The sequence below is a fragment of the Ipomoea triloba genome, chromosome 3 (assembly GCF_003576645.1).
Source record: "Ipomoea triloba cultivar NCNSP0323 chromosome 3, ASM357664v1".
In the NCBI taxonomy this organism is placed as follows: Eukaryota; Viridiplantae; Streptophyta; class Magnoliopsida; order Solanales; family Convolvulaceae; genus Ipomoea; species Ipomoea triloba.
The window spans coordinates 97,289-365,001 of record NC_044918.1 but is presented as its reverse complement, the minus strand read 5'-3'; the positions used below and the strand labels follow the sequence as shown (position 1 = coordinate 365,001).

The 267,713-nt window shown below is 37.0% G+C and overlaps 46 protein-coding genes, 2 long non-coding RNA genes and 2 other non-coding genes across 87 annotated transcripts in view; 26 read left to right on the top strand and 24 right to left on the bottom strand.

Annotated features, from left to right (window-relative positions):
* The window catches only part of LOC116012810, a 3,406-nt gene extending 1,346 nt beyond the window's left edge, over positions 1–2,060 (top strand). For both annotated transcript variants that reach the window (XM_031252483.1, XM_031252482.1), the window contains 9 exons: positions 1–75; positions 298–378; positions 485–615; positions 700–741; positions 1,056–1,132; positions 1,212–1,302; positions 1,384–1,465; positions 1,622–1,694; positions 1,801–2,060. The exon at positions 1–75 is cut by the window's left edge and continues 11 nt beyond it. In XM_031252483.1, the coding sequence (XP_031108343.1) occupies positions 1–75; positions 298–378; positions 485–615; positions 700–741; positions 1,056–1,132; positions 1,212–1,302; positions 1,384–1,465; positions 1,622–1,694; positions 1,801–1,969 (821 nt within the window). In that variant the 3' untranslated portion in view covers positions 1,970–2,060. The remainder of the gene's footprint in view (positions 76–297; positions 379–484; positions 616–699; positions 742–1,055; positions 1,133–1,211; positions 1,303–1,383; positions 1,466–1,621; positions 1,695–1,800) is intronic.
* A 116-nt stretch (positions 2,061–2,176) lies between these two features.
* Positions 2,177–4,722, bottom strand: LOC116012811 (carbonic anhydrase 2-like). Its single transcript, XM_031252484.1, has 8 exons — positions 4,434–4,722; positions 4,167–4,228; positions 3,893–4,042; positions 3,735–3,783; positions 3,480–3,596; positions 2,801–2,940; positions 2,590–2,695; positions 2,177–2,503 (listed from the first exon to the last, which is right to left on the bottom strand). Exons 1-8 carry the CDS (start codon positions 4,638–4,640, stop codon positions 2,339–2,341), a joined length of 996 nt encoding a protein of 331 aa, XP_031108344.1. The 5' UTR covers positions 4,641–4,722; the 3' UTR covers positions 2,177–2,338.
* A 483-nt stretch (positions 4,723–5,205) lies between these two features.
* On the bottom strand, positions 5,206–6,777 carry LOC116014367. Its single transcript, XR_004097381.1, has 2 exons — positions 6,119–6,777; positions 5,206–5,947 (listed from the first exon to the last, which is right to left on the bottom strand). It is a non-coding gene; the product is annotated as an uncharacterized LOC116014367 (long non-coding RNA).
* Positions 6,778–8,798: 2,021 nt separating this feature from the next.
* Positions 8,799–9,629, bottom strand: LOC116011971. Its single transcript, XM_031251419.1, has one exon. It carries the CDS (start codon positions 9,627–9,629, stop codon positions 8,799–8,801), a length of 831 nt encoding a protein of 276 aa, XP_031107279.1.
* Positions 9,630–14,970: 5,341 nt separating this feature from the next.
* LOC116013446 (probable phospholipid-transporting ATPase 8) lies at positions 14,971–22,180 on the bottom strand. Its single transcript, XM_031253209.1, has 11 exons — positions 20,970–22,180; positions 18,484–19,817; positions 17,829–17,939; positions 17,443–17,716; positions 17,158–17,246; positions 16,953–17,055; positions 16,676–16,876; positions 16,434–16,556; positions 16,088–16,186; positions 15,765–15,956; positions 14,971–15,666 (listed from the first exon to the last, which is right to left on the bottom strand). The coding sequence occupies exons 1-11, from the start codon at positions 21,345–21,347 to the stop codon at positions 15,127–15,129; spliced, it is 3,444 nt and encodes a 1,147-aa protein (XP_031109069.1). The 5' UTR covers positions 21,348–22,180; the 3' UTR covers positions 14,971–15,126.
* A 3,023-nt stretch (positions 22,181–25,203) lies between these two features.
* LOC116012617 (serine/threonine-protein kinase BLUS1) lies at positions 25,204–32,268 on the top strand. Of its 8 annotated transcripts, none has more exons than XM_031252208.1 (22): positions 25,205–25,387; positions 25,476–25,552; positions 26,369–26,960; positions 27,223–27,477; positions 27,676–27,800; positions 27,908–27,952; positions 28,043–28,124; positions 28,205–28,273; positions 28,342–28,512; positions 28,609–28,674; positions 29,227–29,295; positions 29,392–29,514; positions 29,732–29,805; positions 30,036–30,299; positions 30,470–30,546; positions 30,689–30,759; positions 30,943–31,065; positions 31,142–31,184; positions 31,286–31,332; positions 31,462–31,523; positions 31,603–31,654; positions 31,953–32,268. In XM_031252208.1, the coding sequence occupies exons 3-22, from the start codon at positions 26,793–26,795 to the stop codon at positions 31,986–31,988; spliced, it is 2,022 nt and encodes a 673-aa protein (XP_031108068.1). In that variant the 5' UTR covers positions 25,205–25,387; positions 25,476–25,552; positions 26,369–26,792; the 3' UTR covers positions 31,989–32,268. The 8 variants fall into 8 exon arrangements, with proteins under 8 accessions (XP_031108071.1, XP_031108068.1, XP_031108070.1 ...); XM_031252210.1 differs by having other exon boundaries at positions 25,476–25,583; XM_031252211.1 differs by having other exon boundaries at positions 25,204–25,552; positions 31,416–31,523; positions 31,953–32,265.
* A 554-nt stretch (positions 32,269–32,822) lies between these two features.
* On the top strand, positions 32,823–43,425 carry LOC116012641 (protein RST1). 2 transcript variants are annotated; one of them, XM_031252251.1, is made up of 25 exons: positions 32,823–33,380; positions 33,473–33,754; positions 33,855–33,938; positions 34,080–34,356; positions 34,498–34,748; positions 35,262–35,442; positions 35,544–35,734; positions 35,908–36,008; positions 36,144–36,219; positions 36,306–36,437; positions 36,521–36,602; positions 36,862–36,931; positions 37,351–37,513; positions 37,628–37,758; positions 37,844–37,935; positions 38,044–38,135; positions 38,218–38,433; positions 38,520–38,597; positions 38,745–38,927; positions 39,049–39,942; positions 40,371–40,661; positions 40,921–41,580; positions 41,900–42,050; positions 42,174–42,292; positions 42,827–43,425. In XM_031252251.1, exons 1-25 carry the CDS (start codon positions 32,988–32,990, stop codon positions 43,184–43,186), a joined length of 5,550 nt encoding a protein of 1,849 aa, XP_031108111.1. In that variant the 5' UTR covers positions 32,823–32,987; the 3' UTR covers positions 43,187–43,425. The 2 variants fall into 2 exon arrangements, with proteins under 2 accessions (XP_031108111.1, XP_031108112.1); XM_031252252.1 differs by lacking the exon at positions 32,823–33,380 and having other exon boundaries at positions 33,638–33,754; positions 34,093–34,356.
* A 428-nt stretch (positions 43,426–43,853) lies between these two features.
* LOC116012820 (zinc finger CCCH domain-containing protein 41-like) lies at positions 43,854–50,739 on the bottom strand. The gene is made up of 5 exons (XM_031252494.1): positions 50,543–50,739; positions 48,359–49,202; positions 46,421–47,632; positions 44,894–45,235; positions 43,854–44,551 (listed from the first exon to the last, which is right to left on the bottom strand). The coding sequence occupies exons 2-5, from the start codon at positions 49,088–49,090 to the stop codon at positions 44,078–44,080; spliced, it is 2,760 nt and encodes a 919-aa protein (XP_031108354.1). The 5' UTR covers positions 49,091–49,202; positions 50,543–50,739; the 3' UTR covers positions 43,854–44,077.
* Positions 50,740–51,130: 391 nt separating this feature from the next.
* LOC116013517 (probable galactinol--sucrose galactosyltransferase 5) lies at positions 51,131–54,191 on the bottom strand. Its single transcript, XM_031253318.1, has 4 exons — positions 52,777–54,191; positions 52,472–52,649; positions 51,992–52,359; positions 51,131–51,883 (listed from the first exon to the last, which is right to left on the bottom strand). Exons 1-4 carry the CDS (start codon positions 53,989–53,991, stop codon positions 51,320–51,322), a joined length of 2,325 nt encoding a protein of 774 aa, XP_031109178.1. The 5' UTR covers positions 53,992–54,191; the 3' UTR covers positions 51,131–51,319.
* Positions 54,192–65,731: 11,540 nt separating this feature from the next.
* Positions 65,732–66,940, bottom strand: LOC116011963 (protein FAR-RED IMPAIRED RESPONSE 1-like). Its single transcript, XM_031251409.1, has 4 exons — positions 66,667–66,940; positions 66,155–66,279; positions 65,826–65,917; positions 65,732–65,764 (listed from the first exon to the last, which is right to left on the bottom strand). Exons 1-4 carry the CDS (start codon positions 66,894–66,896, stop codon positions 65,732–65,734), a joined length of 480 nt encoding a protein of 159 aa, XP_031107269.1. The 5' UTR covers positions 66,897–66,940.
* Positions 66,941–70,218: 3,278 nt separating this feature from the next.
* On the bottom strand, positions 70,219–71,929 carry LOC116013626 (chaperone protein dnaJ C76, chloroplastic-like). 2 transcript variants are annotated; one of them, XM_031253485.1, is made up of 6 exons: positions 71,790–71,929; positions 71,525–71,702; positions 71,246–71,420; positions 70,959–71,065; positions 70,688–70,889; positions 70,219–70,601 (listed from the first exon to the last, which is right to left on the bottom strand). In XM_031253485.1, the coding sequence occupies exons 1-6, from the start codon at positions 71,888–71,890 to the stop codon at positions 70,477–70,479; spliced, it is 888 nt and encodes a 295-aa protein (XP_031109345.1). In that variant the 5' UTR covers positions 71,891–71,929; the 3' UTR covers positions 70,219–70,476. The 2 variants fall into 2 exon arrangements, with proteins under 2 accessions (XP_031109345.1, XP_031109346.1); XM_031253486.1 differs by having other exon boundaries at positions 70,219–70,598.
* Positions 71,930–72,070: 141 nt separating this feature from the next.
* LOC116013623 (high affinity nitrate transporter 2.7) lies at positions 72,071–74,305 on the bottom strand. Of its 2 annotated transcripts, none has more exons than XM_031253476.1 (2): positions 73,082–74,291; positions 72,071–72,501 (listed from the first exon to the last, which is right to left on the bottom strand). In XM_031253476.1, exons 1-2 carry the CDS (start codon positions 74,209–74,211, stop codon positions 72,261–72,263), a joined length of 1,371 nt encoding a protein of 456 aa, XP_031109336.1. In that variant the 5' UTR covers positions 74,212–74,291; the 3' UTR covers positions 72,071–72,260. The 2 variants fall into 2 exon arrangements, with proteins under 2 accessions (XP_031109336.1, XP_031109337.1); XM_031253477.1 differs by having other exon boundaries at positions 72,374–72,501; positions 73,000–74,305.
* Positions 74,306–78,977: 4,672 nt separating this feature from the next.
* LOC116013622 (isocitrate dehydrogenase [NADP]-like) lies at positions 78,978–83,221 on the top strand. Its single transcript, XM_031253475.1, has 15 exons — positions 78,978–79,256; positions 79,355–79,398; positions 79,521–79,630; positions 79,917–79,954; positions 80,224–80,301; positions 80,866–80,919; positions 81,005–81,106; positions 81,207–81,295; positions 81,414–81,517; positions 81,670–81,738; positions 81,828–81,943; positions 82,083–82,117; positions 82,205–82,347; positions 82,563–82,685; positions 82,844–83,221. The coding sequence occupies exons 1-15, from the start codon at positions 78,995–78,997 to the stop codon at positions 82,935–82,937; spliced, it is 1,461 nt and encodes a 486-aa protein (XP_031109335.1). The 5' UTR covers positions 78,978–78,994; the 3' UTR covers positions 82,938–83,221.
* Positions 83,222–84,859: 1,638 nt separating this feature from the next.
* Positions 84,860–88,672, bottom strand: LOC116013624. Of its 5 annotated transcripts, none has more exons than XM_031253481.1 (10): positions 88,459–88,672; positions 87,425–87,812; positions 87,112–87,145; positions 86,765–86,980; positions 86,300–86,389; positions 86,017–86,082; positions 85,820–85,911; positions 85,698–85,745; positions 85,274–85,403; positions 84,860–85,179 (listed from the first exon to the last, which is right to left on the bottom strand). In XM_031253481.1, exons 2-9 carry the CDS (start codon positions 87,766–87,768, stop codon positions 85,292–85,294), a joined length of 1,002 nt encoding a protein of 333 aa, XP_031109341.1. In that variant the 5' UTR covers positions 87,769–87,812; positions 88,459–88,672; the 3' UTR covers positions 84,860–85,179; positions 85,274–85,291. The 5 variants fall into 5 exon arrangements, with proteins under 5 accessions (XP_031109341.1, XP_031109338.1, XP_031109342.1 ...); XM_031253478.1 differs by having other exon boundaries at positions 87,425–87,799; XM_031253482.1 differs by having other exon boundaries at positions 88,473–88,672.
* Positions 88,673–89,510: 838 nt separating this feature from the next.
* LOC116013625 (tRNA (adenine(58)-N(1))-methyltransferase catalytic subunit trmt61a-like) lies at positions 89,511–91,105 on the top strand. Its single transcript, XM_031253484.1, has 3 exons — positions 89,511–90,037; positions 90,438–90,682; positions 90,772–91,105. The coding sequence occupies exons 1-3, from the start codon at positions 89,586–89,588 to the stop codon at positions 90,993–90,995; spliced, it is 921 nt and encodes a 306-aa protein (XP_031109344.1). The 5' UTR covers positions 89,511–89,585; the 3' UTR covers positions 90,996–91,105.
* A 244-nt stretch (positions 91,106–91,349) lies between these two features.
* LOC116013621 (ATP-dependent RNA helicase-like protein DB10) lies at positions 91,350–99,778 on the bottom strand. 4 transcript variants are annotated; one of them, XM_031253471.1, is made up of 9 exons: positions 99,590–99,778; positions 98,588–98,906; positions 97,796–97,948; positions 97,256–97,324; positions 96,426–96,695; positions 95,665–96,015; positions 95,275–95,552; positions 92,326–92,781; positions 91,350–92,221 (listed from the first exon to the last, which is right to left on the bottom strand). In XM_031253471.1, the coding sequence occupies exons 2-9, from the start codon at positions 98,885–98,887 to the stop codon at positions 91,714–91,716; spliced, it is 2,385 nt and encodes a 794-aa protein (XP_031109331.1). In that variant the 5' UTR covers positions 98,888–98,906; positions 99,590–99,778; the 3' UTR covers positions 91,350–91,713. The 4 variants fall into 4 exon arrangements, with proteins under 4 accessions (XP_031109331.1, XP_031109333.1, XP_031109334.1 ...); XM_031253473.1 differs by lacking the exons at positions 95,275–95,552; positions 95,665–96,015; positions 96,426–96,695; ... (2 more) ...; positions 98,588–98,906; positions 99,590–99,778 and adding exons at positions 93,261–93,538; positions 93,651–94,001; positions 94,412–94,681; positions 94,760–94,877; positions 96,892–97,249; XM_031253474.1 differs by lacking the exons at positions 97,256–97,324; positions 97,796–97,948; positions 98,588–98,906; positions 99,590–99,778 and adding an exon at positions 96,774–97,249.
* A 1,403-nt stretch (positions 99,779–101,181) lies between these two features.
* Positions 101,182–101,253, top strand: TRNAP-UGG. Its single transcript has one exon. It is a non-coding gene; the product is annotated as a tRNA-Pro (tRNA).
* A 572-nt stretch (positions 101,254–101,825) lies between these two features.
* On the bottom strand, positions 101,826–104,778 carry LOC116014452. Of its 2 annotated transcripts, none has more exons than XM_031254511.1 (2): positions 104,451–104,778; positions 101,826–102,646 (listed from the first exon to the last, which is right to left on the bottom strand). In XM_031254511.1, the coding sequence occupies exon 2, from the start codon at positions 102,616–102,618 to the stop codon at positions 102,067–102,069; it is 552 nt and encodes a 183-aa protein (XP_031110371.1). In that variant the 5' UTR covers positions 102,619–102,646; positions 104,451–104,778; the 3' UTR covers positions 101,826–102,066. The 2 variants fall into 2 exon arrangements, with proteins under 2 accessions (XP_031110371.1, XP_031110372.1); XM_031254512.1 differs by having other exon boundaries at positions 104,531–104,778.
* A 1,622-nt stretch (positions 104,779–106,400) lies between these two features.
* Positions 106,401–114,940, top strand: LOC116013269 (nuclear pore complex protein GP210). Of its 3 annotated transcripts, none has more exons than XR_004097233.1 (4): positions 106,401–106,675; positions 107,187–107,452; positions 108,032–113,791; positions 113,989–114,940. XR_004097233.1 is itself a non-coding variant. In XM_031252936.1 (3 exons), exons 1-3 carry the CDS (start codon positions 106,500–106,502, stop codon positions 113,422–113,424), a joined length of 5,835 nt encoding a protein of 1,944 aa, XP_031108796.1. In that variant the 5' UTR covers positions 106,401–106,499; the 3' UTR covers positions 113,425–114,940. The 3 variants fall into 3 exon arrangements, 1 of the variants encoding a protein (XP_031108796.1); XR_004097232.1 differs by having other exon boundaries at positions 113,873–114,940; XM_031252936.1 differs by having other exon boundaries at positions 108,032–114,940.
* Positions 114,941–115,897: 957 nt separating this feature from the next.
* LOC116013270 (serine/threonine-protein kinase D6PK-like) lies at positions 115,898–121,586 on the top strand. Of its 2 annotated transcripts, XM_031252938.1 has the most exons (4): positions 115,898–116,397; positions 118,276–118,308; positions 118,494–119,659; positions 120,517–121,586. In XM_031252938.1, the coding sequence occupies exons 3-4, from the start codon at positions 118,512–118,514 to the stop codon at positions 121,352–121,354; spliced, it is 1,986 nt and encodes a 661-aa protein (XP_031108798.1). In that variant the 5' UTR covers positions 115,898–116,397; positions 118,276–118,308; positions 118,494–118,511; the 3' UTR covers positions 121,355–121,586. The 2 variants fall into 2 exon arrangements, with proteins under 2 accessions (XP_031108798.1, XP_031108797.1); XM_031252937.1 differs by lacking the exon at positions 118,276–118,308.
* A 1,168-nt stretch (positions 121,587–122,754) lies between these two features.
* On the top strand, positions 122,755–126,138 carry LOC116014204 (serine/threonine-protein kinase STY13-like). Its single transcript, XM_031254206.1, has 6 exons — positions 122,755–123,366; positions 123,579–123,711; positions 123,813–124,008; positions 124,637–124,761; positions 124,857–125,015; positions 125,464–126,138. Exons 1-6 carry the CDS (start codon positions 123,236–123,238, stop codon positions 125,785–125,787), a joined length of 1,068 nt encoding a protein of 355 aa, XP_031110066.1. The 5' UTR covers positions 122,755–123,235; the 3' UTR covers positions 125,788–126,138.
* A 1,210-nt stretch (positions 126,139–127,348) lies between these two features.
* On the top strand, positions 127,349–130,034 carry LOC116012686 (SUPPRESSOR OF GAMMA RESPONSE 1-like). The gene is made up of 5 exons (XM_031252325.1): positions 127,349–127,525; positions 128,201–128,333; positions 128,471–128,657; positions 128,732–129,213; positions 129,334–130,034. Exons 1-5 carry the CDS (start codon positions 127,503–127,505, stop codon positions 129,679–129,681), a joined length of 1,173 nt encoding a protein of 390 aa, XP_031108185.1. The 5' UTR covers positions 127,349–127,502; the 3' UTR covers positions 129,682–130,034.
* Positions 130,035–130,306: 272 nt separating this feature from the next.
* On the top strand, positions 130,307–133,402 carry LOC116012685 (uncharacterized CRM domain-containing protein At3g25440, chloroplastic). The gene is made up of 4 exons (XM_031252324.1): positions 130,307–130,519; positions 130,623–130,887; positions 131,167–131,568; positions 131,952–133,402. The coding sequence occupies exons 1-4, from the start codon at positions 130,446–130,448 to the stop codon at positions 132,867–132,869; spliced, it is 1,659 nt and encodes a 552-aa protein (XP_031108184.1). The 5' UTR covers positions 130,307–130,445; the 3' UTR covers positions 132,870–133,402.
* Positions 133,403–133,473: 71 nt separating this feature from the next.
* On the bottom strand, positions 133,474–136,205 carry LOC116012684. 2 transcript variants are annotated; one of them, XM_031252321.1, is made up of 2 exons: positions 135,828–136,205; positions 133,474–135,095 (listed from the first exon to the last, which is right to left on the bottom strand). In XM_031252321.1, the coding sequence occupies exons 1-2, from the start codon at positions 135,891–135,893 to the stop codon at positions 133,995–133,997; spliced, it is 1,167 nt and encodes a 388-aa protein (XP_031108181.1). In that variant the 5' UTR covers positions 135,894–136,205; the 3' UTR covers positions 133,474–133,994. The 2 variants fall into 2 exon arrangements, with proteins under 2 accessions (XP_031108181.1, XP_031108182.1); XM_031252322.1 differs by having other exon boundaries at positions 133,474–135,092.
* A 4,111-nt stretch (positions 136,206–140,316) lies between these two features.
* LOC116012827 (surfeit locus protein 2) lies at positions 140,317–142,338 on the top strand. The gene is made up of 5 exons (XM_031252504.1): positions 140,317–140,608; positions 140,922–141,019; positions 141,132–141,428; positions 141,761–141,809; positions 142,038–142,338. The coding sequence occupies exons 1-5, from the start codon at positions 140,364–140,366 to the stop codon at positions 142,114–142,116; spliced, it is 768 nt and encodes a 255-aa protein (XP_031108364.1). The 5' UTR covers positions 140,317–140,363; the 3' UTR covers positions 142,117–142,338.
* Positions 142,339–142,420: 82 nt separating this feature from the next.
* LOC116012826 (probable methyltransferase PMT9) lies at positions 142,421–146,068 on the bottom strand. The gene is made up of 9 exons (XM_031252503.1): positions 145,915–146,068; positions 145,431–145,770; positions 145,145–145,309; positions 144,681–144,863; positions 144,006–144,603; positions 143,740–143,852; positions 143,419–143,639; positions 142,802–143,140; positions 142,421–142,675 (listed from the first exon to the last, which is right to left on the bottom strand). Exons 2-8 carry the CDS (start codon positions 145,689–145,691, stop codon positions 142,840–142,842), a joined length of 1,842 nt encoding a protein of 613 aa, XP_031108363.1. The 5' UTR covers positions 145,692–145,770; positions 145,915–146,068; the 3' UTR covers positions 142,421–142,675; positions 142,802–142,839.
* A 5,839-nt stretch (positions 146,069–151,907) lies between these two features.
* Positions 151,908–156,292, top strand: LOC116013641 (E3 ubiquitin-protein ligase RGLG2-like). Of its 6 annotated transcripts, none has more exons than XM_031253512.1 (12): positions 151,908–152,038; positions 152,737–153,128; positions 153,935–154,019; positions 154,099–154,239; positions 154,364–154,477; positions 154,564–154,661; positions 154,778–154,857; positions 154,989–155,094; positions 155,195–155,322; positions 155,425–155,662; positions 155,753–155,809; positions 155,909–156,292. In XM_031253512.1, the coding sequence occupies exons 2-12, from the start codon at positions 152,841–152,843 to the stop codon at positions 155,987–155,989; spliced, it is 1,416 nt and encodes a 471-aa protein (XP_031109372.1). In that variant the 5' UTR covers positions 151,908–152,038; positions 152,737–152,840; the 3' UTR covers positions 155,990–156,292. The 6 variants fall into 6 exon arrangements, with proteins under 6 accessions (XP_031109372.1, XP_031109369.1, XP_031109367.1 ...); XM_031253509.1 differs by having other exon boundaries at positions 152,031–152,165; XM_031253507.1 differs by lacking the exon at positions 151,908–152,038 and adding an exon at positions 152,353–152,560.
* A 1,233-nt stretch (positions 156,293–157,525) lies between these two features.
* LOC116013645 (pre-rRNA-processing protein ESF2) lies at positions 157,526–160,412 on the top strand. 4 transcript variants are annotated; one of them, XM_031253517.1, is made up of 9 exons: positions 157,526–157,792; positions 158,087–158,234; positions 158,626–158,863; positions 159,041–159,104; positions 159,333–159,400; positions 159,484–159,573; positions 159,655–159,785; positions 159,903–160,055; positions 160,176–160,412. In XM_031253517.1, exons 3-9 carry the CDS (start codon positions 158,626–158,628, stop codon positions 160,194–160,196), a joined length of 765 nt encoding a protein of 254 aa, XP_031109377.1. In that variant the 5' UTR covers positions 157,526–157,792; positions 158,087–158,234; the 3' UTR covers positions 160,197–160,412. The 4 variants fall into 4 exon arrangements, with proteins under 4 accessions (XP_031109377.1, XP_031109376.1, XP_031109379.1 ...); XM_031253516.1 differs by having other exon boundaries at positions 158,621–158,863; XM_031253519.1 differs by lacking the exon at positions 158,087–158,234.
* A 98-nt stretch (positions 160,413–160,510) lies between these two features.
* On the bottom strand, positions 160,511–163,619 carry LOC116013646 (ras-related protein RABB1b-like). The gene is made up of 6 exons (XM_031253520.1): positions 163,290–163,619; positions 163,042–163,181; positions 162,388–162,470; positions 161,952–162,156; positions 161,795–161,863; positions 160,511–160,834 (listed from the first exon to the last, which is right to left on the bottom strand). Exons 1-6 carry the CDS (start codon positions 163,333–163,335, stop codon positions 160,742–160,744), a joined length of 636 nt encoding a protein of 211 aa, XP_031109380.1. The 5' UTR covers positions 163,336–163,619; the 3' UTR covers positions 160,511–160,741.
* Positions 163,620–167,003: 3,384 nt separating this feature from the next.
* LOC116013644 (ras-related protein RABB1b) lies at positions 167,004–169,857 on the bottom strand. Its single transcript, XM_031253514.1, has 6 exons — positions 169,622–169,857; positions 169,373–169,512; positions 168,696–168,778; positions 168,241–168,445; positions 168,085–168,153; positions 167,004–167,363 (listed from the first exon to the last, which is right to left on the bottom strand). Exons 1-6 carry the CDS (start codon positions 169,806–169,808, stop codon positions 167,271–167,273), a joined length of 777 nt encoding a protein of 258 aa, XP_031109374.1. The 5' UTR covers positions 169,809–169,857; the 3' UTR covers positions 167,004–167,270.
* A 1,606-nt stretch (positions 169,858–171,463) lies between these two features.
* On the top strand, positions 171,464–171,535 carry TRNAT-UGU. The gene has a single exon. It is a non-coding gene; the product is annotated as a tRNA-Thr (tRNA).
* Positions 171,536–174,752: 3,217 nt separating this feature from the next.
* Positions 174,753–178,827, top strand: LOC116013639 (uncharacterized membrane protein At3g27390). The gene is made up of 10 exons (XM_031253505.1): positions 174,753–175,068; positions 175,848–175,956; positions 176,046–176,238; positions 176,340–176,476; positions 176,787–177,075; positions 177,196–177,302; positions 177,401–177,536; positions 177,629–177,827; positions 177,922–178,162; positions 178,248–178,827. Exons 1-10 carry the CDS (start codon positions 174,975–174,977, stop codon positions 178,507–178,509), a joined length of 1,767 nt encoding a protein of 588 aa, XP_031109365.1. The 5' UTR covers positions 174,753–174,974; the 3' UTR covers positions 178,510–178,827.
* A 256-nt stretch (positions 178,828–179,083) lies between these two features.
* LOC116013643 (succinate dehydrogenase [ubiquinone] iron-sulfur subunit 2, mitochondrial-like) lies at positions 179,084–180,492 on the top strand. Its single transcript, XM_031253513.1, has 2 exons — positions 179,084–179,819; positions 180,019–180,492. Exons 1-2 carry the CDS (start codon positions 179,164–179,166, stop codon positions 180,197–180,199), a joined length of 837 nt encoding a protein of 278 aa, XP_031109373.1. The 5' UTR covers positions 179,084–179,163; the 3' UTR covers positions 180,200–180,492.
* A 1,472-nt stretch (positions 180,493–181,964) lies between these two features.
* LOC116013647 lies at positions 181,965–182,753 on the top strand. Its single transcript, XM_031253521.1, has one exon. The coding sequence runs from the start codon at positions 182,074–182,076 to the stop codon at positions 182,602–182,604; it is 531 nt and encodes a 176-aa protein (XP_031109381.1). The 5' UTR covers positions 181,965–182,073; the 3' UTR covers positions 182,605–182,753.
* Positions 182,725–185,449, bottom strand: LOC116013640 (protein WVD2-like 7). The gene is made up of 9 exons (XM_031253506.1): positions 185,265–185,449; positions 184,689–185,147; positions 184,216–184,608; positions 184,063–184,121; positions 183,905–183,979; positions 183,710–183,815; positions 183,537–183,602; positions 183,256–183,369; positions 182,725–183,171 (listed from the first exon to the last, which is right to left on the bottom strand). The coding sequence occupies exons 1-9, from the start codon at positions 185,331–185,333 to the stop codon at positions 182,992–182,994; spliced, it is 1,521 nt and encodes a 506-aa protein (XP_031109366.1). The 5' UTR covers positions 185,334–185,449; the 3' UTR covers positions 182,725–182,991.
* Positions 185,450–188,159: 2,710 nt separating this feature from the next.
* On the top strand, positions 188,160–190,295 carry LOC116014281 (glycosyltransferase family 92 protein RCOM_0530710). The gene is made up of 2 exons (XM_031254307.1): positions 188,160–188,434; positions 188,606–190,295. Exons 1-2 carry the CDS (start codon positions 188,296–188,298, stop codon positions 190,144–190,146), a joined length of 1,680 nt encoding a protein of 559 aa, XP_031110167.1. The 5' UTR covers positions 188,160–188,295; the 3' UTR covers positions 190,147–190,295.
* On the bottom strand, positions 190,195–198,187 carry LOC116014280. 2 transcript variants are annotated; one of them, XM_031254305.1, is made up of 19 exons: positions 197,859–198,187; positions 197,438–197,761; positions 196,861–197,106; positions 196,117–196,307; positions 195,862–196,033; positions 195,287–195,424; positions 195,045–195,213; positions 194,460–194,602; positions 194,051–194,227; positions 193,857–193,967; positions 193,552–193,671; positions 193,276–193,432; positions 192,745–192,908; positions 192,567–192,653; positions 191,909–192,237; positions 191,636–191,717; positions 191,235–191,374; positions 190,881–191,154; positions 190,195–190,786 (listed from the first exon to the last, which is right to left on the bottom strand). In XM_031254305.1, the coding sequence occupies exons 2-19, from the start codon at positions 197,732–197,734 to the stop codon at positions 190,457–190,459; spliced, it is 3,327 nt and encodes a 1,108-aa protein (XP_031110165.1). In that variant the 5' UTR covers positions 197,735–197,761; positions 197,859–198,187; the 3' UTR covers positions 190,195–190,456. The 2 variants fall into 2 exon arrangements, with proteins under 2 accessions (XP_031110165.1, XP_031110166.1); XM_031254306.1 differs by having other exon boundaries at positions 190,881–191,130; positions 197,859–198,186.
* Positions 198,188–198,780: 593 nt separating this feature from the next.
* LOC116012657 (serine/threonine protein phosphatase 2A 57 kDa regulatory subunit B' theta isoform-like) lies at positions 198,781–203,206 on the bottom strand. Its single transcript, XM_031252281.1, has 4 exons — positions 203,006–203,206; positions 202,825–202,911; positions 201,049–202,529; positions 198,781–199,595 (listed from the first exon to the last, which is right to left on the bottom strand). Exons 3-4 carry the CDS (start codon positions 202,261–202,263, stop codon positions 199,236–199,238), a joined length of 1,575 nt encoding a protein of 524 aa, XP_031108141.1. The 5' UTR covers positions 202,264–202,529; positions 202,825–202,911; positions 203,006–203,206; the 3' UTR covers positions 198,781–199,235.
* A 3,942-nt stretch (positions 203,207–207,148) lies between these two features.
* LOC116011966 (plant UBX domain-containing protein 1) lies at positions 207,149–210,432 on the top strand. 2 transcript variants are annotated; one of them, XM_031251414.1, is made up of 8 exons: positions 207,149–207,310; positions 207,919–208,015; positions 208,103–208,171; positions 208,408–208,475; positions 208,593–208,722; positions 208,825–208,929; positions 209,789–210,012; positions 210,141–210,432. In XM_031251414.1, the coding sequence occupies exons 1-7, from the start codon at positions 207,233–207,235 to the stop codon at positions 209,980–209,982; spliced, it is 741 nt and encodes a 246-aa protein (XP_031107274.1). In that variant the 5' UTR covers positions 207,149–207,232; the 3' UTR covers positions 209,983–210,012; positions 210,141–210,432. The 2 variants fall into 2 exon arrangements, with proteins under 2 accessions (XP_031107274.1, XP_031107273.1); XM_031251413.1 differs by having other exon boundaries at positions 209,789–210,016; positions 210,141–210,416.
* A 565-nt stretch (positions 210,433–210,997) lies between these two features.
* Positions 210,998–216,563, top strand: LOC116013451 (glucose-6-phosphate 1-dehydrogenase, cytoplasmic isoform-like). 2 transcript variants are annotated; one of them, XM_031253218.1, is made up of 16 exons: positions 210,998–211,189; positions 211,507–211,826; positions 212,005–212,090; positions 212,375–212,429; positions 212,504–212,690; positions 212,889–213,046; positions 213,136–213,204; positions 213,743–213,801; positions 214,068–214,104; positions 214,362–214,433; positions 214,644–214,791; positions 214,989–215,084; positions 215,272–215,342; positions 215,698–215,813; positions 215,912–215,957; positions 216,058–216,563. In XM_031253218.1, the coding sequence occupies exons 2-16, from the start codon at positions 211,656–211,658 to the stop codon at positions 216,223–216,225; spliced, it is 1,539 nt and encodes a 512-aa protein (XP_031109078.1). In that variant the 5' UTR covers positions 210,998–211,189; positions 211,507–211,655; the 3' UTR covers positions 216,226–216,563. The 2 variants fall into 2 exon arrangements, with proteins under 2 accessions (XP_031109078.1, XP_031109077.1); XM_031253217.1 differs by having other exon boundaries at positions 210,999–211,189; positions 211,576–211,826.
* A 2,140-nt stretch (positions 216,564–218,703) lies between these two features.
* LOC116013388 lies at positions 218,704–222,686 on the top strand. 2 transcript variants are annotated; one of them, XM_031253110.1, is made up of 3 exons: positions 218,704–219,005; positions 219,779–220,572; positions 221,108–222,686. In XM_031253110.1, exons 2-3 carry the CDS (start codon positions 219,859–219,861, stop codon positions 222,458–222,460), a joined length of 2,067 nt encoding a protein of 688 aa, XP_031108970.1. In that variant the 5' UTR covers positions 218,704–219,005; positions 219,779–219,858; the 3' UTR covers positions 222,461–222,686. The 2 variants fall into 2 exon arrangements, with proteins under 2 accessions (XP_031108970.1, XP_031108968.1); XM_031253108.1 differs by having other exon boundaries at positions 219,774–220,572.
* Positions 222,687–225,211: 2,525 nt separating this feature from the next.
* LOC116012671 (lysine histidine transporter 1) lies at positions 225,212–227,831 on the top strand. Of its 2 annotated transcripts, none has more exons than XM_031252305.1 (6): positions 225,212–225,357; positions 225,754–226,689; positions 226,806–226,911; positions 227,046–227,137; positions 227,239–227,307; positions 227,388–227,831. In XM_031252305.1, the coding sequence occupies exons 1-6, from the start codon at positions 225,310–225,312 to the stop codon at positions 227,484–227,486; spliced, it is 1,350 nt and encodes a 449-aa protein (XP_031108165.1). In that variant the 5' UTR covers positions 225,212–225,309; the 3' UTR covers positions 227,487–227,831. The 2 variants fall into 2 exon arrangements, with proteins under 2 accessions (XP_031108165.1, XP_031108164.1); XM_031252304.1 differs by having other exon boundaries at positions 225,213–225,357; positions 225,751–226,689.
* A 1,668-nt stretch (positions 227,832–229,499) lies between these two features.
* On the bottom strand, positions 229,500–230,775 carry LOC116012672 (TLC domain-containing protein At5g14285). Its single transcript, XM_031252306.1, has one exon. It carries the CDS (start codon positions 230,361–230,363, stop codon positions 229,608–229,610), a length of 756 nt encoding a protein of 251 aa, XP_031108166.1. The 5' UTR covers positions 230,364–230,775; the 3' UTR covers positions 229,500–229,607.
* A 205-nt stretch (positions 230,776–230,980) lies between these two features.
* On the bottom strand, positions 230,981–236,393 carry LOC116012670 (transcription factor GTE9). 2 transcript variants are annotated; one of them, XM_031252302.1, is made up of 12 exons: positions 235,709–236,393; positions 235,604–235,618; positions 234,063–235,381; positions 233,910–233,958; positions 233,680–233,820; positions 232,492–232,541; positions 232,287–232,353; positions 232,058–232,132; positions 231,863–231,978; positions 231,704–231,770; positions 231,474–231,604; positions 230,981–231,364 (listed from the first exon to the last, which is right to left on the bottom strand). In XM_031252302.1, exons 3-12 carry the CDS (start codon positions 235,293–235,295, stop codon positions 231,062–231,064), a joined length of 2,232 nt encoding a protein of 743 aa, XP_031108162.1. In that variant the 5' UTR covers positions 235,296–235,381; positions 235,604–235,618; positions 235,709–236,393; the 3' UTR covers positions 230,981–231,061. The 2 variants fall into 2 exon arrangements, with proteins under 2 accessions (XP_031108162.1, XP_031108163.1); XM_031252303.1 differs by lacking the exon at positions 235,604–235,618.
* A 2,312-nt stretch (positions 236,394–238,705) lies between these two features.
* LOC116012817 lies at positions 238,706–242,415 on the bottom strand. Its single transcript, XM_031252491.1, has 2 exons — positions 242,238–242,415; positions 238,706–241,126 (listed from the first exon to the last, which is right to left on the bottom strand). The coding sequence occupies exon 2, from the start codon at positions 240,271–240,273 to the stop codon at positions 239,353–239,355; it is 921 nt and encodes a 306-aa protein (XP_031108351.1). The 5' UTR covers positions 240,274–241,126; positions 242,238–242,415; the 3' UTR covers positions 238,706–239,352.
* Positions 242,416–245,264: 2,849 nt separating this feature from the next.
* On the top strand, positions 245,265–247,529 carry LOC116013799. The gene is made up of 3 exons (XR_004097281.1): positions 245,265–245,577; positions 246,536–246,687; positions 247,367–247,529. It is a non-coding gene; the product is annotated as an uncharacterized LOC116013799 (long non-coding RNA).
* A 4,514-nt stretch (positions 247,530–252,043) lies between these two features.
* Positions 252,044–254,922, top strand: LOC116013548 (4-coumarate--CoA ligase-like 9). Its single transcript, XM_031253365.1, has 7 exons — positions 252,044–253,127; positions 253,213–253,402; positions 253,506–253,623; positions 253,708–253,741; positions 254,021–254,088; positions 254,369–254,474; positions 254,565–254,922. Exons 1-7 carry the CDS (start codon positions 252,105–252,107, stop codon positions 254,682–254,684), a joined length of 1,659 nt encoding a protein of 552 aa, XP_031109225.1. The 5' UTR covers positions 252,044–252,104; the 3' UTR covers positions 254,685–254,922.
* Positions 254,637–258,984, bottom strand: LOC116013549 (COP9 signalosome complex subunit 3-like). Its single transcript, XM_031253366.1, has 11 exons — positions 258,698–258,984; positions 257,846–257,964; positions 257,491–257,737; positions 256,774–256,831; positions 256,540–256,629; positions 256,378–256,443; positions 255,746–255,835; positions 255,422–255,580; positions 255,206–255,327; positions 255,045–255,117; positions 254,637–254,948 (listed from the first exon to the last, which is right to left on the bottom strand). Exons 1-11 carry the CDS (start codon positions 258,892–258,894, stop codon positions 254,880–254,882), a joined length of 1,290 nt encoding a protein of 429 aa, XP_031109226.1. The 5' UTR covers positions 258,895–258,984; the 3' UTR covers positions 254,637–254,879.
* Positions 258,985–259,116: 132 nt separating this feature from the next.
* On the top strand, positions 259,117–260,649 carry LOC116013550 (phosducin-like protein 3). Its single transcript, XM_031253367.1, has 4 exons — positions 259,117–259,417; positions 259,664–259,807; positions 259,942–260,147; positions 260,231–260,649. Exons 1-4 carry the CDS (start codon positions 259,173–259,175, stop codon positions 260,383–260,385), a joined length of 750 nt encoding a protein of 249 aa, XP_031109227.1. The 5' UTR covers positions 259,117–259,172; the 3' UTR covers positions 260,386–260,649.
* A 107-nt stretch (positions 260,650–260,756) lies between these two features.
* Positions 260,757–266,055, bottom strand: LOC116013547 (sister chromatid cohesion 1 protein 2). Its single transcript, XM_031253364.1, has 13 exons — positions 265,780–266,055; positions 264,351–264,621; positions 264,198–264,235; positions 264,071–264,126; positions 263,673–263,737; positions 263,057–263,601; positions 262,849–262,960; positions 262,338–262,477; positions 261,972–262,261; positions 261,675–261,711; positions 261,549–261,570; positions 261,327–261,447; positions 260,757–261,102 (listed from the first exon to the last, which is right to left on the bottom strand). The coding sequence occupies exons 1-13, from the start codon at positions 265,901–265,903 to the stop codon at positions 260,989–260,991; spliced, it is 1,935 nt and encodes a 644-aa protein (XP_031109224.1). The 5' UTR covers positions 265,904–266,055; the 3' UTR covers positions 260,757–260,988.
* Positions 266,056–267,713: the final 1,658 nt, after the last annotated feature.

Below are 267,713 nucleotides of genomic sequence, written 5' to 3'. Positions count from 1 at the left end.
AAGATTATGGAGTTATGGGTTTGAGATATGGCTCATCAAACCTTTCATGTGGAGCTACAATATCACCATTCCCTTGTACGAAACTTTCAATAAAAATAATGTTTTTTTTTCAAAATCAAACCAAGCTATCTTTTACATACATCTTTTCTTGCACCTTAGCTGCAGTAAGTTTACATTGTCCCTTACTTTGCTGCACTCCAAGTCTTAAACTTTTCACTTGCCTCATGCATAACAGAAGCAAGCTCATAGCTTTGGGCTTGTGTGCAAGAATCTTGATTCCTTTTGATTTCTCTCTAGCTGCAGAAGAAATTCCTAAAACTGCCTGGTTGGTGAGCCAGATCGGAAGGTTAACTGCAGGGGTGCAGTATGAACCTCAGTGTATGATTTTAATACTTAAATTCATATTTCATAAAGGTTTCAAGAATCAACTAATTTTTATGAAAATTGGTATTGTCCACTCGTTTTGGTGTGATACTCAAAATAGTTGAAAGCAAAGATGTGCCGAAGTATAAGAACTTAAAGAATTGGAGCTGTGCAATTGGCTATGGAGTTGGATCAGGAAGTCCTTTGAGCCCATCCTTCAATTTTGGTCTGGAACTTTCTAGAAATTCACAGGTTTAATAGTTTTCCCATTCTTCATGCATTATAAATTTATAATTTTTTTTGTTTTTGGTTTTAACATAATAAATTTCAATGCAGTTTATTGCTTCGTTTTACCAACATGTGGTGGTTCAAAGACGGGTATGTGCTTTAGTTGTCCTCTCATTCTCTCTAACTTTAGAGTAAAAAAGTTGGCTTTTATTGATGTACTTTGTTGTGTATTCATGTAGCATTGGGGATAAATGTAACCAAATTCTTCTGTATTAGGCTTCAAATCAAATTTACATGAAATTATTGATGTCACATATCTAGATTCTAGATTGACATAATTGCAATGTGCTTTAGACAAAAGCTTTATTAGTTAATGTATTACTGCTTATGTTTATTAACATGTGATATTTGTTCCTGGAGTTGTACATGAATATATTACTAAAATACTTTTCTTGCCTTTGTAGGTGAAAAATCCACTTGAGGAAAATGAAGTGGTTGGAATAACAAACTATATTGACTTTGGCTTTGAGTTGCAGTCGAGGTATTCATGAATAGTGTTAAAGTAAAATGTAATTAACATAAAAACATGAGTGCTTATTTGATTTATGTGTTTGCTCAAGGGTTGATGATGAAAAAGCATCAAATAGTATCCAAGATTCTACCTTTCAAGTTGCTGCATCTTGGCAAGCGAATAAAAACTTGTTGCTGAAGGTAAGCACCTCTCTCTCTCTGTGCCCACCCTTTTTTTTTCATCTGTTTCTGTGGGTAAAACTGTTTTCATAACCTTCACAGGGAAAAGTGGGGCCTCTAAGCTCTTCTATGGCTTTAGCATTTAAATCATGGTGGAAACCTTCTTTCACTGTCAGCTTATCAGGTATGTGTAACATAGTAATTGGGGATCTTGAACAAATTTTATGATAAATAAGTTGGTATGAGGTCTTCATATTTGGCAGCTAATTGTGCATTCCTTATTTTCCCCCCTATTATTTATGTAAATTTTTGTCTGAGTATTGCTTCTGCTGGCTGGCAGCTATCAGAGATCGCACCAAAGGACAAACATCCTTTGGATTTGGCATTTGTGTTGACGGTATCAGAGAAGGAAGGTTGGTTTAATCAGTTTCCTCTATCTCATGTCATTGCAATGGTAGGCCGAATTATACGTTCTTGAGATCTGGGTTTCTAATTTATTTTTTAATAATCGCCACACAGTTATCAGAGGGCGGATCCCAACTTTGTAATGCTGACCCCTAATAAGGAGCATCTGGCTGAAGGCATACAATGGAAAATTGGAAAGAGGCCAGTCTTTCAGTCTGATGTAAGTTCTGGGAATTTTGAAGGCGTTCCAAGGGAACTGCGACCCTTGGAAAAAATTTTGTAGTCTCGAAATCTCAACTATTGTCATGTTTGCTGCTTCTCTGTGCTATACAATACCACAAAATCAAATGAAATTTTCTTATAGTTCAGCAGTAGTGTGTTGTGTTTCATTGTTAAACCCCAATCTGTGCAGTAGTTATAGTTGATTAAAGACGAGCACTTGACTGAACAGGTCTGCTATTCGAGGGGAACACCCTAAAACAACACTCTAGTAAACGGTAGGAATCTCGAAATTTTATTCATATAGTTGTGCTCTGTTTTATATACGCCGGATACAGCAGCATTACACGGTAAGGGAGATTGAGATGGGACTTGGGAGGAGGGAAAATGTTAGGGCGGAAGAAGCAATTATTGAAAAGGATGGCATTCCAGTTTATATATAAAGTGGAGGAGAAAGACCGAAGTCCAGTCCCCACAGCTCGAATGCTCCTTTGATGAAGTCGTAGTAACCTCCCTTAATTGCCAGTGTTTTCTTCACCAGACCTTCTCTCACGAATGGATATGTCAACAAATTTCCCAGTGACACATTCACCGCTTCCTGCAAAAGTTGATAATTTAAACCCTTTATATTTTCATCTGTTTTCATATGGGAAATGGTAATATGCAGATGGAGGTGGAACTCACCTTCTCACAGAGTGTACACTGGTCTCCAAAAGGTAGACTGCCATTTTCTGCTATGACCTTGTGCTTGGCAGGTAAACAGATTTTAACCCAGTCTTCGATGAAATCTCTGCAACCATGGTCGTCGTAATACATTTATACATGTACATGACTAATGGACTATAATGTCTAAACAGAAATTAAAGATGAAGAATAATGTTTGGATATATCTTACGTTGAAGTTGGTCCATTGTCAGGGAAAGACATGAGCCCCTTGATGCCACCACAGGCACTGTGCCCAATCACTACTATGTTCTCCACCTTAAGATGCAAAACAGCATACTCAATTGCGGCTCCAACTCCTGAGTATTTCAACTGAAACAAACAAACAAAATCCAAAATTAACATTTCTAGTCACACATATATAATATAGGGACTTGTTTGGTAAAATAGTTAGCGTATCAGTCAATTTTAGTTTATTTGACCATTATTAGCTGTTTAGCTTGGTTAAAAAAAATCAATATAAGTGTTTGATTAATCAATTTTTTGTAATTTCAAAATGCTAAAATTCAAAAGGTGCTCAAAGTAACTTTTTCAATTAGTTTTTTTAAAAAAGAAATTATACCAAACAGTTATAAGCTATCAGCTAATTTACCAAACATATTTCTACAATTAGCTAATGTTAACAACTAGTTATACCCTCAAACACAATCAGCTAACAGTCATTTACTAAACATGACCAAGGTCGAGTAATGCTAGACACCCCTTCACCTAATTTCTTTACTGCGTGAATAGGCCATTTAATAATTAAGTAATATTATAAAGAATTTCGAATAGGTTAAAACATAAGGGGAAAGAAGCATATATTTTCCATAATAATATAATATAATCCATTCCCATATATGTGTTGATACCTTATCATAGGCAGGGACCATATTGGCAATGTTTCTGACCACGAATGCCTCTCCGGGTTGGAAATCCAGCACGTGTGATGGGCACACCCGAGAATCCGCGCACGCAAACACCATAAACTGCCAATCCATCGTATCATCATCATTAATTAATTATTAATTATTATTATTATGCATGTAATAAGTAATAATAGTACGTCATATATGTAGTTAGCTATTAGTTGTTTAGTGCATCATATCGTCTACAACAATGTATACCTTGGGGCTCTGTCCCTTGGCAAGTTCAGAATACAATGCTGGGTTTGCCCTACAAAAATTACATTTATAATTATTCAATAATTAAAAAAAAAAAAAAAAAAGATTATACATATGATATGAATAGTAGGGTGTATAGTTATTAGCAAGCTATAGCTTACTCGTATTTCTCTTTTTTGAAATGAATGAAGCCAGCTTTGATCCTCTCGACGGGATCGGCAATTTTGGAACTGTCAGCTGATGATGTTTGCAACTGGGCAGTGATCTCACCGATTCTTGCAGCTACCACCGGACCATATTCTTCCTTCTCACTGCATGCATGCATGCAACCACGTTACGTTACGTTATATAAGAAGGAATTGAAGCTTAATTGCTACGATATATATATATATATATATATAGATAGATAGATAGATGGGTTAAGGGTGAACGAACCTGAGAAGCTTTCTGAGACCCTGAATGGCTTCCTCGTAGTTGTCGTTCGCCATATCAGGTCTCTGTAAAGTAACCAATTTTTATCGTTTAGAATAAGTTCGTTACGTTGTGTGATACCCAAAGAAGAATTGAAGCTGGAAATATGAACGTACAGTACAGTTCGTTAGTTCTAACAAACTAACCTCCTAACTCCTTCTTGTTATAACAGCATATTAATTAATTTGTAATAATAATGATGATAATGTAGGTAGGTAGGTATATACGTACCAAGGTAGGGGTGATGATGGGAGCAGGGGCGGCGAAAACGGGCTGGTTTCGGATAAGGCTGGGAAAAGAGGAAGAAGAAGACGACGGCGTATTGAGGGTGGCAAAGACGGCGAAACGGGAAGAAGAAGACGGTGGTTTGCGGGAAGGCTGGGCGGCGGGGGAGAGAGAGCTAAGGCTACAGCCGTTGATCAAAGCCGTCGTCGACATTGCGCCACGAGAGATTCGGAATGGCGAGTGTTTTATAGTGAGTTTATAATAGTAGTAAGTGATGCGTGCCACCTAAGCGCGCGGTCAGAGATCAGAGAGATGCATGGCCTGGGCCTATGGCGCTCCATATCTATTATTATCGGCTATGGTCGATAATGAAAGCGAAAGGTGGGCGAAGGAGAGCTTCTACCCTTGAAGATGAGGATTGGGCGTTGGAGATTCAATTCTATCATTCGCCCATGCATGCATACATACATGCAATGCAATGGATTCCACATCACTGCTCCAACTCCTTTTTTTTAAACACATACACAAAAAATTTAAAAAAAAATAATAAAAAAAATCTTTCTTAATAGTATTTTTTGGTTTTGTCGTATGCATATATGCGATGGCCTTTCGCCACTCCCCAACTAAATGGCAATTAGAAGCTTGGCCACTAGCGAACTAGTGGCTTCTGACTGGTTAACTACAATGTTATAAGATTCACTCACAAATTAGTCTTTTTTATTTGATTTGGACAGCTATGAGTGACTTAGGGTCTTAGATTGATTTACTTCTGTGGTCATTTTGTCAACTAGAGTCACAATGCATGGTTTAGCCAATGCACACCCTTGGATAATGTATGTCACTTTGTTCAACACTATGCAAAATCTTTTTATTTTATTTTATTTTATATTTTGAATAAATTGGGATTAAAAAAATATAGGATTTGTAGTACAAAGACTTTGTGTGTCACATACACCTGGCTGAATGATGAAATTTAGTTGAAATTTGAAAAGTTACTATATAGCTAGGAGTTGAGAATGGAAGGTTTTAAGTTAGATTGTTGAGATTATAAGTGTTTGCATTGGTGCATTAATATTTCAAAGTTTAAAAATGATTCCCATTATATTATACTTGATTTGTAAGTAAATATTTTCTAGTTTAAAATTTTCTGCAAATCAACAATATAATATAATTTACCCTAACTAGTTTATTAGGCAATTAATTAATAATATAATGTTTTCCCAATGGTTTTAATTTGACAACATAATAATGGCAAACCTTGCAGTTGGCGTTCTTATCAACGGCTCAAACTGTTAGGTTGTAAAAGTGTTACTAGCCGTCTAGCCGTATGCACCACGTTAAAAATATATGAACCAAAATAAATGAAAAGCAATGGAGATAAGGTAAGGTAGTCTTATCTTCTTCTATCTTCAAACTATGGGTCAAGTTACATGGGGATCACTTGTTGGGGATTACTTTATCTGCTTTTGTGACTCATGTGCTTTTAACTTGGGCACCAAAGATTTCTCGTCTTTTGAATTCTGTGAGGGAGACAAAAACTAGCTACCATTATTTAATTAAGTGAAAATGATATATCAACAAATTCAAGCTAGAACACAAGCATATAAAGAATTTAAACCCCCTAGGTCATATATCTTGATCAAAAATATAATGTAGGACTTATAATAATAATGTAACAATAGACATAGTACCTTAAACTTATCTTCTTGAATGAATTTGCATGAAAAACAATGGTAGATATGATATGATGTTGAGACGATGCATCTTCAATCTATGCTCACAGCAACATATAAACAATCACATATGATGACTCAAAATTGAATAATCTCTTCAAATTTTGCTCCCCGATATGATCGGTCATAATAAAGGTTCACAATTAAATGTACACATATTGTATACATCTAATTCCATTCATAGGTAGCAAACCATCCTGATAACCTGATCAAAAAGTACTTTTGATCAGAAGACTAATTTCCATCCTAAAAAAACCTTTTATGTCCCAACTTTTGTTGATCAAAGATTGCAAGATTTTCAGCAGTGGGTCGTGATCAGACTGAAACCAAATCGAATTTTGATTGAGAACTTGGCAATCTTCGATTCCCTTGTTTGACAACTTAGCTGGGTTATACACTCATCTCTGACAAAGCCCATATATGTTTCTTCAATCTTCAGATACATCAGATCAATACATACATATACTGATGAAATCGAATTGAGGTGAAGAGGGGGAGTTTCAAGACATCTGCTTGAAACCTCGGCCATCAAAAAATTGGATTCATATATGTTGTACCTTATAGATGTCTTGGAGCTGCTTCAAGCTGGATGGTTCACTATGTCAGCATCGTTCTGTCATGTTTTCGACATGTCGTGCACTACATTGCCTTCTCGTGGCTCATAAAAGTAAAGTAAAGAGTACATGTGTGTCTAATTTTGGTTTGGGACAAGAATAGATAAAAATAATGAAAGAATATATGTTGTCATACTGTTTTCATACTCTGCCATATATAATGACGACAAAATTAAATGGCCAAAAACGTACGTTCAGTTTCTCACAGATTTGAACATAATGATTTGTTACAATTACGGAATTGGGAACGTACGATATGATGTACCCAATAATAGGGTAGCTAGGTCTGTCACCCATAAATTACAAAAAGAACCAACAACCTGTCAGGTTAATTTGCATGAAGTACGCATCAGTCATACCAGTATTGAATATTGATTGAAGGTTCAATTCGCCAATCACACAAGTCTGGGAATACAATTTCATATATTCTTTACAAGGTATTAATTGAGATAAAATTTTCATTTTACAAAAATAATGAGAAATGTACAAAAAAAAAAATTTTTTTGAAACAAAAAATATCAGAGAAGAATAGATAAATCTAGCAAATTTTTACCAAAGACAGGAGGGTGCTCGAGAACTCGCCAGCCTCGAACATGCATAATAGACTGCTTAGAGTCCAGTGTCTCATACTCTAGAAGCTTTGAAGATATTTTTTTTCTTCTTCTTCTTTCAATAATTAAGCATTACCAGTGTGCCTTTTATGGCCAACAAAATAATGGGCGTTTTGCCCAATAATTATTTAACCTCTCATCAACTTTCAATGTCAGGAAGACACTAAGTATACTATCTGTAAATAATATTATCTCCATTAATATATGTTAATACAACAGGAGTTGTGGAGTAAAATAAGAGTATGTTGAGGAGTTTGGCTATTAACGAATTTAACCTGAACCAACACGGAAGTTGTTCGTGTTCGTTTAATTTTTGGAGTGTTCGTATTCGTTTGTTAAGCGTTCATTAGTGTTTGTTAATGTTTATGAACACTTTGAGAATATATTTGTGAACACGTTCATGAACGCTTGATAACCCGATGATCACATTTCATTTGTGAACAATAAATCATCTATATTCACAAACAATAACCAAACAATTCAAACAACACAACATCTATATGTATGTATGTCTGTACGCGCGCTTAATTACTTGTTCATGAACATGTTCGTAAACATTATTAAACGAACACAAACGAGCTTGTTTCATGAGCTCTATCTTAACAAATGAGCATAACCATGTTCCGACTCTGTTCATTTATGAACCGGACTCTAAAATTTATTTATTTTCTTAACAAACGTTTATCGAACACGAATATAAGTAATTTACATCAAGTTACACGAGTAAAACTCTCATTAAAATATAATACTCCATATTGGAGCTTTCAACATGTCTTGTAATGATCAATAAATTAATAATTGATGAGTTAGCCTATAAAAATACAGATCGAGTGGTCACTTTCCAATTTCCACCACCCACAACAGTCATATGATGAAGTCTCCAACCTCCACTATCTACTTATCGATCTGAACAGGTGAAAAATATATTAAAAATTGGGTCATATTTATCTATATGACCTAATGCATGTTATTTGTTAATGCATGCTCCACTAATTTGTTAGATTTGAGCCAAACAAGTTTGGGAGGATACCATGTCTAGTTGAAATAATAAATACTTTTAATTAAAACAATACTGAACTTCTTTAATCGAGATTCTTCCATTTATACAGTCAAATATTTTTATAAAGAAATAATCAAATTACTAATATATTGATTGGGTGATTGACTAAAAGTCATGTATTCATATTTTATGATATGATTCACAATTTACATACATGATATGTTTTTATCTTATTAGCTCGATCAATTAATTGAAATTTATGTATAATATTAAAAAATATTAATTAATAAAAATGGACATTAATTTATAACTTCATCATTTAATTAAACTTTTAATATACATACGGAGTGGTTTTTAAACAAAGTGAGGTTCTGGCGTCACTCTTAAGAGCTCTGAGTCTGCATGGATGGAACTTAGAAGGAAGGTAAAGTCCTACCCAAAGCGTTGACGTTGGCGAAAAACCCTAGCAGGTCTTGCCTGTACGGCAAATATGATTTCCGTTTTGATGTTTCCTTGGCTGCCCTGCTCCGCACGTAAAACTCCTCGTGAGCGGCCATCGACGGCGGCCGGCCGACCTTATCTCCGCCTGTAATTTGTTTTGCCTTCGATTTTCCGGTGAGTTTCAAGACCTTGCCGGATTGATGATTTCCTTCCGATTTTCCTCCTTTTTTTGGAGTTATAAATACAAAATTGTCTTTTCCTTCACTGTTACTCCGACGCAACAAATCTCGAAGCTTCCACTGCTTGAACGACGTTGATCCTGTGGAACTGCTCTTCTTACATCTATTCTGCGGCGTTTCCTTCAATCTCGGCCTCCACAAACAGTACGTTCCCGGAGGAGCACTCTCCAATTCATCCGATGACGATGACGACGACGACGGCGATGGCGATGGCGGCGGCGGCAGATCGCGATCTAATTCCTTCTCGTCTATGGAGCACTTGCTCAACGCAATGCAAATCGATCTATCAACCTCATCATCATGGCCGCCCTGGCCGGAAAAATCGCCATTAATAACCGTAAGATCTCGATTGAAAACTGGAAAAAACTGACCACTTTGACCATCGTAAACGAATTCCGGATCCTCCGCCAGAGTAAACTCAAATTCATCATTGCCGTGCTCTTCTTTCTCAGAACTCCCCCGTTTAAATTCATCGGAGATTTTAGCTGCAATTTCAGGTAATCTATTTGAAGAGTAGCTGTTGAAGCTGGGGCACACATACACACTGTCTTCTATTGTATGCATTTTTTCTTTCTCTGTTTTGTGTGTGATATTTTCGGGAGATGGGGATGGTTGTCTTGCCAGTTGAGAAGGGCAATATATATATATATAGACAGTTCAGCAGCCTTCATGGCTTTAACAACTACAACTTGACGGTTTTGACGTTATTAATTACGATAGTAGGCCAGCGACGTCTACGTGGCTTTACTTTCTTTTTTTACTTTTTTTCTTGCAGCATACGACTGGGGTGATCTAACACGTGGCCTTCTAGACTACTCAATGCTTAGCACACCTGGATTAAGGGTGAGTTATTGGCGTTGGATTGCGTTATTCCAATGATATATTATTTAAATTGAATTTCAGTTGTTAGGTGGTTGATAGCATTCAATTTTTTATAAAGTGATGCTATTCGCAATTTAAAAATAAATAAAATAAAAAATTCCTAACAAGGACACCATTTGATTAGATATATGCATTACTTTTTGGAATAAGGTTCAAATAGGCCACCGAACTACACACGAAACTACAATTAGGTCATCAAACTCAAAAACAATTCAATTGGGTCCCTGAACTACACAAATTCATGCAAATTAACCCAAAGTGACTTGTTGACTTGATCTTCCGGTTACCAACTTTTAAAATAATATTTTAAAATAATTTTAAATTAATTAATTAATTAAAATTAAAATTAAAAAAAAAACATGAACAAGTCAATTGGGTCCTTTTAAAAATTTGTAATTTTAAATTTAATTTTAATTAATTAATTAATTTAAAATTATTTTAAAATATTATTTTTAAAGTTGGTAAGATCAAGTCAAACAAGTCACTTTGGGTTAATTTGTATGAATTTGTGTAGTTCAGGGACCCAATTGTATTGTTTTTGAGTTCAATGGCCTAATTGCAGTTTCGTGTGTAGTTCAGTGGCTTATTTGACCCTTATTCCTTACTTTTTTACTAAAAATTAGTGAAATTACTCAATTTATAACATTCAATGATTATATCTTATGTCAAGCTAGAATGGAAATATTAGGAATGGTAGAAAGTACAAAAATTATAAGTATAATATTAATTCACTTTCATTGATACGAGGGGTACATTTTATAAGTATAAAAATTATGTTTCACTTATTCAACTATCATTTTTTAAGAATTAATTAGTGCATTCTATAAAATAATTAGGAATGAATAAAGATCTAAAAACACAAGAGTATGAAATGAAACACTAGATAGATCATACTCTTTGTCCCTCTTTTTTTTTTTTTTGGTACTACTGACTCTGTCAGTTGCCTCTACTGAGGCTCGAACCCAACCCACTCCCATCATCCATGTGAGAGTGTTAATCAGGACACTGGATGCCACTTGACCACAAGGTCTTTGGCAAAAATTACAAAAACCTTTAAATTAACACAAATATTGTACTTCAAAATGAGATGTTCTATAAACGAATAATAACAACTTACCTTTTATTAGCCCTAAGTAATAGTTACTTAACTTAATTACTTCTCGCTAACTAAGCCAATAATAAGACCTTTGATCTAGATTAAGAGAGTATTATTTAAAAATAATATATTTTGAATATAAGTTTATTTAATTAAATATTTGTTGTTAAAGCTTTATCTCCATCCAATCGAATGACTTTAGTCACTATAAATAATTAAATATCCATTCTAAGAACTATCACCACATTAAAATTATTTGTAAAAGCTGATTTACCTTTTAGTTTTTTTTTTTTTTTTTTTTTTTGGGTAAATGAGAAAATATATTCCAAAAAGGAAACAAGAATGTACAAACTACACTAGGGCATACCCTAGTAAAAAACAATGATGGTTGTAATCTGAATACAACCCTTGAGTAAATCTGAAAAGCAACTACTTAGGCAAAGGAGCCTAAAATACAAATCTGCTCCCATCCAAATAGGAATTTTCAAAACACAAAGACCACAAACAAGAGATACAATACAATACTGGCAGAAAAAAAGACCACAAACAAGAGATACAATACAATACTGGCAGAAAAATATCACCCCAAGATCCCTTCTGCTAACAGAAACATTCAAGAGTATCACCCCAAGATCCCTTCTGCTAACAGAAACATTCAAGAGTGATCTCAGGATCATGGAGCTGCTAACAGAAACATTCAAGAGTGATCTCAGGATCATGGAGCAAGATTATGAAAAATCTTGAACACCTGAAGAAGAATAATGGATATGGTTTTTGTCACCACAGCTTGGCTTCCCTCAAAAATCATTGCATTCCTGGCTTGCCAAATATAATAAACAGAGCATAAAATAGCCAATAGACCAATTTTTGAATGCATTCGAGATCCACGTGCATCTCTATATGCCCACTTGATAGCCCCTTTGATTGAGCATGTCTTTCTAGTGATCCCAAGTCTTGCTCTAACCTCTTCCCAAACCTGTTTTGAGAAATCACAAGAGAAGAAGAGGTGGTTAACATTCTCCGGAGTTACGGAGTACATTATTATGGAGTGTAAATAATTGGTAGTCGTGTTTTCCCATTTCCCATTACTTGGCTTGCAGGTCACGACGTTACGCGTATAGTATCTTTCCTTTTTTTAATTGAATGCTTTGAATGCACGTCACTTGTGGCGTTGCTAAATTTGACCCACAACCACGTAACTAATGACACCATTACTTGCCCTGTGTTACACACTCCCACTATAATAAATTCTGCGCCATCGTTTTATTAGTTCTCAATTTCCTATAATAAATGTACAATTTCGTTTAGGCCGGGGTGCAAAATTCAAACTCGAACCAACTAGTTAAGTAATCGATTCAAACTTGAGTTTAAAATTTTTTGATTCGTAATTTGTCAGATTGCTTACAATATATATATATAACTTGAACTTAATTTGAGCCAAATGAATCAAACTCGAGCCTTAAAAGTATTAAAAAAAAAGTATATATATACTTTTTTTTTAGTACTACTGACTCGGTTACAAACTACTTTCTCAACCTACTGAAGCACAAAGAGTCAGCATCGCCTCCACTGAGAGGCGAACCTGCCCCCTCCAACATGGGGATGCCACTAGACCACAAGGTCATTGGCTAAGTATATATATACTTATATTATAGCTATAGTATGAATTATTTGCATCAAAAGGAATGGTCAGGTGGGTGGTGCATACCAGAAAGTTGCACATGGTCTTTTTAGTGCGATTTACCTCTCCCGACACACAAGCATAATTACCCGTCCACACCCATATTAGATAGTGTTGCATATTTTCCTTTGTTATTCAAAAAAAATAAAGACAAAAACTTGTATAAGATAATTTCAATGATCCTTGTCCGTAGGACGGATCAGGTTAAGATTTAAATTTACATATTGTGTCGACCCGACCCGTATCACGGATAAGGATATGTCTCACACAAGTGTTATCCAAAAATATTTTGGATTAAAATCACCAAATAGTTAAAAAAAATCTCCTTTTTTGGACTTGGAAAATTAAAAAGAATGATTGTGCTTGAGGAAAAACTTGGAAGTGGTGCTGCGGTGGCGACTTTAATTTGAGACTTTTTTTTTGTCCAATAAAAATATAATTACAGTTGACCTCCTTTTAGAGTAAATAACTTATAAATAAATCGGTCCAAATAATATTATATTCACAGATTTCACTCTATGCTGCTTATAACTTGCATGTGAAAAGCTTTTCTTCGGGATTAAATATACAATATTGTATTGGCATGGAATACGTCACCAATAACGTACTTAGCTATATCTTATCATTTTTTATTATATTTAAAAATAATTTTCTAGAATTGTTGCTTGTTCATGGTGGCTTAATTAGTTTATTACGAGAGATTTCATCAATTTCAAAAAAGATTTGCAATAATATATAAAATAGTATAATGTCTAATACTTTAATCGACTAGGGTGCAATTTTTCTCCTATGCCAACAAAGATTTCTCTCGATGAACAATTTAAGGTTAATCATTGTGGTATATAAAATGCACTATTTAGTATTTTTGTAATTAATACTTTTTTATAAATACATTTTTTTTTTGAATAGCGGGCTGCAGTCACATAAATTTTTCCATTGCAGTTTAACTCTTACGTTTGATTTTCAAATTATTATACACGAGTAAAGTTTATTTAATACACATATTCAAATAGTAGTTACAAATTTTCTTTCTCACGATCAAAACATACACAAAAGAAAGTAGCTAGAATGGTGGCTGAAAAAGACATGCACGAGGAGATGGATGAATTATTAATTAGGCAATATGTGATAGTGAATGATTACGAGCTGGATTCTAATTAAGCAGCTAAAGTAAGGCAAAGTGGACTTCTAGATGCATTCTCCTAAATAATTAATTCACATATATACATGCTATACATATAAATTCTTTTTTGTGCCTTTCTTCAATCAACGCCGTTTAATGATGAAGATTGGTAATAGTCGTCTAAACTAACATAGCTAACATGGGGCGCCATGCATTTGTGTTGACAAAACATGTACATAGGAAAGGATTGTTTGATAGTGGCATGGTTAAGGAAATATCATCCCTTAATTACTTCTTAATTGGGTCAAAACAATCTATTATAGCCTGACTTTTATAAAATCAGCCTGTCAATCCCCTTTACAATATTCGTTCACATATATCCTCATTTGGGAAATGTTGCCGTAAATACTATCGGTTATAATGTAATATACTAATGTATGGTCGGGTCGGCCTAAGGTCCTTCAATGATCTACTTGTTAGTTTAAGGAATGTGATAGGGAAAGTGAGTTGAAGGTAGACGTTTCCGAGCCCTTAAGGTAGTAGGTGTAATCAGCCAAAAATCTCCTTCTTTGTAATAAATACGGTATGTATAGCCAAGAAAAGGGGCCAAATCTCGACCTTTCGGCATGCCATGCACGGGGTGGTGATCAGGGTGTAATAAGAGTCGTACACGTGTCACAAATGCCCTGAAGAGGACGGGGTCCCGCTATCTGGGCACAGGTCGATAGGACGGTCCCGATCTCAATAGGTCGGGATGGCAAGGGGAGGAAGGAATTTCCATACAAGTCAACTGCACCGGGTAAGCAGCAAAGAGGTCGGGAAAGGACCCCTCAGGTCGGTACGGGTGCAAGTCATGTTAAGGGTCTAGTTCCGATCTCTGTACAAGGACAATTCCCAAAGGATAATACCCATTAGGTATGTTAATGCGACAATTTAACTCAAGAAGATATATTTTGACTCTTTAACATGATACATACATATAAAAATCAATCCACCAACATAACATTACAAATGTATTAATAGTTTGCTTTCAAATTGTTAAGTTACCACCTATTTTAATCAATAGAATATCTCATCTCGATCTCTCCCGCAATTAAACTAGCTATATCTTTGATTATAAAAGAGTGAAAAAAATATTGATGTCGTGAATAGAGTCTAAATTATGAATGTACATATTATTGGTCACCACTATACATGATCTTTGCAAGCTTATAGCGTTAAAAAGAAAAGAAACTCATTTACGTGATCAATACCTCTACATATACATCTCCCAACAACACTACATATTATCATCAGCGTCCGGCTTGGACTTCCTCCTCGTACGTTCCATCATTTGAACTCTAACATGCGGCAATGGTCGGAATGTGGACTGAAAAATCCTGTACGTAAGATACGGTAACAAACTGGAAACCACAACAAGAAGAGTTACAAGCCAATAGAAAGGACTTGGGGCACAGGCTTCCACAAAAACCTTGTATGCTGTTGTAGATATGATGGATGGCAGAGCACCATAAACGACCAAAAACAGATACCAGACCGCGATGCTTCCCCATATGAAGACGTGTTGGATCAGAGTGAAATAGTTGATGGAAAGCGCCATTTGGCAGTTCACGGTCCATACTACACACGAATACATTATTACTCCAAGGACTTCGTAGTCCACAGGGTGGCCATCGCGCCTAAATGCCTGATGTAAAACCGAGAGGGTCGTGAAGTAGAAGATGATCATTGCACTGACAATTCCGTTTAGCATCCACCCTAGGATACGATACCACTTGAACAGCATATTCCGGCTTCCCTCTATATAGACCTCAGGATGCTGTGAACGAGGATATGGCAATTAGTACGAGGCTTCCAATTCAAGTACAGTGCAAGTTTTGTTTGCATAGCATGAATCGAAATTAGATAGATATATACCTTAAGGCAAAGCTGATCGGAGAGGTCTTGATCAAAAACACCAAGAGCAATGACGGGAAGTGAAGTGAAGAATACATTGTATAATGACATATACCAATCATTATAAGCAGCCCTTCCCGAGAAGGAAGCAAAAGCCTCGAACCAGAAAAGGGTGAACCCAAATGCGAGATTCTTATAAAAGAAGTAGCATATCTGCACCCACCACAAAGAAGGATAAAAGAAGCCTTGGGAGCTGTTTGGGTCTCTTGCAAAGTTGCAATACACTATGTAACATGCTTATTAGGACTAGACTAGAAGATGCATGATTAAGCAAGAGAATTTACCATCATAGATATTCTGCGATAACACCAGTGGCCATGAACCAACAACAACCGTTCAAGATAACAGAACTGAGCTATTGCATAGTCACTTGCCCCAACAGCCTATAAGAAGAAAGCAGACCCATCAGTTCAACTATCACAAGAAAGTCATTTTCATGTACAACAAGAATAAGTTCACATCACATAAATCAGGAGTTGAGAAAAAATTTAAAGCATTGTGAGTAACAAAACTTGACATAGGAAATGCCTATAACATAAAAACATAAACCTAATATAGCCAGATTCTTCCTGTTCAACACTCAGGTCATGTGACTAACATAAATACAAAAGAAAATAGCCAAAAAGAGACCTGCATCCCCTCAACGCCACTAATGCCAACCCCAACATCAGCCTCTTGAAGCATGCTTACATCATTTGCCCCATCACCAATTGCTAGTGTCCTCCTACCAGTTCCTTTCACCAATGCTGTTACCTGCACATCTTCAAACATTTTTGGTCAGATTATTAAGATTCCTCGCAAAAGTAAAAATAGACATGATAGTTACAATGCTTCCCAAAAAAGACACAAGCAAAAATGATGATATTACTTACAAGAGCTTTTTGTTTAGGTGTAGAGCGGCAACATATAACAGATGCACATTGCAATGCAAGATCCAAAAATGACTTCTTCAGATCGTCTCTGAGAGCAAAAGAGAGCGCATTCCCATCGATAATCAAACCAAACGATCCTGAACTTCCTGATTTAATTTGATCTATTCCCTTAGTTACTTGTGCTCTTACGCTTGTTGAAGCCTATGAAGGTTAAGCATCGTGCATCGTAAAGATGAATGTTTAGGATTTGATATGAAAACAAATCCAAGATCTGTACCTCTTTATCCTTTTGGTCTTGAGTTTCCATGCTACTTGCATGTAGAGAATCCAGAGTAATTTTAATCAGCTCCATACGTGGCCTCAGTAAACTACAAGCATACCTACAAGAATTTCAGGATAACAATGATTAAATAGTTTAAAGTTTTAGACAATGATGTAAATGGAAAAGCATACAAGTTCCAAAAACAAAACTGTTACCCTACCCAATATTGATTGCTGTCTCCATCTTATCACCAGTTAAGACCCATATCTTAATCCCAGCATCCGCAAGCTTGTCAATGCATTCAGGGACCTACACTAGAAGAATAACCAATCAGTCCTTCATCATTGAAGGATAGAAAAATATCAACACAATAAGACATGATGATCACCATAATTACTGCATGTATATGTGCAACGCAAAACATAGGACAGAACTCTAACTCTCCCTGATGAATTTATGAATTACTCTGTAATTAAGAATAACAAGAAGGAAGTTTGATTATAACCCCTTTTTGAAGTTTATCCTCAATAGCTGTGGCTCCAAGGAGAATTAAGTCCCTTTCAATTTTATCAGCAGCAGCATCCACTAAAGCATCTCTATCAGTTTCAGAGTCCTGAGCCTTCAATAACTGTTTTTCCCATGATTTGAACTCTTCTTCACCAAGCTCACGGTATGCAATAACTAAAGTTCGTAGTCCTGCTTCAGCGTATTGTTTAATATGTTCCTTTGTTTTATCTTCAAATTTTCGTCCATCTTCAGAAAGCCTTGGAAACAACACACTGAAGTTGAAAAGAACAAATAAACAAAGAAAGGAGCGTCACATGGTTGCAAAATGCAAACTAAAAAAAGGTAATTCTCTAGTATACTGTTTCCAGCCAGTAAAAATCAAACCTGTCTGCACCCTTGCACAAGAGTAACAATTTATCTTCAGGATTTCGTACAATCACAGACATCCTCTTCCTAGCAGCATTGAACTCTAGGAGGTGAAGGAGCTTGTACAATCTGAAGATGAAGTTGTTTGCAGATGCCATTAAAATGACAAAGAAAAACAGACATATCCAAGAAACTAGCTGGGATGTATGATTTCATAAACTAGGAGAAAAAAATTAAGTTGTGTTCTTCTTAACATAGTTGAGGCTCGGTCTTTTTTCTTGATATGACATAGCACAGCATTACACTCGTTTTTTAACAGTCTCCTTCCCACATAAAGCGGAAATTATCTATGTGCATTGGCCAAAATAAAAATTGGATTGGCTATACTGGCTAAAGTGTTTGTCCATTATATGCCAGGTCAAGTTTTCATAACCTTGAGAACTCTTCAGGAAACAAAGTGTACATCATTCCCAGACCTAGCAAGCCGTTGTAGTTTTACACGGTAACATCTACCCTTTGATGTAATTTATAAACAGTAATGTTGCTAATGCTGGGACCACTCTTCACTCCCCACCAATAAATAAGAGTGAAAAAAAAAAAAAAAGAAGAAGAAGAAGAAGAAGAAAGATGAAGAAACTTAAATTAATAGTAGTTAAGCTAGCAAAAATATAACCTTTCAGTTTTTTCAGCACCTTCCCGATGCCTTTCATGCAATAAGATACTAGTTTGTGTCCTTCCAACAAACTCAAGCCCGAACTCTCTAGCTGCAACGACAAAAGCAGCTTCATCTGGTGACTCAGCTTCATAAGATATATGACCTGGTGTGTTCACATCAGGGATGACAGTATGGCAAATAGCCAACACATGAAAGAATTTATCTATCACTTCTGAATGAGGTTCTTTAACCCATTGACCATTCATTATGCGTTCATCTTGAAAATTGAAGCCTTTAATAGATTCTCCAGAGTCCAAGTTAGAAGTACTAGAATGTTCAGGTTGGCCATTTCCTTTTCTCTTTTCTATGGCTCTCTCCACCTCTGTCACAGCACGGCCATACGCAACACCTGCTATTGAACATTTAACAAACTCCATCGAGTTGCATGTTAAAGTGCCAGTTTTGTCAGAGAGTATTGTTTCAACCTGTCCAAGTTCCTCATTCAAATTAGATGTTCGCGCACGTGCAGGCTTATTTGTTTCCTTGTAGTACATATCCTGATCTTGATTGATGAAGATGCTCTGTAAAACCTTTACAACTTCAATAGACACATATAATGAAATTGGAATTAAATAGCCATACAACATAAGGGCTGTTAGGAAGTGAAAAAATGCAGCAACTGAAGCTCTTTTCGGATCATAAAACACAGTTGCCTCGTCAGGTCGTAGATACCACCTCTTGTACCTCCCATTGCTTAAGTCATTCTTAGTCTCCAGTCCAAAGAAGATGGACCCAATGGAAGATATCATAATCAAGGTACCAAACAGGACGTAGATTATTTTGTCCATTCTTTTCTCAATTGCGCTCCTCTTAGAAGGAGGATCCCTAGCATTCTGCATGACTTTTGTGTCATGACCAGTAAAAACAACAGCTCCATAGATATATTCAGTATTCCGTAGTTTAGAACCTCTCAGAAGCATCTGATTGACTGAAAGTGGCAGTCGTTGCTGATTGTTATAATGTAGAGTGCCAACAAATGAATAAAGGTCTTCATTTGGGTCCTCACACCTGATCTCTGCCTTAAAATTCTTAAGGAAACTATCACCCTCCTTGAAGGCTATCCCATCCAGAGCATGTTTCACCTTCAGATTAGTCTCTCCATCAAGATTTGCCGTTTCAACATAACAAATCCCATCCTCATAGCTTGATGAAAGCAAAAGAAGATCAGCTGGAAAATATTCATCTTTCTTAACCTTAACAAGATCACCAACATGTAGCCTCTTCCATATAGTTTCTTCAAATTTGCCGTTATTTGTGTAAACTAAGACCTTCCTATTGTTAGCTTCAATATCCTGAAGAGAATTTTATGCACCAAAGGTCATACAATAACATTTCAAAGTTATGTATTATAAAAAATTAAAAAATAAAATAAAATTAAAACACTAGTGAACACACTTAGCACAAGCAGCTCCAATAAAGGACTGACATATAATTTATACAATCAAAAAAGGATGTCATGAAATGTTTCTTCTATAAGCATCTTTTCAGACAAAACTGTAGGCCTAAAAGTGCTTCATTTTAATATTTACCTTGCAGAAATAAATGATCTCTCCGATCTGAACAATTGCTTTGTGTAATTGTGTCCTTTATTCTTTTTGTTATGATTATCGTTTTCTCCTTTAATTTGTCTAGGATCAACAAAATACCAGATTTCAATGAATGATTGATGTATATGTGTGTGCACATTGAAAGCTTGGGTATGGATTCTAATTTCATATAGTACCCAGAGATGGGAAAGGAAAAAATATATATGAATCCAATTTCAATCTTCTCAGACCTTAAGAATTGGTGTATGTTATCCGCTTCATTTCCACTGTCTTTAAGATACTTTGCCATGTGGTGGTCAGAATATGATTAACAACTCTAGTTAACAGAGTTAGTTTTGTTAAACTTTATTAATTCCAAAAATACAGGTCTCAAATACACCAAAATTCATAAATAGGACTAGATTGAACAAAATCATGATTTTTGAGTTGTCCCAGGTACTTCGACCTAATTTATGTTCATGATCTTTGAGTAGCCCTAACATCTATCGTATCCCAAAACCAGATACAAAGGTTGACCTTCCCAAGAGCATATCTCAGAAAAGCAAGTGATATTAGTCCGACATTTTGACCAGCTATGGCTCTGGGATGATGAAGGTCCTAACTAAGCTGAGGCCTTGGGATTTTTAGTCATAGCTTTTGGCTTTTGAGAATATAATATTGGAAAAAAAATATCCCAAAATGTAATCTTGCATCTTAAAATCAAGAATTTTATTAAATGATAACTATGGGCATATTTTTGTTACAAGTAAAAGCTGGCTACTTAACAGTGACATCACAACTATCTAATTTAAGCAGACCAAATAACCGAAATGTAATAAAATGTGTTTATCAGAACCTAATTTTAGCAGAACAAAAGAAGGCCAAAATTACGACAACAAGAAGATGTCATTTTTATACCTGCCTTCTGCGCCTCCAATCTTCCACACCTTCCTTAGCCATTGTTGCACCAATGACCACCATCAAAGGAAACAGAACACTACTAGCTGTATAAGGTGCCAGAGGACTAAACGAAACACAAGCCACAATAAGAAAGTATACATTTGCAACCCTCCTGAATTGTTCAAATAAGGACTTGGGGATAAAATTAACAGCTGTATACTTGGTAGTCCGAACATCATTCTCCCTGTACTGCCCGTTCACTGGGCTATTAGGATCATTAATATGAACTACCCGTGTATAGCCCCTCCTCCCAATTTCTTCATGTTTCTCTGTGAATAAAGGTAGCAAGCAAGAAAATGTATATTTAAGAATAAACTTCCTACTACTATCACTCATCCTTTTTCCAATAATTTTCCCCTCAAAAATATAACTTCTGCAAAATAAATATCAACCCCCCACTACCACCTTCCCTTCAAACTTTGTTGGAATAATGGACAAGGAACAAACTGTCAGCAAACTTCCTTCAGATGCAAAAGCAATAAATTAACATTGATTGCACAAATTTATTCTTCAGATAGACCGACATAACTAAAAAGGAAACGTTACAGAAGTTTACTAGACAGCAAGAGCATGTGACCCTCGGATATAACAGAGTTGTCAGGTCATGAACAACATTGTGATTTGTGAGCTCATATCCTATGTCAGAAGTTCTATAATAACAATATATTGAGCTGTCAAGATATCCTAAAACCCTAGAACCGGTATTCTCACTATTCCTTGCTTTGGTCTAAAGTAGTCCGGAGAGATACCTTCCTTGTTCAAGTGTCGGTGCAGAAGCCATGAACTCCAAGGCTCAGCCCCTCAGCATATATACGAAACTTGAAAGAAGCATTTCAGCAAGCGTGTAGTGTGCATCAGCGGGGATAAGAGTGTAGGAGAAAGAGAGTGATGGATAGTCAGAATTTGGCGAAAAAGTAGGGAGCTCGTTGGTGGTAATAGTAGTAGTAGTTGTAGACTTGTAGTTGGCCAATCCACAAGTCTCTCTGTTCTTCCCTTCATTTGCCGTTTTAGCAAGCAAAGAGTGTGAAAGAAAAATAAATACGTGAATGTAAAAATAATAATAAATGTAGAAAGGCCACGAGCAGGTGAGTAGGTGGCCAGAAGCCCAGAACCATGCCCCACAGCTTTCTTTCTCGGAGTTTCCTGTGCTAGACTTTACTGTGGAGACCGTCGCCTGTCGTGGAAACCGTGGGATGACCTGTGCCGCTTACGTGGCGTATGACTGCGCGCGACATTGTGCCCGGAAAAATGATATATGCGGATATGCCAACATAGAAATAAAACTCATGCCACATGTCTTAATTTTATTTGAAGGATATGAAAAAAATAATAAAAACTGTGACTTACATTTTTTTTGAATGAATCAAAGGTGACATATAAGCGGTGAGTATAAAATGAAGTCAAATGTGAGAGTACGTGTAGTATTACTCTAGTGTAATAGTATCTGCCACAACAGTTGTGTCTGAATGCTTGGTTTAGTTTTGTTTAGGACTCATTCACGCATATTGCACAATACATTCTCAATATTGTAACATTTATCTTAACATATATCGGCATGTAAAGTGATCCAAATTTATATTATAGAATAGTAAAGTAAAATTAACTAATGTTATTGATGGGTGATAGAGAGTCAGATATTTAGGAAGAGAAAATGACCAACACAGGTGGTTAAAAGTAGCAAGATTAGACTCTCAAACGCTCGACCATGGGAAAGAATCGACAAAGAGAGTGGGCCGACTGACCGGAGGTTGGTCGACACTGATGAGTAAATGAGTGGAAAGGATTACATGAGGAGGGAATGGGTAAGAAGTCGGTCGAAATGTGAGGTAGGACGGTTGATCGGTGAAGTAAATCGTGATGTTTCGTTGCAATTGAGCGAAAATTTCAGGAAATACAGCAAGTGTTGAGCCAAGGGAGCCGATTGGAATGAGTCGGACCGGCCGACCTCGAGCTAGAGCTATAATAGGAAGAAAGGCGAAAGGGAATGAATCCAAAGCTAGACCCTGTGGAGCTGAGTGAGAAGGCCAAGTCGACTAAGCAGCGGGAGTAGTGGGGAGCCCGGGCAAAGCTAATTAGGTAGTTTCCTAAGGCAAGGGAGATCAAGCGCGAATTTTGCGAATGAGAAAGGGAAAGTAGATCAAGATGTTTTAGGAAGCTAGATCAAATTTAGTAAAGAAAGAAATCACATACATAAGCAATTAATAATAATACAATAACAACCGAGACACTGCTTAAATTTCGTTGCAAGATTTAAACTATTTCCCGTTAGCGTTGGCCTACCGTTCGACCATAACTTGGTTGATAAAACAAACCGTTATTATATGTAATATCATATTTATTGATAATTGTATTGGAGATTGATTCATTTATTTATTTTTTTTCTTGAATTTTTACAATAGTGATATTCTTTAGCAGTAATATAAAGAATGTTTAATTTAAGTGATATCATATTAAATTGGGGATAAACTACAAATAAGACATCTTATTATTTGGGAACAAGCAATTAAGCCATCCAACTTGAAAAACCCCCAAATAAGTCATTGAATTTGAAAAAATAAAGCAATTAAGCCATTTAAACCCAAAAAAATAGAAATTAACCAATTTTCTAAATTTCTGGCGAATTTTCCGTCACCAACGCACAATTTCCGGCGACCGGCGACCATTTTTGGTCGCCCTCGCCGGACAGAAGGCAACCAGAAGCAACTCCTGATGAGCTTAAGTTTGTAGCTAGTGATCTCGCCAGAACACTTGTACATGTCCGCTGTTCTGATTCAACCATTGAGGGAGAAGAAGAATCGGCTGAAGATAAGAGGGAAAAAGCCTTAGTTGCTTTGATTGCCATGTGTCCAAATGAATCGCTCAATATAATGAGCTAAACAAATTGCTATATTATCTAAATCTAGATGTAAGCCAGCGTATATTGATTCTTGATGTCGTGATAGATGCTGCTCAGGAACTTGCAAATACTCGAACTTCAAAACCCAAACAACACTCTAGATTCCTCATATCTTCCATGTCAGACCAGCCATGGTTTGTGCCAAGGGATATTGGGCCACCTGGAGCTGGTTCCTGGAAGGAGATTTCAACTCCAGGAACTCCTTTGAATTGGTCTTACTCTTATGAGAGAGAGCTTCCCTCTAAACCAAGTCAGGTTAAGAAAGGGAAGATGCGTCGTTGGAGCCTTCAATCACCAAAACAAGAAAACCAGGTTCAGTGGTCCTTGAATAAATTTCCGCAATATGCAGCTGCAGAAATGGTCGCCAAGTCGTCGGCGGTCGCCGGAAATTGTGCGCCAATGACAGAAAATTAGCCGAAAATTTAGAAATGGGTTGATTTCTATTTTTTTGGGTTTAAATGGCTTAATTGCTTTATTTTTTCAAATTCAATGGCTTATTTGGGGGGTTTTTCAAGTTGGATGGCTTAATTGCTTGTTCCCAAATAGTAGGATGGCTTATTTGTAGTTTATCCCTATTAAATTGTTATGTGTTATTGTATGGTTTAGAATGAATTTAATTATTTTTAATAAATGCAAGATTCATAAACTTAATTTTTACTCCATTTTTTAAATTACATTTATTTATTTTGTTGTTGCAATCGTACCAATCTTATTCTAATTTATTTATCAAGTTAAATCAAATTGTAAAGGGTCACACTTGTGTAAGACCGTCTCACGGATTCTTATTCGTGAGACGGGTCGGGTCAAAGCAACATGTAAATGTCATACTTATATCTGCAGATGTCATACTTATATGTTCAAATATAACACTAATCAAGAATACAATTTTTGTTACTTATAAGAGAAAAAGTAATACATTTTTCATAATAAGTAATGTTGACAAGTGTCTCATACTTATAAGGGCAAATATAATACTTTTTAGGAAAAAATGTAATACTTTTAAATCGAAATGTAAAAGTATTGTATTTTCCCTTAAAAGTATTACATTTACCCTTATAAGTAACAAAAATTTTATTCCTAATTAGTATTACATTTGAGCATATAAGTATGACATTTGTGCATATAAGTGTTACATTTGCATATTGACCCGACCCGAACCGTCTCACGGTGAGACGGTCTCACACAAGTTTTTGCCAATTGTAAAAATATATATTATATAAAAATATTATTCAGCCAATTGCCCATAACCTTTTTCATAAATTATGAGAGAGAGAAAAAAATGATACGGAGTAATTGTTTTCAGCATATTTCTTTGTTATTCTACTTTTTGCCCTTTCTGAGAAACTTTCGACGGTGAAGATTCGACCGCGAAAGCTGTGGACGACTATATCCGTGGCAGACCGGTAGGTTCTGTCAGTTTCAGCTCATATCGAAGTCCTTTATTTACGGAACAGCGTTTTCTCTGGTCTCGAAACCCTAGGTCCGTACTCCATACTGTACTCGATTCCGTACTCCGATTGCTTGAGCTACGTACAAATCTATCTAACGATCTATCTATACCTATTTAGTATTCTCCGTAGTACAAACACACACAGAGGCAGAAGATACTATTTGTGAATACATGTGAAGCACATATATCATATATGTATGTTCAGTATCCGTACTTCATTTTCCAGGTTCTATTGTTTTGCTTTCATGGCTGTGCTATTTTCTACATCAGTAATTTTATTTTTTGGTAACATATACTGATTATGTACAAATTGAAGTATAAAGCTTTCAATACATGGCGATAAACAGAGTAAGCTGTATTGATCTTGAAGTTACATGTGTCGTAGATGGTAATTTGGTTGCATTTCTTAAACGTATACTCTGCATAAGCTAACTAGATCATGTTTTCTGGCTGTTTATAGTATTTGGGTTTGATAGATATCCTTGCAATAAATTTGCCTTTTTTTTTTCCTGGTCTTTTGACGGGATGCTGTCTAAAGTCTGGAAATTGGAGATGGATTACCCTTTAATTTTCAGCTGTCTTTTTATGCACGAGAGTTATTTTAGGTAATTTTCCACTGATTTCTTATTGGTTACTTGCCGATTAATCAAGATCATATATGATATTTATAGCCTGTTTGCTATTGCAATCAGTATCACTAATTATCATAATGCCACTGACACTAATAAATGTTAGCTAACCTTGAAACAAATACATGCCATTTGACAGCATAGTCATTGACATTAACACAGCCATAGGATGCTCTTCCACTCTCATGATACAGAGAACTGAGGGCATATATATACATTCCAGAATCACATATTTGATGGCCATTAACTCAAATAAAGGACCCAGGATGATCATCTGAAGGAAAAATACAAGCAATACATTAACAAGGGTTATGGCTGAAGTTCTATAATATGCATTGGAACTCACAATACAGCTTAATAATTTTGTTGGTAATTTGTACAGGCAGTATTCCTTTATCACATTTTCTGAATGGTTTGATCTTCACTGTGACTAAGCTCCATTGGACACTGGTGTGCTTTTTCTTGGAAGATACTGGCTGGAATCTGATTGGACTCACTCATATCTAAGTGTATTGTTGAAGCATTGGCAAAAGAGTGTTTAGCAGTGGCCTCTTAAGTTACTTGGTACTAATCACAGTTCGCTCAGCTTGGGTGACTTTCTAGTCAGTAATTGTTGTAGTTGGTGATATTGGTTGAAAATTAATCCTATGAAGTAGCTGGATTCAAATACTGTGTAGATCAGAAGGAAAATGGTATATCATAGAATGAAATGTCATACAATTTTGGATCTTTCCAACATCCTTTTTATCTTCATTGAGAGCTTCGGGCAAAAAGGGCTTTTTTATGTTATGTCATAAGAAGAAACTATGGAAGAGGGATCAGAGAAAAAGTTCCCTGTTAATGCTAAGGATTACAAGTTATATGAGGAAGTTGGAGAAGGAGTCAGTGCAACCGTGTACAGAGCACTCTGCATCCCACTTAACGAGATAGTAGCAGTCAAAGTTCTTGATCTGGAAAGGTGTAATAATGACCTGGTATGTAGACTTCTTCATACCTGCATATTGCCTTTCTCGATATTTGTTTCAGTACAACAGGTGAAATTAAGCCCATTTTATGAGCATCCATTCCTATTGCCAACATATATGACACTTATATTGATTTTTTACATGAAACACCATTGTTTTTGGACATATATCTATAGTTGTATTTGAAATACACCTGATTGTTGAGGCATTCCTTAAAAAGTGTAATTTCTGATGATTAATTGAAGGTTTCAATGTCTTTGTGTTTTTAAAGGATGGCATCCGCAGAGAGGTACAGACAATGACTTTGATTAATCATCCAAATGTATTACGCTCATACTGCTCATTCACTGCTGGTCATAGTCTTTGGGTTGTGATGCCTTACATGGCTGGAGGGTCTTGCCTTCATATCATGAAATCTTCTTTTCCCGAAGGTTTTGAAGAGCCTGTTATTGCTACATTATTGCGTGAAGTCCTGAAAGCACTTGTATATATTCATTACCACGGGCATATCCATAGAGACGTAAAGGTACAAACTACAAAAAGCTTACCTGCTTCCTCCTATACGTTGCTCAGTTTTCTGTTCCAATGGATTAAATAATTTTTGTTACAAGCATGATCACAAATGGGATTCTGAACATCTTGGAATGTTTGCATGTTTGGTGAAGATGTTTCAGAAATGAAGTTCTGACTTTCGCAGCTTTGATTTCCACTGTAATATTCGCAGGCTGGCAACATATTAGTTGATACCAATGGTGCTGTTAAATTAGCTGATTTTGGAGTAGCTGCTTGTATGTTTGATACTGGTGATAGACAGCGATCAAGAAATACTTTTGTTGGAACTCCCTGCTGGTAAGTTAATGACCATTCTCCAGTTATAATATATGTATTTTTAGATTCATCAGAAATAACATCTCTTATCTACTTGGTATTGTGAATTACTATGGACTGTTATTCAGGATGGCTCCAGAAGTTATGCAGCAACTGCATGGATATGATTTTAAGTGAGTATCTAATTAGCATCACGTTATCAACTGTTATTGTATAAAAATAAATTTTGCTTAAGTTATTCTAAAATAGTTTCGCATAAGCAGAGCAGATATATGGTCCTTTGGGATAACAGCCCTTGAACTTGCTCATGGCCATGCACCATTCTCCAAGTACCCACCAATGAAGGTGATATTCTGTGTCTGGAAGTGCTTGTCTTTCCTCAATGTCATTGTTCTATAAGTTTGCTCATTGTCTTCTTTATCCAGGTTCTGCTCATGACCCTGCAAAATGCACCACCAGGTCTGGACTATGAAAGGGATAAGAGATTCTCCAAGGTTGGTTTTGTTTGGTAAAATTTGATTATAGCTTTGAACTGTCTTCTGAAATTTTTTCGCCTTTGCAGTCTTTCAAGGAAATGGTTGCTGCTTGCTTAGTGAAGGATCCAAAAAAGCGTCCTTCCTCAGAGAAGCTTTTGAAGCACCATTTCTTTAAACAGGGACGCTCAAATGATTACTTATCACGCACTATACTTGAAGGCCTACCCCCCCTAGGTGACCGTTATAGGATGCTTAAGGTCTTCTGCCCCTCTTGAACTGTGCAATTTCAGTTTTGACGCTTTTCATCTTTTTTCCATTGGGTTGTCTATTACATTGCATGTGCATTCTTTCAGGCAAAAGAAGCAGATGTTCTTGTACAGAATAAGGCATTGTATGAAGACAAGGAACATTTATCACAGGTAACCATTGAAAACCCTAAATCTTGATATCCTTACCAGACAAATATCAAAATAGATGTAGGATTCGTGCAGTACTTATCTCCTATTGTGGTGGAATTTTTCACTGTGACAGGTTTTTCATTGTTCTTGTGTTTTTCCTCAATCATCGGGTTCTTAGCCTGCCCTGATTTAATGAGCATGGACTCATTTTCTACAGATAATTACAGGACATATCTTCCTCCACACTTCTCTAATCTGTGGACAATGGCTTTAATTACTTTCCTTGCATAAAAAACATGACAGAATGCTAGTTCTCCCCTGTTGATTTCATGTTTTTGACGATTTCTGTTTTATTCAAAGAGGCACGCCCTCATAGTGGCTTCAATTAAGTTGGTTCATGACAATAACAGAATGGTTTATGTTTTGAATTCTTATGTACATTTTCTTCCTCCAGTTCTACCATCATCTTCACCTTCCTTTCCAAAAACTGCTTACAACTTAGAAAGCTATTGAATTTTTTTGTACTACTTTGGATTTTCTCATCTGAGCTTGTTTTGTGGTTACCTTGCACAGCAAGAATACATTCGGGGAATCAGTGCATGGAATTTCAATCTGGAGGACTTGAAGAACCAAGCTTCACTTGTAAGCAGTTAGTTTGACATTCATTTCTCAAATCAATTTATGGTATGTGGAAGCAAACTCTAGATTATTGATTGTTTGCTCTCTGTGTTGCTGCAGATTCAGGATGATGAATTTTTAAATGCCGAAGGCCCAAGTTCAAGTGGGAGGCCTAGGGACAGTAATGATGATGCTAGTTCTTCATCAGACAGGCCTAATCACTCACTTGATGCACCTGCAGAAGTATTTCTTTTATCCATATTCAAGTTGATATTCCATTTGTCTTTTCCTGTTGAATCTTCCATTCATGCTACAGGCTTTTCTCATTTATTGGAGTTCATAGGATCTACACGTGTATTCAGTTTTTCATTTTATTGACTTTATAGTATCTGCCACCTCAGTTTTGTTCCTTTAGTCTCTTCTTTCTATTACCCAATAATATGCAAATATAATTACTCAGGTTGGTCTACACGAGGTTCATGATTTAGAGGATTCGCTTGCTGGGTTTCCCATTAAACCTCTTCAGGCACTCAAGTAAGATATATTTCCATTTTCTATCTCTGATGTAACGGGACATCAGACAGCCATTTGTTTCAGTTCTGAGATACCTGCACATCCAATATGCATTGATTTCAAAGGATGAGTTTATAGCCATATTAGTGTGCACTACCAATCTGCAATATAAATAGAAGAGCATGTTGATAGCTTGGTATATTTATCTACTTTTTCAGACATCGTTTTATGTAAATCTGGTTTTGGTGCAGGGGATGCTTTGATGTGTGTGAGGATGACACGAGTGCTGGTAGTCCAAATTGGAAATATAGTATACGCTCAGATTCTGAACAACAGAATGACATACGGTCATTGAACAAAGGTGGGGGTGAAGAAGGTGGAAGAGATGATGAAAATATAGGACAAAGCATCTCATTGGCATGCTCTGGTATCCCAGGGCAAAAGAAGCTAGTTAGTGGTTCACCTCAAAAGGATAACATTCTCTCTTTAAAAAGCATTACCACTGATGGAGAGAGGTAAATGCTCATTTTCTAATCCAGGACATTGCTAATGCTATCATATTCCTGTAAGAGTAGCATGCACATGGGAAATTTAAGGCTGTATCCATTATACTGTAGTTTCAAAGGCTGATGAATTATTAAAATATTTCTGTTTATAATGACGTGTTACTCCAATTGCTATGAAGGGACTATCCACAGACAAGGTATCAGCCAGAGCGTAGTTATAGTGGTCCACTGCAGTATCGCCAAAAGAAAGATAATGGTAACGTACTATTTTGATCTATGAGATTGAGTGCTTGTGTGTGTGTATACATATATATTTGGCATCAACTTTTGTGAACGGATGCTTAGATTCTTGTAATTAATCTTTCCTTACATTTTGGTATATGCTATTGCAATGGAAGATACTTCTGAAGGAGCTGTTGTCCAACGCAAGGGACGCTTCAAAGTCACTTCAGCAGATCTGAGTCCAAAGGTATATTTCCAAGCAGTGTTGCATCTTTTGTGTGTGCGCGTGCTCACAAATTTTACTTTTCAAGTTTCAACTGTTAAGTGTTTATGATTCCTCAAATTTCGATGTGCTCTATTTGGAACATTCAGTAGTAAGGACCTTTGAAACTTATCTCCTAGCCAATTGCCTTTTCTTCCTTGCATTCAGGGTCCTACAAACAGTTTCTTCAACTCAGCTTCTGGAGGTTTGACTGCTGCAACTTCAGGCCTAACAGCTACCTCAGTTCTCCCATCACTGCAATGCATTTTTCAGCAAAATACATTGCAAAGAGTAATCCCTTCGTACTTGAATTTTTGCATGTGTTTTATGTGGAAGGTACTGATATACTTCATCTTCATCCATTCAGGAAGAAATCATTAAATTGATCAAGTATGTGGAGCAAACACCTGGTAATTATCATTTGGTTTGCTATTTCCCCTGTTTTTATTTTTAGAAAATTTATCTCTGATGCATTCAAATAATATTTATTTATTTATTTACTTCAATGCAGTCACCCCTATGGAGTTGGTTGAGTCGGGGACAACTGACCTTTCACAGGTACCCTTTGTGTGTGTCTCTATTTAAAGAACCTCAGCTCTGTTAGCTAGTTTTATGGTAGTAGGAATAGGGGTTACCAGCAGGCAGCAGCTGCATTTAACTGTTGGTCGACTTTGTATGTATGTGAAGATCCCTTCTACTTCTACAAGAGAGAAAGAGCTGCAGTCCCAGGTGATTCAATTGCAACAAAGGTATGTAGCTAGAACCTAGAGCTTTTCAATTGCAGCATGATATTTTCCTTCTTTTCTGAAATTTGAGTTAAAAATTCAGCATTGGCAGCCTGGTTGAACAGTTGCAGAGACAAAAGATAAAAAATGTTCAGGTATGTATTTATTGATTTAGTGATCATTTTCAGCAATAGTGTCCTATTTTTCATCAAATAGAAATGACTTCAAACTTCTTCTACATCTAATTTTGACTCGAGGCATATCCTCTCTTTGTGTCTATAACACTTGGAGCCTAAAGTAGTAATCTCGGCTTTGAACTTGTTGAATGACCGCTCTCAAAGTTCTCCTTTTCCTTGCTTTATTCTCCTTTTATTTTAGAACCCTCTCTGGGTCTAATGTTCTAGGACATTTGAAATGTTGTTTTGGGTTGACGTATAATATTGTGGCTTGCAGTTGGAAAGCAAATTGAATGCCTTGCTCAGAAAATAGTCCAAGTTATGAAAAGCTGCGTCTCAATACTGGGTGGGGTGAATGGCGGTTTGCAGGCTTCAAGTTTGTGTCCGTCTCAATTCCTAGGTAGTGCAATCAATTTTTTGTGTATCATATTTGTGAATATAAGGCTGGAACCGAAATTTTGATATGCTGTTGCAATATATTCTGTCGTGTTGTAATTTTATTTATTTAGCTTTACTCTAGCCTTCTAAATTTTGTGAGACCGACCTGGTTTTTCTTTTAATAATAATAATAATAATAATTTTTTAATAAAGAAGTCTGGGTGTTTATGGCATTTTTGGTCTCTAAATTAGTATGGAGTGATCTTTTTTATCTGGATAAAAAAAGCGGCCATCAGAGTGGGAAATCACCTTCCCAAGTACATTATTACGAACATTGAACGATGTATAATGTAATATAATGATATTGAAAATTTTATAAAGAAAAGGAGAGGGTGTACTTTATGTATGTCCTGTGTTTCATCTAGTAAATGTTTGATGGAATATTTAACTAAATAATTATAAGTTAAGAGAGTAAAGTTAACAAATGAACATATCATGACATTGTGATTGAATAATAATAGTGCTAAAACACTCTTAACCTCTTTAATACTCCATTTCAAGCCTTTGCAATTGCAAATAGCAAAGGCAGTATTGCAGCAAGTACTTTTTGAACAGATCATTGATATATAATAGGGCCATCAAAAGCAAAGACTAAAAAGAGCATCTTGGCAGTAACCAGCATTAAGTTTTTTTTTTTTTTGAAAATAGCCAGCATTAAGTTAAGTCCGCTTTAATTGCATATATAATAGTTCTACATTCACCCGGCTGTCTTCACTCTTCACGGCGTTAGCAACCCTTCACTGCCTTGAGCTCTTCCCTTTATTGACTGCTATACACCGTTATTGAGCGACGTTAACGCCTTGATATTTCCCCGCCGGACCTCGCCTAAATCTTTACCGACGACTACTGCGGTCTGCTCGCATCGGATCGGAGTATGGACGCCTACTCTCCTTTACTAGAGAAAATCCGCATTCCTCAACCATCGTTTCAGAAACTCGCAGTGATTTCAATCTTCGAGAAGCTTCGCTCCGCCCCTCCACACCTGGGCCCCGACTCCTACCCCGGAACTGAAGCCATCACTCAGTGCCTCCACTCCGCCTCTCCCGCCGTCGTTGACCAGTCGGTCCGTGAACTATGCCGCCTCGTCCGGGACTCCAAGCTCGACCTTTCTCGCGGCTTACTGGAGCTCCAGTCAGCCCTCGAAGCCACTGCTTCTCGCTTCGTAAATCTCTTTGTCAGAGGTTTAGGCTATCTCGTTCGGTTAGGTTTCCAGAACAACCCGCATTCCTTTCAGTTTCAAGCCTCCGAAACTCATCCATTTGTCATGGTATCGTATGCTTACAATATGATGAATTATCGTTTATAGATACATTTTAATTAGCTTGATGCTCATGCATGCAATGCATTAATGGATGGCAGATACTTTCTAGCCGAAAAGAGGTCCAAGCCGAGCTTGTGCGACAGGTGCTTATTTTCTTAGCGGAGTGTAAGCAATGCGGCATGGTGGAAGTTTGTCGATTCCTAACACCTTTTCTAAATTCTGCAATTGTGCGGATGTCCTCTTTAGTTTCTCTGACTTCATTTGTCAGAGATTTATTATCATCAATAGCATCATTATGTTGTTCACTTCCTCATGAGGCTATCCCTATTACCAAGCTACTAATTGGGCGGATTAAATACTTTCCCTGTAAAAATGAGGATGTAAGTGTACTGCTTTTCTGAAGTGGATGGAATAAATTTATTGTATCAATTCTTAATCTCTATGCTTTTTAGTGTTTTCATTCTAAGCTGACTTTTGTAGGACTATACAGAGATTTTTTATTTGGTTGAATGCCTAGTGGATGCATACTCTGTGGTCTTGAGGCAGCTTGTTGGAAATGGATTGGTATTGCACTGTGCTAACTATTATTTTTCATTCCGTTCTGTCTTTCAAACTGTCTTCAAGTTTTATATATGCATCTATTGGAATGCTGGATTGGTTGTGCTTGATTTTACCTAATTTAGTTCTTACCATAACTTCTAACAGCTAGTTCATGAAGCTCAATTATGCAGTGTGGAACTACTGGATGCTCTTTTCTCATTGCATAATGATCTTCTCAAGCCGGCAGGTTCCGTTGAGTACATTTTAGAGGTATCAAGGCGCTTATTGGTTGTGCAGAAAGAGCTTGGCCTGAGTTTTTTACCTGAACTATCATCAGCAATATCGTTCATTTTTATAATTCTTGTCCATTCAGAGCTTGAACATGAACAACTCTCTGCACTGAAACTGCTTTGCTTTATCTTAAAGTGGAAAAATGACAGTGGTATTGTTACTACACATCTCTAAATATCCCTTCTACATTTAGTATTAATGACCTGACCATTTTCTTTCTTTTAGTATGTGACATTCTTTCTTTCTACAATTGTTACTCCTACTAGAGTATGAATGTAACCTTCTTTTGCAGGGAAAGATGTTCATAGATCCTCATGCCTAATAAATGAAGAGCTTTTATTCATTTTTCCTGTCATCAACCTTGTATACTCTCCAACTAAATCAGTAAAGCAAGCTGCCATCGATTTGCTTTCTGTTTTGAGAAAGCTCTCAATTAATTTATTGGCTGCACCAAGGACTGAAGTATCAACTGAAAAGAAACATCCTTCCATAAGTACATCTGCACACATTGCTGTTAGGCTACTGCAGAGTTTGTGGCTTCAGGTTTAACTTTGTTGTTATTACCAGTTAAAATGCTTCTGGGTCTTTTTGTTATTTCTTTGTAGCTGTAGCTGCACTAATTAAGAAAAAAAAATTAGTGAAGAACCATTTATCTAAAAAGAAATAAGCTACCAGGAAATACCACCTTTAGATGCATCAGCAGAAAGAGGACCCACAAAGAGATTCTGAAACTCTCAATATATGTTATGTATCCATTTCTGGTTTATAAATTCATTGTTTTGTTAAATCTCCTAATTTACATGATCCATAGAGAAGGTATACACTCCACCAGCAAACAACAGGATACAACAAAACCAATATGAAACTTTTGCAGCATCTAGTATCATAGTATGAACCATTACTGGAATGCCGAATAAATTTAAATGCAATAATTATTCTGTCTTGTTGTGCCTTCTGGCTGTTATTCTAGATTTCTTATCTATTCTTGAATCACCACTGTTGCCAGCATTAAAATTGTGTCTAAAAAGTTCTCTGTATAAATTGGGAGTTTTTCAGGACCAATCTTCATTACCTGGTGTTTTCTATCTAAACTTTGCCTCTGGTATTGAGTCCTCTGTAGACAAGCACAATAAAGCAAAACCATGGACGTCCATGTTAAGTGAGTATATGCAGCGAGTCATTTCAAGAAGAAAGTCCTCTCAATCGATCTCTGAATCTCACGAAAGCCTTCATACTGGTAAGCTGTTTGTTTTGCTGGAACTTGGTATGTTACTCTGTTGTTCTTGTATCTTTGCTAGTTAAACCTAATCAAGGGACAGCTGCAACTACTACTTGTAGAAATGCCTTTGTTACTCGGTGGGATTGCTTGTGTACTTCTTATGCATCAAAGTCTTGGACATTCTGCTGGAGATCTCTTGGCTATTTGCAACAAGATGGACCCTAAACTGGGTGTGCCATTGATGCTAGTCATTCTATTCTACAACCATATCTATTCTGACAACAAGAATGTTGTTTCCCATGGCATGCAGGTGACTTTATGATTGATGTCTGATATAATCTTTATCCATTTTACGATATCTTTGATCATGACATTCTTATTATTGGAGTATTCCATTTTGAAACTTCCAAAAGTCATTTTGGCTCCGAAATTTGTGACTCCTCCAATACATTTTTTGTTTCTTATTGGTCACATTGTCTGCAGTTAAAACTCATGGGCATGCTTCCATCACTTGCTTCACATTCTGCAATGTTACCTCTTGTAGTTCAAACAATTCTACCGATGCTTCAAAAAGACGATAAATCGTAAGTTCTGCAGAGATTGTAGATTGTATGTATTGTCTTGGGAATACACTTGATCTGAAATATACATACATACATACACACACACACACGCGTGTGTGTGTTTGTTTATCCTTAGAAGTGTTCTATTTCTTTCAGTGTTTTGTATGCCACTGCAATACGTTTGATCTGTAAGACATGGGAGTGCAATGATCGTGTCTTTGGAAGTTTACAGGTAATCATTTTCTGCCAAGGAAATCACTTCTGTGCTACTGAACTTCAAATGACACTACTTTTCTTTTCCCATTGCTTGGATAGTAGGGAGTACTACATGCAAACAAATTCACTGAGTTTGCTTCTGATAGAGAGATCTATATTAGTATGGCTCTTTCCATTTGTGATGTTTGCAGAAAGGATCCTGATAGGGGTGTGGACCTTATCTTGTCTGTTGAGGTATATTTTGCTAATTGTTTGTCAATTTCCTAGTTTGGATTCCATAACAAGCTCTCTAATGTCTAATGTCTTCTGAATAACAGGCTTGCATTAAACACCAAGATTCTTTTATTCAGTCTCTTGGTCTTGAAAGCCTCGCCCATCTTTGCGAAGCAGATGTAGTAGGTAGTGCTATGCATTATTTACCTTGAAATGCAGCTTAAACTCCACAAATGTTTTTATCCTGCTGTGAACGATTGTTGGATAATCTTTTGCCAATTGCACCATTTGCACATTGAAATAATCCTTTTACATACCACTATGAGAATGATACTGAGATCCTTAATGCAATTTCTATTTCCTTTATGTATTTGCATGCTATTAAATTTGCTGCTTGATTCACTCTGGTCATCACTTTACTAAATAATATCTATTTTTGCTTCAGATTTTTATACTGCCTGGGATGTGATAGCAAAACAGCTAAACTACTCTGGAAATGCCACTGTTGCCTGCAGGTAAAAGACATTTAAATTTCTTAATAAGTAAAATGGACCACTTTGTTTGTCATCAAGATTCACATGTATGTTTATGACTAGAAGTAAATAGGAAAAACCTGTTTTCATGATTTGTTTTTATGATATTATTATGACACTAGATGTAAAAGTACATAATTTTCATGTGTGTATGCACTAAAGCTAATGGATCCATGGATTCTTTATACTGTTACAATGCTACATATTGACTTCCAGTATTGTTTATAATAATAAGTTCTACTCCTAAAACTAGGCAGAAATTCTTGCCCTTTTCTGTGTGACACTTCACACTTTTGTGATGCTCTTAAGCTTTAGCTACTCCATGGTGCAACTATAGATTTCCCATTGCTTACCTGAATTAAGAACTATACTGAAGTTCCTTGTTTCTTCTCTATGATCAGCCTCTGTCATCTCTTAAGATGGGGTGCGATGGATGCTGAATCATACACTGAAGCTGCTATAGGAGTTGTGGAAGTATTGTGGGAAATCGGAACTTCTGCAACTGTTGGTCATGGTTGGTCAAAAGCTCGAGCATCTGCTTTTGAGGCATTAACTCATTATGAGGTAAACGTAATGGCTGGCTAATTACCATTTCTTTTATGTATTTGTATATTTGTATGTTCAAATACATTGGATTCATTCATTCATCTTTCCCCATTATGTTTCAAATTTTCTTAGGTAGGTCAGTTTCAGGGAAGCCTTCCAGATTTTAATGAAAGGAATTTGGAGTTTCTTACATCTGAGACTGATCTGGAGGTGTTGAGAGCCTTAGAAGCATTGGAAGTCAAAATCATAAATCATGAGCACATGTGAGTCTCTTTCTTACCATTTACTTCTGCCTCTTAGTTTTACTAAATTTCCTGAAGGAGCTGACTTTAAGTTTACTTTTCCCAGTACACGTAGAAGAGTGGTGAAGCAGAAAAGACTGCCAAAAAGCAAGATTGAAAAGTTGCTAGATGTTTTCCCTCAGGTCATGTTTGCTTCAGGTAGGAATTCTATACTTCATGTTTTATGTCAAATAACTGAAATGTGCAGATCTGGTAGGATTGCTGCACAAAATCCACAATATTATCATCTGTGCATTCAACTTGCAGGAAATGGCAGAAGAGCTAGAGAATTACCCGGTGCAGCTCTCTTTTGCCTTTCCTTCACTCTTAAAGGCTTGAATATGCCAGGAGCATCAGAAGTAAGATGCCTTGCACCAGACAATAGAACCAAATTTATTTATTCAGGTTTTCCAGGAATTCTAACCTCTTTTCTGGTGGAAGGCATTGCAAGATGTACTAGATAAATACAAGAATGCAGTGGTTGAGATAGCTGACTCTCTTCAGCTCTCAAGGAATGTTTTGATTGCACTACTGGCATTACAATCATGGAAACCATTTATGCAAAGATGGATAAGGGCTCGCATCATGCTACTTGATACCAAGGTGCATTCTGCTGTGTTGGATAAAACTTCTAATGCTGCTAAGGAAATTTTGAAGGTTGTGTTCCACTTCTTAATGGCTATGGTGCATTCGGTTTGGTTCTTCCAGAACACCAAATAACGTTCTGCCCACAAATTTTGCAGTGTTTGATAGAAATTGCTGAAAGATCTCCTCCCAGATCTGCCGAGAATATTGCATTAGCAATTGGGGCTCTTTGTTCGGTAATAATTTGTTTGTTTCTGGAAATGATCTATTAAAATCTCCTTTGACATTTTTCTGTCAATTAAATTTACATATCTAAAGTGTATAATAATCCAGGTTAAATTTATCTTATTTCCTATCTTTCTGACATCATCTGTTACTTCTAGGTACTCCCCTTATCTGACCATGCTATTAAATCAACTGCTTCAAAATTCTTGTTGAGTTGGCTGTTTCAGCATGAACACGAGTATCGACAATGGTCTGCTGCTATTTCTCTTGGATTGATATCAAGTTTCCTGCATGTGACTGATCGCAAGCAGAAAGTAGAATATATTAATGCACTTCTTGAGGTTGAAAGTCTATTAGCTTGCCTGCTGTGCTATTTCGTATTAATTACTTATAATTTGAGAATTATAGAGTTCTTGTAACAGTAAAATTGCTACGACTATGGTTAAACAAAGAGTTTTGCAGGTGTTATCTGTGAGCAAAAGCACCCTTGTGAAAGGAGCCTGTGGAGTTGGGTTGGGTTTTTCATGTCAAGATCTTCTTACCAAGAGTGGTGCTGAAGATAATTTTCATCTGAGTAAAGGAGCACTCAGAATGGAGGAAATAGATTTGTTAAAAAAGATCATTGGGAGCTTATCCAAGTTGATATGTGTGTTAACTCAATCTTCATCTGATGTTCTGATAAATGCATTTTCATGGCTTCAGCTTGGATCAGATGATTTTGATTCAAATATCACCCCCAAGTTTCTTGGACAATGCAGTGACGACTTTGAGGAAGATGTGTGGGGTGTTGCAGGGCTCATATTGGGATTAGGTAGTTCTGTTGGTGCAATCTATAGAGCAGGTTTTTATGATGCAGTTCTCAATCTGAAAACCTTACTTTTTTCTTGGATTCCCAACTTGAATCCTTCCATTCCATTTCTTACTACCAGTGCAAAAAGTGAGCTTCTGTTCTCCGTGGGTGCTTGTCTTGCAGCACCTATTGTAATGGCTTTCTGTCACAGAGTAGAACTGATGGATGGTACTGAGATTGACCAGCTAGTAGGCTGCTACAAGCATCTTATTTCTGAATTAGTCTCTGTTCAAAAGTTTAGCACTCTTCATCAGAGCTTGTTGATGGCATCTTGTATTGGAGCAGGAAGCCTACTTGGTACCATTTTGAATGGAAGTCTGCACTCTTTGAAAGTTGAACATGTTAAAGATTTGCTGGCATTATTCAGGAAGAGTTACTCTGATCCAAACCCTCCTCTTATTCATTTGGGTGCTACCATTGGGGCAGTAAATGCTTTTGGAGCAGGTGCAGGAACATTGATTCAAGATCACCCTTCATTCTCATCACATGCTACTAATAATCAAAAGGTCAGGGCTTTATATATATATATATATATATATATATATATATATATTTATATATATATATAAATTTTATTTTAATGCTCACATGTAAATAAGGAAGAATACAATTTTAGTAGTTAGATGCAAATTGATGATAGAAAGGAGAAATTTGATATAGAAAGATTATGCAACATCTTTTACTAAATTATGGGAACAGAAATAGTTGAATACCTTTTGAAGAATCCCTATAAGATTTACAAGAATAGTCAGACCTGCCTAGGATCAATTTAATTTCATATTTTCATTCATCATCATCTTCTACCTCTTCTTTTGAAGATTTGATTTTCCAGTCTTTGAGTCTTTAACAGAGGAACAGAGATCTGGCGAAATGATTAAATATGTAACTGAAATTATTAATCGTACAATTTTTTTGACAAATTCTTCTGTACCAGGAATCTTCTTACATCAATGGTCCATTGCTCTCAAGTCCAGCATTGGAGCCTGATTTGACATCACTAGTGCAGGAGATTTTTCTTGTGGCACAAAATCCTGATGCTGATCAACTGCAGCAGTATGCTGCATGGGCAGCTTCATTCCTTAGGCATTCTTTACAACTGCAAGAGCATTATAATGAAGCTACTACAGTTAGTGGTGCAGGCACAAAGAATGTCTCACACATTTTTTCTGAGGACAGCACAGTTTTGAAGCTCTCTTTGTGGCTAAGTCATCTGAAACATCCTGGGGTATGGTTCTTGTTAGATTTGTCATTTATTTTAAGCATTGTTATTCATGAGAATATCTTTTGCATGTTTCACATGTTAACATTATGTTATGCAATATGCACACTGCATTACTGTAAGAAAACTATCATAACAATTCTTTAAGTTTGGTATCTGACAATCTGAGTTGAATGTCTTGTTACATGCTCACCCCTGCCCCAGCAAAAATCTCTTCCATTGATTATTGTTTTGTGATCGAAATCCTTCTTGCTTTGTATTTCAGACAGGTAATATTTCACATGTTAACACCATTTCAATGGTTTTACGTTGTCTTGAGCACGCTCCCAGATTACCATCATTAGATTGGGGAGCAATCATCAGAAGATTCATGAGATATGAGAGTGAAGTTGCTGAATTGTTGTCACAAGATGTAACCTTCAAGAAAGGACATCTGAGGGAGGAATGCCTACTTTTCTCTCTATCTCATGCCCATCAATTTGATCACCTCCTTATCTTCCTTGATGAACTCTGTGACTTTGCCAGGATGAGGACACTTGAGCCAACTCTGCAATCATGCATACTCGTACACCTGGCTGATCTAACTAAGATATTCTCCAGCTCTCGGCTTGTGAAGCTATTTAATGATGTTGCTTGTTTCTTATCTTGGTTAGTTTCATCTGGCCTTTATAGTCCTGAACAGAAAAGCTCATTAAGGTTTTCATGCTGGAGAGGCCTTAATCAGTGTTTGAATGAATCTTCTCTTGACACTCAAAGTTATACGTCTGAAATAGAAAACTGTATGAAGGTTCTCTTTGATTTGCTGCCCCAGTTTCCTTCTGTTGGCTCTAGAGAACTGTATCAGGCAAATATCATAGAAGAATGGTCTGAAGCAGTTAGATGCCTTGGGAAGTCTGAACAAGGATGGTTATTGGATCTTCTGCAGGTGCCTATGCCTATTAATATTTTACTGTCTTCCTTTTTGTCCCTTAGTGTCTATTTATTAGGGGAGGGAGGGGAGAAATTGATTTGAGCACTTCACGTCTTCACTACACGTGTTAAGTTTTTTTATCTACTTCGTTGAAAACTTGATCTTATTTTTAAGAATTGTGTTAGATGTCTTGCTGAAAATTTGAGCTTTTGTCCTACTATGGTGCCTATGGATTATTGGATTGAGTCATTTATTATAAGAAGTTCCTATGCAAGTTCAGATGCTTCTGGTATTGCTCTAGTATGATCGCTGTTGTCTGTTTTGTGCTTCACAGATTTCGGAGGTGAATCTTATAGAGGCAAATGGTCAACAACTTGAATCTGTGAAAAAGATTCAAGTGAAATCAAGATTAGTTCAAACTGGCTCTGTTCCATTTAGTGAACTTGGCAAACTTAAAGCTTATATGTTGAACTGCAGATGTGAAGGTCAGTTCCTTGCTCCCATGTTTACACCCAGTAACTTTAGCATTTGAAATTCTCCCATTATAACATTGTTTCTTTAAGTAACTGCTTTAGCTCACCTCTGAATGCTTAAAGCTCCCTGTGCAGTTATCTGGGATGCTCTACTAGGAGTTACAGAGACTTTGCACTATGCTGATGGGAGTGTCAAAAGACAATGGCTTGTTAACGCAATGGAAATTAGCTGTGTCTCAAAATTTCCTTCCACGGTAATTCTACTTTTGTTTGTCAAAGCAGTAAATCCAAATACAAAAAAAAAAACATTCTTCCTTTTTGGTTCATAATTGGAAACTCAATGATCTATCCTAACCTTGGGGCATTTTGTACAATAGAATCACAGCACAGGAATGAAATTCATATCATAATTTTTATATAAGTATTTGATTGAAGACAATATATTGGAATATATGTTGATTCCTTTTTGCATGGTATTCACTACTTGCATTTTGTAAGAGAAAAAATGATAGGGAATGGAATTTACATTCCTAAGAAATCCTAACACATGAAAGGAATTAGAGATCAGAATTGCAATTCCAACCTTAACATGATTCATGTGTAACAAACAGAGCCTTAACATGCATTCTCTTTAGTTATGTCTTATTTGGGAGAATTTTGATGGTCTGAATACCCATTTCTTATGAGCTCACTGGCCTGTGGCCCTCCTTTGAGTATGTTTGGACCAGAAAATTCTGTAAATCCTATTTGTAGAGATTATTATGCTTGCCTCCTCTTTGGTCTTGCAGGCTCTGCAGTTTATTGGCCTACTATGTGGAAGCTGTTGCAGATATATGCCTGTTTTAGTTGTAGATCAAATGACGGTGTTGAGTGACCTACCTGTCACACTAACATCCCTTCTTTCGGATAGCAACTGGGCAGTAGTAGCAGAATCTGTTGTTTCTCATCTGTGGTCATTAACTTTACGAGTTTATAACTTGGCAAAACATACAGCAGATGATTACCCGCCTAACCAACTGCCTATTGACAGTAGTGAATATGACAAGGCAGCATTCCTCTTCCAGGTATTGCACCATTCATGCATTTCTCTGAAAAACTACCTACCCCCAGAGAAGCTACTTCAGTTGACGAACATCACCATCCATTAGAGTTGACACCTTCAAGAATTTTTTCTTATCTTCCTCTGAGACTATGTCAATGTCACTCTCATATAAACATAAGCTGTCCATATGAGATTTTGAAGTATAGCATCATCTATGTAAATCTTTTGTACAACTTTCTTTACACACACACAGGTTCAAGTTAAAACATCTCTCTTAGTAAAAAGTGTGGATACATCCAACTTTCATTTTGAGAAATCAAAGGTTGGGATCTTACCATTACTTAACTTTTAAGTTTTTAATAATTATAAAATAAATTTCACTCTTAAAAATTATTTTAATAATTATGGAGTATAAAATTGATCCGGTGTTTTTATTTTGTAGCCGCTTACCCAAAATTTTGATATTTTCATTACTAAAATAATCCTCTCTTCTTTTTTTTTCCAAGTCTTATACATTGAACAAGTATCTATATTTCGTGCAATGGTCAATGGTGAAAAAGAACATAAATACAGATTGAGCTAGGAAGAAAAGGAGCAAATTTGACTTAAAAAATGCAGTTAAAAGAAAAGCACTCTTATCCAGACATAAAAGCTCTTTCCTAAAGTGAACTACAAAACAAACTATAACAAGAACACAGCACAGTCCCTTCCCTCCGCGGCTCCGCCCACCCTCGCAGTCACTCCAAAAGAGAAACAGAGAAAAGACACTTCGATTGAAATTTCTAAAGAAAATAAAAAAATCAATTTCACTGAAATTTTGATATTCCTATATGCAACATCAACCTTACAATTAATAGAATTGAATGTAAAATCAGGAAATTCCCTCTTTACATTTGCAACATGAGGAGAAAATTTTTGAAACTAGAATAATGACAATTTCTAAAAGACCTGAATTATTTTAATGTAACTCGCTGTACAACTGACAATTAGACCATCCTCACTCTGATTGTTTCTCACCAGACATCAACATGGAACTAGACTTGGAATCTTCATCAACATTCAAATCCTCTTGATCATTCTCACATTTTTCAGTGTTTTCAATTTCACCACTCCCAGTAGCATCCGCATTTATGGTGGTGCCATCTTTTGCAGGAGGATGGACACTAGTATCTGAAGACTGTAAACGGGCAGTCAAGGTTTCCTCTTCAACTCCAACATCCTTGCTAGTCAAGGCATTTTCTTTGACACCACCAACTTTGTTAGAACTAGAGGGCAACTGCCACTTAAACTGCAAAATATGGCCTTGCCAGCTTTTGCCATTCAAAAATGCTCTTTCAGCAGAAAGACGTGATGCAAAAGATATTCGTGCAGATAATTTGGATGAGTCCGCATCATTTTGCCCCTCCACATCTTCCAGTTCCACAGACACAAGTTCACCAAAAGCAGAGAAGTGTTCCTTCAGAACATCAACCTACAAAACAGAAACAATTACTTGAGTTCATCACAGAAAAAATAGAAGCTCATACAAATAAATCCAGGCTAACTAACCATTAACTGGAAATACATATAGAGATTAAAACATGAAAAATAAAGCATGGAAAGCATTCACAGAATGCCTTTCTCATACTTCCTACAGAAATTAGCAAGCATGGATTGGATTGCTAACTCCACAGCATTTTTTTTTTGGGGGGGGTGGGGGTGGAGGGATGGGGAGAACACTCCCAACCCATATATGTGTCATACCAAGTAGGTGAGGGAGAAAATAAAACCAACAGAATCGGGTTAGACTGAAAAGAGGATGAGGAAAGATTACGTTTGCCAGAGCGGTTGGAATAGGTGGGTTGATTTTGAATGCAGTAGGGCGGTTGTCCAGTTTGTATCTATTGAAGTTGAAAGGTGCCCCCAAAGGTGCCAACGGACGGAATGATGGTTTAGAGACTGGAGGTTGGGGTGTTGCCATGGTAGAAGCAGAGTTCGAACATGAGAGAACAGCACTATTAGCAGAGCTGTTGCTATCAGGTACTGCTTCAGATTCTGGTGATGAAACAGTAATATCAGGTTCACCGAAGCTCAAAGTTTCTACTTTTATGGATTCAGCTACTGTTCCTGTTTTTTGCCTCTTAGCAGCCTGATCTTCATCTTTGAGAACTGTACCCTGCATACAACGAAACTTTGAAGATAGTATGACAGGGCTCTTGAACACATTAACATTTGTAACAGCCTCAAAAAAATGTAGCCAAATATGAGAGCAAAAGAAATACCAGCCAAATATAAAAATCCACTTTACAAAACAAGAGTAATTTTTAATAAGCTGATATGTTCTTTATTATTAGAATTGATTTATTTCTGGCTTTGTTCTTTTGGTTTTAGGTAATTCATTTCCTTATTCTAGATTAGTATAATTAGTTCCGATATTAGCTTACTTAGCCTCAATAAGTTTCCTTTGTAAACTTTAGGAAAGTATAACTCTCTTCTATATAAAGAGAGATTTGCATTGCTAATTAAAAAAGCCAGAAATTACAAGAAACAAGGAGAAGGAAACTCCATAAAATCCTCTTTTATCTCTTTTGTTCAGTGTTGCAAAAATCCTGCCTAGGCGCCGATTAATCCCCGCCTAGGCGCTAGGCGCCGGTGGACTGCCTAGCGTATCACCTTAAATGGTGGTCTAGGTGACCGCCTAGACCTCCTAGGCACCGACTAGGTCGCCTAGTTGGCCGATTAACTATTGTTCTTTTTTTTTTAATGGGTTATTTCACTCAAAACAACATCGTGTTGAGCGAAATAACCCTAAATTGTAGGTTAATATTTAATATTTTAGTATTAGCTATTAAAGTATTATATAATTTATAATTATTAGTCTTTAAAAAATTAAAAATACTTAAACAAATTTTAAAAAATAAAATAAAATAATACACGGGCGCCTAAGCACCGATTAATCCCCGCCTAGGCGTCCTAGGCGCTAGGCGCTCTCTGAGTGCCTAGCGATTTTTTCAACCATGCTTCTGTTCTTATGATTCCAGCGTTTCTCCAACCATAGGCAAATCAGTACCGCCCTCAACATATTCCTCTCGCCCCTTGACACGTGCCTTTGCCCGGGGCATAACGTAAGCACAATCAATAAATGAGTACTTACGATTAAGCATGCATGTTATCAACTTATCATCCCATAATGTGAGGGAACAGTATGATTCCTAGACTCACCGACCCCTTAGGAATTTCAGTAGCAGAAAATTAAATCTATGACCAAGTATCATACTATCCAAAATACTAAATCACAAATATAACATTATAAATGGCATTTTCTGCTGAAATTAAATAGAGAAGTTAACTCGTATTTTACTTGTTTCTCAAGTTTATCCAATTGCCGCCGAAACTCATTACGCTTTTGATCAAGCATCTCCTGCTTTATACGAAGTTCTTCCTTTAACATTTCTAAACTTTCCAGCTTCTTTTGCGAAGGTGGCAGGGCCCTTGGACCATTAGTAATAACAGGCTTAGGATTATCAGGTGCAGGTGGAGCAGCAACAGAACTTCTGTGAACTGCAGATTGAATACTTTCTTTTCCTTTATAAGCAACAGAGACATGGGATGAAACTGAAGCTGGTGTCGCCCCAGCAGCATGTCTTTGTGTATTATTGCCAGTACTTACTCCATTTTCTGTAATACGGTCCCTTTTAGCCCACCAAAGCTTGATAAAACGGTTTCCCATCACAGCATCAGGCGCCTTTAAAGCTGCCTCAGCTTCTTCTCTCTTAGAAAATTGGACAAAAGCTCGATCACTATTCAGTGGGATATAAATGTCAATTATCTCTCCAAATTTTTGAAAATGAGAAAAAAGAGCTTCCCTTTTGTTGTCCTTTTGTGGGATGCCATTAACAAAGAGAGTTCGAATTGCCTTTTGAGAAGATTTTTTTATATTGCGTCCAATATTACTTTGTGACTTAAAAGACAATTCTGTCATGTGTGGGTCAGTATTTTCAGAATCTATATGTTTCCCATGACGGAATGCACATTCAATGCTACTTGATGAATCTAGACCTTTTTTTGCTTCATAATCAAGATGACTTAAAGCATCTACAGTGAAATCAATCTTCTCCTTGACTTGTGCTTTATTGTTTGAACTGCCAATTCTTCCCATAGCACCTTGAGATTCAGTAGCAGCCCCACTGCTTATAATTGGGTGCTCAATATCATTGCCATCAGACAGCCCAACCCGACCGTGATCACATTTCACATCCACCAAATCCCCAGTTTCATCAACACTTGGTGGATTAACTCCAAGGACTGCAGCTGATTTCTCATGATGATCACTTGTCCATAAAGGCTGATCAGGATCATAAACATCAGCTACCCCAGCCAGAGAACTTCCCACAAGTGCACCATTCAAGCCTAATCCTTCCTCAGTCATTCCAGGCTTGCCACCTTTATGTAGAGCTTTGCAATTGATCAATGAACCAGAAGGACCAACTGCAGGTAGAGCTCCTTGTCCACCAACTGTTCCCATCAGGTGTGCAGAAGGAACCGATACAGGGAGATTAAACTGAGAAAGGCTCTGCAATTTAGAAATAACATGGTTAAGTAGGTCCCAACATGATGTAATTTACTGATTTACAGAGAAAATGTTCCCAACAACCAACCTCTCAATGACTAAAATCCAATACAACTTGAAAGAATGATGCCCAAGATGCAGAAGGCAACTGAATATTATTTACTAGCTTATTAATGGAAACCCAAAATATCATCTTCTATGTTCCCTATTTCTATTTTTAAATAATATTTACAGTGTGTTATTAATATGTTTAAAAATAAATAAGGGAAAATTGCACTTTCGTCCCTAAGTTATCATTGTTGTTGCACTTTTCGTCCTTTCGTGCTCACTTTTCGTCCCTGAGTTATACTAAAGTTGCAAATTCCGTCCCTAATGTTTTATTAGTAAAGGGACGAAAAGTACAACGTCAATGATAACTTAGGGACGAATCCTACACTTACCCTATAACTTAGGGACGAAAAGTGCAATTTTCCCAATAAATAACTAATTAAATAAAAGACAAGTACTCCAGGGCTTGCGGCATTCAATTTTCCCTGGCCAACAACCTTATCCTTTTGCGCCTAAAACCAATACTATCTGCAATATAATTGTCCATGTTACTATAATTACTTGCTACAAAATGAAGTGATGGTTGTTTATTACACTGCCAAGGTAGTAAGGCCAAAACCGACACATACAAAATATAAGTTTATGGTAAGGATAATAGTGTCCACTAGTAGAAAGAAATACCTGAACATCTTCAACAACAATTCGATTGACCCCATGCTCCATCGGGCACATGTCTCCTCTTAGGCAAAATCCACGCTCCTCAAAATCTCTACATCTTTGCCGGGGTATTCCCATACCTATTGAGGGGTTCAACGGTGCCATAAGTGTACCTTGTAAACCATGGGGATGCAGTATATCCAGACCAGTATTAGGGACACCAGGAACCATTCCAAATGCCGCCCAAGATGAACTTTGTGCATGGGAAGCATTAGGCATGCCTCTTCCAGCGAAAAAACTAGGTGCAGTGGAGCCTTGTTGAATCGGTTGAGGCACAATATCAACTGAGCTGAACCTCAAATCACGCTGGAACCAAACACCTGGTTCCCTTCCTCGACCTCTACAGTCTCCAGACAGTAAGTTCGGTGTTATTCTTTGGTTTGCAATTTGTGGGGCTCTGGAAAATGAATTCATGCCTCGTCTTTTTTCGAATCTCGTGGTCTGTCCTTTTTCAAAAGTGGCAGAATCAGATTCCCGGTAAAGGTGTCCATTTTCAAAGGGCTTGTGTTTCCTGTAAGGTCTGGTCAAAACTGGTTCATAAGGATCCATCTCAACAGATTGGGAACGTGCCCCCTTCCTACGGTGCTTATGATTACGATCATCATCATCCTCTTCACTGATTTCTTTTTCTTCAGGATCACTGTCACTATCAGAAGTTGAAAGTGCTGGCTTCAGAGATGAAACTTTGAGCTCCATGAGTTATAGTGGTCAGACTAAATTTATGACACCAAAAAAATCTATGTTCCAGATAAATGAGATAATAGTACTAATTCGTTGGACCAAATCAACTCAGCAATACCTCTAGGACCTGAAAGGCAGAAAAATAACATAGACAAATCAGATAACTTGAACTAATTAATTGCATAGAAAACTACCACTGAGCATAGCAGAAAATGAATTGCATAAATTATCCTCTTCAGAGGGAGAAGGAGAGTGCCATAAATGTAAAATCTTAAAGAGAAAAGTGTACTGCAAAATGTGGGGAGAGTTAGGACATGCATATTATGAAAGAATATATCAATGAATTTGGTCTCATGTTTGTAATGTCTGTACGAAGTCACAGAAATTACATTTTGATGTGCCTAGGTGGCTAGGTGCATACAAGTGTATGTAATAAACACAGAGACTACTCAGGAGAGAGAGAGAGAGATGCCAATATTTCTGATTTTCTGGGGCAGTTGACAAAAATGTGCATGTTTAGAAAACTGGACAAAAGTGCGCAAAAATATTTTTGGTTATGCATCTTTGGAGAACCGCATAAGTCATAACCAATATGCGTTTCTCAATTTTCCAAAAATAATTTCTAAAGGTATTCCAAAATTTGAAAATAAGCATAAACTTTATGTGTTTATGCATATATTTCTAGAACAAAATTAAAACTATGGCGTACCTAGTCTAATTCAATATAAGATCATAAACAGTATGCAGCCTTCAAAAATTTTAGGGAAGTTGCATATCCTTTATACATACATCCCTTCTCTTTCAAGGTAATCTGAATCTGAGGTAAGAAGGAAGGCAATGGACCAAGGAAGGTTGATGGCCAGCACAAAGCTTTGTCAAAACATGTAATGGAATCTAGAAAATGAAAAAATAGAAACCATACAACTGATCTCAAATAGATTGAGAATTTTGGCCAACAATCCTACTGTTCTAATTTGATGCAAAACCCAACATGTTTGTGGAAAGCATATTAAGCAGTTTGGGGAACATCAAGTCTTATGAGACCAACTAAAAACATGATCAACACAAAATATTCAGAGTCTTCTTCAATAATGCACCATCACTATAAGTCAGGGCAATTCCCCAATTCCTTAATCAACTCAAGTACGTAAAATCCGTCTCAAGCTATGCCTAACGTAAACCGGAAAAAAAAATGTAAGGTTCGAAAGACCTGAAATGAATTTGCACTTGAGTTTGCAAGCTCAATTCAACTTGCAGCAACTACATTTCAGCACAAGTATCAACTACTAAATACAAATTCAGAGAAAACATTACAGGAAAAAATAAAAACGAAAGAAAAAGTTGAGTCCTCCCCCCTCCCAACAAGAAAATCCCTAATACAATCCGCGGCCATGTAATCACAACATTAGCTCACACCGATTAAATTAGAGAAAGCATAAATAAGAAGAAGGAGATAAGAGAACAAACCGGGGATTCGATCGAATTGGATTGCGTCTCGGGGTTAGGGTTTTGATTTTCCCAGCCAAATTCGTATGTTTTTTTGTCTGTAAATTATATCTGTAAACAAATATAGTTATTATTTTATATAAATGAGCGTCGCCTCCAGACTCCAGTACTCATAGGCTGACCGTAGTTTGGTAGTCTTCGTATTTCTCCTTTTGATTAAAAGTATATGAACCAGGGAGACTCGTTGCCGATGCCAATATTATCTATTTGTCCCCACACTCTGTCGAATTTTCAATAGAGTATTTAACAAATAACCTTATACTCAGATAGCTGATTAAATTAGTTAATACGTAGTAGTTAATTAGTTAATTAATTTATAGATAGTATTAGTTTAAAAAATGTTTCATAAATTAAGACCATCAAAATATAAAATTTAATTTTTATAACATCTAATCGGTTCTAAATTTTTAATGTTTAGATTCTGATTGTTGTTGATGTCCGTGTTATTTGTTCTATACGAAGCATAAAATTAAATAAATTTTATGAAAGTTAAATATGAGGGGAATTGTTTTAGATTATACTTACGAAATAATAATGGGAGCCATGAGATTTGCACCAACAAAAGTTACATAAAATATTTCATTCCCGTAATTTATATACTAAAGTCACAGTACATTACATTGAAGATATTAACATAGACAGCAAGCTAGACAGCTTGACTAAGGAATGAAAATTACATTAAAAACAAACAAACAATAAAATGATAAAACGTAATTGAACCGATAATAACTCATCTCATTAGAAAAAGTACTCAATTATCACAGAACCGGATGGATTAGCCCATGGAACTTGGGTCGAAACCATTTGGTCCTCATAAACAACAGGAGCATCAACCCCATTGATCCTGCAAATTGTGGGCTTCTGTGAGGCATACAAACGCATTTCACCTGAACCTTTAAGCCCAACTGTTATGGAATTGTTCTCATCGTCAAGCTTAATAGATTGGATAGCACCGCCGGTGTTGAGCATGTTAACAAGCCCAATGGGCGCAAAATGGATGCCTTTAGGCCCAAACTTTGTGATGGGAGCAACGGTAATGAGCTCGAAATTGAATGGCTCAAGTGTAATCTGAATGTTATCTGTTGGGTTCGCGAGGACTAGCTTTTTCTCTTGGAACAAGTAAAGGGCAAATGCTTCTGCTTCTTGTACACAAGTTTGTATGGATCCTTGGCTCCACTCCACGTCCTTGGGCCCGGCATTACACGACAAAACATGAGAACACTCTGAGGCGCATTTGTTACGCCTTGTTTCGCGACACCACCCCCCTCCTTGACAGTTAAATGTCCCAACAACTCCAGTGTACTGTTAAATTTAAATAAAAATTACTGTATCTTGTAGTCTAGTGGCACGAAGTGACTCTCATATATAAGAATTCAGATACTGTATGTATTGTCTTAATGTTTACTATACCTTGTTGAGGTTCCAAATTTTGAGGATGGTCTTGCCATTGTGGAGAGGGTCTTCAAAGAGGCAATCACGAGTGGGAAGGGCATAGTGTTGGCAACGCATGATGGAACCATTGGGCAAGACCAATTTCTTGAGAAGGTCGAAGTTGTGGTTTTTGGGCGAGTCACTTACGTAAATGGGGCCACCGGAGATGGCACGGGAAGCGGCATGGAAGTCGGCGCAAGGGTGGGTGGACTGGAACATGTCCCAATCAGGGTGAATGAAGTTTCCCATCCATAAGCTATTATAGGCACAATGAACCATATGACAACCTTGTAGCCAAAACGTGCCGTTCGGATCACCCGACGGGTCAGTGCACCAAAAATCATCTCCTGTATTTCAATCACACATCAATTAAAAATTAAAATCCAACCATACTAACACAGATAAATAAAATAAAAAAAAAACACAGATAAATTAAAGGTAAGGTATATATATACTTACCAACACGACCAAGGGAAATGGCTTCAGTTCCGAGAAACATAAAGTCGTTGCAGTGCTCCATGCTTGCAATGACCCCGTTGCCATTGAAATGGTTTTTGACTGAAGATGTCAAGGCTTGGTAGTAAGCTTTAGCAAGCTCTACTCGACCACCATAATCCTCACACAACATTTCCAGCAACTGTACACATATATTTATCAAAAAATATATAAATCAATTTTTTTTTTAATTTTTATATTCACTAAATATTAAATTTGTTGCTTATTTAATTGCGTGCCGACCGAACACAGTGATTTATAGAACTTACATGAATCACATCGACTTTGACTCCGTCGATACCAACGGACTCCAAGTGAGAGTGTAGGCCCTCGTACAGTTGATGAGCCATTTCTGGTGGGACCAGCCCGATTCCGTTGTTCACAATTTTGTCAACCGCTAGATCTTCCATGGTCTTCTCCAGTCCCGGGCTCAACTTGGGGCGGATTATATTGGATTCGGGTAAGCCCGAAACATTGGGCCGAAGCCCGCCCCAGTACCCGCACAACGCATGCCAAACGTACACGTAGTCCACTGTGTTGAAAGTCTCCTTGACGTCTTTGATGAATGAGCCCATGCCTTTGGTCCCACTTTTCGGGCTGGCGTAATCTCTGAACTTGTAATTTTCCTGGAATTTTATGAGCCGGCAAGGCATTTGCTCGCCGGCGGCGGTTCTGTTCATCCCCTCGGTCGTGATGGGATCGTCGTCGTGAGAAATGGACTGCCATCCGTCGTCGATGAGGACGAGCCCAGGTGGGCACCCACCTTCCACGAGGCTGTGGACCCCATCCCAAACACCTTGAGGGTGAACTGTGAGGTAGAAAGCATCCCACGTGCACCAACCAAATTTGTCCACGATTCCCGGAGGAGTTTTTTCCTCCAAGAGCTTGAACGTCCCAAGATGAACCCTTGCGACTTTAATCGCTTCTTTCACCAAATTGAACGGATCATTACCGGCATGCATGTATAGAACGTTCCGGAATGAATCGCCGGAGACTTTGGTTGACCCGCTCTCGACGCAGATGTCGACGAAGTCGTCTTTTCCGGGCTGGAGCGAGGCCCGGAATGGTCCTTCCAGGAGTGGAAGGACGACGACGTATGGGCGGCCCGAATCCGAGCTGTCGAGAATGAGTATTTGAGTCTCGTATTCCAGGTCACGCCCATTGCTTCCGGTCCAGTGAGTTGTCCACCACACTTTAAACCGGAAAATGCTCATGAACTTAATATCCTTCAGCTTTCCCACCGCCGCCACGTGGCGGCACTTAGCCTCCGCCGCCTCGAAGCCGACGAAACAGCCCGCCGTCGATAATTCTCCGACAGTGTAAGGTGAAGGAGTGGCTACAATACTAGGTGGAACTTCCGAAAGAATAACATGATCGCCCACCATGAATTTCGAATCTTTCAGCGTAATCACTGATGATGATCCTTTACGGCCATTAACGACAACGCTACCATTTGCAGCGATTTCGTTAGAACAAGGAGCCATTATATTGGTAAACAAATATTAAGATCAAGAAAGAAAGAAGCACCGTACAGAAATATATATATAAAACTGCTCACTATATAGAATTATGATCGTGAACGATTTCTGTACACAACAAATAATGGAATTGAGTACTGAGTGTGTAAAAGTAAGAATGAAGTGATTGAAAAGAAGCACGGCTAGCTGTAGCTGTGTGTTTGTGTTCGAAGTTAATGGTAAATTTATAGGCAATAATGTGATGGAGAGCCACGGGGGAGGGGGGATGCATGCGAAGCTTCAAGCGAAGGGGTGTTTTGACTGTTTTCTTCGTGTGTCGGTTGGCCGGTCGTTAGATTGGAGCTGAGATTTAGGGAGGACCGTAGGATAGTCTAAGACAAACAAAATTAATTATGAATTATTAAATAATGTTACGTATTATCCATGCGACTTGTCACTTTCATAGCAAAACTTCTTCATTTCAAAGTTGGGTAGTCAGATTTTTTTAATACAGAAGAGGACCATAAATTAAAGGAGTGGCCTTAGATGGTGACAATACAAATATATTTTGTGCGGTGGGGTTTCTACAGGGTTCTATCAACTTTAAATGGGAAAATACTAAATACCAATAAATTACTTTATTAAGAGTTACATACGTAATTTAATTTGGAATGAATGAATAAGGTAATTAACTCATTATAATAACAATGAAAAAAAAAAAAGGAAGAATCAAAGATTAAAAAGAAAGGGAGGAAGAAGCTGGAAAAAGGATTGCCTTTGTTAATGACTAGACATTTGAGTATTTATTACTACATATGATTTATGAACCTATATCGCTATATGAGTATATGACCACGGTCTTATTACGACTTTGAATCCACAGTTCACATTTCTAGAAAATAGCAGATTGGAACCGACAGTTTCGGTTCTTTTTTAGTATTTTTAAATTTTATTTTTGAAATATAGTTAAATTTCGACAATTTATTTTTAAATATTTTCATTCTGAAACTTTTTAAAATGTTTATATACTAAAATAGTAAAATAATCGTGGACTTGCACTTAATTTTATTAAAATTAAGTTGCCTTCTGATTTTTGAAATAATCAAATCGGAATCGTTCATACAACTCTGATTCCACTTCGATTCTAACGATACACAATTCAGTTTGAACCGTTTGGTTTAAATAGAACCCCGGTTATCCTGCCTATTCAGTCTTGTTTATGATAAAAAAAACAAAAAAAAAAACAAAAACAAAAACAAAATTCAACGACTAGTTAGAGATTACATAAATTATGAGAGCGCAAATGCTATATCGCCCACAATGTTGATTGGGATTAGTCAAGTTGCAGGGAGTATTTGATACTCCTCCATCGTTTCTTGTAAATTGTCTTGCTCGTGATTTAATGAATTAAGTGTTTGCTTTAACAAACTAAAAGTAAATAAATTAAGGGAAAATGGTTAAATATGCGTCCAAACATTTCATAAAAAGTCAATTAGGCTCATGACCTTTTAAAACGTGTAATTAAAACCCCAAACATGTCAAATTGAAACAATTAAGCCCACAAACCGGTAATTGACTTGTTATTACCGGTCATTTGGATTTTTCTGCCACTGGCATCACTTTCCGGCGACCAGCGGCGACCGAATTGTTGCCGGTTGCCATCATCGGCGACTAGTTGTATTCTTCACGGAGAAGGCGACCAGAACTCCGGTCGACTTCTCTCGCCTTCTCCGTGAAGAATGCGACCTATCACCGGAGATGACAACCAGCGACGATTCGGTTGTTACTGGGTTGCTAAAAAGTGATGTCGATGGTCGAAAAATCCAAATGACCGATAATAACATGTCAATTATCGATTTGTGGGCTTAATAGTCTCAATTTAATATATTTGAGAGTTTAATTGCACGTTTTAAAAGTTCATAGATCTAATTGGCGACCCTTTTCCCTTAAATTAATGAAAAAGAAAAATCAAAAGAGGTTTTACATTTGCAATTGGGCCCATTCGCCACGTATGGGCCACACGGACCCACATGCACCGACAATCAGAGGCTTTTGTTGCCATCTAGATAAGGGGAAGGCGTGGAAAGCGGCAGTTGTAACACGTGTAAGACAGCAGCCCGGAAATCAATATTGTAATACCAGGAGATTTGGAGTTGGTGGATTCACTAACTACTCGCAACCGTTACAACAAGTTCAACGGTTGGCTCCAACTGCCACAACAGAGCACAAGTGTACCAATTAGGCAATCGGGTTGCGTTTCATACGAAATTTCAACATAGATAGATGCCGTTAGTTATGGAGCTTGTTACGTGGCCATTCCTCGTCGGTGGTCTTATCGTATAGTTTGCTTATTTGCTGGGTTCGTAACTCGTAAGTGCATCTTTTGAACCAGCAAGTGGCTTTGGTCAGGGGTGGGCACTTCGGGATTCGGTACAGTTTTTTTGAGTTTCGATTTCGGTATCGGTATTTCGGTATTACAAAAAATGATACCATTCGGTTTTACAATAAAGTTCGGTTCAGTTTCGGTTCGGGATTCGGTTCGGTTTAGGATGTTCAATTTTCAACATTTACAATTTTTCAAATAACACAGGACCAAACAATACATATTCGCATAATCCAAAGTCTAAAATATAAATATTACATAAAAACAAAACAATTCAAACACAAAATTAACATAGCAATCCAAATTGTAAAGCAATATCTTGTACATCCATCACCCCTCATCACGGATCAATATTCATTATTATTATTTATTATATATATTTAAAAAAACCGAACGGTTTTCGGGTAAAAACCCAAACCGAACCGAACAGTTCGGTTTCTCTATATTAAGTACCGTTCGGTTCTTTTGGTTTATACCGAACCGAACCGATCTACTTCGGTACGGTTCGGTTGTCTTTTGCTCTTATTTTATTAGACTTGCCGACAATTGTATAAGTACTAGGCGTAAGCATCCAATAACGGCCAAAACCAAACCATTGTTCTAGAATGACAATGTCTCGCTAAGTACCTTATGCTCAAATGACATGTAATAACTCTTTTATATGGAGGTCATGAGGTTGAGTTTAAGTGGAGACGTTATTGACTCTTTGTGCTACAACGAGTTGAGAAAGTATCTACCGAATAGATACTGCAATGTAGTATAGTGAGTAGAACTTAAAAAAGAAAAAAAAAAGAATGGCCTTTTCTTCAAAGTGCAACGTGTGATGCAGCGAACAATTGTTATGCCGTGGACCCAGGTGCACCTGGGTCCTTAAACGACGCCGTTTGTTGCTGGGGATAACGGTGCTGTTAGTGGCACCGTTATCCCCAGCCAATCATTTTTTTTTTAAATATATAAACCATCTTCTCGCGCAAGTTACAGCGCTTCTTCACCATTATCACTCTGCAAGAGCATTTTCGCCGATTCACTCTCCCTTCCTCTGCCATTTTCCGGACATAATCGCATCGCATCGCCGATTCACTATAGCACTCGTTCGCGAAAGTTTTTGCAACAACACTAAGCAGCAGTCTTCATACTATCAGCAGTCTTCAGCAGTCTTCACACTAAGCAACAGGTATTTCTTCACATTTTTTATATTATGGGATTTTAGTTCAAAAATTTTACGTTTTATTCAATATTTTGTGATTCTAAGTAGTTTAATGAGTTTCTGTGGAGTAGATTTCTATTGTATGTAATATACAATGTTAATAGTTTAATCTTTGTGAATGTGAGATTATAATTTTGTGACCTAGAGTTTAATCTCTGTGAGTGTGAGGTTTTCAAACTGTGAATATGGAGAATATGAAGCGTGAAAATAGAGTTTTGAATGTCTAAATGCATAACATTGATAAATATAATTACAAAACATATTGCCCTTGAAATGTGTGAATGTGGAGTGTTCAAACTGTGAATATAGAGTACTGCTTCTGTGAATGTAGTGATTTGAGTGTGTGAATGCATAACAGTGTTGATATAAGTACTAAACATATTGCCCCTTAAATGTGTGAATCTAGAGTTTTCAAAATGTGAATACACAGTATATGGTATGTGAATCTACTGGTATGAATGTGTGAATGTAGAAGAGATAATAATCCTATTACTGAACAATTATCACTGAAATGTATGAATGTGTTGTTTTCTAGCTGTGAATATAGAGTATATTAACTATGAATATAGAGTTTTGAATGTGTGAATGCATAACAGTGTGTGTGTGAATGCAAAACATATAACCCTGTGGTGTTTCTAGATTGTGAATATGTAGTATAGCTTATGTGAATATATAGTTTTCAATGTGTGAATCTATAGCCCTGTGGTGTTCTGTTTTTATTTCTAAACTATTCAGTGGTACAATTGGCAGCAATGGAGAAAACAAATCCTAGCCGTGTGAACAAAGAGGCAAGGAAGACAAGAGCTATACTTTCCTCTCAAGCTGCAGAGGCAGAAAGTTCAGACTCGTCTATCCAAGCCGAAGTAAGAACAAAACAGCGTAATGATAGGCCATCTGCCGCTGAAAAACAAACAGGAAAAAGGAAATCAGTGGAACAAGGGGAAGGTAGTCGGGCTGAAAGAGCAGCAAAGAGAAAAACTACAGGAAAAAATCCATGCACAGATGAGGATGAAACAGTAGAGAAACAACAAAAAACGTGGAATACAAGAATGAGCCCGAAGATTGTGGCTGAGTTTGTTCAAGAGCTGACTGATGAACAGAAAAGGGCTGTGGAGGAGATCGGATTTGGAGGGATATTACACCTCCAACTAACAAAGAGTGAAGGCCCTCTAATGAAGTACTTGATTATGCAGTTTGATGTTTATCGCTCTGCAATCCGACTTGAAGGGGGTGAATTGCTGCTTATAGAAGAGGATGATGTACTTGAAGGGGGTGAATTGCTGCTTATAGAAGAGGATGATGTTCAAAGAACGGGTGAATTGCTGCTTATAGAAGAGGATGATGTTCAAAGAACATTGGGGATCCCACAAGGGAGCAACGTGGATGTTCAAAGAACATTGGGGATCCCACAAGGGAGCAACGTGGTTGAGGAGGCCACAAGATTTGAGCATATGGCAGAAGATGGTGATAGTGCAGCGTTTGCCAACCTTGTGGCCTTATGGAGGGAGCGATGGGGAATTGATGCCAACCTTGTGGCCTTATGGAGGGAGCGATGGGGAATTGATGGTAAATCCCCAATCTTATGGAGGGAGCGATGGGGAATTGATGGTAAATCCCCAATCACATGGAGGGAGCGATGGGGAATTGATGGTAAATCCCCAATCACAACATCAATGCCGGGGCAGATTGATGGTAAATCCCCAATCACAACATCAATGCCGGGGCAGATTCTGAAAAGAGGAGACCATGGAGATATGTTTAAACGCGACTTTGTCCTATTTATAATATCGGCAATGTTGTGTGGCCACCAAGATAGGTGTTGCAACTTTAGGATTTTAAAATCCTTGATAGACCTTAACCAGATCAAGACCTACAATTGGTGTGCCTATACACACAAGTCTATGGTCGACTCCATTCAATCTTTTCAGAAGAATGACAAGCAATTCTTCATTGGACCCGTTGCATTCATTCTAGTAAGTTCACTTTATTTTGAATTTTCATTACTATTTTTATATACTTGTCAGTTTGTGAATATATAGTATTGAAGGTGTGAATATATTGACATGAATGTGTGAATCTAGAACAGATACTACTGTAATTGTTGAAATATGTGAACAAGTATCACTGAAATGTGTGAATATGAACCTTTCAAACTGTGAATATAATGTATTGAAGCTGTGAATATATGAACATGAATGTGTAAATCTATAACATATAGTAATATAATTACTGATATCTATGAATATATACTTGTCAGTTTGTGAATATATAGTATTGAAGGTGTGAATATATTGACATGAATGTGTGAATCTATAACAGATAGTAATAGTGTATTGAATATGTGAATATACTGTACTGAGTCTGTGAATATATGGACATGAATGAGTGAATCTAGAACAGATACTACTGTAATTGTAGAAATATGTGAACAAGTATCACTGAAATGTGGGAATATGAACCTTTCAAACTGTGAATCTAATGTATTGAATCTGTGAATATATGGATATGAATGTGTGAATCTATAACAGATAGTAATATAATGAATGATATCTGTGAATATATACTTGTCAGATTGTGAATATATAGTATTGAAGATGTGAATATATTGACATGAATGTGTGCATCTAGAACAGATACTACTGTAATTTTTGAAATATGTGAACAAGTATCACTGGAATGTGTGAATATGAGCTTTTCAAACTGTGAATAACCTTCAATTCTAACTCCCTGTCTTGTGCAGCTTGTGTACTTTGACCGAGTACAGTTCAAGGGGATGAGAGTGAATAGAACATACCCAACCATTGTTGGGTGGAGTGCTGAACTTGCTAGAAAAAGGGTTAAAGAAGAAAACAAAGCAGGGTCATTTGGAAGGGGGACAGTGCTCCCTATAATATCAAAACCTACTGATATTGCTGCTGCCACCTCCAGGCAGAATGATCAACCTCCTGTTGCTGCATTGAATATCCCATCATCAAGCGTAGATAAAGTGGCAGGGATCCTACAAGAGTTGGCTTCGACAGTAGGAGAGTTTGGTGAGGCTATGGCTGAAATTGGAAAGCAAGGAGCACCCGTAAATGTGATGAGGAAGACATTTTCGGGCTTATCTAACATGCTAAATGTTGCCAGCACCATAGAAGCCACTGCAACCCCAACATCCTCCCAGCTGGACGACATCTTCTTTGGTAGTGAAAGCTTCACTACGGCTGTGGATGCCCTTGTCGAGGCCTTTGAAAAGACAAGGAAACAAATGGATCCTAATGCCCCTTCTTTTGACTTGGGGCTATCTCAAGCAACACAGCCATCGGACCAATTAGATGCTCCGACCTTTGATTTGGGGCTGAGTCCATCACCACCACCAGCACAGCAGCAGGAGGGGGATTTAGGGGTGACTCCACCACCACAACCAGCACAGCAGCAAGGGAGTGATTTGGGGCTGACTCCACCACCACCACCAGCACAGCAGCAATAGAAGGACAAGGAGCAGCAACAAGAAAAGGAGAAAGAGAAGGAGAAAGAGCAAGAGATAGAGGATGCTGCGGGGGAACCGGGGATTGATGCCCTGGTGGATAGAATTGCAGGGGAAGCCACTAAAGATGCAACTTTTTCAACCCCTGGTGTGACTAGAGTTCCTTTTCAAAGGGCTGATTCCCCTGTTGATGAATTTGATAGGTAATGGAATACTTTTACTTAGCAGACTCTAGAACTTAGACTACAAAGAATGATCTTAGTACTATGTTTTTGTCAATCTATAGAATGGTTGTAAAGTTAGCAATGAAGCCCTAAAATGTTATGAATGTGGACTATAAAAAATGTGAATGTTTAGTATGCAATATATGAATATAAAATTATAAAGCTGTGAATCTGTGACAGAGGTGACCTACTTATAGTGAATCTGAAGTCCTAAGATGTGTGAATATGGTGTTTAAGAACTGTGAATATGGAATATATAAACTGTGAATATACAACATTAAAGCTGTGAATCTGTAAAACAAAGGGAATCAGTTAACAAATTGTGAATATAGATATAACAGATGATGAATATACAGCTAACAATTTGTGAACATAGACCTCACAGACTGTGAACATAGAGATAACAAGGTGTGAATATAAGGCTCTATATTTGGTAAACATAAGCTTCTATTTTTTGTTGACTAAATACTTCTATTATGTGAACACAGTGCATTAGCAGAGAGTGAATCTGATGTCGAGGATGTCATTACTAGAAAGAGGCCTCAACGAAAGTTCAAGAACATCCCCCTAAACCTACGGTCTCCATTCTGGAATGAACATGGGATGAAAATCAGAAATGCCACTGTCCCAGATAAACTCCTCTCGAACTATGCATTTGTAGAAGTTTCTGAGGAATATCCTAAAGAGTATGTTCCATCTAAATATTTATTAATTACTTACATTACTGTGATTGGGTAAATTTTCTATTTTTTTTTTAATTTTAATTCTTTTTTTGTGCCTTTTATAGTGAATTACTTTTCAGCTTTGGTGACATTGAGATCACTAGGGATCACTTCATCTCGCTCAGTGTTGGCCAAGTTGAAAATATCTTCTTAGATGTATGGGCATTGAGGCTCTCAATGCTTGACAAAGAGCGTGCACCCGGGCAACCGAAGAGGGTGTTTTTCAGCACAATTGCCTATGTAAGTCCATATATTCATGTCCATATATTCACAGCTTCAATACTATATATTCACAATCTGACAAGTATATATTCATAGGTTTCAGTGATTATATTACTATTTGTTATAGATTCACACATCCATGTCTATATATTCACAACTTCAATACATTATATTCACAGTTTGAAAAGTTCATATTCACACATTTCAGTGATACTTGTTCACATATTTCAATAATTACAGTAGTATCTGTTCTAGATTCACACATTCATGTCCATATATTCACAGTTTCAATACTATATATTCACAATCTGACAAGTATATATTCATAGATTTCAGTGATTATATTACTATCTGTTATAGATTCACACATCCATGTCCATATGTTCACACCTTCAATACTATATATTCACAATCTGACAAGTATATATTCATAGATTTCAGTGATTATATTACTATCTGTTATAGATTCACACATCCATGTCTATATATTCACAACTTCTATACATTATATTCACAGTTTGAGAACTTTGTTTTTTTATTTTTTTTATCTTAGTTACAACTAGATCCCACCCACGAATGGATGAAATGTCTCCCGATGGAAAAAAAGAAACAAAACTTCTATGAGCGGATGACATATGAAATTGAGCGCCTACAAAATTTGGACATAAATGATGCGGACCTGGTGAGTTTATCAACAACACTCAGTTTTATCTAGTCACATTCAAGACATTAATGACACTGTTTTTATTTTCCTTTTTTGAACTTAGATATTCTTTCCAGTGCTTCGTCACGGGCACTATTTTCTCATTTGCATCAATGTTAAAGCCTCAAAACTTGAAATAATTGACAACAAGTCCTTAGTCCGTGGTGTTACCATGAAGGACAAGTATGGAGATTGCCCAACCCTCTTGGTAAGTTGATCACCAACTTGAGCTCCTTTTCAGTTGCTACATGTATGTGAATGTGTACTTTTCAAACCGTGAATAGTACATAAAGTGTGAATATAGAGTTATCAAAGTGTGAATGTATAGCAGATGTAATATAATCACTGAAAATCTAACACTGAAATGTGTGAATGTGGTATTTTCAATCTGTGAATGTAGAATAGATAATCTGTGAATATACTGTTATGAATGTGTGAATGTGTAACAGTGGTAGACTTAAATATTTATGTCCAGGTTACAACTTTAAAAGAATACCTAGCACTGGGGTCATCTGCCCTATTCTGGAAGGTGGATGAGCTAACCATAGAGGTTGTGGACATGAGTTGGAAAGAATCGAAAAATTACATTGATTGCGGACTATTTGTAATGAGGCATATGGAAACATATAAAGGGACATTGAATAAATGGAACCCGGGATTCAAAAAGAAAGCAAACTTAAATGTAAGTACACAAATACTAGCTTTGAATAATTTCTTATCTTTTTTTTTTTTTTTTGCTAGCATTGCAATAAAGTATTTATTTGATCTTGTATATTTGTAGGAAAACTTCTTAATTGGATTGAGGGCCAGGTACGCCGCAACAATCATAAGGTGGCGTGCCAACATATTGAAAAACATTGTGATCAAGAAAACCAAACTCTTGTACAACAAGAAATGAACAGCTTGTACTCAAATGTGAATATACAATAGTTCCTTGAATTCCTGTAGAACTATGTTGTAATCCTTTTTTCTACAAGTTTTAATTTTGTTACATATTCACACACCCATAGCTTTATATTCATAATTTCAAGACACCACATTCACACTTCTCTAACTATAAAATTGACCATTGAACACCACATTCACACTTCTCTAACTATAAAATTGACCATTGACCATAATAATCTTAACTCTGTTAACCAAAAATTGACCATTGACCATAATAATCTTAACTCTGTTAACCAAATTCACAACTTAATAAATCCAAAATCAAAATTTCAATAATTATATTACTATCTGTTCTACATTCACACATTCATGTCTTTATATTCACAGCTTCAATACTCTATATTCACAGTCTGAAAAGTCCTCATTCATACATTTCAGAAATTATATTACTATCTGGTTTAGATTCACACACTCGTGTCTCTATATTCACAACTTCAATTCTCTATATTCACAGTTTGAAAAGTCATATATTCACACATTTCAGTGACACTTGTTCAGTAATTATATTACTATCTGTTCAACATTCACACTTTCGTTTCAATATATTCACATATTCTATACACTATATTCACACATTGAAAACTACACATTCACACATTTCAGTGATTATATTAATATCTGTTCTACATTTCAGTTTTAAAACTAAACATTCACAACTTAATAACTCTAAATTCACAATTTCAACACTCCACAAGCATCACTGAAATGTACTAATTAATAACTCCAAAGAAATTTTATAACTAAATGTTCACAAATACAAAAAATATATTGTCATCTCTTATTAACATGAACTAATTCAGAACTCCCAGAACTTGGATGTACAAGATATCCATCCCCAGCAATCTCAGATAAACTTCCCGACAAAATAGATTGAACAACACCCTTTGTAATTGAAGCAACCTTGTTTGCAGAACTCTTTCGCCCCCTAGCTACAGCAGACTTCTTTTCAATAATACTACTTCGCCTCTTATTACGCTCACCTTTCAATCTCCGGCTTGATNTGTCTCTATATTCACAACTTCAATTCTCTATATTCACAGTTTGAAAAGTCATATATTCACACATTTCAGTGACACTTGTTCAGTAATTATATTACTATCTGTTCAACATTCACACTTTCGTTTCAATATATTCACATATTCTATACACTATATTCACACATTGAAAACTACACATTCACACATTTCAGTGATTATATTAATATCTGTTCTACATTTCAGTTTTAAAACTAAACATTCACAACTTAATAACTCTAAATTCACAATTTCAACACTCCACAAGCATCACTGAAATGTACTAATTAATAACTCCAAAGAAATTTTATAACTAAATGTTCACAAATACAAAAAATATATTGTCATCTCTTATTAACATGAACTAATTCAGAACTCCCAGAACTTGGATGTACAAGATATCCATCCCCAGCAATCTCAGATAAACTTCCCGACAAAATAGATTGAACAACACCCTTTGTAATTGAAGCAACCTTGTTTGCAGAACTCTTTCGCCCCCTAGCTACAGCAGACTTCTTTTCAATAATACTACTTCGCCTCTTATTACGCTCACCTTTCAATCTCCGGCTTGATGGATCTTGTACAATACCACTTGAAGATGGGACATCAGACTCTTCAATATGAACATAACCAACCTCGGTTTCAACACTTTTCTTTGCACTTTGAAAAGCTTCTTCACAATGCTGTCTAGCTGCACTGTTGTCTTGACAAGAAACAATTAGTCTTTGAAATTTCCTGGTCATCTCAACAACCCAAATTGAAGAGCAACACCAACATTAGAAGACAAAGAACCCATATCAACAGCCTTGCCTTCAGCAACTTTCTTTGTCCACCTTTTCAGAATGTATTTATCGGGAATAGAACAAATGCAGTGTACATTCATAATGCGTAAACAATGGCAGCACAAAATTCCTAATTCAGAAAAAAACTTACAACTGCAAGAAATATCCAAATTGGTAGGCTTAAAACTAACTTCATGCCTTATAATGTCTTTATCAGGACGCCAAACATGATACTTCAAATGACAGCCATCATCGAAAACACTATCTTGATGACAAGCAGCACCTTTCAAGAATTGTTCCTCAAACATATAATATATTTCAATGGTATATACCTCTCTAGCATGTGAAAGAAGTTTCACATCATCCATCATCATATTGGGCATGCCTTGAGCACACCGAAAATCCTCACCATTTTCCTTACTTCTCCATTCAGAAACAACGCTCACAAACGATGAGTAGAAATCACAAAGCCATGCTGTCTTTGTTAGCTTCCTAGAAATTGAATGGTTTGTGGTCTCACTCCTTTGTGAGGATAAAATGCCACCAGAAAAGTAATCCTTGTTAAATGTCGGGCACCATTTTTCCCTACAATCGTACAATTTTTCTAACCACGGATTCTTATGACACTTATAGTCAATCACCATCCTGAAAATCATAAGATCACAAAAGGGAAAAATATACACAATTTTAGAAACTATATTCACAATCTGATAACTCTATATTCACAAATACACTCCTCTACATTCACAGTTTTTAAGATCTCTGAACTCAAGTCTGATAAACATTCACACATTCATAACTCTACATTCACAAACCCTATACTATACATTCACAGTTTCAAACGTACACATTCACACATTTCAGTGATACTTGTTCAGTAATTATATTACTATATGTTCTACACTCACACATTTAGTACTCTAGATTCACGGCTTCTATACTGTATATTCACAAATCAATAAGTCATTATTTTACAAAAATAGTATTGAAAATTCAAACTCAAAAGTGAATGAGTAAAATACAATAACATACCTTGACCAATACAACTCAAATTCAGCTTCGGTGTCTGTGTACTTCAACAAACAATTAAATAGATCCATGAAATTCTTATTGTTCCTAAGTGTCTTGATGTGCTTCTTCGAGTTCTCACCGATATGCCATATGCAAAGACGATGCCGTGATGTTGTAAACACTTGAGAGATGGCAACAGCCATGGCTGCGCATTGATCAGTCATAATGGTTTGTGGACATTTGCCACCCATAGATCTAAGAAATGCTCTAAACAACCATACAAATGACTCTATCCTTTCGTTCATCAAAAAACCACAACCAAACATAATATTCATACAATGGTGGTTCATCCCTACAAATGGACAACATATCATGTCGTACTTGTTAGTGCGATATGTTGTATCATGCACTAACAAGTCTCCAAACAACGCATAGTCTCGTCTCATTTGCCCGTCCCTCCAAAAAAAGCTAGTTAATCTTGCATCATCATCAACTTCAAAGTCAAAAAAGAAGTCAGGCTCATTACACTACCTCCTCCTAAATATTTCAATCAACGAATTCGAATCAGTTCCATCCAAGCTCTTCAAAGAATCAGATGCCAATGAATTGTAAGCATCTCGATTGGTAAACCCAACGAGTGGAGACCCTCCTGACTGATGTTTCAAAAACCTTATCCCATCCGCCAAGGCAACCCCACTCTTCTTTAAGTCTCTTAAGTATGAAAGTTGATTATTTCTCACTCTTCTATGCGAACGAAGTAGGTGACTCTTGTCTTTAGTGCTTAGCTTGTGGTTATGAGCTTTCTCGTGTTTTGTTACTGTCCACACCCCATTACCATCTACATCGAACTGAATATATGCGCCACACCCCGTCCTTAAATCAATCTTTGAATACGCCTTAGCACCACTGTTTTTCTTGGACTTACTACCAGCCTTAGAGCACAAAAATGTCTTCATCTTAACATTTTTAGTAGACCCTTGGTAGCGTTGCTTACCCTTCCTCACACTAAAACCAACTCTAAATGCATAATCGTTATACAACTCATACGCTTCATCACCATTACTTACTACAATACCCACCAAATCTTGATCAACTGCACATATGAAATATAACCTCAAGTATGGAAAAACATACCAAAGAAAACAAATAAAAAGCAATCTAAAGGAAATATATTCTCTACGTAGAGGGGGGGCGGGGAATGCCAAATAAATCCAGCTACACTCTACTAAAATAATAACATTTTCATCAAATCTCGAAAGCATATTTATAGAAGTATGTTACAGATTCACACACTTGTAGAAACCTCCACATTCACACATTTCAGGGGCAATATGTTTAGCAATTATATCAACACTGTTATGCATTCACACATTCAAAACTATATATTCACAAGTCTTATACTCTATATTCACACATCAAACACTATTACACACAACTACACATAAATCATAAATCAATATGAATCACTAATTTTACTCTAAAAAACAATTTAAAAAAAACCTGGAATTGAAGTAGAATCCTCAAGATTTATACAGCCTTGATCATTGCTTGTTGAGACAACAACTAAATCTGCATTCACTACAAATATAAAAAAATAAAACAGAGTATCAGGAAACAGTGTGAATCTATAGTTCTAAATGTGTGAATCTACAACTATGTATCTGTGAATGTATAGTTGTATAAGTGTGAATCTAAAACTCAAATACATGGTTACACAATCAATCTAACCATAAATCCTAAATTCGAAAAAAACAAACATAAATCTATACAATTCATCAAACATGAATCCAAACTTAAAACCTGCAATCGAAGATGAGCCATCAACGTGTAAACTTAGTTGATCTACTGCCTCTGCCATCACAGCAAATATAAAAAATAAAACAGAGTATCAGGAAACAGTGTGAATGTAGTGTTCATAATGTGTGAATCTATCACTATGTAACTGTGAATGTAGAGTTGTATAAGTGTGAATCTAAAACTCAAATACATGGTTACACAATCAATCTAACCACAAATCCTAAATTCGAAAAAAACAAACATAAATCTATACAATTCATCAAACATGAATCCAAACTTAAAACCTGCAACCGAAGATGAGCCATCAACGTGTAAACTTAGTTGATCTACTACCGAAGATGAGCCATCAACGTGTAAACTTAGTTGATCTACTACCTCTGCCATCATTGAAGAAGATAAACTTAGTTGATCTACTACCTCTGCCATCATTGAAGAAGAAAAACTTAGTTGATCTACTACCTCTGCCATCATTGAAGAAGAATTGCAAAGAAGAATTACGATGGTGAATCGAAAGAATTTCGCGATGTTGAATCGATAATGAATCCAACGAGAATTGCGATGATGAATGAGTGAAGAATTGTTTTGCGATGATGGTGAATGACTGGAAAACTGCGATGATGAATCAAACAAGGCGATGAATTGTTTTGCGAGAATTGCGGCGATGATGAATTGTTTTGCGATGATGGTGAATGACTGGAAAACTGCGATGATGAATCAAACAAGGCGATGAATTGTTTTGCGAGAATTGCGGCGATGATGAATTGTTTTGCGATGATGGTGAATGACTGGAGTGCGATGATGAACCGGACAACTGCCTGCCTACTGCTCCCAACCTCCGTTGACGGCGTTAATTAACAAAAAAATTTTTTTTTAAAAAAAAAAAGCATAAAACGACGTCGTTTTTGACCCAGGTGCACCTTGCAATGTGCACCTGGGTCCACGGCATAATTTGCGTGCAGCGAAACCTTGGGTCATAGTGTAAATTGGGCCATATTAGTTGTGTATCTTTTTCTTCTCTTGTATACTCATTGGGCCAGAACATGAAGGGCTTTGCAATATGTTAAAATTACGCAGGGCCTGGGAGACTAAAAAATCCATATGGGAAAACAGAAAACTTCTGGACCGCGGTTTGTGGAGAACTGATGCAGTCATCGCCTGCGGTGCTTTGTAAGCTTTGCTTTTTCTAATGAAATTGTCTTCTTTAATCTACATTTGGTGATTGATAGTCTAGTGTTAATGATTTGGTAGCTAAATTTCAAACGAGCTGATTGATTGCTTTTGGTAGATGAGTTTTTGGTGTGTTTCGGGAGAGAACCAAGTACCCCATTGTGGAACCTGCTCGAATTGTGAAGTTTGATTTTGATTGTGTTGCATTAGAGTGTTGTAGTATATGTTCTTAGTTTGTGCTAAGACAAATGCTGCATTTTTACTCCTTTTTTGTTCATAGTCTTAACTGTATAATTCTGTCTGGTTATAACTGAATTTTTATAGAGAAGCTTCTCCTCAAACATAAATAGGCCAGAGCCTTCTATCAAAGATGCATTTAATTCCAATGGTCAACTGGGAGCACATTTGAATTATAGTTAGCCTTAGCCCATTCTTCCTGAATGGCACTGGCATCAGGTAGATTAAGCCTGTAAGCACTCTAGAGTAAAGCTTACCTTTAGTGCTTGTTTCTTCATTCGGTGTACTCTTTGTTGTAAATTTTTGATAAGGAGTAATTAGATGTGGTTCCTCTACTGCCCCATACTGAAATGAAAAGGGAGAACACAGCAATTTTGTCTCTAAAAGTTGTGTTGAGTGGTATACCATATTAAAAATAGTTGATTTTATCTGCAGAACTAAGATTCTTATTCCTTAGTTTCATCAACAATAAGCTAGAATGCTCATTTTCTTTTCGTAGAGTGACAGTATCTACATTGGCGTGCTTCTATTTTTCCTTTCATCATCACTTTCTAAATCTACACAGAATGAATGCTGATATCTGAGTTGCATTACTGAAGTGGCTACTTTCACTACTTGCATTGTTCTGTTTCATTTGTGGACCATTTGCTTCAGCCAGCTCCAAATGTTTGAAAAGCTTTCTATCTTCAATTTCATATTTGCATTTGCTCGAGCTTGTGCTTGAGCTGGGGTTTCTTCAACATCAGCTGGTTCTGCTGCCATGCAGTTTGTGTTATAGTTAATAAAAGCAGGATGAAAATGGCGTTAATGTATACATATTTACACCAAACAAGTGCTTTACCATGTTTCATTTCTTCTTTTTGCTGCTTTAACTGCTTGTTCAACGATTTGGCTGCCATGAAAACATTTGCTGGTCTTTCCCAGCCTTGTTCATAAATCCCATGCCCACGCTTTTCTTGAGGTTGAGATAGGTGCTCAAGCACTGCCAACTCCTCCGTATCTACCCAGTAGATGCAATTCACAGGACACGAATCAACGGACATCTGTAAAACAGTGAGGCAAGTACCTCAGTTTTATAGTTTCGCACAAAAGTTTGTAAGAATGCTTCCTACCTCAATTTTCTTGTCGGTGTCGCCATCTTGAACCTTAACGCGTGCACATCCAAGATTTTCATCCATCGTGAATGTGTTAGGCGCGTGGTGCATGCACTCTCTGCAGCCTGGATTGCAACAGTTGAAATTCCCGTTTGTTCATTATTCCCGGTATAATCTTATTGTCTTAAATTAGCTTAGTTTGATACGAGTATGCAACTTGTGAATTCAATTCCATGACTAGTGAATAATAATACACACACAGTATATATATATATATTCAGTGAGGAGAGATGGTAATGGCTGACCTATACAAGCACTCTCATGAACAAACAAAGCTTGAGGTCTCAAGGGGCCATTCCATGAGCTGTACCCAGTGACAGACCTAAACCTTCCAATACCTGAAGTATTGTACTCTCTTCTGAGATCATCTCTGATCAATACCTTGTAGGCTTTGTTAAGTAGAAGGGTGTACTCATGACCCTGAAATGACCAAACAGAGTAGAAAGGATATATGTGGAAGGGAAAGTATTCAGTGCTCCAGCAAGTTTGATTAATTGACAAACAGAACAAAAGAACTAAAGGACCTTCTGGCCAGCAATATCTGGGTGGTATATCTTCTGTAATTTTCTGTATGCTTCTTTGATTTCTTGGACACTTGAATCCCTAGAAACCCCAAGCAAATCATAGTAATTCTTGTTTGTTCCTTGTTCTTCAGGTGCTTTCCCCCAATGGCAACTTGCCGTGTTAAGTTTCTGTCTTCGTCTTCACAACAACACATACAAAGATTTGATCAGCCATAAGGTTTCACTTTTAAAAAGTTATGGAATTGAGCTTTTGCTGCTACTGCACCTTTGAGCTCGAGAGGGCCTATGGAAATGGAGTTTAGGATGTACTGTGGCAGCTCTGGATATCGACGAGAATTGGTGTATGGTTAAAACGGATTCCCACATGATTCCTTCAATCCTTCAGATGGCTTTCCCTACTGGTCTCTAACAATGAGGTATGGTATTATCAGATCTTCAGATATTTTATTCTTCTGGGTAAGATATTTTCTTGTGCGGCTTATTATCTAGTATGCTTCCAAGTACTCTCAACTGATGTCTCCATCAACTTATGTTTTTATAATCACATACAAAAAAGAAATACTAGAATTCAGTAAAAACTACATAGTACATAGTACACACTTACAATTCTTTGGTCTTGAATGTGAATAATGTTGCCTTGCCATAAAGGCATACACGACAAATGGTGAAATAAGAAAAAAAATTTACTTTCGTCTGCTAAGAATTAAGAGGCTAGTTGAACGTGACCATATAGTCTTCACTCTAGCAGGCTATAGTCTTCATCTTCTGGGGGTAGAGATGGGCCACAGAACATTCCTCCCCATCTGGGGAAGTAGATGAGAGTGAGTGGCAGGGTGCAGACAAGCATCATTAGCCCCATAATCGAAATGCCTGCTTGGGTTGGGAGATTAGTTGTGCCTGAGAAAAGCAGCAGCTGTGTCACTTCTGCTCCTATTGTCGCTCCGCATCCTGTAATGCCTGATATTACCCCCAGTGACCTGCAACCACTCAGAATATGGATTTTTTAATCAATTGGTTTAAATGTCTTCTTACATATATATTTTTTAAATATAAACTTATGCCCAATATCACTCCTAGTGACCTACAACCACTAAAAAAATGTGTTTTTTAATCAATCGGCTTACATGTTTTCTCACATAATCTTTTTCATATAAACTTAATGCATGCTTTATATCACTTGCGGTGACCTGCTGCAACGTAATACTGTCAAAGTGGGTTGAACCTTGCAGCCCAGGCCGAGCCTACCCTACGATAGGACGAGTTAAGGTTACAAAAAGTGGCGCGCAAAAGAGCAAGCCTAACGGACTTGGCCCGCGACCCCGCAGGTCATATCCAAAGCCCAGGGGCCACCAACCCTTGTGGGGCGAGTTAGAGTTGCATGAACCCTAGCCTACAGGTTAGCCTGCAAAAGCTCGCCAGAAATAAGGTCTGCAGTGTGGCGGATTGGCCCGCTTTGATAGTACTGTGCAACTTACCCACTCAAAGATGTGTTTTTTTAGATGACTTTAGGTGTGTGTCACCGGTCACAACTTCAGGGGCATGGTCCTGGTTATGTACCTTTTGGAGACGAAAGGGACCACGCCAAAAATGAGGCCAGAAGCAGCTTGAACAAACAAAGAGAAACAACACATAACCAATATGGACTCGAAGATTGTGTTGACACGGCCGAGCAACACGCAGAACAATCCGGCCACCGTTTGAACCACCCACAGGCTCCAAAGCCGCCCTCTCATACCAAACCTCTTCCCCATTACGTCAGAAATCACCCCTCCTCCGGGCCGCGATATACAATTGGTCAGCCCGAAACACGCCGCAATCACCCCTGCCGTCTCAACGTTCACCCCAAACCTTTCGTAGAAGTACTGTGCTATAATGTTGTCGGTCGTTAATTCAACTCCAAAAGAAAACCCGTACGCCAATCCAAGTATCCACCCTCTGTAATTCTTCAGTCCGTTGAAGAGAATGCCGAAAACATTCTCGTCCCGTTTGTCGGTTTTCCTGCGTTTATAGTAACCGTTGGGCAAGTCCTGCCCGTAAACTAAGATCATTATTGCGGTGATTACTTGAAATATGGCCGGAAACACAAACGCTATGCGCCAAGCTGAAGACGACGCAAAATTGAAACTTATGATGAGAGAATACAATAGCGGCATGACAAGCTGCGTGAAGCCGGCGCCAACATTGGCCCAGCCGGCGGCGTAGCCGTTGGCGACGCCGACAACGCAGCCGGAGAACATGGAGCTCATCCAGAACTGATTAGCCACGAAGTTAGCGAGACAAAAGCCGATGAGAAAGCGAATGAGGATGAAGGCGAGCGGCGAGGAGACTAGGCACATGGAGAACACTGCGGGCGCGGTGAGGAGGGAGAGTGTGGCGGAGGCGATACGCGGGCCCACCAGGTCGCATGCGGTGCCCATGGCGAAGCGGGAGAAGATGGAGCCGGCTAAGGACGCTATATTGGCACGGCCGACGTCGGTGTCGGAGAGGTTGAGGTCGGCTCGGATGACTTCCATGAGTGGAGGGATGGAGAAAGTGGAGAAGTAGCAAGAGAAAAGGGAGAGCCATGCAAGGTGGAAAGCTCGCATGTGGGGTGAAGATATTGAAAATGGCCGAAACTCGGTGGCCTTGTACTCTGAATCTACCGGCAAAGAGAAAGAAGGTTCAATTTTCGATGTGGGTAGCTCCATGGCTGATGGACAGGACAGGGGTGACAGACGATAAAAGGATGCTAACTACATATATAAATAAGGAACTGATCTCAGAGGATGATAGATGTGTTCAAAATGGAAAAATTTTCACTATTTGAAAAATATGCTTTTCTTGCCAGGTTAATACAAATCTTTATGTGGACTATTCATTGCCATAAAAAGCTGCCCAGATTAAGAAAGTATCTTGCCAAATCTGAACAAGATCCTCAGTGAATCTCACTTCGTCGCCTCTAAGTGAGAATCGGGCACCGCGACCAGATTGCCTACGCTAAGCGGGCTGGTGGACAACCGATCTCGGTCCATCCACTAGTAAAGGCGGTCGGTCAGTGGGCTATAGTTACGGGGTGCTCCATGCTAGGTGCCCCACTCAAGATATCCATCACTATGAAATGGAGAAAAAAAATGTCCCAATCAATTTTAACTTAAGGAATTTGCGTGTTACTAAGCTTGTAGTAAGCTTTAATCATCAATTGCTAATAGTTACAATCATACCACAATTATGTTACATTTGTCAATCGGAAATGGGAGCAGAACCCCCGTAGTAATTCTGTTTTCCTTTTACGAATTGAAGTTATCAACGAAGTGAGTTGGATACTTCCCCAGAAGTTAAAGTAAGCCAAGGCAGTGGGTGGGATTGTGATAGGCGGAGCTATTTGAGTAGGGCTGTGCTTCCTGTATATATGAAAGCCATACATAACTAATTCTTTGAATTCTCCATTATTATTCAAGACAAACAAAAATTTCGTGGAAGCTAATGTTGTTGGACTGACTCCAATAACTGGGGCATGTTTGATATGCTTTATTAATCATAACTAGCAAATTAAATCACAAAATTACATGTTTCTCAACTATAGACAACTTAGACTTGTGTCACGATGTATGGTATAATCGGTACATATCATTAATTAAGTGGTTGTAGGTTTCAGTCGTCAGGCAAAATGAATGATCATGAATTAGTGTAGTGGTTGATTGTCCTTGTTCAGATGTTCAAATGCGTACGGGAGTTTTCTTCTTGGGTTGATGCATTTATTGTCAGCCAACATAAACCACAGGTATTTTCATGTTTAACTTTGTTTTCTCCCAGTGGCGGTGTTATGTGGCAACAGATATACCTTATCCGCGGTATATATAGTCAGGTTTTCAAGTTGAGGGATTAACAGATAACAGATACGACCGGCTCAAGAAGATCCTACCCAGGCTTCTGGGAATCCGTCATTGTACGTCTGTACTCTGTACTGTTCGACATTTCTGCTACGACTTTTGTCCGCTTTCCGGTCCCAGCAATACTGGAATCAAGCTACCATCCATATGTGACCATTTTGAGTATGGTCGAAATATTGTCGTATTTTCATTATTAATAGTCGGTTCAAATTTAAATTTGTATGTGCAATAAAATTCAATATAATATAATTTTATGTGACATGATGCATCCTATAATAATTTATAGAATCTTATGTTTTTGGAGTATGATGGGTGAAGAACGCCTTATAAAACAATTGTCCATAATAAAGTAGTTCAAACCTTATAATTGTTATATCTACTGTTAAATCAATTCAGGTAAAATCCTGGAATCCTCAATATCATATTTGCGCAAACCGTGAGGAATGTGGCCATGTGGGCGCAAAATGGCGCACGCAAATTCTTGCAGCAATATTCAAGCAAAATGAAAAGATAAAGTGAAAAAACAACAAAATTGCTTTGGAATTTTCCCTTTCGTTCTCGTGTTCTACTTTAATTTGTTCACCACGAAGTTTCCTAAAGTCGAAATTCGTATCTGGGGCTAAGAGAAATTTTCTACAATATTCAAAATGTAAGCAAGATGTCAACATTGTTTTTTCTAATAGATATGGTGGAAGATTACAAGTTCCATTATTGAATGTTTACAATTTGAATTGTCAACAAATTGTGAATATTTGGTTGTGACATTCAGTATATAAGTTGTGAACATTCAATACGTAAAATGTATATTTTAGATCCGAGTTTACCTTACAATGTGGACCGGGGTCCACAGAATAATTTGCTCATTTTTTTGTCTCTATTCTTTTGCTTAAATAATGCGTTCAATAACTTTTTTTTTTTAAATGAAATTATCAAAACCTAACAGCCCATGTCCATGTTTCATTTGGGCTAAACATCAGCCCCTACTTATAGCCCAAATATAAAATGAATTGTACGAAGCCCAAATAAACCAAAATGTGAGTACCATTTTTGAGCCCACATTGGCAGTCCTATTTTACAGTTTCCTTGTCTTCGGGATATGAAGTGATCAACGACCGCAGCCAGAGACGAAATCGCCTTTACCTTCTCAAGCGGATCTCTCTCTCTCTCGTCTCAGCTTTGTGGTGCTTCTGCTCGTAAGTCAATCCCGGATCCCTTGCTTTGAATCTCACGTTTCTGTTTTGTTTTTTATTTAACTGAGCATAAAAACTAATGGTGATACTTGAATACAGGCGAAAAAATTAGGGTTGTATGTCTGAATATTGGATTTGTTTGACTTCCTATTTTCTTCTTACGACTTCGCCTTAATCGATGCTAAGCTGCTAGATTAGTGCTGGGGGGATTGTGTTAGCTTGATAACATATTTAGGATGAAGATATACTTGGATTTGCTCGAATTGCCTTTGTTTTTGTTAATTTACGTGTAATAGGCTGAACAATTAATTGGGTTAGATTAAAGATCGGATCTCTTCCGACTGATTGCATAATGGGATGTGCTTTTAGGATCTTTGTTCAGATTGCCCTATGTTTTGTAGTGATGAGACATCCAAATTTTGTGTTGGCAATTCTCTGTTTAATTGATAACAAGTGTCATTTTTTTCCCACATCCATTGGTAATGGGCTATCCATAACAGATTTTTGGTTCATACTACTTCAATAGCTCATGCTTGATATTATGGAACAATATATGGATCACATAATATTATAGAGTAATATATGCATCACTTTCTATTATAGAGTAATATATGCATCACTTTCTATTATAGAGTAATATATGCATCACTCTCTATTATATTATAGAGTAATATAATCTTCACTTTCTATCATAGAGCAATATATGCATCACTTTCTATTATAGAGTAATATAGTCTTGTGGTGACATGTTTCATGTTTGTACGCTGTTGCTATTGGTGAGTAATTTTACTGTTTTAATGATGCTGTTCTGAATGCTTAGAACTTCAATGTTATTCAAAATTGCATGTCGTTATTTTTTAACAAGTTCCATTTTGTAACCCTCAGAAGAATGGCGGGTGGTCATGTTGCACATTTGGTGTACAAGGGTCCAAGTGTTGTCAAGGAGCTTGTTATTGGTTTTAGCCTTGGACTCGTAGCTGGTGGCTTCTGGAAAATGCACCACTGGAACAGCCAGAGGAGAACAAAAGAATTCTATGACATGCTCGAGAAGGGTCAGATCAGTGTTGTTGCCGATGAAGAATAGACTTCATTTACATCTTTCTTTGCTGTTGTATGGAAGTCACTGTCATAGTGAATGAACCCATGGAAGATTGCATTGTTCTTGATACACTTTGTGTTACCTTAAGGGAAGCCAAAAAGTTGCCCCTAGAATTGCTTAGCTTTCTAGAGTAACTCTTTAGGTTTTCTTGGGATCAACTGTTGTTCAAATAATGGATCATTTCTGACATTATCATGGTTAATATAATTGCTTTACATTACCACCATTTAATTACATTAATTTCTATGCTTTTACAAGTAAAAATATTTGAATTCTTTGTGGAAACTCTCTAGTAGCTTCTTTGCAAAAAGATTGAGATAGAAGATAATTAAAGCATGTGTTCCATCTCAATAGTTGGACTGCACATATTATATTTATGCTCACACGCTCCCTCAACGTGTGCGGTGGATTCCAAGCGCAACACGTGCTCACACGCCCCCTCAATGTGTGCGGTGGATCCCATGATCTTCACGCCCCCTCAATGTGTGCGGTGGATCTCATGATCTTTTGCTCCATCTCAACTAAAAGTCTAAGCTGATAGTTGGACTGCACATATTATATTTATGCTCACAAAGATGAGAAGGAAGATAGTCCTTTTCTTGCAAATTCCATGGAGGATCAGTCTCTCTCCTCTTTGTGCTTCACAAAACAATCAAGAAATGCTTTTAATTGGAATTGTCAGTAAATTTGTAATATTATACTTATCAACTAGCATAACAATCAATCATTATTGCATGGACCATGGTCCACACAACTGTGTCGACCAAAAATAAAAAGTACATTATTTTAGGGTACATTATTTTTGTACTGAAAGTACATTATTTGATATATATTATCAAATAATGTACCTACAATACAAAAATAATGTACCTTCAATACAAAAATAATGTACTTTTTATTTTTGGTCCACACAGCTGTGTGGACCCTGGTCCATGCAATAATTTGCCCATAACAATCTGCCTAACAATTATACCACGCACTTGAATCTACCTTGCTAGGTGTATCTGGGTTAAAAATACACAATTTATATAATGAATATTCACAATTTTAATTGTGAGCATTTAATTTGTAAATTGTGAATATTCAGTAAATTGTATATTTTAGATCCAGTTCACAGAATAATTTGTCAAACGTAACATGAAGGCCTAAACTCAGCAGGCCAGTGTAGCGGCCCATTTACTTTGGGCCTGTAAATCGGAAAGGTCCAGACGTCCAGTGAGTCACAGACAATCAACGGAGAAGAGAGTTACCGGATTGGCTAAGAAACATTTCTATAAATCCGGCAGCCGAACTGCAATTATACTATAGTATTATGATCGCTTTCCGACGCGCCATGGCCCGAGCTAGCTCTGCTCTCTCGTCATCTTCGTCTTCTCTAGCACGGAAAAGCCCTAGGTTGGCAATCACTTCTAGTCCGAAGCTGTTCAAGGAAGTGTTCTTCAGGAATCGTCTCTCTTTCCCGACACGCCTACCAAATGCTAGCATTCGCTGCTTCGCTTCCACAGCCTCTGGTACCGCTCCAGCTGAAACCAAGGATAAAATTAGAGTTCAAAATCCTATCGTTGAAATGGACGGTAAGTTTTCTATACAACTACACTTCAAATTTTGTATTTTATACAGATAGTAGTAGTAATATTAGTGTCTTCATTTTGTTTTTATTGAATGGCGGTAGGTGATGAAATGACGAGAGTAATATGGACGATGATTAAAGAAAAGGTATGGTTATTCATTCTCTTTTCAAATCTTATGCTGAATTGCAGTATTCTAGTTCTTTTTTGCATAAATTTGTTTTTCTCTCGTTTGATTCATTGCCTTTTGGATGTTGTATTTCCTTGCAGTTGATATTTCCCCATCTAGAATTAGATATAAAGTATTATGATTTGGGAGTACTGAACCGTGATGCCACTGATGACAAAGTCACTATAGAAAGTGCTGAAGCTACTCTTAAGTAAGTCTGATCCATGCTCTGGAGCTGAAATGCAATTGTTTCCCTGAAAAAATTTTGTGGTCAGTGTACTTTTAGTGGTGCAAATGCTCTGGAGGATTGCTGTTGTTATTGTCATCATTAAACACTTCTCTTTAATTCATCCAAGGAATTTAAACCAGAAGATGCTCAAGATACTATGCACTAATCAGACGAAGATGTACCTGAATAATTCTACAAAACATGAAATCTGCTTTACAAAAAATTACATGTTTCATAGAATTTGATCATTGTCCTACGTATAATGCAGGTATAATGTTGCTATTAAATGTGCTACAATTACTCCAGGTCAGTTCTCTGCATCCATTTCATGCTTTCTTTGTTTTCAGCTATACTATTCAAAGTATGAAAAGGAAAGGGGGAAGTAACTGGTCTATATCACTGAAATTTGCCAATAAAAAGTTCAAATAGTTAATAAATTTTATCTCTGTCCTTGTAGATCTGATTTTGAGGCTTTATTGTGTAGATTACGCGACATTCTGTTGCAAGAAGTTCATTATAAACTTGCAACTAAAGAAATATTTTCCATCCATGTCAATGCACATTTGTTGTTTCAGATGAGACCAGAGTCAAGGAATTCGGACTGAAGTCTATGTGGAAGAGTCCCAATGGCACAATAAGAAACATTTTGAATGGTAAATGTGCAGTCTCTAATGTTCCACATTTTGCAATAGGAAACTATTGATGCATTTGTAAGATTTTCTATGATGTTTTAAATCTTAATTTCAAACCAATTTAGCTTGTGATATCTTATATTCCATCAAGCTTGGATAAGTGGACATCTCCCCACCAAGACATAGTTCAAGTAAACAAAACCTAATGATAATTTCATACTAGGAACAGCTAAGATGTGGCTGCAATTCTGCAGCACTTGTTGGGAAGGCTTCTATGGAATGTTATGCACTTATGCATTGCTTGAAAGTGGCTATTGCAGAGTTTATGAGAATGTCATAATCTGAGGTTTTCAATTGAGTGTCATGTTAGAATTGTTAGATACAAAACCTACCAAACAAATAACCTCTGATGATGCTTATCAGGTGCATACACCTCAATGGTTTTCTGGCCTAGGGAGACAAAGAACTTTAGGATCTTGCTAGACAAAGGGTTTCTATGCAAGCATTCACAATGGCAGTTATTTTTCCTTTCATCTTGCGCTTTTAATATTTGTTTATAATTGTAAGTTAATTACCTTCCTTCAGGTACTGTTTTCCGTGAGCCTATCCTATGTAAAAATATTCCAAGAATTATTCCTGGTAATGTTGTGTTTTCCAGCTTTGAGTATAATTTGCAGATGTTACAATACCTTTATAGGCTATAGCTTAGCTCTCAGTCTTGCAGGTTGGAAGAAACCCATTTGTATTGGTAGGCATGCTTTTGGTGATCAATATCGTGCCACTGATACTATTATTAAAGGAGCAGGAAAGCTCAAAATGGTTTTTGGTGAGCTAACTCCATTTTATACTGCTAGTATAGTACTTACGGAGGAAGTTTACTAAGATGTACTTGAGCCTTTTTCTTCTTCATTATTGTTCATTACCAGAGCCTGAAAATGGGGGAGCCCCGGAGGAACTTGATGTCTATGATTTCAAAGGCCCTGGTGTTGCCCTTGCTATGTATAATGTTGATCAGGTATGTGGTCTTGTAGCTTGACATGTCTTCAAAGTATTATTTAGTGCTCTTTCCTGCTGAATTCATTTTTCCCTTTCCTTTTTTTTTTTTTTTTTTTCTTGATGGTGCAATTTGTCAGTCAATTCATGCATTTGCTGAATCATCAATGGCATTGGCATTTTCAAAGAAATGGCCCCTTTACTTGAGCACAAAAAATACAATTTTGAAGAAATATGATGGAAGGTAACTTCAGATTTAATCTTGCCCTTGGGGATGGGGTAAATTTCTGTTTCAAGAAATGAACAAAATTCTCATTTTTGGATAATATTTTATGAATATCCAGTTTTTGTCAACCAAGAAACTGATACTAGTACTTTGTTTTCTATTTGCACCAGGTTCAAGGACATCTTTGAAGAGGTATATCAGGAGAAGTGGAAAGCAAAGTTCGATGAGCACTCAATATGGTTAGTTTACAGTCCTAGTAAGCTATGCTTCAGATTTAAATTCTTAGATATCTTATATTGATCTTCAGAATGATGTGGCTGACATTTAGGTATGAGCACCGCTTGATAGATGACATGGTAGCTTATGCAGTAAAAAGTGATGGTGGCTATGTTTGGGCATGCAAAAATTATGATGGAGATGTGCAGAGTGATTTACTTGCTCAAGGTGAAGTATTTCGAGCCTGATTAGCATAATTTCATTATAGTTTTTTGAGTGAATGCTTGTTGCAATTCCCTTGATATGAGATATATTAATAGGATCAAACTACTCCAAATGAAGTTGATTCTTTCACTTTTCTATGCAGGATTCGGTTCTCTGGGCCTTATGACTTCTGTTTTGGTTAGTGATTTCTCATCATTACATCCTTCCCTGTTATGGAATGTATCTGTTGGATTCCTAGAGCAATATGTGTAGCGTTCTTTGCAGTTATCCTCTGATGGCAAGACTTTAGAAGCTGAAGCGGCTCATGGAACTGTAACTCGTCACTTTCGGTTGCATCAGAAGGGACAAGAAACCAGCACAAATAGTATTGCATCCATTTTTGCATGGAGCAGAGGACTAGGACATAGGTATCCCCTCAAAAACCAAGTCAAAATTAGATAGCAGTCTCATTACTTGTATTTGAGGCCAAAAACTGTTCATTAAGAGTTCTTTTTTGGTAATAAATTTGGGCATTTCACTAGTTAGTGAAAGTTTGGAGTAGGATCGTATGCACTTACTAGCTAGTAGCTATTGTCCTGTTAATGCTTATTTCATTAATTTGCTTTTTGTGGGTCTTGTACAGGGCTGAACTTGATGAGAACAAGAATTTAATGGAATTTGTTCAGAAACTAGAGGCTGCTTGCATTGAGACAGTAGAGTCGGGGAAGATGACCAAGGATCTTGCACTGTTGATTCATGGACCCAAGTAAGTAGCACCGCACTGTTACAGTAATTGGTTAGGCACTGTCAGGAACTGCTTACACTTACAGGGATAATATTAATTCTAGTTGAAACGCGAAAAAAAAAAAAAAAAAAAAAAGTTTCTGGATCAGCCCTCAAAGTGCATAATGTTTCTTTGTGCAGGGTATCAAGGGAGTTGTACCTAAACACTGAAGAGTTTATTGACGCTGTAGCACAGAATCTCAGGTCAAAGATCAGTGCTCCAGCACTTACATGAAATAATATGTATACTTCCCCGTGATTGCAATTTGGAAAGCCTAGAGTTAAATACAGAGCAGACAGACCAACCATTCACAGCAATACATGGATGAGAGGAAGATAGTTTTGAGTTTTGACATTGACTTACTTGCTTTTGGTTCCTTCTCACAGCATAAATTTATCCATCCAATCCACAGAAAGGTTCCCAAATCCTTTAGGTAATGGATTCAAATCAATTTGAACTAAAATATTTTTCAGAGCACGATGATTTTAATAAAATGCTTGATATTTTGAGCTGCTGAATTTTTTAGTTCCTGCTTTGATTAATGCAGCCTTACGTGCTTATAAATTCCATTCACAGGAGGATTGATGTTTAGAACCATGTATAGGTAGGTTGGAAGCAATGAAAATACGAATGAGTTGAAAATAAAAGGGATAAAGAAATAATAATAATAATACTAGAAAAAGAATATTATTTGGTAGATGGAGGGATATTGGATAGGGTAGATGGTAAAAAAAAATCATAAAATAAGGAACATTTTGGGGAAGGTTTATGGGTATAGGATTTTGGCTAAGTCCTGTACGTTGGTCTCATGAAGTTTGGCAATCCTGAAGGCTTCCTGAAGATCAGAGGGGTTGAACATTCTCAGCGTTGCCCTAAATTCTGCTCTGAGACCAGAAATGAAACACTGCATGAGATACTTATCTATTGAACCTTCTTCTTCAAGCACGAAGATCACCAGACCACACAGTGCTTCGAATTCTTCCGTATATTTTCTGACGGTGCTTGTCTGTCTCAAATTTCTGAAATCCTCAACAAGTCTCCGTCGTCAAATCTGCAGAGAATCGCCTTCACAAAGCCTCGCCATTCCAGATTCTCCTTCCCCTCCCCCTTCATCAACTGCTGAATCCAAACCTCCGCCTTGCCCTCGAAATGCTGCGTGGCGTAAACCACCTTCTGATGCTCAGTGAAACAGGAGTAGATCCGGAAAAACCTCAAGCACTTGATGATCCATCCTCTAGGGTCCGAGCCGTCGAAGCAAGGGAAGGGTTCATGAACCTCCAGTTCTCGCAACATTGCCTCGTTCATTCTCTTCGTGGCTTTTTCCACTTTGGCTTCCAAGCTATTCATCTTTGCACTAGCCTCTACCTCCATCATACTCAGTATATGTTTCACGCCATCAACTAATTCTTCAATGATTTTCTTCAATTCCTCCATGCTTACTTTCCTAGAGTTGTCACAATGAGAAGATAGAGAGGGAGTGCGCAGAAAATATTTCTCCTCAGTCTGTCAATCCGTGTATATGTATATATATTGGACGATGCTGCTTCTAGATATAGATAATCCCCTCCTCAACGGTTACTTTTGACTGTTGTGAGTGTTGACCTATACAAAAGGAAAAAAAAAAAAACAAACAAACAAACAAACAAAAAAACAAAAAACAAAACCAATGAATATTAAAATTTTCAATACTTTCTACTCAATATTTCCATTCTTCCCATTTTTAAAAAATAATGATAAATGGTATAAATCACACCTCATCATACAAAATTTGGTTAAAATGGTATAAATATATTTTCACTAATAATGCACTAATCAAACAAACATGTACTCATTAGCATACAAAATTTGGTTAAGATGGTATAAATATATCTTCATCAATCAGTGTTTTGGCATTATTGATAGCTTATTAGACTCTTTTATTTATTACTTCATTGGAGATCAGTGAAATTGATAGTCCACACATTAGCAAGAGTTGCAAGAGATCAATAAACTTAATTGCCCACACATAAGCGGGTGGCAAGCTCTCAATCTGGTTCTCTATTTTAGAAGGCAACTTCCCAAATTGTATTATGTCTTTACTTAGACCGCTTGTTTGATTTAATAATACTACCTTAGTTTTGGTTTTCAAAAAGAAACGAACATCTACTCCGTATTCATTTTAATAGACTAAAGTATCATAATCTATTCATTTAGAAGCAAAACACACACAATGAGCTATGACACTCTAATTTTACAGTGTGTAAACTTATCAAGGAATTAAATTACATTTCAAGAAAAAAAAAATTTTAAAGGCGAACACAAGTGGACAACTCTGCCATTGTAAACCAAAACTTCAAAAGGTTGGTTTATGCAGACTCCTATAAAATGTGGAACTTTTTTTTTTTTGAAACCAAATGTGGAACTTGTTTGATGCTGAAATGTGGACAAAATCCCTCAAAACTCTTGTACAATGTTGACACTGAAATTCAGCATCATCCTGCAACTCAAAAAACAGTGTCTGAATTAACTCTTTCTTAACTTATGAAAGGTTTTTAGAATAAAGCACCAAACACTTTGCTATGAAACAACACCTGCTTGGGTTTAACATCTCATCTGAGGGAAGATTGAGGGGACCATTTTGACAATATACTTCTTTTGAGTTTAACAAGAAGTACAACTACCCCATAGCAGGGGATATGCATTAATGCGACCACCAAATACCTGTCAATCAATAATTACAAAGGGGCAATAGCAGTCAATGGGTTATTTAAGAATAAACTTTGAGCAAATGGAAAGAAAGAAAACGTAAAACAAGGAGAAGACTGGACATGCCAAATACAGGACAGTTCATAGCTGATCCAGCACAGCGTATACATTTCTCTTTGTTTCTTGAAAGGAATTAACAAACTCTTGTAGAAAAATATAACTCATGAAATAATCATAAGATCAAAAAGTTGCTTTTGTTATTTTGCCTAAAACTAGTTGTCATAGAAAACCTAATGCAAAACAACATACCACAAGGGAGCAGATGTTAAGGACAAGTCAAGAAATGGGTATGGCCACCTGTAAGAATGAGTTACACATAAGAACTGTGAAGTATATTCTTCTTTTCAATTCAAATGGGAATAAAATATTACCAAGTTGATACACAGGCATGAACACTCCATTGGAAAATGACATAAATACCAGTCCATATGAGAAAGTAAGCAATCCGGAACCAAGGGAATTGCTGGCAGGAGATTTCAAAATAGTTCATAAATGATCTATGAAACAAGTGAGATACAAATTAAATTGTTATAACAACCAAAAAAAATGATCAGAAGTAGCAATTTACCAAGCAATTCATTGCTATATCGCCGAGAAGCAGGATACCATTAAGTGTATGTGCAACCACTGTCAACTAGCCAAAAGAAAACATTGTTGGAGATATAATTGTGATATGAGAAATAATATATTTACAGCTGCACAAGAAAGGGCTTAATCACTACAAGTCTTTGTAACTTCTAAAGAAAACTTATAACATATAATTTACAAATATTTAACTTCACAAGCAGTAGTAGGAAATCACAAAAGATCCTGAGGAACCAGAGGAGTTATATAAAAGAGCAATCACTTACAAAACTCAAGTCGTAATCTTTGATAGTAAGAAATGGGAAAATGACAGTCCAGTACAGAATATCAGTAAGCATCACCGATCCAGCAGTCATCTGCATTTAGAAATGACAATTTTAGAAAATCATACAAGTTGTTTACTGTAAAATGATTTAAAATTGCAACTATGGTGGAAAGGAATCAATTTCTAAGTATTCAACTGCAAAAGTAGCACCAGTAAGGAAACTCTTGTCCATATAATTTGTTGAACTGTTCAATGATCTAAAATTATAACCATAGTGGAAATGCATTAATTTCTAAGTACTCAGCTGTAAAATTAGCATCATTACACCTCATATCATTCTTTGAATGTAATCTTATTGTGGGAATCTTAAGCAAATGTTCACACTTTAATAATGGAAGAAAGAGATCATGAGCATTAAAGGGCAGTATAGGTATAAGCCAATAGATGGGTATTTTAACTAGTATACCTGAAAGAAAATTTGAAAGATGTAGCCACATAGTCCAATACTTTTTGGAACAAGTAGTTTCCTATGGAAGTCCCCAGTTTTCACTCCCTGCAGATATCCTTTACCAGAGAGAGCTATATGCAAACTCTGCTCCTCATCCATCCGTATACAATCATTGAAATTTTCTGTTGTTTTGTAATGGAGGTAGCACCCATAAATAGAAAACAGTGATCCAAACTACATTGTAACACAGAGACACGGGATAAGCAAAAGATAATTTCAGGAACTGCCTAGTGAGTATGTCTAAGTCAAAAAAATAAATAGAGTGCTCATGGAAACTGGAAGAGGAAGTCAAGCATGCTACATACCAGAAAGTAAATGGTAACCAACATAAATGTCCACCTGTGCAGAAGAATAAATAAATAAATAAGAATCACCAACCAGGAAAATATCATCATATCCAGTTTTATAGCTTTTTATAGAAGATTAGATTAGATTAGATACTCTACATATAAGGTGCTCCTTTGGAGTCTTCAATATTTTTATTTAAATAAGCAGATAGCATAGGTCGTTGAAAATGCCTTATCTGATTTGTAATTAGCATTAGTTGACAATTGTAATCAAATAACACTTGCAATGGCACTAACTATTGAAAAAACTTGCACCCCTATATCCACTTACTGAGTATAATAGAAAAACAGGTCAACACCATGAACAACGACATCAGCAGTAAGTGCTGCTGCCAGTAAAATAAATGCAACTAATCGGAAAACCATCAAAATAACTGGGTGTAATTCTTTCACACATGGTCTCCAAGCCTCATCAAACCAGAAAAGCCAAGATTTCTCTTGCCACTTCTCCCTTCCATCGGATTCAGAATTGTCCCCCGCTGAAGATTCATATTTCCATATTAAAACTAGTCCTACAACTATGGACGTCAGGACCCAAGTTGCACAGAGCACAGTCCTCCAATTCCACCAATAACTTAGGGTAGTAGTGTCAGCAGCCACCATGAGTTGTTGCATCCTGTCAAAGATGCAACCTTACTTCCACTTCCTGCAATCAATAACTGTAAGTTTTTAAATGTTACACACTTGACATATGCATCATTGGACATGTTGCAAATGCACAATGAACAAAAGTTGAAAAATCAGGCATAGGTAAGGTGATCATTAAGACAAAAACAAAATATTGATTTGACAGAAGTTTGCAGCCCCAACAAAAGCAGCAGTCTCTTTTTCCAACCAAATTACTAACTTGGAAAACCACAAAGCTTTTGGCTCAGCTCCACTGGAGCTGGAGCAGGATAATTTCCTTTTAAATTCAGGAAAGTTATATAAATTTATGTATTTGATGAATGGAAACAGAGATATACACGTAGTAGGTAGCATATAATAGTCTAATTAATTTCTCAACAACCAGAACCAGAGGGTGACAATATGTGCACTGACGGTGCATATATCAACCAATGAAACTTAATTTCAGCACATATTAGTGCATAAATCACATTATTAAGAATGTTATCAGAAATGGACGACCGACAAAAAATGCTGAAATCAAATCATTTCTATATTGCTACAGCGCAATAAAGCCTTTGAAACAGGATCCTACATAGCACAATACAGCATTTAGAAATAAATAAATCCACCATAGCATAGCAGTGTATACATCGACATAAACACACATGATGAAATGCTAGAGTGCGTAATGAATACTTAGCGGGACGAACAAGTTGGGAGATCAAATGGTAGTTTTCTGCTCGCCTTAGTCCGATCTCAGAATCACAATGACCGGACTCCAGAGGATGGCGAAGCTGTGCGTGGTGGCGCCGCTGCTGGGGAGTGGGGGACGACTTTGTGCGTCGTTGGAACGAAAAAATGTTTTCCTCGTTTATCATTTCTTATTATATTACAACAGTTGAAGAGAAGAGGAGGAAGCGTCTGGTTTGTTCCCTTCTATTTTATTATTATTCTTAGGGGAAATTTTCTTGTTTATAACACTTTTCTAGAGTTATTTATGTATAAAGAATCAAATTGTAGTCTTCCTTTACTAAGTAATAATTTGTTGGGAAAGAAAAATAAATAAAATATATATTTTAAGTTTAACAATGTTCACTTAACATAAAAGGAAAAAAATTATTCTAGACTCTTAGTATTTGTGCTCACAAAGAGTTTAGACCTCCAATTTAAGAGAGTCACGTACTACTTATTTCCTATCCCATATATATTTATCCATTTTGACTAATTTTTAATACTTTTTGGCTTTCCACGTCAGTTGGTAAGACGTTATGACGTTAACACATGTCGCCTCCGGCCATTGGTATCTGATAATTTTATCGCCTTCACGTGGTGGTATAAATATTTTAGATCACGAATCCGCATTACTATTGTCTTAAATATATCGTTTGATGAACTTTCCACAACAAACGTTGTCGCATTTTACACGTGGCACGTGACTGTGGCTTTTTATATTTGGAAGTGATATATATAGCATCATTCTGATTCTGAGTTGGAATCTCATCCACACTACGCAATTATTGTTATTGTTTTCTTCTTCTTTTAAACTTTGACCCGGCATTGAAACCAAACCTCATGCATGAAGGAAAGCCGAAATCATTGACCCGGCACAGACAGGGGGATATTGGGCCAATTTAAGGCTCTTAGAAATGGCCCATTAGTTGGTATTGGAAAAGCCCAAATAATGCTACGAGTACAAGCCCAATTGTGAATCCCCCATTCCTTCCGTTTCCCTCGCTTATTTCAAGCCGCGGTGGCGTTGAGTATAGAGAAAAGAGAGAGGGAGATACTTTTTCTTCTTCAGTTGAGGTTTAAGCTTGGTCTCAATGGTGCTTCAAATCGAGGCGGATAAAAGATTATCGTTCAATCGCAGCATTAAATATGGAGATTTGGTGATTGTGTATGAAAAGCACGACGCGATGAAAGCCGTGAAGGTTTCTGAGAACGGGGTGCTCCAGAATCGGTTCGGGGCGTTTAAGCACTCGGATTGGATCGGCAAGTCGTTCGGGTCAAAAGTGTTTGGGCATAAGGGCGGATTTGTTTACCTGTTGGCCCCGACGCCGGAGCTGTGGACGCTCGTTCTCAGCCACCGGACTCAGATTCTGTACATTGCGGATATCAGTTTCGTGGTTATGTATTTGGAGATAGTTCCGGGTTGTGTGGTTCTTGAATCGGGAACGGGTAGCGGCTCCCTCACCACTTCCCTCGCCAGGGCTGTTGCTCCCACCGGACATGTTTACACGTTTGATTTTCACGAACAGAGGGCTGCCTCCGCTAGGTAAACTAAATTTCCCTTCTTTTAATTTTAATTTTTTCTAGATAATATTATCACTGCTCATATATGCTGTAGCATGTCTTTCTTAGTAGATTTTCCTCTATAGTATGACTGTCTTTACTGGAAATTTCCATGTTGATTATGCCAGTTCAGTGAGTGTAAGATATATATGAAATATGTAGATCTTTAAACATAGTGGAAAGGCAAGGCTGTATTCTTTAACATAAAGTTAGCATTTTGAAGAATTAGTGTACTTCTTTTTTAGTCTGTAATAGCTATAGCTCTCTTGGAGCATACAGAAAAAATATATATATGGTGTGATATGATGTTGTATTGTTATTTGTTTTAGTTGATTTGATGGTAATTGACTAATTCAGCATTCAAAATGTTGTCTTGTGTAAAGGGAGGATTTTGAGAGGACAGGTTTAAGCAAACTAGTGAGTGTAGGAGTAAGAGACATACAAGGGGCAGGGTTCCCGGAAGAGTTGTCTGGAAGGGCAGATTCCGTGTTCCTTGACCTCCCTCAGCCTTGGTTAGCCATACCTTCGGCTGGGAAAATGTTGAAAGAAGATGGTATCTTGTGCTCCTTCTCTCCGTGCATTGAGCAAGTACAACACTCTTGTGAAGCACTGAGTTCACAGTTTACTGGTAATTTTGCCGTTCTTGATCAGATTGTTTGCATCTAGAAATTAGAGTGTGGCATCACATGATCCACTCTTCCATGCTTGCTTCTACAGATATAAGAACATTTGAAGTACTTCTTCGCACCTATGAAGTTCGACAGAAAATTCTGGAGGGTGAAGGAGGTCCTATTGATGAAAATCCAAGCAAGAGAAAGCGGGTTACTAATGGAGTAGAATGTTCTGCTTCTAACAGTGTGATGCTGAGGCCTTCTAGCGAGGCAAGAGGGCATACTGGCTACTTGACATTTGCCAGGCTGAAATGTGTCGCTCTTTCTTGAACGAAATTTAAAGGATCTCTCATTTAATAAACAAGCTTTTTATTACAATGTAATATTTGTTCATAATTACTTTCTCAACCTATTGAATCACAAAGAGTCAAAATACTAAAGAAAGCTTTCTTCTTTTGTTTTCTATTCTAAACAACATTACCAATTCTTAAAGCCCTACACTAATACTAAAGAAAAATTTGGAATGCTTGTTTACTCTCGTCCTATTGACACGGTACTATTTAAGTGACCTACAACTCTACAAGACTCTGGCACTCTGAGCTTAAAACCATTTAAAACAGAAAACTGACAAACTCGGGCTAAAAGAACAAGTTTTCAGAGGAAATTCACCTCAAGTTTATCTTGCAGGACTATGAAATAAAGGGGCATTCATTACTTCATAATCAACAAAACAAAGATGCTATTCAAATTTACATTACTTACGGCAAAAATTAACTGATCACCCTGCCCCTTGTTCTACCGATAAGCATTTCTTTCATCTTCCTTTTGTAAAGTTCTACTAGTTAGAAGCAGACGGTCAACAGGTCAACAAAAATACCGGCCAAAACACCATATTTCCGTCCCAGGGTCCTTTTTCTTGTTCATTTACGAGTTACGACAAGTCGACAAGCATGTCAACTTGGTAAAATGAACACGGAAATAAGCCAACATAAAATCAAAAGAGTCAGAGACATGCATGTCACTATGGGATATTTTAACAATCTTATTATTATGGATGAGTTGGAGAAGGATTCTCTGATGCATCCTGGAAAGTGCCATCTTCCTTGGCAATGTTGCCTTCCTCCCCATAATTCAAGCAAGATCCATCAGCATATTGGTCATCGTTTTGCTGCTTGGGTGGAGAACTTTCACAGCCCTTAGGATCATCATTAAGATTCTTTCCAGAGTCAATAACATTCACTGAATCCCAAGTGGGCAACATCAGGTTTTGGACCACCAAGGATGTTCCAGCCTTAGCCATCATGGTTTCATGAAAACTGCCACCTATAGGCTCTTGACCAACAGGAGAAGGCTTATCAAACCTTTCAACACTACGGCTGCGACTGCGGCCCCTGCTGTTGTTGTCACCACCCCATCCTGAACCCCTGTTAGGGCTTCTGCTAGGACTAGGACTACGCCTAGGTTTCTCTGAAGCTTTCATCATACGTTCATGAAAGCTGCAAGCCTGGAAGCTACCAGAACCATCAGCATCCTGTGAGCTATTGCCATACCTGTCACTATATATCAAACCAAAAATCCAAAATATTAGTAGATTGAAGAGAAACAAAACCAAATAAACAGAAACCATACATGAAGAGACACAAAGAACTTAGCTATGAACCTGTCGTAAGAATCATGGTTGTTACCATGGCCTCCACCTTTATCCGAAGAGAATGACATACTCCAGCCTGCCCTTCCTGAGTCCTGTCCACTGATTCCTCCATCACGGTTGTTACCATGGCCTCCACCTTTATCCGAAGAGAATGACATACTCCAGCCTGCCCTTCCTGAGTCCTGTCCAATGTTTCCTCCATCACGTCCACCTGGGGCAGCACTCCATTGACGTCTAGCCCTTCCCATTCCACCACCACCACCACCACGGGAAGCAATATCACGTAGTTCATCAGGAACACGTTGACTTGCTCCTTCTAAAATTTTGATGAGATCCGAAGCATACCTCCCATCCTGGTCACCAAAAAATGTGTATGCCACACCAGTAGCACCTGCACGACCTGTTCTTCCAATTCTGTGTACATAATCCTCTATTCCAGTAGGGAAGTCAAAGTTTATGACAACCCTGCAACAAATGCATTCAATAAGTAGCATCACAAGCAGAATTAATAAGTATATTCATTTGCGGGGAAATTGGTAGTAGGGGAAGGGGTTATATGCAATTCACAAACATTAAAAAAAAAAAAAAAAAAAAAAAAAAAAAAAAAAAAAAAAAAAAAAAAAAAAAAAAAGGAGAAATAAGAGCATAATGAAACTGAATGGTCTCTGTATATGTTTTTTTTTATTTTGAGGATTGGAAAAGGCATACAACACCCCTTGTCTCTCCCTTTTCCTCCCCAATGTATGTGCACAATCCATGTATACAACGCCTACATTGATCAAGAGAACCAAGCTTTATCCTAAATATAAATATGCACCTCCAATCTAAAGAGAGCAACCGAGCAGGAATTCTGGTTTATAATGTCCTAAAATGTTAAAGGCAATAAAAATGGAAGTCAACAATTATGATTGATAGTTGCAGAATTAATACTACTAGATACCAACCTGATATCTTTAACGTCCAAGCCTCGAGCAGCAACATCAGTGGCCACAAGCACCGGAGACCTACCAGTGCGGAATTGACTTAACACGTAATCTCTGTCACTCTGAGATTTGTCCCCATGAATGGCTGCTGCCCCGAACTTGTTGTTAAGGTTGCCTGCAAGCATATCACACATCTTCTTTGTTGAACAGAAAATAATAATCTTTGATCCTGGCTCTTGTGATCTCAATATCTGCTCTAGCCGACGGCGTTTCTCCATTGACTGTAACACTTCAACATACTGCAGTAAAGTAGGAAATTGAAATGCATCAACCTTCTTAACTTTCTCATGCATAGACAAAATGTGGTGGTGGGGGGGGGAGCAGGGCTTCATAAACAAGTAAGGCAACAACCTGTGTTATTGACTTGTTTGCAACAAGTTCATCAACATTCCCAATGTTAACCTGGACTGGATTAACCAGTAGATCAGCAGCAATTTTACGGACATCCTTTGGCCATGTTGCTGTGTACATCAGAGTCTGCCGCTGAGACGGCACCTCCTTCACAATCTTTCTTATCTGAGGTTCAAACCCCATGTCCAACATGCGGTCTGCTTCGTCCAATACCAAATATGAAACTTGATGTAGTGTAACTCTTTTCATTTCCAAAATGTCATTTAAACGACCAGGAGTTGCCACCACAATGTCTACACCTTTGTCCAACTCCCTCAACTGTGGACCTTTTGGTGCTCCTCCATACAGACACTATTAAATACCATTTAAAAAAACAAAAACTATAAATGATCCCACAGAAAATAATGCATGACACATACATATATAGTTGCAATGGCCAACATCAATTTGCAAAATGGAATGATGTATTCATAAATAAGTCTCAATGAATATAATTATATAAAACTAATCATGAAGTTGAGGTATATGAGGAAATGATTCCATAATGTGTAATATTTATAAAGTGTACTTAAAAAACGCAATAATGTAGGCCATCCCCAAACTCAAGCATAATGAGACAAATTAGCAAAAGGTTTAAACTTCAGCATGAGAATTAAGCCAAGAATTTCTCTTGCAAAATTGAAAGTGAGTAGAAATAATGAAGAGATAAAAATGGAATACTAACAAAGAATGATCAGATCATTACAAGTAAATAATCATACCGTAGAAGAAATCCTTGAAGTTGTACCAAACTTTACAGCTTCATCTTGTATTTGTGTTGCCAACTCTCTTGTTGGGGACAAGACCAAAACAGTTGGGCCCATTCTAGGATTATTATTACGTCGTTTTAGATGCATAAAACCAGGAATCAAATAACCCAAAGTTTTCCCTGAACCAGTCTTCGCAATTGCCACTATGTCTCGGCCTTGAAGAGCTATAGGCCATGACTGCGCCTGTATTGGAGTTGGAGCTGAAAACCCAGCTTGGTGTAACTGGAAAAACAAAAAAATAAATAAATAAATAAATAAATAATAAAAATAAAAATTGCAAAGTCCAATTACTGGATGTACAAGCTTCAAAGTTCCACGGCTGTTTGATGTTTTAGCGTGGCCCTGGCCAGCGCAAGAAGAAGAAACATCCCCCTTACATAGGCAGCCAATTGAGCAGCAAGCCAAAGCAGGAGGACTCCTCTTCTTCCATATAGATAGTNAAAAAAAAAAAAAAAAAAAAAAAAAAAAAAAAAAAAAAAAAAAAAAAAAAAAAAAAAAAAAAGGAGAAATAAGAGCATAATGAAACTGAATGGTCTCTGTATATGTTTTTTTTTATTTTGAGGATTGGAAAAGGCATACAACACCCCTTGTCTCTCCCTTTTCCTCCCCAATGTATGTGCACAATCCATGTATACAACGCCTACATTGATCAAGAGAACCAAGCTTTATCCTAAATATAAATATGCACCTCCAATCTAAAGAGAGCAACCGAGCAGGAATTCTGGTTTATAATGTCCTAAAATGTTAAAGGCAATAAAAATGGAAGTCAACAATTATGATTGATAGTTGCAGAATTAATACTACTAGATACCAACCTGATATCTTTAACGTCCAAGCCTCGAGCAGCAACATCAGTGGCCACAAGCACCGGAGACCTACCAGTGCGGAATTGACTTAACACGTAATCTCTGTCACTCTGAGATTTGTCCCCATGAATGGCTGCTGCCCCGAACTTGTTGTTAAGGTTGCCTGCAAGCATATCACACATCTTCTTTGTTGAACAGAAAATAATAATCTTTGATCCTGGCTCTTGTGATCTCAATATCTGCTCTAGCCGACGGCGTTTCTCCATTGACTGTAACACTTCAACATACTGCAGTAAAGTAGGAAATTGAAATGCATCAACCTTCTTAACTTTCTCATGCATAGACAAAATGTGGTGGTGGGGGGGGGAGCAGGGCTTCATAAACAAGTAAGGCAACAACCTGTGTTATTGACTTGTTTGCAACAAGTTCATCAACATTCCCAATGTTAACCTGGACTGGATTAACCAGTAGATCAGCAGCAATTTTACGGACATCCTTTGGCCATGTTGCTGTGTACATCAGAGTCTGCCGCTGAGACGGCACCTCCTTCACAATCTTTCTTATCTGAGGTTCAAACCCCATGTCCAACATGCGGTCTGCTTCGTCCAATACCAAATATGAAACTTGATGTAGTGTAACTCTTTTCATTTCCAAAATGTCATTTAAACGACCAGGAGTTGCCACCACAATGTCTACACCTTTGTCCAACTCCCTCAACTGTGGACCTTTTGGTGCTCCTCCATACAGACACTATTAAATACCATTTAAAAAAACAAAAACTATAAATGATCCCACAGAAAATAATGCATGACACATACATATATAGTTGCAATGGCCAACATCAATTTGCAAAATGGAATGATGTATTCATAAATAAGTCTCAATGAATATAATTATATAAAACTAATCATGAAGTTGAGGTATATGAGGAAATGATTCCATAATGTGTAATATTTATAAAGTGTACTTAAAAAACGCAATAATGTAGGCCATCCCCAAACTCAAGCATAATGAGACAAATTAGCAAAAGGTTTAAACTTCAGCATGAGAATTAAGCCAAGAATTTCTCTTGCAAAATTGAAAGTGAGTAGAAATAATGAAGAGATAAAAATGGAATACTAACAAAGAATGATCAGATCATTACAAGTAAATAATCATACCGTAGAAGAAATCCTTGAAGTTGTACCAAACTTTACAGCTTCATCTTGTATTTGTGTTGCCAACTCTCTTGTTGGGGACAAGACCAAAACAGTTGGGCCCATTCTAGGATTATTATTACGTCGTTTTAGATGCATAAAACCAGGAATCAAATAACCCAAAGTTTTCCCTGAACCAGTCTTCGCAATTGCCACTATGTCTCGGCCTTGAAGAGCTATAGGCCATGACTGCGCCTGTATTGGAGTTGGAGCTGAAAACCCAGCTTGGTGTAACTGGAAAAACAAAAAAATAAATAAATAAATAAATAAATAATAAAAATAAAAATTGCAAAGTCCAATTACTGGATGTACAAGCTTCAAAGTTCCACGGCTGTTTGATGTTTTAGCGTGGCCCTGGCCAGCGCAAGAAGAAGAAACATCCCCCTTACATAGGCAGCCAATTGAGCAGCAAGCCAAAGCAGGAGGACTCCTCTTCTTCCATATAGATAGTGTGGCAGATGGAATCATCACCAACAGCATTCCCAGCCATGAACATGGATGATTCAGAAATCCCTCAACACAAAAATTGGACCATGAAATAAAGGCCTCAAAAGATGGTAAAGAACACAGTGTACAACATAGTTTCTTCTAGGAGCAAATGTTGCATCTCCAAGAAAATTAAAGATGCAAAAACAAAGCGAAGTCCTAAAAATCAACAATAAGCCTCCAGTAAACAGAGAAATTCTAGCAGAAAAGTACAACATGCTCATAATGTACAATAGTTTCTTATCACCGTGAATTTCATACAAGTTCTTACCACAATCAATTGAAAAATATACACAGTTTCAACATACCTCTCTCAAAAGCTCTGACGGAAACCCAGTTGCTTTAAATGATGTGAAAGGTGGGGGTACATTATCTCCCTGATAAAATAGAACATAAAACATGTGTGAAAATGCAAATGCCTAGCATACCACAGAACCTCAAGATGGGTATGAACATTCCACCAGCTCCACTATTCTTGGAAACATAATTGCATCTTAATATTTCAATACAAATACATTATACAAAAGTTATTTTATACAGATTCATTTTGTTTAAATGAGAAGAAAAGAACAAATATTAGAACTGTTGGGAGTTTACCTAAATAAAAAAAAGTGTTTTGAGTTCTAGAAGTTCATGAGCCATGAATGTCAAATCCAAGGCTGGTGATGCCAAAACTATTTTAAGAGCCAAGCTTAACAATTACACAATTCTAATTCAACAAAGTTATGGAGCTGTTAGATGACAAGGTTGATTGATCTCAACCCCTCCTAGCCGGAAAAAATATGGAAAATCAGGAAAGAAACAAAATGAATTTTCACTCATATTACAGAAACAATTCATATGCTTACAGTTACAGATATTTCATGCTGGCGGCGATAGCTATCCGGAGATAGGTCGCTCCCCATACTTAATCCACTATTACTTTTAGGAGCAGATGGTCCACCTCCAGCTTCTGGCATTTGTGAAACATCACGAGAATGGTCAGAGCTGCCTCTTTCTGCCTGCAATAAAAATAAAAATAAAATGCTCAAATTAAAATGGCAATCCCAAGAATATTAAACAGCCAAAAGTGGAATCCTAAAAAATAAAAATAAAATAAAATTTTATATATATACTTAAACAGGCAAACACACGCACACTTAATGAGAAGACAGAGATACTGTAAAATGTGCTTCCTCCACCCCATTCTGTAAGGGGTGATTGTGTTTGGCATGACTTCAAGAAGAAAAACAAATTAATATGCGATATCTTGTCCAATTTTGGCATTCTAAAAAAAGGTGAATTGGGGTCCACCTAGAAAAGTTAGAAGGAATAAAAGGTGAATATGGATAAGCAAAAAATTACTTGTGCTTTAATTAAGAAAGTGGACATGGTATAAAAAGGAAAGTAGACAAAATTAAGTGGGACGGAGGAAGTAATAATCTAGATCAAATGGAAATGACAATGTATTAAACCTAAAAGCAAGCAAATTAAAAGCCAAAGTAGAAGCCTAAAAATCTAAAATAAAGCATTACTCTTTCACTTCAAACAAGCACAGGCTATATCATATATCATATTTCAACATCCACTGTGCACATACAAGCGCTAAACAATCAGAATGCAATAACAAAATGGAAGAAATTTAATATTTGATTACTGACCCCGGTGGAAAGTCTGCTTGAGCCACCATTGCTACCTCTGTCATATCTATCATCATCACCATTGTCAGGGTGTTGTCCTTGAGAAGACTTCTGAATGGATGAACTTACAGGTCCAGATGATGATTTATTTGATGGAGCAGAGCCCCCAGGCCTCTCATATTGAGTAACATTGGTCTCAGGATTCCAGAAGTAAAGATACCCAGTCTTACCATCAACTAGGCCTCGCCAAGGTTTAGGGAGGGTGGGATCTTCTGGTGCATAACGTGGACCAGCTGAAGATGCAGTTGCAGTTGCTGCCATATACAAACTTTGCTCTCAACTATGTGTGGCAGCAGAAAAGGACAAGTAGTGAGCATTCCAATGTGGTATATATCAAAAGAATAACTAAGGTCAATGCTAACAAATCCAACCTCAAGAGTCAACCATGTTTAACAGAGTGTAGGAAAACATGGCATAGCCTTGATACTAAAAATGAATTGCTGACAAACTGAAAGCACATTAGTAAATATATATACATGCACAGAAAGAGCAAGATTGGGGTGGGGGGAGATGAATTGGAAGACAATACAAGGAAAGCATGCAGAAATAACTCGAAAGCAAAATGTTTAAGGGTAAATATAGCAAATGCAGGCATTAGGTTGTTCAAAATGCTAAGAGACTCCATGTTGATCCTCACAACAAAAAATGGAAACAAATTAAAAATAAAATTAAGCATGAACATTAGGAAACGACATAGTCCAATCCAATATACATTCTCACACACCAAGCACAGCTTTCCAAAAACATGCATAAAAAATAACACAGTCCCGTATGAACTCATTTCACGGGAAGGCAAATAACTCTTCCGACATTTTGGCACGTTAACAACCAATACAAACCATATTGAGAATAACAGAGACGGCGGGGAAATCGAGCAAATAACCGATCAATCAAAAAAGAAACATGATCATAAACCCTAGGTTGCCATTTCAAATTCAGTTCTAGGGTTTACAGATTACATACCGAACGGTTAGCTCGGATCTCAAATGCAGCTAAACTTTCGAGCGAAACAATTAGAGAAGAACGGCGGCTGACAATGTGGATTTGTTTGCAAAATAACTGGCATTCGGGTTGAAGTAGCTATAAATGCTCCACGCCTCCCCGCTGTCGAGTGTCGAGCTCTCTCTCCGTCTCGCCCGTTCCCTCCTTTTCTTTTGCTACGTATTGTTTTTTATACGTACAATACAGTGTAGGTTTATTCAACTGGATGGTATTTTTTTCACCAATTACGATTTTGAAAGAAAAAAAAAATAAAGGTAAATCATTGGTTTGGTCCCTCAGTTGTTAGCGAACTATCAATGTAGTTCCTTAATTTTGTATTCATCAATTTGATTCCCAAAATTAATTATTTTTTGTCACACAACTCCAATCCGGCCGTATTCCGGTGAGGAGTCCGATTAAGACGAGTATTTTGGTCATTTCACACTACAAAACCTTCACAATCTCAATCCCCAACTCCTTAGGGTTGTTGGAATAAGTGGATTTGGACGACGATTTCGGCGGTGGTTTCTACTTCGACCCATTAGCTTTCTACATCAACAAAAACGCTAGTGTCACTCAAAAAACACTCACAGTTTCGAGAAGATAAAGCATAAAATTGAAAGACAAAGACTAACAATCTTTCTACGCCTCGAAGCGTTGGAAGACAGCGGCGACAACGGATGTGCCGGCGAAGGCGTCGAAGTTGGAACCAGACCCTTTCTCACCGGCAAAGTCGAAGCCTGACGGTGAATTTGATCCTCGACTCCACAACTATCACGCTGCCAAATGAAATCCAATCGTGTGACCTCTTATACTGGACTGTTCAAAAAAAGGGAAAGAACCCTAAATTGGGATATTTTCTATAGAATCAAGGAAAAATACCAAATCACACGAATAAAGTACCTGAGCAAGCTTTTATGGGGACTAGAACGTCCATCATTTCATCGCCAGATTTCCACACGTGGGCCGCCCTAAAAGGCTTTCTGGTGCTTGGAGGAAAAGTCTTACGGTGTTGATGCTGTTGATGGTATTGGGTTTTCTTAGAGTGAAAATGCTCTCAAAAACAAAAGGACCCCCTCTCGCAATGCTTTATTTATAGGGGAATGGAGGGGAACACATGTCGCGTCCGTCATACCCACTAGTACTATCAAAGTGGGCCGAAATTCGCAGGTTAGCCAGCACTTGTCCCGCGGTGGGGCGTGTTAAGGCTATAAAAAACATGGCCCGCGAAAGATCAAGCCTAACGAGCCTAACCCACCCCATTTTTTAAAATCTATATATATATCTACATTTTGTTGAGATTGAAATGGTAAGAAATAGTGAGTACAAATACTAAAGTGTCCATATACAATAATAATGATAAAAAGATAATAAGGGTAAATTTGTCTAACCATGCAATACTTTCCTCATAACTTCCATAGAAAACAAAATATTGTCTATCTTCCCTGAAATTTTTTTCCTCAAAACTAAGTACAACATTTTCCTTTGGAAAGTTTTCTATCATATCCAACCAAACATGATCTTACTACAATATTAGAGTTAAAATAAAAGTAGTATAAAACCATCATCAATAAGGGCGTTTGGTCTAGTGGTATGATTCTCGCTTTGGGTGCGAGAGGTCCCGAGTTCGATTCTCGGAACGCCCCTTATCTTTTTGCTGTATTCGTCCTTCGGCCTGCCGGGACACGCATGGTGGAAGTGTTGGTGAAAGATCTGTCTGTTTCATGTTTAGCCACCAAATATTAGTATTGTCTTTATAATTTAAAAAAGAAAAGAAAAGCATATGATAATTGTATTGATTGGTTGACCGTGAACAAGTTACCATTCCTGCAAGTTTACAGCTTGCCTTCTGTTCATCTGAATCCACATTGCCCAATTGTGGACTACAACAGACACACTGTAGTAATGTGGCCTGGCCAACTCTGACTGTAGCAATGTACTTTCATCCCACTCCCAAAAGAGAATCATGGTTTTATGACTTTAAATTAAACCATAATTAACAAGGCTAAAGGACAAATAATATACAAGAAAAGTTGGTCAGACCTATCTATTGAAATTGATAGTTTTCAGGTATAACTATATTTATTAACTCTTATTGTATTAGGTACTATATATTAACATCAATTTTAGTAAAAATTGATACGATTATACTATACTGGTGATGTATGCACTATAATCTATAGAAGAATAATACATGGAAAAAACTTATTTGAAGATAGCATATCTTATAGATGGATGTTTTCACTGGTATAACAATATGAATTGAGTGCAGTTTTGAATCATTATGGCTTTTCCCAAGAAGTGAAGAACCATATACTCCTACTAATTTCCATCCAAAAAAGAACAAGAAGAAAGGGTACAACTTTTGCTTGACTGCTTGATCTGAGCATTTTTTGAATGGAAAAAAGTGAGATTTTTTGGAATAATAATCCATCCTAAAAAAAAAAAATTAAATTCACTTAATTGCCATCACCTTGGTGAGGAACCCTACCAAAACCCAAATGACCAACTTGGTACAACTCTAACCATACTTCTTCTTCTGCATCAAACCTCGCACTAAAACTGTCTTTTAGCTCATCTTCTCCGTTTCCAAATTCCGACAATGCAATTTCCAAAGCTCCCTCTTCAACCATGCCCGTTCTTGAAATTCCGGCGTCACTGCCATTGTCCAGCTGTCTCCGGCCGCCGCCCCTCTTCTTCTTCTTCCGCATCCTAAGACATCTCCGCCCCACTTTCCACGGAACCTTAAACAATGCGAGCACTAGGCAGTCCACGACGGCGCAGGGGCAGCAACACACCGCCACGCAGTCGGCGATCACCCCCGCCGTGCATGCCTTGCAGGATTTCCCCGTGCACTTTATCCGCCGATCTCCGGTGTCGTCGTCGTTGTCTCCCCCATCCGCCGCGCGCCGCCGGGGGCGGTGGATTGCATTATTTCTCGAAAAGACCTCGCGGGCCCCTTCCTTCTGCTGACGTGGAGCCCCTGGCGGAGACAAGGATTCAACAACCATGTGATCTGATCTCCTTCTTGAAAACTCTCTGTAAAATTTGTAAAACCCAAAAAGCTCATTAGCTCTCTCTCTATACATATACTTTCAAAACCATCTGCAAACTACAAACAAACACATAAACATGGGAACAACAACAAAAGGATAAATAAAATGGTGCCCATCCAACGTCCTAGTATAGTCTCATAGTGGACAATTTAAAAGAAAAAAGAAGAAAAGACAGAGAGAAATTACATCGTACATTATTTGAGGTATTGTTGGATAGAAATTCTCAGCAAAAAATTAAATATATATAAATATATGGCTTATTTTCTCCCATGCAATTATTTTTGAAATGCCAAAGGGGTACACTGGTCCATGTATATGTTCTTGGCGGGGCAGATATGTTTACCCATTTAAGAATATAGAAGCGAGTTTAAAAAATAATAATAATAAATAAATAATATAGAAGCGAACCCCACCTTCACAGCTTACATCGTGTACGCCACACAACATGGTGGGTTGAAAATGCTTCAAAAACTTTACTGGAAACATATATACGATGAATATATTTTTGAAGAATTTAATGTTTATTTTACAATATAATGCTTGAACAACCAAAACTCATTTGATGATTACAGATCGAAACTGTGACGAATTGAAAATCATAACCGAGAAGAGCAGTTTGGCACGTTAAAGATTTTGCAGATCGTGTTAGTTTAATTTGATTAAAATAATGAAGAAATACAGTTTAATTTAAGCAGCATCAAAGTCTCGATTAAAGACATCGTGATGCGTGCATAAACAAAATTGAATAGTAACGGGATCACATGCGAATCATATAGTAAAATTTTTAACAAATATAATACACGCATATACAATTCGAAGCTGACAAAAAACATAGAATATTAGCAAAATGCAGTAGTACATTACACAGTTCAATAGAAAGAATCTCACACTGACTTCAATACATTTAAAAAAACTATGGCACCGTCACCACTAGCTATGTTAGCTCAGCTCACAACAACTATATAGTTTTACCCCCAATTTTTACCATCGCACACAAAATTTTGAAGTAGGCATTTCTATTTGAACTAGCATAAAAAAATTTATATGACCGTCACACCAATGAGAATTCATGTAATAGAACTCATATAGAATAAAATTGGTAAGAGAATGAAACCATTTTATTGTCATGTAATACTTTTTTTTAGTAAAAATGTAATCCATGTTTTTATAAGAGAACATCTCACGTCAAATTTTTTCAAATATATGTTATATACTCTCCCACGAATTGAAGATTGATGAGGGTGTGGAGATTCCACATGGGTTGTTTCGTAAAAGTTTTTTTTTTTTTTTTGAAAAAAAAAAAAGGAACTATATTTTTTGAAGCTTTTTAATCTAAAATATAAGAGCACATACATGTAATATATATTTTACAGATTTTCATAAATAGTGTTTATTATTTATTTTTCTTGGCTGAAATAAAAGAAGTACGATAAAGACTAGTCTAAGCTAGGTATATGCCGAAAGCTACATTTGATGATAACATTCGATCTTCTTGTTTGAACAATATAATGCCAAGATGGCAAGATGCTCTTTCCGTCATCATAAGCCATATATATTATTATTTATCCCTATAACAAAATTATTTTTGGTTTTATACAAATCGATAAAAAAAAATGTATATATTTTTCTACTTCTTTATAGGCAAATTCATTAATTCATCCTTGATTAAACAACTATGTTTCTTATACTGGCCTATGATGTTTTATATATATGTATGTATATATACAGTAATTTTTCGAAAAGAATAAATGCAGAGAAAAAGAAGTCGAAAGAAAAGAGAAACATACACGATCGTGAGCTAGAAGATCTTGCATATATATGAAACTTCAAATAAGAAGACTGTACTGTCTGGAACGGAGCTAGCTACCTCGATCTTGCAATGGCAACAACGATAATATTCACGAAAATTAAACCTTAAATTTTGAAGCTGCCGAGGTATGTGTAGAAGAAGACGATGACTGTTTCTCTATATCTGAGATGAGATGCTCAATGCGGCCTGTAGCAGTTGGGTAAAATATTTGATTTTTAGCATTTTGATAGGGAAGATGTAGATGTATGTATATGTGTATGCGTGCACCAGTATTGGCTTGGCTTTTCTCTCTCTACCTGCGTGGGAACAATGTGGGACTGTCGTTTGAATCCAATATTATAATCTGGTTTAAATCTTGACTGGAGTGGAGGCTAGCATTTCCTTTACTTATAATCATAAATATACGTGGGATTATCCTGACAATTTTGTATAGATTTAAGTAATTGTAATATTATATGTAATTTAGAGAGCCTCGTTTATGTTAATACACATAATTCAAGAAAAAAGTACACCAAATTAATATATTAGTTTTTATTTATTTATTTTCCCAATAATTATGCGTATAGGAAATAGGAATGAATTGAAAGAAAACTGTGATAGAAATTACGGAGTATAAAATATGTGTGTTGGGTTAATATGGAATAATATGATTATCAACATTATAATTGGTTATAAGGTAGTGGTAGTCAAACTGGTATAATAATGTTAAGGAGACTATGCTTAGGAAATCAAATGGGAAAAATGACACATTTAATCCATTAGGTAAGATCATAGTGTAAGTTTAATAATTAAATTATTTGAAGTGTATATTTAGTCCGGTGGTTATGTTAACGTGACGAAATTGATCTATTATTGATTAAATTTGTCACTGATGTATTAGGTAATCAAGTATTTTATTTGATCATTCGAATACTAAAATTGTCATTTTAATCATAATTGATAGGCTAAATTTGCTATGCAAGTAATTAAGATACTAACATTACAATTTATTTATAACTCGAAGACTTAAGTGTTATTTTTCCATATTAATATTTTAAATGATTTAATAAGCATTTGAGAAGCCTAAGTTACATCGACCTATGTAGCGTTAGACTAGGCTGTCACAACCATTTTGTTGCCCTTGCCACACCATATGACTAACTTGTCACAATGTCTGACTAGTTATCCACATTTACTAATCATAACATGCAGTTTTAAGAGTTAAGACCACTTGTTACAAATTATCATGATATCAATTGGTAATTTCAATATACATAGAAGTCCATTGTACTTTATACATGGTCATGTACTAGACTAATAATATAATCTATTTATAGTTGTCCATTTACTTAGAGTGATTGAGTTCATAATCATCATACCCATTTAGGCATTTAGCAACACAAAAGTCTTAGCATTTTACTTGTATACTAACAAAAAAAAGTAAATTTGTACTAATGAAATTTCTAGTTATTACATGTCCCCAATCCATATGGATTTCAGCCCGTCTATTCATTTTTTGGGCTGATGAATTAGAACTAGAAAGGCCCAACAAAAGATAAAAGTCTAATCCTATAAAAGGTGAGTATAATTGAGTATAATTGGATAAAACACGACTTTGATACTATAAGCCTATACTTCAGTGTTAAGTCACTACTGTGTACATAACACTTATCTCATCACTGACTTAAACTGAAATCTCATAAATATGCTTATTTATTGTTATCGACACGAATTTTCAGATGAATTTCCATAAACTATATGATTTGGGCATAAATTACTGTAAACTTTTGGATTTTACTGATTATTTGTCAAACTTTATGGAAGTAAAAGTTGAATGAAAAGCACCTGGTCTGACACGCCAACTATCTACTGACACGTGTCTCACTATAGAAGTCCACCGTTCTCCCTCCCTCCCAACCTCCCCAAAACCCCTATGCAAAGCCCTAGAGCTTCACTTCTTCCCCCATTTTAGTATCTAAGCTCAAAATCCTCACTCCAGCTCGATTAGGATCTTCCTTAGTCCTTACTTCTTCATCTTCAACTAACGATGCTTCTACGCCGTTTCGCGTTTATCATTCCGGTGTTTCTCATGATACTTTTGCCTCAAACGACGCCGTTTTCGGTGTCCGGTCCACACATTGCGGATGTGAACATACTGTTGCCCCCCAAGATGACTCATCCCGTGGAGTACAGGCTGCGGGGGAGTGATGGTTGCTTCAAATGGTATTTCTTCACCTTCCTCAGCTTAGTTTTGCTTTCATGATCGCTTCTTTAAGTTTTTTAGTTTCTGAGTTTTTAGGTTATCAACTTTGAGTTTTTAGTTTGAAGAGCATTTTCTGGTCATTTCAATAAATTTTATATTATTCTCTGGCGATGTTTATGTTTAACCTTGGGGAAATTCGGCTTCATTAGCGGTGGCAGTGCTGTTTTACTTATTGAGCCTCTTTTATCTTGCTCACTAATTCACTTAGTCTATCATATGGTTGTCCTAGGCTGCTGCTGCATAGGATTTTGCGGAAGCATGCTAAACCTGACTTTTGTATAAAAATGAGCTATTGTGTCCTGCTATTTGGCATATAATAATAATAATAATAATAATAATAATAAAAATGTTGGGCTTGGAGCTTTCAGTTTGAACTAGCCTTCCATGACAAACTGATACATTGAACTAGACTGCTGCATTGTTTTTAATTTTCCTTTTAATGATACTTATAAATGCTTTTTTCCTTGGTAGGTCTTGGGATCATCATGATATTCTAGCGTTATTGCCTGAATACAATGCCAGCAGTCTCTGCTCCACAAGTGCCCGCTTGAAATCAATTGCCCCATATAGTGGTAGAAAGGAGACGGCTGTGTATGCAACTGACATGAACACAGGGGCTGTTATTCGTTGCAAAATTTACATTGATAAGATCTCCAGGATCAAGATATTCCATAGTTCAGTCAAACTTGACCTTGATGGGCTTGCTACTCTCCGAGTGCGTGCCTTTGACAGTGAAGGTACTTTGCAATTTAAGCTTGTCAAGTCTCTGTAGCTGTCTACTGTTTTATTTTAAAAAGTAATGGCTATCTTTATTTCTAGTAGACTGTTAAATTGTTCTAAATGTTACCGAAATCATCTACTGTTTTCATCTGAACACGGATCATTTCCCCTGATAATCCTCAAAAGGTTGCACCTTGATGGTTGGTTTACTCATTTTCTAGAAATATGACCACATGTCCACATGGATTTATGTAACAATAATAGTAAGCTATGAAATGCTAAATTGCTAATATCTGTAAATGTTCTTTCCATTTTTAGCTGTTTTAATCTTCCACTGTATTACTATCAAGCCATGCCTCATTATTAGGCCTTGTGTGTTGCTAATTTGTTTGCCAGAAGAAGTTATTTTCTTTGACTTCTTTCCCCAATTTGGTGGTGAAATTAGTTGTTTGTTAATCAGCACATATTTTGTATGGATGTGTTTATAAAGAGTTTATATATCTTTTTAGAATTTATTTTCATTAATATCTTTATGGTTTACCCTTTATTGTTACTCTAGTTGGTACTGTCATTAACTTTCGTTTTCTGAAGTGCAGAAAATGTCTTCTCATCTTTAGTGGGCTTGCAGTTCATGTGGCAGCTGATGCCTGAAAAGGATGGATTGCCTCATCACCTCGTTCATGTTCCTTTGAAGGAGTCTCCATTGAGTGACTGTGGTGGATTGTGTGGTGACCTGGATATCCAAGTAAAGATTGAAGATAGTGGTGTATATTCTGATCTATATGTAGTACGGGGAACTGAGATTGGGCATGAGGTTGTTTCTGTTCACTTAGTTGAACCATTGTCTGAACATATGGCCGATAATATTGTGCTAACTGTAGCAGAAGCAATGTCTCTTGATCCTCCTTCCCCCGTTTGTGTTCTTCTTGATGCCATTGTCCACTATAGTCTTAAAGTTATCCATGGAAATATTCCTCAGCTTGTAACTTTGCCATCTGCATTTCATCGGTGGTCTATTTTGAACTCCTCAGTTGCTCAGGTGGACCAGATGATGGGCACAGTTCGTGCTTTAAACTTGGGAATGACAGCAGTTATTGTTGAAGACACCAGGGTTGCTGGTCACACACAGGTGTCTACTTTCCTTGTTGTCCTTCCAGATTCTTTATTGTTGTACATATTACCCCTTTCTGCTGCTGGTGATCTTGTGGAAGGAATAGAACCTATTCCATCAGTATCACGCTGGTACATTGTTGCTGGCAGGCAATATCTCATTCACATGAAGGTCTTCTCACAGGGACCTGGTGCTCAAGAAATTTATATTATCAAGAATGATAACATCGAATTGCATGATACCCAGTCTGAATTCTGGAGTATTCTACCAATTGCAGATGAAATTGTTGAGAAAGGCAGATCTAGAATCTTAAAAGCAACCTCATATGGACTGGGAAAATTAATTGCAACTTTGAAATACAGTAGTGGTGATGATGGGACAAAGAAAATTCTCAAGGTTGTGCAAGAAGTGATGGTCTGTGATCATGTGAAGTTCAGCATGGATGGTGTCTTAGGTAGAATTCTTCTTCCCTGGGCCCCTGGTGTTCATCAAGAGATGGAACTCAAGGCAACTGGTGGCTGTGCAATGTTATCAAGTGACTATAAGTGGTTCTCTTCTGACATGGCCATTGTTTCTGTATCTGCTTCAGGGACTGTTGAGGCAAAAAATCCTGGAAGAGCTACCATTAAAGCTGTTTCCTCTTTTGATTCTCTTAATTTTGACGAGGTGATTGTTGAAGTTTATTTGCCTTCTTCTATGCTAATGCTGCCTAATTTCCCTGTGGAGACTTTGATAGGATCACATCTTCTGGCTTCTGTGACATTGAAAACATCAAATGGCGCCTTCTTCCACAAATGTGATGCTTTTAGATCCTCCATTAAGTGGAAATGTGAAAGTGATGCTTTCACAATTGTGGATGCTGGTGGGTCATTGATTTCTGACAAGCTGGGGATTCTTGACCTTGATATGTCATCATATGGCCCTCCATGTGCTTGGTCCTTTGTATATGCTGCTAGTTCTGGTCAGACAATGCTGCATGCAACAATGATTAAAGAATATCAACCGTTTGATCACTCCATCAGTAGCTCTGTTGTTCTGAAAGCATCATCACGCATTGCTGCTTATTTACCTCTCCATGTGTATCAGGCAAGTGATGGAAACAAATTTGGCGGTTACTGGTTTGATATGGTTCAGACTGAAGCCAACAATCAACAGAATTTGGAGTACCTATATCTTGTACCAGGCACTCATGTAGATTTGATTCTTAATGGGGGGCCTGAAAGATGGGACCACGGAGTTGAATTTATTGAAACAGTTGAAGCCACTGGTCAAGGTAACTCTGACTTTAAAGATGGTGGTCTTGTACATAAAATATTTAACATGCATGGTAGTGCGCACAGAGTAAAGTGCCAAGAAGTGGGGAACTACAAACTTACTTTCAAGCGTGGAAATTTAATTGGCAATGATCATCCTCTTCCTGCCATATCTGAAGTGCAGTTATTGGTGACATGTAGCTTCCCATCCTCAATTGCATTAATAGCTGATGAACCTGTAAATGCTATTGAAGTCATTCAATCTGTAGCTCTGGCTGAGCGCACCAATGAAAGGATCCAAACTACTCCAGTCAGAGTAGCAAATGGCCGCACGGTTCGAATGTCAGCAGTAGGCATTAGTGACTCTGGAAAAGCTTTTGCAAACTCTTCTTCTCTTCCTTTGATGTGGGAACTTATAGATTGTGATGATTTGGCATTTTGGGATGATTTAGCAACAACCCAATCAAACTGGGAGAAGTTTTTGGTCTTGCAAAATGCAACAGGAGTCTGTCTTGTACGTGCCACAGTTGTGCCATCAAGTAGTCATGTGAGCCAGCATTTTATAGAAGTTCAAAATGATCTTACTGATGCCATTACCTTGCAACTTGTTTCGTCTTTAAGACTTCTCCCTGAGTTCAGCTTATTGTTTTTCAGTCCTGATGCTAGGTTGAATCTCTCAATTACCGGGGGAAGCTGTTCTCTTGATACTCTGGTAAATGATACTAAAGTTGTGGAGATAATGCAACCAGCACCTGGTTTGCAGTGTTTACAACTACTTCTAGCTCCTAAGAAATTGGGTACTGTGCTTGTGACAGTGCGAGATATTGGGCTTGCTCCACCACTTTCTGCTTCTTCAATGGTCCAAGTTGCAGATGTGGATTGGATTAAAATTACATCTGGAGAGGAACTAATCCTCATGCAAGGAAGTATGCAGGAAATTAATTTTCTTGCTGGGGTTAGCAGTGGATTTACTTTCGATTTGTCTCAGTATGCTTATATGGGCATACAGGTCCACATTGAAGATGATATAGTTGAGCTTGCTGCTAATGATCTATTTTCAAGCAATGTGGATGGGTATGCAAATATGCAAAATTTCACTGTTCATGCTGTACATGTTGGAGTTACAAACCTATATATCAGTGCTAGACGGCATTCTGGACATGAAATACGTAGCCAACCAATTAAGATTGAAGTTTATGCGCCACCAAGAATACATCCCAGTGATATTTTTCTTGTGCCAGGTGCATCTTATGCTCTTACTGTAAAAGGAGGCCCAACAAGTGGTGCATATGTCAAGTATTCCTGTAAGGATGTTGAAGTTGCCAAGATCCACTCATCTTCAGGGCGAGTTTCTGCAGTTTCACCAGGAAATTCCACTGTAATTGCCATAGTTTATACGAGTGGGGATCTTGTTATCTGTCAGGCCTATGGAAAAGTTAAAGTTGGTGTCCCTTCATTAGCAATGTTGAATGTTCAGAGTGAGCAGCTTGCTGTTGGTCGACATATGCCAATATTTCCTTCTCTTTCTGAAGGAAATTTATTTTCATTTTACGAACTGTGCAAGAACTACAAGTGGACTATAGAAGATGAAGGGGTGTTGGGTTTTGAAGCAGTAGATTACTTGCATGGCAAAAATCATATGATACCTTTTTCCACAGGAAAGGAATATGGATCCACTGAATACTCACTAGACCATGATAATGGTTTTATCAAAGTGTTACATGGAAGATCCGCTGGCAAGACTAATGTTAAGATTTCTTTCACCTGTGATTTTTTGTCTTCTAAATCTTCATTGCGGTCGAGGTTGTATAATGCATCCATATCCATGGTGGTGGTGCCTGAGCTGCCGCTTGCTCTTGGATTACCAGCTACCTGGACTCTTCCTCCTCATTATACCACATCAGACCTTTTGCCTTTATCTTTGGATTCACACAGCAAGGGGAATTCTCCAAGTCTTAAAAATTCAATTATGTATTCGTTACTTGGGGAGTGTGACAGAAAGGTGGATGGGGTGCCAGATGATGCTATATTTATTGATGAAGGTAAAATAAGAACAACAGAGAGTGGTAATCTTGCATGTATTCAGGCAAAAGATATGTCAACTGGAAGGACTGAGGTTGCTTCTTGTTTGAGGGTTGCTGAAGTGGCTCAAATAAGATTTACTGGAGAGAAGTTATTGGTTCACACATTAGCCATTGGTGGTGAAGTTGATCTTCCAATTAAATACTATGATATTCTTGGAAATCCTTTTCATGAAGCACAGGGTGTTGTTCAGTATGGAGTTGAAACCAACTACCCTGATGTAGTCTCTATTGAAGATTCAGGTGACAGCAATGGAAAAATCCATCTCAGGGCACTCGGTCAAGGAAGGGCTCTTCTGCAAATAGCATTTTCTAGTAATCCACAGAAGTCAGATTATGTGGTAATTTTTGTGGGTGCTCGTTTACATCCTCAAAATCCAGTCCTACATCCTGGAAGCCATCTTAACTTCAGAGTAGAAGGTTTGGATGATCAAATTTTAGGCCAGTGGTTTAGTGCCAATGAAAGCATCGTGTCAGTAGACTTACTATCTGGAAAAGCAGAAGCAATAAGGGAAGGAACTACTCATGTTATCTTTAATAGTTCGAATGTGCAACTGCAAACTGCAGTGTCCGTGCTGAAGCATGGTATTTTATCTGTCCATGCTCCAAATGAGACACTTACAAATGTACACATTCCTACAAAAGGATATAGTTTCATTGTGAAACTTGATGGTTCACACAGTCAAGATATAAAAACTGCTCAAGACACCATAGATATCTTGTTTGATTGCAGGGTGGATCCACCTTATGTTGGGTATGTGAAGCCATGGAAGGACTTTGATACTGGTAATTCATATTGCCTTTTCTTCCCATACCCTCCAGAACATTCGATATTCTCTAGTCCTGAGTCAAGAAGCATGGGACAAGAGATGTCTGTTTCAATCTCAGCTTCATTAAAAGGAGAGAAACATGTCTCCAGTTCTGCATCAGCACTGTTTGTTGGAGGCTTCAGCATTCTAGAAGTAGACAGAGACTCGTTACGGTTAAATATGACATCAGGATCAATTATAAGCATCATAACCATTGTGGGTAATACAAATGTTGAAATGCTTTGGCATGACAAGGATCGATTATCAGTCAGGCCCATCCACAGAGATAATTCTCAGATAGGATGGCATGCTCGCTATGAGGTCAAAATTCATAAAGCTGAGAAATTTAGAGATAAATTGGTTATCAAACTCCCTTCTACCGGTCAGATAATGGAAGTTGATGTTAACTATGACCCTGAAGAGAGAGAAGCATTAGGAAGATCAGCTATAATTCTCAGGGTACAAGTATTTGTCTGTATTGCTGTGTTTATATTGTGTGCTGCTATCGTCCTTTGGCACGAATACCATTCTGATAGAATTCGACAGCCAATTACTCCAGGCACACCACTTGTAGCAGCACCTATCACTCCTCAGCAGAGCAGTCCTGCTGTAGTGAATGAAGAATCTCCTCGAACACCTCAGCCGTTCCTGGACTATGTTAGGAGGACAATAGATGAGACACCAAATTACAGGCAAGACTTTAGGAGGAGGGCCAATCCTCAGAACACCTTTTAGCTAACTGGATGGCATTATCCAGAGGGAAACCTGATTCCCGTGTTTCAGAATACTTGTAGCACAAGATGTAGTGAACAGTTGTTGAGCATAGCTTTTATTTCTTCTATTCAATATTTGGTTGCAGGAATTCTGTTGTATATAAACTTTATCCCGGACTTGGGAAATGCTTTCTTCTTGTATCTTGTGACAAGGATCTTTGTATCCTGCATTTAAGAGTCAGATTTGTTAGACAACTAATCAATCTTCTAGCCTCTGCACAATTGGTAGAGTGACTAGGCTTCGACTGTGGAGCTTCCATATCTGAGTCTTGTAGAAATGGATGGGCTGGGCTGGTTTTTTGCTATTGACCAGGAGGGCCTTCTTTCAGGTATGTTTTCTTTCACCTTTGATTTCTTAGCAAAAGAATATGTGAATAATAGTCATACTTAAGCTATTTTATGAATTACAGTAATTGCTGGATGGAAAGGAAGATAATTGAATATGTAGCAATTAAATTGTGGAAATGTGAACTTTCCCCAGCCGGCTGAGCTCTACTCTGTGTTTAACATTTTGAATCATTAACAGGTTGGAAGGTGAAGCTCAGATGTAATTTCTGACACAAACAACCTCCAATATCTATCTATCAAATTAAAGTGCCTTTCTGATATGCGACATTCATTCCATACAAAAGTTTTAATGATCTTTGTGTAATGTTTTCAATAATGGTGCATACATTCATTGAACTGATATATTATCTGGTCCTACGTAATTTTTGTTATCAGAAAACAACTATACAATGCAGTGCAACCGGGATCTGATGTTTGATTTTGTCCAGTGTTAATTGCTAGTATATATATATTATGACAGAAAGATGCAATATGGAGAGGGTTTAAATTGTTTCATGGCCGGGGCGGGCCCTACCTCCAAGTGATGGACGAGTGAGATTGATGGGGCTAATTTAAGTATGAATTTGTGGAGTAATGAGTAATGGCAACAATGAGAGCAAACAGTGGAAAGGAAAATGATGGAAGGTTTGCACATTTGGTGTGTGATAAGTGATAATGATAATGATTGGTAAAGCATGTTTAGTTGATTGCTGACAGTTGGTCCCGAAGCCAGGACAAATTGTCCCCTCAGCTGTCAAGTCTTTTGAACATTGCCTCTCTGTCACAACATTTTCTTTTTATTTTTATGGACTAAATTCATTCTTCTTCGGTTCGGACAGCTCAAAAATAGTGAAGCCATGGAATGGAAGGACTTATTTGGGCGGGTTATTTCTTTTTTATTTACAATAAACTTTTAATAAAATCATTGTAAATATTAAAGAATGGGTTGGTCAATATTATATTAGGGAGGGAATGTGACATGAGGCACGTTTCTTGGTGAATCCGCGAAAACTAGTTTTATAGTTTTCAGGTCAATTTGGAGAAAGGGACTCTTGGCCTGTAACTCTAAGGCTGGCTGTTACCTGCCACTGCTTAAGGTGGGTTTCTGTATGGATTCAGTATGTTATTGTATGTAGCACTATTTTCATTTATTATTAATATTAATGTTATGTTATTTTGGTATTTAATTTACTTCTTGTGGGTATTTTATGATTACGTTGGGAAGAGCACGACAGGCGGTCCACATGCGACGGTCCGAATTCACATGCGCACATGTGATACCTTCTCCTTGTTCCCGCAATTTTGTAGTTTATACAGGTTAGGTGCGGTTACCATGTGATTATTTCTATTTTTACTCCTTGCAAAAATGGCCTAGGCAGCCGCTAAGTTCTAGGCGCCCCTAAACCGAAGTAAATTGCTCTCTAGGCGGTCGCCTAATATCAAACTTGGTCGAGTTGGCGGTGAATTCAGTTGAGTTAACTTGTCTAACTCGGTCGAGTTAGACGTGTTAACTTGATCAGGTCAACCTTGTTAATTATATTATTATATATTATATATAATAGAAGTAAGAGATATATATAATATAAAATATGACATACACCTATACCCATGAACTGTTTTTTGTATAGGTCGCCGAATAGGCGTCGCTTAGGCTGCCTAGTTGATGTAGTTAGAGTCGAGTTTTGTAGAAAGTATTTTCATAAGGTATATATTTTGATAAGATTTTAAAACATGCATATTTTATTTTTTAATTCGGAGTATTAAATTAATTAGTACTCCGTAATAAATTTAAGTGAAAAAAGCCTTGACTTAATAATAAAATTAGAGTGGAGTAATTTTTAAGTATAATGATGGAGTAGTGTAAAATATATTTAAAAATAAAATAAACGAATGTGGGGAAAAATATCGCCGTGACGCCGTTTACTACATGAATCTCCGGGGAGCATGGAATTCACTTCAGGGGCTCCTCGTTCATGACGTGGCGGAATTTCATTGGCTATGACTAACCCTCGATAAATCTCCCTCTCTTGTCAGTTGTCACTCTCCCAGCAAAGTTCATTGTATTCCCATTTTCTTTTCATGATTATAATAATATATATAATAATAATAAATCCAGGAAGAAGAAGAAGAAAGAAATATTCTCCAAAATATGCTATGCGTTTACAGAAACAAGAAAAGTGAAGCTGAAGAAGAAGAAGAAGAAGAAGAAGGCGAAGAGTGAAGAGTAGAGAGAAAGAGAGAGACTTTCCCTATTGCTTTTTAAGGGTAAAGACGGCTCTTAAGCTTTGCTTGCGAGCTTAGTTTTCAGTTTCTTCCTTTTCTCGTTTCTTTCTCCACGCCAAGAAGAAGCATAAATCCGCCCATTACACCACCAAGTTTTTAACCCCCAAAAATTTAGAAAATAAAAAATTTCTTATTTTCTCAATTTCTTGGTTGGATCGGATCTGAATAGGACCCGCAAAACAACACAGGAGAAAAGCTGTTCCCAATACAAAATCTATCGCCTTTTCACCGGTGGTTTCTTACAAGGGCTTCCCTCCCTCTCTATCTCTCTCTCTCTTAACCGGTCATGAAAGCTTATTAGTCTCTCATCTACATTCTTGATCAGGTAAAAAGCCATTGTTCTCTGCCTCTTTCCTTTATTACTTCTTTACTTCTCTTTGATTCTTGAGAACAAAGATCGATAGATTAAACCACACTTCTGAACCATGCAACAAGATAAACATATCCTAATGCTATGAACTTTTTAACTGTTGTGTCAACTACTTTTCCCTTTGAGTAAATGTTGGCATACACTTGTCGATACAGATTCTTGATTTTCCTCATTTCATGGGGTCATTGAGAAATTCAGCTCTGGTCAGGTCTCTGCTAATTTTGGTTCTCAATCTGTGGTTTGGGTTTCTTTTGTTTGCGTGCTACTGCTGGGATTATAACATCATCAGATTAGTTGTTTCCTCTCTTATTTTGAGGATTTTTTTTTTTTTTTTTTTTTTTTTTTTTTTTTGGATTTTTTTTTTTTTTTTTTTTTTTTTTTTTTTTTGGATTTTTTTTTTTTTTTTTTTTTTTTTTTTTTTTTGGATTTTTTTTTTTTTTTTTTTTTTTTTTTTTTTTTGGATTTTTTTTTTTTTTTTTTTTTTTTTTTTTTTTTGGATTTTTTTTTTTTTTTTTTTTTTTTTTTTTTTTTGGATTTTTTTTTTTTTTTTTTTTTTTTTTTTTTTTTGGATTTTTTTTTTTTTTTTTTTTTTTTTTTTTTTTTGGATTTTTTTTTTTTTTTTTTTTTTTTTTTTTTTTTGGATTTTTTTTTTTTTTTTTTTTTTTTTTTTTTTTTGGATTTTTTTTTTTTTTTTTTTTTTTTTTTTTTTTTGGATTTTTTTTTTTTTTTTTTTTTTTTTTTTTTTTTGGATTTTTTTTTTTTTTTTTTTTTTTTTTTTTTTTTGGATTTTTTTTTTTTTTTTTTTTTTTTTTTTTTTTTGGATTTTTTTTTTTTTTTTTTTTTTTTTTTTTTTTTGGATTTTTTTTTTTTTTTTTTTTTTTTTTTTTTTTTGGATTTTTTTTTTTTTTTTTTTTTTTTTTTTTTTTTGGATTTTTTTTTTTTTTTTTTTTTTTTTTTTTTTTTGGATTTTTTTTTTTTTTTTTTTTTTTTTTTTTTTTTGGATTTTTTTTTTTTTTTTTTTTTTTTTTTTTTTTTGGATTTTTTTTTTTTTTTTTTTTTTTTTTTTTTTTTGGATTTTTTTTTTTTTTTTTTTTTTTTTTTTTTTTTGGATTTTTTTTTTTTTTTTTTTTTTTTTTTTTTTTTGGATTTTTTTTTTTTTTTTTTTTTTTTTTTTTTTTTGGATTTTTTTTTTTTTTTTTTTTTTTTTTTTTTTTTGGATTTTTTTTTTTTTTTTTTTTTTTTTTTTTTTTTGGATTTTTTTTTTTTTTTTTTTTTTTTTTTTTTTTTGGATTTTTTTTTTTTTTTTTTTTTTTTTTTTTTTTTGGATTTTTTTTTTTTTTTTTTTTTTTTTTTTTTTTTGGATTTTTTTTTTTTTTTTTTTTTTTTTTTTTTTTTGGATTTTTTTTTTTTTTTTTTTTTTTTTTTTTTTTTGGATTTTTTTTTTTTTTTTTTTTTTTTTTTTTTTTTGGATTTTTTTTTTTTTTTTTTTTTTTTTTTTTTTTTGGATTTTTTTTTTTTTTTTTTTTTTTTTTTTTTTTTGGATTTTTTTTTTTTTTTTTTTTTTTTTTTTTTTTTGGATTTTTTTTTTTTTTTTTTTTTTTTTTTTTTTTTGGATTTTTTTTTTTTTTTTTTTTTTTTTTTTTTTTTGGATTTTTTTTTTTTTTTTTTTTTTTTTTTTTTTTTGGATTTTTTTTTTTTTTTTTTTTTTTTTTTTTTTTTGGATTTTTTTTTTTTTTTTTTTTTTTTTTTTTTTTTGGATTTTTTTTTTTTTTTTTTTTTTTTTTTTTTTTTGGATTTTTTTTTTTTTTTTTTTTTTTTTTTTTTTTTTTGCAGTGTCTGAGTTTTTGGCTATTGGCTCTTTAATTGGTATGTGATAATTATTTCATCTGAATTTGTAATTGGTCTGTTAGACTTTTCAATTGTTGATGGGTTGAGGGTGTCTAATTAGTAATTAGATCTAGTAGTGACAATTTTCTAAAGAGGATAAAACTTTATTTTTGGTTAATAGAGTTGTATGAATAATCTTTCTAAACTGGTTGTTCTTGTGGCAGTGTCTTTCAAACTGCACAATGGAATCACTTGTTGATGGGATTAGCTCCTTGCCCAATGGTCATAGTTCTGTAGCTGCTGCAAACTGTATTGCTTCTTCTGTGCCCAGAGCAAGTCGTCCACCTCATCATCCTTCTATGAAACAATATAGATATGAAGGATCATCATCCTCATCTTACCCAATAGCTGGTGACTTTGAATCAAAGTCACTGCTAAGCTCAAAAGGCTCTATGGTCAGCGCAAAGTCTTATAAAACATCTGATAATAATCTTGAGATTTCTCATGTTCATGTTCAGAGTGACATAGTCTCTACTTCAGTGGGAGATCATTTGGAGTCAAATAAAGGTAAGAAGGAATTTCTGGGGGTAGAAGATTTTGTTCCAAAAGCAGAAGGTTTGTCTGGTAAGCATCTAGTTATTGATTCTCAGAATTACAAGTCAAATGAGTGTTTGGAGCCTGGGGAATTTACTTCACAGAATGCTGCCAAAGAAAGTAGTATTGACTTGTTGAATGGCCAGTTACCTCCTCAATCAGGATACTGTCCTAGTCCTCAAAATAGTTTCTACTCTGCTACGCTATATGCAGAAGCCAAAGAAAGCTTCACCAACACAGAAGTAAGTGAATGTGCTAGCAGTGTTGACAAGTCTGGTGATAGCGGTGAAGTTAGCAACTCTTGTGATTTTGTTGAGAGTACAAAGACAAGCGTCTATAGAGCTAGCACTGGTAGTGATGTTAGTGACGAGAGCAGCTCTAGTAGTTTGAGCAGTGCAGTATCTAAACCACACAAGGCAAATGATACAAGATGGGAAGCAATTCAAGCCGTCAGATCTAATGATGGAACTTTGGGGTATAACCACTTTAGAGTATTCAAGAGATTGGGATGTGGTGACATAGGAAGCGTTTATCTAGCAGAGTTAATTGGTACAAGAAGCTATTTTGCCATGAAAGTGATGGACAAGGCAACTCTAGAGAGCCGTAAGAAGCTTGTGAGAGCACAAACAGAAAGAGAGATACTGCAATCTCTGGATCATCCCTTTCTGCCCACTTTGTATTCGCACTTTGAGACAGAAAAGTCCTCTTGCTTGGTGATGGAGTTCTGTCCTGGTGGAGATTTGCACGCTCTTCGTCAGAGACAGCCAGGGAAATATTTTCAAGAAAATGCTGCCAGGTTAGGTTTTTACTTTTCCCCATTATCTTAATATTCCAGTTGTGACTTCCTTCTTTAAGTGTTTAATCCTAGACTTATTTTCTGCCCCCAAATTCTAGAAAGAAACACATATGCAATCATAGGATTGTGCTATAGAGCAGTAAACTTTATATTTCTTCTTTTGGCACCTTCTGTTGATATCCTTGTTCACTTTCATAAGATCTTGCTGCAGTCCTTAAGGAATCAGACATTGGTGATATGGAGGTCTTGGTTATATCATAAGCATAATTTCTGAAGGATGAATCTTTAGCTTTCCCATATTATTTCATGATGAGTTCCTATGCCACTAAGGCTGCTATCTATTTTCTTCTTCTTCTTCCTTTTTGGTTGCTAAATTAGTACTTTCCTTTAAGTCCTATATATGCCCAAGGCCACTGAGGTTTCTGAATTGTGCTTAAAGAGTGGGTGTTCCATGTTCTTTTCTTTCCTTGTCTTTTTGAGCTTCGAAATCAAATTTTTATTTTGTATGGTTAACTTTCAATATTTTACCTTTTTGGTCCAGAAAAAAAAATGAATTTATTTTTATCTTCAGAAAAGGGTGTGATTTTGCTTTGGAATATGGGAATTCCTTAAGGGTGAAAATTTGATAATTTAAACTATGGTGGTGGTGGAGTTTTCTTAGGTCAAGACAAATTCTTTGACTGCTTAGTTAAGAGGTCCAATCTGTATATTGTTGTACAGTGTGTGTGTGTTCACAATTTGTTGGTCTTCCTTAAATTTCTGCGGTGTTTATGATAGGTAACCAATTGCTGCTCAAATGTTGAATGAGTGAATTGATTATGTGGTTACTGATTATTAGGTTCTGTTTTGGAGTGTAGGTTTTATGTGGCAGAAGTTCTCCTTGCTTTAGAGTATCTGCACATGCTGGGCATCATTTATAGGGACCTTAAACCAGAGAATGTTTTGGTGAGGGAAGATGGACACATAATGCTGTCTGATTTTGACCTCTCTTTAAGGTGCACTGTGAGCCCGACTCTGGTTAAATCCTCGAATTCAAATATAGAATCAAAGAAATCGGGATACTGTATCGAGCCATCTTGTATCCAACCGGCATGCTTCACACCACGGTTCCTTAGCAGGGCGAAGAAAGATAAGAAGAAGAGCAGCAAGCCAAAGACTGAGATACATAGTCAAGTAACCCCTCTTCCTGAGCTGATTGCAGAACCAACGAATGCTCGTTCAATGTCTTTCGTGGGTACACATGAGTACTTGGCTCCCGAGATCATAAAAGGGGAAGGACATGGCAGTGCTGTTGACTGGTGGACATTCGGGATCTTTCTGTACGAACTCTTGTTTGGGAAAACGCCTTTCAAAGGACAGGGAAACCGGGCAACATTGTTCAATGTTGTTGGGCAGCCATTAAGATTCCCAGACTCCCCGACGGTGAGCTTTGCTGCTCGGGACTTGATCAGAGGTTTACTAGTGAAGGAGCCACAGCACCGTCTTGCGTACAGGCGCGGGGCAACGGAGATAAAACAGCATCCATTTTTCCAGAGTGTGAATTGGGCGCTGATAAGGTGTGCTAGCCCCCCAGATGTGCCAAAACCATTCATAATACAACAGCCAGCAGTTCAGAAATCTCCGGCAGCCACAAAAGTGCAAAGTGGTGTTGATGTCAAGTCTTCGGATAATTATTTCGAGATTGATTTCTTCTGATGATGATTCTTGTTTGCTTCTTTTTCTTTTTCTAAGTCGTCAATCACTGGACTGGACAGTAGTAGTAGTAGTAGTGTACTTTGATGAATTATATGGTCGGTCTTAGATCATCTCCTTTTATGTTGGAACTTGGAAGGAATGCCAATTTGTTCTTTGTTCCTGTCAGAAGCCAGCCAAATGTAAAGTGCACTACACTTTTTCTTGTCCTTAGCTTCAAAATATCCTCTCTCTCTTATCTTCTTCCCCACCCACCCACCAATATATTCATTCAACCAAAAGCTTCATTTTGATGTTTTCAGATTACAAAATAAACATTTTTGTATTTTCAAAAAGCTCAACTCCATCTCATACAAAATCAACAATCTCGAATTACAAGTATATTACATTATAATAAGATGAAATAATGATAAATTTAGAGTGTGAATAAATAACAACAATCTCGAATTACAAGTATATTACATTATAATCAGATGAAATAATGATACATTTAGAGTGTGAATAAATAACAACAATATCAAATTACAAGTATATTACATTATAATCAAATGAAATAATGATACATTTAGAGTGTGAATCAATAACAGCAATCTCGAATTACAAGTATATTATATTATAATCATATGAAATAATGATACGTTTAGAGTGTGAATCAATAACAGCAATCTCGAATTACAAGTATATTACATTATAATCATATGAAATAATGATACGTTTAGAGTGTGAATCAATAACAGCAATCTCGAATTACAAGTATATTACATTATAATAAGATGAAATAATGATAAATTTAGAGTGTGAATTAATAACAACAATCTCGAATTACAAGTATATTATATTATAATCAGATGAAATAATGACAAATTTAGAGTGTGAATCAATAACAACATTATCAAATTATAAGTATATTACATTATAATCAAATGAAATAATGAATTTAGAGTGTGAATCAATAATGAAGGGAAACATATAATCAACCAACCAACCACCAGTTTGTCTAATCAGCAATTGGTGTGAAACCAAGTTAGTTGTGTTGAAAATCAAGAATACGGTGATTAATGAATGTGATCAGAGTAGTAGGTAGCTTAACATGTATTTGGAACTTATACTACTTATTAGGATGTATTTAGTACAAATTTGGAAGCTGAGGAAATGTTGCAAAATTTTCTCCGCCGACCACCGACGTGACCCCATCACCTCCAATCTTAGATTTATTCATCTATACTATGTGTAATTTTGCATGACCATATAGTCACTCAGTCTTGACATTTTTAATCTGTGGATCCTACTTTTGTTTCCCAATTTTCACTCTATTTTTCTATTATTATTATTATTATTATTATTTATTTATTGTTTTTGACTTTTGACTATGGATTCTTTTTGCACTGTGATCGTAAAGAATGTGTCATTCAATTCCTTCCTTAGTCGCTTCCGCAGCTTCCCCTCTCTCTCTCTCTCTATCTATCTGCACCCAGGAATCATAATACGCGGTGGGAAGCTTAAATTATTCTGGGTCTCTTCGCAGTAACTAAATTCTGTGTTTTTTGGGCTCCTTTAGCGTTCATAGTAAGAAATTCTTTATTTCCTGTACCCACTGATCTGCTGTGTTCCTGGCCAGAAGATTCTAGCTCCCCTATCCGTACTTTTCACTCCAATTCCTTTTTGGTGAGGTTTTCATTCTTTTGTTTTCCAAAGGAAGCAGAAGTGCGTATAAGAGTGCAAAGAAAGGCGTGAGCTTTAATTTGTGTTTTTTAGTAGTAAGTACTTGCTGATTTTGCTGAAATGCCTGGATATACAAGCACGAGTCTGGTCTCGATTCTGGTTGATAAGTAGCTAGATAGGTGAGCTAGGTAGAAAAGGTAAATTTGGTGTGCAGGTGTTGAAATGGGATCTGCAAGTGGGTTCTACACTGGAGAAGACTTCAATTTGGACTCCAAATGGTTGATTGATCCCAAGCTTCTCTTTGTTGGGCCCAAGATTGGAGAGGGTGCTCATGCCAAAGTCTATGAGGGAAAGTGAGTTGACTTTCTTCTATATTTCTTGCTCTTTCCTTCTTAAATTTGTAATTTTAGCATTATGGAGTTGCTTATGATAGATTCATTTTGTTCTTTAAATCTGTCTTTGAATTGATTGGTGTTGCTGAAATTTGCTCTTTTGTGTGTGTGTGTGTGTGTGGATAGGTTTTGACATCTTTTTGTTTTTGGTTTGTTTCCTGGGTTCCTTCCAGATACAAAAACCAGAATGTGGCAATCAAAATTATCCATAAAGGGGAGACACCAGAAGAGATTGCTAAGAGGGATGCCCGATTTGCAAGAGAGGTTGCAATGTTATCCAGAGTTCAACACAAGAACTTAGTGAAGGTTGTTTGCAGTTTTCTTTTGTGTCAAAATGGATGCAACACTTCTGAATGAGTAATTAAAATTGTTTGCAGTTTCTCACATTGATAATTTCTTCTCTACAGTTTCTTGGTGCGTGTAAGGAGCCTGTTATGGTCATTGTAACTGAACTACTTCTAGGCGGGACGCTTCGAAAATACCTGCTGAACATGCGGCCAAGGTGCCTAGATATGCGTGTGGCAATTGGATTTGCACTTGACATTGCTCGGGCAATGGAATGCTTACACTCTCATGGAATCATACACCGTGACTTGAAACCCGGTAAAACTTATGTGCATTTGGCTACTCTTATCTGGAACTATCACGATTGTCCGCGTTGCCTACTTGCCTTTGTTGAATCTTTAGCTTTGTCGTTTAGCATGGTGCTTGAACCATTTCCCATGAGATGAAACAACTTTTTCAAATTGAGGGGGGAGAAGAAAATATGAGACATTATAGTTTGCTGGTTTGTGTCTTAGTTGATCCGTTCTTAAGAATCTTAGGCTGCATTTGGGAGAGCAAAGAGATTAGTGCTATGGTAGTGAGATTGAAATGGCTAGATTGCTCGAATTGCACTCCTCTTTTAAATGGATAGTGTGTTGTTGGAACAAATCTTGATCTGAATTTTCGGGTGAGATTCTATGGTGTTTTGAAGTGGGAAAATAATTGGCTAGATATGATGAAGATTGGGTCATGATTTCTGATGCAAAATGGCTGGAAACTGAAAAGAAGCAGAAGCTGTAAACCTCTTTTGTTTGACTGTTTCTTCTACCATTAGTCCATTACTTAGAAGTTGATTTTAAAGCTGGTTTGTGGTTCTAAATGAGTAAATGTCATTCAAGTTTTGCATTCTAATTGAAGTTTTGCTTCTTGAATTCTAATTTTGTATTTCATACGAATTTGCCTACAGAAAACTTGCTCTTAACGGCCGACCATAAGACAGTTAAACTTGCAGACTTTGGTCTGGCAAGAGAGGAGTCATTGACAGAGATGATGACTGCTGAAACAGGAACCTATCGCTGGATGGCTCCAGAGGTAGAAAACAAAAACCACTTCCTCTATTTACTTCTACGTGCTCTTTTTATGACTTCACAACTGAAAATTTCACCGAATGTTGTATATGGAGGAAGCTATACAGCACTGTTACGTTGAGGCACGGAGAGAAAAAACATTACAATCACAAAGTTGATGCCTACAGTTTTGCTATTGTGCTGTGGGAGCTTATACATAATAAGTTGCCGTTTGAGGGCATGTCAAATCTGCAGGCTGCCTATGCTGCTGCTTTCAAGGTAATTTTCATTTTTTGATTTTTTTTTTTTTTTNTTTTTTTTTTTTTTTTGGTTATCAATTACTCCGTACTGGATACTATGAAACATATCTTTTTGCAACACATGGAGGTTTGTTGCTTGTTTATACCAATTTTCTGCAATAATTACTTGCAACACGAATACCACATATTATTGGTTCTTTGAATCCTACCACCTTTAATTAAGGCTTCTAGGACCACTTGGACAGTTGTGCATATTTGAGTAGGTTACTTTACCATGAAATAGGAACTTAGTCTTGAAAAGGAATTGGGACAAAGAAAATCCGAGCATGGTACCCAAGAAACAAGGGTACGTGGATAACTCTTAAGATCCGGGGGGGGGGGGGGGTCCACTAATCAATTTTGATTTTTTTGTCCAACTGGAATGAACTATGGCTTTGGTAGTGACTATATGGTTGTTTGGCTTGCAGAATGTAAGGCCAAGTGCCGATGATCTACCAGAAGATATGGCTGTGATTGTGACCTCATGTTGGAAAGAAGATCCAAATGCTCGCCCCAACTTCACTCGGATTATACAGATGCTTCTGCACTATCTTTCCACAATTTCACCCCTCGAAACCCCTCCCATACCTCCAAGAATTTTCACCTCAGAGAATGCTGTCTTGCCACCCGAGTCTCCAGGTACAAGCTCCCTAATGGCGAAGCGTGGCGACTCGGGGGATACCCCCAACGCCCACGCCCCATCGGAGGATAAACAGAAGGGTTTATTCTTCTGCTTCAAGCAATGCTACTGATCCCTTCTAAAGCACAACGTAACCGAGGAACAGAGTTTTAGCTGCAAATATATACGGAAATTTAGATGTTCTTATTAGATTCTGGAAATGAAGCTCTGCTCAGGGAAGATGGCGACATTCTAATTTATTAGTTCTGACTGAATGTTGAGCTTTTGGACACTGGAGCTAAGGTTGTTGTGATGATTATATAGTATTATAGTTGTAAAATAAGGTTTCATCCAAATGCCTTTCCTCCAATGTTTTGTAAGAACATTACATTACATTATTGACCTTTGATATATCTATCTATTTAGTGCAGTACTTGTTAATGCTATTCTATTCGGAAAAAATAAACAAATAAAAATTGTACCAGAATCATGTTTATCTTAGTTGTCACTTCTTTCATAATACTAACTAATGTTGTCTTTTTGGGGGTGTTTGGTTATTGGCTTATAAGTCAAATTTTAGCTTATTTGACTAAGTTTAGCTTTTTGACCAACCAATAAGCTATTTTGAAGTGTTTGGTAAATGGCTTATTGGGCCAATAAGCTGAAAATTGAAAAGCTAATGAATGTAGCTTTTTGTATCAGCTGGTTTGGAACAATGGGTATATTGACTATTTTATCATTTAAAATCAATGGGATTTACTTTTAAATGGGTGGTGTGTTTGTTATTTTATAATAATAATAATAATAATACTCTTAAATGTCATTTTACATTCAATCAGCTACTAGTAAACAGCTAATTTACCAAACAGTTTTTTATAACCAGCTAATACAATCAGCTGGTCAAACCAGTTAACGCAATCAACCATCAACTACTAGCTAAATCAACCAGCTATCAGTCGTTTGCCAGACACCCCCTTTGTCTTGAGAAGACGTCCTGTACTTTTAACTTTTTTTTTTTTTTTTTTTTATCTCGAGAAGATACTTTAACTAACGTTTTGCTATTTTTGTTGTTTTAAGAAGACACGTTAACGTTAATGTAGTATCTATTGTGTAAATCGTATGATTTATTTTTATTTTTAAGAATCTTGATATTTGTTAATCTTGTGTCTAAGAAGCAAATATAAGAGCTTGCAATAGAAGCTTCATAAATGGGGGTATGGTCGTTATTACCTGAAATCTACAGTTGCAGCAGTAAATGTTAACCATACGTTGGATTTAGTGTACCGCTTTTATCCTTCCAACAACGTTATAGGCAAAAATTCTCCGGGAATTTTCTGTTAATTACCGAAAACCCCCCGTTACGCCGCGTTAAAACAGGGGCAATCAAGCAATGGCGTCGTACTGGAACTGTAATTTCATCCAAAAATGAGTGGCACAATCTATGTAATGATTTATTGATTTTCCTTTTATAGCTTGGGGAGCAAGGGACAGATATTTACCATATTGACCCCTGCCTCGTTTGTATAGGTTCGGACACTGACTTAGTAAACGGTGGGCCATACCCGAACCTCCAATTCGGCCAATAGATGAAGAGGAGAAGCTCATCCATGCCTGCTTCTTCTTGGATGCCAAGTTGCCGAACCGAGGGCAAAATGTAGAACAAGTTTTTCCCGCTTATACACACAAGCTCTCACTTCGTTTCTTAGCTCAGTGGAGAAAGGGGGAGCATTAGATAGCATGACGTCTTCTTCTTCATTCCTCCTTTGAGTTTAAAAGCCATTGACTCGAAGACGCAGCACTCCTGTTTTTCTAAGGAACTCAGAATAATTAAAGGATTTCCTTTCTTGAATGACTGCTTTGTATATGGGAAGGTGAGGTTGGATCCATGGAGTACAAATTGGTGTCATTTAATCAGTGTTTTGATTTGGGATATCGAAACCAACCAGAAATTAAAGAATCTATCTTGAATTTCTGGGATTTTTGTAATGATTATTGAGGATTTTTCACTCCTCATATAAAAGATGATCTTTTTACAGCAAAAATTTGATTTTTAAGCCATGTTTTGATTAGGGTTTGCTGTAGAATGATCAAAATCCTCCAGAAAAAAGAAATTTCGTGAGCTTTTTCTGTTCTTCTTCATCTTCTTCCCTTGAGTGTGTGTGTGTGTGTGTGTGTTTTTGAAAAAAGGATTGCCATTTTCTGGGATTTTCTTTTGAAGTGAGATTTGATAAACTAGAATCTGGGTGTTGTATCTGGGCATTCACATGATGATCTTTTTACAACAAAAAAGTTAATATTTTTAATCCATATATGCTTTGACTCCTTGTTAAGGGTCTTCTTATGGGGGGCACCATGTTTTGATGACTTAGTTGAGAGACCAGATACTAGGATTTACAGTTTTGTTGTGAAAAACACAAATGTGGATTGTAAAGGACACAATTTATTATGTCATTCCCAAAGAGGAAATGTACTAAATTCTTTACTTCATAGATTCCAGTCCAATAATGCTTATAATCACAGTGGAATTTCAATCTGTCTTGATGCAGGTCTTGGCTTATCAATAGCAGAGGACTTGCACAAAAAGTGAGAAATGCCAGTTCCCCTGCTGAGAATCGAATCAAAGATTGTGGGGCAACCCGTGAATGCCCAAACTGTCATCACTTGATTGATAACAGCGATGTAAGGAGTTTCTTTCTTTACTGAATTCACATGAGAGAGTTCATGGCAAAAGCTATCTTTCTTGCCTGCAGATTATTTGTGCTTGTGTCTATTTCGAGTAGTGACTAATAAGAGTCTGGTTTGTTTTATGTTTTCAGGTTAGCCCAGAGTGGCCTGGCTTTCCTGCTGGTGTAAAATTTGAGCCATCTGATGTTGAGCTCTTGGAACATCTGGCAGCAAAATGTGGGGAAGGAAATTCGGAACCACACATGTTTGTTGATGAATTCATCCCAACACTTGAGGGAGATGAAGGAATCTGCTATACTCATCCAGAGAATCTTCCTGGTAGGCTCTCCCCCATCCAATTATTTATGTTTTTCTCGTGGCATTGCTTGATTTCTACTTGATATGCATTTCAGGTATTAAGAAAGATGGAAGCAGTGTTCACTTTTTTTACCGGACTAAAAAGGCATATGCTACTGGAACGCGCAAGCGCAGAAAGATTAGCAATGAAAAAGGTTTGGTGATGGAGCACGTTCGTTGGCATAAGACTGGGAAGACGAAAGCTGTGATGGAAAATGGAGTTCAGAAGGGATGCAAAAAGGTAATGGTTCTGTATAGGACTACCAAGAAGGGAGAAAAGCCTGGTAAAACCAATTGGGTGATGCACCAATACCATCTGGGAATAGATGAAGATGAGAAAGAAGGTGGATATGTAGTCTCGAAAATATATTATCAGCAGCAGAAACAGACTGAAAATGCTGTTCTTCTGAGTGGAGAATCTGATATGTATGCAAACCAAGCCATTCCTATGACTCCCATGATAGCCATCCCTAATCCGCCTCGTGCTGGAGAAACGCCTTCTTGTGATGATTACAATGCAGCCCTTTCACCTGCTGAGGTTAGCCCATCCAAGATTTTGACTTTAATTTGCAATGCAATTTGCTCATTTATATGTTCATCAATTTTATAATCTCCAATCCTATTGATGATGCATACATCGTTTCGTGTTGTTTGCTAGGAAGTGGAGGGGGGCAAGAAGGAGGAATATGTTTCTTTGTCATCTGATTTTCAAGTGAAGTGCGAAGAGTACGCAGGAGGGTGTTTGGCTGGAGAATCACAGGCTGTTGATGCAACTGACATTGATGATTTTCTGTTATGTGATGAAATTGTTGGTTCTTTTGATTTGGACAATCTGGGATCTCATCATGCGACTTCTGCTAACATTAATCCTATGCCGCAAGAAGCTAATAACACTACCACCTCCACCAATATTGCTGATCTTGTGAACTTGGAAACGGAATTTTCTTTGCAGGATCTGCCATTTGGATCTCAAGATAGTATTTCCAGCTGGCTAGACCGCTTTTGAGCTTCGGATTACTTTACGTCAAACCATCCGTTTGTGTGTTTTCTGTGCTGTGCCGTCAAGATTGAAGGCATTTGAGGTCAAGGAGTTCCAAACTTGCTGGTAAGAGCCTGACATCCTAGTTACGTTACTGGGAAGGATGTGAGTTTGTACGAGGAATTCAGTTTTGCCTTTTTGAGATTTATTTGACCTCAATTGATGAACCTTCAAGCTTTGGATTATTGTAAACTTAAATATCGTTGTAAGTTCGTTGTTGCGTGGGAGTGCTTTTCAATGACTTGCATCAGATGTTTGTTACAATGTTATGACATAATATGTTTATGTTTTGTAGTATATAATGTATTGTAGATTAATGATGTTTAGGCTATTATATTATTGTTGTTCAACCATCTAAGTAAGAATATGAAATCTTTCTTTTAAAAAGAATGATGTAGTGAATAAAACATGATTCTCGTATTAGAATGATCACATATTTTTGTGTACAAATTACTGGTTTTTTCTATCCTAAAAAAAATAATATTGGACCCAACTTTTACTCTAATTTATAATTATAATATCAAGCATTCAAGTGGGATTAGTCTTAGTTATTATTTAAAAAGAAAAAAGAAAAAGAAAACCATAGGGCCGGGTCAGTGGGTCACTGACATAGCTAAAACCCTCAAAACCCCTGCAAGCAAAATGACTATGGCTCACTGAGTTAGAGAACTCAATCGGCGAGTTCTTCCTCGTCTTCGATTGGATTGGATTGTTCTCGCTACAGCACCGTGATGTTCCTCGCAAGAAACCTTCAACGGCACTCTGTTAGAGCCCTCACTTTTCTTATTTCCAGCAATCCCACACAGTACGTATTATTTTCCCCAGTCCTCCTTCCTATTCTCAATTCTTTCGGTTATTAATCTGATTTTTGCTTTGATTTGATCTCTATTGTTAATCTGTAAAACTAGGAATGCGATGAAGTGGCAGCCTATCGACGGGAATTTTCGGCCAGCGTTTCGCGGAGCTAAAGAGGCGGGGCTGCAATTTACGTCTAGCGGAATGTGGAATTGCTTTGACGGAGCTCGAGGGATGTCGCGGAAGAGTATGAGAAGCAAAGTGGAGGCCCGGCTGATTAAAGAGTCGGGCAAAACGCTAAGGGAACGTCGGAGGGCTAGTAAACTAAGGAAGAAGCTTATGACTGATGAGGAACGACTTCTTTACAATCTAAGAAGAGTATGTTTCAACCTCCACTTTTGATACTGCATAGTCTAATTCGTAAAGAAATGCAAAAGTTCAAATTTTGATTCACTGCGAAACTTCAGTTTTCTAGGTTCTATGAGATGTTCCGGTGAGCAATGTGTGTTTTAAGACAAGAAAGATTATTTAAATTGTGTTATGAACAGATACTACATTGTAAAAGAGTCAATAGTACTCAAAAAAAAAAAAATTGTGATTTGGAAAGGTCATGTAGCTGCTAGCATTCTTATGTTTCAATCTCTTTCATTAGTGTAGGCAAAGAAGAAAGTGGCATTGCTTCTTCAGAAGCTGAAAAAATATGAGCTTCCAGAGTTGCCATCCCCAAAGCACGATCCTGAACTTTTGACTCCTGAGCAGCTGCAGGCGTATAAGAAGATTGGTTACAAGAATAGAAATTATGTTCCTGTTGGTGTTCGTGGTGTCTTTGGAGGAGTTGTCCAAAATATGCATCTTCACTGGAAGTTCCATGAGACTGTGCAAGTTTGTTGTGATAATTTCCCAAAGGAAAAAATTAAGGAGATGGCATCTATGCTGGCACGCTTGAGTGGTGGTATTGTGGTTAACATTCATAATGTGAAAACCATTATTATGTTTCGTGGCAGAAACTACCGGCAACCCAAGAATTTAATTCCTATTAACACACTTACAAAAAGGAAGGTCAGTATATACCTCTGTGTGTATATTCATTTGTGTCTCTCTTTATCTTTTTTGTCCATTATATGTTACTTTATAGTTATCCTAGTCAGTGAACCAACTTGTTGCCTAAAATTATTATTTTTTGTTACAAAGTCATGCTTTTATTTGTAAGGGCCTGTTTGATAGTGGCATTGCTTGTAACTAGGCTGTACCACCTAGCTTGTGTAATCTTTGAAATTTTTCTAATAATTGAAGGCTATAAATTATAAAGGCAGCTATATTTCACATGTATTGTCAAAGTTGCAAATGAAATAGGTTTCATTGGTTGAATCTAAATAATTGCTGAATATATTTAGATGATGGATTAGATTTGTGCTATGTTTACATTTTTCTCTCTCTTCCAGGCATTGTTTAAAGCTAGATTCGAGCAAGCACTAGATTCTCAGAAACTGAACATAAAAGAATATGAACAAAAACTCCGTAAAAAGGGGATAAATCCTGATGATCCAGTGGCCATGGCTAGCATCCAACGTGTAGCTTCCACATTCTTCAATGCCATTGACAAGAAAGAAGGAACCCCTTATGTTTTCCAAGGGGACAAAAGCAATCAAGTGGGTGCCAGCATCAGTAACGCAGAACAACAGTCTGATGAAGAAAGTGATCAGGAGGAGCTTGACCGTTTTATAGCTGAGATAGAAAGGGAAGCTGATAGAGAATGGGCTGCTGAGGAAGCAGCAGAGAAGGAAGAACTTGGAAAAATTAGGTATTGGAATCAGGAGGATTTTGGTGGTAGGTTCAAAAGATCAGAAAGCAATGGAAGTGATGAATCAGATAATGAGATGGTAGGGAGGACAAGGAACTGGAATGATAAACGTGGAAGGAAGGTAGTTCATGATGACAGTGATGAAGATGGTGATGGTGATGTATCTGAGGATGATGATGGATGGGATTCTGATGATACTAGAGGAACGAGTAATTATGATACTCATAATGGAGAGTACAAAAGTCATGACAAAAGTAGTAAGCAAAACATACAAAGCTGGCCAAAACATAAGACTGGTAAGGATAGGGGTAGGGGTCAAGGAAATTCCAATATATATGGTAAACCTAAATTTGATGAAAAGATGTCAGAAGAGCCCGCTTCAGATGATATGCTCAGTGATCTTGAGAATGCCATGTGGGAATCAGATGACGGGGATGAGCAGAGCATAAAAGAATCAAATGATTACCGAACCAAGCAAATGAATAAGAATGAAAGGAATGGTGGGAAGAAGAGGAATGTTAGAAAGTTGAAAGGGATGGATGATTGGGACAGTGATTAGCCAAAGCTCAATAGGTTCAATTGCCATTACTAGTATCATGTGAATGCACATCAAGCAACCTTGTCAGAGGGACTTGATGGACAAAACACGGTGAACAACAGAACTGATTTTGTTCACTGGAAACAGATCAGGAATAGAGGTTTATGGATCACTTGATTGTGGCTGAGATGGATATTCATTTCCCTACAGCTGGAGCAGAATCTTTTCTGAAGTCATTCATTATCTACATCTGCTGCTTTCTTATTTATATACCTGAATCTGTGGAAATGTTATCTTGGCAGACAGGCTGCTACTATCCCTGTTTGCTTTTATGCACTGCCTTGTTTATACTTTTGGGTTTGGGTAAAATCTATTGATTAGTGGTTATAGTGGGTGTGCTGTAAGGGAACAATATTGGACACCACAATGCATGAAGAGTTTTTTTTTGTAAACTTCTTTACCCTTAGGCAGTACCATTTGGTAATCTTGATATTGTAATAACTGAGTCTTTGAATCTTTCATTTCATTAGAAATAGGAATTTTTCTTTGGTAAATTTTGCCGCTTTTAGTGTATATATCTGATTGTCTGGGAAGCACACATTATACACATTAAGTCTTACACCAGTCAAGAAACAGTAGCCTAAGTTCAAAATCCATTGACAATTTACATAAGAATTTACATTCACACAAAAGACAGTTTCAAACAGAACTTGAGCACAATTTATAATAGGAATACATGTTACTCTCTAGGAAAATAGGGGAAACAAAAAATTTCCTGCTACCAAAAAAAAAGTGAGAGAAGTGTCATTTAAGTTATGATCTGGTCTGAAATATGGGAAATGTAAGCAAGTTTCTCTAAACACTAAATGAGACTTCCTTCCCTAAGCAAGATCCTCACTTGAAGAATTTGTAAGCCATTGGCCTGTAAGCATGTCAAATAATCGCTACCCAGCAACACAGTTAAAGAACTGACTGACCAAGAAATCCACGTGTTTCCCTTCAAAAATAACCTAAGTTTTGTCGGAGATTAAGGTACTATGACTCAGAATACATCCACACCAGTCAGCAAGTGCATGATAAAATATCATCATGGTGCAACATAAACCTCCCATGTCAAGAAATAATGCCTCACTGTAGAATACAAACTTAACCAGCTTCTCTTTTGCAATTTCCGGGTAGAAGATATTGGTACTTATCAGCATTGTTCAGTAAATAAGAAGGAAGATGAACTGCAGAATAAAAATGAGGAATAGGGCCCATTTTCCCAATAATGTCCTTGAAAGTATATTCCTCTGGAATCATGTCATACAAATCTGCCCCTTTGCAAATGATGTCTTGAATCCTTTTGGGGTCAAGAAAATGTGAAAACCTTACCCGATCAGTGTGGCTGTAAGCTTTCATCTTGAATATAAAATCACTTATGTGGCGGAAACAAAAGCTACAGTGCCAACCAGATTCTGCTAAAACGTAGTCAGTTTGACGAAAGTGTGCATACCTAGTCTTTCCACTCTGATACCTATGAACAGAAGCTCTCCAGCTGCTCTGATCAACTAAAAATTCAAAAGAGTACAAATAATTCCTCAACTGAAGATGTAAAACTGGGGGAATATCATCACACCATCGTAGAAGGTTAATTGTGTGCCTGCTGGGGATCTCATCAACATCAGACATTATGAGCAAATCATCGTCTTCTATACCCGCTATTCTCAAAAGCTGGTCAAGCGCTACTCTCTGATATGCCTCCTCAACAAATGGATTTTCACCCTTCCTAAACCTACCCGCAACTGTTCCATAAGTCAAGCGAGGCTCAACAAATTCAAACTTTTCCCGGTTCATTGCAAAAACATGGGGTTTGGGCAAAGCAGTAAACGTTGAGTTTGATTCAAGGAGAACAAAACGTGTAATGTACGGATACAATTCTTGCCACCTGATTGCAAGCATGTCTACTTCATTACTGAAAAGAACTGCATCAAAGACACGCCTTGGATATTCACGAATTCCCCAACCATGTAGCTTGCAGAGAGTCTCCATCGACACATTCTCATGATAATAGTGAGTTACATGAATGAATGGCTTAGGAGGAGACTGCCAAAGTGGCCGGAAGAAATAGGAAATCTTCTGTCCATGTACATATATACCGAGCACACATGTTGGAACAACTACAAACAAAAAGATAATACTCCTTAAATCCAATCCTCGGAGCATGCACCTTACTCTTGACATGGTCGGTACCCCCGGGTAATCCTGCTGCATAACAACACCAATGTGATCAAATGCCCAAAACAGTCAAGCAATTTGGGAAAAAAAAAGAGACCTGAATTGTGTGTGTCTTTGAAAATTAAACTCCAGAAAACTACATATATTCATTCAACTATTTAAAAGTTTTGATACTTGAAATGTCAAATTATCATTAAATGTCCAAAACTAAACCTTCAAAGCATGGGTATTACTTTAACTTCTCTGAATACTACATAAAAGCAATATTTGCAGTAATGAAATTTCATAATATCTTGTAGAATAACAGGTCACACCATAGTCCCCTAGTGCCTAGTAGTATTTTGTAATAGAACGGTCCCACTGCATGGAAAAAGCATCCCCAATCATAAAGGATTGAGATTATAGCCTGCATTGACTTCAGAATTAAACAAAATAAAGCCTCAGAAAGAGAAAGAATAAACAAAGATATCTGGAAAAGAATACAAAGGAGTTCCTAGAACAAGACATAACCCTCAAATTCAACATTCTAATGTACAAACAATCTGCAAATTCCAACAATTTCGAGCGAGAATAAAACAAGGACATGTTTTATATTATAGTATTCAATAAAAACTGGAAATTATCGATACCCACTTCCCAATACACAAACAAAGAAATAACAACGAATCGAAAACTTCAAATTTACAGTGACGAATGGCTTACGCGGAAAAGATTACGTTTTGAAAGGAAAATAAAAAGAAAAAAAGGTGGATCCATGAATACCTGGCCGCAAACATCTTCACATATATCGTCTCTCTTCTTAGAGTTATAATAGTCACCGGAAATCATGAGGACACAAATTCTCAAAAACTTTCCAAAAATGCCTGTTCTGGAGCCTTCGTTCTCCCCAAATTAAAAAGCAGAGAAACTCAAAGACACGGAATGGAATTGAAAACCCCGATCAAACCCCCACCGCTAAATATGGTAAAGAAAAAAGCGAAACTTTGTACAAGAAACGTTGGTGTTGTTGTAGTTGTGTTATTCTCTATCGGTCTCCCCCAAATGGCATCGGTTTAGCGGTATATACAGGTTGATTCTCTCTCTTCCTATCATGGAGTTTCAGGGTGGGAAGAGAGAATATAAATAGGGAGAGGGAATGATAGAAGATTATACTCTTAGGATTCCAATATTAAAAAAACCCATATATTATTAATATTGGAATAGAATCGAACCAATGACGACGACTATTTCTATACGGACATCCCCACATTGTATAGTTGGTTATAAATATTCCCCTGCATCTTAATTTTATCCATTCCAACAAATTTAACTATTGCCCCTAACTCTATCGTTTAATGGCACAGAGTAACCCTTCTAAATAAGAGATTATAAGTACGATTTTCAGCAAAAACAATACATATTTTACATTGTAATAAAGTCCGTATATCAACCCTTAAAGTCAAAATACCCAAGACTGATTCTATAAATGAATTCACTCTATGGCATTTACCAGGCCAACTCTGATCTATAAGTTAAAACCTTTACTAATTAACTTATCAATTATAAAAAATAAATTAATTTATTACTTACGCAATCTATCAATCACACATGCATACATCATTATTTATGTATGTATACATACATCGAATGCCCTTTATATTCAATTTTATTCATACTTTATTAGAAATGATATAATTAATATCCTTCTTCTAGTATATTTAAAACAAAAACTTGTTATTAAGAATACTTTGTGAGTAAATTATAAGATATTGAATAACACAATAAATAAATATGAATATTGTGATCATTAAAAACATGATTAAGAGGACAACAGGACAGGTGGGAATGGGAAGAAGAAAGTGTACGTGCGGTGTCCAGTGAATGAGTGGAAGATGGAAACTACATAGGATGGATGTTTTGTTAATTGTGGCCATATATTATGCCCACCAGGTCACGCACAGGCGCATATATGTATGGTTTATAGCCTGTGGGCGTCTCATCAAATTTTGGTTTCACATGCAGGTTTTTTACTATTTCCATCATTTTAAGTGGAACATAATATATAATATATATTGATGACCAAGAACAGAAACATTATATTATATAGTTTGCCATTTCGAAGTCAACCCTCTTGATTGACTTGGTCGAGTCCAATTCATGTATCCATGACAAACCATATCCCAAAAACTAATTAAGCTAGCTATTCATGATTTTTGAAGTAGCATTTAAGTGATGACTCATGAGTTGGTAAATAATTAGCATCTAATGACATGGTAGCATCCAACCAAGTGCAGTGGTCAAATCTTCTTATGAACTCATATAATATTACAATATAATTACAATGAGATCGATAATATAATATAATATACATATCTCAATTGATTTGCCTTTAATAATATAATAATATAATCTATTTACAAATTAATTTATTAAGTCAATTCCAAACTCTTGAACCACATTACATTTCATAAATATATACAACTTGAACTGTATGCAAAAACGACATTCACAATAGTCAAGCATTAGTATCCCAAATAGCTACTATTGGAAGCTAAGGCCGGCCATGTAATTGATAAGGACCACAAAAAGGTAGATCACGTTATCTAAAGCTAATTAACCTAGCTAAATTATGAATGTCAATAAGCGGGTTACGAAATCAACTATGAACTAATTCGATTGAGGTTGTCCTTAATTTAGCATTATATATACACACATTGGATTTTGATTTTGTCAAACGTAACATATAGGCAATGGACGTGAAGTATGGTGCGTGGACTAGACCAGATGTAATTTTAAAACTGAAATAATTGGAATTTGGGACACACTCAATAGATAAGAGTATATGCAATGTATGCAGGGTAGGGTGTGTGCATATATATAAAAATGGGATGGCTAGGCTGTACCACTTGGAGTTAGGTTGCTTGTGGGCAACTTCTGGGAAACTGACGCCGGATTAACGTTATCTAAATGCCCGAATTATGCATGCAATGGGGACCAGATCGAATTGAACTACACAAACCTTAACTTCAATTCGTAGTCTGTCCGTCCCCCTTAAGACAGAATTAGCTAGGTAGTATAGGTATCTACGCATGAATATTCTGAGCTTTGTATTTTTCTCCACCGCAAAATGACAATATATATAATTTCTGCGCGCATTTGGTGGAGGATCAAAAGTACGTAATTAGTGGCCCGCTGCAGTGGTCGCCCGGCCCGGACTGCATAAAGGAATTGACAAGTCTTCAAAAATTAAAGCCCGGGTACGCTGATGACGAAATACATAATAAATAATATAATGTATGTGTGGAGAAATATATATATATATATTTGGATCGGAAGAAGACGACAATATGCATGCGACATTATACATACGTACTATGCACTGTTGATTACTTGCAACTCAGAAACAACGTTAAAGGATTTAGCAGCTAGACAGTGACCAACCTTGACTGCCGGAATTGAATTGATGAATCAACATTATCATCATCAGCGCAACCATCTGTCAAACTCATCATATAATTCATATTAGATAATGGGATATATTATGCTGCCAATTGGTACCAATAATGTCTCTAACACGCATGTATTTCACTTTATGTTGCATGCTGTATATATCTATCAGATCAAAAGTTACAAGCTAAGTAGTCTAACCCATATCTTACCTACCTAAGTTGAAGTTGGTGTTGTTTAGATGGGCTTTTCAAAAAAGGCATAATATATGTTTTATAGCTTTACTTCCCTCCTAGTGATGCGTAACATACATATCTATTATTATTATATTTATGGTTTAAAGTTTGGCTGATATGACGACGGAAAAGTTGCGCCACTTTTTGCACCCTTAGCTTTCAGTTCACCAGTAATTAGAAATTCCGCAGATACATTATGCTTAATTATTTTAGAATAATGTCATATTAAAGTATTTTTAGTTCAAAGTTGGGATGACCCTAATTAATAAAATATCACAAAGAATTAAATATTTTTAAGTTGTTCATAATTGTCCGATTAATTAGGATAGACTTCCCATCTGTCGTACTCACCTCCTCACATGGGTTGGCAGAAATATATTCTTGAGTGAGGCCATTGTCAATTGTGGAGTGTGCATTATAGAATTACTTAGAAAGACGAAAGCAAGTTGGATTGCCTACAGCTATTCAGTATTGACTTAGGAAAAAAAATGTGATCTAAACTCAAACTTCTTGAAACAAATTACAAGAAGCTAAGTATAAAGACAAGTTGTTTTCATGCATATTTAAAACTAAATTTTTATACTAAAAAAGTACTCAATGCGCCTATAGCCCCTATAGGTCTACATGATAGAATTCTAACAAGAAAACAAATTCAAAAATTCAATTAATAATTATTTTTAATGTTTTAGAGCTCATATGATCATAATGAAAATAAAAATAATTGAAAAGTTCCTTTCGGAGCTTAGCGTAATGATTCGTCGCTTGATTTGATGTCATGATTGAAAGCGACAATGTGACATAAGAAACATGAAAAAAAAAAAAAAGGTTCAAGATAATATAATGTAAGAATTGATTATGCAACTTGCAATTTATCTTTACAGTAACTCTAGATGCAAAGTCCTATAAATTTAAGGTTAATTAACGGAGCTAATAGTTGAGAAGTTCAAAGAAGATGTTTGACATTTGAAGCAACAATTAATGCGATTGCATAGGAAGAGGAATTTAAATATTGAATGTAAACCCATAAAGTCCATATGTATACGACTTTTAGCTCACAAATTGTTAATGAAATAGCACTTTCAATAGTTTTATTAAAATTTATTCTTACTTTGCATAAAACTTATATATTTCTCTTCTTCCCCCCAAATTGCACTCTAAATCTTAAAATATTTTAAAAAGTATCAATGGGTTACATGTTTATTAGTAAATTGTGAAGTTTGAATAGGAGCATAGAAGGAAAAATATTTGAAATCTTCATTTACGAGAAAGCCAAGCATTGAAGATATATTTTAGGTGAAGATTGTATAGTGACTATTGTCTATAATTGATTGGTTCAAACGAGATGACCAATTGAGATCGAGTTGAACTTGAAACTTATTATTACTAAATTAATTGTTCGCGTAATGCAGTATGGCCCGGTCCATATTCAAGACCCGGTAACAGTCTGGGCCTATCAGATTTAAAGAATACTCGGATTAACTAACTAGTGACTTAAGAGCCCATTGGTGACGCGAATGGTACGACGGCGTTTTGCGTACAAGATTGCTGACGAATTCTTACACTCTGCCGCCATTGTAATCCGTATACATTCGCCCTAAAGGGCTAAGGCTGATACTGAACAGCGCTGCAAATTGCAATGGCGAAGGAAGAGGGCGGAGGAGCTGAAAGCGGCGAGAAGGAAGGGCAAAACCTATTGGGCGAACCGACCTTCAAGAAACTGGAGAATGGCCGCTTCAAGTGCGTGGAGACGGGCCACGAGCTCCCGGCTCATGCCAGAGATTCGTATGCTCGGAGCAAGCACTGCCGTTTAGGCCTCATCGATGCTGCTCTGGCTAGTAAAAAGCCCCCTCTCAATATGTTCTCTCAGGATCCTCTTTCCAAGTAATTCCCTTTCCCCTTATTCTAGGTTTATCGTTTACTATAGCATCTGAATTTGCTGATATTTTCCCTCTATATAACTACATATGACCATTTTCAACTGAAAATTCCTTGTTACAGTTTGTGCTTTTAAGTTATGATCCTCGGAAAATTATCGACAATGTTCAGTTAGCAGATAAAATGAAATGTTTGTAATTGAATCTAGTTACAGTTTATTTAACATTATTGTATTCACATCTGATATTACTGGTGATCTATATGGGGTGTGTTTCGGGTGCTCTGTGCTGAATGTTAGTTTGTTGTGTGATTGTTGCAGGTCAAAATTGAAATGTAAGTTGACAGGCCTCACTGTTAACAAATCTGAGGAGCATATTTGGAAGCATATTAATGGGAAACGCTTCCTCAGAATGTTAGGTCTGTGACCTCTTTCTCAAATGTTTGGCTTAGTCTATACAACAGTTTATTGAGACTTGTGAGCTAGAATTCAGTGTAGTATGAATTTTGATGTACTGAAAATTTAAAACAGAGAAGAAGGAAGCTGAGCAGGAAATGCCAGATCGAATGGTAGAAGAGAAAATTGAACAAGTACAGGAAAAGCCAAAGAAGAAATCCAGTAGTTTGAAGAAAAAGAAAAAGGAGAAAGCAGAAAATGCTACCAATATTGTATCTGAAATGAGGGATATTACTGGGAATGACAGTGATCCAGAAGAAGCTGAGTTCTGGATGCCTCCAGTTGGAGAACGTTGGGATTTTGATGATGGGGGAAACCGATGGGGTTCTGGCTCGGAGTCAGAACCAGAAAATGATGATGCTAATGGTGAAGGTATGCACTGCACTTGAATCCAATTCTGTTAACAGGGGCAAAGGGTTTATTTAACCAATGAAAATGAATTATTAGTGATTCAGCGCAGTATTATTTATTAAGGAAATATTCAGATGAGTCCTGCATGGTACTTACTATTTAAAAAAGTGGTACCATACTACCATCTCTTGATCTAACAGGCAATTTGGTACAAATTTTAAATCATTTGCCTCTGTTGACTCCTGATCTTTCTTCACATAAATATAGGATTGAAGAAGTTTTAGGTTACTATCAAAGGAGTTCATGCAAAACCTGTTCTTACGTTGTCTCAATATTTCTTGTTTTGCCACCAGATGAATTGATTGAAGAGGCTACCCATGAAGCAGGAGAACTCTCTAAGCAGTATGTTCAAAACTTGTTTACTTTTCATGAATCTTGGTATGCATTTCGTTTATCATGTGTAGAAGTTATATCCGGATAGGAGGCCATGAGTATTAAGGTGTATTTCAAGTAGATGAAAAAGGAATCCTTTTTCCTTGGTCCCCTGCTTTTTAAGTTGTTTTCTTAGATCAGAAGAGAAAGAGGCATTGGAGTTTCAAGTGTTGATAAGTTTGTTTGTTTGCTTTGAAGGACAAAGCGAATGACCCTTGAGATTGGACCCAGCAGCTTTGCTCGAAGGAAGAAGAAGAAGAAGACAAATGCTTCGTGATGAGAATTGATCTAAGTTAAATTGAATTTCTTCGCAGGAACGAGTTTCAGCACAGCAGTGACTCCCAAGTTCTGTTTTTTCTTTAATCAGTACTCTAAATTTTTTTACCTGAGGGAAACAGAAATGTGTACTTGCTTGGCGTTCTGATATGGTGATTCTGTTTTCTCGGACACTTTTTGGAACGAAAGCCTGAATTTTTAGATTAAGTCCGCCATTATATTATATCAGCAGTTGTTACTGTCAATTATAAACGATAATGTTTAAATCCACTAATCTAATCTTTGAGGCCTGACAACACTACCAATTTTGCATACAAAGGTTGTCGGACTTGGTGATCAATAAGAACAAAGGGGAGAAACCACTTCCACTTGGTTCTCCCATGAAATTTGCTTGCTATCCCTCAACATAGGTTTCAAAATTTACAACTTGCTAACAATTTAATAGTGAAATTTGACATTGTTGGATGATGCTTAACAATCATTCTTGATCTCGAATCACAATTGAAAATATCGTCATCCTTTGGATGTTAAGTGTTATATCAAGGTCCTGCCATCCATTCCTGAAAATATAATAAAGCTTATATCAGCAAGGACCGAGTCTGATGAAACAATATGTAGTAAAGAACATTAAATTAGGGAGGCATGTCAATTAAAACTTGACCAACAACATACAGAAGATTTCCTACCTTGTTTCAAGGAATCAAATTCGCAGCACCGTAAGATCCTATTCCCACATTTTCTTTTTTGCAATTAAAACTCTTTCTTCAACGGTCAATGAGAGAGCATCACCCCGAGGTTCAACCTCTGATACCCAGCCATCCCACTGTAATGCTTTCAGGAACTTTCTTATATGGTTTACAACAGGAAGTGTGTCTCTTATAATGACAAATCCTTCTGGCCGTAGCATGCGGTCCATCTCAATAAGTAGATCCTCTGTGCTACAGCCATGAGACTCGATGTCTGAGAAGACTACGTAGGCATGAAGTAGGTCAAAAGTGCGTGGATATGTTGAAAATGATTCACACCTGAATATCAATGATGATTAGTCCATGTCACTGATATTATTACACAATGTCTAAAACCAAACAAAACTATTGATTAAACTAAAGCATGGATTACACATTGTTTTTATTAAGTGAATTGTTCCTAGCCATTTGAGTTTATGATGTGTTATACAAAGAAAAGAATATCACTCTTATGCTTCTTTACATATTAAAAAAGAAAAAGAGCAACCAAATACCACTTAATTCAACCATACAGCTCGTTATTGTGTAAAGATAGTAGTACTAAGAAAATTACTTACCAATCATGAACAGTTCCCATTAAGCCTCGATCATAAACAATTTTCAATCTAGAAGATGCATTGACAGGAGCAACATTCATCACCCAAACATCCTTGTCTTTGAGGGCAGCAGCAAATCCACCAAGGTTTGAGTTCATGTCCATAACATTTCTGAAGGTGTTCTTCTGCACAACAGATCTCATTTGCTTCCAATAGTCAAGAACTCTATCATGCCATACACTCTGTATCATAACTGACAAGATCACAACATTGACCAAACATAATAGCAATTGGATAGTGGAAATTTCAAGATGGCATACTCCTGATATTCAAGAAACTTACAGTGTCTTTTTGAAATTCTTCTATACTAATACCAATTTCTTTTAAGCGAGGAGGTGCTGCTGTAAGCCTCTGTGGCCAAGGTTCTAGTCCACTCCCTTTGTCCCGATGCATCTCTGCATTAACAAAAAAAAAAAATAATAAATAACTAGTGCCAAAATAACAATTTGTAAGGTAAAATATTTATGTTCATCTCTTTGGAATCACTAGGGATTATTATATATCTAAAAGGAATATTTGGACCATTACTGCTTGCCTCTTGTACTTACTTGGTGAGTAGGGAGTAATGCATGCCTTCATAAGCACATTCCAAGTGGCATCAGGATCATCATCAGAGCTGCACAAGGGAGGTAGCGTTCCTGGATTTCTCTTTGTAAAACAGCTATTACTCAGAGATTTAGCCCATATCACTGTTTGGTCTCTCCTTGAAATCACTCTCCAACACAATCTTTTCAAAAGTTCATGCATAGCATTCCCTATTCTTTGGTTCTCAGGATCATGTGCATATGCTTCTGGTGAGGAGTATACAAAATATCCACCAGGACGAAGCAATCTGTCCAGTTCTAACAAAAGAATGCCATCTCGTTGGAGCCAGTCAATCCTACAACGGGAACAATGTGCCAACTCAAATGATCTACTAGGATAAGGCAGTCTCATGGTGCCCAAGACACCCAATGTAGATGGAATCCCTCTCTCCAAGGCGAACTGTATTTGATTCTCATGTACATCATTTGGAGCAATTGACATAGCTATGATATTGTGTGACAGAAGATATGCCCCAAAGCTAGCAACACCACAACCCACATCAAGTACATTTCTTATCTTTCCACCATTACTGAGCTTTTGATCACCAGGAATTTTGAGCATCTACAGAAGTAGAGTAAAACAGTTACTTTTAATTGTCAGTGATCAGTTCAAACCACATTTAGGAACAGATGAAATACCGCTGCAATAGATGTGATGTACTTGTCAGCTCCATAATGAAAATGCGTTCCCCCACCAGGAAACCTTATTTTGTCTCCCTCAACCACCATCCAGTTCTGGTCTGATTTCTCTGTTGCTAAATGCGTATGGGGTATGTTTGCTTTCCACACTTGGTCCCTACTGGCCGGCCATCTAATTGGAATCTGAACATCTAACAATGACTCATCGGCATCAAATTCAACAGAAAGAAACTTGGCAAAGTTCTTAAAGTTAGCATACTATCTGTCTACACCAAGAGGACAAAAGAATTCCAAGGGAAACATGAGCAAAAACAAGCTAGACCAGACTACATTAATTAACATTGAAATTGGTTTTTTATCCCCATTTGACACGGAATTTTACCACAACAGAGTAAAATAGTAATCTTTTTTTTTTTTTGTACGATTCATAAAATAAGATCACTGAAAACGAATGACTTACTAACCTTGTAACCAACCGGCGGAGGAACGAGGCAATTGTAACGACGCTGCGGAGGTGGGCAATGCCTCTCGTAATGCTCCATCAAAGTCAAGTTCAGCTTCAACCTGGATTGATATATGAAATTCCTATCCAAACATGGAATCAACTCCGAATATCTCATATCACAGACCTACAAAAAGAAAATAATCAATCAATTAACAATCAAGGAACGTACGCTTAGACACGCGGCTATAAGGACCACTTGGCTACGTGTATATTTAATGCAAAGGACAAAAACTCGAGACTCATACATGAATTCTTTTGGGGAGTTCCAGGCTGTGTTCCATATTATCAATCCAGTCTTCGACGTCATCGCCTCTAGCGGTAACGGGATCAGAGCCATCGTCGAACGTGTCAAAGCCTTTTGACAGCGCGGGAGCGACGACAGAACCATTATAGAGACAAACCAAACCGAGGAACACAATCAATCCAATGAGAATGTACTTGAGCAGCTTCGCGGAATGCAGAACGTCTCTCTTATGCTTCATTTTCGCTTCTTCTCGGACATACATATATCTACCAGCAACTAGGGCTCTGATAGCAGACGGCGATTGCTTCTAAGCTAATTAACCCTTGGCTGAAGATCCATATCTGCAAGACAAAGCAAGGAATCATCATTCCGAGTTTTCCTTTTACGGAATCGAGCTCAAAATAAACAGAAATCCTCGGGAATGTATACGCATAATTTGCAGAAAATGGAAATGGAGTTGAAAGTGCACAACGGCCAAGAAATACCGGCGGTTGAGCGCCGTTCTGCAGGGGTCAGTGTTTACTCGCTTTTTTGAGGTGGTCGAGGAGGCTGAGCCTAAGCAGATGGGATCCAGTACGATATAAAGCGCGCTTGGGTGGATATGCTAATGCTATTGGCTGAGGGTAAAAATGCGGTTGACCTTTTCTCAATTTGGGTAAGAAATCGTTGATGGACAGAGGGTTGTTTGGTCTTTTCGATAGGACGGGGTCAAAAAGGATTTGTGAGGGGGGCCCGCTTTTAACCAACTTGCATACTGTCTGCTGCGTTGAGTACTGTGTAGGGACCCACCGCCAACGGTGACTGTTTGTCTGGGGAATTCTCGATTTTGTGACGCGCCCGCGTGCTGTTGGGCCCCCAATCTCGACTCTTACTTTGAATGCCCCATTAACATTTAACAATACTGTGAGAGTCCATAGAAATTCTATTTTGCTTCGCAGTTGGCCCATCATCAATTGCATAATGGATCAAACCAATCCACCCCTATATCAGTTGTTATACGGTGAACCATGGTTCACGCAATGCTATGTGGACTATGATTCAATACAATTATCAAATAAAATTATAGTTGAGTTAAAATGATATTTTAGTATTGTTAAAATTGAATTAGTTTGTGTAAAAAAAGAAAACAAAAAAACAGAGCTCATGCAATAGCGTATATTGTTAAATGATACTTTAGTGTTGTTATAATAAAACTAGTATTTGTGCAAAAATGAAACTAAAAAAGAACTCATACAAATCTGAAGAGTGTGGTTGAGTGACAAAGGATTTTTTCATCCTTAACCAAAGGTTAATGGTTCAATCCTTAAATCAGTGACAACTCAGGGCAAATGGTTGGAGATGAAAAAAAAAAATTGGATGCCATTTGCCAGGCCCCAACTAGAGTCCTTACTGCACTGGGAGTGTTATTCGAAATTCTATCTCCAAAGTTGTTCTTATCCGTCCAGGAGTTCTGGTCGTAGCATAAAACCACATACAAATACCCGGAGTATTCCGGGGTTATCGAACCACAGGGAAGTGGGGTATCAAGCACTAGTTACTAATTATATTCGCAAGAAGCTATTCCTACGTTCACAATGGATGATTATCTATGGATATGCAAACAAAATAATTAAAATAAGGCAAACGGGTTTTTGTATTCAAAGAGGTAAAAGCGGGATTTTTGGGAGTTAAAGTGTTTAATCACCTAGTGCCAATCTAAAGTGAAATAATTATTTGGGTTAAACAAGTGTGGAAAATTGCCATCTAAAAGGGAAAGGTTACTCTCGTAACTCAAACCCAAAATACGGTAATTGGAATACTCACTCTCGTGAGCTATTCACAATATAAGATCGGGACTAAGCAATAAATGGAATACCCACTCTCGTGGGCTATTCACAAATGGAATACTCACTCTCGTGAGCTATTCATAATATATCCCTTAACCAAATTGTCCTCTCTCGAGGTACAATAGTCAAGTGCAATTGTGGGTGCTCTTTGATTCATAGACAAATCTAGCAAGGGTACAAGCAATCATATGCATCTAATTACAAGTATCAATAACATAAATCACAATTGCAACACAAGCAATAAACCCAAATAGATATCTCATTAAAACAAAATAAGAACTAGGCACATAGGTTCATAAACACTTTTATACCCAAAAATCCCAAAAGGAAGTTTAGCCTAACATGGCTAAAATAGATCCAACAATTATTCAATAAAGTTCAAAATAGAAAAGAGAAAGGAAGATATTCTCCCAAATGATGCCTCCAAGCTCTTTTCTTTGATCTCCTTTCCAAAAGTTGTGATGATTTCTTCTTTGGCTTTTGGAGATGATGAAGCTTCTTTTCCTTGTTCTCTTTCCCCTTTTTCTGACAAAAACCAGCAGCCAACAGGTAGGGTTTGGGGAGAAATGAAGCCTTAAATAGTGGGATCCAAAACAGGGACAAATCTGGAATTTTGTTCTGGGATGAATAGTGTCCTGGGCAGGATTCTCGACGCGTCGAGAATGTTTCTCGACGCGTCGAGAATAAAATGGCGAAATTTTTATTGCTCTCTGGAAGGTCTCGACGCGTCGAGAGATGTTCTCGACGCGTCGAGAATCTGCGGTGAACAGTACTTTCGGTCCCATTTTGACTTCTCAACACTTTTGATTCCTTTGCATTGCCTTTTTGCTCCCAAGTGGTTATAATGCAGCACTAAACACACCAAAGACACTCAAACCAAGCATTATACCACTTTAAATAAAATAACAAGGAAAAAGCATTGGAGATAACATTTTAATACACAATTAATTATAAAACCTAAATAAAAACACAAGTAAAATAGGTACAAATGAGAGTGTGTCAAGTTCAATCCCTTCAAAGTTCTTACCCCTCCAAAGCTATAAATACCCCACACTATCCCAACACTTTTCACCACTTACCATCTTTTTCACCCCAAATTATTGAGATTCTCCTACTGAAATTCCCCTTCCTTTCCCCCTATATAAACTCTTTTACCCCCCTCATTTTTCCCCTACACCACAACATCACCTCTGAAATTCCTCTTCCTTTCTCCCTATATAAACCCTTTTACCCCCTTTATTTTTTACATCACAACATTACTTCCTCTCCCCTCTCTCTATACTCTAACCAACCAAAGCACCACCGAACCACCACCAAAACGCCGCCATCGACCGCCGGCCGCCGCCTAACCGCCGTGCACGCCGCTGCCACCGACCGTCGGCCGCTGCCGAACCGCTACTGACCGCCGTGCTCCGCCGCCGCTGAGCGCCAAACGCCGGGAGGGAACCAAGTTTGGATCGTAATAATAGCGCCGCTGCACGGGTCGTACGAAGGAGAGTGCATGCAAGCTAAGCGAGACTTAGACGCTGGGAGGGAACCAAGTTTGGAACGTGAAGAGAGGGGAAGGACTACGAACCGACTCTAGGGGAGACGCAAAGGGGTAGACGCACTCGAGCGGGTGACACGGGCTAGGGACGCTCGGCCTCAACGGCGGACGCTCGGCGCTCAGCGGCGGCTAGGCGGCGGGACGCTCGGCCTCAACGGCTCGGCGCTCGGCGGCGGCTAGGCGGCAGGGCGCTCGGCGTCGGCCTCAACGGCTCGGCGCTCAGCGGCAGCTAGGCGGCAGCCGGCGGTCGATGGCGGCGTTTTGGTGGTGCTTTGGTTGGTTGGAGTATAGAGAAAGGGGAGAGGAAGTAATGTTGTGATGTAAAAAATAAAGGGGGTAAAAGGGTTTATATAGGGAGAAAGGAAGAAGAATTTCAGAGGTGATGTTGTGGTGTAGGGGAAAAATGAGGGGGGTAAAAGGGTTTATATAGGGGGAAAGGAAGGGGAATTTCAGTAGGAGAATCTCAATAATTTGGGGTGAAAAAGATGGTGAGTGGTGAAAAGTGTTGGGATAGTGTGGGATATTTATAGCTTTGGAGGGGTAAGAACTTTGAAGGGATTGAACTCCTGGACGGATAAGAACAACTTTGGAGATAGAATTTCGAATAACACTCCCAGTGCAGTAAGGACTCTAGTTGGGGCGGTCACGGATGAAAATTTATGTTAGAGCGAGCTTAATCTATCAGCAGGTTTTTAACTAACTCATTAGCTCATCACATGCGTATAACACTAAATAATATATGCCATGAAGTTACATCAAATGACAACATGTTTTACAACAGAATAATTTAATAGAATACACCAACAATGTTGTTTAAGCTAGTTGCACATTGCAGGCTTGCAGCATTATAGTTGGTTCATCCAAATAAAATACTATAAGCATGAATATTAATTATCAACAATGAAATCTTAGTATATCATACCATGTCATATATAATAATGTCGTGCAAATATTTTGCCTATAACGTTGGCGTCGTTGAGCTACCATTCTGAAGGTTTGAGCAACATGCAAATGCCTAACTGCACGTGTAATGTTTGTATACATACATTCCAGCTTAGATGCAATGTTTTCACATTTATTTTTCATCCATTTTATTTGATAGAATTAGAATCTATAATATGATGATTAGACAGCCACCTAAAAATAGTTTGAATTTGCGCATTAACGTAACTAATCTACGTGCATCTCCAAAAGCGCGTTAAATAAATAGAAATTAAACGTTATGAATAATGATTTTTTTTGTTTGTGCTCTTACACTGCAGATTAACAATCACAAATTATTACTAATCATGTAATATTAACGTCTGATGTGATTTAACTTGGATTATAAAAAAAAACGATGTTAAGATGAAGGATCAGTAAATGGAAGAGACGAGGAAGTTTGGATAATATATAATGGTCTCTATCCCGTGAGTTCCACCAACCTTTCGACAAAAGGAATCAAAATGGCATTCAAAGCTTATCAATAATCAACTTTCTTAACGTGGATGCTCAAACAAACTAAGGAAAATACTTTTCCAAAAAATGATTGTTAGATAAACCCAGAAAATAACTATGATGTGGAGGGAGCACCAATGAAGAGTTGACATGTGTAAATTGCAGAACAGATTTAGAATAATCTCTCTTTGGAGTACAATCCACTAAAAGGAACGAGGACTTTTAGGAGCCATTCTTTAGATTTATATATTACAGAGTATATCATATATTAATATACCCAAATCATTGAGAGAGAGGAGGCCGGGCCAGACACTTCCTCGTGCCTGCGCACCTTTAAATCTGCAAAAATTGTATAATAAACAAATATGTAATTATAAAAACAATCATTTCTATTGCTAAAAAAATTCATTTCTTGTAGACCCGTGAGATGGTCAATAGCTTCAACTTTACCCTTCTACTTTACATGATGAACTTTAGCCTTGTGTAGTACAAATCATATCAAAGGTAGGGGTAAGGTATTTGTTTTCATTAGGTAGAAATATGAATAGTTGAGATAAATATGATTAGTTTTATTATTATTTGAGTACCATACAAAGAAAATACCATAAGATCGAATATAAGTGATTGTAAAATAGTTCATCAAATGTGACCAAATTACTATGATTTACATACAAGTTTACAACTGATATCCAAATGTTTGTTATGGGTGAAATTCGTCTTATGTTTAATAGTTTGTGTCATAATACATAATCTATTGTAAATCGACTAACATAACGCATTTTGATTAATTGATATCATAAACTAATCCAGCTGCGTAACCAAAAAAAAAAAAAAAAAACACTAACAATATATGTAACTAGTGTTGTAGATCTAAGTTGACAATACTAACTCTTAGATCTATCTTAACTTGAGTTTACTCTTGATAAAATCATTTAAAAATATTGGGGGACAGATGAAATCATCTAAGCTCAAAGGGGTTGAGAGCAATTAGCCCATACAAATAAACAGAAATATGGTTCAATTTTCTCAGTTCTTATATCGTGGACCGCGGTTCACAATGCATTGTGGACCGCGGTCCCAAAACGACGTCGTTTTAGTAAGTGGGAGATGGAGCCCCGTAATTGACACTACAGTTCATTCCAAAAGATACTGCCTTACATTTGTTTTGATATTATCGAATGAAACTGTAGTTATATCAAAAAGTAACTGTAGTTGTGTTGAAAAGAAAGTGCAGTGTATACGAAAAGATACTGAATAACAGTTTCACATTTGTGTTTGATATTATCGAATGAAACTGTAGTTATGTCAAAATGTAACTGTAGTTGTGTTGAAATGTAACTGCAGTGTATATGAACAAATACTGAATAACAGTTTCACTTTTGTGTTTTTATATTATCGAATGAAATTGTAGTTATATCAAAAAGTAACTACAGTTGTGTTGAAAGGTAACTGCAGTTGTGTTGAAATGTAACTGCAGTATATATGAAAAGAAAGTACAGTATATATGAAAAGAAAGTGAGTGGCGCGAATTCATCCGTCTGTTTTCATTAATTAAAACGACGTCGTTTTGGGACCGCGGTCCACAATGCATTGTGGACCACGGTCCACGATATAATTTGCTCAATTTTCTCCATCCATTTTGATTCTCACCACCTTTTCCCCCAACTCTTTTCCAACGAGGCTGAAAATTTTCAAACGATTCGAAATTCGATCTACCAATTTTCCCGCAAACAATTTTGAAAAATCGAGTGCCAACACCACGAGGAAAATGCAGTAGAGATTCCGTTTTCTATTGTCCAGGTGTGTTCTCGCTGGCTTCCTTCGCCATTCCATCATATATTTAAAGAATGCAGATGAACTGCTCAGATCTCAGTTGTGTTCGTTCTGGTTAAGTCTTGAATTTGGTTCTGGTTAAGTTTTGAATTTGGTAAGTGTGAAGGTCAGATTACCATTGCGTACAGTCGACCTCAAAATTTGACTGTAATTATATATATAATTTTGTTTGCTTTACTTGCATAGGAAGTTGTGGGTCTACCTACGTTTCTTTCAGTCATTTCTTCTTCTGTTTATTTCATTTTTATTTGGGTGTGAATTGCAACGCAATAAACCTAATTGCGTGTGCTGAATTGGTTCTTAGGCATGTTGTGCACGAAAATGTTTGATTTTATCATTTGGCCGGAAAATTAATATAAATTCGTCTCGGTCGTTGAGGGGGACTTTCCGGAAACTACAGTATAAGGAAAAGTCTTTTTCTTTTTGCTGTCTTAGCCGCCGAACTCTTCTGGATTGTCTGCCACGTATAAGTATACGACTATATATGAGGTCTCCGGTATATCCGAATCTCTGAAGTAGGCTTATAAGAACCCGTGATCCCGCGAAAGCGAATTTTTCTTTTTTCTTTTTCTAATTATTGCTGTGCGTTGATTCATTGATTGTGTTTCTCCAACTCCTAGTCAATCTTATACGTAATTGGGTTTTTGGGCGATTGATTTCGACAGGTGTTTCGGATTAGTTGTGGTGTTTGTTTCTGGACGGCTGAGAGTTTCCATCTGAGAAATCAAGGATCTTCGTAGAGTGAGTTATAGGAGCGGTAATTGAATTGATGGGAGGGAAGAGTTCTAGGGACGATAGTTGGAGGCAAGCTTCGAGGTCAACTTCGTCTTCTTCGTGGAATTACGAATATCCTCAAACAGCTTATCCGCCTCAACAACCACAAGAAAGCTACAATTACCCTGTTCAGCATGCTTATCCTTCATATGCCCCTCCTCCTCCCCAAGAGCAGCAATATCCCCCGCCTTCTCGAAATTTTGCCTCTCAGAATCATGCGCCGCAGAGGAGGCTTGACCGGAAATATTCAAGGATTGCAGATAATTACAATTCATTGGAGGAGGTATGAATATAAGCAGCCTTAGATGCTGGATCTTGTTGCCTGTTTACATTTATCTGTACTAACTAATTAATCTGTTATATACTCCGTATTAAACATGGTGTGAACACTTTACTCTTGAGGAAAAGACTCTAAACAAAGTCAAAGTTTCTGACAATTTGATAAAGGGAACCCTCTTTTGTGCCATGTAAGGACTAATAGTCAATCTTATACAGTAATACTGTCTCATGACATCTTATGCCCTTGTCTATGCAAACAAAATTAAAAGGAAAATTTGTTTATAATTTGGGAAATAAAGACTGTAATGCACATAGGAAGGTGAAGGAGATTAGAAGTGTGGCATCTTAATATCATTTTTGGTGCGAGACATATACACAAGGCCAGGGAATGAAATGGTATGCATAGAACAATGCCTTGAAGCTGAAAATGTTTGATTTTTAGGCACTGAAAGAAGAATTGATTACAGATGAGTGTTCACTTACTGAATTGCTTGGGCTTTACTTGGAGTTATACATATTTACAAAGAATGAAAATCTGTTACATTTCCTCACTTCGAAATGACGGGCATTCATGTCTCATATTAAAGATTATTTTTAGTTATCCACTTATCCATTGTGCAATTCTACATCTCTCCCTCAGTCTCTCTATTTTATATTAGTATGCAGGATTGCAGGGTTTTTTTTCCTAAGGATGTTTTTTTCATCACCATAACATGGCAATTTTTCTCTCTCTGAATCACTTATACACCACTGTAGTATACATGTTTAGAATGTTTGTGATGCCAACCAATGAAACACTGTTCTTTGCAGGTAACTGAAGCTCTTGCACGTGCTGGACTGGAGTCATCCAATCTTATTGTTGGTATTGATTTCACAAAGAGCAATGAATGGACGGGTAAAACATTTTATCTAATCAGATTGCTAATTATGTAGAATAAGTGATTCTGAGTTCCCTGACACCTGTAAACTTTTAGGTAAGAAGTCATTCAGTGGGCGAAGCTTACATAACATTGGACATGGTCTTAATCCCTACGAGCAAGCAATCTCCATTATTGGGAAAACTTTGGCTGCCTTTGATGATGATAACTTAATCCCTTGTTTTGGATTTGGAGATGGTATTTACAAGAGTCTTTGTGCTTTTTGTTTTATACTGTAAATGTTATTGTGTTTCTGTTCTAGTTGAATAATTGCATCGGCAGTGAGATTTATTTGTTATCATGTCTTTCTTTCAATTTGCAGCATCAACTCATGATCAAGATGTATTCAGTTTCTATCCTGATGAAAGATTTTGCAATGGTTTTGAGGAAGTTTTATCTCAATATAGGGAAATTGTCCCCCGACTAAAACTTGCAGGTCAGAATTCTACTTCACCTGTTGTATTCTTGCTTTAATAGAGAAGCAAGCTGTTTCGTTAATTAGCTTAAGCCTCTTGCTTTCAGGACCAACATCTTTTGCACCAGTCATTGAAATGGCTATGACTATTGTTGAGCAGAGTGGAGGACAGTATCATGTTCTATTAATCATTGCTGATGGACAGGTATTTTTTTTGGTTATTAACTAGACTAGATGTGCACAGATCCATCTGTTGCTGCCCTTGTTTGAATTCTGGGTCAGTAGTGACTACATTCATCTTGTTTGCTGTTTTTTAAACAGGTAACCCGTAGTGTTGATACTGGGCGTGGTCAATTGAGTCCACAGGAACAAAAAACAGTGGATGCAATTGTAGAAGCAAGGTATCTTGTATGATTTTCTTATGTGTGAACCTTCTAGATGTAAATTTTTCTCCAATAGGCAATATATGTGTATTGTTAATACTTTAGTTTCATTATAATGACATGCTGGTGCCGCTTCCTTGTTTCTGCAGCAAGTTTCCCCTGTCTATTATTTTGGTTGGGGTTGGAGATGGACCTTGGGACATGATGAAGGAGTTTGATGATAATATCCCAGCAAGGGAGTTTGATAATTTTCAGGTTAGTTATGATTTCTTATCAGGAATACTTACTTCCCCATTTTACCGTCAACCTATTCCTTGAATATGTCTTGCTGATCATTTACGGCCTTCAAATCCAGTTTGTCAATTTTACCGAGATAATGTCAAAATCAGTACCTCAGTCCCGGAAAGAAACAGAATTTGCCCTTTCAGCATTGATGGAAATTCCTTCACAATATAAAGCCACAATGGAGCTTGGTCTCTTGGGGTATGCCTTCTTCTCTCTTTCTGCCCACCCCTCCTCCCGTCCCACTCCCCACATCTAACCGTTGCTTGTATGGGCTATAACTAAAATGTTTGCTTGTTTCAGTGAACATAAAGGTAAATCTCCTGGAAGGGTTGCCCTTCCCCCTCCCCTGTATGGTCCGGCTTCTTTGAGTGGTTCAAAGCCCTCGAGGGGAACAAGTTTTCAGCATACTTCAAGTTCTTACTATGACTACAAGGACCCTGCTAGCACAGTTTCTAGTTTTCCACACACCTCAAGTTCTTACTATGATCCCAGAGGTGAACCTACTCCTTCTGCACCTGTCTCTACTTACGACAATCAGGTAACACACTTTTCTTGCTTATGGACATCTTCCAATCTTTGCTTATGGTGATTATTACTTACGAATATACATTTTCCCTTTGTTATACAGGTTTGCCCCATTTGCCTCACTAATCCCAAAGATATGGCCTTTGGTTGTGGGCATCAGGTTAGCATTGCATTTCATTTCCTTTCTTTGTTGGTCTTCAAGAAAGTTGATTGAGAGATAAATATGATTGTAACAGTTTTCATGTTTCTGTTCATGCAGACGTGTTGTGATTGCGGGAAAGAGCTGGACCTCTGCCCAATATGTCGCAGTTCAATTCAAACTAGGATAAAACTGTATTAAGCCATGTAGTTTTCGTCCAAGATTTTTCAACCCTTTCTCTGACAGAATAGTATTTGCAGTGGTTGGTTTGTGCGTTGTAAACATTTGTTGATTGGCATTTTTTGATTTGTTTTCTGAATGATTGAAAGGGATGGATGTCTTCGATAAATAAGCATACTGTGTATCCTTGTTTAGACCACCCTAGGTTAACATTGTTGTGTATTAAACTACTCCGTATTAATCTTGTTCCGTCCAGTCCGGATGTCATATGTATGTATATCTATCTCCACTTGAAGGTGAAATTTAATTCGATCATTTCGACTAGTTTAAGAATAATTTAGCGAAAATCACTGGTTTAAGAATAATTAATGTTTTGCTGCCAAGCATTAATTGTTAAGTACTGATGTTGACTATATATTATGACGATGGGAAGCCATGGTCTACATGAGAGAAACATTTGCCGTCAATGCTGTGAAAGTGGTTGTATATTGCCGCAGTGCAGCCACGTTTCTTAACTTAGAAGATATATAGTGTATCGTCCTGAAAGGAATATGGAGTGAAACTTTATCTGGTAACGTAAAAAAAAGAGTATATTATATATAGCTAGAAATATAAACAACAATAATGTCCATGGACGTGACGTGCAGATATTGATAACCACTAGGCACTAGCCATCAGGTGGGCGGGTAGAGCATTGAATGCCCAACAAACACCAAACCCAATCTGTTTCGCAAAAGAATAATACACTTTCATTGATGAGCATGAGCTGATACATTGCAGAACAAATTAAACAACTCCTTCAATTTCTTTCAATTCGGTATTTCAGATCAGATCATATCATGGCGTCAACAATGCCTTTCAGTTTCAGATTCTCCTACCGCAGGCTGAAACAAGAAGGCGTTGATGCGGTGGAGAAAAAGGCGGCATGGAGGCTAAGAAGCAGCTCCGGCAGTTTCCGGCTGAGGAAGCGATTGAGGATTAAGATTCCACGGTTGACGGCGATGAGAAGATTGTTGAGGAAGAAGGCGAGAGTGGTTGTAGCTGCGTGTGCTAGAACTGCCAAGAGATTGAAGGAGAGTAAGTCCCATTTGGGGGATCTTTTCGCCGGCAATTACTTGTTCTTGCAAGTCACCCCTACTGCCTTCAAATCACAGAATCCTAACAAATCTCTCCAGCTTTTACACCGCTCATATGCCGTCACCTCCGTAATCCAAAAACAAAATACCTATTTTTAGACCTTGCCATCTCTCTTCATTAGTTCATTATTATGTTTATGCCTCTGGTTGAATTTGTTTGTTGCTCAGATCAAGAGTTGAAAGGCAGACATACAATAACGATGGTGGTGTACTATTGATTATTGAAGTCTGAAGATATGTTCATACTATTAAATAAATGGATATTCTTAATAACGAGTAACTATGGAGTATTTCTTATTAAGTGTATTTATTTTATTAACGGAGTACGTAATGAATTTCAATTGGGCCAGCTTCATGGGAATCTATCAAGCTTTAGGCCCGGCCCAGTATTAGAATGCCAACTACTGCTTTAATTAATTAATTTTACAATGGAAATATGGAAATAGACTATATATATATATATATAGATAGATGTATGCGATAGCCGTCCCGTCGGAGTAGGAGAGGAGCTTTCCCCTTAACGATACCTCTTCGCCCGTTCACCGGAACTCTGCAGTTTAGACAGCGACGTCGATACTGTGTACGTTCTGTTATTTGACGCTGACGCAGGTTTTTCCCTCTCGATTGTCAGCTCCGCTGAGCTTTTACGGTTGAATATTGTGCTAAGCTTCAAATATCGCTGTTGAAGGTTGGCTATCTTTCTCTAATCAATTATTCCGTTGTTTGATTGTAAATTAATTGAGTTATCACGGAAAACTTTGGTTTTAGCATTGAGAGAATGAGAGATAGAGGTTTAATGGGTTTTGCGTCGTTTTTGGTTTTATGAAATATATATAAATAAATAAATAAATATATAATGTAATATGTAATCAAAGTGAAATCCCTAGTTCCCTGCCTCAGCCGCCCCTCTGTGATTCTCCATCTCCTAGTCCCTCTCTCATTCTCCCACTCTCCCAGTGACCAGTCTGCTATTCTCCCTCAGGCCTCACTGCGACACCGCCGACACTCGCCGTCTCCCTCGTCGTCGTCTGCTCAGTCCAGCAGTCCTCCACCGGCGGCCGGCCACCACGAGGACCTCGAGTCTTCTCCGTCGTCTGCGACTCTGCTCCAGGCCACCACAAGCCCACGAGGTCCGAATGAATAAATTTCTTTTATATAAATTTCCAAGAGTATTAATACTGCCTCGGTTTGGTTAACCGAATGAATAACTTATTGCACACCCCTAAACTTAACTTTATTAATTGTATCTAGTTTCTGGGATAAGAAAAAGAAAACGAGAACTGTAGTTGCTTAGACACAAAATTGCAGACTATGAAAGGTTATCCCAAAATTCCAGGGGGAAGCCTATTGAAATTTAAAAAGGACTGAGGTCTGAGATTGGGCTGAGGCCTAGTATTATTGATCTATTGCTGCATATTAGCATTATAAATTCATAGCCAGTGCCCCTTGTTGCTTTTTACTTGCAGTTTGCAAGACTAATATTCATTATCACTTTGTGTTTTGGGCTCTGCATTAGTTAAGATGACTGAGGAAGATTTGGAGGTAAACGATTCTGCTGGTGAAGATGGGATAGAAAATGATGTTAAGGTTGAAAAACGAAAAAATAAAAGGAAGCAACGGTTAATGGAAGAAGCTGCAAAGGCTGGAAAGCGTGGGATTTGTTACTTGAGCCGTATACCTCCACACATGAATCCTGTGAAGCTCCGTCAACTTCTTTCTCAGTATGGAGAAATTCAGAGAATTTATCTTGTACCTGAAGGTTAATCTAATCCTGTCTACCATGCAAAATGAATATTCAGTCTTCAGTTATTACTTGTTTCTAGTCTTTTTTGTCTAACATTATACTACATAGCTAGTTTATCACAAGCTTTTCAATAACTCTTTTTTGTATGATAGCACATTGTTCCTGCAACTCATAAACATGTTTATCTTACAGATCCTGCTGCACAAATGAACCGTAAACGGGCAGGTGGTTTTCGTGGACAAGAATTTTCAGAAGGGTATGCAATTGCAACATGAAAATTTTATCATAAATTAAAACACTATGTTGATAGCAAGATAGAACCATATATAGATGTACTTTACATCCCCAGTTTTGTATGACATTGTTGGATATGAAATGGCTAAAAATTATTCACGAATGAATTGCTTTTAATATTCTATACATGTGTGTGTGTGTGTTTATGCGGATATGCCTGGGAGACAATTATGATAACCCATATTTGTAGGTGGGTTGAGTTCACGACAAAGAGCATTGCTAAAAGGGTTGCTAAGATGCTAAACGGTCAACAAATAGGTATCTTGGCTTTCTGTGCTTGCTTTTTGTGAGTTATGTGGAATGGAAATTTCTATAATTCTCAAAGTTCTCTTTGTTTTCAGGCGGCAGGAAAAGGTCCTCATTTTATTATGACATTTGGAATATCAAGTACTTGAGTAAATTCAAGTGGGATGATCTCACTGAAGAGATTGGTAGGGAGAACATTTTCTATGACTAATCTTTTATTGCATGCATGTCCAAACATAATTACCTGACACAAGAAATGCTTGCAGCATACAATAATGCTGTTCGGGAACAGAAGTTAGCACTGGAAGTTTCAGTTGCTAAGAAGGAAAGAGATTTCTTCCTCACACAAGTTGATAAATCTCGTGCCTTAAGTGCTATTGAGGAACGGTTAAAGAAGGTGCAGAGTCTTCTTAGCCTTTTGATTCACGTACTACTGATTCATAACTTTTACCTTAGCCTTCAACTATGTCATCCTTTATTCATATACATCTTTATTGTTATCTTGTTCATGCAGAAGCAGAAAGTCCAACAAGAGTCGGTAGAAACTTCTAGTTCTGTGGATAACCAACTTATGCCAAAGTTGATTAGGCAAGTTACGCAGAAGAAGGCAGTGGCAGCAGGAACTGGAGAAAGCAAAACTAAATTGTCTAGGGATACACTAGCTGCAGTAATTTCCGCAATCCTTCTCTTTGGTCAACTGCCCCAATCCCACCCACTCTTTCTTCTGCCCTCCCTCTATATACATATATAACTGTTATCTGAATGAACACTCACTTGCATGCTTCAGGTGTTTGGTGGCTCGTCATGATTGAATCATTGGAAGGTGGCTTACCGGTGCATGCACAATTTTTTATTTTTTTTTGTGAGGTTGTATTTTCTTTGTGCTTCCTATTGGGCACCATGTAACATGACTCTACTTCTAAGATAGTATTGTAGAGGGAAAGTTCTCAGGGATTAGTTATCACACTTCTGTTTCTGGATCGTGAGGTTTTCAATTTTCATGACACAGTTTTTGAGGTATTAAGATCTCATAAGTATTTTTTTTTTATACATATTTTGTGATTCTTGTATAACTGTAGAACACATATTGGTTGAAGGCAGTTTAATAATAAACACAATATGTAGAGAACATATCAGAAATAGGTAAAGAGACTATAGAGAAGACACACAATTAAATGGTACTATACAATACAAGTATAGGTCTCTGTAATAATAAACAATGACATGTCGAAGAGTCTGGTACTGTATACAGTATAACTTGAAAGAACTAAAATTGAGCTGAGACCAGAATTATAATCAGTCTGAATAACACTCCACAAAAGATGCTGCAACACAATTGATAAGACTAGCAAATCAGCTGCAACATCCACCTCTCTGTGAAACTGCTCCATCCCTACCACCACTAGCTCCTTGAGGTCGGCCATACCCAACCTTGATGCCAGATGACTGCAATAGTTACAAAAATAAAACTATCTCAATAAAGGTGCATTCTAGCATCAATGACTACTCCAGTGACAATCAAGGTTTATTTTTCAAACTACGGGGAAAACAGAAAATGACAAAGTATGATAGCCTATCATTAGTTCACATAATACCAGTCAGAATAAGATTGAGATACAAAAAGATGCAAAACATTAATACCAGCAGGGGTCCCTTGACTATTTCCTATGTTTAATTTTTTGCTTGATTTAGTACCCTAACTACTAAAACGTTACCTTGTCAGGTTTGCCATTAGTTGTCGATCAAATTCAAGGGCAAAATTGTCTTTTCAAGCAAAATTATCTAGTTACAAGACATTGTTCTCTTTACAAATCCATCAATCATTTGAAAATAGATAGTAAAGAGAACATTGATCTTGTTGTTGAATTCTGAAGTTAGAAGGACCCAGGAAGGATTATGGAATTACATAAAGAAAAAAAAACAAGTTTGATGGATTTGTAAAGAGAACAATGTCTTGTAAACAAGATCAATGTTCTCTTTACTATCTATTTTCAAATGATTGATGGATTTGTAAAGAGAAAAATGTCTAGTAACTAGACGATTGTGGTAGAAAAGACAATTTTGCCCCTGGATTGAAGGACAACTAACGGCAAACCTAACAGAGAACCTAACAAGGTAACCTTTTAGTAGTTAGGGGACTAAATCGAGCAAAAAAATAAACAGAGGACCTTTTACATAAATCGCAATAGTTGAGGGACCCCAATTGGTATTAACTCATATTTGCAAATTGCAATACAAACTCATCTCAATCCATCTAGATTCAATACGAGTACATCAATGGTAACTCTAACATGGAAGCAACCTAAATAAGATGATAAAGAAGAATATTTATTGGAAGGCCCAATACAAGCAAGATATACTTTGATATTAATAGGGTTTAAGATATACTTTGATATTGGAACTTACCTCATTGCACACATCAAAAACACCTTCCTGAATTTTCTGAAGTACCTTTGAAGCAGTCCTTATGAAGCCCTGCATACAAAGTGTATCAGCTCAAAACAAAGAAGTTTCAGCAACAAAAATTTACAAAATATCTCTGAATTTGGCTGAAGTGTGTCACCTCCTCAACATTTTGGGCAGTTCTAGCTGATGCCTCCAAAAACAAAAGCCCATTTTCTTTTGCAAATTGCTCACCCTCCTCTTTACTTACAGCTCTTCGGTGAGCAAGATCACTCTTGTTTCCTACAAGCATGATAGTCATATTTGCATTTGCATGCTGCCGAGCATCTTCCAGCCAGCTTGCAAGATGATTGAAAGTCTCTCTCCTTTAGATGGAAATTTAACCAGCTTAGAAGAAGGAAAGTAGAGATTATACCAAATAGAAATCAAAGAAAAATGAAATCCTTGAATTTGATAAGAAAGAAACATGCTGGCCAGTCAGTGTTTATCCATTAAAAGCACACATTATCCCGTATTAGAAATATTATAAATGAATAATTAAAAGAACAATTAGAACCCTTTCAAAAAAAAAAAGAACAATTAGAGTATATAATCACCTGGTTATGTCATACACCAGTAGAGCACCTGCAGCTCCTCTGTAGTATGATCTGGTGATAGATCTGAAGGCTTCTTGTCCAGCCTAGAGAGAAGATAGTTCTTCGTTAAAAATGCTATTCACTACATCAAACTTTCACAAACATAAAATGTAATAAAATAATTGAGAAAAGGATATAAATTACACAAAACATGGAGCATGTACACACTCAGAAGCCTTAAAACATTATGATAATACTATCCGAAACACAAAATAACTGTAGCTAAGCAGGTTTCTTTGTTTAGTTTGGAGTTAATTATGTATTTATGCTGGTTGCAATCTGATCAAAATTTTAAAGGATTCTGAAAATAGTAGAATACATATATGCTGGCTATATGGACCTAGAGCTTCTTCTTTGGACCTGATATTGTAACAGCAGTATCTTCTATTTCCATACCAGAGGAACAAGACATTTTAGCTCATAAAACTGTAAAAATTATGATTTAAAAAAATCGGTTCAAGTATCTAGTTTGTGTGCAGACAATAATTCAAACAAATCAAGTATAGGAACATCTCGGTCGTCATACTTGAAAGCTTCATCTCCAAGTTAACATAAGAGAGCAAGAAAGCTAAACTGATCTGAGATGAAGCCAGTACGAAGCAAAAGTAAACTCACAGTGTCCCAAATTTGAAGCTTAATGGGGCGGCCATCAATGGTGACCATGCGAGTCCCAAACTCAACTCCGATAGTGACATCATGCACCGGATGGAACCTCTTGTCAGTGAATTGCAGTAGCAGGCATGATTTTCCAACCCCTGTTCACATCCAAACAGCCAAAATCGGGAAAAACTAAATTAGGTTTAAAGTTCAGTACAGCATTAAGGTCTCAAAAAAAAAAGTTGAACTTAAAGAGGAGGCTTCACCGGTGTCTCCGATGATTATGTATTTGAACAAGTAATCGTACGACATCTCCAACGGCGACGACGGCAACGTTTCAGGAGGCGATGAAGAAGAAAGGAAAGCAACTATATCGCAGCTACAGAATGAAAGGACGTGCAAGAAAAGAAAAGATTATAGTATAGATAGATGTATGCGATAGCTGTCCCGTCGGAGTAGGAGAGGAGCTTTGATACGAACTCGTACCAAGCCGGCACCCCTTTGAGTGGATGCAGACTCCGAGGATGGAATTAGAGAGGGAAAATCAGTGAAAGATAGATAGCAGGAGAATGAAAGTTGGAATAATTCACTTTGTGTGCTCTTCCTGACATGCAAGGGTGGTTATATACTGAGTTACTATATTTATGAGTATGATTCTTAATATGATATAATAACATATTAGGACTAAACTATACTATCCTATTACGAATAGACTTATGCCCTGTTTGGTAAATAGTTGTTGGCTGTTTGGGTTGGAATGTATGATTTTGTCACGCCCCACTTCTAGGACATGACCAGGCCGTACCGTTACATGAAACCTGCAACAATACGAAGCCTAACCATACCTACTTCTTATAACCTTTAAAACAACACTTGAATGCATAATAGTTCCACAACCCAAAATGGCAATATGTAAAGAACTAGTTCTTCCCAAAAACTCATCAATTCACCACTATTAAATATTCACAATCAAGAGTAGTATGTCTAAAATACATCACAAGCACCAAAAACTATACATAATAGGTTATCAAAAATACAAAGGGTCAAAGATATTATCCAAGACAAGCAAAAATCTATGATAAGCTCCAATACTAGGACTAAGCATCCAAGTTTCAAAAGCCACCTTCAAGACCCCACCACTTGTGCTCGTGTTAAACACAGCTGTACTCCTTAACTATTCTGAAACATGAGGAAATAAAATTAATGAGCTAATGCCCAGTAAGTGATACTCTTCTCAACCCCGGACCAAGTAACCTAAAAAAACAATAAGCTTTATAGTAATTTAATAGGTGCAAATCACGATCTTCAAACTGTATCGAAGTCATATAATTCCATCATACCATACACAGGTTCTTCAAAATAGCAACTTTAGCTTTAGCTACACGGGCATCAACATTATTTCATAACACAATACTTTCAAAGCTCAAATCATTCTTTAACCCATGACTCATTAACAACCTACACCCACCATTATACCTTGTGGCATATGCCATTATCGGTATAATGATCTAAAAAGACTCGACGGTTCGGAATGAGTCAGGCTCGACGATTCGGAATGAGCCGGATGGAACGTTCCTACAAATAATTCAAAAGTAAAGACTCGACGATTCGGAATGAGTCATGCTCGACGATTCAGAATGAGCATTTAGGAAAGTTCCAAGCCAAACAAAACAAATTGTAGGTTGCCTCATGAGTTTGGTCAAACATTCCAAATAATTCTTATAATCAAATAGCTCGTTGTAGCAAAAAATCGTTTCCTTAACATACACCACATAACAAAGTGCATATCCAAAAGTAATATGAAATCCGTATAGCTCATAACTTGGCAAAACAAATCTGACTTCATAAACTAATAATTGCCAAATAACTTACTTGATCCTCTCTTATAGCAAAACCCCTTAGTACAAATCACACTTACAATTAAAGTCCAAAAGGTCATGTTCACCTATTCACAAAATCTATACTTAGGCATGCCCAAAGATATCTATAATCAAGTTTAATAGTCCAAAAACATATCATAGCACTTCTTCAAACATATACTTAAAAATTAATAATAATAACTCATAAATCGCATAATAGTGAACTCGCACTTTAACAATCATAAATAGCTTGAGTCATACTATATCAAAAGCCCAACATATTGTTAACTCAAACTAATCCTAAAATGGGTATTCCAAGTAGTAGAGATTCCAAAATAGCTAGGCTATGAGTTTTGCAAAATAAGGAGAGAAGAGTTAACCACTTACCTAAAGTTTTGCAAAATAAGGAGAGAAGAGTTAACCACTTACCTAAAACATTGCAAAATAAGGAGAGAAGAGTTAACCACTTACCTAAAACATCCAAATCTTAGCTGAGAAGAGTTAACCACTTACCTAAAACATCCAAATCTTAGCTATTTAGCTCACCCAAATACTCCTTGTCAAAATCCCTAACATTTTCGAAACATCAAATCTTAGGGCTCCAATGATAAACCCAACTCAAAAAGAGTGAAATCTTAGGGCTCCAATGATAAACCCAACTCAAAAAGAGTGAAATATGGAGGTCAAACTTACCTAGAATACTCCAATTACTTGAGACCTAAGCTTGAAGAAGACCTAGAATACTCCAATTACTTGAGACCTAAGCTTGAAGAAGATGGAGATCAAAGCTTCAAGATTTTTCCTTCCCTTATCTCTCTAGCAACTCTCCTTATCTTCTTTCAAAATGAGATATATGTTTATCCAAGACCAAGTGGTTTCTTAACCTTTAAGGGAAATGAAGGGTAATTTATGAATTTCATCCAAGGTCAAATTAAGAAGCTTTGACTTGTTGACTTCATTTAATAACTATAAGTATAATTATTTTGCTTTAAAAAATGGGTATTACAGATTTGTTGATAATATTAGCTGATTCTAGAAAATTGTTTGATAAATTTTAGCTGATAGCTTTTTGGTATAATTTCTTTTCTCAAAGAGCTAATTGAAAAGACTGCTTTGAGTAGCCTTTTGAATTTTAGCATTTTGAAGTTACAAAAAGCTTATTAACCAAACAACTAATAATGGTCAAATAAGTCAAAATTGGCTGTTAGGCTTATTATTTACCAAACAGGGCCTTAGTCTAACAAATGTAATCAGCCATCCATGCTGGTTTCCTTCGTTCCCTCTTTGGCCTAACAGTATGAGTTGTTTCTTCTCTGTTCTCCATTTCTTGATTTTCACCTTCTTCTACTCTACTGTGGATATGAAGTATTCCTGAGCTCACCAGTTTAAGAAAAACATAATAATTGGATGCTTTGTGCTTCACCTCTTTTCTATTCTAATTTCAACCTTAGCCTTTTGATTCACGTACTCCTGATTCATAACTTTTACCTGCGTCCTTACCCTTCAACTATGTCATCCTTTATTCATATACATCTTTATTGTTATCTTGTTTCTGCAGAAGCAGAAAGTCCAACAAGAGTCGCTAGAAACTTCTAGTTCTGTAGATAACCAGCTTATGCCAAAGTTGATTAGCCAAGTTCCGCAGAAGAAGGCAGTGGCAGCAGGAACTGGAGAAAGCAAAACTAAACTGTCTAAGGATACACTAGCTGCAGTAATTTCCCCAATCCCACTCACTCTTTCTTCTGCCCTCCCTCTATGTACATATATAACTGTTATCTGAATGAACACTCGCTTGCATGCTTCAGGTGTTTGGTGGCTCGTCGTGATTGCGTCATTGGAAGGTGGGCTTACCGGTTTTTTTTTTTGAGGTTGTATTTTCTTTGTGCTTCCTATCGGGCACCATGTAACATGACTCTACTTCTAAGATAGGATTGTAGAGGGAAAGTTCTCAGGGATTAATTCTCACACATCTGTTTCTCGATGATGAGGTTTTCAATTTTCATGATACAGTTTTTGAGGTATTAAGATCTCATAAGTATTTTTTTTTTACATATTTTGTGATTCTTGTATAACTGTAGAACACATATTGGTTGAAGGCAGTTTAATAATAAACACAATACGTAGAGAACATATCAGATCCAAATTGGTAAAGAGACTAGAGAAGACACACAATTAAATGGTAACTATACAATACAAGTATAGGTCTCTGTAATAACAAGCAATGACATGTCGAACAGTCTGGTACTGTATACAGTATAACTTGAAAGAACTAAAATTGAGCTGTACATTTCTTGTTCGACAGTCAAAAGACCGGAATTATGAAGCTTATGATCAGTCTGAATAACACTCCACAAAAGATGCTGCAACACAATTGATAAGACTAGCACATCAGCTGCAACATCCACCTCTCTGTGAAACTGCTCCATCCCTACCACCACTAGCACCTTGAGGTCGGCCATACCCAACCTTGATGCCAGATGACTGCAATAGTTACAAAAATAAAACCATCTCAATAAAGGTGCATTCTAGCATCAATGACTACTCCAGTGAGGACCAAGGTTTATTTTTCAAACTACCGGGAAAACTGAAAATGACAAAGTATTATGAAAGTTCCATAAAGAAAAAAACAAGATTGATGGATTTGTACAGAGAACAATGCCTTGTAAACATGATCAATGATCTCTTTACTATCTATTTTCAAATGATTGATGGATTTGTAAAGAGAACAATGCCTAGTAAGTAGACAATTGTGCTTGAAAAGATAATTTTGCCCTGGATTTGACGGACAACTAACGGCAAACCTAACAGAGAACCTTACAAGGTACCCTTTTAGTAGTTAGGGGACTAAATTGAGCAAAAAATTAAAAAGAGGACCTTTTTAAGTAAATCACAATAGTTGAGGGACCCCAATTGGTATTAACTCATATTTGCAATACAAACTCATCTCAATCCATCTAGATTCAATACGATTAAATCAATGGTAACTCTAACATAGAAGCAACCTAAATAAGCATCACAATTTAGGAGGCTGGAGACGTAGACCCTAGTAGCACACAAAAGAACTTCCCCCTCCATTAATTAAAGACTTATGGTTAGATGTGAAACATAAGATGATAAGAAGAATATTTATTGGAAGGCCCAATACAAGCAAGATATACTTTGATATTAATAGGGTTTAAGGTTAATACAAGCAAGAACTTACCTCATTGGACACATCAAAAACACCTTCCTGAATTTTCTGAAGTACCCTTGAAGCAGTTCTTATGAAGGCCTGCATACAAAGTGTATCAGCTCAAAACAAAGAAGTTTCAGCAACAAAAATTACAAAATGTCTATGAATTTGGCTGAAGTGTATCACCTCCTCAACATTTTGGGCAGTTCTAGCTGATGCCTCCAAAAACAAAAGACCATTTTCTTTTGCAAATTGCTCACCCTCCTCTTTACTTACAGCTCTTCGGTGAGCAAGATCACTCTTGTTTCCTACAAGCATGATAGTCATATTTGCATTTGCATGCTGCCGAGCATCTTCCAACCAGCTTGCAAGATGATTGAAAGTCTCTCTCCTTTAGATGGAAATTTAACCAACTTAGAAGAAGGATAATAGAGAGAGATCGAGAACATACAATTATACCAAATAGAAATCAAAGAAAAATGAAATCCTTGAATTTGATAAGAAAGAAACATGCTGGCCAGTCAGTGTTTATCCATTAAAAGCACACATTATCCAGTATTAGAAATATTATAAATGAATAAATAAAAGAACAATTAGAATCCTTTCCAAAAAAAGAGAGAACAATTAGAGTATATAATCACCTGGTTATGTCATACACCAGTAGAGCACCTGCAGCTCCTCTGTAGTATGATCTGGTGATAGATCTGAAGGCTTCTTGTCCAGCCTAGAGAGAAGATAGTTCTTCGTTAAAAATGCCATTCACTACATCAAACTTTCACAAACATAAAATGTAATAAAATAATTGAGAAAATGATATAAATTACACAAAACATGGAGCATGTACACACTCAGAAGCCTTAAAACATTATGATAATACCATCCGAAACACAAAATAACTGTAGCTAAGCAGGACAGCAGGTTTCTTTGTTTAGTTTGGACTTAATTATGCATTTATGCTGGTTGCAATGTGATCAAAATTTTAAAGGATTCTGAAAATAGTAGAATACATATATGCTGGCTATATGGACCTAGAGCTTCTTTTCCAGTTACCAATTTCTTTGGACCTGATATTGTAACAGCAGTATCTTCTATTTCCAGACCAGAAGAACAAGACATTTTAGCTCATAAAACTGTAAAAATTATGATTAAAAGAAAAGGCTCAAGTATCTAGTTTGTGTGCAGGCAATAATTCAAACAAATCAATTATAGGAACATCTCGGTTGTCATACTTGAAAGCTTCATCTCCAAGTTAACATAAGAGAACAAGAAAGCTAAACTGATCTGAGATGAAGCCAGTACGAAGCAAAAGTAAACTCACAGTGTCCCAAATTTGAAGCTTAATGGGGCGGCCATCAATGGTGACCATGCGAGCCCCAAACTCAACTCCGATAGTGAGATCATGCACCGGCTGGAACCTCTTGTCAGTGAATTGCAGTAGCAGGCATGATTTCCCAACCCCTGTTCACATCCAAACAGCCAAAATCGGAAAAAATAAATTAGGGTTTAAAGTTCACTACAGCATTAAGGTCTCAAAAACACAAAGTTGAACTTAAAGAGGAGGCTTCACCGGTGTCTCCGATGATTATGTATTTGAACAAGTAATCGTACGACATCTCCCACGGCGACGACGGCAACGTTTCAGGAGGCGATGAAGAAGAAAGGAAAGCAACTATATCGCAGCTACAGAATGAAAGGACGTGCAAGAAAAGAAAAGAAAAGAAAAGAGTGAGGGAGGGAGGGAAACCATCAACCATATACTCCTCAGCTAAATATAAAAATTGAATAAATTTTTCATTTCGTCATTCAACGATTTTGCCAAGACGACACTTAAACGTGATACGTTTAGCTACCAAATTAGCGGCTAATGTTCTTTCCAGCCCACCGTCCAATATGCACAAAGTCGGCTTTACAAATTATAAAGAATGGATAATAGGAAAGGATAATTACTTTTAATTGAATCAAATCATTTTAGAATATAAGTTATAATGAATCAAAACTAGTTAAGTTACATTATCGCAACTTAATCAAATTATTTTATCTTAGTTCAAGGTATCAAATATAATTTTAGAGTATAAACATAACACATTAAAATAATTTTTAGATAATTGTTCATGAATAACAAAATAATGTATCATTGATGAATTTAATGTTTATGTCTAAATAGTAGATGAAGTGAGACTTAATGTAAAATGAATATTTATTAAAAAAAGTTCAATCATTACTATGCATTAGTGACTTTAAATTGAATAACAATTAATTTTTTTTTTTGAGAACAATTGAATAACAATTAATAATCTATTGGAATACTTTTTTTTTGGTTGCCTTTGAATGATATGCATTTGTGTTGGACTGTTGGGACTTTATGTAGCTGAACAAAGGCTATGTTATGTTATCTTCAAATGTCTAGGAGTATGTCCCCCAATATGCGACATTGTATACATACACAAATGTGTGTGTACATACACGAATGATGCCCATGTTGTTGATTCAATCCTACTCAACTGGCCACACCCCAACTGGCTATCAAATGCGCCTTTGTTGATCTTTCATATGCTTTGGCTTACTAAGATCATATACCAATTAACAACAATGATGTAATTGTGATTATCAAGAATTTAACAATTAGGGCATATTCAATAGTGAAGATTAAATGGGGGAAAGAAAAGGAAAAATGAAGAAAACAAATGAAAGTGCTTTTTAATTGTCATATACTAAAAGTATATTGAAGTAGGACAGATCGGGAAAGACTAAAGATCAACATTGATGCGGCTATTGATAATGGCAACAGTGTTATGGGGATGGGGTGGGTGCTAAGAAATGATGAGGGGAGATTCATTGCGGCGAAAGGAACAATTATCTTGGGCAATTTCAGGCTAAAGGAAGCTGAAGTAGTGAGTATCCAGGAAGCTCTAAGCTGGCTAAAAGGGATGGGAGTGGGGGATGTTGATATTGAGATAGACTCACAGTTGGTCTTCTATGCGTTGTCTTCTGATTCGTTTAATTCTTCCATTGATTTTATTATTGATGATGTAAAAGAAATTGCATCCTTAAATGGTGAGGTTGTTCTTTTTGTTAGGCGATTTGCGAATCGTGTTGTCCACGCTGTTGCTCGGAAAGCCATTTCTATGATAGATTGCAACAGTGGTTGGTTCGTATGAACTATCTTTCTTCTGATTTAATGTATTAAGTATTTGTTTAAAAAAAATACATTATTTATATACTATGGAGTATCAATATACAAAATACTGTACCTTTTATTTATAATTTACTAAATAATGTTCCACTTAGTATCAACCCTTTAAGACAGGCCCAATCACTTATTAGACACTTAGCCCAACACATATCAAAGTATCAAACCATCTGCTTTGTTCTGAAAAACATTAACAATTCAAGCAGCAGAGACATGCAGGCCCCTATAGCTCAGTGGTAGAGCGTCAGTCTTGTAAACTGAAGGTCTGTAGTTCGATCCTGCATGGGGGCAAGATGCTTTTTTGCAAATCACCACAGCTAGAGATTTGATGCGTGTTTAGTAGTATGAAATTGTAATTTCGTTCCTTGTGAAATTATAATTCTACAGTAGACGACTAAACCCTCAACGAGCCCTAATCAACTAAGCAGAGTTCATCTTTATTTTTTTGCTGAGCTTCGCAAATCGCAATTGTGCACTCCGCCGAATCAAAAATGGCTTCTTTTCTGGGAAAGGTTCTGAGAAACCGATCTCAATCTGCCTCAACACTCATCACTCAGCTCACCAAATCCCATACACAGATCCTCGCTGCAACTTCTCCACCATTACCGCCTAGACTAGTCCAAAACCCGATCTTTCTCGAACCCAAAAGAGAAGATTCAAATCCGAACGCTTGCTCGCGCTTCTACCCAACCTTTTCTTTTGAGTATTTCTTAAACCCAATTTCTCAGCCTGGCTTCATCATTCCGTCCAAGGATGCTGGCGTTACGTCCCCAGAATCTCCCAAAATATGGGCCGACAGTGTGAAGAAGAAGAGGAAGAGGAAGATGAACAAGCACAAGCTGCAGAAGCTGAGGAAGCGCCTCAGAAGGAAGGCATAGTTATCCTATCCGTTAATCTAGTGAGAAGCATCGCTTTCTGAGGCTGCCTTTCATTTGTCTATGTCTAATTACCATGAAAATTTTCTTCTTTTCCATACCTTTCCCATGTTTTAGGTTGTATTAGCTAAAGAATTGATTTATGTGGAGGATGGCATTGCTCAATATATGAACTCCATGACTTTTAAGAATAGTTTTGAGGAATTATCTTCATCCTACATAGTTACATAATAATTGACATGCTTTATCTTCTCTTTGGATTGCACGTCTATAAATTTACTGGATTTCTTAGGCAAGAATTGGATTAATTTGTATTATATCAGACAAGTTATCAATTATTCTCTGATGCCCTTACATGAGTCTCCTTTTTGGGTTGTAGAAAAGAAGTATACACAATGATGTTGGTAGTTCAGATATTTGTTGGAACTCTTTGCTTAAGCCTGTGACCTGTGTTTCGGTTAGTTGGGTGTTAAAAAGGTCTCTGTATTCAACAAAAAAAGACATGGATTGGGTTGGGTTGGGTTGGTGAAACTCTTTGTATAAGGAGGTCCAGACTCCAGTGAGGTTCATAATTTTGGACACAGTGGCTCTTACTGGTTCTGTGCTTTTAGTGAATGACTAACAAAAGTATAGATCAAGTGGCAATGATGTAAACCCTTACACCCTTACTAGACTAGCCTTGAGGCTTGCCCAAAACTTTAATCTTTTCAAAGCAACAAGGTATATATCAGTAGTGAAAATGCACTGATGTATATAGAAATATCTGGCTTTGAGGTTTTTATTCTTTATTACTTGGCCATTATTCTGGTTTTCAGTCGTGTTCAACATGTTTCACAGTCTCTGAATATGAATTTGGCCACCAGAGTCTAGTCACTACTGGGGATTAGGGTTGAATGGGAGTCACTTCCTTTCTTTGCAATGTGTGCTAATCACTGAAATTTTATACTTACTAATGTGTTCTGTATTACTTTCTTTGTCAAAACTCGAAAGGTAAAGACTTGCTATTTATGTTAATCTTCGAATGTCTATCCTTTGTTTCACTGGAGTGAGATGCTTGAACATATTCACTAGGTGTTTTGTTATCAGCCACACCATACCTATGGTGCTGTTTAATATGCAGGACTCTGGAGTGAGCTGCTTTTCATACTGATTTTATTCCTTTTTTCCCTATTTCTTATGCTTTCCCGACACCTGTTTGGTAGTAGTTTTGGGTGCTCTTTTTTCTAATCCATATTATATAGGCTAGAAGAGTTGTAATGCTTATTTGACACATGCTCGAGGATGAGGCTCTGGATGGTGGATAGGTCCCATGTTGGCCAATAATGGCGTCAGGCCTCTCTCTGAGTAGAGAAGGAGGAGGAGGAGGAGGAAAATACAAGAAATAGAATAACCAAACTCTAGAGTACAATCAATGTGAATGAATAATGTTTTCATTTGTCCTGGTATGAAGAAGAGTCATTTATTTGGTTTCCTCACAAATGCAGTTAAAAGCTGTGATTTTTCTTTGGCCAGTGTATTGTGTACAACCTCAACCTCGCACCTCCTTCGTTCATAGAGAAGTGAGAATAGCTCTATATTTTCAAGAATGTGTATATTGCCAGTAATAATCAATGTATGAGGGAGCTTTTGGCTTTGCACCGACTCTTCTTTGATCATGTTCATTGCTGCCATGGCACTTGCTTGGATACCATTTCCAGATGCAATTGGAATTTAAGATCTGCGTACTACTGTTGTCTTTCTAATTTACATCACTTCTCTTGGAAAAATCCTTGAATCACTTCTTATTATTGCAGTCTGTGAATACCTGATGGATGGATGTAAAATAGAGCCTTAAAATTAGAGGGAACCATACTTTCAGACATTGCATAATACTCCCTAATATGTTAATAATTAGGGGTCGGACCTACTTATTATACGGAGTACATGTTACGTATATGAAATATTTCATATGATACGCGTGCGTGCGCGCGCATATATATATATATATAACAAAAGTATCATCTTTTGTTATCAATTAAAGAGTATAAGAGCAATCTTCCAAAATTTTACAAGTTTTTTGAGTGACAAGTATTAAAGAAACAGGAGAGGAGGAAAAAAAAAATTCAGATAACAAAAATTAATAAATAAGAAAATTTAGGCACATATGTACCAATTTTTTTTTTTTTTTTTAATCTGGAAAAACTTCCCAAATAACTTCTATGGGGAATGCTTTAATTTGAAGTAATAACTTCTCTTGGAATACTATTTTTTTTTTTTAAGAACAAAAATACTATTTTTTTTAATACATAAAAATAAAATAGTATTCCAAGGCAGGTAAGCAGGTAGCCCTACTGCAAGTGTTAGCTGCCAGCCTGCCTGCCAGAATGGCAAGACCACCTTAATGCTGCATTCTAAGCTGGCATGTGCTTGAGACATTGAAATGATATATTCTATTTCTAATCAATAATCATTCAGTGTCTAATAACTTAACCATAAGAATATCATTATTAGAAATGATTACAATAAGTAAAGTTGTAATAAGATCTACAGTGACGGGTAACTGAATCTAATTGTCCATTACACTGACCCCCAAGCTTTCACTCTTCGGTCAATTATTATGCGCGTGTTCTTTCTCCCTAAGTCCACATAAATAGGAATATTATCCGTGGGGAAAAAACTGTCGAGCTCCAACTTTTCGAAAGATTCAATCTTTAAGAGCAACTTTCAGGAATCAAGAAAGGGAATAACTCGTGGAGTAGGTTCACACCAGAAGCTAAGGGGGATTGAGATTGAAAAAAGGGTCAACTTTCTTGGTTGCAGAGTCTGAATCCTTAGGTGGAAGATCCGGCTAAGTGGTTGATTTCTGTGTTAAAACTATGGAACCCCCAAGGGGGTTTCTGGCATCTCTGTGGAACTTCATCTGTTTCTTACCTTACTTCATTGGCCTTCTCATCCTCGGTACTATAAAAGGTCTGCTGTTCACCGTTTTCTGAGTTTCCTTTCCCGTTTTGGAAGTGTCTTACTATTTCTTTGTTTTGTTCTCAGTTGTTTATTCCTTTTTACGGTATTCTTTTGGGTAAATTGCTAACTTAGTATTGATGAACAAAGGATTATGCACAGCTCATAATGAATCAGATGTGTGTCTCTATGCTATTTTAGTATTTTATATGTTAATGGTTTACTCCATAACATGTTCTGTAAGCTTCCAAGCAGTGTTTGCCTTCAGGTGGTATGAACGGAGAACTTATTTGCTAATAATTTTTGTGATATATAGATATGCACATATCCAAAATGCCAGCCTTTATATTTTGGGGTAGCTATAAGGCTATAAAGAAAAGCATTGTGGCAAAATACTAGTTCATATTAATGTAGTTCAGAGTAGTATTTAGGGAGCAGTCTTGCAATTTTGGGAATAATTGTTAAAAGGAGAAAATTTTTAAGCTAAGGTCTCTCTCCTCCATCACTATCAACCCTCTTTTTTTGTTTTCCGCTCTCATTTTCATGTTTTCTAATTGATTTGGTGCGTCAAGTCCTTTATCTATAATGTTCATTGCTGCTTCTTGTAGCGTATTTCCCCTGATCAAACCATTTAACTCTTAAACTTCAAGTGACCAAAACTAGAACTGTAGTCATGTTAGGAAGTCTCTCAGTAGTTCACACCTATATATTTATTGCACTTCTTTTCAAAAAACATAAAATAAAACTTTTGATGAAGGTGACAAGTTTGCACTACTCTTTTGTTATTTCAGGTGTCATTTTGTGTCCAGTTGTACTTGTTATAATTACAGTTGGAAACTCTGCTGTAATTTTGGGCCTTTGGCCAGTCCACCTGTTCTACACATATTACTCCACCTTAAGGTGTGTTCTTTAACAATTTTGCTTCCAGATTGCCTCAATCTGTCATGGTTATACTTCTACTGATTGTCTTTTTGTTCTGTCATTTACAGCACAAAACAACTAGGGCCAGTTTTGAAAATTGTTATCTGCATATGTCTTCCAGTTGTTTTATTAGTGTGGCCGCTGATTGCAATTGTCAGCAGCATTCTTGGGGGTGCAGCATATGGTTTTCTTTCACCAATACTTGCCACTTCTCAAGCTGTTGAACATGGAAAGACTGACAAATTATTTCATTGTATATATGTATGCTTCTGAAACATGTTTGCTGCATATGCCTTCCAATTGATTTATATCATCTTTGCTTTTTCTAGTTTCAAAGATTTTCTCTTCTATTGCGTTTATAGGATGGAACTTGGGATACAGTCAAACGGAGCTTTACTATTGTTAGGGATGTAGGGGATGTTTGTTACCATTCCTACTTTTCTATTATGTATGATCTACGCCATCAAGGGCCAGTCACTGGAAAATACTATGAGATCAGGTTTCCTTTCCCCTCTCTCTCTCTCTCTCTCGCTCTCTCTGGTGTCATTTTGGGGAGATTTCTTTCCGTTTTCAGTCCTTTTCATTTGTGCAGTGGAAACTTGTGCTTTGAATATAGATTTAACTACAAACTTGAGCATATTGCATATATATTTTCAAAAGAAATGAGGAGAAGATTATTGTGTTTGCATCTGTGGCACAGAGATGTAAAGATCACCATCTTCATGAATTGGAAATCTGCAATTACAAGTCCATGGTTTTACTCGTGGGTTGCTCCTTATTCGTTTTTGAATGTCTGCTTCTTGTTGCAGGCTGCTTTATCTTCCTGGAATGTTAATTGCTGGCTTGCTAGGAATTATGGTTGATATGCCTGTGATCACTGTAATAGCTGCTTGCAAAACCCCTTACATGCTTTTCAAAGGATGGCATCGCTTGTTCCACGACTGTATTGGAAGGGAGGGCCCTTTCTTGGAGACAATCTGTGTGCCATTTGCTGGTCTTGCCATCCTGCTTTGGCCATTGGCTGTGGCTGGCGCACTTTTAGGCTCTATGGTATCAAGTATCTTCCTCGGTGCATATGCAGGAGTGGTTGTCTACCAGGTCGGTTTGGTTTTAATTATTCCCTCCCTCCCTCTCTCCCTAGTTTGTTTGACATATGGTACTAAAAACTGCAGTTTCTGAACCATGAAAAGTTTATTGTTTCCTTTGAACTACATACAGGAGTGCTCTTTCTGGTTGGGGCTTTGCTACATTGTTGCGTCTTTATCCATATATGATGAATATAGCAATGATGTTCTTGACTTGCCAGAAGGATCATGCTTTCCTAGGTTTCGAATCTCTAACAATAAATCCTCTTAAACTTGAGATTTCATGTTCTTGACTTTGAAACAATCCATGTATAACTAAATTTGTGAGATCCATGCAGGCCACAGTACAGAAAGAAGACCGTGTCAAGAACCAACTCCCGTGCAGGTTCCTTCTCAAGGGGTACCTCTTTTAAAAATCCACTTTCTCGTGCAAATTCCATGAATGCTCCTTTGATTGAGCTGAAAGCCCTTGAGGTATAACACTTAATTATATTTACTCAGCTTCAAGGAACAGAGCTGAGTCATTTTCCTTCAGTAATGATCTGCCTTTTGATGCACTGTTGTAGCTTGCTAAGGGTTTTTTCGACGAGTGTCAACATTATGGGGAAATTTTGGTGTCTGAAGGCGTTGTAACACGAAAGGACATTGAAGATGCCAAGTCTAATAGGGAGAGTGGCCAGTTCATAATCATAGGCTTGCCTGCTTATGGCTTTCTTCAGGTACTTCTACGGTCTGCCAAAGCCGACTCCACTGGTTTGTTGTTGAGTAAGTAATATATGTATCTCTGCTTAATATTTAATCATTTGATTCTGTGACAAATGAATGTGTTATGTGAGCTTCCTCCCCATCCCATATGCAGAAAATACTACTGAAATAACTAGCACAAACAGGCCAAAAGATGCCTTCTATGACTGGTTTCTGAACCCACTCCTGATCATGAAAGACCAGATCAAGGCTGACAACCTTTCTGATCTCGAAGAGGAATACCTTTGTAAATTGGTCTTGTTGTACGGTGATCCTGAGAGGTTGAAGAAATCGAACATTGGCCTTCCACCTGACTCTGAGCTAAGGCGGGCTGAGCTTGATGCATTAGCTCGAAGGTAATGTCAGAACAAACTTACATAACCGTCTGTTATGTGCATCAAATATTTTCTATTACCATTCTGATACCCGAATTTTCTTTAGACTTCATGGGATTACCAAATCTGTATCGAGATACCCAACGTTTAGGCGCCGCTTTGACAGCAGCATGAAGATCATCTTAGAAGAATTGGGGAAGAAGAATGAGGACAGCAGAAGATGTGCAGAGCCTTTAACTATCCCCAGGTCAAGAAGCATGTTTGCTAGAATATTTAGCCAGAAATCTTTGAGAGGAAAAACAAGCTACCATGGATATGATCAAGAAGCTCAACCAGTTGGTGCAGAGAGAGAAGTTGAAATCCAGTAACAAGTTTTTGTCTTTAGTTTCCACTGCAACTCAGAATTGGATGTTCAAAGGAAATTTAGCTGATACTGATACAATAAATGTACAGAGCCATTGTTGTGTAAAAATGGTCTTTACCTCTTCCAACTCTATTATGGTATCATTTTGTGATTGTAATTGTCCAGCTTAGCACCAGGCACGGGTCTTCTCGGGTCATGCAAGAATTTTGGGGCAAGTAATTATAATTGACTTAATCGTCGAGACGGGAGGCAATGCGAGAGTTCAAATTTCACTGAAAACATGTATGGGAAATATGTTGAAAGATATGAATTGGATTCTTCATTTCTTTGTGGGCACAACATATAAAAACTAAAATTTGATTATAGATTGATTGTGCTACTTGTGATTTAACTAAACTTTGATTATAGATTAATTGTGCTACTCGCGATTTACGAATAGTGTGAATTTAAAAAAAAAAAGAAGAAAGAAATGGTCCACGTGGCGACCACGCTACAAAACAAGCACCCTACGTCACTATTGGCTCTAAATTCGCCATGTCTAGTATCTCATTTTTCCTTCCAATAATTCTTGTATGTATATATGCCCATACCCAAATCTATTCTCGAATACAAAATCGTTTTCCTTTTTGCTTTTACGAGGTGAGGTGTGTCTACGACGATGGCGACTGGTTTGGTCCGACGAGCGATATCGAGGTTTGAGTCTTCTCCGGCGGCGAAGCAGATATTTATTCGCGCCCATGCGTCTGAAGCTCAAGCGCAGCAGGTGGAGTCGAAGGCCGCCGGCAACATAAAAAAGTTCCAAATCTACCGGTGGAGCCCAGACAACCCGCAGAAACCGGAGCTTCAGGAGTACCAAATCGATCTCAAGGAGTGTGGGCCCATGGTTCTCGACGCTCTGATCAAGATTAAGAACGAGATCGACCCCTCACTTACCTTCCGAAGGTCATGCCGGGAGGGCATCTGCGGCTCATGCGCCATGAACATCGACGGCAAGAACGGACTTGCCTGTCTCACCAAGATTTCGTCCGGCGCTGACTCCATGATCACGCCGCTTCCCCACATGTTCGTGATAAAGGATTTGGTGGTTGACATGACAAACTTTTACAACCAGTACAAGTCGATTGAGCCCTGGCTCAAGAGGAAGACCCCCCCGGAGACGCCCGGCAAAGAGATTCTTCAGAGCAAGGCCGATAGAGCTAAATTGGATGGAATGTACGAGTGCATTCTCTGCGCCTGTTGTAGCACATCTTGCCCTAGTTACTGGTGGAACCCTGAGTCTTATCTTGGCCCCGCCGCCCTCCTCCATGCCAACAGGTTTCTCTTATTTTCTGATTCAGTAAAGTTGTTTCTTAAATGCATAATTGATTGGATATAGTAAAGATTCGATCTTTATTACAAATTGTAGATACCCCTTTGAAGATTGCGTGTTTTAGAATTTGTGTTGTTACTTACTGTTTGCTTCATCCCAGTTTTTGAGTTAATACTATGTGTTTATGTATGAAATGAAATCCAGATGGATAATGGACAGCCGTGATGAATATACCAAGGAGCGCCTTGAAGCTGTTGATCATGAATTCAAGCTTTATCGCTGCCATACTATTTTGAATTGTGCCAAAGCTTGCCCAAAGGGACTGAATCCTGGAAAGCAAATCCAGAATATCAAGGCACTAGAGGTTAACAGACGATTTGTATGAGTTCAGATTTTCTGGTTATGATTGTTTACGAAGTACACCTTAGACAAAATAATATGCTGATATGCTGCAAACCTTCTGGTTTAGCAATTTTTTGACCTTGTGATTGAGGTCCTTGTTTCTCTTAAAACTTTTGTAAGTCATCTTTAAACTATGTCTTCAGCATTCTCCTATCCTTAATGGAAAGTGTGACATTCTGGGGTACTTAGCACAGATGTACCTTGTTGTGTATGTGTTTATGCTTCAGTATGTTTACGTGTGCAGTTCTAATTAACAAATTTAGGATTGGAATCCAATCACTCTTTACTTTTTCATAATATTTTGCACACATCGGATGTAATAGTTGGGAAATCTTTTTCTTACATGCATGAGACTATTTGGTAGTTTCTGGTGTGCCTCGTGAATTTGTGAACTCTGATAATGCTGTTTAGTTCGGTTTACCTGAAATTCTGCACTAACCAACCCTTCACTAGCATACATAAGCAAGCAGTGGGTTTTTTATTTGCTCTGTTATTAAGTACTTGTTGGATGTTATCTTGTTGTTATTTTAGGTAAATTTTCTGGGTGTATGATTAAGTATGACACAAACGGGAAGATCCCAATTTATGTGTTTTCACATGCAATGGATGATGTATAAGATATTGCAGTCACGAGGATAATCCTGTATATAAACTGATTTGTGATGAGCTGAGCAAACTTGAAGCAAGCAGCTAAGCAGTAAAACAATTGAAGGAAGGGAAGTTGGGTTTACAAAAGAATGAAGTTAGTAGCAATAGTTAGCATTGTAGCTTTTATTGTCTGTTGTGAGGTTATTATGAGTACTAATATTGTTGTTGCAAGCAATGGAGGACTTCCATTTCATATAAATCCTCGAACCTTGGAGCAATCTGCAGAGTACATTAGCATAACAGGTGAGAGTTATGTTTCAGTGTGGCATGTAATGTTGTGTAGAGTAGAAAACATGGCACAACAAGATTAGATTCATAGGTAACAACTATGTTTGAATTTGAATTGTATTAGGTTGCAGCAATGACTGCGACATCGCCTGCTGCTATTGTGAAATCAGACAGCAGCCGCCGCTTTGCTTGCAATGCTGCAAAGAGAGGAATTGAGTATGCAGATGAGAATGAACACCATGGCCACCTTCACCTACACCCTACCTTTCCAATTTGCAAAGAGAGGAATTGAGTATGCAGATGAGAATGAACACCATGGCCACCTTCACCTACACCCTACCTTTCCAATTTGCAAAACACGACGTTTTAACTTGAGGAGAATATTAGGATGGTTTGGTTCTTAATATATACACACACTTTAGTTTTTGATTATTTGAAAATAACTTAAGAACTAAATTATGATGAAATTTGGTCATCAAGTTTTGTATATGTAGGGAGCCAACTGTTTCCAAGCTACCATCAAAATACAAAGCCCCAACTTGCTCCACCACTTGATCAGCTTTTCGGATAGAAAGTCATTATTATTACAACTACAATTATTGTAATATTCATTGAAATAAAGTGTTATTGCCAATGACCTTCTGGTGGTCATGAGATCGAGGCTTAATTGATGCGATATTGACTTTTTGTGCTTCAACAGTTCAGAAAGTATAGATGAACAGAACAGATACTACAATGTAATAGGCATAGAGTCAGTAGTATTAAAAAAAAAAAAAGTGCTAAATTAGTTGTTCTTTATACGGACTTGGGCAACACGTACACGCACCCGACACCTACCTCGTTGACCATCCATGATCCATATCCTTGGTTCCCAAGTTTAGTGGTTTGCCGTGTATATGTATATGTATATATATGCTCATTCTTCCCAGGTAGGTCACATCAATTGGATCTCAACTGAGCTCACAACTTGTTTTGCCAACAATGAAGCGAGAGGGTCGGCAACACGGGCTGGTTCGGACCTACCCGATTATCCCTTCCCCGTGGAACCCAAATCCACACCACACAAACGCCTTCAACTCACCACCACCTACCGCCGGCCTCTTCACCAAGGTCTCCGCTAAGCCCACTAACCACTCCAAGTTCACCGGAAAGTGCAGCCGTGTGAGATGTTCCGACTGCCATGCACACCCCGCCGCCAAAGCCAAGGACAAGGCTAAGGGCACCCTCAAACGGAGGACCACGGTGGATACTAGATTGATTACATGGCGGGTTGTGAATGCTAAACCAGGTCTCCTCAACTTTTCCGGCTTCTCAGCTACCGGGATTTTGGACCACTTGGCCGGCGATGATCATGAATATGATGATGATTACATCTGTAAAGAAAAAGAAACCGTTGGTCATGATGACGGCGAGGGGATGAGCTTTTGTGACGCAGGATTTGTGAGGGAGCAAGTAGAAGATGGTGAAGGAGATGAAGAAGATGGGTGGTGCTTAGTGGTGGCAGAAATGTGATTTATGTTTGCTTCAAACAAGATTTTATTGAACTTGAAACTAAAGCTAGGTGGATTTGATTCTTGTATTCTTCTTCGATCATTTGTATGCATGTATTACTAGAACGTATTTCAGAATTCATCCAAGAATAAAAGTTCTTTCAGTTTGTACATTGATCTTCTTCTAATACAATGCCAGTGATATACAAGACAAGAATCGATGGCAAATAAGCATTCAATTCAGACACAATATTAATTAAGGTGGCTGGCTACTTCTATTTTAACAATATAATTAAATAAGAGATTATCCAGTTCTGATCTGCAACAAGTCAGCATTGCAGTATATATTATAACAGCTCGATCAGCTTGGAGATGTAGTAGCTAGGTATGTATTCTCATGTGAAATTGTTCACGCTATTGACCGTGGTGAAGTAACAGAAACAGAAACAGTTGGTCTTTTGTCGTTTGTCTTGGCAGCATTCTTGGAAGCTCCACTACTCTTTGTCAATGATGAAACTGTGCCTGGCATTCTGCTGGAAGAAGAGCTCTTTTTTCCGAGTTTCAGTGGCTGAGGATGTATCACTGGGTTCTGCAAATGAGGTTGTTAAACTCTTGAAGAATTTCTGGTTCTGGGGGCTAAAGAAAATTTCAACAACAATATAATAATAAATACCTCTTTTGCGCTTTGATTCTTTGTTGTTTCTCTTTCCTTATAAAAATCAGGAAGAGGGCGGGCTTTGAAACAAAGGCTTCGTCCAAGTTTTCTCAGCTCTGTTCCTGCTTTCTCCTGCATCCAAAGCATACAACAACACACCAAATGTCCAAGTCTTGCCCAATTGTTCATGCTTTGCATTTAAAGGAATTGAATTACCACATTCTGCTCTTATAATGCTTGCTTGCTTGCTACTCAGAAGGTAAGACACACAATTAATACTTAATAGAAAGAGCTTGGACCTTTAATTTGGTTTGCAGCTGAACCTTCTGTACCTCCTCCTTGGCATTGAATTTCTCTTCCAGTTTCTAAAATGCAAAAGAAGAGGCCGGGAGCTATAGATATGAGAATGGAAGTCCAAAAGTATGCAGCAAATTAAGAGATATTGAGTCGTCAAGGAAAGGAAAACAGTTACTTGTTTCCTTCTTGCAGCTCTTTCTTCAGTTCTCAGGCGAAAAGGGGTTGTTGATAAATTAGGGGATTGCAGTTTATTCCGGCAGGCAGTTAAAGACTTGGAGCAACTGCCATTGCCATGGAGAAATAATCATTTATAATAGAATACCCAAAACAAGTCTGGTGAACAAAGCAACTAAGTTTCATTAAAACTTACACTGATGTTAAGAGGTGCCATTTTGGGCCAGATGTTTTACTTCCTGAAGGTATGGGATTAACTGGTGTTTTTGTCCTGTGGATTGGTAAATAACACAACATAAGGCAAGGAGAAAGCAAATATCTTTATTTAAGTTGTGCAGCCCATTTTCAGTGTACCTTCCATTTTCTGAAGCTGGGGTAGCTGAATAAAGCTTTGATAAACCATTTGAAGTTGCCTAAACAAAACATATGCTATGATGTTAGTTAATTCCTAGCTCGAATGTCAAAGCAAACAAGCAATTGGGATGTGAGAAGAAATGAATTAAGTACCATAGGAGTCATGAGAGGTGTTGGACAATTCTTAGCTGCCTTAGTAGAAATAGGAGCAACCTGAGAAGTCTCCTTGGCAAGTGGAGGCGCAGTATCGGGGTCTTTAGCTGGAGTGAGATTTAACAAGGAGCTAAGAGATTTTGAAGTTGGTTTCATTACACCAATGGAGACTGCTCCATAACTTTTCATGATTGGAGCTATTGGAGTGATAATGTTTTCTTTGTTGAGATGAGGGTAGGTATAGGGCATGGCAGGAGTTGATGGAATTCTGGGTGTTTTGCCATGAATTGATGACTTGAGTGAAGAAAGAGCTGATCTTTTCTTGATAGGAGGAGGAGGTGGAGGAGCTGATGAAACTTCATCCTCATCTTCCTCCTTGGTGGAACAAGAATTCTGTTTGTATGCATGTTTTCAACAGAAAATTGGTTAGAAATTAATTGTTAACAAAAAGACATCACATATCACATAACTACCTTTAACAAAGGTCTCTCCATTTGAGGTGTTTCACTGAGCTCTGATCCAGAAACTGTTTCTTGAGCCTCCACACGAGGAAGAGCCTTCAGATTCAGATTAACCTCTTCAGTTTCAGGTTTACAGTCTTCATCATCACCAGCAGCAACTGTAACAGAGCTGTGTTCATCATCACCGTTGATTATGGGAGGGTCTTCCTTGCTATTAATATCATGGTTAATGCTTTCACTGGAATCCTCATTTGCTTGTTCAAGCAAGGCAGCAGCTTTCTTGGCAGCAATTCTCTTGTAATGAGCTTCAAAGAAAGCTTTCTTCTGGGCAACAGACCCAGGCCGAGCATACCTCTCAGCCTCTTCAACATACTTGTTGTGAGAAAAGGTGGACCATTTCTCCCAAGCTAAAGACTCAGACATAAACCTCCCAAAAGAAATGGACTCCCCTAAAGCGTGCATAGGATTTCCCTGCGCGTAGTATTCACACATGATATCATTCAAGAACTCCCCAACCCAGACTTATAACTTCTTCAGAAATTTCCAGCTAAATTATTCAAGATAGAATGTTGAGAAACAATTAATTACCTGTTTGGCTTCATTGGGCACTGCAGATGCATAAGAGAAAGCGTGCATAAGACAAGCCGAATCTGCCATTGTTGTCCCCAGACAGCAGGGAAGAGAGAGTGATGTAGCCTTCTCAAGAAACTGGAACTGTAGATGAAGAACACGTAATCTCTGGAAATCTTATATTAAAACCAAAAACACAGGACAGGACTGGACTAAAAATTCTTCCTTTTTTTTTATTTTAGCATTTTTTATGGCACATAAACAATGCCAAAATTTAAATTTGAAATTCAAATGATAAAGGTTGATTGGAAGTCGGAAGAGTTATACGTTGAGAACAGTAGGCCACACATCGGGCTGTGGGTCCACCTCAGAGCCTGGGACCCGCCCCTTTCTCTTCCACCCCTTTTTTTTCAGGCAATAAAAATCTTGTTTTTTTCAGGGTTTAGCTAATAATTATATTAGACTTGTCTGAAGGAAAAAACATATTGAAATTATGAAGGAATAATTCTTAGTTAAATATTTTGTACCTTAATCAGAAATCAGAATAATATAATTTGAAATCTAAGATGACATATTTAGACCGGATCGGACCTTATTTTTATTAGTTATATGAAGAAATGAAGAAAAAAGATTATGGGAATGACAGTTAAAATAATTTTTATAGTTTAAAGTAAACATACATGCATGCATGCTTTAATTGGAAAGTATAATGATGATAGGTAAGCAGCTTCAACGGCCAGTTGTTGCTCTATCACTTCTGCTGCTCAAAATACAGTTGCTTAACGTTATTGCATCATTTCACATTCATGGCAAACCCCAAATAAATAAATATAAAAAAAAAAAGAGTACAGTTTGACGGATAGGAGTAATTAAATACAACAAATTATATATCACTGAGAAGGCCATGACACCAGCAGCAGCACAAGGTAAACCCAGCCTGCTCTGAACTAAGAGTGTATTGTCAAGAATCAAACTAGTAATTTTATAGTAAGATAATTATATTTCAGACTATTTATTTTAGGGCAAGTAATATCTACATGACTGTAATTTAGTTTGAAATAGGTTAATAAAAAGTAGGGAAAACGGAGAAATGATTGTTTGTCATGTACGTTAAGCCCACTTGCTTAAATCTATGCTTCAATTCAAACGCCTCAACTTTCAGCTAACGTTAAAATTAAAGTTAAGGCTTCTGATCTTTAGCAGCAGCAGCTAGATTTAAGGGAAGATTGTGGACACAAGTTTTGGGTGTGTAGTTTTAAGATGTAGTCCAAGTTCAGCCAACGTTTTCCGTTTTTGTACAAGTCAAATTTGTAAGGTAAGCTTGCTCACCATACCAACTTCCACCCAATTCCATCACGGTCTATTGGACCTAGTTTTTCTTGTATTTTGATTTTAAAAAAAATGCAATTGTTATTTGAAAGTGTGTTTGTCCAGATCGATTCAAATTCAAAAAGTCAATAAATAATTACATAATAAAAAGTTAAATTTAAAATTTTATAATTATCAAGTTAAATATTTGATCAATTTGTTTGAGTGGTTCCCGTACTCATATACATGGGCAGAGAAAATGAAATAATGGTATGGATGAAAAGCAAGGGTTGTGGGCTAATGTTTTTGGGTCCACCACTGACCCGTGACCCGTCCAATGGGCAATGTATAATGCATTCAATTCTAATTTCTAATCAAAGCAATACAAAATTAGTGGACAACTTATTAGTATTATTCACAGTAAGAATAGTCAAAGAATGCGGTGAATGAGAGCATTGGTGAATTTAAGTGAACAGTGAGTGATGGTAGTCAATGGATAACTATGGGTCTTTAGACTTATCTTCACAAAACAAACACATTATTATCAATCTGACGACGAAATTGAATTGATTTTTTTTTTGGGGTAGTTGAACACCATCTGCTTTAAAACACATCATTTTTTAAATGAAATATTAAAAAAATTGTTTTTAATGAAATGGTTGCTGTACAGCATGACAGCATCCAATATGGTATAATTTTGTACCTGTTTATATAATACTCCGTATAATATAATTAACCACAAACAATCATGAGGTTTATATGTTTATCAACGGCGGCAATGGACATAAAGAATAGGCTAAGAGAGCTGTGTAAACCTTGCCAGCACACGAAGCTAGGCTCCAAGAACTATAACTAATACGGAGCAATATTTACAATACATTGACCTAATATATATATAGTATGTACTTGATCTAAAAGGTATCTGTTCTTAATTAATATCTTATATATTCATTAACATTAATTAATGAGTATAAAAATGATATATATGAGAGAAAGGTGGGGTGATGCTAATATCATATCAAAGAGTTGAGGTCCCAACCTAACCTTTTTCTATTTCCTACTTGAAAGTTGGAACACAACATTTTGTAAAGTTGTACAATTAAATTAAGGATGTGGACTAGGCTATATTATATTTGCCACTAATTGCTTTAATATGTAAGGATAGTTGTCGGATCAAATTTTATACTGACAAGCCTTATTAGCTAGGTATTGATTATGCAAATTCGAAAGGAAAGTAACATGTCAACAACCTCATCTCATCTCGCCGTCTCCCTCAATTTCTGCTAACTTCATTTCCTTGTACATACAAGCTAGAATGACTTGCAGGTCTTCGGGTACACAGTAATATTAATATATATGAAACTGTACTCCAAAAAAACAGAAAACTACATAACAAGAAAATGTTAAAATAATAAACCGACCGGATCGTAGGAGACTTTGCTTTTAGATGGAGATAGGGAAGAATATATAAGGAGAGACCACTTCAAAAACTGCTGCGTGCAGTGCTACTAATGGTGGCCTATTTATTCTGATAGTGATATTCATCATACAATATAAGACTCACCACTTCATTAAAAACACAAATATAATTAAGCCACCACAACTATCTTATAATAATAGTTATTATAACCACAACTACGCACAAATAATAGGTTTATTCAATTTGTATGTATATACACATATATCCATTAACGTAAGAGGAGATCATCGGAAAGATCAGTTGGTGGATTCATCGTCGGCGATGAAAGATTGCAAAAAAGGATCGTCGTTGTCGTCTATACCAGTAAAGCCATGCAACTTTTTCATCTGTTCCACTCTTCTTCTTATTCTTCTCTTCTTCTCCGGCTTTGCTTTCTCCACTAGTCGCCTCTTCTTCCTAGGTACGTACTTTCATCATCTCTGTGATTAAGCTTTAATTAACTTCGTTGTCTATATAGTTTTCTTTTTTATTAAAAGATCAACTTTTTTTTGTAAAGCTAAGATTGAATAGATTTTTGTTGCGTGAAGGTAGGGTGAGTTAATATATAATTGAATATTAAATCATTGAACAGGGTTTTGTCCACGGTTAGTGACGACGTGGAGTGCATCTGCGATGGGAGTGATCCCCGGCGATGCACCGGAGAATTCAGTGGAGTTAATTCCAGAAGCCGTCATTTCGCCGGACGAGGCGCTCTTTTTCCTAAAATACCCTTCTTCAACCCGGTTATTTACAAAAGAGGAGCTCAGCTGCGTTTACACGTCTCCAGACTCTTCTTCGCCGTCGTCATCGGAGGCTCCTCCAAAGTCAGTTGACGATCAGTATTCGGGCCGCCAGATCGTAAGGTGCCAGCCTCCTCCACGTGGCACTCAGGTCTCCCTCGCTGTGAAAAAGACGAGAGATAACCAGCTTCCAGCACTAGCAGGGCCCACATACAAGTGGGACTCACTGGCGTACGAGGCAATCATCGACTGGGACAACACCACAGTTGTGTTTGTGAAGGGCTTTAATCTAAGGGGTGGGAAGGTGTCTGACCCAACCAAATTTAGATGCGTGTACGGTTGGGATTTCAAGAACCCAAAACTCATGCTACATTCCTACGTCGTATCTATTGCCCAGGAAATCGTACGGTGTAAAACACCTTTGAGCGTACTGAACATGAACAGCCCGCTGAGATTCGGAAATGATCCCATTAAGGTTTCAGTTAGAAAGGTTGGGAAGGGACCGTTGGACTCTATAGCCCGGCCCCAAGTTAGACTAAAGCCCAGCCCGACGGATAGGAAAGAGCACAGAATGTGCGTGTGTACCATGTTAAAGAATCAAGCTCGATTCTTACGAGAATGGATAATGTACCATGCTGAGATAGGGGTGCAACGATGGTTCATCTACGACAACAATAGCGACGACAACATTGAAGACATACTCAACTCACTAGGGGAACATTATAACATTTCGCGACATGTGTGGCCTTGGATCAAAACTCAAGAGGCTGGGTTTGCCCATTGTGCGCTTCGGGCAAGAGACTTGTGCGAGTGGGTCGGGTTTATAGACGTGGATGAATTCCTTTATTTGTCTAAAAACACGTCAATACAAGAGGTTTTGACACGGCAAACTAGCGGCATTGCAGAGTTACGTGTACCGTGTCATAGCTTTGGTCCGTCAGGGCTCAAAGAGGTCCCTATAGAAGGTGTCACAGTTGGGTACACGTGTCGACTGGCTTACCCGGAGAGGCATAAGAGCATAGTGAGACCGGAGGCGTTGGATCCTACATTGATGAACGTGGTGCACCATTTTCGGCTCAGCCGGGGATACAAATCTGGGAACATAGATAGAAATGTGATGGTGGTGAACCACTACAAGTACCAGGTTTGGCAAGTGTTCAAGGAGAAGTTTCATAGGAGGGTTGCTACATATGTGTCGGACTGGCAACAAGATCGAAATGCAGGGTCTAAAGACCGAGCCCCGGGGTTAGGAACCAGAGCGGTTGAGCCGGCAGACTGGCACACCCGGTTTTGTGAGGTTACAGACAAAAGCCTAAGGGATCAAGTCCTGCGAACATTCACCGACTCAAACACCCACAGGTTGCCGTGGCAAGAAGATGAGCAACAAGACTAGACAGAGCATTTGCTTGCAATCACAAATCTGTTCTGTAATAAGCCATTAGTAAAGATAGGTAGATTCTGCATTTATATGTGGAAGATACAAGTCAAGTCAGTACAGCACAATTAATGTCCTAACACGCAACTGATTGATTACATGGATTAGTGAGAAAAACAAGTAATCCGCTAGTTCAACTCATTTAGCATGGCAAAATTTTGGCATGAAACTATGAAATCCTAATACAACATACATGAATTATATTGAACAATGGGTATACAGCTGTGCAACTCCAAATATTCAAGAAATCACACTTTAAAAGAACCTGTCAGTGTCTATGAGAATGCTTTCGGCTGCGGTAGTAAGTCTCCCCCTTCTCCCTGTTCCTCCTCTGTATGATCCTGAAAGCAAACGAAATAACCCCAATGCTGGCCATGGCATAAAATGTGCCATAAGGAGCCAAGGCCAGACCACAAAGACATGATGCATATCCAGCCAGAAGATATGCCAAGCTGAGTTTTATCTCCCACCCTTGAAAGCCCGGAAAAGGAAAGAAGAAGTTAAACTCGGGCCTTGAGTCACAAATGCCGTGAAGCAGAACACCAATACAGAGTATGGAGTCCAAAAACCATGGAAAGCTCTGACCAACGCCGATCCTCTGCATAAGTGAAGAAGCCAATATATGAATACGCACAAAGCATGGTTCTTGGATCCATGTCAATTGTATAAATAAAATAAAAATCACTACATACCTGAAGCCAAGCCACGAGTGAGGGAATAAACATTAGTGTTGCAAGCAGATGCAAGATAAGCAGGCCGTGTCGGTGGTGGAATATTTCTAGTTGTGTGTCAGCATAGCTTTTCACATTCTCCAGGCCAGTGGGGCTATTTTCCTTCAGAGGAACATGCTTGCTTGTTTCACCATTATACTTGGGTATAGGCTGCCTCGATTTATTCAATTGTTCATTTCCAGACCCTCTCAACTCCTTAGTTTGTATATGGCTGCGAAATGAGGCCATTAAAAAACTGTTTACAAAAAGAACAAGTGTTTTTAGTGAAGCCAAGCCCCTAGTATCAGGAAAGAGAAGCCTTGGCTTGGAATGTACCTTGACAGAGCATTGTGACAACAGACAGCATGAGACAACAGCAACAAAAATAGACCCAATGCAGGATGAACAAAGCACACAAGTGTAGAAGCAACCAGTGCAATAACAAGTGAAGGATTGGATGCTACTATCCTCACCACCTGCTTAATGCATAAAAGATCATATCAAATCATCAATTAATATGATTTTCAATTTTGAATTTTAATCATTAAGTAATTAAAAAAACAAGTGTGTTTGATGGAGTCTAGAAACTCAGCTGCAAAGATTACAAGAACTTGAAACTTTTGACTAATCAATTTCATTTCTGAACATGAAAACAAAACCACTCTTGTTTCATATTAATCTGTACTCAAACAAATTGAATCCTGTTTTATACTTATTGAATGAAAATGAAATATTACCTTAGATGACAAAACAGCATAGGAAAGATTCAGAAACCAATGAACAAAGTGAAAACACCAATTGTTTTCCAATGTTTGCCACCTGTAAATCATTAGCTCATTGTTTTAGCTGAATGTTCTTATTGCAAGTTGTAATGTTTGTGTTTTTTTTTATTCAACAGCAAGTAATACACATACTTATCAAGAAAAGAGCAATATACAAGTAAAAATTACTACGTATTAGAGAATGTGTTAAAGAGTGATAAGTACATTCATATACATAAAGTCACTAACCGTTTCTTGACAAAAGCATGTATTGTTGCAGCTATATAGAACACTGACAGGGAGATCGTTATCAGCACCATCATCAACCCATTTGCAAATAAATAACAAACTGTTGAGGTGATAATGAAACTTATGACTGAAGGAAGTGGTTGAGAGTATAGGTAAGAAAGTAGCAAAGCAAGTAAAATGGGAACTAGGGCTAGAGGGATAAATGGCAATGGCAGTCTCATATTTGACTCTATGGCTGAAAGAAGCGAAGGAATGGGCAGGTCAAGCTCCCAGGCATATGCTTGCCTCATCAAAGCGAAAAAGATAACAGCAATTGAAAAACCAATGATCTGCAGCACATAACACCAAACACTTATAAGTCAAAGCACAGTGGAAGTTTAATGCAGCAACCTCAAAAATCCAAATTTAAAAGCCAAAGTAATGGAGTGAATAAACTGATAAAAGGCATCCAGGAGTAGGATGGGGGAAAAATTATAATCTTTAAATTATTGTCTACTAGCTATGTTTAGTTTGCTTTAGCATCAATTTGATTTTTTCCCCACAGTGACAATCAATAATAGTCATATCACAAACTACATTTGAAGGGGTACTCAAAAAAAAAAACAATCATTTGAAGGAAGTTCTAAATGACATCAAACATTAAGGAATGTGATATCACCTGAGAAAAATATAAAAGTAAAAATCTTCCAGCAGCAACAGTGACAGGGACATCAATACTCGTTCTATATGAACAGTGTGGGTCAATCTGCAAGACATGTGTGCAACAAATCTTATGATTAAAGCCTTGAAGGTATAAAAATAGAGCCACAAAATGACCACTGGTTCAGTTATCTTACCAACAACAATACATTTGTCTTCTCTGACTCTGAGTTCGAACTCCAGGTCCCTGGAGAGGAATCCACCATAATAGTTTCGGAGTACAAATTAGGAAAAACATGAAGTCCAGATGTGGCATCCCATGCCATAGCTACAGGCGGGAAGCACCGGAGCTTACAAAGCTCTGCATTTTCAGAGAATGAGAGTTTGCATGAGAAGGATATTTAATACAAAAAGCACAAAAGTGAACTCAAAACTTGAACTGAAAACTTATTTCATTTTAGGTATCAGTCATCTTCACAGTAAGTTTGACATAAAATGAATGCATACAGCATGCATCTGAAAGGTTTTCTTGACTTTCTCTGTATAATTTAAAACAGGTACATTGGACAATAGAACTTGCTTATTGATCAATTATTCACCATCACCCGAAAAAAGCATACCGACTTCCTAATAGTAAATAAATATAAAATTGGAAGAAGGCATAGAAAGGTTTCTTTTTTCATTGCAAAGGAGAAAATGGTGGGGCAGGGGAGGAGAGGGGTCCTTACTGCTAATTTCCATGTCTCCTGGCTCATCAACTGAGAATGCTGACTTTTGTATCCCACAGCCAGTGGTTTTGACAGACAATGTAACAGGCAAAAGGCCTAAGCTAATGGAGAACAACATATTGATTGCAAGAGGATGATCTTCCTTCAATTGAATGTCCTGCAGAATTGAAGTCATTCCGCAACAGATCCAAAATTAAACTTAGAAAATATCCATGACTGCTGTCTGCTGGATTATCCAGTTCATGAAATGAACCTTAGAAATACTAAGTTACTAACCTTTTGAGTGTATATCATAGGAATCACTGATTGAGGAGACACTTCTATTTTCCCTTCATCAGGATTAAAGAATTGCCCAACACCCATGGAAGCGGCTGGTGGTGGTCTTCCTGAAACAGTCTGAGCATCAGAAAGTTACTGTATGAACATACAGAATCAAACAATAAGAATATTCAAAAGGTAAGAAAAAACTTCATATTTTAATGATTTATTGATATTTTCTAAACAATTGAATCAAAGAAAAACAAGCACTCAGAGACTACCAAAGGTTAAAGCATATTCTCAAAGTCACGGAAGATGAATACCTGGCGAGGTGCCACTGATATTGTCAGAAATCGGAAGCCATGCATATCAGTTGGATGCAACCATAAAATGGCAGAAGGAGGCGCTTGCTCAGTTTGACTGCCTGGTTCAATCTATTAAATAAATGTTTCAGGAAAAATTAGCTACCATTTATGCAGAACTTTACGCAAAAAGAAGAGTTTGCAAGAGTAAATACCTGCCTTGGAGCAGGTCCTGATGGAATATTTACCATCTTAGATGTGACTTCTAAGATCCGTTTATTAACAGATAAATCAGAAGTTGAAGTTCCTTTCTCAGGCCAAAGGTGTAGTCTTACCCCAGAACAAGGAGACAGATTAGTGACAAAAACAAAGTGGGTTTTTCCATTTGCTCCCTGAGTATTCAAAGAGAGTGGTCATAGGGATTATAATAAATCAACAACTAAAGTTTATGATACAGGTTGCATGTGTGAAAGCTCTCAGAGGAAAAACTGGAACAAACATTAAAGTAACCTTGACCACAAGTATATATGCAATTTTTTATAGTAAAAAAGAAAATGACTATGCAGTAAGTTCATGTTAAAGATGAGCCAAATAAGTTGCAGTTAAACTATAAATTGAGCTAACCAATTTCTGAATATCCAGCCAGCGCCTCCTTCCATCCATTGCTAAAATGGTCACAGTGGTTGTTTCAATGTATAGATCCCTTTCCAGTCCATCATCACTCCAATGGGTATTACTAGGACAAGCATAATTACTACCTTCAGATCCTACATCCCAAAAGATCAATTAATAATATGGTCCAACTTTTTATTAGAATTAGAGAATAATGAGAGTCCAGAAGCAGAGTATCACTAATTAGTAATTTCTTTCACCACAAAACCATCAAATACAAATCAATTGGAATTTGTGAGGGAAGATAAATTCCATAAAAGCCTTCTTCAAGATGGTTGCATCAAAAGTAAAGTTCACAGCATTTTCAAAAAATTTCCCCATCATTTTGGAAACTATTATTGCAAGTCCAAAAAATGGAGTGTCGATAAGATCCATTAGTTTTCAATTTAAAGCGTCAATGGGGCACCTCCAACCAACACTATCATGGATAAAAGTATAACAATACATACTCAGCAAAAATTAAGTTAGCATCCCATATGATTTTTCAATAGTTACGAGGGCTTAGAATACAAATACCATAATTAGTTTTTCCATTACCAGAAGAGACATGACCTAATTGTCGGGGTAATGGTGGTTGCTGCACCCAGTTAAAATTTGGAGGTATTGCACTTTGAAGCATCTTTGTGAAAATTGCAAGTCTTCTTTGTGCATCTGGGAAGGGTTGACTGGTCTCCTCATCGATCAAACTAAGTAGAGTGTGTGACACCTGAAAAGTTGATCGAGCATTTAGAATCTGTGTTAGGAAAGCAATATGGATTCACATGAGAAACATTACTCACTTGCACAACAAGCTGATTACACCACAGTATAACTTGGTGCTCCATTGACAACCAGACATTCTTCATGCTTGTACTACTAATCATAAAGCCATGGGTGGGAGGGACAATGCCATCAAGGGACTCTAATTTTGCCCGCACCTACAATTAAGAATCATGGAAGTCAATAGCAACCATAAAGTGAAGCAACTTGCACAAGTGCTAGACATTAATAAAGAGTCCATCAAAAAGAAAAGGTTTACAAAATTATTTTGTGTCAAATTATATGATGGTAGTGCAAGAACAGGATAGCATAATTTATGCATAACTCCCTTCTTGTGTTTGCATCCCAAAAAATTGCCTCAAAATAAATAAATAAATAACTCAGGAGCATGAAAGCCCCATATTCAATGCTCAAATTGGAATGTTCTTTATCCATCTAATACTAAGGCTAATATACTATTCAAAAGGGGATTAAAGAAAATATTTCAGTTTGTTTGTGAAAGAATTTATACTTTTATAGAATTATAGGCAAACAAACAAATAAAGGAAAATAAAATCACTCTGAAACTTAATGCAAGACCTATTGATGTGAATACCTGGTAATCATTATAACCGCCAGAAATGGAGATCACAACAACACGAGACAGCAATGGATCAGACAGATAATGTCCAGACCTAGAAGTTTGGATCTCATATCCTTTCTTCCATTCATTATTAACATGTGCATAATAGTGACCAAGGGATGGTTGCAATGCGACAGGAGGTGACCTGGATAGAGAAACCATATATTTATTTTACATAGCATGGATGGTTTGCAATCAAGATAAATTTTTCAAGAAGCAGCAATATACTGGTGAGGAGTTGAAAGTGTCAGGACAGTTTCAACAGCAGATTTCCTCAAATGTGGATGGACAATTGCAGCTCTAGCAACAAAGCCACCCATGGAATGACCAACTAATATAACACTTCTTGGAAGACTCCTAGATACAGTGGCACCTTCCTTAACTCGAGCATCGCGAATGTCTTTATAATGGTCCAAAATCTTAAAAATAAAAGAACAATATAACAGTTAAAACTAATAATAGAGAAATACAGAAGCTGGGAGGGGATATATAATAGCCTGAAAATTGAATCCAAGCACAGGAACACATTGATAGTTCTGGAAGGGGAGAACAAGGAGTATTCAATAATGATGGCTTGCATACTTTGGGGGCAGGGAAGCAGTGGTTAGAATGACACGCAAAGTATTTTAAGTGAAAAGAGAAGTGCATCTCTTCTAAAGATTGCTTATGACTTCTCTTTTCTACTAAAAATTCAAAATTTCCCCTTTGAGTAAAATAGAACTTCAAGTCATAAGCAGTAATGAATATCAAAAGGGCAAAAACTTTAGCCAAGGTGGAGTGGAGTGGAGTGGAACAGAAAATTACTGCATATAACACTAGCATGAGAAGTATTGAACACATATTTTGGGACCCAGCATCCGTTCTGATAAAGAGAAAGAAGACAGGATTGTATATCCTTTAGTTTTGCTCAAGGAGTACTACGCTCCATTGTTAACATGGCATCCAGGGATTAGAATATGAAAAAAGCAATACCCTGTGAATGGAATATACAACATATTCTGTGTGCTCTTCAAGTATCCGACCATCCATGGCAGAGTGTTCACCTTCAAGGTCCACAGCAAACCAGTCAAGCATACTTGCATACTGGCTAGGCAACAGAACACTCCCAGCGTCAAGTTGAACACCACCTCCCAGACTCTGAAAGGCTTCTTGGTAAAATGACTGCTCGAGAGGGCCCCCTTGATAAGCCCTGTCAGATTCTGCAGCTAGGGATCTCACCTGTAAGTCCATACATTTGGAAGGAAAGGGGGAGCCAATAATTTAGAACTGACCTCGACATTCAGAGTCTCCTAATAAACTACTAATGCAACAGAAAATTATTTTACATGAACATTAAACTGAGGAGAACATAAAAAGATGGGCTTCCAAAACAATCATTAGGGGTGCAGATATATAAACACTCAGTTGTCATTTGGAAGGCAAATAAGGTTTAACAATCAATTTAATTGAAACCTTGAGCAGGCATCAGAAAAATTCAACCACACAAATAGCAATGAGATTGCAAAAAGTGCCACTGAAAGTTGTAACCAGGTAAGAAGGGGTAAATTGCCTGTTTGTAGCTTCCACCATTGCCAGGGATAAAAAGAACAGGAATCCCAGAAAGCTGCTTGAGGTGCTCATCAAAATCAATCTTTTTCCATCCTTCATGGTACAGGTACAATCCATACTTGGTGGACGACACATTCTCCGGCGCGGAAACGGGGATATAAGTAGGATACATGTAAGTCATAATACAGCCATTGGATATCGGCTTTGTGAGACTGTACAGTGCAGCAAGACATATCCACAAAACAAAGATTACCAAAGCAGCAACTTTCAGCTTCGCTCTTAAGCCTGGCATTCTCATACTCGAACCAATCAAATTACTTCATCCCTGATAGAAAAAATATAAATCCTCTTTTAACTTTAAACTCGGGCAAAACATCACTGTCTACTCAAAACGTTGGAACTAAAATAGATCTAAAATGTACCTGATCGGGGAGATCCAGCAAAAGGAAAGAGTGAGCTAGAAGAGTGGTAGAAAAGATTGCCTTTCCAGAAAAAAGACGGAAGCTCGAAAAAAAGAAAAGCGGGAGTGCAAAAATATGATGCGTCGTGAGATCTAAAAGATGCCTAATCCGATAGAAACACCATGAGACTTTCTTAACAAGGTAGTGAGGCCTAATCAGATCACAATTCGCAGTGGTGCGCCGCTGGTACTGGTGCCGGAGAAGAAGCAGATCGGATTGAATAGTTTACTGAAAGAGACCAAAGAAAACTAAGCCGGCTTAAGCTAAATTTTACTGTACTTGATTAAATGGGTTAATTTTGTTATAAGGAATTCTGATTCCAGTAATTTCAAAAAGAGTGACAAATACCATAAAGTTACGAGCACCTAAACATAAAAAATTTAATTCTTATAGAGAATTCGTCGTATTAAAATTATGAATAGTACTTAAACTAAATTTAGATCGTATCGAGAACGCTATTGACTTGCCTAATAATTTAGAGAAGTACTATGTTCTACATCATCATCAACTGATAACGGATAATGAATGCAAAAAGAAACATCAAGTCTTAGAATCATTCCTATAATGATACTCCAAACACATTAATGGACATAATCATTGTGTATCATGCCAACTAATGTCCACTCTTCATTCTCAATAATTGCTACTGTATCAGTTGCATAGGATATCAGCATGGAACACAGCCTGGAAATCTTGGAATTATTATGTATGACCCTACACAACACAGCATGTTTAGCTGATTCCCGGCTATAAAGTCTGAAACTTTGAACAATTTTCTCAATTGCCCAGAATAGAAGGTTTAAAGGGACTTGGCATTTTATCTCTTCTCTAGAATTAGATTTTTTTCAGATTAATCTGAAGCAGCAGCAGGAGGCAGGCAGCATTTTTTAAACTTATTATGATGGTACAGATATAGAACTGCAGATTAAGAGTACACAAATGAAACTACATGCAAAATTATCTAGAGAGGGGGACCTGCAAAATGAAGCCCTTTCTTTTCTAGACAAACAAAGAGAATGCCACATTTAGTTTACTATCCAAATTAATTCAAGCTAGGTGTTCAGACTATAAAATCTTGAGAAACTATTTCCACCCAATTCCATATGTACAGCCCTCGTGTCCAAATCGGGGAGAGGTAGTTCATATCCAACATAGTGTTCCATTCACCTCGAGTGTGACTGGTGAAACCGAAGAATGTCAGGCATTACGATACCATGAACGAAGAGAGTGTGATTCTTGTTATGATAAATCGGCATCCCTTGTTCATGATTCACATCCTCAGTCATCATGCCAGTCAGTACAATGAAGCGCTAGTGACAAAATAGGATTCCCAAGTCTTTAGCCAGATGTTGCACGAGGGGCCACCCTGTGGGAGACGAGAACTGGTTCGTTACTTGCAGCTTTTATCCCAGCAATTTCTTCTAGACGCTTCCAAGTTGCTTCACGTTTCATTTTTATCTCTTGCTCGCGGGATTCATCTTCCTGAAATTTGTGCAAGCACTCCTCAAAAAGTTCAGCGTCAATATCAGAGAAGAGTTTGCGGACATTTAGTGTCAAACTTTGCACTGCTTGATTCCAGTGGGTTCTTGAATTTTTCTCCAATGCGGGGAAGATAATTGGCAGTATAACTTTGCGATTTTGTTTGATTAAGTTCTCAATGTGATCATTGTTCCATAAAAACAAGGCCCTCTCAGCCACCTGCAAAAACAAAATTAAATAGTGGAAGGAACAAAAGAGGCTAAGATAGCAAACAAGTGTAATTCATTCTAGTTTATACCACTCCATACACACAGCCAGTAATCTTTTTGGTTCATTCTAATCAACCGTAACTTGAGAATTCCCCATCCCCTAATTGTTTCTCCAAAAGAACCAAGAACAACCGAGAATAAATGGTATTTTCATTTTCGTTTCTTATTACTATGTTAATGGACATCCCAGCAAGAGAGATGCCCCTTCACATGTTGTAGTTCAGAAATTGGTCTATCCACACATTCATGTGCACACTGACCTAGAAAGTACAGGCTTCTCTCCACCACAATTAGGAAGATATATAGCCCAGCTAAGTGGTTAAAGTACACAAGATGGAGGATTAATTCTATCACTTTTTAGTGAAATATTCACTGAAATGGCATGCAATGAAAAAGATATATCAGCTAGTTCCAAAAAGAGTAGTAGTGATGCTTAAAAATAAATAAAAAATAAATAAAATAAAATAAAAAAAGAAGAAGAAGAAGAAGAAATGGAATGCTCATTCAATTATAGTACTCCATACTATAACATAGTTTCCATCAGTTCATGACCTAGAGAAGGGGTAAATCAAAAAATGGAATTCTGGAGATCTAGTTTAGACAAGGAGTTTGAACTAAATAGAACTAAAGAGGAGTAAAAGAACTGTTTCAAAATCAATAACACTAGAGAAAAGGTGTTGTTAAGAGCATAAATGTACCTTGGAGTACACACATTTAACACCTAGTTTCTGTTCTTCACAAGGAAAGAAGATGAACTAATCATAGAATGAAGGCTGAATGGAAGTAGATAAGTATGACCAACAGGCCAAGATTTATGTGTAAAAGTCATGAAGTTGAAAAGTAAAAATTTCAATGGCCAAAGCTGCTATTATTTATGGCCATGAGTATTCAATAATAAAGAAACAAAGCGTCCAAAAGATGATAAGTAGGTTAGTAGTTAAGATGAGAATTCAAAGATAAATATGCTGGAGCATCAAAATATAAAAGGGCCACTCCCATAAAAAGTTGATTTCAAAATAAAGTATAATTGGCCCTTACTGAAAATTGCAAGCACATCTTTTCAAAAGAAAACAATTAAGCCTTTCTGCAAGGAGGCTGCACTCCCCAGGTTACTTTTATTTGTTGGAACGAGGAAAGAAGTACAGGTGTAACAGTTTACCTTATATCAATTTCCCTCTCAATTCCACAACAACAACAACAACAAAGCAGATTATATGCCATTCAAATACCTATTTTATGTTCTTGTTCTATAATATCCATATCATATTAATATGTTTATATCCATATCTATTCCTCAATCAAACAAGCGTAGCAAGACTAGTTTTGGCATCACATGAAGACAGTTGCAGGCCTAGGGAAAAGGAGAGAGAGAATAGAAAATAAGAATTCCATTAACCACCAACCTGAAAATGTGAGCTGCTCAAGCAACGACCAATTTGTCGAAACAAGGGAACCATACAGCGCTGGAATTCTGGAGGCTGTGTAGCTTCCAGGACCTCCTCTAGCTCACCTAAGAACATAACCTCCTTTGAGCTGTTTGTAACTGGCCAATACTTCAATAAACCCCTAATAACAGTATCAGCAAGCTTGCAATCCTTTTCCACAAACTGAGTGATGCAGTATGATAACTGTTGATGGTACATCTGTATGCACTTTGGTTTGTGAAGCGGAATGAGAGCTCGAACAAGGAAAAGTTTGTGCTCTTCCTTCAATGGTAAGGCAAACCCATTAATTATACTGCCCAATATTTCTAACAGCTCTGCTATTCCGTTATGTTTCTCAGTTTCAAATATGAAGCGATAAAATATATTATTGATTGCTTTCCTAATGAATGGGCGGTGTACCATGAACTTTCCATATATGCGGTGGAGAACTGTTTTCAAGTACTCCCTTTCTCTTGGATCTTCTGAATCAAAAAGATCTAGTAGCTTTATGATAAACGAATGATCAATGTATCGCTTTGCTAATTTTGCATCTGTCTCCGGTGATGCCACAAACCTGAGAAGGAATTCATACACAATTTGCAGATGGGGCCATGAAGGGTCCATCATGGGTTCCTCTTCTTCCAAGTCAAAAGCTTCCAAAATTTTATTTTCACGAGGCTGAGGAGTAAGTGATCTGAACAAATTTATGGATACCATTTTTACAATTTCTTGCATGGCAGTTTCTGTGAATTTCCCACTCACCGAGGCAACATAATCGACAAGATCCATCAAGGTTTGTCGCTTTATGTCTTTCTCTTTCAAGTTTTTTGTTGGATCAGTAAAATCAAACACTACACAACACAGCTTCAACTTCTTTATGAACAAGGTTTGCTTCTCAGAAGTGGGAACATCTCTAAAATTAGGCAAGGCTTCATACTGGAAAACTGCTGAATTCCCATTCTCCTTTGCAACTGCAGAATTGAGAAGTTTATTTCCATGATTTAACCCAGCGGTAGAATTGGAATTGACCCCTGCAAGAGACGTAGCATTCAAACTCCCTGACCGCAAACCTGACAAGTCACTGCTTCTTGAACTAGAAGAAGCATTAGGAGGAAAAGTAGAGGTTCCTCCATCACGATTGTCAGCTGACTTTGAGGGCTTCCGTGGGAGTCTGTTGAGTATCTGTTTGATCATCACTGGGAACTACGGGATTAAGTTTACTTCAAGTAATCCTAACAGGTATGTTGATTGAATAGCTTACAACAGAGTGCAAACCACAAATGATAATGACATTTGCAGCAACAAGCAGGAAATCAACCCAATCAAACCTGCTAACAGCAACCCAGTGAGGATCTAATCACCTCACAGGCTTTCTGTGTTCCAGACCAACAGAATCCAACATCCACAGTCTCTATGAATTCAAGTTCTTCTACTCTAAGTGAAAAAATTCCCTTCCTTATCTGGCCAGTTAAAACAGTAACATAAGAAAACCAAAATGAAGAACATCAAGGTTAACTGATGTAACAAAAGTCAAATCTCACTACTAATCCAGCATCCAAAAGTCAAATTCCCCAATTTTATGAAAAATTTTGTACCAAGTTGGTGAAAGTTTTCTTTTTTCCCCCAACTGTGCAGTGCAAATCCCAGGTGCAAGTATAGGTTTAAGCCCCAAACACCCACTCTAACAATCAAATCTGCTGACCCATTAAGCTCTCCTCACCTCACTTTAGAAAGACAGGCAAGATGTACACTAACCTCAGTTCTCTTCAGCTAGATCAAAGGATTACAAGATCTGCGGCATGATCTACGAAACCCAGCTAACATTCTTCATCAGAAAACCACCTGCAAAAAAGCAATCAAGCAGACAACATAAAATGAACAACAATATAAGCACCATTTACCAGGAAGGAAGAAAAAATATGAGTTTTAGGCTTACAAGGAGCTAAAAGATGGTTATGATAAGAAAAGAAAAGTTAAGGATAGAGGCCTCCGAGTTGGGTCAGTGATCGAAATCCGAAAACCGGCCAAGAGAGTATAGAAAAGGAGAGGTGGCTTAAAGAAAAGCAATCTCTGGTTGTTGTTGTTCTTGATGATGTGTGTTGGTTCGCTAGAATTATTGTTATTCTGAAATTTTTCTCTTAAACTGTTTTTTTCTTTTTCTTTTTTCCTTTTTCTATTTTTATTTTAAAATATTATTAAAGCTTTTTCTCTTTATTCTCACTTTTGGGCATCTCCAGACTCCAGGCGGACAGAAGGACGCCCCTATAATTGAGTAATTGACATTTTCTGTCCTTCGACCCAGCTAAAGAAGGCTTGAGAGGGATGGGTAAGAACGGGATTTGAACAATCAGCACGAAGCGGATTGTGGCAGACGCGTTCAGTCGTACGCGTGGGACGAACATGTTTGCTACTACTGACCTACTGTTGGAGAAGATGAGAAACGTTCCTGCGTTATCTACTCCCAGAGTTTAAACAAAATAAACAATAAAATTTTAAGTGAGTATTACTAAATTTAAAAATAATCGTACAATATAGATAAATATATATTAATTACTATTTGAACTTATTGTAATGCAGAGTGAAAAAATATTTTTTTAATTAACACGATTGTCATGGTTGATTTTACGATCACAGAAAAATCAGACGACGAGTCAACACAATTGTAAAATAATAAAAGAATAATATAAACTATGGCAAAAATAATGGGACAGGGTAACTGTACTTGTATTAAAATCAGAACCATTTATATTGTGATCCCTATTTATACAATGTTAATGGGCCTTGGAAATGAAAGAGATAAGAAATTAACAAATTTGAACTTAAGAAAGCTGTCAAAATTGCCCAAACCGCCATATTTATTTCCTAATACTGAAAAAAAAAATCTCTGAAGACTCGAGTTTAACTGCCTTTGAGTGTCGCACCCGGTCGGGCACCACAGCCAAACTGCCCACACTAAACGGACCGGCGGGACACTGAACTCAACCAACCTCCTGGTCAGGACAGTCAAACCGTAGACTTCTGGTACCAAAGGCGCTCTACACGAGATACTCTACTTCGGGGGTATTCATCAATCATGTTCCTGGATGATGTTACAATTAATGTTTGTTAAGACACTCTAAAAAAATATGACTTTTGATAATCTTATGTACTGACCAAGAGTTTTTGAAAACATGCTATGCAAATTACCATGTTAAAGCTCAATTCTAGGAATAAAGAACTTGCCAAATACAATGCACACAACTTGCACATACATGACACATGATCAAGACATGCATAGATAACCTAATTTACAACTTGCACATGATTTTCTCAAAATAAGCTCATGATTTTTTTAATTTTATCTTTTTGTATCTTTATTAATTTACAAAAATAACATCATTTACCATTTGTTAATCAAAATCCTACTACTGACATTGTTACAATGTAGTATCCATTAATAATTAATTTCTCAACCTACTGAAGCACAAAATAGTAAAAATCGCATCTACTGAGACTCGAATCCACCATTTTCCATATGAAAGTGCAACTGAGTGCCACTAAATCACAAAGTTTTGGCATAATTAAATAACTTATTAGTTAGTAGCTTTTTAACTTTCAAACTTTCATCTATATTTTTAATTAGGTGTGCCAAATAGATTCATAAGGGAGGAAAAAAAGAAACTATTATATTATTCATAAAGAAATCTTTTTAACTGCCTCATAAATGTGGGCAGTGGGATATGTATGGTAGCTCCATCGTTAGCCAGACGTCGCATTACCTTCTTCGTATGCAAAGACTGTGGATCAGAAGTTCAACATCACCTGGAATAAACAAATGGCGATCACACAAAATCCATAAAATTTACACTACTAAACAAATTAGTATACTCAACAAATTCCATAAATTGTATAGTTCTATATCAATCAAACAATGACTTCACAGAGCACATTTAAACATCTCTTTTTTTTTTCTTTTTTTTTTAAGATTAAAACATCTCTTTTGAAAATAAAAATAAAACTCGAACTTATTACTTTATCATATCACTGAAATTTAACATATCACATATCAGTTAAAGTATAATTATTTTTAAAAACTCAATTATGCTAGCTACCAAAAATTAATAAACATTCAATATTCAAATATAAATTAATTAAAGAGTTAATTTCATTTTTTGTCCTGTATTTATAGGTGGCAATTCACTTTTAATAAATTTTTAATCAAAACATCCACATTTGGCCATAGTATTATTGTGACATGACGATTTTTTTGTTCTCTGTCAACAAAATTGTTGAAATGTCGTCAAATACAAAGGCATTTCGATCAATTTTATACCGAGTGAGTTGATCCCGTTTTATGTTTATGTTTAAAAAAATCATAATTGAATATCGAAATGACTTTGTATTTAACTGCATTAAAACTATTTTGTTGATAGAAAACTAAGGGTGTGTTTGGTTGACAGATGTAGCTATAAGGAATGGGTATCAAAAGTCATTTTTATTGTTTGGTTGACAAGTTTTTAGAACACTACTATGAGTTTTTTTTTTTTTTTTTATGAGTTTTGATTACTCATTAATTGCAAAATTCATTCCCTAATAAAATAAGGGCTTAATCCCCATTCATCCTCAACCCTTTCCCAACTATTAATAATAATTCTCATCCCACCCTACTACCAAACGTGCAAAATACTTTCACCAAGATCCATTACCATTACCAAGTATTTGATACTCATTCCGATTCTTATGTGCGAACCAAACATACCCTAAAAATGGTCATGCAACAATAATACTATGACCAAATGTGAAAGTTTTATTAAAAAAATAATTAAAAGTGAATTGTCATTCATAAATTTATGACCAAAACTGAAATTAACCCACTAATTAAATTATTCCAACTTTTCAAAAAGCACAAATAAATATCTGGCAAAATACAAATTATTAAAACTTAAGATGGCCATCACACCCACAAGTTGTATACAAAAAATGGTTAACCTTAGTCCAAAAGTAAGTAGCTTGACACTTGTTGCGAGGATATCATTTTAATAATAATAATAATAATAATAATAATAATAATTATTATTATTATTATTATTATTATACAATAAAAGCACGTAAAACACACGTCAATTTCACAAGATGGCCTGGAGTTGTAAAAATCAAAGATTTGTTAGTGTAGCGGGCAGTGTAAATGCAGGTGAAGCACAACTGTAGTATATATTTATCCAGGAATATATGTTGATGGCATCGTATCAATATCATACAATTGAGGTGTACGTACTTATGTTTGACTTAAGATTAATTAGTAGTGAGAGAATGGTGATAAGCAATGAATGTAATTGGGAGATATAGATACAGATGGAGACAAAAGAGACACGTAGGCATTTGGGGGGGTGAAATAGGCGGATCGGAGTCCGGAATGGAAGGATCGGACCCACAGTGGGAGGAGGTCGGTGGAAGTTAGCGTCGGATCGGAGGACAATTATCTGAAATGGCCATTATATTGCACGCTTTTAGGTGGTCCCTTAGCTTGTTGCAAAAGTCATTTCACCAACGTAGTAATCTGACAAACTAAACCAAGCATGCATGCAATAGCCTGCAGAATGAATACAAATGCAACGCAGCTAGTATTCAAGATTTGGATTGTCAGCCCAGGGTCGCAATAAGACATTCCATGCTTTTATAAACTTTATTTCCGACCACTTTTCAAGTTTACATAGCTAACTTAAAATTATTAGTAAGCGGACTGATAATATAATGTCGAGGAATTATTAATATTGTAACTTGTATGTGTGCGCGACAAAGGTTTCAGATATGGCAGAACATAAAATGTCATTATGACATTATGTAAAAGTTCCCCTCTACTACCGGAACCATATTGGTATCAATAAAGACAGTGAAGGGAGGGAGAAGGAACCAAACAAGGACCACATCCACCTCACATGCGTGGATGACGGTGTATTTAGATTTTGGAGCATATTAGAATTTGGGTTGGGCTAAAACCCTTAAGCCTGTGGGCCATGGCTTCACAAAGCCCAATTCTACTAGAACCGGGGCTAGGTGGGAGTCTATAAATTAAGGAAGAGAAATAGGCAAGCAAGACTACCATTGGCATTGGGATTTCTATATTTTCTATATAAATATAGGAAAAAGGAAATTTTGAAATTCGTACGATTGCTTGTATCCGGTGATGATACTTGATTCCCCAGCTGCCCTAAAGCGAAGGAGGTTAACTACTGCCGATCCCATGGAAGCCGAATCAGCTAAGGTCCTCGTCTTATACTCGAACTCTTTTCATTCAATTCAATTGCTCTTCTGCGACTTCATGTCGTTTGATCTCCACTCCAGTTTCTTGTTATTGCTTTCACAATAAGCTAATATTTGATTCCTGATTAAAAAAAAAAAACACAAATTCATCAACTTTCGATGAAATTGCTCCTCTTGGTGCACGATGTACATAAATTTCTTGATCATTGCCACTGCTATGCCTATTGCGTCTAGATGACAACTGAAAGAAGTAATCTTTTCCCTAATTACAAGTGGCATTGTAATTCTATCCATTATGCTACTATGGGGTATAGTCCAAGAATAGAAAGAGGATCTTGGTGGAGGTTGCAAGAAAAAGGGGGGATTTTTTATTTTTTATTTAAAAGTAGACAAGTATATATTTTTTGGATTATGGGTCATGCCGTCAGTCTCACCAAGTTGATAAATTAGGTGTCTAGTCCCTTAATCTTCTTTTGGGCTATTGATACTCTTCCTTAATAAGCCTTACCGAGTTGTCCGTCCTTATAATAGTTTGTTTCAATTTCAAATACTATAATCACATAAAGACATCCCAAATATAGCTGCTGATTTTGATGTTCCTGGATTCAGGCACAGCTTGCAGCAGCAAAGGAAAAATTTGGACGAGAAATTCGTGTCTTTTCAACAATAACTAACTCTCCATCCTCAAGTGATGTTTCTAACAATGGTATTTCCTGTTTGACTTATATGTGTTTGCCGCCTAAAGTTTCTTTATCTTTTTTCTCATGTTTGTTTCTTTTGGGGTGATATTTAGAAGTATCAGATGACTTCTATGAGTTTACAGCTGAGGACTATTACCGCATATTGGCAACCAAGAAGGAAGGTAATACATAGAGTCACGGTAGCAATGTGTATCTTGTGATTTAACTAAGTCTACAATCTGTAACCATTAACTATATATGTGATGCTATTTCTGCTGTGCTACTTTCAAGTTTAGAGGGCACCCTTGCTGTAGTAGATATGTGTCTAGACATCCTTGTGGTTTTCTTGTGTGCTTGCCTTTATAAGGTACTTATATTGCTTGATCTTTAATACTGGCATTTATGAAATTCTGAACAGATAAGTATTTAAAGACAAAGAAAATCAGAGAAGCAGAAGAAGCTGCACGCAGATCAAAGATAACTAAGGTGGTCATTAGGTTCTTATTTGAAATACTGTTTGTTTTATTTCAATTTTCAATTGCAAACATTTCAGTATAGCAATTTCTTATGTTTTCACTTGTCTTTTTTTTTTTTTTTTTGCAGACCGTAATCAGAGTGCGATTTCCTGATAATTTCACATTGGAAGCAACATTTCATCCATCAGAGACTATACAGAACTTAGTTGACCTTCTCATAAAAGTGGTTGTGCGCCCAGATGTGCCTTTCTATTTATGTAAGTGTAACTAAAATCAAGTGTCTTAATCTGATGACTTATATATCCTGTTTAAATGACTATACATTGAAAATTAAAAGCATCGGTTCACCATTTTGCCAGATACTACTCCTCCCAAGAAGCAGATAAAAGACCTGTCCCAGGATTTTTATTCTGCTGGTTTTGTTCCAGGTGCGATCGTATATTTCTCCTATGATGTACCAAAAGGTCAGTAAAAGTTCAATTAATCAACACTTTGAACTGCGTTTTCAATGGCAATTTATCTAAGTTTTGTGAATTTCAGCTATAATTTAAGTGACTGATAATAGTGAATGTAAAGTAAACTATACTATAGTGTAGTGAGGGTTGGAAACATATACTTAGAGTGCACACTTGGTGATAAGCTGAATGTATAATAGAATTTGTAATCTGGGTTTAACAGCATTGGCTTGAGCTGGCCCCCCTTTTTGAACCAATTGTCATCTTTCATAGCCCACATTCAGCACCCCCTAACTTTGCACTGTCAAGATCTTAAGTCCTTGCTTTTCAAGAGGCCTCACATTTGCATTTTCACTGTCAAGATCTTTAAGTCCTTGCTTTACAAGGTCTACCACATTTGCAGAAATTTTCATTTGCTTTCTGTCTCTCTAGGAGCAGCGAGCTAATGTTTATATTGTATGTTATAGTCCATAATTAATTAGTACCCTGTATCACAAACATTTGCAGAAATTTTCATTTGCTTTCTTTCTCTAGGAGCAGCCAGTTAATGTTTGTATTTATGTTATAGCCCATAATTCAGTTCCAGAAACAATTCAGACCACCACTCTATTCTAAATGATGATTAGAGTATTGTTACATATCACATAACAAAATGTGTATCATACTTCTCTTCTGTGTAGTTGTTTGACTGTATGAATGCCAAAAAGTTTGTATTTTGGGTTGGTAAGCTTAGGACATGACGGGGTGTTTATGTTGCTTTCTGAATGCCATTGACCTTGCAATTGCATGACTTAGTTACTAAGTTAATCAAGTGTGTGGTGGAATACTTGTGCTAAATTTCTTGTTACTTGAAAAAAAATTTCTACAGGTGATGATGTTGCCGCAGGGAACTACCTAAAAGAGGAGGTCTTGTCTTTGCAAGGCTTAGAATTTAAAACCACGCAGGCTGAACCTGTTCAATCTGTACCTGAGCCAACTTTAGAAGCAAAGCCTACTCCTGCTCAAGAGCAAAAACCGCCTGCAGAGAAAAAGAACATTAAGCCCAAGTGGTTAAAAATGTGATAAGGATTTCGGTTGATCTCAACTTCCATTGTAGGTATGCTTTGATCCCTAATACCTTGGTTGATTATTGTATGAGTTATGATACACGTATTTGGTATTCCCATTAGTAAAGGACACATAAGTAGTATTTTCCTTATGATATGATTGATCTTTTGCAGTTGTGATGAGGATATGCCGGTTGTCATCTCTGCAATTGAAGAGCATTCATCTCCCCGAAGCAGATGACAGAGGAAAAGAAGAAAAATGGGCACAATGTTCCATTACAGCCTGCAGCATTCGCATGTTCAAACAAACTTGTTTTTTCTTTTTTTAAACCTTAGTAATGTGAAATTGAATGTACTATATATGGTTTCTACCTTGTAATCTTTTTATTTCAGGTTATTGATTCTGCAGTTTGTGTCATTTGTGCTAATTCCTATTATCAGATCACCAAACTATATTTCCCCCTTACTTAGGTTGATTGGATACAACTCTGCTCTGCTTGTGCTAAACAAACGATTTACACACAACAATTTCAATAAATTATTGGTCAAATAAATAGATGTTATAAACTGGAGCAAAAAACAGATGTATAAAACAATAAATATATTTAATATTACACAATGAAAAATACTTATCAGATATCTAAAGTGATGGGTCACTTGAAAGATAGTGTATCATCTTCTGCCATTTGACAGACTATAACGATTTTGTAATTAATATTTACCAATTAGAATTAACACAATCAAATCGAAGAAAATTTTATATCATTATAATGTCAATCTTGGAATGAAATAATTTTTTTTCCTTGGGAGTAGGGGAGACTATTATAACTACTACTCCCCAACTGCCATAAACTTACTGGGATAAAAAGTAGTTGGTCGGATCATGGCACGTGAGTATTCTAGTGTCAAACTCAACCACCATCTATTATTATCTCTTGCAAAAGTCAAATTAAGGCGGCGTTGGGTCGACTGACTACATCGGCTTCCATCGATAGCAGCCGAAACCGAGGTAGGCCTGGCGGGGGACCCGGAGTGACTCTCCTCTCTCATAGTCTCATTAAAAAAAATATCTTTTCAACCCCCACTTCGTTCGTTCTACTGTCCGTTTCCTATTGAAAGCTTTCCTTCTGGAGATTCTACTAATTTTATTCGCCTATCCCTACTGCACGGTGTATCACTCTTCCAGCTTCTTTGCTCTTCACTTCTCTTCTCTGAGCTTTAAGGTTCGAGATCTTGCCTTTTGTCTCTTTTTACTATGTCTTCGTAATTCGTTGTCATTTGGTTCTGATTTCTGCGTGCTCACTTTATTTTTGCGTTAGGTGGATAGTGAATTTGCTCGGTTTTTATTTTTTCCCTGCTAATCCTGTTTGATTCTGCCTGATTTGTTTTTATTGATGTGGTACGGTGATGTTAATGATGTCTAGCTGGATCTGATCTTTATGTAGGACGACTGTCATCACTCCGGAAGTTTAACTAAATTCTTAAAGCACTCCCTCATAGTATTCACTTTGATAGTCTGCTGAATATTTTTTTTTTTCAGGATCACTCTGCATCGACATATTAATTAATGACTTAGTATTAAGTTACTCCTTGTGTGCTATGCATGCAGATCAGGAGGTTCTAGCTAAGTGATACTACTGTGAACAAGTAATTGAATTTGGGCTTCTGACTAGACTGGAAGCTTTTAAGATGGAATCTGGGCAATGGTGTGTGGAGGAAAGGGGTCTTGTTAGCAATGACTCCTTTGCGGACATTGAAGGTGTGACTGAAACTGGCTGTCTCTCCATTGTTGTTCTTGGTGCTTCTGGTGATCTTGCCAAGAAGAAGACTTTTCCTGCACTGTTCAACCTCTACCGCCAGGTGCTATTTACATCTTCCTTTTACTAGCATTAGCATGCTGAGATAATATAATTTGGTTTTCATGACAGTCTCCTTTTTTAACCACAACACTCACTTCACACATGAATATAATTGTTAGAACCTTCACTTCCATCAAACACGCCATGTGATTATCTGATGGGTGGTGGTATACTTGCAGGGATTCTTTGAATCTAATGACGTTCACATTTTTGGCTATGCAAGGACCAAAATTTCAGATGATGACTTGAGAGACCGTATTCGTGGGTGAGAATTTTGCTCTATCCTCAATTTCCACTCTTTGGTCAAGTAATAATTATTCTCTTAATTTTTACATGTATTTTGTTGTGTGGCTGACGAGTTTTCAAATTCACGTGTCATTCTTATATGTTGTAGCATTCTTTATTAGCACAATCCCAACTTCCATAAGTTCTCTTCTGTCCAATTGAGTTGCTATAAGTTTTTTTTCCCCCTGAATTTCCATGCTTTGCATTTATTTTCAAGAAACATGAAGCTGTGGCCAATAATGGCCTTATACCCTATCCTTACAGGTATCTTTCCCCGGGAAAAGAAAATGCAGAAACTGTTTCAAATTTTCTGCAATTGGTTAGTACAATGATCAATCTATATTCCCCTTCAGTAATGTGGTTCTTTCTTATTCTGAGTCAACTCTCCTGCAGATAAAATATGTATCTGGTGGTTATGACTCTGAGGAGGGATTTCGGTCATTAGATAAGGCAATATATGAGCATGAAGTATCAAAAAATAGCACTGAAGGATCTTCCAGAAGGCTCTTCTACCTTGCACTTCCTCCATCAGTATATCCATCTGTGTGCAGAATGATAAAGTTTTATTGCATGAATAAATGTATGCATCTCTTTTCATACTTGTGGCTTCTATTGAGTACCTTCAAGCTCATTTTAGTATGAAATATATGTTCCTTTCTCATCAATATTTCTCATTGAAGCGAACTTGTTAGTAAAATACTTTTGTTCTTTTGATGATGCTCTCTGATATACAACCATACATATAGCTTTATCCATTTCTTCATGTCTTCTTTTACAGCTGATCTTGGTGGATGGACACGCATCGTTGTTGAGAAGCCCTTTGGTAGGGATTTGGCTTCAGCTGAGGAACTCAGTGCCCAGATAGGAGAATTATTTGATGAACCACAAATTTATCGTATTGACCACTACTTGGGGAAGGAGTTGGTTCAGAACTTGGTATTGTTTCTAGAAAATTGTCTCTTTTCTCAATCCAGTTAGTCAATTGTTTATCATATTTATGCTTTTATTATTTAAAAACACTGCAGCTTGTGCTTCGCTTTGCAAATCGCTTCTTTTTGCCCCTGTGGAACCGTGACAACATTGACAGTGTACAGGTGGGCTTGCACACATGACACATGCTTATGTTATATTTAACTAGTGAGGTTTAAAGAGGTTCTTTTATCTAGTTATTAGATGCCTGAGTAAAAATATAAGAAAAGGGAGAGAAATTTTAGGAATAGTTTAGTTCAATGTAACTGATTTAACTACTTAACAAAGTCCTAAACTCAATCTAGTTGGGATGGACTACATGGATTCTGTTTCTCATTCAATATGTAAAGCGTTACGCCATTCTTAGACCAACTGAACTGTGATAGCACATGCTTGTTTTGTTTTTTGTTTGTTTGTTTTTTTTTTTTGGTTGCTGTAAGGTGAATAAAAAAGTTCATACTTCCATGTAGTTTCTTATCAGATTCTGCCAAAAAAGAATTAGCTTGTGTTTGTCCTACCTGATGGACTCTATGGTTAAACCGTTAAATTAATTCAGTCAAACTGTCCCTTATTCATGTGTTTCACTATTTTTACTCACCTTAGTACATAAAGAGTATTATCTAAGTGTTTGGTAATTTCTATAGTGACCTGTTCTTTATGCAGATTGTATTCAGAGAGGACTTTGGCACTGAAGGCCGTGGTGGATATTTTGATCAATATGGGTACTCTTTCTGGATACCTTAGCTTCCTGCCCAATTTTACATACGCCCCCTCAACGTTCTTTTGTTGGGGTGACGCGGAGATTCGAACTCATAACCTTTTGCATGGCTCTGATACCAAATTAAAGCATGTGCTCCATCTCAACTAAAAACCTAAGCTGATAGTTGGACTGCACATATTATATTTATGCTCACACATTCTACCTGTATTTTACTGAATTTTAGAACATGGTAGCTAGTAACATAAAGCTGATCTTAATGTTTGGCAGGATTATACGGGACATTATTCAGAACCACCTTTTGCAGGTAACCTGTTATGATCTCATGACAATCAATAAATGACATTATCTGAAGTTGCACTAGATGCATTGGTTAATGGTTTCAATAATCAAGTACTTTCTAGTGTTTTGTGAAAGGCATTTGCATTGAGTTGGGTCACTCTCTCTGCATATTATTCTTTACCTTTCCCTCTTCTGCAATCTCCCTTTTTTGGTTCAACTCTTGAATGTTTGTATTATTTAATTTTGGATTCTCATTATGTCGTCCTTCCCTTTTGCAAACAGGTTTTTTGCCTTGTTGCCATGGAAAAGCCGATTTCTCTAAAGCCTGAGCACATCCGAGACGAGAAAGTGAAGGTTTGCTCTGGATATGCTTTTAGCTAGTATTATAATATGTCTGTTTTTCCACAGAAGCATGTTGAAGAATGACCTTATGTATATATGTATGTATACTTTTTGTGTTATACATAAGTATCTGATTGTGTTTTCTTTGTTGCTGATGTTAGCTTATGCCTTATGATTACCAAGATTTTCAGTTTCATATGATTCATTTAATTTGGAATTCAGGTTCTTCAGTCGGTGATTCCAATTAAAGATGAAGAGGTTGTGCTTGGACAATATGAGGGCTATAAGGATGATCCAACAGTTCCTGACAACTCAAATACTCCAACATTTGCAACAGTGGTTCTGCGTGTGCACAATGAAAGATGGGAAGGTGAGATGATAGATATCCATTTGGTTAGTATTTTCATTGTGAATAATAGCATACATACTCTTTATGGGATATTTTAAGCTATGTAAGAAATACAAATATTTCTAGGGTTGGTTCTCTCAATATATAGTTGAGAAGAAAAGTGTGTACCCCAATTTATTCTTATTAATATTAATTGTTACATGAATGATTTGGTGCAGGTGTACCCTTTATACTCAAGGCAGGAAAAGCACTGAATTCTAGAAAGGCAGAAATACGTATCCAATTTAAGGAAGTTCCTGGTGATATATTCAGATGTATGTATTCCAATTAACATACATAAATTCCATTTTGAATTCCCTAGCTAGCTAGCTACATACTCTTAATTAAGATCTTCAGTATTTTGAATCTTTTTTCATAATTTGATGCTGGCAGTTGCAATGAGTTTAAGTTTTGAGTCAGTCTTGTGACTGAAAACAGCTTGTGAACATGCATATTTATCAGGTCAAAAGCAAGGGAGGAACGAATTTGTTATACGTCTTCAGCCTTCTGAAGCAATGTACATGAAACTCACGGTAAAGCTAGCATATATGCATTTATATATTTTTCCAATTGGTTAATGTCACTGATTGGACTAGTCTATTACTGGCAAGTAAAACGGAAACTGGCAAAGCTAAATTGCTGGAATAGCTAGCTAGGTTCCCCAAGATTGATTGATCAAGATTTACACAAGTTGAATCAATGAACCTCTTAGCTCGATCCATACATGTAGAAGATGTGACATTTAACATGAAATCAGTAAAATGAAAATGAGAGATCGACTTGGATATATATATTATAGTTGCATATATTCTAATTAACTTGCTGAGATGGAATTGATGGGGTGCTGACATGTTTAGTGTCTATCTCCTTTAATTTGCTTGTTTGCAGGTCAAGCAACCTGGACTGGAAATGTCAACGGTTCAGAGCGAACTAGACTTGTCATATAGGCAACGTTATCAAGGGGTTACCATTCCAGAGGCTTATGAGCGTCTAATACTGGACACGTATGGCTGTATCTGCATGCTTTTACACTATTATTTTAAAATCCCTAGCAATTTTCATCTTAATAAATAATGCTAATAATAACATGTATGTTTCACAGAATAAGGGGGGATCAGCAGCATTTTGTTCGTAGGGATGAGCTGAAGGTAGGTATATGCATAATTCTCCAGATGGATGGATATGATGGGGATTGGTTACTGGATGGATGTGTGAATATAATTAATGTTGATGATGTGCATGGTGCAGGTGGCATGGGAGATATTCACCCCGCTATTGCACAGGATAGATAATGGAGAGTTTAAGTCAATAGCTTACAAGGCAGGCAGCCGAGGCCCTGGGGAAGCAGATGATTTGTTAAAAAGGGTGGGCTATGTTCAAACACATGGATATATATGGATCCCTCCCACCTTATAAGAATACAACTGTACTTAACACTACAGAGTGAAGGGAATTGAAGATGGAGTACGTTTGTGCGGCATATATGCATGTTTGTTTCAAATACAGATAGATACCCAAAACTTGGGGTGCGGTGCCTTTTTTTCAGAATAAGTAATACCCTGGTCGGCCGTAAAAATTGTAATGGACTACATACGAAACGATCATAATCCTCATATCAGCTGGTAGGGTATACATACACTATGATTCACGTATATGTACGTTTCATATATATGGTTATGCATGTGTTTTAATAAACATTTTCAGATGGATGCTATTGATAGATAGATCTAACTGAATTGTTTTGTTTTGTTTAATACTCCGTATAATAAAGGAATATAATGAAGATTTGAAGTGATTGGATAGGTAGAGATGTTAATGAGGTGAGGCATATATGCATGCAATGCAAGCAGGAATTTTATATGGAGTTGAGCTAGCTAGGTAGGTCAACATTAATCATAATATATCATATCATATGGAATGCCAATTATATTGTCTCCGAGGACTCAGCTAGATAGCTTGCTCCTACATACATATATTTCCTAACCGGGATCATATATATACACATATATATCGTTACGCTACCTGGCCGGATCGCTCTTTCAATATTTTTCCCCACGTACAAATACATATATAACATACTCATCAGATAGATCATAAGGCAAGCAGAGGCTCATGATGGAATGATAATATGTAAGTATGGAGAGTATATTTAGTTTTGTGGATATCCGTTTGTTCGATCAATTCGTTGTTACTGCCAACGGGCTGCATTTGGTTTTTTCCTATAAATATATAAAAATCATAAATGAATTAGGAGATGAATATTGATATGAAGATATGAAAGAGAGGGGAAGCTATCCTGCAGGGCCCCCCCCCCAGCCTATAGTAGAAAGAAAGAAGCTAAGGTATGAGAAAAGCTAAGGGTAGTGGAGTGGTTAGGGGGAAGACAGCGATATAAGCTTCACATGCATCGCTATTATTATTCTTTATTATTGCAATTCAAGCTGCATGCAGATCGATCATCGAATCCAAACCCATATATATTTATGATCCATCATATCCAAACATCACATGTACACTACAGGCGTATAGTATCATATATATATATATATATATATACCCATCCACTGCACATTCATTCTACATCTATCTAATATCTGTATGTAATCTTCATCATACCGCCTTTACATCCATCTCTATCACCTCCAAAAAGCAAAGCTAAGCTAAGCTAATAAAGCGTAAATTAAAGGCAACTAATTAATAAAGCTGCTGCTTTATCCATCACATGGCCTGCAAGTGCAGTGCAGTTCCAATATATTTATCATTTGTGACACGACTGCGTACCCTCCATCCTCTCACCTCTCATCTTCCTCCCTACCCCTACCTACCATCTCTATACTTATAGACAATATCAAATGCCAATAAAATCCTCAGTAAAAAGAAAAAATTAATCTCAATTGTTCATTATATTAATGATTGATGATTTTTGTAAAAAAATTTAATTAAATATATTTTATAATTATTACAAACATAAAAGTTTAGTAGCAGCTAGTAAGATTTTAACTTAAGATATGAGTGTATAGTAGATGTGTCATACTTTTTATTGGGGGAGTATTCTACTGTAATTTCAATCAACTACTCCAAAAATTCACATGCCATGCGCACTTTAATCACATCAAGAAAACATAATGTGAAGAAGATATGGATAAAAACAAAGGTGTACTTTTGTGTTCAGTGCAAATATAATGGTACGTACTTGAAGGAAGGAGCTGTATGTTTGGTTTTGCCCCACGGCCAAAAGATGTACTCCGTATGTTTTTAGGCCGTCTGTCACTTTGAACCACCCACCCCTCCATTACTTTTTCTTTGGTACATCATAAAAGCTAAAACAGTAACAAAATTAAGTCGTACTTAAATATCATAAATAATTAAGTTTATCCCATTTTCGCAACACAAATGCATTAATTAAATACATCCAATGAATCCTAAGCGTTAATATTATCATATCATCGCCTCACAAACCACAATGAAAGTTTACCATATAAAGCAAGTTTTTGACCAAAACAAAGGAAAAGAAAAGCTTTTATGCCAAACTTGAGAAATGCTTTAATTTGCTTAGTGGAAGCCATTTCTAATTTCCAATAATTACGTGCCCCACTCCCAAAAATAAAATAAAAAAATCATTACCATTTGTTTTGGAAATATAATGAAGGAAATTTAATCGGGATTTCCCCCCCTAAACTGTCCTGATTGTCCTCCATTGTTCAATTAATAATCATAATAATATGTCCTTACAAAATTAAGTGCTAATAATTATGTACCGTATTAAAATAAAAATAGTTTTACACGTCATTAATATCATATATGATACTCCGTACAAAAATAAAAAGTATTGATAATTATGGAATACCAAACATGACTTTACGATTGATTATTCAGAAACCGAACATAAAACGTAGTAAACGCAAACGCAAACGTAAACTCCGCCTCTCCTGTCCTGTCCGCCTTCGTATGTTGGTTGCACCGTAGGCGTAGCAGTCGATCACCGCCCAACGGAGGGAACCCACACCGTATATTCTGTCTTTGGCGCCAGATCTCTCATCTCCCTCCATACTTAAAAGCTGCTTTCACATTTCAAGAGGAATCTCTCCTTTTCATAGACCCTTAGCTTGTACCTTCTCTTCTCATACGCTGTTTGCCTGTCAGTCTCCTCGCAACAAAACAAAACAAAAGCAAAAAAGCTTTACCAAAAGTTGAAGGTATTCAAAGTTGCATTTTTTATATTTGCTTAATCCTTTACTGGTTTTCTACGGTTTAATTTTATCAGGTATCAAGTGGTTGATTGTTGATAGCATCATTGATTATTATCTATTGTATGCTCCTTTAGTGCTTTCACTCACTGTTGTTTAATGATTAGTAGTACTAATTGTTTACTTTGTCATGTGTTTCTTCCCTCATTTGTGTTCTACTTTAATTTGTGGCTGTTATGAGTGGTATTAGTACTATTTTTAGTGAAGGTAGTCCCGGATTGATATGTAAAAAGGGCAACTTTTATTATATATTTGGACTTGGAACTTAGTTTAGCTGAGCTGCTGAGGGAGGGAAGATTGCTCATTTGTTTTATACTCTAGTATTTTCTTCTTGTGTTGTTTAATATCACATCACTGTTGGCTTTGCCTTTGCACCGTCTTCTTGCTGAATAGTTTGTTTCTGCATTTCCCCTGGATTTCGGTGCTTTTCATTCACCTTTACTTTTCTTCACAGTTATCAATTGATTCTTGATTGCTTGTAACCCAGTAGGGTCTCCCTCATTATTCTGCTTCAGTATTTGCATATCCATTTGTCGGTCAATCACCTTTTGCCTTTTGTTAATCACACTTCCTTAGTTGTCTTTGTGTAACAGGCCTCTATTTGATTGTTTGTTTGGATTTTATTTCTGTTGTAAGTTATTATTCTTCAATTCAAGATTTATGCAACTGGTAATGGGGGTAGTATTCTAACTACAACCTTTGTTTATTCTTTTGAAGTAAAGTGGACTTTACAAACAGCTATTTCAATTCAAGAGAAAGATAATACTTTGTTTTGTTGGTGAATTTGGTATACTTGTTTGCAATGTCCCCAACCTACTTTCCTCTCCGGTGGGAGAGCACTGGTGACCAGTGGTGGTTTGCATCCCCGATTGACTGGGCAGCTGCCAATGGGCACTATGATCTGGTCAGGGAACTTCTTCGGCTGGACAGCAATCACCTTTTCAAGCTCACCTCACTGCGCAGAATTCGTCGCCTCGAGACTGTATGGGATGATGAAGCACAGTTTCACGATGTTGCCAAGTGCAGGTCTCAGGTTGCAAGAAAGCTGCTTATAGAGTGTGAGAACAAGAAAGGCAAAAATTCTCTTATAAGAGGAGGATGTGGTGGATGGCTGCTGTATACTGCTGCCTCTGCTGGGGACTTGAGTTTTGTCCAAGAATTGCTTGAAAGAGACCCCCTGCTTGTCTTTGGTGAAGGAGAATATGGTGTCACTGATATATTATATGCTGCTGCGAGGAGTAAGAATTCTGATGTCTTTAGGACTCTTTTTGATTATGCTGTTTCCCCAAGGTTCTTATCAGGTAATGGCAAAGAGCTGGAAGAACATGTTGGTGACATTCCATCGGCTTACAAGTGGGAGATTCAGAACAGAGCTCTTCATGCTGCTGCTAGAGGAGGTAATCTCGGGGTTCTGAGGGAGCTTCTAGCTGATTCTTGCGGCGATCATGTGTTGGCTTACAGAGATATACAAGGTGCCACCATCTTACATGCAGCTGCAGCTCGAGGCCAAGTCGAGGTGTGGATCTCAATTTGTTTTACTAAATTACAGCTGTTATATGTATATGTCTAATATTGTTTTTAATGTATGTGCTTTTTGGATGATTAATTGCTAACTAGAGTACGTTAGGCTCTTGAACATTAATTCTTGTTGATGTGCTTATTGAAACTCTGTGAAGCTTAGTCCAACTGTTTTTACTTTTTACTGGCATTAAGAAATGGTAATTTGTAATTTGGTAAAATCCTCAGATACTTTAGATCCAGAGAATACACATTGAAGACTAGAAGTTTCACCGCTTATTTGTTATGTTTCCCTTTTCATGATTACCAGCAGACAACACTAGTAGCCTTTTCAGTTCCTTATAGATAACTTAAGATTTACTCAGTTTTATTATTATTATTATTGTTGTTGTTGTTATTTTATGTCCACTAATGTGCAATGCCACCTAAGGATGATGCTTTATTACAAAGTTAGGTTCTGCATCTAGAAAAAGCACGTACCTTTCTGTCTTGATAATTTTAGCTCTGCTCTTGCATGCATTTCACGGATGCAGGTAGTCAAAGATCTTATAGCATGCTATGACGATATCATCAGCTCCACAGACAATCATGGGAACACAGCATTACATGTTGCTGCTGCTAGGGGCCAATTAGCTGTAGTTGAAGCCCTTACTGTTGTGTCACCCTCGTTACTCAATTCCACAAACAAAGCTGGAGAAACATTTCTTCATGTTGCGGTTACTGGTTTCCAAACTCCTTGCTTTCGGAGATTGGACCGTCAAATTGAGCTGATGAAGCAATTAGTAAGTGGAAGGATCTTCAACATTGAAGAAATTGTGAATGCAAAGAATAACGATGGCAGGACTGCACTTCATTTGGCCATCATTGGTAACATTCATTCTGAGCTTGTGGAGTTGCTTATGACTGTCCGCTCTATGGATGTGAATACTCGGGATAAGGATGGAATGACACCGCTTGATATTCTGAGGCAACGTCCACGCTCAGAATCATCAGAGATAATTACGAGGCAGTTGATTTCTGCTGGAGGGATCTTCAGTCAGCAGGAATATGCGGCGAGAAGAGTTGTTGCTTCTCATTTAAGGATGCAAAGCATGGGAGGTAGTCCTGGCACTTCTTTCAGAATCTCTGACCCCGAAATATTCTTGTACACAGGCATTGAGAATGCGTCAGATGGGAGCGAGGGCTTGAACACTTTTACAACCGAAGCGAGTCAACGTGACTCAACTGTGGAAAGCCTTGGTCACAGAAGTAGTAGTAAACCTGCAGGCCCTGCAAATTATGCCACACAACGGCTGAAAAGTCTCCTGCAGTGGGCAAAGATTAAAAAACGAGATACTGAGAGACATAAGAAGAAAACAGAAGAAGTTCATCATCAAAGTCCAGTGGACAATAATTCAGAAGGCACACCAATCCCTCTGCGCCAGAGATTCTCCAAGCCTTCCAGTCTTCCAAACAACAAGCGATCACTTTGTGTTAGGAGTAACCTCCCAAGTCCAACAGCAAAGAAGAGATTTGCTTCGGGGTTGATAAACGGTGTAATGCAGGCCATGAATGTCCCTCGTCGCTCATCTCGTTCAAGTTCGTTATCAATATCATCTCTGTCATCACTCGAGTCTTCTTCAGTAGACAAACAAAAAGCAGTCCACATTGAGAGTGAGATTGCAGGAGGAGGAGGTTCTTATTATAACGAAGCTGAGAATAAGGGAGGGGAGAGAGATCCGATTGAGAAGCAGCATGGGAACAGAAGGTCGTCTTCGTCAGTGAACCAATACTTTTGCTTTGGTGGTCCACCAACAGCAACAGGAGGACAAGGTCTGAAGGCTCCTCCTGCTGGGCTGATGCAGCCATTTGAAATTTATGAACGCTCCGTTTTATCGACTGCTTGATGAATCCGGATATGGGTGTAAGAAAAAAAGACAAAATACTAGTAATTTCTGGAGGTCAGTGAACCTTAGCTTGTTACTGTACGTAGTTCTTTGCTTCTTAATCTATATGTTGGTTATGCATGTTTGTAGCTAGCTCAGCTCCCCCCCAGTTATTAAGTACGTACTACATGATGTTTAGTGACATTTGGGCGATATTAAATTTCAATACATTGGTAAATTAAAAGTAGTTATTATGATTACTGATTAGGCAAGGCAGGCATTGGGCATGGCAAATTATACCATGGACGAGGGTCTATCTTGCATCGTAGACTCAGGTCTAAAAATAACCTTCAAATTTTGCATCTATAGTTGACACATTTTGTACTTGCAATTGATAGTTTTTGTACATGTAGCTATCATATTATGTGTCAATAATTATACATAAACTGTTAATTGTAGCTACAGAATGTTTTAACTGAAAGTAGAGAATTTCTGTATTAGGGTTCAACATGCAATATGAACCATGGTCCATGGTATAACAATTGATTGGGCATAGGGCATAGCTGAGTAGAGTTGGTGCTTGCCCAGATGAATTGGATGGGCCTGTATGTAAGATGATAGATATAGATGATGGTTTAATAAGGTTGGTTTGATGATGTGGATAGGGAGCGGAAGCAAGAAAGATAAAGATTATTTTGGGTTAATATGGTAATGGCGCAATTGCATGGTGGCCTGGGAACATTAACTAACTTTGATGCTATACCCTATACGATCGACAGAGGATGAAAGCTTAGTGCGCTTCTCAATCTGACTGACTTTTAATACCCGTTTTGAGCAGCCGATCCAATAAAAACTTACAAAAATAGTCACTCAACTACCTTTTATATATATCCACCCAACCACGATTCTTTAATTTGTTTATTATTGAAAGAAAGAAAAAACATACTCCGTATATGTTAGGCTGGTGATTGAGTTACGTTACTACTTAATTAATTACTTGACTATGTATGTAGGAAATGAAATGTCAAACTAACAGCATTGATGAGAAACATCCTATCCAACTGCATGCTAGCTTTGAATTGAAATATGAGAGAGGAAAAGAAAGCATATGTAGAAGAAAGCAGACTTAGAGAAGAAATATATATTTTCAAAACTGTATCTATCAGTGAATACAGGCCGGCCAGGGATGAGGAATTAGCTAGGAATGGTTTATACAATGCAAGCAATAGGTGGCGGGAGAACAACTAACTAACTGCCACTTGTAACTACCCTATCTCAACTGACCCTTCTGCTGAGTTGGCACGCTGCACCGGCCATAAGATTGGCTAGCTGCGCTGTTTCAATCATCCCCTACCTACGTACAACTAACATATCTAAATAAACACACAAATTATTATAGCTTGAAAATGTTGAGCTCAGGCAGAGTCATGGGATGACGTACGTTAGCTCCGACATGGTGGTTGACTTGGATGATGAATAGTATGTAGTATATCAATCGAGTCAAAGGTATATTGCTAGCTTGGGCGATTATATTGATTTGATTTTTCTTCCACTAGGAAGGATATGATTAGATTAGGCGGCTGGATGGATGAATGGCGTATCGAATTCTAACTCAGAATAGTCAGTCAGTGATTACAGCTGCAATTTGGCTCTAATTTCAATTCCTCCCCATCCTCCATGCACATCAAAACAACTACTTTTGACTCATTTATATTTATATGTTCATACTTAATAATTTCCCTCCCATTCCACGCACTCATCTATGGGATATTATCAATGAATTCAAGTCGATCACTTTATTTATTTATAAAACTAACTCACGATCAGATTACGAATAAGTTGACTTTAATTTGTATAAATGTATAGTAATTTAGGACAATTATATTATATTAAATTGCTGCATACTTTTATACAAGTGCTTTGTTTTTATTTAGGAAAGTAGATGCCAGACCACGTACTATTCAATTCCTACCGTATAGTATGAACACCCACCCAAAAAAGTACTGTACATCATTCATTCCCGCCCGGCAGATGCGACCATAGCTATCGACTTCAACTTGCCTGGTGTACGTAATAAATAAATAAATATATCTCACGTTTTTTTAAATTTTAAAAATACTCATGATTCTTTACAAGATAATATCTGTTATGTTCATTCAATCCAAAGAATCTAAGCTCTCAACATTGAAGTTTGAACCTATGACCATCCATTTAGAATGGTAACCTAATGTCATGTCATCCCACTACGTAATAGTTTCAAATAAATAAAAATTAATCTATCAATATTTGAATTTTATATTGAGTACGTACTACGTAATGTGGATGTAGTCAAAATTCAATGTGTTTTTGAAAAATATTATATTTAATATATTTAACGTTTTCCTACTACTACTATTATTATTAGGATACGTTATGATAATATTAAGTGTTTGTTATGTGGTGCAACACTAATACATTAATAGTTAGATTTCATTTATGATTAGTAATTTGGTACGGTTAAGATTTTTGTTATGTGATGCAACACTAATACATTAATAGTTAGACTTCATTTATGATTAGCAGACTGGTACTGTTAAGGTTTAGGAGACCTAAGAATATACCTATAAATGCATGGCATGCTATACACACAAATTCAGGTTTCCATCATATCCGTGTGTGTACGGTATCTGTCCCGACGACTTAGCTAGCTGCGCTTTGGTTTCGTAGTCAAACAAACATCATCATCTTTATTTTCTCTATCTTTCCACAGCTTACATATATATATATATAGATCCTCACCAATTCCACCTTACCTCAGCCTTTGTTTAATTTTCTAGCTTGCTCCCTCCCTCCGATAGACGACGCGCTAGGCTGCAGGCAGGAAGGCGATAATGGGGACTCTACCTCCTAACCACCCTATCAACACCACCTCCAACACTGTATGTAACTTTCTTCGTTCAAGTACTTATATATGCATTATGCATTTGTCTCTGTTTTTTTTTTTTTTTTTAAATTTCTTATATATGTTAGTTGTTGCATGAACTTTCTGGCATTCTAGTTAGGGTACCGGGTACGTATGTATATCGCAACTGTACGACTACTGTACGTGGTGTACGTTTTCAATCTAGCTAGCCTGCATCAACAAAAAATAATAATAAAGGATCTTCAATTCGTAGCTAGCTTGCTTTAATTTTCACAACTAATAATAAGCATCTTTATAATTAACATATATACGACATGCTAGGGAGGGAGTTAATATAAATAGTCAGACAAACAGACATTCAAATATATATATTTATGATTGTGGCACGTACATGTATGTGTATATGCAGCAGAGCGATGAACGAACAGCAGAGCAGAAAGCAATTGATGAATGGCTTCCCATCACCTCTGCAAGGAATGCAAAATGGTGGTATTCCGCTTTCCACAACGTCACTGCCATGGTTGGCGCCGGTGTCCTCAGTCTCCCTCATGCAATGTCACAGCTTGGATGGGGACCTGGTGTTGCCATCATGGTCATCTCTTGGATTATAACTCTATACACTCTGTGGCAAATGGTTCAGATGCACGAAATGGTTGAAGGCAAACGTTTCGACAGATATCACGAGCTGGGGCAGCATGCCTTTGGTCAAAAACTCGGCCTCTGGATCGTCGTCCCCCAACAGCTCATTGTTGAGATTGGAGTGGATATTGTGTACATGGTTACTGGAGGACAATCCCTCAAGAAGTTTCATGACGTTATCTGTCAAGACTGCAAAGAGATCAAACTCTCCTATTTCATTATGATCTTTGCCTCTGTCCATTTTGTCCTTGCTCACCTCCCCAACTTCAACTCCATTTCTGGCGTGTCTTTAGCTGCTGCTGTCATGTCGTTGAGTTACTCCACTATTGCTTGGGGGGCTTCGGTGGACAAGGGAGTTCAAGCAGATGTGGCATATGGGTACAAATCGTCGAGCACTGCAGGGACGGTTTTCAACTTCTTTAGTGCACTGGGGAGTGTGGCATTTGCGTATGCAGGTCACAATGTTGTGTTGGAGATTCAAGCTACTATCCCTTCTACGCCTGAGAAGCCTTCCAAGGTTCCTATGTGGAGGGGAGTGGTTGTTGCTTACATTGTGGTGGCGTTGTGCTACTTCCCTGTTGCCTTTATCGGCTACTGGATGTTTGGCAATTCTGTGGAAGACAACATTCTCATCTCCTTGGAAAAGCCCGCGTGGCTCATTGCTATGGCCAACATGTTTGTTGTAATTCATGTTATTGGAAGTTACCAGGTATCCTATCCTACCTACCTTCCTTAGCTAGTATTAACATATATATATACTTGAGAATAATATAATGTTTCCATCCATCTCATCTCCTCAATCATATATATTTATATGTTATGTAGATCTATGCAATGCCGGTTTTTGACATGATAGAGACAATGCTTGTTAAGAAACTGAGGTTCAGGCCTACTTGGTACCTGCGTTTCATTACTAGGAACATTTATGTGGGTAAGTATGCAAACTCTTATCATCCCATCCCATCCATATTCTACCTTAATTAGCTTCAATTCAGTAGTCTCGATCAATATCTACCTACATACACACACATCAATTCTAAAAAAATATTAATTATTGCATTGCAGCACTCACAATGTTTATTGCCATTACCTTTCCTTTCTTCGACGGGCTTCTTGGATTCTTTGGAGGATTTGCTTTTGCCCCAACAACATACTTTGTAAGTTGGTCTCGGCTCTGATCTGCCCTTAGCTTTCTGTTCATAGTATGTATATGATGGATGGATTATAACATAACATATTCTTAATTGCATATATGCAGCTCCCATGTATCATGTGGCTGGCCATCTATAAGCCCAAAAAATTCGGTCTTTCTTGGACCATAAACTGGGTATGTGTACCTTTAATTTAATTAATTGATTTGATTTGATGCTACCCGTTTGTTTTGCTAAATCCAATACATTATTACAGATTTGCATTGTTCTGGGGGTTCTTTTGATGGTTGTAGCACCCATCGGCGGCCTAAGAACCATCATTGTACAAGCCAAGACCTACAAATTCTACTCTTAATCAACACTATCTCATCTCACCTGCTGGACTTACAGCAAGGAATCTATGTTTTTTTGTTTTATTTAGATAATAATATTACACACATACAGTACAGAGACGTCATGTTCAAGTAGCTTAGTGCTTTTCTAGGTTTAATTATAGTTCGGGTGTGCATACATCATATTAATTATATGGTTATGCGCTGTGTTTATACTTTATAGTATATATACAAGAGTGAGTTTTGGAACTACCTTAAGGCTTAAGATTACATGATTGCTTTTGTTTTCCTTATATCATTTTTGGTCGTGTAATGTATGCAATTCAGGAGTCAAGCAATATTGGAGTATGAATGTGTTAATGACTTAATGTTATGGTAAGCGTAAAGCATGAGTTACTTATAAAATATATGTATGGTCTGCTGCTGACTGCTGCTATATATTATTCATCTCCATCAACAGCATAGCCTAAAGTAAAAAAGACACACCATAATATAATAAATATTCAAGCATTTGGAATGATGCAAACAAAGGAGCTAGGCATTCCAGTTTGCATCCATCTATATACTACTGTACTGTATGGGTAGAACCTGGGAAAGTTGCAACTGAGAAATGAAGAACAGGCTAGGCTATGGTAGGAAACTCAAAATGATATGAAGAAAGACCACGTACGTACCTTGGCTCATTGTAGCAACCTTCAACTTGTTTGTTGAACAAACCTGCCTGCAATTTTCATCCATTCACAAACACCTCACATTGGGTTAGAGGCCTGAGTTCATTCTCTATTTTGGCAGTGCAGATTTTTGCAATGCCAGTTTTTGAGATGATGATGGAGACTCACTCACTCTTTTAGTCAAAAAGATGCATGCATTTCAAGCCCTGTAGTATTCCTCAGATCAGGTTCATAACACACCCGCCAACATATATATATATATATATATATATATATATATGTAATATGTGGGGGTTACTATGTACATCTCATCCAACTATATAGATTTGTTGTTGCTGTGCACATGAGGGTTGAAACCAATGTTTGCTGTCATCTCTTTCCCTTTCCTGGATTTTTTGGAAGATTGGATTTGCTTTCTCTCCAACAACATACACACTTTGTATGCCACCCAAATTTCATTGTCACTTACAAAATTCCAGTTTGCTTCTCAGTTAAACATTAGTGTTACAACTGCTGAAATCCTATCGATGTTGCAGTTTCCTTGCATTATGTGGCTGACTGCCTGCCTGGCTGTCTATAACCCAAAGAACTTCAATTCCTTTTGCTTAATGTATTTCAGATTTGCATCATACTCGTATACTTTTGATGGTAATAACACCACCTATTGGAGGCCTAAGGCATATCATAAATAAAGCAGGCAAACAACTATAACCTCCATTCCTAAGATTGACAGGAAGCAGAGAATTATATATATTACATTGCAATACTAGATAATGCCAGGAGAACACTAGAACTGGCTGTGTTACCATCCTACTAGATTGTTAGAATCTGGGCAAAAACATTAAAAACATAACAAATATCTTTCTTTCTTTCTTTCTACAATGTAAGATTTGATGCACACAGAGATGTTGCAATGATTTTCATGTCAAAGGTTACTCATCGATTCTGAAACATTTCTGAAACATTTTGGCAAAACTCATCCTAAGCTATAATAATACCTTACTCTAGCCTACAAAGCTGTCTTAATCCGGCAAGGCAATGTTAAACCTTTTTTTTTTCCTTCCATACACTCTTATTTCCTTTAAAGTAGGAAAGAAAGAACAAAATTTGCATGGGCAATACCTTCTACTCACACCAAAAGATTAAATTTTAAAAGAAACATACAACCTTGAGCAAGTTTTGCTAAAATCTGTCAGTCTGAAACCATAAGCATCAGTGATTAATATACCCAAAATCAAAATCAGAGGGGTGAGTGTAAATTGCACCTGCAATTCATTAAATCGAAGCAAGCAAAGACAACAGCAGATATATATAGACCATTAAATTCAAGCCAGTGAAAGATTATTAAAAAAAAGTCAGTGTAGGTAGTATAAATAGACCTGCATTGATTTGTCTGTCTGTAAAAATACAAATTACAATCAATCATTAAGCTCAGAGGTGGAGGTCTTAGATATTCCTTAAAACTAACTCTATCTATCTAGATTTTTTGTCCCCAGACTTTAGAGTTTTTTGTCTATACAAGTCGACCCAAAGGTTAAAAACCCAGAGGATGCTGACAGAAATTGCGGTTAGAATAACAACAATCCATGAAATCCACATCCATCTGGGGATCACAGTATCGGCTGCTCCGCTCAAAAAAGACACGAACATTTGATACATAAACAGGGGTCCAGCAAAACCTCTAACAACAGAATACAAAGCATAAAACGGAGGGGACAGGAATTCATACAGTTTGGCGGCGAATTGGGAATCCGATTTTCGAGCAGCGGCAAGAGTCCAGGTGTTCTGGCAGAAACTGGTGACCTCGGCGAGGACTAAGAGCACTAGAATGGCGTATGCGCCATGGCAGACAACGTATCGGCAGGTGAGGAAAACGAACAAAGTGGCCAAATGGTGGCCGATGAAGAGAAGGTCGGAGGGATAGAAAATCAGGTAGTGGCAAAGGTCCATTAAGAAGTAGGCGACGCTGAAATCGAGGACCAAGCCCTGGAAGGGGGTGTTACGGGAGTGAAAGCTCCGATCGGGGTCGGAGAGGATGGCGGCGGCGGCTAAGAAGACGGCGGGAGTACCGTGGGAAAAGGAGATGGCACAACTGGCAGCTTCGGGGCGGAGCATAGGTTTCCAATTGCGGAAGATGATGAAGTAGGCAATGAGGTAAACGAGGAGAAAAGCTGCGAAGAACAAGGGGAGATTAGGGATAGAAGTAATCAAACTTAGAGCTTCCATCATAAAATGAAATTCCGATCTACTCTCTGCTCTCCCTCCGAATCCGTTCGTATCTGCTAATTGGTATGCAATGCTATGCTTGTCGTGGTGCTGGTGCTGGTGCTGGTTCTTAAACCCAGGAGAGGAGTGAATGCGGCGAGATAGGTAGGTAAGGTATATATAGATATTTCAGAGAGAGAAAGCGATGGTCGATGGATGGGGGTAACAACAAAGCTATACTAAACTATACGTCACTCACTCATGGGATAAAACCAAACCAAACTTAACTCGGAGTTATCGAGAATTTTAGATTAGTGATAGATGATAGATATTGGGGCGTTGTGAATTTTTGCAGCGGCGGTGGGAGTTGTTAGTGAGCGTGTCTCCAATTCTAATCTAATTTCCCTAATTCTAATCTATCCGATTTCTTCCTTCCTAACCAATAATGTCTCCTACTTCCTTTCCACGATAATTTAATGATCCCGCAGTTTTGGGCTTCTACGTTATTGCGGCTAACTCTCACCTTCCCCTCCCTCCCAACTACAAAATTATAACTCCCACCATACACTACACGCCAATAATTATTAATACTTTACTTAATTGTAGTTTTAGTTTACTTGAGAGGACTAGGAACTAGGAAGGAAGTAAAAAAAATGCTTCATTTAGATATTATTATTATTATTGTGTTACACATAACTTTAAGGATGGGATGGGATGGGAGCTTAGTTAATTTCTCCTTCCTCAATATCTTTTACTCCACAGACTTGTGGTGGTGCCTCCGCATCACATTCTTCCTCCTCAATTTCATAGTCTGCTTTCATGAACAATCCAAGTTGTTCCAGAGGATTACTGCCACTTCCAAATTTGAAACTGCCTAAGCCTAATCCATCTTGTGAGTGTTCTGGGCTGGTCTCGTCCGCAGAGGCAGCAGAGCTAGGAGGCAGCTCCGGAGGGCCTACCACCCTTAACATCTCCAAATCTTCAAGAATCCGGGAATTCTCGTTGATTTCAACCGTTTGTTCCATCTGCACAATGTACACATGTAATGTAGTGTAGTATGTCATGCACACATAACTTAACACCCAACCCATCTGACATAATACATATATTTAGTCCCTAAGATGTTTAACTCACTTTCAGTAATGCCTGCCTTGCTGCTTCTCTCTCAACTTCTCTCTTTTTCTTGGCCTCCGCTGCAGCCTTCTCTTCTGCTCGTTTTTGAGCTTCTTCAGCAGCCTTGGCTTCAGCCTCTAACCTAGCTTTTTCTGCTCACAACGCATCAGCAATACATGTTGACTACCACTACCACTGCATTCAAGGAACTACACCACTTATCATACATACAGATACAATCAACAACAAACCTTTCCTTCTCTGCATCTCAATTTCCTCCTTTTCACGCCGCAGTTTTTCTGGATCCCCCTTCTCAACCTGTCAACCAAATCAACTCTCAAACCATCATCCCAATCTAAAAACAAATACCTTAAAGAAGCAGCAGAAGATGTCATAGTAAAAGAACAAACTTGACCAAGTGCCTTCTCTCGAGCTTTTAAAATTGTGTCTGCAAATCTGTTCTTCAGCAAAGCAGCTCTATACAGCTTTCCAGGAGATGACTGCCTCTCATTCTCACTTATCTCCCCTAAAATTTAAATGATGATGATGATGAGACGGAACTGTAACTACAAGCAAATGATTCCCTCATTTCTCTTTCTTACTACCTTGTTGTCCATCTAGCTCAACACAATCCATTTTCTCTGAACAATGCTCAAGCTGCTCCAACTCACTGATACATTCTGAAAGAGAACATGATGCTGAAATTAACCACACATAAACTTTAACCTATGAATGCAAAGAAAACTATGGATAGCAATGAACTCTGAGTAAGGGACAGCAAATGAAATATACACCCCACTTTGATGGAGGTTGGGAAGAATAGGGAGAACTTACTATTGCAATCAGCCACATTATTACCACCTTCCTTACCATCTATGCTTGCTGGAGAACAACTTTGATCCTGGGAGAAAATAGCACTATTAGTTTCCAAATTCGCCCTGACTATTACCAGCTCACATAATGCCGTACTGTCATGATGTTATACATATTAGACTTCAATGTAGCAGACTACTTTCATGATATAAAGGAATAAGTTCACCTGTTTCACATGAACAAAGGCTTTTTGACCTTCAGATGAGCAGCTAGAATCTGAATAAGCAAGATATACAGAGGATGAAATCATATATTTGTGCTACAGAAAACAAAAGTCAAGGTATTAGTGCACCCACAATGCCCTGGGGTCAAATAGAACATGGCATTCTGACTAAAGAGTCACATTAATAATGAAATATCTTCCACTACTATACAACCACTCAAGGTCACCTTTTACGGTTTTACCTAGGAACCCAAGGCAAGAATTAAAACATAAGGCTATCCTGCTGAGGACTCTTGCTTTATTTGCACAGAGGAATTGTTAGAAGAGGAGTAGAGGACAGATAGAGGGGCCAATTTCATCTATGTGATAGGCATATTTTGGCAACTTTCTATGTAACTGGATAATAGGGGTAGGCACTTTGCCATCTATAGATTTTGGGCATTTTCACACTGCACCAACTATAATTATATACCTTCGCACTTCACTATACTACTTTCCCCTTATTGACAACTTGCCAATCTAGTAGACATGTCTTCATTCTTCAGCAAAGTTGTCTTTAATATATTTCTCAAAAAAAACACGGGGGAAAAAGCATGGAGTACATCATCATCTATGCGCAAAATAAAAGTATGTGCTTTTTCTCCACTATGCTTAAAATTTGTGCCTAAAGTAAATAGGGCAAACATTTTCAGTCAGGATTGAAGGAGTAGTAGTTATGACTTCATGTGCTCTAGTTTATCTAGCACTCTAATCTCTTTCATATGGTGCCTACATAAAGGAGATCTGTTAGTGATATTTTGAATTCAATCAATAAGACACTTTCACATGGTACAAGTGTAAGAAGATCCTAGACGCTAAAACCCCTCCACCCTCCCCCACTCCACCAAAATAAAAGAATTGTTGTGTTCTAATACCTTTTGATCCTAACCCAGAGCAAGATAAGTTAGTCCAATTTTAGACCCTAGACACTCATCTTAAACCTAATAAAATTTGGATGACATATTACAAATCACATTCAGAATTCGTAACTCCAATTTTTCAGTTCGGAATTTGAGCAATCTTGTCCAGCATATTATACCTAATCAATGAATGCAAACAGTTGCGACTACACTTATCTCAATAGCCAAAGTGGAATTTTTTGGTCACTGTCAATCACAAACAATGATATTGTGTACAACATGAATGACCAACCTGATTTGCCAGTAGGAACCCCTAGATTAGTACATTCATTGACTTGATGGGCAATTTCTTTTTTTATCTCAACTGGGGAATAACTTGAGACAGGAAGCTCATTTCCACAAATATCAACCTCCTCCCCGACAAGGTCATTACCTGTAGATTTAAGATGAGCAGTAAGAGAGACTATTTTCAAGGTAGCATGATGTAAGATGAACATTAAACCGCATTCAAGAAATAATAACCTCGATCAAGTTGCATGGATGAATTGCTGAACCCTGATTCATTTTGCAGCTGAAATAAACATCAGAGAGGAATGTTCATTCTTAGTTGCCCAACCCCAATCACAGAAGCGCATTTCAATACACATAAAAATTACATGTAATATAAAAGAATACCTCTATCTCACAAGGCTCTGCTTTTGCATTGTCTGGCTTTTTCTCTTGCAGAAAGACATCTAAAAGCTTGCGCAATTTGAACAATGTATCATCACTGAGAACATCAATATCAATCTCAATCTCATCCTCTCCAGCTTCTACTCCATTTGAAGTTTGTTCCTTAAGAAACTCAATTATGTTATCTGATAAATCTCCAAGTGAGGCTTCCAATTCTCTGCTTAATTTATCTTTATCTTCAGCAGACATCCTCTGCTTGGGAGGTTCTGGTGTTGCTGTGTGATGAACTGGAGAAACTTTCCTTTTTCGTGAAGAAGGTATAGGCTTAATTATTTTGGTTTCTTCACACAAGACAATTTTTTTTACTGGAGATTCAGCAATATTTTCAGGGATTCTTTTCTCAATAAATTTCCATCTCATTTCAAAAAACTTGTTCATGGTATCAGCCATGAAATGCACATCATTCCCAGGTGGATTATAGGTCATGGCATTGGAGAAAGTCAATCTCACATCAGCAAGGAAATCCAACGGACTGGAGTACTGACCAGAAGAAAGCTTCTTCTTTATCGTTCCCAAATCCATAGGTTGTTTGATAACTTTGAAATAATCAGGGATTTTTAATTTCACTACATCAACAGGTTCATTAAACACCCAACCATGCTGATGTGTCATTAACTTTTTCAATAAGTTCTCGCATTGCTTGAGCAATGATGCATTCAGATTTGGTTGTTCAGAAGACTGTTTCACAGGCTCAAGTTGTACTGAGGTACCTGAAATCCTGCCCTGAGATTTCTGAACAAGAGAGTTAGAGTTTGATTTTTTTCCTGACTTTGCAGATCTTTTGATGTTCCCAACAACAGGGGGGCCTTTTGTTGCATTACTACAGCTAAGGATGTCACTAGATGATGACACAGTGACTGCACTTGTCCTGTGCATCTCAATTTTCTTCTGGAGCATTTGAATCTGCTCAAGTTCATATCTCAACCGCAATACTAAGTTCTTCCTGTCAGATGGAGAGAGTTTAAATAAAGGTATAAGTTGGATGGGCACAGCAAAGCCATCACTTGCAGCAGAGTTCAAATTTATCCACTTCCTTCCAGGGGCCATTGAACACTGTGAAGCTGCAATTTCTGTATCAATTCTCCCAGAACTACCTGAACCTTCTGATTCGAAATTATTTGCAAAAGCAATAGAATTTCCTCCTGAAAACCTATTCTTCTTCTTCTTCAACATCATCGTACATGAGCATACACGCAGCTACTTATACCCAACACAAGCGCCAGAAATGCCATGTGTTTGCATGACTCTGATATTCCTAGTTTCTGAAATTAACCACAACACCACAAATCTCAAGTATTTGGGAAATAACTATTATATCCTAAATTTTTAGTTTGGGTTTTAAACTCTAATACACAAATTAGTATTCCAAAGTGAATTCTCGATGTTGGATTGAGTTCAATTTAAAGACTAATATTCAGAGAGAAAAAGGGTAATGAATGATTAGTCAAAATAAGACAGAAAAAGCCACCTTAATACAGAATTACCTAGGATTGAATCTCCTGCACAGGGAAAAATATTGAGCCAAGGAGATTGTTGAGAGAGCAGCAAACTAAAGTAATAAACTGAATACGAAACCAGATAAAGCTTACAACAAGTCGGTGAATCAGAGCTTGCACCCAGACACGAAGCAGAGAAGGAAACCCTAATTGGCTAAATTGAATCCAATTCCTAAGAAGCTTGAACACAAGTGGAGAGCGGTAGAAGATAAAATGACATGAAGAGACGAGAGAGATAGTGGGTTATGGCGAAGCCTGGGGAGAGAGTAGCAGAAATTGCAGAAGCGAAGAGCGCGATCAGAAGCTATGGTATGCGGCGGCTCCGGGCAGAGTTTGTAATTCCACCGCCCTTTGTGTAAAATATTGACCGGTCCCGTAGATTTCGAGACGAAAGGAGCACAGCACCGCCAGAACCCGCAATCCACGCGCTTTATTTACTGAAGGAAAATCTGAAATGATGTTTTGCGTAGCATTTGCATTGCCAATTGACAAATGGCAACCCAAAACGATCACGGAATCGATTATCATTGGCGCCGCGCAACTGGGCAATGTCACTGCATTATTGTCTATTGACTTCACTCTCATGGGTTGACCCTATCCTATCCATCAGGGAATATGGGCCTAAGCCTAACTCTCAAGTGCATGCTCCACTAGAATTACAGTTTAGTCCCTCAATAATTCACTTCACTAATAACATCACACCTCCAATAATTGTATTTAGTACTCTCAAAGTGGGGCCAAAGTCCGTGGGCCGCCCCACAGTGGGACGGGTTAGGAACAAAAAAAAATACCCGTAAAAAAACAGGCCTAACTCGCTAAGACCCGCGATCCCACTTTATTTTTTAATATATATTCACAGTACACGTATGTACGTATGTATGTGTGTGTGTGTGTATGTATATATTATATATATATATATATATATATATATATATATATATATATATATATCAAAATAAACAAATAAAAAAAAATTGCGGGCCGGCCTGCGAGGCCCGTCAACCCGCGTGGAGTGGGCTGGGAATCTGGGATTGCATGAACCCTACCCTAGCCCGCGGGCCTAATGGGCTGACCTGCAAAAGCCTGTCAAAATTTAAGCCCGCAGTGGGGCGGGCCAGCCTGCTTTTAACAATACTAATTGTATTACTCTAGCCTCTACAGTTACAGTATATAATTTCATTCCAATTTTTCAATTTTTAAAACATTCGTAATTTTTTGCAGCAGACCAAATTCATTTACGTAGTATTTACTTCTTTTTTTTTTTTTGAAAATAAAGAAGTTAATTCATTAATCATAGGTTGAAATGTTTACAATAAAGATAGATGGAATGGCTAAACATTCCTTACCGTCAGAGAAACAACTTCTATAACAATGTTACAGAAAACTTGATTCGCAGACTGTTTTACAAATTTGAAGTTGAATTCTTTGGATGAACTTAAAGCTTCTTTAATGATTTGGTCAAACGTACCCAAAACTGGCACTGGTTGAATAATATTGCACATCACCTGAGTATGTAGTTATTTCCATTCTTCTATCCAAATTTAGTTCATTAATTGTTCATAATGTTTCACTTTTAATCCTTATTATTATATAATTGTCAAACTTCGTTAACAAACTGTTTTTTATAATTTAGAATCAATATTTAGTGTTAAAAATCATGTTTACATGACGTAATGATACTTTAATCGTGAATATTGATTATAAATGACAAAAATAACCTCATAAAAAAGAGTTTGCTAACGGAGTTTGATAATTATATAACACCAAGGACTAAAAGTACAACATAATGAACAATTAAGGAACTAAATTTGTTTAAATCAATTAACATGGGCCATAATATTAGCAATATACACACTAAGCGGGCTTGGTGAGCCCCCGCCCAGCCAAAGCCTGCCAATTTGATGGGTCATAAAACTTAACGCCTGCCCCAACCTTTTTGAGGAGGTGGGATGAGCTAAGCCCATATTAACGACTATAGTAATAAGCGCGTTAATTTCTTTAAACAGGTATTTATTAATAGTACAGTAAGTGAATCAGGTGGATTTATCTGCCACAAATTAATTATGTTAAGATATACAAAATGATAAAAGATTTGACAAACAAATTTAATTTTGGTGTGTTATTAATATTGTCCTTTTTTTTCTCATTACTATTGACTCTATTATACCAAAAGAAGCACAAAGAGTTAATATCGCCTCCACTAATACTCGAACTCACCCCTCCCATGTGGGTGCAACCGGGTGCCTTTAATATTATAATATTCATGATCCAATGACATTTCATGTTTGGCAGCAAATTTTATATGTTTTAACTTAATTATATAATTCAAGTTATAATTATCAAAAAATATAATTCAAGTTATAAATATATACAAAAAATAATAATTAAACACATGCAAAATAAAAAATAATAATAATAATAATGCTACACTTACATTATAATGTATAAAAATTTATTAAACAAATAAATAAATATAAATATTGGTGAAATTAAATAATTAGATTTGTTATACACTATTTCATTACCTATATGCATGCTTGTTAAAGAAGCCAAAATGCACATGCACAAACTAAAATAACAATCAAACAATCAAGCTAGCTTTATTAATTCGATCTTTCAAACTACCCTCAGCTCATACACCATAAATCACACTCCTAGCTTAGCTAACTTATAAGCTTCAATCAATTCATTGCTTGTTGAATTGGATCATAATTTATATAGAGGGATGCCTTAATTAAAATGAGAATCACTCTTTATGTGAGAACGTGAAAACCAACATAAATGCACACAATTTACACCATAGTAGATTGTGTGATAAGTGCATTGTGTGTTTAGAATATTAGATTGTGTGTATTAATGTAAGGGGTGATTCTAACTTGAACGCAAGTATATATACATATACACACATGTATATGTGTTGAGACTTGAGAGGCTAACATATATGATGTGATAGCTAGCTAGCATACGCAGATGATGACAGTGTTCTGATCAAATCTGATAAAAATATGTGCTTTGAATTGGCTAGTACGTGTTTCTAATGGAGTATATACACACATAAATATAAAAACATATATAAATATTTGCACATTATTGACCATATTGTAGCTAGCTGTGGGTTTTAACTTTTAATTAAGCATGCATATAATATGTACAAACAAGCACATCATAATATCATATCTTTGTGCTTCAAACATATATCCACGTAATGTCTGTCTGTCTGGCTGTCGAAAGTAACGTAACAGAGCAATTTTCAAGGGATCAATTATTAATATATGCATCCATATATATCCTCTACTATATATGTTACATTATTGGGCGGTGTGGCACTCTGGGCATCATTATCAGGCAGGCAGGCAGGCATTAGATACTGTTTTCAATTGGATATATATATATAGATTAGTATGTAGAAATTAGCAATGTAAATAAAGGATGGCATGGCATGGGATTGGATATATATGAAAGCAAGCTAGTATATATAGGGTGTATCAACACTTATAAAGTAGTTATTGCACAATCATTGATTATTAAGGATTTGGATGGCTTAGGGTTCCAAGATCCATAATATATATAGTAGTAATAATAATATTAATTACCTTTGCTGCGTTGCGGTTGCGCAGCGCTGCATAGCTTGATGATAACTTAGGGAGGGTATGATAGCTTAGGGTGTAAATAATTTTTTGTTTGGATGATGAGATGAGAGTAGTGTAGGATAGGAAGGATATGATGATCGAATTGAACTAACGACCCAAACAAAGAGCAGCTTGGGCATCAAACCTCCATGCAAACCCACCAAACTCCATCTTCCACACATCACACGGCATTGTCTGTGTGTGCTTCCCAGTGTGGCGTGTGTACATCACTCGCACCGTGCATGCAAAAGCCGCTGGCAAAGCTGTACGTATTTTATCCTTCACCACCAGCCGCGCCACCACTTCCGCCGGCGGCCCCCCTCCGCCGTGCAGCGGATCTACCATCCTCCGGTATGCTAGATTCACCCACTGGACCCGATCTAGACCCTCCGATATCAGCCCCGGACACGTGTCAACTTCTAAATTCTTCATCTTCTCCATGTCCGTATCACCTATGCCTCCTCCTCTTCCTCCGTCCTCATCTACCCAAATCTTACTCAATCCCTCCACCATCACCCACGACTCCACCACTCTCAGCCCCATCCTCTGATCCGCCCAAAGAACCGCCGCGATATCGTTGTTCCGATGATTATCGAAATTATTATTATTCATCCACAAAGGTCTCTCTTGAGCTGCCGAGAAATTCAACATCTTCTCAAAAGATCCCTTCTTTGGGGAATCTACGGCAGTACTAGTACTACTACCACTACTTTCCGGCAGTAACTGAAGAGTAAGCAGGGATGTATCTACCCGGCTAGGATTTCTTCTCTCTTCTTCTTCTTCTCCTGGATTATTATTATTATTCCTACTACTGTAACACCTGCTCACCTTCTTCTTAACCCTAACGTACTTTCTCTTGGATCTCCGTTTGGTAACATCATCGGTCTTGTTGTCTTCCTGTGCAGAGGCGGAAGCAGAGCCGGCGGCGACCGGTTTGGGTGCAATCGGACGGAATTTGAGCATTATCCTATTGAGTATCGTGGCGTCCCGATTGGCGCGTGGGAATCCCCTGCCGTTTCCGACGTCCATAGCTAGCTGGCTGGCGAGGAGCTCTCTCCCTCAGCGGTTACGTTAGAGCGAAAGAGTGAGGTTTGCCCGGAGGCGGAGCCGATCGGGGATAATCATAGTTACTAGCACAGTCTCCGGGTGAAAAAGGAACACGTGTCTATGGCAACCTCAAACAGTGACGGAACGTGATTGGCGGGCACAGATCAGGTGGGCCCCGCCTGATAAAGCAACGTATCCATCGAAATTGAAAACGGGTGCTCCGATTGGTGCGAATGTGGTGACCAATGGGAGGCGGGACACGTATCCTGCACTCAGCTAAAAGCCACGACACGTATGTACTTTGATAGAAACAAAGTGGAAATTTTGCTTTTGTTGGCAGGTTCCAGTAACTGGACGCGTGGCCTTGGTATTAGTTGTTGGGGTTCTTAATATTCTTACGCGCCAGATTCTCCGGTGCCGCTGCCGACATCATTATATTCATGTAATTTGTCGGATAGCTGCCTCTTTTTGATTGGGCTGGGAGAAGATTTTTTCTAAGCACAGGGTCCATAATTAGGAAACCTTGGTGACGCGCTGTAGGTGAGGATGGGGTTGAAAACAGGGACATGGGAGGTGTGTCGCGAGAGCACGTGGATGGTCCGATGATGTTTGGGGCCCAATAAAAATAAAAATTAAAGGTGATGTCAGGGTACCGGTGCAAAGAAAAACGAATGCAATCCATTGGATGATGAGAAAGAAAGTTGGAAAGGAATTGAAGGCCCAATAGAATCTTAATATGCGTGCAGTGGCTACCAGCCATGGGATGGGAGGTGGGTAGTTGAGTAAGCTAAGGCTTATCTCCTTCACCTCAAAGTTTTTCTATCTTCTCTTCGATCTGCAAAACGAAACACGAAACAAATCATCAGATCAGATGCCGATCGATAAACCACACCTCACATACATACATATAATTTGTTGTACTTGTTCTCATATAATATCATTAATATATTGTTAGTACAAATATTTTTTTTTTTTTGATAAATAGATACAAAAGGTTGTATATATGGATGATGCCCGGCCTAAAAGATGCGCTCTCTCTCTATGACTATATATATATTGGTTTAGAAATTACACAGTCAAGGCGGCCAACGAAGAATACTATATACATTGGAGTATAGAATACATGTGAGAGCTGAGCTGATGAGAAGGACCAGGTACGAGGTGATGAAGACATGTGTTAGTTGGATGAATGGATAAGTATTGTATATATAATAATTAATTTTGAATTCAATGATGGTAGGTAATTAAGGTCCCATCACATATATTCTATCTGTTCTTCAAGGGCACCCATGATATATACATCTCACATTGATCTTACTCCGATCCTTCCCCATTACTATATCTTATCTTCTTTTCTTTTTATAAAATAGTACCAAGTATAATATATGCATACTTCATCCCTTTGTTTATATTATATTTGACATCTTTTAATTTATGGGACACCACATTAGTCAGTTACATTTCATGTTCTTAAGTAGCTAGTAACGTTACGTTATGTTGTTCAATTTTAATTTAATTTGCATCATCTGATATCCTAAGTCTTATCTTTCTAACCTATGAATAGATGAATAGTTGAGGTTGCAACTAAATAGTGAAAATTAGTTAACTATATAAAATTAAGAAAAAAAATATATGTGCATGCACTGCAGGCCGGTTTGAATTTAATGGATGGGATGATATATAATAAGTTGGTAGGTAGCATATATGCAGATGGAACACACAGTACAGTGCATGCCGCCTAGATATTATTAAGACAGGTAGAGAGAGCACAACATATTATACAGTACAGCAAGCAAAGGTTGATTAGAATTGAGTTGAGATGTATACATACATGCGGCCGGCACACATGCATATATACAACGTCATCATGTTGTTGAATTGATAACAACAATTATATTATATATGGAATAGTATTAGAAAGCTAAGAGATATATGGTTGAACTTACCGGAACGACGGCGGCGGAGGAATTGAAGGTGGATATATGGAGTTTGATACTATGTATGGGTAGTGGCCGGAGCATGGGCATATATGGAAATAATAGTGTAGTCTGCCGGTGGGCAACAGTACACGTAGATATTTGATGAGTATGAGTGTGTGTCTATCTTCTCTCTAACGGAGATATATATATATCACTATATATATATATATATATATATATATGATGTAGATCGAGTAGCTAGTAAGTTGTTGGAGTTATTCTAGTTTGATTAGAATTGAAATGTGTGCAAGCGTTATTATGATGGATGTGCAGTGGGTTGCGTGGAAGATTGTGATTTGAAGTAGTGAATCATATAATCGGGGGATTCCCATTCCCACTTCCACGTGAACACAGATGATTGGTTGGTAAATCCCGCTTAAAATGGCTACGTACGTGTACGTACTATCGGAATATATATATGTATAGTAACTAGTATGCCACCCGTGCGATGCACGGACTGAAATTTGGAAACATATATTTAATAAAAACTTAGAACTAATAAGAATAAGAATAATAATTATAACAATTCTAACAATAATAATTTTAAAAATAACAATAAGAACAACAACAACAATAATTTTTTCCGGGGTATATAATAATAATAATAATAATAATTTATTATTTGAAAATTATGTTGATTTGATATGATAAAATTATGAACATAAATATTTGTAATTAGAATATAAATTGATATTTAAGGTAGTTAATTACTGAAAATAATAAACTATATTTTTTGAATAATAAACTATATTAAAAGAGTTGAATACAAAGTATTTAAAATTTTACCGGTGCGATACACGATATTAATTCGATCAATTATATAAGAATATACTCTAAGAGTATTAAGCGATAATATACAATATTAACTAAATATATGAATATGTGATTGCATGTAAATTCATTATTTTTTTACAAATAATAAATTTAGTATAAATCATGTACAAAAAGCTACATAATTAAACTTATATATTATGAATTTGTGATGCACAAATATAACATATTATAAAATTCATGTAATATTATGATAATTCTAATACAAAAAATCAATAATAAATTCAAATTACTCTAACATAATACGAAGAATTAAATTCTATTATAAATTTCAAATTTAAACTTTTAAAATTTGTTCCAAAAATAATTTCTGAGTACTATTGACTCTAACAAAGTGTAGTATTTGTTTAATATACTTTTAAAAAAATTGTTTAAAATAAACACGCATTATTACAAAACAGTTATTTTCACAAATCTAAATTAGATGTAAAATAATAATCTTTAGACAATTTTTTTAAAGATAAAAAGACAATTAAAAAAAACAAATTTTTACAAATATTATATGTTAAAGCCAACTTATAAATTTTGAGAAAGAAATAACCAGATATAATATTTAGATACGTCATATTGCAATAACACGCGCTATTATGATATTAAAACGCAACCCAATACAAACTATGACATAAACGTGATCTAGTTTCTAGTTCTAGATAACTCAAACCCAACAACTCATCTTATAAATGCTACAACTCACTCGTTTGGAACATTGAGTACCCATTCTTCCGCAACTCCACCTTCACCTCCTCCTTCAAAGATAACCCGAGAAAGAACCCGGAAATTTCCACTGATACTGTGATTGTCTCAAACCCATTGAGACATAACTTTCTTCAAGTTCGTCATTGAAAAATATAAATAACTATATGAATTCTTAAATTTTGATAATTTACAAAGAATATAATAATCTAAGAAAATATATTAAACTTAAAGTAATAGTAAAAGATACAATTACACATATTAAAGAAGAATATAAATTGGATCATACGATATATATAATGAGCCAACGGTCCAAAAGTTAATAAGGCGGTCCCAACTCCGAAGCAAATAAAACTCGACCCAACAACAGCAAATCCACATATTTCTTTGTTCCAACCGACATTTCTTTGTAAAATCATAGGTTACTGTCGTGATCTCTACTATATTTCCATGGTCGTATTGTTGGTCTTGGCTGCTATCATTTAGTCATAAAAAATTGTATTCAACAAAATACCTAATTAAACATCAATATAAAAATGTTGTTTAGTAAAACGTAAAATAACAAATTGTAGGCTTAAATATGAGTTTTTAAAAATTTTTAAAATTTTTTAAGTTTTTTAAATGCATAATATAGAATGAACGAATACGTTTAAGTATAATATTTAGCATAATTCTAAATAGATAATAGTCCATCTCTGCCTTTCTGCCTCTCCGTGACTCCGTCTTCGACTCTCCATGAACTGTCACTCTATCACTCAAGTGACACAGCACAATGTTTTACTCCATATGTCAAATATTCACCTTTTTCTTTTCATTTTATTACTTTTGTAGAAGAGCATGAGGAGAGCTCCTCTCGTGCGATGCACGGATTAAAATTTGAAATCATTAAATTATGATATATTATTAAAAACTATTAATGTTATTAAATTTTATATATAAAAAAATATGAGCATTTTATTCAATTTTAAACTTTTGTTATTTAATAATTACATTCATTTGCTATGAAAAATTATGAATTCAAATATTTTTCATTAAAATATAATTTAATGTAGATGATTTTATTCAATATTTGATGTCGATTACACATTTAAAAGATGTTCAAATTATATTTTAATATACGTTATCTTATCTTTAAACTTTATTTTAATTATAATTAAGTGTATTATGATAATTTTAATATGAGTAATGAACTATAAATTTTAATAAAATCAAACTATTCTAACATAATGCTAATAATTAGAGTATGTCATATATTTATTTAAATTTAAACTTTTACAGATTGTTCAAAATACAATTTAAACACACATTATTACAAAACAATTATTTTTACAAATCTAAATTATATGTAAAATAATAATTTTTATCCTATTTTAAGAAAACAATTTTCTACAGAATATTAGATGTTAAGCCCACCTATATATAAGTCCTATTATTATTATTATTATTATTATAAATAAATACACACACCTCCCACTCCCAGACACAACCCTAGCTCTAACACCCCTTCTCTGCGACTCTGCCGCCCTCACCCATCGGCCATCGCCCATCGCCTCTCTCTGTCTCGCAAACTCTCCGGGCGTCTTCGGCTCTCCGCCTTCTAGTTTCCGGTTCTCCACCATCGGCATCTTCAGCCCTCGGCCCTCGGCTTCTCCGGCTCTCTGCCCTCGGTGTTTCCGACTCTCTGCTCTCATCATGTCTCTCAGTCTCGCAGCCTCTCCGGTTCCGGTTCTCCGCCCCCAGAGGGCTTTCATGTTCGAAGCCCCTCTCTCAGCATATCTGTGAGGTAATCCATCGAAAGTGCTATATCCATGTAAAGTACCTGTTTTTATTCCTCCAAAATGCTTGCACGACTTTTACTGCAATTCCTCATTTTTCACTTTCCACATTACAATTAGGGTTAGGGTTTCACCGTTCAATTTCCCTTCCATCTCTTTTCTCCTTTCATCTTTCGGTTCTTCTTCCTGGTTAGGAAATTCATTTTCCAATGTCAGAAATTAATAGGTAAATGCTAGTGTTTCAAATGCAATATCTTATATTTGAATAATTTGTCATTTGTGTGCAGCTATACTTAACAATAAATCGCGTTTTTGGTTAGGAAATTCATTTTCCAATGTCTGAAATTAATAGGTAAATGCTAGTGTTTCAAATGCAATATCTTATATTAGAATTACTACTCTATTCTCAAATTTCAATACTCAATTTTGTGATTAAATGCCTCTATTTGGTAACTTTGTTTAATTGTAATTGTTGTCTTGTTGATGATATTCTGTTTACAAATTATACATTTTAAAAAATTACAAAGTTGCAAGGAAAAAAAAGGTTTTGAAATCAGAACTATTTGAAGGTTTTGTAATTACTGAGTAAGTAACTTTAATTGTTAAGTGATTAGCTATTAATGTTTTCATCCGATAATACTATATTGAACAATATTTAATTTATATTATGGTTTTATAAATTAAAATAAATAACATGTTCATTTTAGAATGCAAGTGGAATTCTAAGTACTTAGAATGCATACTGGGCATGGTTTATGAACATATAAACTATAAACTAATATTTCTAATAATATGAGAAAAATAAACATTCTCTAATATTTCAATACTATTTAGTCTCAAAATTATATGAATTGACTAATGTTTATACTTCACTCTAATATTTTTATGTTTTAGCATAAATACAAATGTTGACTGACTACATAATTTTGTGTTTCTTGTATGTAAATTTCTATTTGTAAAATTTAGGTTGCTGGTTGACCTTTAATTTTGCTTGGAGGAAGTCTGGTGTTTAACGGTCTTTTGCAACTTGTGTGGAGAAAATGATGCTGAAAAGTTGATTAGCTACTCCGAAGCATGGACCTGGGAACTGATGCTGCTGGTTATGAGGTTATCAAGAGGTAAACATATTTGCTATGAACTTTTTTGAACAATATTAGTATAAGCAGAAACTGCAGAGTAGATCTTTTGAGTATATAGAAAGTAATATGTACATGTTATGAGAAAATCTAAATTCCATCACAGACCTAATATTTTAGTCACTACACCAAGTTTTTTTTTCTACATTCTGCAATTCAATACAGTCTCATAGAAAACTAAAATGAATTAGTACCTGACATAGATGATTTTGGCTTCCTCTTGCCTCCTATTGATGCGGTTCCTTTCAATTTTCTGCATGAATGTAAAATATAACTTGAAAATTTGAAATGGGTTTTGTGAATGTTTAACTTTGCAATCTACATTTCTATCTTATATATAAGAAATACTAAAACTGGGGTTCTTATATATACGGCATACATCTGTATTCTAGTGTTGTTATTCACCTGCATTGCATATGTATCTATGCATTGTTGAAACCTTGAAAGAAGGGTTCCTATCAGTTTTGTCTCGCCCAGTCCACTCCTTTCCTCAAAACAAATGAGAAAAATTTAACTATTCATCACTGCATAAATATAAAAAATGTTGGATGTGCATACTATAAAATGTTTACAATTTTTCATGAAATAGAGATTTAAAATGATAATAAAGGGAAATAATGAGTTATAACCTCTTGTTTCTGATATTTTTCTCTCTGTGCAGTTTGGTTTCAATGTGAAAGTGGGATTCCACCTCAAGACATTTAGGGCTTGTTTGGTTATCAGCGGTTAGATTTTAGCGGTAGCGGATTGTGTTAGCAGTTATCAAATAGCGGATTATATTAGCGGGTTTGACCAGTGGATTGTATTAGCAGTTTGTAAAAAGATGTTTGGTAAAATTAGCTGTTTAGATTAGCGGTTAACATGTAAAATGACCAAAAGGGTATACATAATATATATATATATATGTATAAATAATAACAATAATAATAATGTTTTAATACATATATAAATAAATAAATAAATATATATATATATAACAATAAATAATAAATAATAAATAATAACAATAATAATAATGTTTTAAAATTAAAAAAACAAAAAAAAAAATAAAAAAGGGGAGGGGAGCCACGGCTCCCCTTTGTTTCCCCACTTATCCCACATCGGTGGGATAAGTGGGGAGTGGAGCCTTAAAGGAGCCTCAAGGCTCCATTTTTCATTCAATCGCGGTGCGCTGGGTAAACTGTAAGCTGCTCCAAACCGCCATTAACCAAACAAGGTTTTTAGCGTTTTGACCATGGTCAAAACGCTGAAAACGGCGGATCCGCCAAAAATTGGCGGATCCGCTACTAACCAAACAAGGCCTTAGAGTATTTATAGGCTATTTTCCACCAAGATTTACATTCAAAAAGATGTAATGATTATTTTGTAGCATGTTTGTTTTTATTGGAACTTGTAAATGTAAAAATTACATTGGAAAATGATGTTAATTAATTACCTGTATATCTTTATCTTTATCTGCTTAAAAAGCAATTAATAGCTGGCTTGGGAAAATGGAATACACAGAACTATCAAGCAATCCATTTTCAACAGTAATTTAAAAAGGAAAAAGAAATCAGAATCCTTTGGGAGGGAGAATGCGGCATTTTTATAGGCCAAATCCCCTCTCTTTATTATAATTAGTATTGTACCCGCGCGATGTGAATGTAACTAATGCTATTATTTAATCAAAGTTATTCAAAGTTATTGTAATGCAATAAAAGTTTCTAAAATTTGATTAAACAAATTTATTATTTAATATTAGAAATTTACGAATTATTAAAAATTTCATGGTACGCAACATTGGTAGTATAATTACTACTCCATCCACCTTCGTTGGCTGGCTATCAAAATTCTTAAACATTTAGGGTTGCTAATCCTTGAAGCAGCAATATACAATTGATCATGAACAAAAACTGGTTTACATAAGAGTAACCCTACATGAGTTAAAGTTTGACCTTAACTTTTGTTGATAATCATTGTGTATGACAACATTAAAGAAAATTGTCTTATTTGGAATTTAAATGACAATTTTATATCAGTTGTCTTATTTACATAAGAGACGACTGGCAATATTTGGGCGGGAGAATGGCGCATTTTTATAGGCCAAATCCCTTCTTTTTATTATAATAAGAGATAGAAGAAGCTACAAGCTACTTTACTTACAATCATCTTATCATCTACCTCGCCTTGGTTGCCACATTAGATAGCTAGATGAGAGGCAGTAGGAACGGTTAATGCTTGGATTGCTTGCAACCGTTTTTATTTTTTAAGCTCAAAAGAATATTATTGAAACAAAATGAGAGCAGAGTCAAGAGGAGTACCTTTCCAGTACATAGGACCAGACTAAGAGTTAACTGCTGTTTTTAATTTGTTAAACATGAGCTGGTTAGGTCATTGATCGAATAATATGTCGAACAACCCAAGAAGAAAATGTGCTAATGAGTGATTTACATGCATGAACAACGGAGCCTATATATATATATATATATATATATATATATATATAAAAGAACAATCTGACCCCCTACAGCCGAGAGCATGAACTAGATTAAGACAGTAAGACTAAACCTGAACATCCCCCACCCTTCTGAATTTAATGCAAGACAGTGTTTTCTTGCAAGCTAACGCTTCTCCATGAGAGGACCCTGCCCACAAATTAGGGGGTCATTTGATCGTAAGTTTTTGCCATATCCACCTTCAAGGCTACCCAACCCACTCTCGCCGCCGGCCTACTTCTTCCTCAAGTAAAAATATTATTAGCAATAGGCCTGGTAAGAATAAAAACACTTTGGGATTCAGAAATGATGTCCTCAAGCAATGGCTTCATCTTATTTTCCAGCATTTTGGCCATAATCTTATAAAAATCACATTACATAGGGCAATATGCCTAAGATTTGTCATAGTTTCAATGGCTTGTTAATTGCTTCTTAGGAATAAGGACAATATTAGTCTCATTAAGATGATCTGGGAAAGTTACATCGTTTAAGCACTTAAGGACAAATTCACAAACATCTCCCAGGCCACCCACCCGCCTTCTTGGCCATCTCTCAACTTAACAATCTGGTTCTTGCGTTTTCTAGTTGAAACATATTTATGGAAGAACTTTGTGTTGAAATCAACATTATATTGCGAAACAAATGCTGCTTGGCCCTTTAATTTGCTTCCAAAAATCATTATCTTACTTCAAAAGTTGGAGTAACCTCCCATCAAGTTGCCATGGCCCTTCATCCCTCAACTCTTTTAAGCCCTCCAGCTCATTTCTGAGCACCTCAATATCCATACCAAACTTGTGAAACCTATCCTCCCCCCCCCCCNCCCCCCCCCCCCCCCGCCCCGCCCCTGCCCCTTGAGTGTCACCCCACATCTACGCAACCTTTGCAATCTTAACCCAGCTGACTCTACCTAGACCTCCTCAACCACACCACGACATCCACTATCAAGCAACCAAATGTTCTCGAAGCGAAAGGACCCCCTACCTCAACCCTTATCCAACCATGCGCGAATTTCCAAAAAGAAGCCAGAGTGGTCAAAGGTGTATGTACTAATATTGAAAGTCCTACCTGTAGAAAAACATTCACTCTACCTCTCCTCCGCCACCACCCTATCCAACCTCTCTGATCACTCATATTTTTTACTATATTTTCTCCCATGCTTTTTCTTATTTGGTGCATAAAATGATGTGTTTAATAGGAAAATTGGATTAACTAATGTACCTTTATGTATAGTCTCTCTTAATTGCACAATAAAAGGAAGAAGAAACAATTTGGCGCAAAAGTGATCAATTCAAAGTTTTTTAAAAAAGTGCATGAAAAGGGAGCAAAAGGTCATTTGGAGGTAGACTGTGAAAAGAACACACGAAAATGAATAGATCAAGGTCATGGTGTAGTTTCAGCAGCAGTCAGGAGGACTTGCTTTGGTCATGAGCATCGTCACGCCTTTGACGTAACCGTTACCAATACGGGCTTTGACATGTCCATGTCGATGCCCGTCTGCCAACCCCTGATGCAGGATTTATTATGTCATTTGCATATCTAAAAAGGGAGTTCTAGAGAGATAGTGGATAAAGGGAGTTCTAGAGAGATAGTGGATAGTAGCGTATGGTAGAGAGAGTAGAGTGAGATTTTCGCACTTTTGTTCAAGAAATTACTTCACCTTTCTTCAAAAAGGATATATTCTCTTAGGGGGTGTTTGGTTGGATGGAAAACATTTTCCATGGAAAATATTTTCCTACAAGTTGAGGAAAATGATGTTTTATGTTGTTTGGTTGGGTGGAAAACAATTTCCATGGAAAAAGTTTTCCTTAACAATGAGGAAAACATTTTCCATGGAAATCTTAGGTATTTTGTTTTCCATGGAAAACTTTTTCCATTGAAAACTAGTGTTACAATTTTGCCCCCACTAAACTTTATTAATTACTCTTATTATTATATTATTGTTATTGTGTAGGTTTATTTATGTCATTATACACATTATTCCTTATCATTCCAAACCTAACCAAACAATGGAATTCATATTCCCAGTAATTTCTTTTCCACCAACTAAACAATAGAATCTATTTTCCTGGTAATTTGTTTTCCATGAAATTTGAATTCCATTTCCTTCAAATATTTTCCAGCGAACCAAACGGGCTGTTATTTTGCATATTTGATTCCATTTTGGATTGTCGGTCTATTATATTGTTAGAGATAATTGCTTTTGTTATAGGAGATTCTTTGTATTCTTGTGTTAAGGTGCGTTGCACAACATCATTAACACTATTCTTGTAAGAAATTCAATCTAATTGAAAGTTGGGTTGACATTCCAAAGCCTCATCTCACAACCCTTCTATTCATTTACAAAAGTAGGAAATTTTAGGGAGTAGATTGCATGAGCTTGTTGAAAGGATTGACACATCACGACAATGGGGCAATTCGTGCCTTTCAATTTGACCTAGCAAAGATCACGAAAGTGGCATGTTAGAACTCAAATTGATGCCTGGTCATCTTGGAACCCAACATTGAGTTCTTCTCCCCTTAATATTTTTTCATTTTTAATGAAAACTAGCGATACCCAATGAGACACAAAGGAGAAGACTAGTCCATCTCATGAATGAGGCACATCGATGCCTCTCCAATCTAATCGTTATACACCATACTACTAGGGATGTCAACATAATAGGGTGAGGTGGGGAATTTATATATATAATTGTTCAAGTGAGTCCACATTTCTCATGAATATGTGTGAACAAATTTGGACCATTGAATGCTCGAGATAGCTTAGCTTTTGATAAAAGTGCAACTGTGCATTATTATAGATAGAGATGTTTCTGTATGGCTTCAATTTGCTTTAATATAGATAGAGATATATGTATATGCATTATTATATCCATCCACATTCAACGTAACTTAATTTTCTCCTCTGATCCGATCCGATTCACTGAAATGCCCAAAAACTCAAATTCATCGTCGTCGGCAATGAGCGGTTTCTGCTCCCATACTAGAATATTCCAAAGCCTCAAGCCACCGACTGCGCTTCCACCCGAAACCCTCCCCCTCACTGTCGCCCAATACTCTTTGTCTCTTCAACTCACCTTGCCATGGCCGGATTCCTCCACTGCACTCATCAACTCAGCCACTGGTCACCGAATCTCTTACTCCGACTTCACCCACCGTGTCACCACCTTAGCTGCTTCTCTCCAAACTCGATTTGGTCTTTCTAAAGGTGACACTGCTTTTGTTCTCTCTTCCAACTCCACCTTCATTCCGATCCTCTATTTCTCGCTGCTATCCATCGGTGTCGTCATTTCTCCGGCCAATCCAATCAGTACCGACACCGAGATTTCCCGCCAAATCGAGCTCTCTAAACCTGTGATCGCTTTTGCTACATCAGCAACCCGGCATAAACTGCCGAAACTTCGATACGGAACAGTGCTGATTGACTCGCCAGAGTTGGAATCAATGACGAATAGCTCAGATTGCGAGCTCAGACGCGTGGAGGTGGAGGTAAACCAATCAGACTTAGCGGCGATTTTGTATTCGTCGGGAACGACGGGGCAAGTGAAGGGAGTGATGCTGACTCACCGGAATTTGATATCGATGGTTGCCAATAATTATGCTCAGAAGCCAGAGAGGTCATCGCCGGCGGTAATTCTGTACACAGTGCCATATTTTCACGTGTTCGGTTTAACTTATTGTTTAAAATCTGTGACTACGGCGGAAACGGTTGTTGTGATGGAGAGATTTGAACTGAGGAAGATGTTGAAGGCAGTGGAAGAATTTAGGGTGTCAGACATTGCGTTGGCGCCTCCAGTGATTGTGGGAATGGTCAAGGAAAAAGCGAAAAAGGAGGATGGGTTGGGATTCGATTTGAGTTCACTGCGGATGATATTTTGCGGGGGAGCTCCACTGGGGAAAGAAGCGATTAAAGCATTTTCAGAGAAGTTCCCAAACACACACTTTGTGCAGGTAAGAAAATTAGGGATGATTACAGTTTTGATTAGGGTTTAGGTGCATAATTAAAGTGGATATTGATTTTTGGGAATTAATAAAGGGTTATGGATTGACTGAAGCTACGGGGGCTGTAAGTCGAACAGTAACTGAGCAAGAATTCCTTCGTTGGGGTTCAACAGGACGGCTTTTACCCAATACAGAAGCAAAAATCATAGACCTTAAAACTGGAAATGCTCTGCCTCCAGGGAAGCAGGGAGAGCTCTGGGTTAGAGGACCAACAGTAATGCGAGGTAGGTAATTAATTATGGAGTGGTACGTACATCTGATCATGCGTGCTCACTGTAGTAATGCGTAATCTAATGCGTTGTCAATTGTAACTCAATTGTGTTTTAGGGTATGTGGGTGATACAAAGGCCACTGCCGAAACACTGGTAAAAGAAGGTGGGTGGTGGTTGGGAACTGGCGACATTTGCTACTTTGATGAAAATGGTTTCCTATTTGTTGTGGACAGGCTCAACTTTGATGAAAATGGTTTCCTATTTGTTGTGGACAGGCTCAAGGAATTAATCAAATATATCCTATTTGTTGTGGACAGGCTCAAGGAATTAATCAAATATAAAGGATACCAGGTTCACTTCACCACTTCACTTATTTTCTAACTGCCTCCCACACTTTGATGAAAATGGTTTCCTATTTGTTGTGGACAGGCTCAACTTTGATGAAAATGGTTTCCTATTTGTTGTGGACAGGCTCAAGGAATTAATCAAATATATCCTATTTGTTGTGGACAGGCTCAAGGAATTAATCAAATATAAAGGATACCAGGTTCACTTCACCACTTCACTTATTTTCTAACTGCCTCCCACACTGCTTTATCTAAACTACTACTACTACTACTAAGCTTGTAGGTTGTTCCTGCTGAATTAGAACAGCTTCTTCAATCTCACCCTCATATAATTGATGCTGCTGTTATCCCGTAAGTACCCCCCCAATTAGCTTCCTCAATCTCACTCAAAGCCTTTTCTACATGTTCCCTTATCTAATTTTATTGTAGTTATTCCTCTTCACTTTTTTTGTGATTGCTCCAGCAGTCTTACAACACACAAGCTTGATATGATTATACTACTGTAATATTATATTATATTACGGAGTAATAAATAATGGTAGAAAGTACATACCACAATAATTCACTTCACTGTTCACTTGTCATCAGCTTGGCCCTCCAAACTTGCAATGAAATGTGCCAAATTTGACAGATATCCTGATGAAGAAGCTGGTGAAGTCCCCATGGCATTTGTTGTCAGAAATCCCAAAGGCAACATAATAGATGAACGGCAAGTCATAGATTTCATTGCAAGACAGGTAGGTATTTCCCTCCCCTCCCCCCCCGCCTTAACACCACACATTTATCCAAATTTCTACAGCATATAATTTGCTTAGTATCAATTGCAGGTTGCACCTTACAAGAAAATAAGGCGTGTTTCATTTGTTAGCACCATTCCTAGGAGTGCTGCTGGCAAAATATTGAGAAAAGAATTAAAGAAGATGGTTATACCAAATTCTAAAATGTGATCATGACAACATGATCTTCAGTATCTCAATCAACACAAGCTATTCCCCCCATCCCATTTCTTGCAAAAATACAGGGCAATCATCTGCTGATGCAAGATGTGAAATATAATGTAATTTCTACTACTTTCCTAATACAGTGGGGAGGTGATATAAATACAATTTCCTCTCAACACAAACTTGTTTCACAATAATTGCTCATAAGTTGAACTTCTGAGGTACACCTTCAATATCATCAAAATCAAATCTTTGTCTCTCTCTACCAACCTGACAAAACAAATGTATCCAGTTTGAAGAATAAAATGATTCAAGTATTAATTCATAGCTCTCCCAAACCAACATTATTATCCACTGAGGCTTTACCTTAGCAAGGTAGGAAGGGTCACATGACATACGTTCATCCATACATGTTAGCTTTTTCGACAGCATCATTATTCTGGAATAAACACAAACAAAACCATAACCATTATATAGCTGTTTCTATGAAGTCCTGAACAATCAGAATAACTATTCAAAAGCCTCACCTCTGAATTGATGAATCAATGTGTTCAATCATTCCACAAGTCTTATATTGCTCGGGATCCTCCAGAAATCTAACCATTCCATCCTTCTGATTGATGGTTGCATATATTTCACCATCTTCAATCTATAAAACATGATCAAACAGGTCAGGTGTTGTTAGCATACTACTAAAAAATCCATATGTAAAAGAAGAAGGAATGACCCACCACTTTACTTACCATTTGGAGGACATGCATTTCTGCTTCCTTGGGGCTACTTAGTTGGACAGTATTAGCAATATCTTGAAGGGAAAGGGTGAGATAAGTTTGAGTCAATCTCTGAATATTGCGTTTATATATAGATGACACTACTTGCTGCACCAATCCAAGGTTATTGTCCTGCAGAGTGAAGAAGAGCAAACAATTGAATTTTACACGTTTAGATCACAATGAACCAGAGAGTAACACTAATCAAATGACTAGCATAATGAAAAAGTTCATTTTGTCACTCACAAGTAAAAATAATAATAATAATTAGAAACTGGTCAACAGCAGAAAACTCACAATTTCATACTTGTCCTTGTTTGTCTGTACACATGTCTCAAGCTCAGAGATTTTTCCAAGGTTATAACTATTTGCCAACTCCAGGTAGGGCTGCTCAAACAAAAGGAAGAAGAAGGATTTCATTAAGCTCTAAAAGACCAACAATAAGTAAATATGTTAGGATGTAATGTCATGAATTTTAATAATATGAACAAAGCTTGTTTGCCATCAGCAAGTTAATATAATGTGGAAGAGGCATATAAACCTGAAAAGACAGACAGTGAGGTTTCAAGCATTCAAACAATTGGGTCATGAAATATGTCAGATTTCCTTATTTATTAAAATCCAAAATAACACAATTTTCTTTAATAAAAATAAAAATTAAAAAAAAAATGATGAATAATCCAATATCAGCTATCAGTTGTAATACACACTCATCAGAAGAGGTAGCTAAGCAGCTAAATTTTCACTAGATGTTTTAACTGCAATCTGTTCAGTGTCTGTAGCATCAATTACTTCTGTTTGCATAATCTGGAGTTCGGCACAAAACCTTTAATGCTACAGATCTATGGAATTCTTGGTTGGGAACAAGCAAGTTACCCTACAAAAGCTATTTCTGATAATAGATGCATGTGTAGAATCCAATAGCACACCTGAGAGTAATTCTTCAAATTCCTTTGAGCAACAGAAGATGTATATTTTGGGAAACTGGTAGAAAACTGCCATCAGAAGTAAATGAAGATTGAGTTAAGTACTTAAAACCACAGAGTATCAGTAGTCAAAGAATGGCATGAGATAGAAACAGCAAAACAGACCTGGCCATTCTGAATAAGTGAAACAAGTATGTACTTCTTGTATGCCTCAACTGCTATAGCATTTAAAGTGGACATAGGTGCTGTTACTACCTAAAACCATTACAATCAAGCATGAAAGAAAATAAACTGCTTTAACAAATTAATAGAAGCAGTAATGGGATTGACCAGATGACAGAAGGAAACAGGGGCCTCTCCCTCCCTCCTGAGTCAAATGTTACCAAAACACTGGCATACATTAAGAAAAAGCTCCAAAGCTTTAGGAAATTGCTTCTGTCCAATGCAAACCATTCCCCTGCAATCATGCCCAACAAGTAAAGGCATCAATACATCTCTATTGCAGAGGCATAGCCCATACAATCCTAGTATAACACAGCAGTATTTTCAAAGCTCTAAAAACAGTTACACAAAAATCAGGTGCTTATACTTGAAGAGTTGAAGGTATTGGAATTCAAGAACAGTGGCTTGATCATCATAGAAAACCATTAGAGAGATTGTTATTTTGTTCTGATGATAGCATACTACACAAACATATAATGCTTCCAATACTCTGTAATACAACAACCAACCACAATGGCAGAACCTGAGAAATTTAAAATGTTATATCCACTGAACTGCAGTGCTAAAATTGTTTAACTAAATCATGACTGACTCAACAAAGCAAAAACTTTAAATTGTCCAACTTGTCCTTGAACAATTGTTGAGAGGAAGGATGGTGATATAATTTATTTGATGAATAGAACTTCCTGCATAAATAAGATTTTATTTCCCTATTAATCCTATTAAAGCAAAACTACCAGAAAGGTTTTATTGAAAATTGGTAGGCAGCACAGTAGATGCGGTAGATTAAGACAAAAAATAAAGGATGTTCTAAATTAACAGCAAAACAGTAGAGTGGAGCACAAGAGCTAGGGAGAAGATCACCACCAGGCTTCAATAGTCTATTCAACTTACCCATAGTAGCAATAGAGGTAAAAGTCCTTTGGCTGATCAACCTCAAAGATGTCATCCTCCAAAATAGAAAAACCAATCTTATAACACTTTGCCATTAAGCACAAAAGAAGAAATTCGGGATGTAAGGTTGTTAGCTGCTCAGATGAGAGTCGTAGTTTCTGTATGGCAGTCAGCATAGGGCCCACACCTCTTAAAGGTTCTTCAAGCAGCATAACTTGCTCTTTGAATCTTTTACAAACAGATATGACTGTTACAACAAAATAATGCCAGATGAAAATTAGTTAGACAGGGGAAAACCAATAATAATAAGAAGAAGAATAAAAATAGAACAAATTGCGAATGGATTGATAAGTACACTTCTCAGGTGCTAAGCGGATTTGATCTGCAACAACACATTCATTAATAAATCTTGCCGCACAAGAAACAAGTTCAGAGGCTTGCTCCTTTGAAGTTGGAGCATACATGCCTGCATCCCTGTTAATGACAAAATACAAATGAGTCACAGTGACATGTAGAGAGTTCAATATATTGCTAGGTCACCATAATTTTTGCACGAAATTCACTTGATGAATTGCATAGGCATGTGTAGCAGAACAATGTCAGTGTCCAAGTTATGTAAATTTTGAGCATACTCTTAGTAATGACATGCAATCGGAGTTGCATATTTATTATACTCGTGCACAAGTTTGATGCAGTTACAAAATAGAATCCAACTTGCACACTGTTTTGATATTAATCAAGTGTAAGGCTCCGGCACAACCACAGTCCAAGGAACAACTAAAAGGAGGATTTTAGAGTGGGGAAACGAAAATAAAGAATCCAGAACCTTGCATTCACACTTTTGCAAACAAGTAATACTACATGTACTCCTACTTTCTACTCCATTTTTTACTCTCTGCTGAGTGTCATCCTTTGATTGATTTAAAGAACAAAGTAGGCCATTATTTTTATTCATAAACCTTTATTTACTGGATAAAATTTGTACACCTGCCGTGAGTTATACTCCATGGGAGTACATATATCATTTTCCTTTGCAAAATGCAAACAAACAATCATGGATAATATACTTGGTCAATAAAATAAAATAAAAATTAACAACATAAATGCATAACATTGCAGCCGCGACCAGATATATTGGGGAGTAAATTGCGATTAAAAGAGGGAGAGAGAAGCCCTAGGTTGAATACTAGTGTAAAAAGGGGCTAACAGGATATAGAGGTAACCCAAGGAATGCTCAGAAGGGTGGAGTTGGGCGAGTAGCGGAGCCAAGCTAATCGACTCGGAGAGGAGCAATTCTTCGGACTGTTTCAGAAAGGCGTGAAGTTGAGAGATGTCTTCAGCACTGTTAGATAGGCCTTGGATTTGAGCCAACACCGATTCCACCGAGTTCAAGCTCAGATTCATCCTCCCTTCGTCTTCTTCTTCTTCCTCAACTTGCTCTCTGGGTGATTCAGTTCAAGTACAGCAGGAACGGTTAGATGGAAATGGAATGGAACACTAGTTTACTGGTTTTTTTTTTTTTTTTTTTTTTAATTGGGTAATTGAAATTGGGCTTCTATTCAAAAATGGGCCTGACAAGGCACGGACCCATTACTATTGAGCTTTGATAAATTAATACTCCGTAAAAAAGAGATTAGAGACGACAGGAAGGAAAGGACCAGAAGAGAGAGATTGAGTCGGAAATGGCGGATTATCACTTTGTGTACAAGGACGTGGAAGGAGCTTCTACTCAGTGGGATGACATTCAGAGGAAACTTGGAAACCTCCCTGCCAAGCCGCCTCCTTTCAAGCCACCGCCTTTCACCCCCGCCGAAGATGAAGACTCCTCTAAGCCCAAGGACAAGGCATGGATCGATAAGAAATCCGCCGAAGAGCTCGAAGATATTGAAGATGATCTTGACGAAGACCCCTTCCTTGAAGAGTACAGGTACGTACCACTTGTTCACCTTTGATCTGCCGAAAGAAAAGCAAAAATCTGTTTGCAATTCGCCAAATCAATCAACTTCTTTATTTATTATGTAGCTCCAGAGAGTGGGAAATGCCTAACGGCCAATTTTTTTTATTGTGGGAATGCTAAAAAGGATATTGTGAGCTTAGAATTAAGATGATCTTAGCTGCTGCTGCTGCTGCTTCTTTTCTTAATTTTATTTTATTGTATGGTGATTGTTTGAAGGAAGAAGAGGTTGGCAGAGATTCAAGCAGCAGCCAAGGTTGCAAAGTTTGGATGGGTGATTCCCATTTCTGGATCAGATTTTGTACGTGAGGTATCACAAGCTCCGCCAGATGTTTGGGTGGTTGTTCTTTTATACAAGGATGGGTAATATCTCTCTCTTCTTAGTGTGTTGTTATTCCTCTATTCTAAATAAATAATAATAATAATAATAGTCTGCGCATTGCATTGCATTGCATTGATCAGTACTTGAAGCTCTCTCTGCACTTCTTCCTCAACAGATATGCAGATTGCGGGGTGCTGTTGCAGTGCTTAGAAGAATTGGCTACTAAATATCCAGCAACAAAGTTTGTCAAGATTATATCTACTGATTGTATCCATAACTATCCAGATCGCAATCTTCCTACTCTATTGGTTTACAACAACAGCGCTGTCAAGGCAAATTATGTTGGGATTCATAGTTTTGGTCGGAGATGCACTCCTGAAAGTAAGTAGTAGTATACATGTTGCATATTTGGATTTCCCAATGCCATATCTCTTATTCATCCTCATTATTTATTTGCTTTTCAGGTGTTGCCCTGCTTCTCTGCCAATCTGATCCGGTACTCAATGATGGCCATGGTGAAAAGCAGTCGAGAGAAGCTGTTCTTGATGGAGTTCGGAAGAGGTTTCTTGAGAAGGTTGTTGCAGAGCATGAAAATGATGATGGTTCTGACAGTGAGTGATTAGCTAGCTAGCTAGCAAAGCTGATTTGGTTTTGGTTTTGGTTTTGGTGGTGAACTCTTAGTTTTCTTTAAGTGTGATGATTTTGGAGGGTGCCTTTCAAGTTTCAACTCAACTTAACATAAAAGAGTCTCTATTTACTGTGGGAATATAGACACAGCTTCTTGCTTGGTTTTCGCATTGTATGAACTCCCCAAAGATGAACTAACGAACATGTTTCTTTCATTCCTGAATGGAATGGAAGGCAAGGCACGTTTCAAACATAAGCCTGCCTGCAAAGTTAACAACACTACACCTTTTGATGATGCCATATAAACATAAGAATGTATGCTACCTCGAGCACAAATGAAGCCTACTTTACTTGGGTTGTTGATTCAAACACTAATTAGTTATCCAAAGTAAATTATCTTAGCTCTTTAGTTATCCAAAGTAAATTATCTTAGCTCTCTACTATGTTACAGAAACCCAGATCAACAGGAGTTCCTGAACAACATAATCTATATATATACATGTACATGTGTATTCATGGTTTAAAGGAAGTAACCCTGTTCTACTTCTGTGCCATAAGCTACATCTGCTTCCCTAATGAGACCGATTCAAATGCCCTAGTTTGCGACCTCAGCTGCAAAAGTCTGCTTCAGGTTAGGAGACTCAAGCACACAAATATCACCATACGCGTTATCCTGCTGCACATTTATCCAACCTCCTGTTTTCAAGACCTGCAGCACAGCAGTACTACTAAGACACTACTGTATCACTCACACAACACATTTATGTATTTGTCTATAGTATAGATATTGCATTGACTGTTGTTGTATGTACTACTCTCTTTCCCTCAGATCAAATGAAAGTACCAAGCTCATGGTTTAGATACATAATTGATGGCTGCAACCTTAAAAAGTTCTTCTTAAGATGATTTAATAAATGGACCGAACCAACATACCAGTATCTCATAGAACAGCCTTGCACTTTCTTTTTTGGTTTTTACTTTCAGGGCCTGAGATAAGTTCACAGCTTCACCATTTTGAGCTAAGAAATTTCTAAGAAGATACCTTGCAACCTTTCTGTAAGCCAGAAATCAAAATGAGTCACAAATCTTAAACAAATACAGACTTATCCATTGTGGGTAAGCTGAGGGAGGGGAAGAGATCCTTATCCATCGTACCTTGTTCTCACAGAACATTTGTCTGCAAACAAGATAAAATATACATGCATCAGAATGGTGGTTGATATTGTGGAAAATGGCAATAGAAATTTGAAAAGGTGAAACAACAGAAGACTACTTGCTTACATTTCTCCTGGAGGTCCTCATCAAATGAATTTATCTCCTGACAAAATGAAAAATGTACCAGTTTTAGCCTTCTCAAAAAACTCATAGCTGAATAGTATCCATTAATCAATTGAAATTTAAACATTAAATGACAGTGCATATTGAAACTAGTCTGTTAAGATAAATTTTCATCCCTCAATTCAAATGCATCAATTTTAGAACTTGTGTTGACAATTACTAAGCAAGTGAATATCTAGCAGATGTTCATATGAGTGGGAATAAAACTAGTAAAGCCAGTGAATAGAAAGCATGTTTAACCTCATCCATCAAACTAATATCCAACTCATGATCCTCTGTTTGTTGTATGCCTTTATCTATACTTTTAATTGAGCTTGCAGGCTCCAATATGTAGACACATCTTCGTGCTTCATGCAATCTCCATGAGTTTGAGGTCACAGGTGTTGCAGGAGCAATTGGAGTATGTTCTCGGGATCTATGTTTGGCAGGAGATTCTGGTATGCCCTTATCCTGAGGAACTTCCTCACAATCAACTGGCTCAGCCCTATTCCCTATCTTGTGAACCAACAATCTAGTGTCTACCAAAGCACCTACAAGGGCCATGCCAACCAATTAATACATCTCAAAAGTGGCAGTAGAGAAATAAAAGTGAAGCACAGAACTTACTACAGGGAATCAAAGGCTCCAAAAGACTTTCGGGAAGAGAGGAGAACTTCTGAACTTTCCAGGCAACCAATGGAAAATGAGGAGCTTTCCTTCTTTTGCATACCAAGTCGTCATAGTTATTAAGCCAACGCTTAAATACTCTGTAGTTTCAAGAATTGACATGTAAACAAAGCTAAACTAAAAAGATCACAACCCAAAAGTACTGTCAGCCAAATCCCAATTTTAATTAAGATATTTACATTTTTAGGGGAAAAAAGAATTTTCCACAATGGAATATTAGAACTTGAATAAGACAGACAAACTGGGTATACAATTTGTATAAGTAGTCCTACGGACCAAATACTTAACAAAAGAATATGCAGAAATTAAATTGTCTTTTTTTTTTGGAGAAATTTTAAACAGAGTATTAAAATTGCAAGCACTTTCATTAGATCACTGCAACCAGTGCCACAACAGTACTATTTATCTCAACATTAAAATTTATCATAGAGAACAAGTTTTGATTTCATACTGATTAGGGATCACAACAGGTTCATCAAATAGACATTTTCGCTTCTTCAAAGCCCTGGGTCGCTCCTTAGTGGCAGGGGTACGGACAAGCATCAAATCTGGTGATGTAGCACCTGAACAAATAGAGGCTATATTTTTAACATCATATCCAAATGTTAGGTGTTTATATGGCTTATGAGCCAAGAAACCCTTTAAATCAGGATGCCTACCAGAACCACCTGGGAATTTGGAATTTGGGGTCACATCAACAGACAGGGAAACAGAATGATTTTCTGAAATCTGATGTTTCCCACTGTTTGAGGAAGGCATTTCTTGAATGTTCATCGACTCCACATCCACAGGCTGTTTTCCATTACAAGATTTATTGAGGAGTTCATCCTCATTGACAGACATTTTTGACTCAGGATGTTTTATCTGCTCATGAGCAAGGTCAGCTTCAGCTTCAGCTTCCTCATCGTCAATAATCATGGGCTCCAAACGATCTTCTAACAAAAAAGTACAAAATTTCTCTATTTCTGTCAGGTTGCAACCACCAGAGTCAGGTTGTTTTATCTGCTCTTCATCAGTTTGACAGGTTTGACTAGATTCCTGATCATTGATCATCTGGTTCTCAATGTCCTCAAAAGTCATAGGTTCTAAACACTCTTCCAAAGAGAACCTAGTTACACAAAGTCTTCCCATTCCTATTGAGTTGGTCTTATAACTTGTTGAGCCACAAGTGATATCATTCTCCACAAAGTGAGGTGAACAAACACTGCACCAACAATAAATATCAAGCCTACATGCCAATATAAGTATATAGCCGTAAAATGTTCTGATACTTACTCTCTGAGTGGAGTGTGATCTCGGGAATATAATTGAGGATGAGAAATATCTTCCTGATCATGAAACTGCAAATTCAGGAACAGCATATAAATTAGGTATTCAGGCAGCTTTTTCTTATCATGGCACTTTGAGATTTCAATTTCTATGTCAGCAATTTGACAATCATAAATGATAGTCTGTCAGAAATCTCAGCAATAGGCTGTCAATAAAACTGTAAAAGAAAGAGTAAGAACAGGTGGTTATACTAAAAGGAGGATGTTTTGAAAATTTATTGGAGGTATGCTTCAGGAGAATGTTCTATCACATTTAACTTCAGATTTAGTGCATGAATCATGATATTTTGGTTGGAGGAATATAAATATTCACATTTATGCAAAGGTGACTACATAAATCAGTACCTGTTCAGACACCAGTTCAGATAAGCCAATCCCCAAATCATCACTCTTCCACGCATCTAGTAAACATAACTGTTAAGTTAATCAAGGAAAACGATTCTATAAAAGATTTGCAAAGACTTTTCACTACCTGAAAGCATAATTTCTTCACTGGGTCTCACATGAGCACTGTAAAACCATGAATGCAAGCATAAGGTGGTGAAGAATCTCAAATCCCAAAGGACAAGAATTATAGTAAATGAAAGAAATACAATGCTTTGTATTGGGTAATTTTGTAGCTCACCTAAGTCCATCTTGATCATCCAGAATTTCCAAATCAAAAGCATCAAGTTCAAATCTCTTTGGGCGAGAGATTAAGCAGTAAGATGAATGTGTAGCTTTGAACTTTTTGTTTGGTCTCTTTTCACTTGCAAAATCAACAAGCTTAGTGAGCACCTTGTGGCAGTCATGGAAGAGATATTCAACTTTCTTCGAGTATATTCTGACAATGCCCACAAGAAGGTGGCCTAAAATTCTATATGTGACAACAGGGACTTCGTCTAGCAGAATTTTATCTGAATGAGCAATGAAAAGCAGGGTATAAAACAAGTTCTGTCAAGCAACATGAACAAGGACAAAGTTCATTTAGCCAAGCATGCATAATTGGAAAGATTATATCTGAAACAAAACATTCAACAATACTCCGACCTAACATAACTTCCATATGCATAGCAGCATAGCTGTGGACAACAAGCATATATATACACACTCCCACAAACATATATAATTTAATCATTTTTCTGAGTTGCAGGCAAACTAAACATACGATACACAAAAAATATGTTTGCATAATTTACAAAGGTGTGATTTGGTCATATATATATATATATATATATATATATATAACAGCTATATGTAAACATGTAAATAAAACAAGTAATTAGCTATGAACTGACTAATAGTCCTTTTAGTTCTTATAAAACCAGAAGCATTAACACAAATGAGTAAAAGTGTAAAACAAAGTTTTATAAATACTCAAGTTATAAGCCAACTAATTGTCTTATTAGTTATTATTATAAATGCAGCTGCATTGATGCAAATGTCTGCACATACTTGATTGCCTCCCTCCCTCCTTTCCATAGCAAAATCACAAATCTAATGAAGATTATAGCATCAGAAATCAATTTCAGAATAACACTAAGCTGCTTTTCTTCACAACACAACATCTAATTTTTTTTTTCATCAATCAATCTGTTATCTAATAAACATGAATGCCAAGCAATAAAATTTGGGGGAAAAAAAACAGTTAAATTCATGATCAATGTACATCACAGATAAGTTCGAGAGTGCTGATACTAGCGGAACAAACAAGCAAAAGGAAATCCAGGAAACGCAGCAGTCGAGAGAGGAAGAAAAAAAAACTCACTCAAAAAAAAAAAAAGAGGACAATAATGCCCTCGAAGAAAGACAACAAAACCTCAATTGAAGAACACAGTTTTCAGACAATTTTCAAAAATGACCACTAGGCTTGCCTATTTCCTTAGCAGTAAGCATTTCGAGCAAGGATTCGGAAGTCTGTCTCGCAGAAAACTTAGGAAACTGTCATTAAATCTCGAAATTGGGACAGAAAAGAAAAAATTGCAGCATATAAAGGAAGGAAGAATCATCTACCTTGCAACTCGTACGGAAAAGGGAAGCTAAAACAGAAAGAAATAGAGAAATGGAAGACTGACCGACAGAAGAAGAGATGTTGGTTTGGCTGACTTGGTATTTGTTGAGGCGTTTATGACAATGAGCAGCAATCCAAATGTTTCCTAAAGCCCCCTTCTTTGAGAGGAGAACATGCGAGTAGAACATGTTCCTGTCTGCTGTATCCAAAAGGGTTAGAGATAAGATGAAGAACACTCACTCTCTTTCACTCTCACCATTTCTGTGTGTTTAGGAGTTCTTGCTTTGTTTCGGAATTTGGCAGTGAGAAAATTGCGAGGTACGTTTCATCCCATTTTGTTTCACAAAAAACGGTCGAGGCTTTGGTGTGTCCGGGAAGCCTCTAATATTTTTGTTTTGTTTTGTTTTTTTTCCAATATTTACAAATTTTAATATTTTATTGCGTAGCATTCATATGGGAAAGCATATGGATTATGGGAATATATTTTACTAAAATCCGCAGTAAAATGTAAAGCATCTCCCATGGAATTATGTGAATATATTTTACTTAAAGATGTCAATTCATCACCTATGTAAATGTAAGAATTTACAGCACTCTATTTTTACAATTTAATATGGCATTACTTAAAAAAATAAAAATTAGAACCACGATAGAAAACAGTTTAGTTTGTGTATAATTAATGATGTTTCAATTTAAGAATAATTATTACGGAGTATTATTTATCTTCTTCTTCATTTGCATGAAATATTATTTTTAATTTGCAAGATTTACACATGAATGATATATTTATTCTATGCATACTTTGCAGCTACAAATTTCTTTCATTATCTTAATAATATATATATATATATATATATACCTTACATTATGTGTTCGCGTGTGCTTAATATCCATTGTTCTTACATGCGTTTCACAAAATTTTAAAGCAAAGTGAAAATTCTTATATATCATTTGACAATTATGGATACCATAAGGGCCTGTTTGGTTCACAAAAAAATATTGAAGAGATAATGGAATTGAAATTTCATGGAAAAGCAATTAATAATAAGATCAACTTCATTGTTTGGTTGATGAAAAATAAATTATTTGAAATATAATTATATTGTTTGGTTGAATTTAGAATTGTCATGAATAACAAGTATAAAAATTTATATGCTCCTACACAATATTAATAATAGTAAAAGATAATAATTAAGAAAGAATAATAATGGTAAAATAGTCATGTCATCCATTTTTCCTTCGCAACCCCCATGGAAAACAAAATCTCATGTCCTACCTATAATTTTGTTTTCCTCAAATGTGGGGAATTCCATGAACCAAAAAAAAAAAAAACATTTTCCTCCACTTTACGGACAATATTTTTCTTTGAAAAACTTTTCAATCCATCCAATATGTTGCACTATTTATAATAACACTAGATGAATAAAAATCACAAGTGGTTAAATCACTTCTGTCTACAAATTTTGTATAAAGGATCATTGCCATGGAAAATGTCAAGAAAAATATAGGTCACAAGAATTACACAGTAGCTAATAGCTATATATACTTGATTTAGTCTACCGAGCGCCTAGCCTAGCATTAAGAACAAGGTTATTATCTAATTATAAGTGAGATTAATTTGGTAAAAATAAGATACTATTCGATGAATTGTGTATTGTTTGGTTATATTGCTTCTCTCGTTACTAATCCCACCCGCATGGCCAAAAGAAAATGTATGTTGAGAGTTTGGAGTTAAGGTTGTTGTGCGGGTCCTACCCAGCGGATCACAGAAAAATCAATGAATGTATTGGCACTTGGCAGTTTGTCTGATCTATTGCGAGCCGTGACATTTTGAAGTTTCAAAACACAAGCAATGTTGAATGGTAAGAGTGAACTATTGAATTAAATATATATATATATATATATATATATATATATATATATATATATATATATATATATATATATATATATATATATATATATATATATATATATATATATATATATATATATATA

Excerpts from the sequence above, each read along its gene's own strand:
- LOC116012811 (XM_031252484.1), bottom strand. The coding sequence starts at position 4,640 with ATGTCGACGACGGCTTTGATCAACGGCTGTAGCCTTAGCTCTCTCTCC. Across the intron at positions 4,229-4,433 it reads CCATCATCACCCCTACCTTG|AGACCTGATATGGCGAACGA; the intron begins GTACGTATATAC and ends GTTACTTTACAG. Across the intron at positions 3,597-3,734 it reads CCAAGGGACAGAGCCCCAAG|TTTATGGTGTTTGCGTGCGC; the intron begins GTATACATTGTT and ends ATGGATTGGCAG.
- LOC116011971 (XM_031251419.1), bottom strand. The coding sequence starts at position 9,629 with ATGCATACAATAGAAGACAGTGTGTATGTGTGCCCCAGCTTCAACAGC.
- LOC116013446 (XM_031253209.1), bottom strand. The coding sequence starts at position 21,347 with ATGAGTGATAGTAGTAGGAAGTTTATTCTTAAATATACATTTTCTTGC. Across the intron at positions 16,187-16,433 it reads GTGGCGTTGAGGGGATGCAG|GCTGTTGGGGCAAGTGACTA; the intron begins GTCTCTTTTTGG and ends TTCTTCTTATAG. Across the intron at positions 15,667-15,764 it reads CCGATCAGCTTTGCCTTAAG|CATCCTGAGGTCTATATAGA; the intron begins GTATATATCTAT and ends CCTCGTTCACAG.
- LOC116012617 (XM_031252207.1), top strand. The coding sequence starts at position 26,793 with ATGGAAGAGGGATCAGAGAAAAAGTTCCCTGTTAATGCTAAGGATTAC. Across the intron at positions 28,274-28,341 it reads GGGATAAGAGATTCTCCAAG|TCTTTCAAGGAAATGGTTGC; the intron begins GTTGGTTTTGTT and ends TCGCCTTTGCAG. Across the intron at positions 29,806-30,035 it reads AAACCTCTTCAGGCACTCAA|GGGATGCTTTGATGTGTGTG; the intron begins GTAAGATATATT and ends GTTTTGGTGCAG.
- LOC116012641 (XM_031252251.1), top strand. The coding sequence starts at position 32,988 with ATGGACGCCTACTCTCCTTTACTAGAGAAAATCCGCATTCCTCAACCA. Across the intron at positions 36,009-36,143 it reads CTTCAAAAAGACGATAAATC|TGTTTTGTATGCCACTGCAA; the intron begins GTAAGTTCTGCA and ends TATTTCTTTCAG. Across the intron at positions 36,438-36,520 it reads ACCTTATCTTGTCTGTTGAG|GCTTGCATTAAACACCAAGA; the intron begins GTATATTTTGCT and ends TCTGAATAACAG.
- LOC116012820 (XM_031252494.1), bottom strand. The coding sequence starts at position 49,090 with ATGGAGCTCAAAGTTTCATCTCTGAAGCCAGCACTTTCAACTTCTGAT. Across the intron at positions 47,633-48,358 it reads TTGTTGTTGAAGATGTTCAG|AGCCTTTCTCAGTTTAATCT; the intron begins GTATTTCTTTCT and ends TCTAAATTGCAG. Across the intron at positions 44,552-44,893 it reads TTCCAACCGCTCTGGCAAAC|GTTGATGTTCTGAAGGAACA; the intron begins GTAATCTTTCCT and ends TCTGTTTTGTAG.
- LOC116013517 (XM_031253318.1), bottom strand. The coding sequence starts at position 53,991 with ATGGCTCCTTGTTCTAACGAAATCGCTGCAAATGGTAGCGTTGTCGTT. Across the intron at positions 52,650-52,776 it reads TCAAAGTCGATGTGATTCAT|TTGCTGGAAATGTTGTGTGA; the intron begins GTAAGTTCTATA and ends ATATGTGTACAG. Across the intron at positions 51,884-51,991 it reads AAATTTGGAACCTCAACAAG|TACACTGGAGTTGTTGGGAC; the intron begins GTATAGTAAACA and ends TAAATTTAACAG.
- LOC116011963 (XM_031251409.1), bottom strand. The coding sequence starts at position 66,896 with ATGGGTGGCAAATGTCCACAAACCATTATGACTGATCAATGCGCAGCC. Across the intron at positions 66,280-66,666 it reads TTTGAGTTGTATTGGTCAAG|GATGGTGATTGACTATAAGT; the intron begins GTATGTTATTGT and ends TATGATTTTCAG. Across the intron at positions 65,918-66,154 it reads CATTTTATCCTCACAAAGGA|GTGCTGCTTGTCATCAAGAT; the intron begins GTGAGACCACAA and ends AATTCTTGAAAG.
- LOC116013626 (XM_031253485.1), bottom strand. The coding sequence starts at position 71,890 with ATGTGGGAATCCGTTTTAACCATACACCAATTCTCGTCGATATCCAGA. Across the intron at positions 71,421-71,524 it reads CAGATATTGCTGGCCAGAAG|GGTCATGAGTACACCCTTCT; the intron begins GTCCTTTAGTTC and ends TGGTCATTTCAG. Across the intron at positions 70,602-70,687 it reads AAAAGAAGAAATGAAACATG|CAGAACCAGCTGATGTTGAA; the intron begins GTAAAGCACTTG and ends ACTGCATGGCAG.
- LOC116013623 (XM_031253476.1), bottom strand. The coding sequence starts at position 74,211 with ATGGAGCTACCCACATCGAAAATTGAACCTTCTTTCTCTTTGCCGGTA. Across the intron at positions 72,502-73,081 it reads GTCCCTTTCGTCTCCAAAAG|GTCACTGGGGGTAATATCAG; the intron begins GTACATAACCAG and ends GAGTGGTTGCAG.
- LOC116013622 (XM_031253475.1), top strand. The coding sequence starts at position 78,995 with ATGATCGCTTTCCGACGCGCCATGGCCCGAGCTAGCTCTGCTCTCTCG. Across the intron at positions 81,296-81,413 it reads CTATGTATAATGTTGATCAG|TCAATTCATGCATTTGCTGA; the intron begins GTATGTGGTCTT and ends GCAATTTGTCAG. Across the intron at positions 82,348-82,562 it reads AGCAGAGGACTAGGACATAG|GGCTGAACTTGATGAGAACA; the intron begins GTATCCCCTCAA and ends GGTCTTGTACAG.
- LOC116013624 (XM_031253481.1), bottom strand. The coding sequence starts at position 87,768 with ATGCAACAACTCATGGTGGCTGCTGACACTACTACCCTAAGTTATTGG. Across the intron at positions 86,083-86,299 it reads AAGATTACGACTTGAGTTTT|TTGACAGTGGTTGCACATAC; the intron begins GTAAGTGATTGC and ends TCTTTTGGCTAG. Across the intron at positions 85,746-85,819 it reads CATGCCTGTGTATCAACTTG|GTGGCCATACCCATTTCTTG; the intron begins GTAATATTTTAT and ends TCATTCTTACAG.
- LOC116013625 (XM_031253484.1), top strand. The coding sequence starts at position 89,586 with ATGGTGCTTCAAATCGAGGCGGATAAAAGATTATCGTTCAATCGCAGC. Across the intron at positions 90,038-90,437 it reads CAGAGGGCTGCCTCCGCTAG|GGAGGATTTTGAGAGGACAG; the intron begins GTAAACTAAATT and ends TCTTGTGTAAAG. Across the intron at positions 90,683-90,771 it reads ACTGAGTTCACAGTTTACTG|ATATAAGAACATTTGAAGTA; the intron begins GTAATTTTGCCG and ends TTGCTTCTACAG.
- LOC116013621 (XM_031253471.1), bottom strand. The coding sequence starts at position 98,887 with ATGGCAGCAACTGCAACTGCATCTTCAGCTGGTCCACGTTATGCACCA. Across the intron at positions 97,325-97,795 it reads AGCATGAAATATCTGTAACT|GGAGATAATGTACCCCCACC; the intron begins GTAAGCATATGA and ends CTATTTTATCAG. Across the intron at positions 96,016-96,425 it reads CTTCAAGGATTTCTTCTACG|TGTCTGTATGGAGGAGCACC; the intron begins GTATGATTATTT and ends GGTATTTAATAG.
- LOC116014452 (XM_031254511.1), bottom strand. The coding sequence starts at position 102,618 with ATGGTTGTTGAATCCTTGTCTCCGCCAGGGGCTCCACGTCAGCAGAAG.
- LOC116013269 (XM_031252936.1), top strand. The coding sequence starts at position 106,500 with ATGCTTCTACGCCGTTTCGCGTTTATCATTCCGGTGTTTCTCATGATA. Across the intron at positions 106,676-107,186 it reads AGTGATGGTTGCTTCAAATG|GTCTTGGGATCATCATGATA; the intron begins GTATTTCTTCAC and ends TTTCCTTGGTAG. Across the intron at positions 107,453-108,031 it reads GCGTGCCTTTGACAGTGAAG|AAAATGTCTTCTCATCTTTA; the intron begins GTACTTTGCAAT and ends TCTGAAGTGCAG.
- LOC116013270 (XM_031252937.1), top strand. The coding sequence starts at position 118,512 with ATGGAATCACTTGTTGATGGGATTAGCTCCTTGCCCAATGGTCATAGT. Across the intron at positions 119,660-120,516 it reads TTTCAAGAAAATGCTGCCAG|GTTTTATGTGGCAGAAGTTC; the intron begins GTTAGGTTTTTA and ends TTTGGAGTGTAG.
- LOC116014204 (XM_031254206.1), top strand. The coding sequence starts at position 123,236 with ATGGGATCTGCAAGTGGGTTCTACACTGGAGAAGACTTCAATTTGGAC. Across the intron at positions 123,712-123,812 it reads AACACAAGAACTTAGTGAAG|TTTCTTGGTGCGTGTAAGGA; the intron begins GTTGTTTGCAGT and ends TCTTCTCTACAG. Across the intron at positions 125,016-125,463 it reads CCTATGCTGCTGCTTTCAAG|AATGTAAGGCCAAGTGCCGA; the intron begins GTAATTTTCATT and ends TTTGGCTTGCAG.
- LOC116012686 (XM_031252325.1), top strand. The coding sequence starts at position 127,503 with ATGACTGCTTTGTATATGGGAAG. Across the intron at positions 128,334-128,470 it reads ACTTGATTGATAACAGCGAT|GTTAGCCCAGAGTGGCCTGG; the intron begins GTAAGGAGTTTC and ends TTATGTTTTCAG. Across the intron at positions 129,214-129,333 it reads CAGCCCTTTCACCTGCTGAG|GAAGTGGAGGGGGGCAAGAA; the intron begins GTTAGCCCATCC and ends GTTGTTTGCTAG.
- LOC116012685 (XM_031252324.1), top strand. The coding sequence starts at position 130,446 with ATGTTCCTCGCAAGAAACCTTCAACGGCACTCTGTTAGAGCCCTCACT. Across the intron at positions 130,520-130,622 it reads ATTTCCAGCAATCCCACACA|GAATGCGATGAAGTGGCAGC; the intron begins GTACGTATTATT and ends CTGTAAAACTAG. Across the intron at positions 130,888-131,166 it reads TTCTTTACAATCTAAGAAGA|GCAAAGAAGAAAGTGGCATT; the intron begins GTATGTTTCAAC and ends TCATTAGTGTAG.
- LOC116012684 (XM_031252321.1), bottom strand. The coding sequence starts at position 135,893 with ATGATTTCCGGTGACTATTATAACTCTAAGAAGAGAGACGATATATGT. Across the intron at positions 135,096-135,827 it reads GTGAAGATGTTTGCGGCCAG|CAGGATTACCCGGGGGTACC; the intron begins GTATTCATGGAT and ends GTTGTTATGCAG.
- LOC116012827 (XM_031252504.1), top strand. The coding sequence starts at position 140,364 with ATGGCGAAGGAAGAGGGCGGAGGAGCTGAAAGCGGCGAGAAGGAAGGG. Across the intron at positions 140,609-140,921 it reads TCTCAGGATCCTCTTTCCAA|GTCAAAATTGAAATGTAAGT; the intron begins GTAATTCCCTTT and ends TGATTGTTGCAG. Across the intron at positions 141,429-141,760 it reads TGATGATGCTAATGGTGAAG|ATGAATTGATTGAAGAGGCT; the intron begins GTATGCACTGCA and ends TTTTGCCACCAG.
- LOC116012826 (XM_031252503.1), bottom strand. The coding sequence starts at position 145,691 with ATGTATGTCCGAGAAGAAGCGAAAATGAAGCATAAGAGAGACGTTCTG. Across the intron at positions 144,864-145,144 it reads CTCCGCCGGTTGGTTACAAG|ATTCCAATTAGATGGCCGGC; the intron begins GTTAGTAAGTCA and ends TTAGATGTTCAG. Across the intron at positions 143,640-143,739 it reads AAGAATTTCAAAAAGACACT|AGTGTATGGCATGATAGAGT; the intron begins GTAAGTTTCTTG and ends GTTATGATACAG.
- LOC116013641 (XM_031253512.1), top strand. The coding sequence starts at position 152,841 with ATGGGAGGGAAGAGTTCTAGGGACGATAGTTGGAGGCAAGCTTCGAGG. Across the intron at positions 154,020-154,098 it reads AAAGAGCAATGAATGGACGG|GTAAGAAGTCATTCAGTGGG; the intron begins GTAAAACATTTT and ends GTAAACTTTTAG. Across the intron at positions 154,662-154,777 it reads TAATCATTGCTGATGGACAG|GTAACCCGTAGTGTTGATAC; the intron begins GTATTTTTTTTG and ends TTTTTTAAACAG.
- LOC116013645 (XM_031253519.1), top strand. The coding sequence starts at position 158,626 with ATGACTGAGGAAGATTTGGAGGTAAACGATTCTGCTGGTGAAGATGGG. Across the intron at positions 159,105-159,332 it reads GGACAAGAATTTTCAGAAGG|GTGGGTTGAGTTCACGACAA; the intron begins GTATGCAATTGC and ends CCATATTTGTAG. Across the intron at positions 160,056-160,175 it reads CTAGGGATACACTAGCTGCA|GTGTTTGGTGGCTCGTCATG; the intron begins GTAATTTCCGCA and ends TGCATGCTTCAG.
- LOC116013646 (XM_031253520.1), bottom strand. The coding sequence starts at position 163,335 with ATGTCGTACGATTACTTGTTCAAATACATAATCATCGGAGACACCG. Across the intron at positions 163,182-163,289 it reads CATAATCATCGGAGACACCG|GGGTTGGAAAATCATGCCTG; the intron begins GTGAAGCCTCCT and ends GGATGTGAACAG. Across the intron at positions 162,471-163,041 it reads AGCTTCAAATTTGGGACACT|GCTGGACAAGAAGCCTTCAG; the intron begins GTGAGTTTACTT and ends TCTTCTCTCTAG.
- LOC116013644 (XM_031253514.1), bottom strand. The coding sequence starts at position 169,808 with ATGGTTGATGGTTTCCCTCCCTCCCTCACTCTTTTCTTTTCTTTTCTT. Across the intron at positions 169,513-169,621 it reads CATAATCATCGGAGACACCG|GGGTTGGGAAATCATGCCTG; the intron begins GTGAAGCCTCCT and ends GGATGTGAACAG. Across the intron at positions 167,364-168,084 it reads TTTTTGATGTGTCCAATGAG|TCATCTGGCATCAAGGTTGG; the intron begins GTAAGTTCTTGC and ends TAACTATTGCAG.
- LOC116013639 (XM_031253505.1), top strand. The coding sequence starts at position 174,975 with ATGGAACCCCCAAGGGGGTTTCTGGCATCTCTGTGGAACTTCATCTGT. Across the intron at positions 176,477-176,786 it reads GGAAAATACTATGAGATCAG|GCTGCTTTATCTTCCTGGAA; the intron begins GTTTCCTTTCCC and ends TTCTTGTTGCAG. Across the intron at positions 177,537-177,628 it reads TTGAGCTGAAAGCCCTTGAG|CTTGCTAAGGGTTTTTTCGA; the intron begins GTATAACACTTA and ends GCACTGTTGTAG.
- LOC116013643 (XM_031253513.1), top strand. The coding sequence starts at position 179,164 with ATGGCGACTGGTTTGGTCCGACGAGCGATATCGAGGTTTGAGTCTTCT. Across the intron at positions 179,820-180,018 it reads GCCCTCCTCCATGCCAACAG|ATGGATAATGGACAGCCGTG; the intron begins GTTTCTCTTATT and ends AATGAAATCCAG.
- LOC116013647 (XM_031253521.1), top strand. The coding sequence starts at position 182,074 with ATGAAGCGAGAGGGTCGGCAACACGGGCTGGTTCGGACCTACCCGATT.
- LOC116013640 (XM_031253506.1), bottom strand. The coding sequence starts at position 185,333 with ATGGCAGATTCGGCTTGTCTTATGCACGCTTTCTCTTATGCATCTGCA. Across the intron at positions 183,980-184,062 it reads CCAGCTTCAGAAAATGGAAG|GACAAAAACACCAGTTAATC; the intron begins GTACACTGAAAA and ends ACCAATCCACAG. Across the intron at positions 183,816-183,904 it reads TGGCACCTCTTAACATCAGT|TTGCTCCAAGTCTTTAACTG; the intron begins GTAAGTTTTAAT and ends TGGCAATGGCAG.
- LOC116014281 (XM_031254307.1), top strand. The coding sequence starts at position 188,296 with ATGAAAGATTGCAAAAAAGGATCGTCGTTGTCGTCTATACCAGTAAAG. Across the intron at positions 188,435-188,605 it reads TAGTCGCCTCTTCTTCCTAG|GGTTTTGTCCACGGTTAGTG; the intron begins GTACGTACTTTC and ends ATCATTGAACAG.
- LOC116014280 (XM_031254305.1), bottom strand. The coding sequence starts at position 197,734 with ATGAGAATGCCAGGCTTAAGAGCGAAGCTGAAAGTTGCTGCTTTGGTA. Across the intron at positions 194,228-194,459 it reads GGCTGGATATTCAGAAATTG|GGAGCAAATGGAAAAACCCA; the intron begins GTTAGCTCAATT and ends TTGAATACTCAG. Across the intron at positions 192,909-193,275 it reads AGGAGACATGGAAATTAGCA|AGCTTTGTAAGCTCCGGTGC; the intron begins GTAAGGACCCCT and ends CTGAAAATGCAG.
- LOC116012657 (XM_031252281.1), bottom strand. The coding sequence starts at position 202,263 with ATGATCAAACAGATACTCAACAGACTCCCACGGAAGCCCTCAAAGTCA. Across the intron at positions 199,596-201,048 it reads TGAGCAGCTCACATTTTCAG|GTGGCTGAGAGGGCCTTGTT; the intron begins GTTGGTGGTTAA and ends TTGTTTTTGCAG.
- LOC116011966 (XM_031251414.1), top strand. The coding sequence starts at position 207,233 with ATGATACTTGATTCCCCAGCTGCCCTAAAGCGAAGGAGGTTAACTACT. Across the intron at positions 207,311-207,918 it reads TGGAAGCCGAATCAGCTAAG|GCACAGCTTGCAGCAGCAAA; the intron begins GTCCTCGTCTTA and ends TCCTGGATTCAG. Across the intron at positions 208,172-208,407 it reads ATTGGCAACCAAGAAGGAAG|ATAAGTATTTAAAGACAAAG; the intron begins GTAATACATAGA and ends AATTCTGAACAG.
- LOC116013451 (XM_031253218.1), top strand. The coding sequence starts at position 211,656 with ATGGAATCTGGGCAATGGTGTGTGGAGGAAAGGGGTCTTGTTAGCAAT. Across the intron at positions 213,205-213,742 it reads ACAACATTGACAGTGTACAG|ATTGTATTCAGAGAGGACTT; the intron begins GTGGGCTTGCAC and ends TTCTTTATGCAG. Across the intron at positions 214,105-214,361 it reads TTCAGAACCACCTTTTGCAG|GTTTTTTGCCTTGTTGCCAT; the intron begins GTAACCTGTTAT and ends TTTTGCAAACAG.
- LOC116013388 (XM_031253110.1), top strand. The coding sequence starts at position 219,859 with ATGTCCCCAACCTACTTTCCTCTCCGGTGGGAGAGCACTGGTGACCAG. Across the intron at positions 220,573-221,107 it reads CAGCTCGAGGCCAAGTCGAG|GTAGTCAAAGATCTTATAGC; the intron begins GTGTGGATCTCA and ends TCACGGATGCAG.
- LOC116012671 (XM_031252304.1), top strand. The coding sequence starts at position 225,310 with ATGGGGACTCTACCTCCTAACCACCCTATCAACACCACCTCCAACACT. Across the intron at positions 226,912-227,045 it reads TACTAGGAACATTTATGTGG|CACTCACAATGTTTATTGCC; the intron begins GTAAGTATGCAA and ends ATTGCATTGCAG. Across the intron at positions 227,308-227,387 it reads TTTCTTGGACCATAAACTGG|ATTTGCATTGTTCTGGGGGT; the intron begins GTATGTGTACCT and ends ACATTATTACAG.
- LOC116012672 (XM_031252306.1), bottom strand. The coding sequence starts at position 230,363 with ATGATGGAAGCTCTAAGTTTGATTACTTCTATCCCTAATCTCCCCTTG.
- LOC116012670 (XM_031252302.1), bottom strand. The coding sequence starts at position 235,295 with ATGATGTTGAAGAAGAAGAAGAATAGGTTTTCAGGAGGAAATTCTATT. Across the intron at positions 232,542-233,679 it reads GGTTCCTACTGGCAAATCAG|ATTCTAGCTGCTCATCTGAA; the intron begins GTTGGTCATTCA and ends TTGCTTATTCAG. Across the intron at positions 231,365-231,473 it reads CAAGGCAGGCATTACTGAAA|ATGGAACAAACGGTTGAAAT; the intron begins GTGAGTTAAACA and ends TACATTGTGCAG.
- LOC116012817 (XM_031252491.1), bottom strand. The coding sequence starts at position 240,273 with ATGGACGTCGGAAACGGCAGGGGATTCCCACGCGCCAATCGGGACGCC.
- LOC116013548 (XM_031253365.1), top strand. The coding sequence starts at position 252,105 with ATGCCCAAAAACTCAAATTCATCGTCGTCGGCAATGAGCGGTTTCTGC. Across the intron at positions 253,128-253,212 it reads CAAACACACACTTTGTGCAG|GGTTATGGATTGACTGAAGC; the intron begins GTAAGAAAATTA and ends GAATTAATAAAG. Across the intron at positions 253,403-253,505 it reads AGGACCAACAGTAATGCGAG|GGTATGTGGGTGATACAAAG; the intron begins GTAGGTAATTAA and ends ATTGTGTTTTAG.
- LOC116013549 (XM_031253366.1), bottom strand. The coding sequence starts at position 258,894 with ATGAATCTGAGCTTGAACTCGGTGGAATCGGTGTTGGCTCAAATCCAA. Across the intron at positions 256,444-256,539 it reads CACTTATTCAGAATGGCCAG|TTTTCTACCAGTTTCCCAAA; the intron begins GTCTGTTTTGCT and ends TTCTGATGGCAG. Across the intron at positions 255,328-255,421 it reads AAATGCATGTCCTCCAAATG|ATTGAAGATGGTGAAATATA; the intron begins GTAAGTAAAGTG and ends CATGTTTTATAG.
- LOC116013550 (XM_031253367.1), top strand. The coding sequence starts at position 259,173 with ATGGCGGATTATCACTTTGTGTACAAGGACGTGGAAGGAGCTTCTACT. Across the intron at positions 259,418-259,663 it reads CCCTTCCTTGAAGAGTACAG|GAAGAAGAGGTTGGCAGAGA; the intron begins GTACGTACCACT and ends GATTGTTTGAAG. Across the intron at positions 259,808-259,941 it reads GTTCTTTTATACAAGGATGG|ATATGCAGATTGCGGGGTGC; the intron begins GTAATATCTCTC and ends CTTCCTCAACAG.
- LOC116013547 (XM_031253364.1), bottom strand. The coding sequence starts at position 265,903 with ATGTTCTACTCGCATGTTCTCCTCTCAAAGAAGGGGGCTTTAGGAAAC. Across the intron at positions 264,236-264,350 it reads GATGATCAAGATGGACTTAG|TGCTCATGTGAGACCCAGTG; the intron begins GTGAGCTACAAA and ends ATGGTTTTACAG. Across the intron at positions 261,712-261,971 it reads ATATTAGTTTGATGGATGAG|GAGATAAATTCATTTGATGA; the intron begins GTTAAACATGCT and ends TCATTTTGTCAG.